General features: G+C 43.5%; 3 protein-coding genes and 1 pseudogene across 6 annotated transcripts; 1 reads left to right on the top strand and 3 right to left on the bottom strand.

Annotated features, from left to right (window-relative positions):
* Window positions 1-61341: 61341 nt before the first annotated feature.
* LOC136642484 (5S ribosomal RNA) lies at window positions 61342-61461 on the bottom strand (annotated as a pseudogene).
* A 52265-nt stretch (window positions 61462-113726) lies between these two features.
* ZNF475 (zinc finger protein 475) lies at window positions 113727-123116 on the bottom strand. Its single transcript, XM_066612562.1, has 3 exons — window positions 122475-123116; window positions 116614-116794; window positions 113727-113878 (listed from the first exon to the last, which is right to left on the bottom strand). Exons 1-3 carry the CDS (start codon window positions 123114-123116, stop codon window positions 113727-113729), a joined length of 975 nt encoding a protein of 324 aa, XP_066468659.1.
* A 48502-nt stretch (window positions 123117-171618) lies between these two features.
* Window positions 171619-187619, top strand: LOX (lysyl oxidase). 2 transcript variants are annotated; one of them, XM_066614879.1, is made up of 7 exons: window positions 171619-172410; window positions 175272-175380; window positions 178162-178299; window positions 179523-179679; window positions 182344-182439; window positions 182521-182636; window positions 184354-187619. In XM_066614879.1, exons 1-7 carry the CDS (start codon window positions 171783-171785, stop codon window positions 184358-184360), a joined length of 1251 nt encoding a protein of 416 aa, XP_066470976.1. In that variant the 5' UTR covers window positions 171619-171782; the 3' UTR covers window positions 184361-187619. The 2 variants fall into 2 exon arrangements, with proteins under 2 accessions (XP_066470976.1, XP_066470977.1); XM_066614880.1 differs by lacking the exon at window positions 184354-187619 and having other exon boundaries at window positions 182521-182640.
* Window positions 187620-189152: 1533 nt separating this feature from the next.
* Window positions 189153-255026, bottom strand: SRFBP1 (serum response factor binding protein 1). Of its 3 annotated transcripts, none has more exons than XM_066615217.1 (8): window positions 254911-255026; window positions 225349-225437; window positions 223184-223256; window positions 201883-201954; window positions 195312-195393; window positions 192617-193334; window positions 190888-190931; window positions 189153-190361 (listed from the first exon to the last, which is right to left on the bottom strand). In XM_066615217.1, exons 1-8 carry the CDS (start codon window positions 254938-254940, stop codon window positions 190183-190185), a joined length of 1287 nt encoding a protein of 428 aa, XP_066471314.1. In that variant the 5' UTR covers window positions 254941-255026; the 3' UTR covers window positions 189153-190182. The 3 variants fall into 3 exon arrangements, with proteins under 3 accessions (XP_066471314.1, XP_066471315.1, XP_066471316.1); XM_066615218.1 differs by having other exon boundaries at window positions 190888-190933; window positions 192625-193334; XM_066615219.1 differs by lacking the exons at window positions 223184-223256; window positions 225349-225437.
* Window positions 255027-288358: the final 33332 nt, after the last annotated feature.

Here is a 288358-nt window from a genome sequence, read left to right as displayed (position 1 = left end):
ACTACTTTTACTCTATGTTAGTTGTTTGGGGCACACCAACAGCCTCAGTGAAGAAAGCAACAAAGCATTTTTGAATTTACAGGATTCCAGTAAGAAAACACAGGTTGGTCAGATGGGGAATCTTCATGGTATCAATTAACTATTCATAGATGAGGCAAATGGGGACAAGGTGAGCCCAGGAATTAGTCTGAGGATATCCAAAAGCTGCAGCACTGTTAAACAGATGGGCCCTGATCAGCCCCTTGGGGGGGGGGGAGACTACTGAGAAGTCCATGTAAGACTAGGATATGATGTATAATATGTTTAAAAAGAAAATGGGGAACAAACAGAAAGGACAAACAACTGGGAGCCATAACTAGAGGAGTCTGGTTCATATGAAGCAATAAACTGATGTGTGATCTATTTAAAGAGGAGTCACAGCAATGGTAGAATGCATGCTCTCTACAGAGAAGGTCTTAGGTCAATCTCTGGTGTCTCCGGTTGGACAGCTGATACCAGTCAGCGTACACAATATTGAGCTAGATGAACCAATGGTCTGACTCAAACCTAAAAGATGAAGGAACTCAGTTTCATCAGATACAGTGCAGGGAAAGAGCAATTACACACAAAAGAGTAACTGTATTACTGACCAAAGAAATCCTTTGATGCATGAAATCATGGACCCTCATTTACTAAGAAAACCTTGAGACTGTAAGACAGATCTTGTGAATGCGTGCCTAAGGACAAATTGGGACTCCTCACATGCACAAAGAGGTATGGTGTGAACAGTATTAAAGCTAGAAGCAACCATAGGTTTCTGCATCTGCTGCACTCCTAACTTTCTTCACTAAAGAGATTCAAAGATATGTACTACCATTATTTCGTTGCTAAGGGGGGGGGGTAGCATGATTATATAATTTTAGATTCTGTTCTCCTCTTGTCCATTAATTTTTTCAATTAGCGTTTATTAACAATACTGTCACCGCATAGTTTAAATAAGTAATAATTAGAATGGACCTATCCTTGTAATATGCTTTGAGGTATTCTAGATATCCTTTTGATCTGGCCCACCCTCCCTGAACTCCACAAAGCAAAGTAATTCTGTACAGCAGTGATTACAAGTCTTTCAAAAGGAAGCTGATGCTGGTAAACAGATGTTCTTTTAGTAAAGATACCATAATCTTCATTATATAACTCTGCAAGATGCTTCTCTCACTATTACTCTTAAAACTGTTAACATGCATATGGCAGACACTATGCAACTTGCCCTTTCAACTAATATGCTAGTTAGAGTAAGAATTACACACCAATTGGTTTGCCTCTGCAACAGATATGCTAATGTTGCCTGTTTTATTTAAAATGTTTAGGTTTCTTTTATTTTGTGCATCTGGGAATGAATTTCTGGGTAATTGCCTCAAACTCTCACTGAAATAATCAAGTGAAACATGTCCAAACTTTATTTAAAAAAACAAAACACTACTCAACCAACTCATAAATACACATTTCATATTTTTGCCATTATGGTCTCTTCTACAGACCATCAGGTTCAATTATGTGAAAAGTCAATATAAAAGCTATTTTTAAATTGACCTCCCAGACTTTTATTAGTATTGACTGACCTGTCAAAAGGAAGAGACATCAACAAAGCTTCCTTATTGTCATTCAGTTATTAAACAAAGAAGATCAGTTATATTCAGATCTATAGTAGTCTCTTCCATATGCTGGGAACTAAGGACAACAGGATTATGTAAACCTCTAGAAATCTCTTTGTTTTGAGATATTTGTAGAATTTCAAATTTCATTTAAAAAACAGGAAAAGTCCTGTTTCATACAATGAGAGATACAGAAGTTGCATCTGCATAATTGGTTATTTTGATGATTTGTCAAGAAATGCATCACCTCTCTTTGTTGTCTCCTTGTTGCAGCAATACCTACTTGTCAGAAATTTAATGGGAGAATGAAAAAAAATTATATAGTAGGGACTGCCTGCATACTGAGTTCCTTGCAAAGCTGCTATTTGTCAGGTGAAGCTTCAAGCAGTCCTGTTATTTGGGGAAAGGAGTCAAAGTTTTGAGTTCACAGGATGTCTACTTAGAAGATGGATAGGAGCTCATATCTGAAACTTCCAGAGATTGTAGGCAAGACACTGGCACTCTGTAGACTGCTCTCCGTCTCTGTCTCTTCTGGTCCAAAATTCCTTTCTTCATAAGTTCTTCACACATATTGCCGCCATCTGCCCTAGCACCCTGTCCCAGCCAAAAAAGAATTTTTCAAGAGTTGCATATTCTGATTATAGTATTTTGACGTTATGGCTGCAGAATGTGTAGTTTTGGATGGAGGTACTAATTCTTCTATGACTGATTGCAACAAAGTTTTCAAACAAATTGAAAACAAATTTCAGATCCTACAACTGAAGAACTAGTTCAGTTTAGTTTATCAATCTTGGATAGTATCACTCACTGTAGTCACTTCAGAATTGAACCATATCAGTTGCTTCACAGTTAGAACAATATCATGACTTTAGGAACTATGCTGATACCTACATTTGCCTTTGAATGCACATTCCTTTTCTTACTGAAAAATTCCATTTCCAAAACAGGTACTTCATAACAGAATTCCACAGTTATCTTTAGCACTCAAACAATTTGGTATTACAAAATTCCAAATCTGTGAAAGCCAAATGATTGAACAATTCTCCCCTGAACACGCTGGGACGAGATATGACTATCAGTTTCAGTGCTACTGAAGTGCTCCCTCTATAGCTGTTATATACAGGTGTGTATGACTACTCCAAGCGCAGAACAGTAGTAAATGAATCCATGTGAATGTGCAAACAATTCACAGATCTATTCCAAGGTACAATCGACAGGAGATAGATATAGGCTATATTCCATTTCCCATTCCTCCCATCATATAATTTTTAAATATTATAGTACCATGTTGGACCTTGAATTTTTACCAGACACCATGTTTTCCTACTTGCAGTTAAAGAACAGACCACAGTTTTCCAGCTGTTAAATTCATCAAATGACTTGGTGCAAAAACTCCATGATATAAATTACTAAAACTAACAGGCTGAAAAACTATTTTTCTCTTTCATACTTTCCAGCTATGTACCTATACCTTCACATTTTGCCATGCTGAACACAAAAGTGTGTAGACTTAGAAAAGACTGGGCCACAATGGATCCTATTCCTAAGTTTTTGTCACAATGAAGCTTGTGTGTACATCAAGAGCCAATGGGATTGCCACAAAAGCCTGAAATCTATTATGTGGTATGAAATTTAGCATCCTGAGCCCATCAGTTTTAATTTTTTTTCCAAAGTACATCTCTAATTTTCATAGTTGTGGAGAAACGCTTGGAAATATATGGCCAGTGTCAGATGAAGTCAGACAAAATCAAGGGAGGACAGGGAATAGACTGTAGTGGTTAGGGTAAGGATGGTTAACTCAGAATTTGTGTGAAACCATATGCATCTGAACTTCAGTTCACAGTGATGAGGCAAGCAGAGAGAAATGTGGCAAAGCAAAGGGGTATACAGAGAAGCATCCCACTGCAAAGGGTAGACTACTTAAAGCATCTTGAAGGCAAAATGCTGCTCCCCACATTCAATTTATTTTTTCTAAGAATCTGTCAGCAATCTGTCACCTGCAAGAAATCTATAAATTATTCAGACTAGTGAGCAAGCTTGAATTTAACATTTCAATGAGAGTTAAAGAGCTTTTGCTTGACTCACTGTTGCTTAGTGCTGCAAATCGGTTTCCTTGACTGATATCTCTGAAGTGTTCTCCTTTGACTAGAGGTAGATAGTGTTGCACAGGTTGGTTCTCTGTCTGGTATATCTCAGGTGAGCCGTTGAAAACACACTACAGGCTCAAGTCCTGGAAGGAATAAAAACATCACAACATCATACCTCACTTCTAATAAGAGATACTACAAACAGCTTACGTTTGGTACAAGAAGAGCATATAACTTGGACAAGCTACAAATCCAAGCATATACATCAGAAGTAGAGAATTCCACAAACCTTTTTTTCTCTAACTCTAGTGGAATTCTGGACAAAGAATTTAAATAAGTTTTTTTAATCCCATTTACTGAACATGTCTGGCAGACAGCAGACTTTCTCCACAGGCAAATATTTAGCTATTTTCAATGGGCAAGTAAGCAGAAACACTAATTGGCTAGACATCGTTTACAGGCTGAGCACATAGCTTTGTTTCAACATAATACTGTTTAGCTTCTAAGTAAACAAGTACAAACAAGAGTGCTGCAAAAAAAAAAAAGATTGCTTTTTGTGTATAAGTAGCTCCATAGTTTGTACTATTATGAACATAATTTTATGCATCTATGAAACCCAGCATCAGGACTGGCAAGTGTCCCAACTCAAGTGTAGCTGCAACTCTGCTGAAAAGAACCGCAGAAGCTTGGTTGCTAATGGCATCAGTTGTGATCCAGGTTTTCTGTCACACTAGGGCTTTGTTCATGTCATTTTCTACCTCTTATGACAGCAGCTATGCTCAAGGAAAACAAAGCTGTCATCCCCTCTAGCAGACTGCAGAAGGCAGACTTTATCTTTGGCTTCAGAAAACATCGTGGTAAAGGGTGACTATGAGAAGATTTGAGGAGGGGGAGGGATTTATCCACAGTCTGGACTACTACTTTGCTAGCATAGACAGATTCATCTCTTTATAAGGTATTACATATAATAAGGCATTACAGCAAGTTCCACAAGGTTCTCTTAAGTAAAATAGGCCCCTCTGTCTTTAAAACTGATAATCTCCTTAGAAAGACAAGATAATAAACAGGCATGTAATATGGAGTGCCTTATAAAATTGTGAGAACTGGAAGCATTACTATGGATTGGACTCTCTGAGTGGAGACACAAATCATTAAAAGGGGATAAGTTCGAGGATGGGAAGAGTCATTCTAGATAGTGTATATTCACTCTTGGCATATCTTTGTTCAAGAATCTTTCACCATTAAAGGAAGTATATTTGGTGAAGTTAACAGAAGAGTTTCTATAGCTCTTGTTTCTTAAGAGACCAAAGGATTTAAATAGCATACCCACTTTCAGAACTGCTTTAATTAGTCCTATTGAAAATTATTGCTTTATGAATATTATATCACTTTATGAAACAATGCTTTATGAACTACCAGGTGTGGTCTGGAGGTCGCATGGAAGGCTGCTGGAAGAATGCTAAACAGGAACAGTCCTGGCTGAATTTTGGATGGGAAGACTGGAAGCTCATAAAGCTGTCATGAGACAACAGAGCCAGGAGGAGGTGCTGTTTACAGGTTGGCCAACTTGAAATTGCTCCTGCTGGAAGCCTGAAAGGCATACCCAGATGCCGATGTGCCCGAAGGTGGGATATAAATCTCTCAAAGAAATAAAAAAAATATTTTGATGATTATGTATTAAAATTCATATATTATCCTATGCAGCAGATACTTACGTGCAAAGATTTCAGTGTTGATCTGCTATTTCAACTTATAAAAAAAAGAATAAAAGGTTGTTGTGAGTTTGCCCACCTGATTACTGTGGCAGGGTTATCATAGTGCCCCCTGATGGCAATCAGGGATTTGACAAAATAATTGTAATGCTTCTCCAATTGCTATACTGCCAAGATGAGCCACTCAAGAACAGGGATAGAGGTCTGAGACCACTGTTTTTCAGATATGTGTGTACGGTTTTGAGCAGACACACACAGAGACAGCAAGTCGGCAGTCTTGGGGAGATGGCCGAAATCTGATGCAGGGCTCAATGCTTGTGCAGCCTTTATGTTTTACCCCTATGTTTCAAAATAAAGTAAATATTACAAAGACTGTAAGTTATCAGTGCTTTTTCATCTAAAAAGGAAGTAAAATCCATTAACACTACCCTGAGAAGTTGGGCATGCATAACAATACATTATCAAACATCTTTCTACTCTCTAACACAGCAGCACAACTCTCATCTGTCTGTACTAGTCATGGCTTATGCAAACTGTACAGGAATGAATCTTACATGGTGCAGAAATAATTATTTCCATCAGGATTAATGGGAGTACATCTACAGTATTCTTTTGTTCTATGAGTAACAGCTGATAGGGCTAGTTGTCTGGAAAATAGATTGTCCGCGTTTTAAAGGAAATCACGGAGCACAGAGTGAGCAATCCATTAACAAATATCATACATAAGGTTCTATCCTTAGAGTCTGAACTTCAGGTTTACACTAAACTGCAGTTACAAAAGACTGGCTGCTAGTGCAATGGAGATTTACTTAACAGACCTCATGGTGCTTTGCTGCCAATTTAAACACTAAAGTTCAAAAGCCAGAGAACCCAGACAGCACAAGTCATGAGATCTGTGCGCATCTCAGTTCAAAGCTAGCCCTGACTTTAAAAGAGACAAGGTGCTGAGTTTCTCTGCATTTTAGCCAAGGAATGAACTAGTAGTTCTGGCATTCACTACACTGGCTTCAAATTACCTTCTCTCAGCTAAAGCTCAGCATTCAGAAATGGCTCACTATGAATGGAGAAAAATATACCAACTATTATTCCCATCACAATGGCAGAAAACAAGTGAGTTGCCTTTTTTTCCTTTCATCCTTAAGGTTAGAAGAGCCAATACCATATTTGTTCTCTTTTGCCCCAGTCCTATTCTCCACCATTGGAGCTGATGGTGGTGGGGAGACAGAGATCCTCGAGATAAGGAAACGTTTGTTCCCTTATCCCTGGGTGTGCCCCTGATGTCCTATGTCTCTCCTTGGACATACACCAGCACTATAGCAGGCATAAATCTGAGGAGAATAAAGAGGAAGGATGGGGCGAAGGGATGGGGATAGGATCCTGGTACACACCCAGTGCCATTGGGATCCATCCTTCCCTATCTTGAGTCATCCCCTGCCTCTCTCCCTGCCCATGGCATGCCTCCCCTCGCATCTTACCAGGGCTAGCAGAGCTCCAGCAGCCTGTGCCACAGAATGTGAGTTTTGACAGCATGCACAGCCCATAGGATTAGGCTGCAAATCTTCCAATTACAGGAATTCCCAGGAGCCCCACTTTTAGGGAAAAAAAGCAATTAGTCAACCACAGACAGCTGAACCAAAGCTTTGATCCCTTCTTGTGCAACCAATTTACTTCTGTACTTCTCTGACTTCTGTACCCTCTCCCCTTGTTCCCTTGGGACCACACAAAGAAGGAGAGAGATGTGGCTCGCAACTACCCATATAGGTTTTTTTTTTGGGGCATGGGCAGTAGCCAGCTTGCTTCCCTACCCACTTATCTCACTCCTTCCCTGCATGGTCCCATTACATATAGCTGCATGTTGATTAGGTTCCACTGATAATGTATAAGACTGCAGCAAACAGAAGTATTAAAAAGGCACTGAGTTTAAAGGGACCATATAAGGAAGGAGTGAAGAGGGTGGGTAGGGAAATGAGTCACCACCGCTCATGCCACAAGGAATTTGCAAGGAAGGAGTGAAGTGAATTGTAGTGAAGCAGGCAGATGCTGCTGGCTGCAGTGGCCTAGAGGAAGGCAGCACCCCAATCAGGATGAAGGGTACTCTGAATCTGCTGCTATCCCCCAGTCCACTGCTGACACAAGGCGAGATTGCTTACATCAGGGGTGCCCAAACCCTGGCCCTGGGGCCACATGCGGCCCTCGAGGCCTCTCACTGCAGCCCTCAGGGAGCCCCCAGTCTCCAATGAGCCTCTGGCCCTCCAGAAATTTGTTGGAGCCCACACTGGCCCGACACAACTGCTCTCAGCATGAGGGTGACTGTTTGACCTCTCATGTGAGCTGTGGGATGAGGGCTCCCTCCACAGCTTGCTGTTTCACATCTGTGATGCAGCAGTGGCAGCAAAGGAAAGGCTGGCCTTGCTTTGTGCAAGGCCTTTTATAGGCCTTGAGCGATTGCAAGACCTTTGTTCATTCATATAAGTTCATCTTTAATATATTCATTTATGTAAACTTATGTAAATTTATTCAAATTTTAAATGTAAATTAATTCTTTTTTCCCACGGCCCCGGACACAGTGTCAGAGAGCTGATGTGGCCCTCCTGCCAAAACCTTTGGACAGCCCTGGCTTACATCATGGATGGGCCAGCTCTGCGGTTAGCTAACAGCCCAATCCTATTCAGCACAGGCTGGATATATAATCCACAGGATGGTGCAAGCCTTCCTGTTGGTGCTGCATACTCTCCGGGTCTTGAAAAGTGCTTTATGGCACTTTTACGCTACCCAGCACAAGTGCAGTGTCCACTGTGCAAGCACTAATCATCAAGAGGAAGCTTTCTGCTTTTTCCAAATTACAAGTCACTTTTTCCAAATTACAAGTCTCAAGAAATTTGATGAAATAGTTTACAGCCCCCAGAATGTATGGGTTCCCAAACTCTGCTTCCAGCAAAGCACTTTGTTGGTATACTCATAAGCAGCTCTTGCTCTGAGGCTCTACACTGTTTGAGTTCTTTGTTACATAAGGTTCACATTGTATTTATCAGCCTTGACCTCCTGCCCATGTTAAACTAACAACAAATTATCCATTTGGCTACAGTTTTTGCAAGATTCATATAACTATATCTTATATAAAGTCACCTTTAAAGTTCCCACTAAATGAAAAAGAGGTAATCATAACAATCTGTATGACATAATTATAAATGTTTTCTGTTTTAACTGTTATGAGAAAAGATATGGAAATTATTGGAGGAGCCTGAAATTATTTAAAAACCAAAGCTAAATAAGTGAACAAAGATAAGAGATAATGGCCTCAATATACACTAAGATAAAAATAGAAAGAAACTGGATAAGAAACAAAATCAAGATTGATCAATTATGATGCATAGCATGCATACTGCAATGGGAATGATGTCACATATATTTTGAGAAATGAATGCACAGTGTTTCATGTTTAACTTGACAGCTAATAGTTCATAGTACTTTTTAAAAAGCTTCTTATTCCCTCCCAAACAACCAGTCTGTGCTATTGCTGTGTATATAACGGGTTGTGCATGCACAGCTCCAGCTAGTGGGGCAGGACCGAGGAATTGGGCAGGACTGAGGAACTGGGCAGGACTGAGGACAACACTGCTGTACACACCAGCCACTTGTGGAATATGACGGTGACTAAGCTGCTCTGGCGCAATTGCTGGTGGAGTAGCCATAAGGTCACACTGCCAAAATAACTTACACTGAGACCTGTAAAGAAGGACTAATTTTTAATGTTATTAATTTGTTTAAAATGTTTATCCTGCCATTTGATTCCAAGACTCACTGTGGAAGCTTGGAAAACAAATGTTTGCCATATGACGAAAAAAAATGCAAGAATAAAATGAAAAGCTAATTGTATAATAATAATGAAATTAGATACATCAACCACACATTCCATGTTCTATTAATACTTTTAAAAATAAGAAATATTAATGTTTTCTAGCTATGAGCACAAAACCATGGAAACAATATATCCCACAGTAGACGCACAGCCCAATCCTATGCATGTCTACTCAGAAGTAAGTCCCATTAGAGTCAATGGAGCTTACTCCCAGGAAAGTGTGGATAGGATTGGGCTGACAGTTGTGTGTATAGAAGGAGATCAGCATAGGGCAAAAAGAAGCAGCCTTTATTGCCTTCCTCCAGCTGGTCCTTGAACAGGCAAACATGAGATAATTCCAGGTGGGGTCATGGGGAGGAGAGGGACAGCTGGTTGTGTGCATGGGAGTCACGGACAGGCTTCCTGTTGAAAATAATGGCCAGCTGCAGCAGTGTACATAGCCAAGGGCAAGCTGAAGAGGGAGACGAAAGTGGACTCCAATGAGTCTTACATGGAACACTGTTCTGTACACAGCTGTTCCCATATGGGGGAGGGTAGCAGGGAATGCAGTGGAGCTTGACCCTTTGTTTTTAACTCTGCAACTTCCTTGTAAGCTTCCAATAAGCCATTTTTCTAGATTAATAAATATGTCACTGAGAATAACACAAACATTAAAGTAATATGCTCACAGGTTTATAAGCAACATTGAGAATATATTTTTAAAAATCAATGGGTGCAGATACGCAGGATGATCCTGCAACACAGGCATGCATGTTTGACTGAGCACACCTATTCACTTCTCTTAACTCATTGCTGTTGCCGTGGAAGAATAGTTCTGAACAGCAGAACCTCAGAAAGAGTTAAATGGTCACATGGATTTACACTGCATATGGCCACAATCCAGTGATGTGATTTGGATGCGTGCAATCAATAACATCCAGTTTTTACCAGCTGTTTCCTCTTTAGTAACTGAGGATCTGCAAAGTGTTTCTTAAATCTGGTAAGTTGAAAATACCACTTGGAGCCATGGGGTGGGGGGAGCAGTCAAAGGCGAAGATTTTAGCTGGAAAAAAGTGGGTACACACACAGATCTAGCATGTACACCTTTTTGGACCAGAGCCCTATATCTATATTCCTCTACTGTGCATTCATACACTAATGCTTGAACTACATATTTTCATCTGTTTTTAATACTTAAAAACCCAAAGCAATTTATAATGAAGAAATGGGCAATATATAGTGAATACAGCATCAATCATATTCAAATTTGTACCGTCCAACTGTACAAAACTGTCCAACAGTTTTGTAAATCTGACATAAAATTTAAATGCAAGACTGATCCAAAGACTTACATGGATGTCATGATTACAAGATGAAACTTACAGGGTTATACAATACAGTGCTATTTCATGAAAAAGTATCTGCAATTCAACTAATTATTTCAAAGTCTGCTGCTAATTCAAATACCATAAAGGCTAATAAAGCAGTCGCTTTTCCTATTCCTTAAGACAGATATCATAGCAATGGATGATAGCAAGAGCCACCTATAATGTCCCTAAAAAGCAAAACACCCTGTTCTCGCAAACAAGGTGATTAGACAACCCTGTGAAACTTCTTAATTGTCAAATAATTCCAAAGTGGAGGATAACAATAAGATAACAGATAACTATAGATGAGTCACAATTACTTATGGTCTCTTTTTTAAGGTCTTCCTAGAACCTTCCATTACCAGGTGGCATCTCTTTTTAACTTCTGCTCCTTAATGTTATCTGTTCAGCTCCCAATAATTGCTGGAACAATTGACGGTGATGCAAGCTCTTGTGGGCTAGACGGACAGCCCAATCCTAAACTGCCCAGCTCCCAGAGGAGCAGTGGCACCAAAATGGCTACCACTTCATCCTATGGGCACCATCCCCTCAGGGGAGGGGACATTTGTCCTTCCCCCCATTAAGGGCACAGGCCACTGGAGGAGCTCTGTGTCGGGCTTTTCTGTCCAACATCGAGCATTGGATCCGGCATAGGCCTCCTCTGTTGGTCCCATCCCCCTTCTGGGTCTGATCCTCCCCTGCCTCGAACCCATTCTACCTACTCCCTGCCTTCCTGCCACTCTGAAAAGCCTTACCTCTAGTTGGCACTGCAAGAGTGCTGGCCAGACGTTCCTGCCACGCTAGGGCTCAGCACTGACTGGTGCTAGCACGGCATCAGAGTTCCCTACTCCCAGGGTGTTGTAAACATGCTTTATGGCATGTTTACCACACCCAGTGCCACCAGTACACTTGTACCACCAGCACTGAAGAGTTCAGGATTGGGCTCTGAAGTCTGTCAGAAGTTGATGCTAGTCCACAAATGTTGCACTATTATAAATGAACTGGTGCTTATGGTGACACAGGTACCCATGTTGATTTTTCTGAAACAGATTTATATGGGTATCCTTCTGGAATTTGTCACCATGTGCCATGTAAGCAAATAGGGAGCAGTTCAGCTTCATGTAAGTGGAATGTACAGCTACAGAGATTAGATGCACTGAATGAGAAGTTCTAGTTCTTGAAAAAAGCTCCATGCAAAAGTGCTCGACCAGGATTAGAGAAGCATAGAAATGAAATGACATCTCATTGTTGTATATCATGATTGATGTACTGCACGCATACTAAAGACAGAGACACAAAGAGCTATTTAACAGTCATATTGTATTTGTGCATCATTTTTTTCTCCTTTCAACAGGGCTTTAATATATTATTTGTCTTCTTTAACTATTCTAGCACATGGAGCTGTTCTTTTCAGTGAATTATTTATAATGATTTGAAAATCTGTCTTGAACAGTAAGTTAGTTTGAAAACATATTGTTTATGGAAATATGATACCGACATCTTGCTTCTCAAAAAAAAAAAAAAGATTACATGAGCCCAAAGCCAAATGCTCTGAAATAGTGTGGTGCATGCGTGTGCAGACATCCATCCACTTACCATGACCTCAGTAAGGAAGCCACCTATAAAAAAAAAATCTCATGGGAACTATTATTTATGAACTTTTATGACCATATATGCCTCTATATATACAACTACAACAAAATATATAATTTATGTTTCACTTCCTAATTCAGAAGAGACCAGTTACTGTCAGACAAACTTACTTCTAATTCAGACCGGTTTGTGATGAATTCAAAAGGTTAGTAAACCTATTAGTTTACTGCACTCTCTCTGCCACACAGTCCCATTGTTCCAAAATTCTTTCATACTCTAGCATGACTAAGAACTGGGTCACATAGCAGGCCTAAACATAAAGAGGTAAGCAGCATAATCCTAACTTGTGCTGGGACAGGCAGGTCAACAAGCCTACGCTGTATCCAGCACAAGTTTGAGGCTGTCTGAGGCAAGGGAAAACTCTTCCCCTTTCCCTGGGCAGAACTGCAGCAGCCCCAATGGGTCTACTCAGATCTGTGTCACTTAGCTAAGGAAGTGCCATAAATCTGAGCTGCCCAGGATTGCTCTGGTCCACCCAGGATCAGGACTAGGATTCGGCATAACTTGGCCCCGCCTCCTGCTCCCTACTCACCCACCCCCAGGAACACCCGCTGCCCGCTTTCTCCCCAACTCGAAACGTCTCCCTCCTATCTCCTCCTCCCCCTCCTCCCCATGCCCTCCCAGATCTCCATGCCAGCAGAGCTCGGCTGGTGCAAATTCACTTCCTGGGACTCGAGTCAGTGTGGGAAGGCCAACGCACATCCGTTCACTGGCCTACCTCCCATCAGAGTGGTGCAAAAGTGCTTTACGGCACTTTACAAATGGGGGGTTGGATTGCACCCTAAAGTAGTTCTCAGTGGTTGCTATTCGGTTCTACAGGACAAACTCAATGGGATTCATTGCTACTCCGATAAGGAAAAAACTTGCTTCTGACTTTAGACAATACAATCTCTAAGGGCGCAATCCAAACCTGCACTGGAGCAGGCAAGCCAGGAGGCAAGGAAAGCAGGCTCAGCCAGAGGCAAGGGGAAACTCTTCCCCTTACCCCTGGATAAGGCCTGCTGTCCCCAATGGGTGTCCTCAGACCTGTGCCACCTCTGGAGGTAGCGCAAGTCCAAGGAGAGTGGTGCAGCTTGCAGCCGCTCCGTTCTCCGTTCTCCGTTCATAACTGCCAGGTCCCAGCCCCGCCTCCGGCTCCCCGTGTGCCCGCCCCCAGGGCCACCCATTGCCTGCCCTCCCCCACCCAGAAACGCCTCCCTCCTGCCTCCTCCCTCCCCCCCCCACGCCTACCTTTGCCACTTGTGTCAGTGCAGGTGCACCGACACAAGTGGCTGTAAGAAAGCCACAGCAGAGGCTTCTGCCAACCTCCGCACGTCGGTGCATCTAGATGCACTGACACGGCTTCCTCCAACAGAGGCGCAAATACGCTTTACGGCATGTTTGTGACCTCCTGGGCCGGCCAGCCCAAGTTAAGGTTTGGATTGTGCCCTAAGTTGAAGAGCAGATTTATCCCCTATTCCAATTGTGTTCCTGTGCATTTACCCACAAAGACTTACAAGGTTCCCAACTCCCCCATAGGAGTTTGGAAACCACTGCCCTACTGTATAATGGGATCTGTGGGAAACAATGACATCAAAAGGTGTGAAACAAATCAGCTCTAAAGACATCAGACTGTAAGAATGACAGAACGTTTGGAGATTGCTGAAAGTGTGATGGCATCAAAACCTATTGCATGCGTGGCTTCTTCTCAGGGCATAGGTCTCCATGGATCACACTAGGCAATGACTGAAAAAACAACTATCAAGTAAAATGTACTAGAGAGTAAAGAATAAATTGCTAAAACATATACATGATCTCACAGCTCAATGTGCTTAACCTTTCAATCCATCTTTTGATAGTACCTCATACTACAGTCCAATCATTCAAAAAGAACCAGACAGTTGTGAAACAATATTACAACGCCTATTGCTCCAAAGACTTATTATTGCCTTCTAAAAACAGAAGTTCTTATATCATAATTTAATATTATAAGGTGGCTACATACTGTTGGAGGACATTTAGAGCACAAACCTGACCTTCTGTTAAGCCAGTCAAGTCCCTTGCACCAGCCCAGGAGGTCAAAAACATGCCATAAGGCCTTCAGGAGAATCGACTGGGCCAGCATGAAGACGCACACCAGCTCGAAGAGACCACATCCAGCCTCCACACCGCCCTGACCCAGTAAGGTTGTGGTGACAGAGGGTGGTTGGTGTGGGGAGTTGGAAAGAGTGGAAGGTCAGAGGGCAGGTCAGTGGATGGACTGGACCCAGAATGGGGGCAGGACTGGCCTCCAACACTTAGGCCAGATCTTAACCCCCTGCCAAGCAGTCTGGCATTACACTGGGTTGCTCGAACCTGCACCAGTGAAATCACTGGAGCAGTAGCCCTATTGAGGTAGCTGGGAGATTACTTAGGGTAATGTTGCACTCCCTCCACCTTCAAACCTGTGCTGGATACAGTGCAGGCCAGCCTGCCTGCTTGTTCCAGAGCAGGTTAGGATTGGGCTGCCCCTATGTTGCTGTGGCAAAAAAAAAAACTAGATACCCGGAAACCTGTATCATCTGAAATGGTCCGAATTGTATGATTAAGGAAGTAAGCGTTCCACAAGAGTGCTCACCGGGGGGAGGGGGGGAGTGAGGATAGGACAAAGAATGGGCTCTAGTCAGAAAAGCAATGTTCAAACTGGTATCCAGATGTTAAGCAGTATCCAGCACTGGAAATGAAGGTCTTGGAGGTTGTTTGGAATTTAATTCAATAAATCAGTGCTTCCTAATTTTTTTAGCACCTCATAACACCTTGCAGTATCACAGCCGGCGCCAGCCCACAACTTTACTTTTAGCACTGCAACATTATTTTTTTGCACAACGGACACTACCTATGGCCCTCCAAAAATCAGCTCACAACCCACTGGTGGGTCGCAACCGACAGTTTGGGAACCACTATTGTAAGATATCTAAGACTACTCAAGACTCTACTCAAGATCCAGATTATTTTTCCGCTCCAAAAAGAATGGGAGACACAGATATTGTATTGCAGTGTTTCTCAACCTTTGTTCCCCAATATATCACTTCTCATGGTCTATAATTCTTAAGTACCACCAATACCAGTAAAGTCAACCCTCTTCTGGTCCCGCAACACAGAAGCTCCTAAGGAAGGCAAGAAACTTTTGTGCACATACTAGCCAGCAGTTCAGTAGCTGATTGTCGGAAGTGCTGCCAGTAATCAGTTGGTGAGCATGAGCCTGCCTGAGACAGAAGCTGATCCAGCCCAAAACCAGCTTAGGCAATGCAGGTGGAGCTTTATGATGAGGATCAGCTTTGCACACTGCTGGACAGCAGCTCAAGCACCACTAGTTAAGAAACACTGTCATATTGGCTTTCATTCAGGCTTAAATGAAAAGAGCCGAACGTTTTGACTATACAACAGAACTCCCACCATTTCCCTCTACGCTCCCTACCTGGGATCCAGCTTTGCTGAGTTCTAGCACTAAATACTTGCTTTCATCTGGCCCAACCTCTCTCCATCATCTTGTCACATTCTTGTTCTCAAAGACTCCCCAGATTGTACTTTTAGGGCGCAATCCAGAGGCACCCATGGGCCAGTGCAAGGCACGTTTGTGCCTCCTCATGAGGAAGCCGGGCGGCACTCAGAGGTGCACCAGCCTGCAGAGGCTGACACAAGCCTCCACGCTGGCTTCCTCCTTGAGCCTTGCGTTGGCCCGGCTGGTTCTGGGGTGGGCAGGAGGGAGGTGTTCCTGGGTAGCAGGATGGCAGCCCTGGGGGAGGGTGGGTGGGGAGTGGGAGGAAGGGCGGGGATCCAGCAGTTATGCCAGTTATGCCAGATTGAAGCCGCTCCACTCTCCTCGGACTTGTGCCACCGCAGGAGGTGGTGCAAATTATTATTATTATTATTATTATTATTATTATTATTATTATTAACAGTATTTATATACCGCTTTTCAACTAGAAGTTCACAAAGCGGTTTACATCTGAGGAGACCCATTGGGGCAAGAGCGCCTTACCCAGGGGTAAGGGAGAAAGCTTGCCTCTGGCTGAGCCACCTTGGGCCCCTATCCTGAGCAGGATACAGCGCGAGCCTCTTGGCTTACCTGTTCCAGCGCAGGGTAGGATTGCGCCCTTAGTTGTGTAAGACACATTCAGGAGTCAGACCAAGCCTGAAACAGCCAGGCCCGGTTGTGATGCTCCCTGTGCCACAGGACAGCTCTCAGGGCCAAACCGCACATGATGTTAAACACTTCATTAGAGTTGAGATGTTTGGGTTCTTTTCTCAAACATGAAGGAGAGGGGCAAAAGATAAAGGAAGGGAGAATCCCAATCTGGAAAAGAGGAAAATATATTTATTACAAGATGCTCCAAAAAAAAATAATACATGCCTGGCTTGCTTTGAGCTAACAGGCTCTTCTTGTGAGGTAAAAATATTCTCAAGAACTTCGGGGAAATGGAAGTTCAACTAATATTGAAATCAATTATACTTCTGAAACCTAGCATATAGTTAGAGATACTTCTGACATTAACAAAATACATGAATTGAAGCAGGGAGCAGGGGGAACTTTAACCTTTTGTCCCCAGCATGGCTGTAATCATACTGGGGGGGGCCCCACAGCTCCTATTTAGCAAAAAGAACCAAAGTACATCAGCTCTAATTATTCACTTAATGCAATGTTTTGATTGGCTCTCGGGGGGGGGGGAGTTATCCTTGCTGTGCTGCACACAACCTCATCCTACTCTGGCCAAGTAATCTAGGAACAACTAGTGGCTTGACTGACCAGTATGAACTACTGCTTCAAGTTCGGCTTCTCAGGAATTTGTTTGGATGAGTATTCACATGGATTTGCTAGCCTCATCCTACACATACATAAACTTTTGGGAACCTAATCATCTGCCAGACAATGGCTATGTGTACTTGCTTCTGGCACCCCAGAACTTTAGCTGTGCTGGACTTTGGCTTCTGCATGACCCCACTTTATACATGTCTCTGTTGATCCCTTCAAAACCTGTCTTACAATTCCAAAAGCTGACCTGTACCCCACTGATGGTGTCTGAGCCCAAGCTGTCATAAACTGTGATCTAAGTCTTGACTTTTTGAGCCTTCCTGATATTCTTCCTAGCCCCTTTCCTCAATCTGGCTTAGGCTTCTCCCCACAAAACCATCTGCAGTGACTTCAATCAAAGGTTAAGTTCTTGGTAAAGCTATTTATTCTTGACCTAGCCTTACACTGATATAGTTTGAGAGTAGTACAGAAACAGTGGATAGTTGCCACTTGAAACGCTGTTGATTCACTGTGAATCCTTTGTGCTTTGTTGACTTCTGCTTACTTAACTGTCATTAACTCAAGTATACATTGTGGATACCAACAAAGATTCCACTGTATTTAGTTTATACTTTGCTTGAAGTATGAGGGCCCCATAATGCACATTTGCTTACACTCAGCCTAATCCTTCAATGCAATGCTGACTACTCAAGCATTTTTCAGTTCAACAGCCTTGGGAGCTAATCCTAAAAACATCTAAAAGCATATAAATCCCACTGCGTTTACTGGAATGAAAGTAATGCTTCAAGTCTTGTTACATTTTTTCATACTTACTCCTAACCTGAATATAATTTTTAGTGTATGGTCCTGATACTCCGCCTAAACCTCTGCTAACTGAGTAAGAGGCACTTTTTCAAGTGGTTGCTCTTCTTTTTTTAGCAAGGGGAGAGTAACTGGCCCTCCTCACCCCAGCACTGTCTGTTCGAGTGGCTGTCTGCTGGTGTTCTTTTGCATCTTTTTTAGATTGTGAGCCCTATTGGGACAGGGAGCCATTAGTTATTTGATTTTTCTCTGTAAACCGCTTTGTGAACTTTTTGTTGAAAAGCAGTATATAAATACTATTATTATTATTAATACTTGTGCCCAAAAATCTGTTTATGAATCTGTGCCAAAATGAATATAATTTAGCTAGTTTCACCCTATTATTATTATTCTGATTTTGAAAGTGCCATGTGATTATTTTAATTCCTCCAAGATCTAAGGGTTTAAAAACTGCTACGACAACAGGTATTTCTGACAATTACATTGGCACTTTCATCATAGTGACAAATTAATCTTGGAGATCTTGGGCCACTTCAAAAGTAAGTTCTTACTGGGATCCCACTTCTACTGTGATTATGAATACGACTCAGCATTTTAAAAAAGCATACCATTATTTGGGAAGACAGGCCCTATTTTGCAAATTATGAAACTTAAACAGTATGACAGTGATCCAAAATTCCAGATGCATACTAACACACACAAAGAACTCAAAGAACTCACACTAATAAGGCTCTGAACTTACTGTGAAATCAGGGGATTGCTCCACAGAGGCTATAAACATAACTTTTGTAAATAAAGCCATTTCCAAATCTGCAGTAGATGAGGAAGGGTGTTCACCAGGTGCTTTAAGCAATTCATATTACAAAGTGTTCATGGATTGAACTACTCATTTTATTACAATGCTCTGAGAGTTAAAATTCATATACTGTGTATATCTGATGTGTTGAAAGAAAACTCAAAAAGTGAACACTGAAATCTAACACAGACTGTGATCAGCCCAGGGACTGGGCAGATAAAGATATTTTTTAGTAAGCATATTAATATCTTGTCCTTCATTCAAGCAGCCTGTGGTCAGTCTGTGGAACTCCTTGCCACACGATGTGGTGATGGCATCTGGCCTGGATGCCTTTAAAGGGATTGGACAAGTTTCTGGAGGAAAAATCCATTATGGGTTACAAGCCATGATGTGTATGTGCAACCTTCTCATTTTAGAAATGGACTATGTCAGAATGCCAGTTGCAAGGGAGGGCACCAGGATGCAGGTCTCTTGTTATCAGGTGTGCTCCCTGGGGCATTTGGTGGGGCCGCTGTGAGATACAGGAAGCTGGACTGGATGGGCCTATGGCCTGATCCAGTGGGGCTGTGTACAAAGGTGGAATATCTCTATCACCAAATATTAAACTTTGAGGCACTGACTGAACCAAGGTCACGCCATGAACCTTAATACCAAATGGGAACTAGAACCGAAGCTTCCCTATCCCATGTTCAACAAGTGATGTAATTGGTCCAAGAAGTAGCATTGCTCATGGGAGAATTCATTGCAAAGAAGACAAGACACAAACTTGCCTGTACTAAAAAAATATTCAAGAGTCTACTGCATCCAGGCACCAACCTTATGGCTTACAGCCCAATTCTATTCTTCCCCTCCCTGCTACAGCATGCAGGCGCGGGGGGAGGGGGCAATCAGGTGGTTTGGGATAGGCAAGAGAAAACATTTTCCCCTTACCCCTCCATAAGCCCTTGATCACCTGTGGGTAGCGGTGTTTTGTTTCCAGTGAGTAAGATAGGGTAACAGCCTAAGGTCCCAATCCTATCCAACTTCCCAGTGCTGCTGCATCTATGCCAATGGGGCATGTGCTGTAACCTGTGGTGATGGAGGAAATCACAGAGACCTCCTCAAGGTAACATTTGTTCCCTTACCTTGGGGTTCTATTGAGGCTGAATCAGTGCTGGCAAGCTGGTTAGGATTGGACTCCAAGTCATACTGAACACAATGGGCTGAGGAAAAAAACACACAATTTTCAAGCACTTCTACCTATTGGGTCTCCTTGGACCTCAGGCACTTATATAGCTGGCGCAAGCCGGAGTAGCTTCTGCTGCCAGTTCCCAGGCTCTGCACGCCTTCTGAGGCATTTCGGCTGCAGTTATGATAGCAGAATGAAACTTCCGCAGTCATAACAGACCCATAGGATCAGGCCTCTAATTTAATAAACATTGCTCATGAGACTTGGAATTTCAATTCCAAGGTCCTAAAAGCCCCAACTTCATGCAACACTGTCTGATGCTAAACTGCCCATACTCTACTGTAATATGTATTTATTTTTCACATATTTATACTGCCCTTCCTCCAAGGAGCTCAAGCGGTGTACATAATTCCTTCCCTCCTTTTGTCCTCACAACAAAACTGTGCGGTAGGTGAAGCTAGGAGATGGTGACTGGCGCAAGGTCATGGAGGAAGCTTCATGGTTGAGTGGGGACTTGAATGTGGATCTCCCAGGTCTTAAGTCCAACTCCTGAACCACTACAACATCCAGGCTGACTGTGTAATACCACAGTGATAAAGTTAATGACTGACAAACAAGCTATGATGCTTCTACTTGTGAAGCTCCACTGTACCATTTGATTATCTATGGTATCAACAGAAATGGGGCAGGCTGAGAAGTTGAGCAGATAATTGCATGAAGCAACAATACTAGCAGATAACACTAATATAAACCCAAAAGCATATTTTAACCCTAAACTTTAGGACAAAAAAAGCAAAAGCAAAAAATACTATATTTCATTCCATGAATATTAAATATCCATGAAACTCACTTGTGTTTAATTTTTAAAGTAGTAGGAACATGATTGTTCAACAGATGCCAGCAGCCCAGCATGCATACAAAAACAACACATTTGAATGCATGCTTTAGGGGATAGAACTAGTAAACTTACAATTATTTTTTCATTGTCTGGAATAAAAAACTGTCAAGTGCAATATGAAAGTGTCATCATGTTCCTCATACTACACTCAAAGGGGTGTTCCAAATAACTTGCTACTGCTGTCATCAAAACAACAACATGGTATTTGTGTACACCACAAGAATATCTATAGCAATTCCACGATGGTGAAATGCAAACTGATCATCCTACGGAAATGTTATACATTTTTTAAAAATGCAACATCAGCATACAGATGAAATTACAATACTACATTTGAGACAAATGACTGTTAGCAGAATTCGAGCAAACGTCATACTGTTTGTACTTCTCCCATCAAACAAAACCTCTTCATAATCATGAATCAGTAAAGGGTTTGGTGCATAGAACATAATGCACAGGTGTCAACAATCCAGCTGCTCATGTTTAACTCTCAGTTAATAATGGCCCACTCCTATGTAAAGAAAGTGGCAGCAGAGCAAGCAGCCATAAAGTGCACTGTAGCAGCATTACCAGCTGGCATACCGGAGCCTTTCCTTGCGCTGACAAATGTTGGAAGGCTTGTTGGAACAGGTATGCCCAGCAGAGGGGACTGAACAGGGCATCTCTGTACATCTCTGCATAAGGATTTAGGTAGGATTGGGCTGTTAGATTCTGATCCTCATTTATATTTAGGTTGTACTTCCATAACTTTTTCATGCTCTAACAGAGAAAACTGCTTACATGTACTAAAAATTAATAATAACAAAAAAGAATCGAGAAGTCCATTTTTGCCTGTTAAGAATATAAGAAAAGCCCCACTGGATCAGGTCAAAATCCCATCTTGTTCAGCTTTCTCTATCTCACAGTGGTCCACGGGATTCCTCAGGGAGCACACAAGACCATAAGAGACCTGCATCCTGGTACCCTCCCTTGCATTTGGCATTCTGAGGTAGCCTACTTCTAAAATCAGGAGGTTGCAAATACCCATCACGGCTTGTAACCTGTGATGGACTTTTCCTCCAGAAATTTGTCCAATCCCTTTAAAGGCATCCAGACCAGATGCCATCACCATATCCTGTGACAAGCAATTCCACACACTGGGTAAAGAAATTTTTTGCGGGTCTGTCCTAACTCTCCCAACACTCAATTTTAGTGGATGTCCCTGGTTCTGGTGTTGTATGAGAGAGAAAAGAACATCTCCCTATCCACTTTTTCCACCCTCTGCACAATTTTTTATGTCTCAATCATGTCCCCCCTCAGGTGCCTTTTTTCTAGTCTGAAGAGGCCCAAATGCTCTAATCTTTCTTCATAAGGGACGTGCCCCACTCCAGTAATCATTTTGGTTGCTCTCTTCTGCACCTTTTCCATTTCCACTATATCCTTTTTGAGATGTAGTGACCAGAACTGGATGTGTGGCCTTACCATGGATTTGTACAATGACATTATAACTTTAGCCATTTTATTCTCAACACCTTTTCCAATGATCCCAAGCATGGAATTAGCCTTCTTCACTGCCACTGCACATTGGGTCGACACTTTCATTGAGCTGTCCACCAGCACCCCAAGATCTCCCTCCTGATCTGTCACAGACAGCTCAGAACACATTAGCCTATATGTGAAGTTTTGGTTTTTTGCCGCAATGTGCATTACTTTACACCCACATTGAAACACATCTGCCATTTTGCTGCCCATTCTCCCAGTTTGGAGAGCTCCTTCTGAGGCTCTTCACAATCCCTTCTGGTCTTTGCTACTCACTAAAGTTTAGTGGCATCTGCAAATTTGGTCACCCCAATGTGCGGCGGCAGTGAAGAAGGCCAATTCAATGCTTGGGATCATTAGAAAAGGTATTGAGAACAAAACGGCTAATATTATAATGTCGTTGTACAAATCGATGGTAAGGCCACACCTGGAGTATTACGTCCAGTTCTGGTCACCACATCTCAAAAAAGACATAGTGGAAATGGAAAAGGTGCAAAAGAGAGCGACTAAAATGATTACTGGGCTAGGGCACCTTCCTTATGAGGAAAGGCTATGGCGTTTGGGCCTCTTCAGCCTAGAAAAGAGATGCCTGAGGGGAGACATGATTGAGACATACAAAATTATGCAGGGGATGGACAGAGTGGATAGGGAGATGCTCTTTACACTCTCACATAACACCAGAACCAGGGGACATCCACTAAAACTGAGTGTTGGGAGGGTTAGGATAGACAAAAGAAAATATTTCTTTACTCAGTGTGTGGCTGGTCTGTGGAACTCCTTGCCGCAGGATGTGGTGATGGCATCTGGCCTAGATGCCTTTAAAAGGGGATTGGACAAGTTTCTGGAGGAAAAATCCATTATGGGTTACAAGCCATGATGTGTATGTGCAACCTCCTCATTTTAGAAATGGACTATGTCAGAATGCCAGTTGCAAGGGAGGGCACCAGGATGAGGTCTCTTGTTATCTGGTGTGCTCCCTGGGGCATTTGGTGGGCCACTCTGAGATACAGGAAGCTGGACTGGATGGGCCTGTAGCCTGATCCAGTGGGGCTGTTCTTAGGTACCTGATAAAAGGATATAAATTCATTTAGACTTTGGATATATTCAGACAAATGAGTCTTTATGAAATCTTCTTCTGACATGCGTAGCAGATGCAGGGGATGCTGTCCACCACACAACACCATGTCACTATTTGTGCCTCACATCCTGTTTTTATCCTCTGCCAAAGGTAGAATTATGAAGGAGCAAGCTTTCACATGACTGTTTTGTACAAAAATCCTGATCCTTCCCAGCCATTGGTTTTCCTTCTTTGATTACTGAAGTTATGAAGCTGAATGGTTCCTAGTCTAGTTTACTTAGAAACTGTTCCACGTCTTTCAGTGACATCTACTTCTGAAAAAGTATATTTATGATTGCAATCTTCTTAGGTAATATTGAATTTGCAGTATTCTACCCATGTACCAAGACATTTTATTTCATCTGTGTCATGATAATGGTGCCAAGCCTCTTCACAGCCCTTCTGAAAGATTCTCAGACTGCAATCCTATGCACATTTTCCTATGTACACAATCCTAAACCCTACTGAATACAGTGGGACTGACTTCCAAGAAAACATTGTGCTATCAAGTCTTCCTTCCCCCATTTCTTTTTTGATAAACTGGATCAAATTTGTTGCAATGAGTATATCTGTGTATGTGCAATTATAGTATCTATTGCAGGGAGAGGGAAATCTTGCAGTTCTGAATAGAATACATGCAGAAAGAGCAGTACTGGGAAAAGCGAGGGTTGAGAGTAAAATTAAATTAAATTAAATGTGATAAGAGTGTTGATGTTACATGCCAGTAGAACAAGGAATATTCAGAAAGAATATATCCTAGGAGTCTATTCCAGTTACATTGATCTAACTGACTAATGTGGTACTTCACTATTTTTTCTTTTTTACTAAAGACTGATTTATTCATTTTGCACACTACAGTCTGTTGCTTGCATCTTTTTCTTTTCTTTCTTCCCCCTTTTGTCAAGCAAATGGTTTATTCATGTTAGCAGCATGATGTGTATGCCAAGAACTTCTAGAATTCAGCTGCAGCCACTTTCCTGATTAGGGAAACTAGAGTACCTTTGTGATAGCTGAAATTGCAGTAACTGGAGTCTGAGTTTTCATATCACATGACTGCACCCACAGCAACCAGGTCACTTACACAAAATGGAAAAAGTAGGACTAAATGGCCCATGTGTAACAAATGAATCATCCTTCACTGATGGTTTTGAAATCAGAATTCAGCTATTTTCCCACCCATCAGAAATTTTGCTTAGCAGAATACTGTTAATAATCTTACTGTTCCTGTTATTCAGGCCTCACATTAGGCTTGGCATGGCTTGGTCATTAGCAACTAAAATGCTTTAATAGATGGTCAGCTCACACCTGCAGGGTGGGAAAAGGCTATGAAACTAATGCCCCAATAAAAATGGCAGGCCTAGAAAGGGAAACTTTGAATTTGGCTAGCAAATGTATGCTTACTTGCTTGCTACCTGCTTAAGCCATAGAAAAATACAAGTACTCTTCCAAAGAAAACTCACCCTGGAAAGCTTACCCAAAGAAAACTCACCCTGCCTGGAACTTCACATTGCTTGGGGAAGTGGGAAGCATGAAACAGTATTTTTGTTTCTCCATGTTTCTCACAAGATTTGCACCATCTTCTCTTACAATATGGACTGTTCCAAAATTTGGACTGGCCTTGGTAGTCAGCCAAAAAATATGTGCCCGCCAAAGCTGTCCTTCTCCCCAAGAAATGAAAGGGCTATTCTGTGACATCACACTGAACCTTGGAAGTGCTCCAAGCACTTTCAAGGCCCAGTGTAATAGCATTGGTAGGTCTCCTCCCTAAACCCTCTAAGCTAGGTGCAGGGTTTAGAGGTTCTCACACATTATGGCCACCATGTAGAGTCAATGATCTACAAAATGTTCAAAGCAGCTTGTGTGTGAGGGGCAGAATGTAAGAATCAATCCTTATACACATCAAAAAAAAATGCAGTAGCCAGGTCACCTTAACTCTCTCTGCCCTTTTGATATACAGAGGAGACATTGTGCCATTGCTGCTGAAATATCATGCAGATACAATGCCTTTTAAATGTTATTGTAGATATCATCTGAGTAATTATGCAGAAAAAGTCAAATTATACTTGTTAAACAAAAGTACTATTACTATTAATTACTTCAGCATCTTGGTTTTTATTCCAAGCAGCTTGGAGTGGTTGTCTATCATTATAAACAACTATGTACAGCTAGGTAAGACTAACAATCTAATCCTATCCCCCACCAATGTTCATAATGCAGCCATAATTATGGAGCACATGCTGCATCCAATGGTTGTGGGGGGAGGGACCAGAGGTAATTCTTGTTTACTATGAGTTTCCTCAGACCCATGTTGGTTATGTAGCTGGCATAAGTCTAAGGAGAGAAAGGTGGAGGGGCAGCTGGAGGGGAAAGGATCCTGGCGCAAGTTGCTCCCATCAGGATCCATTCCTGCACTCCCCCTCCCCACCCCAGAATGCCTCTGAACCTCACTGTCACAGTGACACCGCATAGCCAGGCCACGTCAGCATTCCCTTAGGGTCTCAGGCTGCTGAGGCCAATGCTGAGGATTCAGGTGGTCTCGCGGGCCCCCAGGACTGACAGGAGAGTCACGCCAAGCATCATAAGGCCCTGGGTGATATAAGCTCAACTATATAAGCAACATGAGGTCCTGGGATATATAAGCTCAGAGGCAGCCAGAGAGAAAGGATGGCTGACCAACTCACCAGGTAAGAAGGCAGAGCATGTGGCTTGAGACAGGACCCAGTGCATCTGCCGGGCCCAGAGGCCCAACTGCACCTTTGGCTTGACCACAACACTGAGGATAGGTCTATAACTCAGGATGACTCCTGATGGCAGGCCCTGCCAGACCACAAAGCAGCTACATCCCCAGAGCCAAGGAGACACCAGCACTTACCCTGCCATGGAAGCATCTTCTGCAAGTGGCCACCCCAGGTTCACCAGATTTCGGCATCAGTGCCCTGGTGGGTCTGTATTTGGACTGAAATGAAAATATCGTACCTAGGCATCTGTGCCCTAGTATTTGGACACTTGCCTGGAGGCCCCAAAGACTGATCGCTGCCAGACACTGATGCCCTGCCTATGCAGGCGAGTGTAGAAGCACCTTGCTTTGTATTAATGGGCCATAACAAAAGCTGTTTGTTGCTCCTCCCCCATGCTGTGTCTGGCTGCTCTGTGAGATCAATCCTTTATAAGACATATGGGTCGGATAAAGAGGATGTAGAACTGAAGAAAGATCAAGAGGTACCAGCAATCCAAGAAGCCTTCTCTTTGTTTCAGGACAACTCTGGAGCATGCCACCCACTTCTGGGCTCAGTAGATGTCTCTAGTTGCAGCTATACTTTGTGACTTGTTCTGAGTAAAATGTTACTCAGAAAAGTTATATAGTACTTGCAATAAACAAAAACAAAAAGAAATGCCCTGGCCTTTAGTAACTGATCTGAAGCCACACAGTGAGCTGCACAGCTACACTGAGAGTAGAATTTAGAATTCCCACTTCCAAAACCAACGCTTTGATTACAAAACAGAAACAAGGCCCACAGGACTATACTGGATTTGGAAATCATGAAGTCCAGTACCTTCTCTATGAAAAGATTCTCTATACTCAAACTCGCATACTAACCCACATCTGGAATGTTGTGCTTATTTATTGGATTCTGCTCTTTGTTTTAGCAGGTTACAGTAATTTCCAGCCCAATCCTATGCATATCTACTCAGAAGTAAGTCCCATTATAGTCAATGGGGCTTACTCCTAGGTAAGTGTGGATAGGATTGCAGTCTTACTCCCATGTAAATGTGTATAGCATTGCCAGCTTTATCTGTTCAACAACCCTGTGAGGTCGGTTAATGAATATTGTTAGAGTGAAAGAGGCATTTTCAAAATAAATGTACATTGTACTATGGCAGTATTTCCCAAACTATGAGCTGTGGTTCCCTGGGGAGCTGCGGAAATCAGCCAGCGGAGCCATGGAATCATTGTGAAAAACCTAAAGGGGAGCAGCGGCCAACGGACAAGGGAGCCACCAGTTGAAAAACTTTGGGAACCACTGCAATATTTCAGCATGGGAAAGGTGGGATGTAATTTTTTTTTAACAGACAGACAGAAAGACACCTCTTGGAAAAGCAGTGAAGAACTAGTGCATGTCAAGGATGTGTGCGATTGGACACCCTTCAGGAGGCAAGTAAAAATTTTGCGTACTTCCTGGTAGGCTGTCCGACTATCTATCTATGGGTCTCCTCAGACCTATTCCAGCCATTTTGCTGGCACAAGTCCAAAGAGAGCCAAGTGGCATATCAGGTTGGAAAACTGAAGCTAGGATGTGACAAAAATTGTTGCCATCCTTTCCTGCCTTCATCCTCCAGGATCCATCCTTTCCTGCCTTCAACACATTCCAGGTTCCTCCCCCTCTTTACCCAGTTACTTCTCCTACCCTCTGCCTCCCCTCATCACTCACAAACAGTCCTTTGCACCATTCTACCTGCTCTGGTGTCATCCAGGGTTTGAAGTGTCACTGCAGCCACCTTGCGGCAGCAGCCTCAAAGGTCCCAGCAGCAGAGGCGTAGCTAAGGGGGTGCAGGGGGTAGCAGTTGCACCGGGTATCAAACTTTAAGGGGGCAACAAGCTGAGCTTGACACTAGTGACCAAAATTGTGAAAATCTTGGTATGTATGAATAATACCATTATGTTATATATCACTGGAAAAATAATTTTATGCTGAATGCAATGAAACAAACTGCATTGAAATATCTTTATTTTATCAAAAATTATGGACAATTAACCAGAAAATTAAAACACAACTGCCTTATGAAACAAAAAGTGGATTTTCTTAACTCAAGACTGACTTATGAAACTGAATGTTCTGAGAGGCAATGACATGTTATTATGTTATTGACATGTTGCAATGACGTGTTATCATGAAACAGCATGAAACCAATAAGGTGTTAATATGAGTCAGCTCTCATTTCCATGTATCATAATACAAAGGTGCTTTTTCAAGTGGTGCCCCTCTTGTATTTAGCAAGGGGAAAATAACCATTTCTCTTCACCCCTGCACTGTATCTCTGACCGATAAGGGGCATACGTTTTTATTTATTTACTTACTTAATGAAATTTGATTTTGCCTGGGGAGGGTTACGAATCTTCTTTGACCCCAGGTAGCAGATAGATGCCTAGCTATGCCACTGACTGAGGGGAGGCAGCAGAGCAGGTGGGTGGCAAGCTGCTGGGGGGGGGAAGAGGTGAGTTCCTTCCAATTTTCACATTTTTAGAAGTTCGGGTGTGATGTCACTTCCCGTTGTGACATCACTTTCGGGGCAACACTTTGAGCTTGGCACCGGACTACACAATCATTAGCTACGCCACTGCCCAGCAGCATCTCTGTGCCATCACAGCTATCCTGTAAAGATTGGGCCATTAATGGCCCAAGTAAGTAAGACATGTTATATTCTCCAGAGAATGGGAAGAATGCTTCTCTGATTGCTGGCTAAACTGATCTAAAGACAAATTTCTTCCTCTCCAAAAATGATAGACTTTAAACCTTGAAGGTAAAAAAAAAATTCAAAGCAAGGACTGAATTCTATTTGTCTTTGTATTCTAAAACCAACTGCTTCATTCCGAATTAATCTGCAATCATTACCTCTTTCTAGCCTTGTCTTGACAACTGCTAATACCAAAGAGAGTCATCTCCTACTTTAAATTATTCTGGAAGATGTCAGTCATTGACCATGCTTTTCAACTATGGCAGGGCAATGAAAATGTTAAATGGCAAGTAATCTGTTGTAAGTGGTCTTGAGCACATTCCTTAAGGACATCTCACACCTAATTTATGTTCTACATGGAGTATAGCATAAAGGTGTCATCCTGTTTCCTTACTTATTTGAACATCTACTATTAAATCCTTAAGGTGCCCAGTCGTTTTAAATGAATGGAACTGCTTGCATGAAATATTTATATTTATCTGAACTTTTCCAAAAAGTAGTACAGTTCTGCACACAATGACACACACATTTAGCCCTACAGAAGTCTATGAGTTTAAAGAACACGTTACTGGGCACCAGAGTACTGCTGAGGTTTCCTGCCAACATTTTTTTTACAAGTAATGACAGGGGGAAACTCGTTTCCAATTCTCTTTAAAATTCCAATATGTGTAAGCTGGATTTAGGCAGCATTTAAAATCATTTTCCCATAAGGGGATGCTTGGCTCAAAACAGAACAGAAAGATATTTGCACTGGACTCATGTTTTGTACAGAAACGCTGTACAAACACTGAAATGAATTTTACAGTGGCACTTTAAAGATCTGACATCATGTATGTGGTCAAGTCATAACAAAGTCATACATTTCCAGTCCAGGTGTCATTAAGAAAACACCACACCACTCTGAGTCCACTTCACTTGCATAGAGAAGAGGGTTTCCTCTTTCTCTTTCATCCTTTAGTAGCCTGTAGTCTCCTTTGATGGATACCTGTCAACCACAGGCTGATTAGGTTTGTTGCTCACTTAAAAGAAAAACCCAGCAAGCAGAAAACAACAGCAGGAACATGGCATTCCCTTCACCAGTTATTCTCATGCAAGCAAAACCATACAACAGGAAAAACCAATTATATTTGAGGGTTTCGCTCAAGTAACATTGAAAATTGTCAACAATGGTTATTTCTGAAGACTGTTTCTTCACTACACAGAGTTCGGCAAAGAATGCTAAAGCATTTCCTGTGGAAACTAGGGTCTTTTTTTTTTTTTTTTTTTTACCAATAACATGCCACTAATTTTTCCCCTTTCTATGTTCTTTTAAAAAACACACAAACACAAATAGATACAACATGGCATTTTGACAATAGCATCAAGGAAGTATTTGCTCCCTTTACCACCTTGTGGGGGGTGGGGGTGGAGAGAAGACACTAAAGGAAATATAGCATTTCAATAGAGACTGCAAGAACCTCATATTCTACAACAAGGAGGCTTGGGCATGTAAGGATCATGAGTTCTGTTATGAATGGAAGAAGTGGGCAATTCCACCCTGTGTATTCCTGGTTGATCTCTGTCTGTCTTCTCTCTCTCTCTCACACACACACACACACACACACACACACACACGGATCATGAGTTCTGATGATGGGAAGAAGTAAGTAATCCACCTCTGTGTATTTTTCATTGATCTCTCTCTCACACGCACACAAGGATCATGAGTTATGTTATGAATGGGAAATGGGAAGATGTGAGTAATTCCACCTCTGTGTATTCTTCGTTGGTCTCTCTCTCTCTCTCTCTCTCTCTCTCTCTCTCACACACACACACACACACACACACACACACACCCCCCAAGGATCATGAGTTCTGTGATGAATGGCGATGGGAAGAAGTGAGGAATTTCACCCCGTGTATTCTTCATTGATCGATCTCTCTCTCTTTCACAGACACACACAAGGTTCATGAGTTCTGATGATGGGAAGAAGTGAGCAATTCCACCTCTGTGTATTCTTCACTGATCTCTCTCTCTCTCTCACACACACACACACACACACACTCTTCCCCATCCCTCCTATTTCAGCGTGGCTTTCCTGCTGTGTTGGGTGTCAGTCCCATTTTGGGTATCCAATTTTACGCAGCGTCTCCTTGTTGGCAGGAAACTGCTCCAGAACAGAGACGCTGCAAGGCACGAAGAAGAAGGTAAGGGGGCAACACACACACACACACACACACACACACACACACACCCGAGAGAGGCAGGCAAGCAACAAGAGGAGCCCGTGCAGTGCTGCTGCTGCTGGCGTGGACCCCTCCTGTTCCAAGAGAGCCCCGCAGCTGCGGCGTTTCTATAGAGACCTCACCTTTCCCGGGAGGGCCAGTCTCTCCCGCAGAACGCGAAGGCAGAGGCGGGGGGGGGGGGCGAGAAGCAAAAGTCCCGACCCAGTTCAGCGCGCTTCTGCGCCTCCTCTGCCTGCCTGCCTGCCCCCGCAGGCAGGGCTGGAGCCCGGGCAAACTTGTGGCAGCCTCCCCCGCCCAGGGCTCTGCCTTCCTCAGGTGGATCTCGCACTCACCCTGCCAGGCTCTCGGCTCCAGGGAGTCCTCAGCACGGCGCTGCGAGCTCCCGCCTCCCGCCGGCTGGCTGGCTGGCTGGCTCCAGCAGAACGCAGCCCGGGCGAGCGAGAGAGCGAGCGCCGGCTTCTCTCGGCTGCTGACGTCACAATGAAGCCCAGGCCATTCCCCACGCCGCGAATTCAGGGGGCTGTGGAGGGAGGGGGGGCGGCCACGTGACTTCAAAGGGAGGCCCCGGGGGAGGAAGAGGAGGAAGAGCGGGGGGGGGCAGAGAGAGGGGTAGCCCTGGTGATGGCTGGCAAGTGGGCGCGCGCGCTGCTGGCGGACACCGCGCAGCGCCGGAGCGTCCCCACCCAGCCAGCCCTGGATGCTGAAAGAGCCCCCTCAGCAGCCCCCTCCTCCAGCAGCCCTTCACCGGCCACGCGCCCCTCCTGCTCCTTCGCCTGCCTCCCACTTCCCGCTGTCTTTCTCCTTCTCCCCCCTCACGGCTGTGACACGCACTCCTGGTCTCTCCCCTGACTTTCCTCCCACACCACAGAAAAATCAGGGGACATCCCCTAAAGTGGAGCGTTGGGAGACGACAGGAAAGACATTTCTTTACCCAGTTGGTCATTAGTCTGTGGAACTCCCTGCCACTTTGAGTGGGGATGGCATCTGGTGGAGATGCCTTTCAGGTGGACACATTTCTGGAGGAAAAACCCATCACGGGTTACAAGTCCTGATAGGTATGCGCAAGCTTCTGGTTTTACAGATGGGCTGCCTCAGATAGGAGGGCACCAGGCCACAGGTTGTCTCTTGTTGTCTTGTGTGCTCCCTGAGGCATCTGGTGGGCCACTTGAGATGCAGGAAGCTGGACTAGATGGGCCTTTGGCCTGATCCACAGGGGCTCCTCTTATGTTCTCCCCTAGTTCATGCCCCTTAGTGTTCTTCTCTGACACGCACTTTCTCTCAGCCCTCTCCTTCATTCACCTCTCCCAATCTCCTGGCCTAACATTGTATCGTTTTCCTATCCCACCCCCCACTGGCATTTTCCTTCTCCTTTATTTTTATCATTTTTCTTTGCTCTAATCGCTCATTTGATTTTTCTGTTTTCTCTTCAGAGCCCTTTTTATTGACCAGTCTGTCTAACAGTGTTTCTCAATGTTTATCCTGCACCGCCCTACCACTTCACATGGTCCACCTATTTGAAATACCACTGGAAGTAACTGACGATGACATCATTGCAAGTTACGTTTGTGCTAGGAGACCAGAGGAGATGTGACAAACACCAGTAAGAGGCTCAGATGAAGGGCTTTTTCAAGCACAGAAAAGCATGCTTTGAAGCCTCCTGCAGCTTTTTGTTGTGTGTTCCTGGTTTCAATCCCAGGTGTCAGATGTCCAGGGGTCCCGCAAGTACCCCCTGGTATCAATCCCAGGTGGCCGATGTCCAGGGGTCCCGCAAGTAGCCCCTGGTCTCAGTCCCAGGTGGCAGATGTCCTGGGGTCCCGCAAGTACCCCCTGGTTTCAATCCCAGGTGGCCGATGTCCTGGGGTCTCACAAGTACCCCCTGGTCTCAATCCCAGGTGGCAGATGTCCTGGGGTCCCGCAAGTACCCCCTGGTATCAATCCCAGGTAGCAGATGTCCAGGGGTCCCGCAAGTACCCCCTGGTATCAATCCCAGGTGTCAGATGTCCAGGGGTCCCGTAAGTACCCCCTGGTCTCAATCCCAGGTGGCCGATGTCCAGGGGTCCCGCAAGTACCCCCTGGTCTCAATCCCAGGTGGCAGATGTCCTGGGGTCCCGCAAGTACCCCCTGGTATCAATCCCAGGTGTCAGATGTCCAGGGGTCCTGCAAGTACCCCCTGGTATCAATCCCAGGTGTCAGATGTCCAGGGGTCCCGTAAGTACCCCCTGGTCTCAATCCCAGGTAGCAGATGTCCAGGGGTCCCGCAAGTACCCCCTGGTATCAATCCCAGGTGTCAGATGTCCTGGGGTCCCGCAAGTACCCCCTGGTCTCAATCCCAGGTAGCAGATGTCCAGGGGTCCCGCAAGTACCCCCTGGTATCAATCCCAGGTGGCCGATGTCCTGGGGTCCCGCAAGTACCCCCTGGTCTCAATCCCAGGTAGCAGATGTCCTGGGGTCCCGCAAGTACCCCCTGGTCTCAATCCCAGGTAGCAGATGTCCAGGGGTCCCGCAAGTACCCCCTGGTATCAATCCCAGGTGTCAGATGTCCAGGGGTCCCGTAAGTACCCCCTGGTCTCAATCCCAGGTGGCTGATGTCCAGGGGTCCTGCAAGTACCCCCTGGTCTCAATCCCAGGTGGCAGATGTCCAGGGGTCCCGCAAGTACCCCCTGGTCTCAATCCCAGGTGGCAGATGTCCTGGGGTCCCGCAAGTACCCCCTGGTATCAATCCCAGGTGGCAGATGTCCAGGGGTCCCGCAAGTATCACCAGACACTACCTCCAGTACCAGTGGTGGTACCCATACACTGAGAAACACTGGTCCAACACAAACCCCATCTTGTTTTTTTTTTTCCCTGGGGTACTAACAAGGACCTAAACCGAAATCAAATCTCAAGAATCAAAGCCACTGCCAATATGTCATATTTATGTATATGCTGCTCCTAGGGATCTAAAAGAAAAGAGCATCAATTCTGTCCAGGGAAGCTGTAGCATTCTGGAAACACAGACAGGCCCCCCCTTTCCAAGGAATAGACAAAAGCCATACTGCAACTCTAATTAAACAGTCAGTGTATAATTGCCAGTGTTCTTTCATTAAGGACTTTGCCCTCCTCCCAAAGATTGACAGAGGTGTCCAAGGCTGGCCTCAGCTGTTAGGAATTGACTGCACTGGCTCATGTCCAGGATAGCATTTGCTCTGATTGTCAGTTGAATACTATGTAGTGGCTTAGGATGCTTCTATATGGCACAATTTCTCAGGAATGGTTCCTCATACACTTCACAGTTGCTTCCAAGTATCCACACATCATCCCGGACATAAGAACATAAGAACAGCCCCACTGGATCAGGCCATAGGCCCATCTAGTCCAGCTTCTTGTATCTCACAGCGGCCCATCAAATGCCCCAGGGAGCACACCAAATAACAAGACCTCATCCTGGTGCCCTCCCTTGCATCTGGCATTCTGACATAGCCCATTTCTAAAATCTGGAGGTTGCACATGCACATCATGGCTTGTACCCCGTAATGGATTTTTCCTCCAGAAACTTGTCCAATACCCTTTTAAAGGCGTCCAGGCTAGACACCATCACCACATCCTGTGGCAAGGAGTTCCACAGACCAACCACACGCTGAGTAAAGAAATATTTTCTTTTGTCTGTCCTAACTCTCCCAACACTCAATTTTAGTGGATGTCCCCTGGTTCTGGTGTTATGTGAGAGTGAAAAGAGCATCTCCCTATCCACTCTGTCCATCCCCTGCATAATTTTGTATGTCTCAATCATGTCTCCCCTCAGGCATCTCTTTTCTAGGCTGAAGAGGCCCAAACGCCATAGCCTTTCCTCATAAGGAAGGTGCCCCAGCCCAGTAATCATCTTAGTCGCTCTCTTTTGCACCTTTTCCATTTCCACTATGTCTTTTTTGAGATGCAGCGACCAGAACTGGACGTAATACTCCAGGTGTGGCCTTACCATCGATTTGTATAACGGCATTATAATATTAGCCGTTTTGGTCTCAATACCCTTCCTAATGATCCCAAGCATAGAATTGGCCTTCTTCACTGCCACCGCACATTGGGTCGACACTTTCATCGACTTGGACTTGGAAGAGGCCACACTGGGAGAACCAGATGGCAACCTCGCTGGCATGTTGTCCACTAGAATTGCACTGTGACTGTCTATGTGGGGTGTGGCATAGCCTCTGCACCATTCAGTCCTGGGCTGCAGATACAAAAGCTTCTTGAACTTTTCAAGAAGTTCAACTTGTGGTTTTTCTCTCCTGTCCTACTGCAATGAACTGAAGTTGTAGGAAGTACAGGAGAGGCCTTACAAAGTCCTGAGCACTTCTCTTCCATATTGGAATGCTATTATTGTTCCACAAAGAGGAGGAAGAGTTTTCTTTCATTCATCCCCCTGCTTTCCCCTGTCCACTATTGTTCTTCTTGGATATGGAGATCTGTGCTAAATGGATTTAGTATACTGACAGCCCAATTTTCTCCCCCCCCCCCATGCAATGATGCCAAAATGGCTTCTGCTGCATCCTGCAGAGGGGGCAGTTGTGGAATTCTCCTCTGGGTTAATGAACATTTGTTCCCTTATCCACGGGTAAACCTCTGTGGTGCAGAGGAGTCTACTTGGACCTGCACTCGCAAAATAGCTGGTACAGATCTGCTTTGACCTGGACTGTGGGATCGGGTCCAAGGAGGCAGCTAGAATTCGGTAGCCACTGCTGCCACCGAACCTGCCCCCTTCACAGAGCCAGTCAGCCCTTCCCTCACCTCCATCACTGCCTCTCCCATCCCATCTTGTCCTGCCTCCCCCGCTGCCTTACCTGCATCGGCAGGTCCACAACAATTCCCCAGCATGTGGGATGGCTCCAGCCTTCCCACCAACACTCCAGCATCATGCATGTCTGCGTGCTCTGGAAGGAGTTTTGTGACTGCCCTAAAACAGTTAACACTGGTGGAATGCTCATTCTGGCAATGTTATGGTCCAATAGGATTGGGCTCTATCTACATAGTTTCAGTTCTGGAGGTTTGTACATGTGAAAATGCATGGAAGTCAACACAGCTTCTACAACACAGCTGGCCCTGCACTATTACACATGTGCGAAAGCACCAACAAAAGTTGTACTGCACCTGTGCAAAAGCACTGATGCTGCTATCTATAACTGGTGTTCGTAACTCAGGGAGCCAGTGTACTGTACAGTGTTTACAATATTGTAATACAGGGCAATTTAGCATAGAAAACCCTGTTTCATAATATAAGCAACAAAGCCCTGTTTATAAGTGCCTCTAACTGGAATATCCATTTTGTATTTCAAAATATATATACAATATGTCTCGAATAAATAGATGTCTCAAAACAAAAAAAATCCTCTTATTGCTTATGAAAGTTCATGCCACAATAAGGCCACAGCATTTTTTGTTGCTACAGACTACATTTCAGGAAGCTATCAATGATGTAATCCAAATGGGATTATTAGTGGATGTTATATATTAAAAGGTTCTTTTGTCTGACTTTTCTTTCCAGGTTGGTGTCTAAGATAGTCTCCATTTATAGCAATTGGTCGTTGAAAATCTGGCAACTTTCATACTCACTCACTGATATCACTAATATCAAAACTCCCATGGGGTTTTAATCAAATGGGATTCCAGACCTTTCCCAAGCTGCTTCCTTCTTGATACAGCTTGGAAAACTTGTGCCACAAAAGAGAAGACACTGGCTTCAGTCTCGCCTAAATTCTGATAACAGAAAGAGTTAATAAAACTTTTGTACAAAGCAAAACACGTTTTTTCTGCCAGATCAGATCATAAATAAAAGGAGTTTATTTCCAGCTGCAATTAATTAGTAGATGAAGATGATACTGCTTTGTTTGCTTCCAAATAAATATTGACTCTTTCGTTTATTTAGTAGAGACTATCTAGTATATCTCTAGTGTTTGTTTTAATGAGGTCATTTAAACTGAGTATGGGAGGGATAAATATATGAAGAAGAATTCTCTCCTTTCCCACTAGCCTCTCAATCTGCCCTGTTCTAGATAATTGCAATACGTACATGAACTTCAATGGGTTCATTTCAGCCATAAATCCCAAGATTGACAGAATGGTTCTTTGGATTTACAGTCATCCTGGAAAATGAGTCTTTAATGTATATTGGTGGCTAATGACAAAAGAAACAAAAACACCCACATCCTATCTTCTATCTATACTGTATTCACTTTTAATACTATGCCACCACCAATTAATTGCCATTTATAACTCCTCACTATAAGGAGGAATGGTGTAACCACAGGCAACGAAGGTCCTTTTCAACTGTTGTAGAATCTTGAAAATACCAGTTTTCATTTTTTATAAAAGTCAGCCTGGCGACCTCACAACTGCATAGTAAAGTTTCAGAACATGGAATATATGTTTGCTTTATGGCTCAGAAACCAGAATACTTAATTTGAGCAGACGCTCACCAGGACTTAGCTCTGGAAACAGTTTCCAGTGCCAGAGAATAGCCTAGAACATACAAATTAATAATGAAAAAGAGAGTGACTTTGATCATGTGCCAAGGGCCTTTCTTGGTAACCACAACCAAGCCCACACACAGGGTAGAGAGATGTTCAAGGCATACTTTAGCCTGGACAGTTCTCATTTTAGAAATTAGAAACCATTTAGAAATTTAAAAAAAAATTGCAAATTTTTGTTGTTTTATATGGTTTTAATTGTTTGTATATTAATGTTTTAGCATTGTTTTTATTGTATTGAAATATTCTTTTGTAAGCCACCTTGAGGGCCTTAAGCAGGGTGGAAAGGTGGGATCTAAATTCCTTAAATCAATCAATCAATCAATCAATCAATCAATCTATCTATCTATCTATCTATCTATCTATCTATCTATCTATCTATCTATCTATCTATCTTCCCCAAGACAGATAGGTGATGGGTGTTTCTGGGAGGTCAGACCTCTTGGTTATACTTCTAGTACTATTTTTTGTTTGTTCTGTTCTTTTAAGCCTTAAAAAAACCCCTAACCATGAACCATGCCATTTTCCATATTCCTTTTATATCAGAGTTGAAAAGGACATGATGCAATCAGCAAAAACAATCATATCCACCTATAGCAAATGATTGTCATGCCAGTCTTTTTCTAGTGAAGTATACAGCTGATTGTCATGGAAGTATATGGAGTACAGTCTGTATAGGAGCATAGCATACAGTTGTGTAATATGACAGCGATACCATACAAAAGTATGTGCTTGTATCACCTACTAAGAGTTTGGACTTTATGGCTAGAGTACTCTGTAAGTCATGTTGGACATTTGTTTTGCATGGAAAGGTGGGATATAAATTTCTTAAATTAATCAATAAGGTGGGGAAGTGGAGGAATGGGGAGGAGAATGAGGCAGAGAGAAGGGTGGATTAAGGCCATAAGGGGGTTGAATAGGCAGCAGTGGTGCTGCTGATATCCTATCTCCCTTTCTGGGCCTCAGTCCACCTTCCCAGATCCACAGGCTTGTGCAAGCTGTATAGCTGGAACAGGTCCACGTAAACCCTTTCAGGCTCCGTAAGGGGACAAATGTTTGGGGTAACATTTCCTCCCCCTTGGGGTACTGTGTTTAACCTGTTGGTGTAGCTGCATTGCCCTGAATGGAGTTACATAGGATTGAGCTGCGTATCCTCTACCCCTATTGCCACTAAACATATGTACATGAAACAATGCTGACTCTATTTGCCTCCTTTTTTCCATTCAGTATACTTGACACTTCACAAAGAATGAGAGGACAGGTCCTTCCTGCTCCAAGGGACTTATTTGTCCTCTCACTCTGCATGTAGTGCCAAGTGCATTAATGGTGTTGTTGAGTTAATAACAACAGCAACCAAAACTTGGCCACAAGTCCAGTCCTAGCCACTGGGTGATTTGGGGCAAGTCACTAGCCCTATGCAAACACTCCTAAAGTGTGTAAGCCATACATGGTTAAGGAGATGCTGTACTTGGCAAGCAATCCTCTCTAATCACAGGGTGGGTTTCTCACTACATACAGTACTGGTTGTGGCAGAAAAATGTTGTAGCCAGCGGCATCGTGTGGCTTCAAAGCCTGTGAACATGGGGCAGGACTTGTCGTTGTGCTCTTGCTGCCACCCAAACCACATGTTGCTGTACACACTTTAGGAACATCTGCATAGGGTTACTATCTCACAGCATCAGTTCTACATCTGTGAAATGACAACAATTATCATTAACTTACAAGGGTTAGTGAGAAGACTGGTAGCATGTATCGTGTAAGTAAATGTGGCTAAACATGATCCTTTTTTTCTGAACGAGAGAACAAACTGAGACAGGTCTATTGCCTCCATGCCCATTTGCGAGCTTCTCAGAGTTGTCTGGCTGGCAGTTTTTCAGAGACAGAATGTTTGACAAGAAGGACTTTTGGTTTGATCCCACCAGGCACTTCTAATGTTCTTATACCTCATCATTTTATAAAACATTAATGACACAGCTGTATGCATTGGGCTAAAATACTGTACAGAATTCATGCACATCTGTTTAAAATAAAGCCATGTTTTCTGGCTCTGTTAAGACCTTGGAAAGAACATATCATGCTTCCTTCCAGGAGATACAGATGGAATTGGTGCCACCATTGTAATGTATGGAGCACATTTCCATTAAACTAATTTTAACTCACTTTGTTGGAAAACCATATTTTATTTTATAGCACTGAGGGTTACTAGAAGTTAGAAAATGTTATTCTGTGTCCAAATTCTCTCAATACATATTGTATATTTGTCAAACGTAAGCCAGGTGGTCGCTATACTTAAATCCTGTAGTTCTTACTACAGTAAGAATATTCTCATAATAGAGTTAGGCCAGTAACTGAAATTATGTCACACAGAAATCACATGGTAATGGGGCAAAAAAACCTCCAGTGATTATGTAGTAAGTATTATTTTGGCCGCACTGAGTGGGCTTTTAAAATGTGTTATCCCGTCTCCTCATTTTTTATATTTTAATTTTATCCTTTCTTTTCTCAATGTAGATAAGACCAGATTCTTTTTCTATGAACAGCATGACTTTATAATTTTCTTGTTATAGAGCATTTCTCTTCTGAGGGTTTATATTTCTTTGCTTGCCTTTAAATTTCAAAATAGAAATCAGATACAGTCTGCTTTGTCTCAAATGAGCAAATGCTGCAGAAAATAATATGCCAGCTGAGCTAAAGTTAAAATGACGCACGTAAAAGATTTCAGCATGACAATACTGGTAGCCAAAATGTTTATTTCACATAGATCCAGTGCAGCACTGCTTGAAACAATAAAGCTTTCTCATACATTGCTTCATCATCACGCCAAAACTTTGCTTTGAACTGAGTACCCCTAACAGTTCAGAAGGTAGTTCCCCCACTATGATTATTCATTCCTTGACTCTTCCCAGGAATGGGCCAGAGCCACAGCACTGAGACTCAAGTTCCAAGTTTCCAGCCCCCTTGACTCAAGTTGTCCACGAGTTATAACAGCAGCAGTCATGACTCGTCCAGAGGCATTTTTCAAGTCATTTTGACTTGACTCTGGGTCCAATCCTGAACAGTGCGCGCCAGCTTACCGCCGGTGCGCACTGTTGCAAACATGCCATAAGGCACATTTGAGGGCCCACTGCCAGGTGAGCACCAGTGGTAGCCCGGTGCTGGCTGGCACTGGGCTACTGCCGGGCAGCAGCTGGAGCTCCACCACTTGGCAGTCGCATCAACTGCCAAGCAGCAGAGAGGTAAGTGGAGGCGGGGAGGAGGTGTTCCAAAGATGTGGAAGGCGGGCGGAGGGAGGGGAGGAGGTGTGCCAGGGAGAGGGAGCGGGGAGGGAGGAAGGCAGGACTGGTGGAGCAATGCTCCACTGGATCCAAAGCTTCTGTATCAGGCTCACCACTCAACAGGGAGGCTCTTGATTCACCGCCAACCTTTTGGTTGGTGGTGAATCGAGTAGGCCCATTACAAGGCTGCTTGCTTTACCTGAGGGAAGGGGACAAATATCCCCTTCTTCCAAGAAGCCACCAGCAGCTGCCCGAAGCATGTAGAATACAGCAGCAGCCATTTTTGGCGCCGCTGCAGCCTCAAGCCCTGGGCAGTTCAGGATTGGGCTGTGAGTCTTTTTGTAAAGCAAGTCAAGCCCAAGAAGTGGTGAAAAAATGCAAGCAAGCAAGCTCACAAAACAGGGTGCCATCCTGAAGCTTCCATGGGCTGATGCAAGTCCCTTGCACTGGCCCAGGAGGGTGGCAAATGTGCCATAAGACATGTTTGTGCCTCCTCAGGAGGAAGCTGGGCCAGTGCACAGAGGTACGCCGGCCTGCGGAGGTTGAAACAAGCCTCCACACTGGCTTCCTTGTCAAGGCTTGTGTCAGCCTGCCTGGGTTGATGCAAGCCTCTGGGGTGGACGGGGAGGAGGTGTTCCTGGGCAGGAGGAGGGCGGGCAGTGGGCAGCCCCGGGAGTGGTGGGCGGGGAGCAGGAGGTGGGGCTGGGCACAAGTCCGAGGAAACCCATTGGGTCAAGTGCATCTATACCCAGGGCTAAAGGGAAAAGTTTTCCCTTGCCTCTGGCTGAGCCGCCTTGGGCCCCTGTCCTGCGCTGGATACAGTGCAAGCCTCTTGGCTTGCCTGTTCCAGCGCAGGGTAGGATTGTACCCACAGATCACAATTACACACAAAAGCGAGTCTTATTTGAGTCTTTTCATTTTGGGGGTAAAACCTCCAGGTTCGGAATCAGTGCCCAAGTTTTTGACACATGTAACTCAAGTCCATACAAGTTGCAAAAAGCGCATGTTTTAGCGACTCTTCTCTGAGTCATCCAAGTCTTGGCCCATCCCTGGTTTTTCTACTGAATGGAGCAATGAAGTCCTGAACAACAATGGGACACCATGCTATTGTATAAGTGAACAGAACAACTTAGGGCAAAATCCTAACCAACTTTCCAGCATTGGCATAGCTGTGCCAATGGAGCATGTGCTGCATCCCACAGTTGAGGGGCAGTTATGGAGACCTCCTCAAGGTAGGGCAATGTTTGTTCCCTTACCTAGGAGTTGCACTGCCCTTATATCAGTGCTGGAAAATTGGTTAGGATTGCGGCCTCATTTGTTTAACTTTGTCCTTTGAATATTATTAAGTTGAATCATTGATCCATTTTTAACAACAATCTCTATTAGTAACATAAAGGTACAAGGCAACTGTCCATGACAGACATAATTTAATTATCTAGTCCTTTTCATGGACAATCACTCTAATTATATTACCTCACACATCTCACACACATTCACTGTATGTGCTGTGAATATTTGAAAAGGGTTGTGGTGGTCCAAACACAATCTTTCAGTGCACATACACATATCCAAACACATGCATAACAATTGTCACAAGGGCCCATCTACAACACTAATTCCTATACTGAACTTGTTTCTATGCAGGAATTTGTTCCTTATCCTCAAACGTATATCTCACCTATTAGCTCATGTAGGACTCCCAACAAAATTCACATTAAAGGTTTCATTGAACAAGTGTAAATCATTAATAAAATTTCCAAGACAGTGTCAGCTCAAAACAAACATCCATCACTGGCAAGACAGCAGTAGAAATTATTGCTCACCTCAACCAGAAAACCAAAATGGCTACAGTCCTTTCCACACTTACCTGGGAGTAAATCTCACTGAATTACTCACTGTACTATGTCTCATTGAATTATGGGACTTACTTTTGAGAAGACATGCCTAGGATTGTGCTGTAAGCCTGCCATCCAATGCACGGGCACTCAAGTCATGATGACTCAACTCGAGTCATGAAAACACTGATTTTTCATGACTCGCGTCATCTTGAGTCATGGATGTCACTGATTCAGACACGATTCGCAACTTGGGCCAGTGACTCTAAAGTGAGTCATGACTCAAATGGATTCGTGTGATGACTCAGTTTTTGTGTGTGCTTGTTTGCGTCCTTTTTTTGACCCTCCACATTGTGCCAAAGACCTCATGGGTGATCCAGAAGCTGGTATTCAGATCGACAGCAGCAGCAGATATGATGGGAGGAGGGTAAGTTGGTTCCAGGAGGTGGGGCTGGGGGGCTGAAGGGAGGAGAAAATGGGTTTTTCGGCTGCATGAGGTTGGGGAATTGTGATATGAACTGGGGGGGGGGTAACTGGTGTTCATATGGAACCAATCATTTTTCTACACTGCTACAATCACTTGAATAACAGCACAGTTTTGCTTACATAAATGAAATGAAACTGGTGGTTGAAGTGAATAACATCAACACATCACTGACTGCAGATGGGATGGGAACATCAGGGCACTGTTAAATTCGTACTCCAACTCCCCCCCCCACCTCTCATTTTCTGTGAAGTCGGGCCTGACATGCTGCAATTTGTTTCTCAAAATGACTTGTGACTTGAGTCAAAATGACTCTAGAAGTGGCTTGTATAGACTTATGACTAGCAAGAAGTCAGGGCGTTGATGACTTGCAATTTGACTCGCAACTCGAGCACAGTGACTCCAATATATTCCTGTGTAACAGTAAGCCTCATTGAATGTTGTGGGTCTCACTTCTGAGTTAACATGCATACTGTGGCACTGTAAATAGAAAGATTTTTACAAAGAGTCAACCAGAGAATTTTCTCTAGGAAGAGTGTTCTTTCTAATGGAAGGGTTCTAGCTGAGAAGGTCCTAGATCTTACCATACTGATTTACAGCCCAATCCTGAGCTGCCCAGTGCATGGGGCTGCTGGAGTATGCAGCATACAACCAAGCAGCTGCTGGCAACTCCTTGGGGACTTTTGTCCCCTTCCTCCAGGTAAGGGAAGCAACCCCTCAATGGGGCTAGTAAATCCTATGGCAGCTGTGGAGCCCAATGCAGCTCTATTGGTCCCATCCCCTCCCTCCCTGCTCCCTCTTCCCGCCATGCCTCCCTGCCCTCTTCCTGCCCTCCCCCTGCCCCAAAACACCTCCTACCTGCCTCCCCCCACCACTCACCTCTGCTGCCAGGTGGTTCAGGTGACCACCAGGCAGCAAAACGCAGGCTAGCTCTGGCACTGGGCCTGCAATAAAACTCGCAAATCTGCCTTAGGGCATGTTTGCGACAGTGCACACCAGTGGTGAACCAGTGCGCAGGGTTCTGGATCAGGCCCTTAGAGGTGTTTAAAAATGGTGTTATTTATTTTACTAAGAAGAAATCCCAGTGGGTTCAGTAATTTGGCTGTAATCCTATCTTTCTCACCGGTAACAAGCACTCTACTGATCAACAGGATGGCATGTACAACACAGTCTCCTCCGCAGTTCATTAGGGGAGGCATATACAAAGTATACCTCAAGGCTTCCCAGGCTCAAGTCAAGGGGGGGACTAGGACTGGCGGACTACTTGTTTTTGTTTTTTAAAAACTGCAGTCTCTGTGATCTACAATGTATCTTTACAAATCAATGAGCATGCTCAGGATCTCTGAATGACTGCTCTGTTTTAAATGATCCTGAATGTGTGCTCTTGTTCAGAAACAAACAAAAGAGCAGTCTTGAGCATACAACTCATACATACCTGGGCTCTGTTAAAAAGCCTGCCCATGAGGGATCTTCATTAACATGGAGAGAGCCTATGCGTGTAGGTTCTGTTATGGCCTACAGGCCAAAGCATGGAGGTCAGGCTGGGGCCAGAGCTGCAGGTTCAGTTTCCCCCTCCGCAACATGCCTTAAGCCTACATGACTATTGTGTGAAGAGCTAGAGTCTAAGAAATAAGGATGAGACCAAGGTTCACCTAGTCTAGCATTCTTTGCCAGAAGCCCTGCAACCAGTAACCACCAGTCGTCGATTCACCAAAACAGACTGGTGATTCACTGCTGTACCGTAGTCTCCCCCCCTTTGAACTTAAATGTTAAAATCAAACTTTGCTGGTTATATATGAAGTCACCCTAAGTGGACTGTGGATTGCAGACTATACCATCCATCTCGAATTGCAGATGAAATGAATTCAAACCAACACTGCCAGTGTAAATAAGGTTAATGGTTTAAGACTCTGCTCCAAGAAGCTCTGAAGTTGAAAATCCGATGGTCAGTGTGAAATATGTTGAAAGGTGTTATCTTAGTGTTTCACAGCTCATTCAGTATATTGACCCAAAGTTGGAGAATAGTTATCTCACTCTCTGAAAGCTCATTTCTGAAAATGAGCAGCCACATACTCTAGTATTCAGAATTCAGAACGTTGCGCGGCGAGGGAATCACAGCGAAAATTTACTCAAAAAGGATTGTATGCTTCTGATATGAGATGAAGAATAATACTGAGCAGGGCTTATTTTGGAAACATCTGACAAACGCTGCACTCTTTGGAAAGAGTATTTGGACAACACACGTTTCACACTTGTACATATATGGAGATTAAATAACTGTTTGGGGTATTTGAAATGCATTTGATTAGGTGGTTTTTTTTTAAAGGAATGCTAGTCAGCTGTGTGTGATTAAACGGTTTTGAAAGGAATGCAGGTCAGCTACAGAACACCATGTCACAAAAGAGTGAGGTCTGCCTGTAGAATGCTGTGTGTAGGAAAAGAACACTTATTTTTATGAGTGTTTGAACTATATATATCCTCCATATTTAAATGCTGCCATTTATGCAAGTGCTTGCCAAGTGTTGTTGGTTTTTAAAAATACATTACATGTGCTAATAGCTCAATAAGAGTCAAAACTCCCGATTGGGGAATCATGGTTGCACTTCTCAGTGGGGGTTTTGAAGTACAGCACAACTGGTATCTGTACGGATTATCATTTGTTGCTACACACAACTGAGTTCTCATATGAATTATAGTGGGGACTACATTCATAAACGGTATTCTGCAGCTTTACTTCTTGCTTCTAAAAAACCCCAGGGCTCTGAAAAACTTCCAAAAACGTTCATTGCACATACCCAGGTGGAAGCTTTCGCTGACACACACAATTATAAACTGTACAATTATCACCTTCTTTCCTAATTTATTGGCCCCCAAAAACGATTATGCAGTGAGAACTCTGTTGTCCATTTACTAATCCAAAATTTTTGGCTATCTGAATTTATTGTGTGCTTCCCTGGTCATGCTAACCTCATTAAATATCACTACTCCTTATCCAAACTCCTGATTACCCAAGTGCTTTGGATGTCACCCAAGCCATTTGGATATTTTATAGTTGTTTGCCAAGATCAGCTTTATAACACATGGAAATTCTGTAATAGTGATGCTGAAACTTCAGGGGAGAGAGGAAATTTTGAAAGATATTGGTTAAGGTACAATGTACCATTTTATGAATATATGTAACATTGTAGGTTCACTAGATTACTCCATCTATTATACGAAGAAAGAAAAACTCAGCATCTTTGCAAAATTGTGTACTATGGACACAATTACCACAGTAGTTACCCTGAACTACTACAGTAGTCTGCTAAGCTGGTGCTTTATAACATCATAAAGAACCTCTCTGCTGAGATAGTAGGCAGCCCCGGGCTAATCCCTAGAAATTAAATTCCCAGTATACATAACTGAAAACCGATTAATTTAATCCTTTAGATAATAAAGGAGGAGAAAAAAAATCAAAGTGGTAGCGAGTGTAAATAATGGGTTTATTCATAGCAGACCCACACACTGCAGTCTGACATACTGGGTTCCTTCATGCTTGGAGGTATCATTTTAAGCACATATTTACGATTGCAGTAAAATGTGTGAATAACTGCTGAGATGGCAGAAAACGAATCAATTACGGTTTTTAATATATGTTTATTCTGCAGGCTGGTGATTTCTTGGTTCCTGTCAAACTATGTTTGCAGTAAATCTTAGAGTTCATTGAGGTATTCAGTTCCTGCCACACTGGACCAGTTTAGTTGATACATTCACTGACTGAACAGCCCCTCACAATTACAGGTGTGGGTGCTCATGCAGACCACTTGTCCTATGATTCCCCCCTCTTCCTGGCTGCTTACTGTAATCAGACAAACTGCTTGTCACTGCATGTTGTAGTAGGTTTGGCAGCCCATCTAGTGGGGTGGTTTAAACGACCTGCCCTCCCATATGATTACAGAAATTAACAAAGAAGTGAGGAGAGAGGTTACAATGTGCATACAATCTGAGCATGCACACCTGTAATTGTATTGGACTAGTCAGGGTGTAAAAATATTGTCTAAAAGTCCACTTTTGGATTTTCGGATGATGTAAGAAATGTACAGTGACTCCTTTCTTTGCTTCTCTTGCTGTCTTGTAGAGAACTAGGACGCACGGAACTGAGCTTTACTACATGCCCACTCATGAGCAAGGGGCAGGGACGAGTGTTCTTTTAGGGCACAAGCCTAACCAGGTCTACTCAGAAGTAAGTCCTATTTTGTTCAATGGGGCTTACTCTCAGGAAAGTGTGGTTAGGATTGCAACCCAAGACTACACTTGGCCCACCAAGACTTCCTTCCATGCAACCCTATAGTAATTCAGTGTGGCAAAGCATACATGGGCAAGATGTTCTGGAACAGGGACGTAGAGTGGAGCCTGGGACCCACCAGTGGGACATGACCCCATTTTTGGTGGTTTGCAAAACTGATAGGGCAGATTAGACTAACTATATGCATCAGGGGTTAAATAAGCTGCTACTTGGGGGGGGAAGGTATACTGCCCAATCACCATTATAACCACACCCCTTGGCATTTATAAATCAGGCGGCAACCCCTAGGGCTTCTAGAAAGTTTGAGAACCACTGGTGTAGAGGACAAGCCTTGGCAAGCTAGATCCGTACTATGGGCTTTACATAGCCTTCCCCTTCCATCATACTATCAGGGGTACCCAAACCCTAGCCTGAGGGCCATTTGTGGCCCTTGGGGACCCCAAATCCAGCCCATGGGTAGCCCCAGTCTCCAACAAGCCTCTGGTCTGCCAGAGACTTGCCGGAACCTGCGCTGGCCTGACGCAACTCCCTGATGCGAGCTGCTGGCCAAGTTTTCTCTCTGTTGCCTCACATCTGTGAAATGGCAGCAGCAGCGAAGGAAAGGCCAGCCTCACTTTGCACAAGGCCTTTTATAGCTAAAAGGTCTTGAGCTATCACAAGACATTGAGGTCTCTGCAGCTGCCATTTCAGGCTCTCCAGGGCTGCCCCTCTACCTATCAACTCTACCTATCAACCTTTACCATCAACTCTACCTATGGAGAAGAGAAGAATGCTGAGTCTCACTAGGCTCAAAGCACATCCCTCATTGTCTCCTGATTGGCATTACTTTAACCATCCCCATGTCCCATGTGCATCATTGCCTCTGAACTATGTCTCCGTATGTTTTATTTTGCGCAAGAGGTGTGTGTTGGAGAGTTATGTTACTCCCCTTTTCTGGCTTGGTCTGTATGTTTGGTAAAAGCACATCTCTGATAGTCTCATGTGCATCATTGCCTCAGTAAAATATGTTCCATCTCTAATATATTCATTATGTAAATTTATTCAAATTTTAAATGTAAATTAATTATTTTCCCCCTGCCCTCATCACAGTGTCAGAGAGATGATGTGCCCCTTCTGTCGAAAGGTTTGGGCGCCCCTGGACAATATGTTTAAAAAAAACATATATACAAATGAAACTTCTATGTGGCATTTATTTTTTCACATTTATTTATTATTTATATATCACTTTTGAACAAAACATTCTCAAAGAGATTTACATACCAAAGGAATGAGCTGACAGTTTCCTGTCTAGAAGGGGCTCACTATCTAAATAGAGACACAAGACTCAGAGGAAGGGAAGCAATGTGAAGACACAGCAAGAACAGGGGAAGAATATACTGTTATTTGATTGTGCAAACCAAGGCTTAATGACTGCATCACACCGGTCCTTCTTCATGTGTCACCTCTTCCACAGCTGCTAGTGGGTGGAAATAATGACAGGAGGGCACAGTTCTCGGGGAAAGGAAACCAAATGGCACCTGGTTCTTGCCAGGCAAACAGAAGGGGCCTGACTATCTTGCTTCTCTGCAGACCACAACCATTTCCCAGGAAGATTCATGAGCAGAATTGGTTGTGAGTCTAGTCCTCTGCCCATAGATCTCACCTGCAATGCAGTGTTTGCATTCCGACATGTCGTTTCTTTTCTTCCTGGCATGTTTTTCCATAGATCAACATGCTGCTCTGAATAGCCTCTCAAGGGCCTCACATTAACCCAGATTTTTGGTTTTAGAAACTCTTCCCTGTGTCTTTCTAAGTCAGTAGTTTTGCACAACAAGCAGAATATGTAACCCAGTTTACTACATCGCGTCATTAAAGTCAGATCTTATTTAAATGATTGTGATTTTTGCCGGTCTCAGGAAAGTAGCATCCCTTTCAGAACTGCATGCAGATCTAGCAGAGGACTGTATTTATGGACTCCTTGCTATTAGATTAAGAGAACAAAGGCGACAATTCTGTTTGAAAAAAGACCATTACTATAAAACTACTAGAAGTTTGCGCCTCGGGTCATTTTTTTTCCTTTACATTACAGCGAACAGTACCATGAAAGTGCTGAAAAATAAATCTACCATTCTAGAGTAATGAAACTGCTGCATCTGAAGAGAACCAGGAGATTAAACTCCTGGGACTGCAATAAAAATGAATTATATTTGGTACCATGGTCTGTCTTGGCCACACAGGTTTTATTTTTTGTGCAATTTCCAATTGATAGTATAGTCACGGAATTTGAATGTTATTATCATTCAGACAATCACTAATCATTGACACCAAAGAGGGGGGGCTTTCCAAGTCAGACTGGCAAGGTGAGGCTCAAGATTAGAGAAGATGAGATTAGGAACACTAAGATAATTAATATGGATGCTGCTGTTATCTGTCTGTATACATTATGGATTTTGCATTTTTCAAAAGACAGCGCATCCAGCCTCCAGACAAAGGAAAGAGGAGTCACTTCTGACGACCCTTACAAAGAGCAGATATGTATTTGCAAGAGACTAAAGACATTTCGTGACACAAGTTTATGTGTACCATAGATGTGACTCAGCGATTCTTGTAAGTGTACATATGCAATGGGATTTTTGTGTTCCCTTTTGAACAATGGCATCCCTCCATGCTGCATTCTATTGGGCATTTAACTCTTCAAGTTTCCACGAAAGCAATTTCAGTTGTGTGCAACTTGTGTTCAGAAAAAAAGCTTCTAAAGCTGTAAAACTGGCCCACCTCACCCCAGCACTGTCTGTTCTAGTGGCTGTCTGCTGGTATTCCTTTGCATCTTTTTAGATTGTGAGCCCTTTTGGGACAGGGAGCTATTAGATATTTGATTTTCTCTGTAAACCGCTTTGTGAACTTTTTGTTGAAAAGCGGTATATAAATACTGTTGTTGTTGTTGTTGTTGTAAAAGGGATTAGAGAAAACACATGGAGGATTGGTCTTCCTATGGTCTATCTGTGATAGATATGGAATCTCCATCTTGCCTCAGAAAACCAGCTGGCATAAACACAGACCATATCTTAAGTGCCATAGCTCAGAGGTGTTAGAACACATGTTTTGCATGGAGGGAGTTCCAGACTCAGTTCCCAGCATCTTCAGGAACATTTGGAAAAACCCCATCTCAAATTCTGGAGAGTCACTTCCAGTCAATTTAGAGCACAATCCTATGCATGTCTACTCAGAAGTAAGTCCCATGATAGTTAATGGGGCTTGCTCCCAGGTAATTGTTGATAGAATTACAGCCTTAGACAATTTAGACAAAACTGGGAAATGGATGAACTTTGTGTAAGAACTTTGACTTTACATAAGACATGTTGTTATATGACCACTTCAGAGTGGGGTGGCGATGTCATGCAATATCATGACATCACTTCTGGGTTCTCCTGGACAAGGAGGTCACCAAAAATAATTGAAAATTGACCCAGCCGGTGCTGATAGTGCACAAATGCTCATGCTACTGTTTTGAAGAAGTGGCTGGAGCATGTGTGCACTCACACTTCATAGAACCCTCTTCTGGTCTGGCACCCAGGGCAGACCGCTCCTGCCCCCTGCTTGCTATGCCACTGCCACTTCACCACGTGGTGAAATTTACATGGAACCAATTATTTATGTTCATTGTTTTTTATGTTTTTTAAATACGAAAAATTAGGCTTCTAGAGGTCTGCATGAGAATGCCTATTTTTGAAGAATATTTGATATCAAAAGGCCTAATATCAATATGATGATATCAATATGCTGATATCAATATGCTACATGTGTTATATGAGATGATGGGGGCAGAAACCAAGATTGTAAAGACTTATGGCCCAACCCTCTCCAGGGCCAGCCTTTGCAATGCAGCAGTGTCAAAACAGTCTTAGTTGCATCATGTAGGCTACTGGGGCCTAAACAGTGGTGGAGAGGTAACAAAAGAAATGTTCTACTTACTTTTACCCCCATTCCTTGGGCCCCAATGTGCCTACTTGGGTCCATGCCACGTATTTTTCTGGTATAAATCTGGTATAAATCCAAGAGGACTAGTTATGCAGGGGTTGGGGTCATAGGAATTTGCAGACATTGCTGCAATTCACCCTAGTCTGCCTCCGTCCCAGCCTGATCCTTATCCAAATCCTCCCCCAAAATGCCTCCATCAACCTGCTCTGTCAGAGGCCTGGTGGCCCGATGCTGCCAGTGCAGGGCTTCCCAGGTCCTGCTCCATTGGCAGCAGTAATAATAATAATAATAATAATAATAATAATAATAATAATAATAATAATAATAATAATAATACATATTAAAAACACAATTTAAAAACAAATAAAAACATATTAACACATCATAAAAAACAGCAGTCAGAGTAAGAATAGGTAAAAAGAGCATAGAGCAGCAACAAGTCATAAAAGAATCAGGCCTGTAAAAAATATTAAAAGATGTTAAAAAGATGTTAAAAGGCCGAGAACTCAGAAGGCTTGTTTAAACAGAAGGGTCTTCAGGCCTCGCCGAAAGGTCTCAAGAGAGGGAGCCATTCTTAAGTCAAGGGGAAGGGAGTTCCATAGCGTTGGTGCCACTACTGAGAAGGCCCTATTTCTTGCAGCCGCCCCACGTACCTCCCTAGGCGGCGGCACTTGTAAAAAGGCCTTCTCTGATGACCTAAGAGGACGAGCCGGATTGTACGGGAGTAGGCGATCTCTAAGATACCCTGGCCCAGAGCAGTATAGGGCTTTAAAGGTCAATACCAGCACCTTGAATTGGGCCCGGAAACGAATGGGCAGCCAATGCAGCTGCTGGAGAAGCGGACTGACAGAGTCGAACCGCCTACCTGCAGTAACCACACGGGCCGCCGCATTCTGCACTAGTTGCAGTTTCCGAACCGTCTTCAAGGGCAGCCCCACATAGAGTGCGTTACAGTAATCTAATCTCGATGTCACCTAGGCATGGATCACCGTGGCCAGGTCAGCACGATCCAAGTACGGCCGCAGCTGGCGCACCAGCCAAAGCTGAGCGAAGGCCCCCCTAGCCACAGCCGCCATCTGGGAATCCAGGAGCAGCTGCGAGTCCAGGTGGACCCCCAAGCTGCGGACCTGCTCCTTCAGAGGGAGTGCAACCCCATTCAACGCAAGCCAATAGTCCAGCACCTGCATCGAGGATTTCCGAACCAGGAGAGCCTCTGTCTTATCCGGATTTAATTTCAGCTTGTTAGCTCCCATCCAGATCCTCACTGCCACCAGACAGCGCTCCAGGCCCTCAACCGCCACCCTGGAGTCTGGAGAAAAGGAGAGATAGAGCTGGGTGTCATCGGCATATTGATGGCACCCCACTCCAAAGCCCCGGATGACCTCTCCCAGCGGTTTTATGTAGATGTTAAATAGAATGGGGGACAGAATTGAGCCCTGTGGCACCCCGCACCTCAAGGGACAGGGTGTCGAACAGGCATCCCCCAGCACCACCATCTGGGACTGACCCTCCAAGTAGGAGCGGAACCACCGCAAAACAGTGCCTCCAGCTCCCAACTCGGCCAATCGGCCCAGAAGGATACCATGGTCGATGGTATCGAAAGCCGCTGAGAGGTCCAGCAGGACCAACAGGGACACACTCCCCCTGTCCAGTCCACGGCGTAGGTCATCCACCAAGGCGACCAAGGCGGTTTCCGTCCCAAAGCCCGGCCTGAAGCCAGATTGAAAAGGATCCAGATAATCCGCTTCATCCAAGACCCTCTGGAGTTGGGACGCCACCACCCGCTCAATTACCTTGCCCAGAAACGGGATGTTGGAGACTGGCCGGTAGTTATCCAACACAGTGGAATCCAGGGAGGGCTTCTTCAGGAGGGGGCAAACCACTGCCCATTTCAAAGCAAGTGGTAACGTCCCCTCCATCAAGGAAGAGTTGACCACCCTCCCTGTCCACTCAGCCAGCCCACCCTGGGCAGCTCTTATCAACCAAGCTGGGCAAGGGTTGAGCAGGCAGGCAGATGGCCTCACACTCCAAAGGAGTCTGTCCACATCCTCAGGCTGTACAAGCTGAAAAGAATCCCACAACACAGGACAAGCAGTTGCCAAGGGGACATCGTCAGACACTGCCAATGTGGCATCCAAATTGTGACGAATACGATCGATTTTATCTGCAAAATGTTGCGCAAACACGTCACAGCGGCTGACCGTGTATTCCTCCTGGTCTACTGGGGGGGCCTGATGGAGGAGGCCCCTCACCACACGGAACAGCTCTGCTGGACGGTTGTCAGCAGACGCAATGGTAGCAGAGAAGAACGATCTCTTCGCTGCTACCACCGCCACGGAATAGGCTCTGTAATGGGCTCTACTCCGTGTCCGATCCGATTCATCCCGAGTTTTCTGCCACCGTCGCTCTAGACGTCTGCAATGCTGCTTCATCATTCGCAGCTCCTCAGTGAACCAGGGAGCCACTCCGAGTCTGCGACGTGCCAGAGGTAGCTCCGGAGTAATCTCATCCACTGCCCTGGTCATTTCCCCATTCCAGAGGTCAACCAGGGCCTCAGATGAGACGCCAGTCTTGGCAGTGGGGAAATCCCCCAGAGCCCTCAGGAAACCTTCAGGATCCATTAGCCTCCGGGGGCGGACCATAGAAAACGGTCCCCCGCCTCTGTGGAGGTAGGAAGTTGCAACAAGCCTAAACCTTACCAGAAAGTGATCTGTCCATGACAACGGAGTGATCTTAATCTCCTCTACATCCAGATCACTACCCCCGTGCCCAGCTGTAAACACCAGGTCCAGCACGTGTCCTGCAGTATGTGTTGGGGCCAAGATCTTCTGGGACAGGCCCATGGTTGTCATGGTGGCCATGAAATCCTGAGCTGCACCTGACGCAGGGGCCTCGGCATGCACATTGAAGTCCTCCAGCACTAATAGGCGGGTGGCCTCCAATGCCACCCCTGAGATCACCCCAGTCAGCTCAGGCAGGGAGACTGTTGGGCAGCAGGGTAGGCGGTACACCAACAGAATCCTAGTCCTGTCCGGCCCTCTCAACACAACATGCAGGCACTCGAACCCAGCAGACTGCTGGACAGGGCACCTGGTAAGGGAGATGGACTCACGATAGACCATTGCAACTCCCCCTCCCCGTCCCTGCAATCTTGGCTGCTGCAACACCTGGAAACCTGGAGGACAAAGCTCAGAGAGACTAACTCCTCCCGCCATGTCCAACCAGGTCTCTGTAATACATACCAGGTCGGCTTTCTCATCCAGGATTAAATCCCGAATGATGCAGGTTTTGTTATTCACCGACCTGGCATTCAAAAGCAGCAGCTTCAGATCCAGGGACTCACCGCCAAGACCACCAGGCATCCGAGAATTGGGGGAAGGACCAGAAGGAGAGATGATCTGCCTATGATGAACTCTCCTTCTCCTGTAACGGCCTGTCCAACCCCCACCGCCATATCTCCCTTGGCCCGTCACTCTCTTGATAGTGGCACCCCTCCCCTCCCCCGAGCTCCCTCCTAAAAAGAAACACATGTGGCGAGGCCCACCTTCTGAGACTGGCCTATACAGAGAGAGACACCCAGCAAGACTGCTTACAAAAAGATAAAAACAAGGCAAACCTAGCACTGGGTGTCTCACAGGCCAATCCTCTGCTGCAAAAAAGACTGTGCTGCCCTAAAGATTTCAGTTGCTCCTCTCTCCCCTGCCTTAAACAGAAGGGGAGGAATAATCCGACCACTGCTTCAGTTCGTCAGCCAGGAAGGGAGCCTTGGTCTTCTGGGCACGAGCCCCAGGCTAAGAGCCACGGGCCAAGAGCCCTTTGGCTCTTGCCCTTTGGCTCGCGCCTCTGGCAAGCCAGAGGCTTAAGCAGGTACCTGCAGGGAGAAAGCAGCCACTCGTCAGTCCCGAGACCAGACACAGGTGTTCCCAATCACAGCTCCTTCCTCCACCCTCCTGGTAGCTGACCCTTTGCTCACTGAGCCCAAAACCAGGGGAAAAAAGGCTTAAGCAGGTACCTGCAGGGAGAAAGCAGCCACTCCTCAGTCCCGAGACCAGACACAGTAGTGTTTGAGTGGCTTGTGCCACTCAATTTTTACCATGATACCTAAAAGTGGGGGCAAGTTGCGCAATCCCTTGGCATTCTCCTGGCTTCTCTGTCCTTGAAAGAGTCTACTGGTGCTGATGCATAGCAATTTTTCTTCTGTTTCAGCTTAGATTCGCCCCCTCCTTACAATCAGTTCTTATTTTTATTGTTCCAGAGAACTATGCTGTATCATGCTCATTGTTTACCTTGTTAAATGGCCTCTCAGTATGATTTTAACAAAACTTATTCGTGATTCTGTTAATAATAACAATAGCAACAATAATATTTCTAGGTTGTTAGTTTTTTGCCAGCTGAAATTCAACATTCTGAAACTGAAGGCTGCAGCGAGACAGACATTTGGAAACCACTAAAAATAATGCTTGGTCTTCACCCTTGAATGTCAACAGGAAATTATCAATATGTTCACTAGACACATATTTTTGTCTCAAAGAATTTGCCTGCAGCAGGCAGAGGTACAACCACGACATTTTTATGACTCCTTGTTGACGTATTTAACCTTCTTGCCAAGGTCTACCAGACCTTCAGTGGAAAGAAAGAAAATCATCTTCACTAAATATGCTCCTTTGCATTCAGTACAATTACAGAAATGTAGACTTCACTATTGTGCAATCAGGAGGACAGTCCAATCAAATCCAACCCAATTCCTCCTGCGCATGCAGCTGCACCAATGGAGCCTGCTACATCTGTGGGAGGGGGGCAACTGATAAGCTCTCACCGAGCTAAGGGAATGTTTGCTCCCTTACCCCGGGGAAAGCCCTCACCACTGCCATGGGGTTGCTTGGATATGTTTAGCAGGTGTAAATCTGAGGTGTGTAATGGCAGTGGTGAGGGAGACAGACGGGGTTAGGATATCAGCGCAAGCTAATGTCATTGTTACCTTCCTCTGGTCTGCCTCCCTTCCCGTTCCCATTGCAACCTTCTTCACTCCCCCAGCTCGTTCTGCCCCCCCATTGCACCCACCTTTATAGGTCTGGGGGCAGGTCTCCAGCGCTAAAATGGCCACTGCTGGAGGCCATTTTACGACAGTGGAACTGTGTTCCGCTGTCAAAAAGCCCTCAGTGAACTGGTCCAATTCATGATAGAACTGGGCAGTGAGTTTCTAAATATTATCGTTATCATTAGCCAAGCATTGCTTTGTGCAGTTCACTGGCATGCAAAGCTAGTGTTGATATGTAAGGACAGCTATCACATGACCGTTCCTATGTGTGCCAAGTATGGACAAAGATAGACTATGGCTGCAGTCCTATCCACACTTACCTGGGAGTAAGCCCCGCTGACTATAATGGAACTTACTTCTGACTAGACATGCCTAGAATTGAACTGTGTGCTGTCGTCCAGCCACTTCCACTTGAGCTGAGCTGATTGCTTGTATGCCCTTCCATGTGGTGGATTTGGCTTGTGACATGCCATGCTAACTCAAATTTGATTTAAGTGCATGCCAACAGCATGCTTTTCAGCTTTTTCTGCTGAAATATGTCAGAATATAGGTAATTATGACAGCACTCATTAAGTGATTACTTGGGTCCCTTTCCTGTCTCTGGCATTGGCTAGGAAGACCCACTGAACTGATTAGGCTCTTGCAACAGTTTTTTGTATGTTTGCCTTTTTGTCTTTATACAGCTGATCACCATGACATGCCACATTTTAATATCCCCTTGTTTCAAAGCAATTTGCTTAACAGCATAGGGCAAGTGCTGTTCTAGACACATAAGGAAAGCTCCCTTGGGCTAATTGCGTAAGTTTCTTAGTTCTTTAGATCTTTTCTGGTCACTTTCAATGCCAGGGATGGTGTCCAACATCAGCTAGGTTGGGCTCTGCCTACTTGAGGGTCTATCTGGCTGGGTTGACCCATGAATCTTCAGAAGTGGTGGCAGAGGTAGCAACTATTAAGCCATTGCGAGCATGCCAGGGTGCAGTAGCGGAGCCAGGGGGGCAGAGCTGTAAGTCCCAAATGACTCCGAAACTTGCCATGTAAGGTGCCCCTCCCCCTCATTCTCGACACCATTCCAAGACGTGAAAGCAATTAAGAGGCGTCTCCACCACGTTGCTTTTGCCCCTGGACAGGCTCTAAGAGCAAGGGGAAGGAGCAACGTACACAGAGAGTTTCGGAGCCATGCAGGACTTACAGTTCTGCCCCCTCCTGGCTCCACTACTGCCAGGGAGGATCCAGTACAGAGGCTTGCCTAAGGTCCATAGCACCCTAGTACCCAGCAGTGGTCCCTGCCTTACATCTCCCTCTCCTTTTCAGTGTTCATTGTGTGTATAACAAGTTCCTGCTTTCTCAGTCTCATTCCATTTTCTTGTCCCTTTCATAAAGTGCTTGGTCACTTTGGTTCCTGATATATTGTTCTGTATTCAACCTGTTCCAGCTGCCACCCATTTTGAGCCTCAATCCCAGCAAGACTGTTCATGCCCTGATCTATGCACGTAGGAGGCATGATGAGGGATGTAAGTGGAGTGTTCTATAGTTAGTTTATTTGTCATCAATACCACCACTAGTGTTCAGTAAACCAACTGTCAGGACAACAACTGGCCAATAGGGAAGGTCATAGCTGTTGTATACGACAGCTGCCATTCAACCACTACTAACATACACTCAGCCATGTGCACTCCTGCACTGATTTTATAGGCAAATTTCCCATCAGCTGAGGGATACAAACACAGAATAAAGCTCCTGGATCCATTCGTGCAAAGAGTGCTCCTGTGCCTTGCACTAGATTCCTTCTGAGGTTCAGAATATGGTGCCTATCATCGCATGATAGGAAACTATTGGCCATGGTCCTGTTTGTAGGGAACTTACAAATCTTCATCTTCTGTTCAATGTAAGAAACAGAACAAGCTAATACTGATGTAAGGGGCAGGATAGCTACCAGAGTCTGTGTAGAGACAGATCATGGATTTCAAAGACGTTGGAGGTGACATGAGTTATTATTGACAGAGCTAACATATTTGTTGGAATAGGTTTTACAGGTTCCTGAAATCACAAACCTGCTTAAGCAGGTACGATAATGCCATATAAGCCACAATGGCTCTATCAACATTTTCAACACTCTAAAGAAGCTGTTATCTTGCCTTGAGTTCGTGTGTGTGCGAATATGAGAAAGACACAAAGAAAGTGGATGAGAGATAGAACATGTGCGTGGTTTGCCAACAGAGGCATGTGCTGCTGTCCTTGAATACAGCTTTGCACAAGGCTTCCATCTCCTTTGGTCTGGCTCAGCATGACTGGATAAAATAATCAATTATTGGGAGAAAAATTGCTGCTTAATGATAGAACATTTTCAAATAACAGCCAAATGACATACAGAAAAGAAGTGGAAACAAAAGAATTCCATTACCAGATGTGAAATACACACACAAGCACTTGCGTGCGTGCGCGCGCGCACACACACACACACACACACACACACACACACAAAGAGAGAGGGAGAGAGAGAGGGAGTGAGAGAGCATTTGTTCACTCCAAAACAGAGAAAGAAGACTAGCAGCTGTGTCCACTGAGCAAAAATAGTTTTTGGATTGGTTCCTGCTTAATTTTATTCAGAGGCAGAACTCATAGCAAGAGCTGGACTGGATTAGGATGTTCAGCAGGGAAAGGTATCGAATCCACGAAGCTGACCTTGACATACCTCTTTTCTTAGCCTTTGTAATTATAGTGTTCAAAATCCAAGCAGAGGCCAAAAATGATGCAGAGAGAAAAACATGAACCCTTTTCTCTGAGGGAATTGGAGGGGGGAGGGGAAGCAACCTATACTGTGCTTGCATATATCTCCACAACCTTCTGTCCACCAGAAAAGTGGTTTCAAATCCTAAAATAAAATGTATTTAAGAAAAAAAAGAAAAATGGGTGTGCTTCCAGTCGAAAAATCTGTAGCTGTAAATGCAGTAACACAACATATTGGCACTGGTTATTTTAGGACTCTGATAAGATGTCAAGTAAAGTTTCCACTAGAGAGCACAGGGTTTTGTTTTGCTTCTTTTTTATTATATAAATAACCAGTATAAAAATGTCTTTACCCAAGATTTTCTGGCTCTCCATTCCTACTTCTCTCTCTGGTCAGTATAATACAATATGAATAGTTTACAGAGGACTGTGAAAAGTTATGACCTTCCTTTCATATTCTCTTTAATCTTATAATCTCAGAGCAGCAATCATGACCCACATGAATACAGTAGGGTTGCTCCCTTGTATTGTGCATTACATGTGCTTCTGAACAGATGCGCGTGCTGCACCGATTTCATGAACATGCATGCTTCTCCCTGTCGGGAAGATGTGCAAGTTCTCACTCCAGATATAAATGCTGTTGGTGTCTGAAGTCTCTTTTGTTGTTGTCTGGAGAGCAAAATTCAATTGTTCACATTCTCGAATTTGAATCTCTGAATAGAACTTTGAATAGTTCAGCTGCAAAGCAGGATCACTGAATTCCTTCACTGAGCACTACCTGACAGGGCAGTAGCCAGGCAAAACGCATCAGAAACAATGAAACGTCTTTTTGGCTTTTGAAGTTGAGTTCAGCAGCTAGGAAACTCAATCCCAACCAATTTTCCAGCTCTGAGGTAAGGGCAATGCAGCTCCGAGATAAAGGAACAAACATCCCTTACCTTGAGGAAGCCTCCATGACTGTCACCCAACTGCACAATGCAGCACGTGCCACATTGACACAGTTATGTCAGTGCAGAAAAGTTGGTTAGGATTTGGGCCTGAGGCCGCAATCCTATACACACTTTCCTAGAAGTAAGCCCAAAGAACACAGTGGGACTTATTTACTCAGAACATGCCGAGGATCGTGCTGTTAGTCCCAACTCATTTCTACGTCAAGAACTTTGAGGCAAAATTCACATGGCCTTAGCATTTGAACATTTTTTTAATGTGAATCTTCCAGGAGTGTTTTGGTGTGGATGAAAAATGTCACTTCAAAACTGATGCACAGCATATAATCTATTTGTACTCACTGAAAAAATGCACATTTGCTTGTGCCGTAAGAATGCACCCCCCCCCCAATAGCTCAAGTTTCCTATATGTTTCTTGTAATGTCTAGGTCTGCTGTTATGAGTGTGAGTGAGAATAAATCGTGATATGATCTTTCAAATCTATGAGATATGCCTAAAATAGAGATGTTGGGAAATATAATCAAGATCTGTAGTCAAAGATTTTGCTTGTTGTTTTCTTTTTAAGACCAAGTCGGGAATTTGCGGTTCTGTCCCTTGGATTTGTTGGCTCTGTATTGTACTGACTTACTAGGACTTTACAAACATTTGTAGAGTTAACATGCGTGGAGGGGAAGCAGCATTACTCCCATGGGCTCTGACACACACACACATGGGTTCAGCATGATGTATGCATGCTGTGTATTGTGTGGGTGCAGGAAGTCTCAGTTTGCAAAAGCAGTGGCTGTGATCACATGAATGAACACTTACCCCACAATTGGCTCTGCTTCCTGTTTCCTCATCCCACGCCTCTTCTGAAGGGCCCAGCAGCTACACACAGCTACCTCTTGCCCACTGGAACATCACAGCCCCAGCCATCTCCATTTCCAGCAGTGCCACGCCACATGGTCACCATGGTTGTGGGCTCGAGTACATCCTGCGGTACTGTGAAGTACCACTAGTGAATGTAATACTTCTAGTTGAAAATTAGTGCATAATGCAAATTGCACGGGGGAGGTAGAGGCCACAGGTGTGTTCCTTCTGGAATGCATAGGATTGGGATGCAAATATTGCAAAGAGACCCTAATCCTCTGGTGATCTTTCCTCCAAAGGAATCCAGCATCTAGTCAGCATTACCCCTGGAACTTTTCATCACTCAGTGAAGTGGGGGAAGCACTTAAATTTTTGGTTGGCAACCTTCAGTCTCGAAAGACTATGGTATAAGCCTACAGCACCCGGTATTCCCAGGCGGTCTCCCATCCAAGTACTAACCAGGCCTGACTCTGCTTAGCTTCCGAGATCAGACGAGATCGGGCATGCGTTAAGAACCGATACATACAGACAGCCATTAAACTTTCCAAACTACGGTTTTATAATGCAAAGCCGCTGCATGCCTACTTAGAAGTACGCCCCACTGAGTTCAATGGGACTTACTCCCAGGTTAATGTGTATAGGACTGCAGCCTCTGCAGCTGATGGAACTCTCTGGGTAATCTGATTGGAATCCTGCTTACCTCCTCAGTGTGCGTCCTTTGCTTGCCTCTATTTAATCCCTTTATGAAGCGGTTCCCAAACTTTTCCAACTGGTGGCTCCCTTGACCTACTGGGCCATTGGCAGTGTCTCTCCATTAGGACTACAATCCTATACATTGTATAGAGCAGTGGGTTTTTCATGAGGATTCCATGGCTCCCCTGCCTGGTTTCCGCAGCTCCCCAGAGCGCCATGGCTCAAAGTTTGAGAATCACTGTCTTTATGTATCCTTCTCTCTAACCAAGCTTTAACTGAAATTCTTCCTATGGGATTTTTTTTTTTTAATGTACAAGTTGCCAGCATTTTGTTAACTAATACTGAATGATGTTAACCTGCCTGTCCCCATTCTAAAAGCCAGAATAGCAATTTTATATAAAGTTTCACACTTTTCCTTATATGGGGATGTAGGGTAGTGTAGTACAGTGATTCCCAAACTTTTTAGCACTGAGACCCACTTTTTAAAATGACACTCTGTCAGGACCCACCTAGCTTTATGAGACTAAAAAAAGTTTCACTTTATCAACTGCTCAAGTGACTGCTTTTACTGTGGGAGGGGGGCTTCTGATGCATTTATGGAGCTCCACATTCACTGGATCAGCACCATTCATTATGTTCCCCTTTGCCTGCCTTTCATTAAGAGCCAAGGCACACTTGCCTACTTATGCCTATGAGAGTAAATACACACCTGTGGTTCAGTTTTGCATTCCATAGGACTCAATGCATTTTCCTTGTCTGCCTAAAGGGGAGGGGCTTCCTGCTTGAGAGTTTGTGGTGTCTGCATTCAAGGATCTGAACCATTCTTGTGGTGTTGCTTTCCCCTTGGCCTGCCCTTCAAAGTGGACTGAGGCACATTCACCTATTTGCGAGTAAATGCACACATGCTGCTCTGTTGTGGTTTCCAATGGACTCAATACATTTTCCTTGCTAGATATCAGCTTGTCAGTTTCACGACTCACCAAAAATTGGGTCCCAACCCACAGTTTGGGAACCACTGGTGTAGTGCTTTAGAAGTTGGACTTAGACCTGGAAGATCCAGATTCAAATCCCCACTCAGCATAAAACTTCCTGCGTGATCTTGGGCCAGTCGCTATCTTTGAGCCTCACCTACCTCAGAGTTTTTGAGAGGACAAAATGAGAAGAGGAACTATACTGCCTTTCCATCCTGAGGAAGGGCAGTATAAAATATGAATAAATATATTTAACAACATGAGTGTCTAGACTTCACAGGTTAGTTGGACTTGATGTGGAAGAAGTCAAGAAGCAGGAGATGCAAGAGCAGCAATGTGTACTTTTGTGGCTTCCTGATTTCAGGACTGTTGGAAGTTGGCACCAGCTCCCTCATTTTCCTCCTTGGAAGTGCTTAGAGGCGAATATTTAAACATTTTTGACTGGCTTGAGCCATGTGGATTCTTTTCTGCAATAGCTGCAAATGAGATCTGTCATTCCTTCTTTTATATATTGCCAATTTACTCCATGGGGTCTTGTAAAGCTTAACATCCAAGCAAGGCCCTCAGTTAACATGCTGGTTTTGATTGTTACTTGCTTTGTGATTTGAACAGTGGCAGTCCTTCTGTACCAGGCCAAGTATATACTTGAGGTTGCCCAAGAGTACACTGTGCCCAAGTGTTCCTTTCTAAATCTAGTTGATGCTTTCTTCTGAAAACCCATTAGGCTGAAAACTGCAAGTATGATTTAGCCAGCCTTGCATGCTCCCACTTGCATCACAAAGTCACCAGTACAGTCACCAGTGTCAATTTTCCTGTGGCTAATCCATCTGGTCTTGAATGCTCATAGGAGGGCAGTGTCTTCATAATTCTGTCTTATTAAATGGTGAGACAATGACCAAAATGTCTGTTGCATGAAATTCTCTATTAGATGTAATTCTATATATTTGTTTATGGTAACATTCCCATTGCAGGAAAACTAATCCATGACCCAGCCTAGCCAGGAAATATTTAGAGACTGAAGTCAATTTAGTACTATTGAAATCTAGTACTACATTAACTAAAATCCTAGTGAGTCCTTTACAATGTTGTGGAGAGGCTGCAATTAAGGTACATTGAAAGCTTGTATATTAAACTCATATGTAGGGTTCCCAGGCTGCCAAAAATGAGCCATACCTCTAGCTTTTTTCTTTTTCTTTTTTCTCAAACAGGGAAATATTAAGGTCATCCATTTTTGGACAGCTGATGGACTTGGCTTTTTTACTGCTTGGCTTGACCACAGTTCCAGATTTTGTTCCCATTTTTCAAGAGTTGACATTTCATCCCATTCTGGTCCATCCACGAGGCCAACTGAAGCAGTTATTTCCAGCAGCAGGACTCAGGAGGGTGCTCATCTCTGTCTACCTACTTCTCCTGCTCCTACTTCTATTCCCACTCCCTGGATTGGAAAAGGAAGAGGGCGGCAGAAAGGACGAGGAAATGTGGAGGGGAAGAGAGTGGTGCGCTAGAACACTGGAGAATGGAAGGAGCAGAGGTGGCACATCATTGGGTAAAGGGGACAGCATTTGGCATGCTGCCTCAGGCTTCAGGAGGTCTTGGGCTGGCCCTGTTCACTTGCTCCTGTCTCAGTTTGGGATGCATCTGACTTGGTGGCCCTACTCACACCTTGGCTTGCCATCTCTGACTGAAGCTATTTCTGAAGATTTCCCCCTGCCACCAACACCACAATCTGATGTAATGTCACTAGCCTAGGGAGGCCTTGTTAAAATATCTATGATTGCTTCAGAATTCAAGAGATCAGTGCTGTTGACTCTAGGCCAATAGTGGTGGGCTGACAGCCCTACTCACAAGCAAACTGTGGACAGGGCTTTGTGATTTTTCATTACTGTTGCGTTGTGCCCAGTATCTTTAGGCAGTTCAAAGATATAACATGATCATGGCGATTATGATGATCCAGGCAAAGTGAGGATAAGCCGCCTTTAGCATTAGCATTTGGTGGATCATTTTTTTCCCTACCAAAAAATCTAGCTTACTGTTTCCAGGAAGAATGTCCTTTAGAGGATGTCATTCACTAACATTCTGTTACGCCTTGTTTTGCTTCTTGGGGAAAGTGTGATGTGGCACTGCAGAAATAGACATGAGTGATAGAAATATGCTTATACTGCCCATGACACTAACATTCTTAGCAGGAAATAGAGTCAGTGACATTCTATTATTTTTTTTTCCCCTGTGTGATCTTATTGCCTATTTTCAGAGTGCAAATTGCAGCTTACTAACTCATGCAGTACCATTTATATCTGGTGCCTTCTTTAGCCAAGGGGGATTGTTCAAAGAAAATATACATGTCCTCTTTGAGTTCAAAATTAGTATGTTCATTTTAGAAAAGCCAATTGTGGAATACTTTTAACAGTGACAGTATTAAGCTGAACTGCCCCAGTAATAATATAAGCTGTACTAACAGCATCTGTAATAGGATCAAGCTGGATAAACGTCCCTCCTTATGCATGAAAGACACCTTTATAGTTCACTATGCTTTTTTTTACTTTCTCTCTGTTATAATCCTGGAAGCACTACCCATGAAAAGTTTATGATGGTATGGGATTTGCACTTAAGGAAACTAGGGCAAGCGTTAAGGTTCTTTTTTTAGAAAGAGAAATTGCATAGTTGTCTTAAGTTCCTGCAATGTCAATGAAAGATATTTGCTTCTGAGAGAGAAAAACAATTACTAAAGGATAAACAAGGTCACCAATGACCTGCCTTTTGCTTGCCATTGCTTCAGTGTGCGTCTTTTGAAGGGGTCTCAAGGGCAAGGAAAAGGATCCTGGTGCCATGGGACTGATGCATGTCCTGTTTCGGTGACAGAGCAAGCATATGAGGTAACAAGAACCAAGATGTGAAACAGAAAGCACTTACAAAATCATGCACACAGCATAGTGGAATTTGCATGCCCTGGCCAAATGGAGCAATGCCAATCAAATGCAGGGTGACCAGATGCAATGGAGGACAGAGAGCCTATGGGCACAATCCTAACCAGGTCTACTCAGAAGTAATTCCTATTTTGTTCAATGGGGCTTACTCTCAGGAAAGTGTGGTTAGGAATGCAGCCTATACTTTTAACCATTTCATAGAAGAGGAAATTTTGGCAGGTGCAGCTCAACAGGGAAGGGTTTGAAAAGCTGCACCTGCCAAAATTCCCTCTTCTATGCAATGGTTAAAGGTATAGGCTCTCTGTCCTCCATTGTATCTGGTCACCCTGAACAAAAAAAGCACACACCTGCACTCTACCCTTGCCGTGCACACGGTTGGAAGAGATAACTGTCCTGTTTGACTAGAGCTGTCTCTAAAGCTTTTAACTGCATGTTGCTTTGAGAGGAAGAAGGTGGGGAAGATTAAGGTGTCAGATATGTTCTGTGGAGGATACTCTCAGAGATAAAAGTCATTTATTTCTTGTAAGGAGCCAAGAAAGAGTCAAATGAGAGACAAGATTCAAGAAGATGCACGATAAGAAATATTCAACCTATATGCTGCCTGTTTAGAGAGCTTGGAGTTAAGCTACTGGTATTCTACAATGCCCACAAAAGACAAAAGTCCATTTTGCTTTGTTTCCTGTGCAAGCAACACTGTCAATAAACAAATATGAGTTGTCTGTTCATATAATTATTAATAATATTATTATTAATAATAATAATAAAACCCCTAATTGGGTAAGAGGCACTTTTTCAAGTGGGTGCTCCTTTTTTTAGCAGGGGGAGAGTAACTGGCCCACCTCACCCCAGCAATGTCTGTTCTAGTGGCTGTCTGCTGATATTCATTTGCATCCTTTTAGATTGTGAGCCCTTTTGGGGACAGGGAGCCATTTAGTTATTTGATTTTTCTCTGTAAACCGCTTTGTGAACTTTTAGTTGAAAAGCGGTATATAAATACTGTTAATAATAATAATAATAATAATAATAATAATAATAATAATAATAATAATAATAATAATAATAATACAAAACAACAGTAACATTAGGAAAAGAATTCTGGAGATCAGGCTCACAATTTCCAGTTCGAATCTCCAGAAGGTAGTACAGCAGCTCTGTTTTAAAATCCTTCCGCAGTTCTAAAGAATGGGCAAGATCTATCTCTCCCTGTATGTGCAGGGTACTCCTGCAGCAGCTTTAATGGGCAGAGGAGCTCTTCATAACAATGTATAGCATCTGAACAGCTTTTAAGTGTGTAATACACTTCACATGTATTATGGGAATGGAAGCTTTACAATAGCCCAGGGTGGTACCCTGAGTACAAGTGTGTGCCACTTAACAACCATTCACATAACAATGGACCACATTTATGATAGTGGTCAAAGCACAATGAAGATTCTCTTAATGAGGCAATTATGTCTCCCATAGCCTGCAGCAGAGTGCCTGTTTACACAACAGAGAGGCTCTTAATGCAAAGAAGAGGCAATCTATCTCCAATAGCCTGTGCCCCCAGTTAGTGTCTAGCAAGGGAGTGTCTGTTTACACAACAAAGGCAATAGATTGGACTGATCAATTAAAGATCAATAAATTAAAGATCAATAAATCACCGGGCCCTGATGGCATCCACCCAAGGGTTATTAAGGAATTGAAGAATGAAGTTGCAGATCTCTTGACTAAGGTATGCAACTTGTCCCTCAAAACGGCCATGGTGCCAGAAGATTGGAGGATAGCAAATGTCACGCCTATTTTTAAAAAGGGAAAGAGGGGGGACCCGGGAAACTATAGGCCGGTCAGCCTAACATCCATACCGGGTAAGATGGTGGAATGCCTCATCAAAGATAGGATCTCAAAAAACATAGACGAACAGGCCTTGCTGAGGGAGAGTCAGCATGGCTTCTGTAAGGGTAAGTCTTGCCTCACGAACCTTATAGAATTCTTTGAAAAGGTCAACAGGCATGTGGATGCGGGAGAACCCGTGGACATTATATATCTGGACTTTCAGAAGGCGTTTGACATGGTCCCTCACCAAAGGCTACTGAAAAAACTCCACAGTCAGGGAATTAGAGGACAGGTCCTCTCCTGGATTGAGAACTGGTTGGAGGCCAGGAAGCAGAGAGTGGGTGTCAATGGGCAATTTTCACAATGGAGAGAGGTGAAAAGTGGTGTGCCCCAAGGATCTGTCCTGGGACCGGTGCTTTTCAACCTCTTCATAAATGACCTGGAGACAGGGTTGAGCAGTGAAGTGGCTAAGTTTGCAGACGACACCAAACTTTTCCGAGTGGTAAAGACCAGAAGTGATTGTGAGGAGCTCCAGAAGGATCTCTCTAGACTGGCAGAATGGGCAGCAAAATGGCAGATGCGCTTCAATGTCAGTAAGTGTAAAGTCATGCACATTGGGGCAAAAAATCAAAACTTTAGATATAGGCTGATGGGTTCTGAGCTCTCTGTGACAGATCAGGAGAGAGATCTTGGGGTGGTGGTGGACAGGTCGATGAAAGTGTCGACCCAATGTGCGGTGGCAGTGAAGAAGGCCAATTCTATGCTTGGGATCATTAGGAAGGGTATTGAGAACAAAACGGCTAGTATTATAATGCCGTTGTACAAATCTATGGTAAGGCCACACCTGGAGTATTGTGTCCAGTTCTGGTCGCCGCATCTCAAAAAAGACATAGTGGAAATGGAAAAGGTGCAAAAGAGAGCAACTAAGATGATTACTGGGCTGGGGCACCTTCCTTATGAGGAAAGGCTACGGCGTTTGGGCCTCTTCAGCCTAGAAAAGAGATGCTTGAGGGGGGACATGATTGAGACATACAAAATTATGCAGGGAATGGACAGAGTGGATAGGGAGATGCTCTTTACACTCTCACATAATACCAGAACCAGGGGACATCCACTAAAATTGAGTGTTGGGCGGGTTAGGACAGACAAAAGAAAATATTTCTTTACTCAGCATGTGGGTGGTCTGTGGAACTCCTTGCCACAGGATGTGGTGCTGGTGTCTACCCTAGACGCCTTTAAAAGGGGATTGGACAAGTTTCTGGAGGAAAAATCCATTATGGGGTACAAGCCATGATGTGTATGCGCAACCTCCTGATTTTAGAAATGGGTTATGTCAGAATGCCAAATGCAGGGGAGGGCACCAGGATGAGGTCTCTTGTTATCTGGTGTGCTCCCTGGGGCATTTGGTGGGCTGCTGTGAGATACAGGAAGCTGGATTAGATGGGCCTATGGCCTGATCCAGTGGGGCTGTTCTTATGTTCTTATGACTGAATGTTCACTTAATGACCTAATATAACAACTGGGATCGGAGAATGTATCCCCATCATTGAGTGGTGGCACCTGAACTATTATTCCCATCTTGGGGCTTAGAGGGAGTGGCTTGCTTAATGCCACCTGCTGAGTTCATTTCAGAGGTGAAATTCAAACTGGGGAAGTTCCCATTTACAGCTCAGTCTCTTGACCACTACATTATGCCAGCTCTCACAGGGATTCACTAAGCCCACGTGTCTAAGAGGTTAGGCTAAGAAAGCTACCAGTGTTTAACCTGCAGTGCAATATTTCTGGCCATTCCCAATGTGTGAGTGTTTCCAGCAGCTCTGGTATGGTTACCTACAACAGTGGAGGTGTCAGGTTGTTATGGACCCTGGGGACCCATCTATTCCCATGGTTACTGGTGTCACTGGGACTTGCAAAGTCAGGCAGGTGAGCCCATCCCTGATACAACCCCTGACTGAGAAGATATCTCCTAAGTCACTGGCGTGTAGCAAAGTCTACTCTTCATAGCAGTAGTCTGTTCCACAGAAACTTCCACATACATCTGCCAGCTCAAACAAAGTTCCCATTTCATGGTGGACGCAACCTCCATTTACACAGCAGAATGGGTTGATTCTCCCCTGAGAACATATAATACAATTTTTATGCAAAAGACCTTTTAGTCCTAAGCCTCAAATCAGATTTAAGGCCACTTTATCAGCTGTAATTCTTTCCACAATTATTCTTTGCTCCTCCTACTTCTCTATTTGCTCTCAGAAAAGTCAAATCTGTGGCACAATCCTATGTGTGTCTCTTCAGAAGTAAACACCATTATGTTAAATGGGACCTGCTCCCAGGAAAGAGTGGATAGGATTCAAGCCTCACAGCCCAATTCAATCTGTGCTGGAACTGGCAAGCTGACTGGCGTAGGTTCCAGCACAGGTTAGGAGGTGGCTGTGGTGCAATTTGGGGTAAGGGGATATTTATTTAGCCATCCTGCTGGCACAAATCCGAGCAAACCAGTTTAATACTGGCTGACCAGGAGGGGAGTTAGGATTTGGCCTATGTTGCCCAGGCTGATCCCATGCCCTCTCAGGCCTCGTTCGCCCACCAGACCACCCTCCCCCTGCCCCCAAATGCCCATTTCACTCTCCCATCAGCTAGTGCAAATGTATCCTTTCCCAGACAGGCTCAAAAATCTGACACATCCTTGTGCTGGCCTACCCAATTCCCGAGGTGGTGTGAATGTGCTTTATGACATGTTTGTGACACCCAGGAGACAACGCAAGTCCATTGAACCAGCCTAAGTGCCGGCTATGATTGTGCTCTCAATTTTATAATGTTGAACTCTACTTTTTCAAGGGGTGAGATGTTCTTACATAGCTTGGCAGAGCAGGTAGGCTTGTGAGGTGACTGGTTACCTTTTTCTTATATGTCTTTATTTGTAAATCTACAGATGCAGAGGGTGGGAGATAAGCAAGTACTGTACATAGATAAGCAGCAACTGTTACCCTGCACATGCCCAAACTTGTCTGAGCTCAGAAGCTAAGCAGGGTCAGGCCTGGTTAGTACTTGGATGGGAGACTTGGATGGGAGATAGCACCTGGGAATACCGGGTGCTGTAGTCTTATACCATAGTCTTTCGAGACTGAAGGTTGCCAACCATATAGATAGTGCTGATGAAAAAGCTGCATTGGTCTTCAAAATAGCTACCCACTTCAAAACTGATCCCTGCCCCTGTGCTTTTAATAGCAGCTTGATTGCAGACATTAGCAGGTGGTAAGACTTGTTTACATGAGTTGATTACCTGCTGATTTCTGCTGTTAAAGACACAGGAGCAAGTCTGAATGGTATTTTGGAACAGTTGGCAATTCACACACACACACACACACACACACACACACACACACACACACGATATGCAAGGTGGCTATTCTAGAACATTGCTTAATCCAGAATCTTTCATTTTTTGGCCAAATTCAACCTGTTCAAACTGTCTTTTGAGTCCCACTTTGCAGGCAGGTACATCTTCAAGTATCATCCATAGTATTCTTGTATAATAAAAATAATCTGGCTGAGCCATTAGCGGACATTAAAGGAACACGTATTTCCACCCTAAACCAGCAGGCTATACAAAAACCATGGAAAGCAGGGCAGTCTTTTTACTTGGCACATAATAATATGCCTGGTGTAAATTTCAACTTATTTTTGCATCTCAATATGTATCAAAAATGTTCACCATCTGGTAATATATTGGATTCTTTTTTACCCTGAGAGGTCAGTCTGATGAGCCAGTCTGCCAATGAATACCCCTCTTCTTCCTCATCATATTATTTTAGTCATGTTTAAGAGCCAACATATTGTTATAGTTGTGTACAGCATAATACTGACCACCTAATTTTGATTAGGTGTTGCTCTTTATTTTACACTAAATTTTGTATTATCTGTTGATTAGACTAAATATAGGTTTAATTACTTTGGAATGCTAATTGAATTATAAATCTTAAAGTGTTTTATAACTGTTGCCAAAATAGCTGCTGATTTGTTCTTGGCAAGGAAAATTAATCTTGTGTCCAGAGAACCAACAGAAAGCCTAAGGCAACATCTAAATCCTCCTTAAACTCTATTTTGAGAGCTAAGATGGCTAAAGTCATCTGTAGGCCATGCTGTTGGCTTTCCAAAATAATTCTTTTTAACTTTTGTAAATGCTGTGGATGAGCAAGATTCTAAAATTAGAGAATGTCCATAGGGCAAGTTCTTGATTTTCCCCACTTGATCCTTTTTAGCACAGCCAGAAGCAATGAACTTGTTTGTGAAAAATGTAGGTAGTTTTTCCTCTCAAACATGTTCAAAGCAGGAAGTGGAGCTTGTCAGCTGGGTGGATTGGAAGAGGATCAATGTTGAAACATCTTCCTTCTGAAGCCCATGGAAGGCCCAGTCCTGATCCTGGCTCACACCAGTGCTGAGCCCTAGTGCCGGCGCTGGGTGCTGTAAAAGTGCTGTAAAGCATCTTTACAGCACTCAGTGAGTAAAGAGCTCCAGTACTAGGCCCATGCCAGTCAAACGCTGGGCCCAACGCAGTTAAGAAGAGGATGCACCGCAGGGGGTAAGTTCAACTGCTGGGTGGTGGTGTGGCTTCTGGAGGTGGGGGGAGGGTGGGTGGAACAAGGGCAGGTGGGGGAGGAACTGGGGCAGAAGGGGGAAAGGATTGCCGGAGCTCTGCTACTCCATATCCTGAACTCCATGTTGGGTTGGAAAGCCTGACATGGAGTCTCTCAAGTCTGCACCAGCAAAATTGCCAGTGCAGACTTGAGAAACCCCATTATGAGGCTTGGGCCTTTCCCTGGGGGAAGGGGACAAAAGTCCCCTTCCCTCGAGGAGACCTCCAGCTGCTTCCCAGTGCCCACTGGATACAACAGTAGCCGCTTTGGTGCTGCTGCTCCAACGGATTCTTGGAAGTTCAGGATTGGGCTGTTAAACCCTAGTGGGATACCAGCTGAAGATTGTCAGGATATAGACTTCCTGTGCACTTTCCCTGCTCTCTTCATAAATCTATCACATCGAGAAGTGGGAGAAAGGATATAAATGTAGTATACCTTACGCACATCGAGACAATTCTACTCTGAAGGCTGCTTCTTATGTTATCTTATCCAAAACAAAAATAGAATTCTGAGTAAGGAACCTCCATTTAGACAATTATGCACACGAATCACAAGGATGACCATCACTTGGACAGCTTCTGTAGAAGATGGTTACATGGTACACCCACTGTCAACTTGCAATTATACTATAATACAATTACTTTTATACAATTATACTCCTAAAAATTTTAGGCTTGATAATATAAAAATAGTCCTTAAGGAAGGTTAGCTGCAGTGAAGACATTACTAGGAGACAGCAATTATTTTATAAGAATATCCCTCACCCAAGAAGGTCATGCTTGGCCGGTTGGTAACTTAGAACAGTCCAGCTTGACTGAGCAGCCTAAAAGCCTGATGGAATCCTCAGTATCTTGTCTGGCAACCCTGAATGTGACTGCAGGCTTCCTTTTCTCAGGGGAATGTTAACAGGCTTTTTCATATGTGCTATGTCTCAATTCCCATGCAATTCAAAAGCAAGTTTCCCAATCACGTGGAAAGTCTCTTGCATGTATGCTTGTAGATATTATGCTTAAGATGCTGAAGTGTATGCATGTCAGTTGGCTGCAGAACTTCTCAACACAGTGTAGGCACCCTGTGCAAGTGTGTTCATCTATATATATTTATGTTTATTTATATAAACTAAAACAAATGTCCTGACTAACTCAGCAACGCCCAGCCCAAACCCCTGGACCTAGAAACATATTCCTTCTATGACATAGGGACCCACTAAGAAGGAATTGTTAGAAATTTGACCCCCAAGGGGGTGAAAAGTGTTTTCATGGGTTTCCTCAATATCTCTTAGGCCCAATGAGATATCGACTGTCCATATGCAAGTCCTCATGGACCCAGGAAGGCAGATCAAGGCCAGGAAGGGGGATAAGATATCAGCAGCACCACTGCTGCTGCTATCACCCCCCCTTCTTGGCTTTGATTCCTTCTCCTCCCTGCCCAATCTCTACCCTTTTCCTTCCATCCCCAGCTCCATTCTGCCCCCCAAGCTGACCTACTGGCATTGGAGCTTTTCCCCTGTCTCCTAGTGCAGTGGTTCTCAAACTTTTAGCACCATTGACTATTGTTGTTAAAAGCATATACATAGTAGCCTGTTCAAAGTACAGATCTGTAATATTTCCCCAAATGCAGTCACATACCATGGTAGCATCAAGTCTAACATACAAAAATAAAATATTGAAATCAATGGGGACCCACCTGAAATTGGCTCATGACCCACCTAGTGGCTGTGCCGAATCACCTTTTGCAACAGCCATAAAGAACCTTACACTGTTGGCTAGTTCTGGCAGTATAAGCTCCTATCAGGATTAAGCCATAACTAACTAAAGACAGTGAAAATACAAGGAAGCCTGTCTACACCTGTTTAGATTTTTTTGCTTTCATAACTGAGGCCAGAGATGCATGATGTGCATGCAGTCCATGTACAGTGTACACATTATTTTTGATCTGAATGTGCATCAGTTGTTCATGCATTACTTTCAGCTTACATACAACAGTACATATGACCTCTACTCTGCATTTTTGAGATGTCTAGTCCCTGCGCTGACTTTTAAAATGAATAAACGTGGCTAGTTAACATGTGGTGCAAGCATTCAGAAGCCTGTATATGTATAAATTGCAATTTGTTAATACGCCTAGGGTGCAATCCGAACCCCTTATGTCAGTGCTTTACAGCACTGACATAAGAGCAATGCAGCTCTGAAGTAAGGAAACAAATCTGAAAATCTTTGCAGGCACCCATTTTGCACTACCAGTATTGCTTCATACCAGACTAATGACCATTAAGGTGTTACTTTAAACTGGAATCTAACAGAGGAGTTTAAAACAGAAAGTGGATTGGAAGTAGTCCTTTCAATTCCCAGACAGATAGCTATGTGGTGAAGATTTGGCATGGTGTACAGTGAGGAGGGGAGGCTTGAATACTTTCTCTGGCCATTTTTTTGGCAAAAATCCCTTCTCGAGTGGTAAATTTGTGGATGATTTCCACAAATCACAGCTTTGTTAGCAAATAGCCACTAGGACATGGCTATTTTGACCCGAACATTAGATAGGGAAAGTATTACGCCCCAACTCATAGTGTGCTATGCTCCTGGGACACACAGGAAACCCTATGGCTATTTGGGAACTTGGCTTTGGCCAACTTCCTGCTTTGAACCCATCAGGGTGAAAGTAACGTCTAGTTTGGCCCTAAGTCCCAAATTTTGAATAAACAGCAACAAGCTCAGAGATTAGGCTTATGCTGATTAAATTGTCAATCTCTTCTACCACTGAAAGGTTTATATTCAGTTTCTGCAAGATTAATGCTCCAATCCTATTGCCCACCAGCCTACGCAATGCAGTGGTGCCAACAGAGTTCATGCTGCATCCTATGGGGGGATTGACCAGATAGCCTGGGACAGGTAAGTAAAAATATTTTTTACTTACTTCCCTGCTGCTTGGCCACCAATGGGTCTCCTTGGATCTCTAGCTGGCATGATCCGAGGAACCTCAGGAAGTGTTTCAGGAAATGGGGCATAGGATCTGAGCATGTGCAACTGCTGCTGAGATCCACCCCTCCAACCCTTACACTTCCCCTGCCTACCCCAATCCTTCCCTGACTTTCCTCCAAACTGCCCACAACCCACTGTTCCTGCCACCTTATTCAAGCTGGCACAGCCTGGGTGAACCGCCGGCATACACATGGGGCATCTAGTCATTTGTGCTGGTGGCCCCACAGCATATGACAAAGGCACAGTTTTTGCCACGCTGCACTGGGACCTAGGGCAGCGTATTGCGAGATCTGTCACCGTAAACCCAAGCTAGGATTGGCCTCTTAATCCTATATTTTTTAGGATCCGATTAAGAAAGAACATATGAAAGAGAAAATATTCTGGTTCATTCATTTTGACATCAACACAAGAAAGAGGAGTTTTTTTTTTCCCCCCAGTAAGAACTGTCTGTTGCTTGCTTTCATCTAACCCAGTTTTTGCTCCTCAGAAGGAATGAAGCAGTCAGCGTTTCCAGAGCTTACCAAGTAAATTCCTAGTGCCATGCCCAGTAGCACTGTTATAATTATGGGTTAATTCCTAATAAACCACACATTCCAGCAACTCTGCAAATATATATTGTATCCTATCACATACATGACATTACCATTGGCTACAACGTGAGAAATGTAAAATATGCACCATGGTGGTGCATGTGGGTTGGCCCCTCCTGCTTTCAAATGAAAAACAGAAGCCTTGTACCATCACTTTAGGCTAGTTCTTGTGAAATTTTCAAGTGTATGTTGAGAGGGGAAAAAATTTCTTCATAGTAATAGAGTATCCTGTTTACTAACTCATGATTGAAGGCTTTCTAATGTCAGAAGGAAGTTCTTGTAAGCCAGTTGAAACAACATAGTATTAAGCATGTCAGATCTAGTGCTGTGGACAATATGCAACATCTAAAGGGGCATACCTCATACGCTTGACTCTGGAAGTGGTACAAAGTCAATGAAGCTGCTCTTGTGCTATTTAGGAAAGGAAAAACACATTTAAATACTTTCGAGAGCCTGGATGACATTACCAAGAAACTTCAGCAGTAGTCCGCTCTGCAGTGCTTGTAATCCAGTGTAACCTAGTTTGCCTGAATGGCCTGGAGCAACTCAAAGATTCGGATTATCATAATGTATGATAAATTGATGCTCTAGTTATTTCTTTTCCCCCAATGATATTCTTCAGCTACTCCTCAGGATGTTTTTCCTTCCCTTCTCTGCCCACAGTTTTGGGAAGAAGAGCTGCATTAGTTCATCTTAGGTTCCAATTGGGTAGCTTCTACTCTAGTGTATATGCTGGGTAAAAGACACATCCAGCTGAAAACTTTTAGCATACTTGCCAATGGCCAAAAAAAATTCCAGGGTGGTGCAACAGAGATAATCTGGATCATGGGCAGCATTTAGAGAAGGGTAGGACAATGTTATCCCATGTTTCAATAAACATTCTTCAAGTGCTCCTGAGTCCCAACCAACTCTCTGGTTATTCAGATTAATACATACTAAAAACAATTAAATATTAGTTTAATTTGTATTTCATTATGAATTTGGCATGATAGCTGTTCACACATGCCAAAAGCATAGTCTTGTTACTTAGTCACTATATGGGACAACAAAAACTTGCAATTGATTCTCCCCCTATGTAATTTTCTTTCATTGAAAGCAGAAAGACCCCCACCCCCAACCTGGATTAGAATCATGGCACTTGGGAAAGGTTTCACTTTCTCATGCCATTTCCCAACTCAGATCACCCTTCCCCCTAAACTACTATCAGCTCCAGAGGGGGAAAAGTAGTACTTGGAGTAGATTGCAATAGTTTAAACAATTATATAACAATGGAAAACTGACTTAAAATACCCTAGATAATTATAGAAAGTACTGGTGTGAGCCACTTAATGATGGGGATACGTTCTCTTATCCCTCTTATGCAATTAGGTCATTAAGTGAACATTCAGTCCAAACTATTGCCTTTGTTGTGTAAGCAGACACTCCATGCCAGACACTTGCTGGTTGCACAGGCTACTGGAGACTGATTACCTCTTCTCTGCAGTAAGAGCCTCTCTGTTGTTTAAATAGATACTCTGCTAAAGGCTATGGGAGACACAATTGCCTCATCAAGAGCATCTTTATTGTGCTTTGACCACCATCATACAGGCTGAGTCTCCTTATTCGTGAGGGTTCCGTTCCCAGGACTCAGTGGATGGCAAAAACGCACTACAGCAAATCAATTTAAAAAGCAAAGTCCCTTTGCTCCCCTGATTTAAAAACAGTCTTGCTGACCTTTTGAAATGCACACAGAGGCAATCAGTTTCTCTCCAGGCACTTAGGCTTCACTAGGAGGCAGCAATCCTGTCAGGTTGGCAGGGGAGAATGGCCCTTGCCTTTCCGGTAGCAGAGTGGCACTGGAGCATATAGAGGTAGCACAGGAAGCAACCAGTCCCAAACAGAGCCACGCTTGTTGGATGCAGAAGCATGTATTGGTAAAAGGGGCAGGCAGAAGATGGTAGTCAGTCAGACAGTCCAGAAGTCAGGGATACAGCAAGGCACAGTCACAATAAGCAGTCCAAGTCAGACCAGAAACCAGCAGCTTGACACACAGAAACTCCACCACAGCAACCCACGCTTGGTGTCTGTTCTTGTCCCCATATATACCGGGGCCAGCCAATCAGAATATGGCAACTTCATCATCACAAGACAGTCTTGTGACCCTCTCTGATTGACTGTCACCACTCCTCCATGGCCTACCTGACTTAGCTCACATTCCTCTGAGTCACATGGCTCCAACCTAACACAGGTGCAACTGATTACATACACAGTGCTGCAGTTACATTTGTTCCCTGGGCCTGGACATCAAGGCCCCTCTGCTACATCCTGGCTTACAACAATCTTGGGCTTGGGATGCCAAAGGCCCGACAAATCCCTCCCTTCACCAGAAGCCTCAGTGAGGGGGAAAGAACAGAGGTGATAATCTCTGCCATTTAGCCTGCTCAGGGGAAAGGGAGGGGTTTGCCTTGTGCCTGGAGAGAGAATGATTGATGGATTGTCAACCAGCTGCCCTCCCTCCCATTAATGAGTCTATTGTTGAAGGACTGTTTTCCATTAATTTAAAGGGTACTTCTCATGCCTTGAAATAGAATAATCTGTGGATAATTAAGTTATACCTGAAATCACTTGCACGACTGTCTCTCTACAACAGTAAAAAAGCAGTTTTTAAAACTGTTATTTTAAAGGGATGCACTTTTCCCCTTCTCCAGGGATCAGCACATTCCTTCTCATTTGCAGTGGCCATTCATGTTGAGCCAAATCCATGTATAACAAGGTTGGACCTGTATATGCAGTCTGTTGTTAAGCAAATGGTTAAGTGGCATACACCTGTATATAAATGCAGTCTGATGCACTTTGACAAAGATGTCTTACATCTGGGTTTCCTGGTTCCCCTCATTGAATGAAATGAAGTAAACAAACCCTAAGTCCCCTCCCTGGGTGGGGCTTTATTCTTCCCTCCTTTTATCTGTTTGTCCCCTCCATTATCCATCTCCATACTGGTGCTTATGCCCCAGGCAGAACAATCCTAACTTGCTTTGGAACAGGAGGGTTGAACTTGAACTTGAGGCCTGCCACTTGAACAGGGAGGTTGGCAGGCCTGCCCCATATCTAGCACAAGTTTTGGGCTGCAAGTGGCTTAGCCTGGGGCAAGAGGAAACATTTTCCCTTACCCTGGAAAAAGCTGCAGCAGCCCCAATGGGTCTACTCAGATCTATGCCACCTCAAGAGGTGGTGCAGATTCAAGCAACCCAGAAACATGCTGCACTGCCTGGGAACAGGATTAGGATCTGGCACAAGTGCAGGGTGATGGCCCCACTCCCCACTCTCCCATTGCCTGCCCGTGGGCCCACCCTTCCCATGCCCCCAGATCCCTGAGCCAGCTGAGCTCAGCTGGTGCAAACATATCCTCTTTTGAGGCAGTGGAGGCTGCCGTGCATCCTTGCACTGGCCTAACCGACTCAGAGTAGGGCAAACATTTGCGACCCTCCCAGGCTGCCGGAAGGGACTTGCCAAGCACCCTGTTAGAATTGCACTCTAAGCAAACTTATCATTTTCCTTCTGGCTGAGCCTGATGCTTCTTCTCAGCTCTTATACATTGACAGAAGTTTCAAAGTCAGCACCTGAGCAGTCCTGCTGATGACAACACTGCTTCTGCTGCAATCAAAGTCCTGGTGCTGCACAACACCCTTGAAGGAGGAGCCCTGTGATGTGTCAAGACCACCAACCCTTGAAAAATTAGGGGGAAACCTGGCAGAGCCCAGTGGTGGAGAGTCCAGTAAAAGTCCAAAAAAAAGATTTGGGATTAACCATTGCTGCCTATCTGTCTGGGGAGGGGGGTGGGGTGGGAAACACTAGACAAGAGGGGTTATTTTGGGCCAACTGGCAACTTTATCAGAGAGGCACTCTTGAAATAAGCTTATTTGCTCCCACTCTCAGATTCCTGATACCTTTATTTCAGTAGATAATAATTCGTATTTAAAAGATTTTATGGTGCTGTTCTGAAGCCTGGAGCAGTTCACAAAGGAATAAAAAAGAGATTTAAAAAAACAAAAATTAATACATGATGAATTTAATAAATTAAATTTGCTTTTAAAAACTGCATGCGGTAATGGATAAACATGATTAATAAGTTATACTAATTGGTAAGCATCTTTAAAAAATGACTGCCAAACATAATATTTTTCACGATCTCCTTCTGTTGTAAATAATTCCCTCTTTATCAGCCAGATCTAACTGCTCAACACAGAGAGAGAGAGAGAGAGTTTGGATCTCCAGTATTGTAGTAGAGGAGCACATATGTAGGGGCCCACCCCTGGAGGAACCTGGAGCAGGCTTGTTCCACCCCCAGGGTGGCCTCAGATTGGCTGAAGGGGGGAGGAGGTTCCAGCACCCTTATCTTCCTCCCTAGCAGGGCTGCCAAACCTGGCCTAGGAGCAGGAGCTGTTCACCTCACAGCTCCCTGCTTCACACTGACCACCTCTCATCCCTGGGCTCCCTGTTTTATGGAGCCCCCTTTGGCCCCTCCCCTTCCTCCAGGTGGGGCAGAAAAGGCCTTTCCTGTTGCTGGCTTGTTTTCTGCAATGTTCCTTGTTTGCCCTGCCAGCCCCCTCTGGCTGATTGGAGTGAACCAACCTGCTTTGCTCCCTTCAAGGGCAGGGAAGCCTCCCTATCCTGGGCATGGGGTGCCTGCTCCAGGGTAAGTCAGGGGTCAGGGCATCTGGGAGGGGCCCTGACAACATATTTAATTATTAATATAACCAAGGTTAGCCTGCATGGTGTTATGTTGGCACCAGTCCTTCCTGGCAGGTCATGTCCATAAGTTAGTGCTCAGGGACTTTGGCTTATAGTGTATGCATAAATCTCTTTAAAAAAATGTTCCCTGGAATACAAAAATATGACCATATATAGTTGTCTTCTACTAGCCATGCATGCATATGTTGATAAAGGTATAAGATCTTCATAAACAAGCTTAATTAACTGGCATCTCAACCCTACGCTGCCCTTTAGACTACCAAAACTAGCATTCCAGCAGCATATAGCATTTTACAGTGGCTGCAAACGCAACCTGATGTCAGAAGTAACCAGGTCACTGCCACAACCAGCAGCGATGGCATGCCAGTGGATCCGTCACAGCCCCTGATGCTGGTAAGTCAGCCCAAAAGGTAAAAAGGAGGGGGAAGAGGCAGAATGGGGTGGGGATGGAGAGGTCCAAGTAGGGGTGGAGCTGGAGGCAGAACAACAGCTGAAAGAGTGTGGTATCAGCGCTAGCACCACCACTGTATCATATCCCCTTTCCAGACCTCAATCTGCTTTTCTGATCCACTTGGACTTGTGACAGTGAAATCACTGGCAGAGGTTTGAGTGGATCCATTCCAGTGCCAGAGCTGCCCTTTGGACCTGCAGGATGTGGGACCTCTGGAGCTGCCCTCCCCCTGCAGGATGTAGTGTGCTGTCCAGTGGTGTGGTTGCTTCAATGGGGAAGGGAAAGGAAAGGACTGGGCCCTTAAGATACTGCTCATTGGTAAGACTGCTGATCCGAATGGGGTACAAAGTGGTTCTGCATGAGGCTGCATTTCCCCTAAAGGATCATATGTACAGGCTGAGGGTGGTCTTGGATCTGATGCTATTTCTGGTTGTTCAGATAGTACTAGTGCCCAAGAGCTTTTTTTTTTTTAAAAAAAAAAAACTACTACTGAGTACTTCACAAGATGCTGTTCTACTTACAGAAAGTGGTTCTAGCCTCAGTGACCCACATTCAAAGCAGGCTACTGTAATGTGCTCTACTTGAATTTGCCTTGATGGTTCAGAAGCCTGAATTGCTTGAAAAAGTCCCCCCCAGGAAGTTGGGTGTGTGTGTGAGAGAGAGAGGCAATCTGTTCATATAACACTAATTCTGCACCAGCTCCACTGTTTGCCAATTTGTTTGTGGGCCCAATTTAAAGAGTTGCTGATGACCTTCAAAGTCTTATATTATCTGGAACAATTTAACCCCTGCACTCCACTCCTATGGGTCCTGGCCAAGGGAAGCAGTGAACAGTCTGACAGCGGCTGGAGTTTGTTGATATCTGTTGATGACAATACAACTGGGCACTGACTCCCAGGGGGAAGAAGCAAGAGTTCAAGAATGATAGCTTATCTGAAGAGGTAAAAGGGATGAGATCCATGGGAGGGGATGGAAACCACCTATAAGAGGGCAGGGAAGGGAAGGGAAAGGTGGAGATAGGGGAGATGGGTGGTGGGTGGTGGGAGAAGGAGAGGATGGATTGGGGAGGAAAGGATGTGAGCAAGATTGATCAAGAGGTAGCAGCTCACCTAGAAGGAGCACTAAAGAGGCAAGGAGAGTACAGGCACCTCATTTCCCCATGGGGTTTGCAACAGCAGAAGCAAGGCCTGACTCTTTCCCCTCCCAACAAGCAGATTAGGGAGCTCTCCTGGACTCTCAGATGCCAAGGCAGACACCCCCTGAGGACAAGCTTGGGAGTAGAGCCTCTAAATGAGACAGGGCAGGCTATAGTGTGACCCCCCTAAAGGGAGGCCACAAAGGAAGTGAAGGAGCAGGAAAATGTGCTGCCTCTTCCTTTATTCACTGTGTACTAGACTTGTATAGTAAATAATAGCAATACTAGGCAGCACCTAAGTGAATTTTTAAATTTGGGTACAGAGTTCTGAAGCCCTGATGATAATGAACTACACCTCTGGGAGGAGGTGGAACCCATAGTCATATAGGGAACAGAGCCTTCTTTCTGGTGGCCCCAGAGTGGCAGCGTTCTCACCCTGGGGGACTTAACCAAGCCTCATCGTCTTCTGTTTTAATATGCTCGGAAAAGCATTTTCTTTTGATTTACAAGGATGTTGTGTTGTATACTTTAGCCTGCTTGTTATATTATTATTTTATGGTTTTCTGCTTTTATAATGAACTGTTAGTATATTTTATTTATTGTTCCTAGCGTTGGGAAGAAATGTTCTAAGAAAGGTAGGTGACACTGTTGTTTCACTGTCTCTTGTCTGGATACAGTATCTCGTTTCAAAGAAAGGAGGGATTATCAGTCACCTGGAACCTACTCTGTCTTTTCAGTGCTCTTGGTTATCTCCCTGCTTGGAAGTCTAGCTGGTGATCCACTTTCCTCCATAGCATCCTTTCTACAAAGGCTGCATAAGGCCTGACAACACATGCATGTGTGGAAAATGTGATGTGTGTCCTGTGAGATTTCAGGAGAGAAACACAGGGTGTTAGCTTTGCCCTGGTGATGAAGCCTCCTTCCCTCTCTGACAGGGATGTCTGGTGATTCTCCTCCTGTTCAGCCCTCTGTAGCTTGAGGATCATTGGGTCTGCGGGAGTCCCCAGTCTCCACAGGGGAACACTCCATGTTCTGTAGATTTTTCCTTTTTGTTCAGATCAGATGCCAGTGCAGTTTGCCCCCAAGATTCTCCATAAGATTGCAGAGAGGGCACAACTCACAGGCTTGCATGTTTTTGGGCAGGCATGAGCCATCCTGGTTGCTTCTCCTTTAGCTGCCTCTGAAAAATTGGGACCTCTACCACGTATGGGCTGACTCAGCACAAGCACCTGAATGTTGACCTTGTTTTAGGTAAATCAGGACCATTGGAAAGCCTGAGCTCCCATGGTGGTGACACAGTGCTGAATTTGTAGCCTGAAAGCTGCCAGCTGGATGTGGCCTAGTTTGCTTAATAGGCTTCTTTTAATAGGCTTCTGCACCACCGAAAGCAACACAGGATCACAGAAGCTTAGATGCAGCTGATAAATGCCAAGCATTTTGTGCTTAGGATTACAGAAAGAATAACACAGAGAGCCGATCCCATAAATGTAACTGATACGACACTGGCACTGACTTCCCCTGGGATGCGCCTGAGTAAGAAATGTGGTTGTAGAGACATAGCCAACCACTGACTCAGTGAAATAGTTAGCATTCTGATTCTTCAAACATGCTCTGAAAGCTGCCACAGCTCAGCATTATATTTTCTTCTCTATTGTTGTTTTCTGGCTCACTGTGTGGTGGTTTCAAATGCCACAGCTCTTAAAGGATGAGCAGAGGCTCCCGGTGGAGTTTCAGAGGGGCAGGGGTGATGGCAAGCTGTGGCATAGACTAACAATAGACAAAAGCAGGGAAAAGAGAGACCCAGGAGGGAAAAAGAGAAAGTGTGCATGCATAAAATGAATTAAACAGCTAGAAACCCTTTAAGTTTACCTTCTGCCCTTTGTTTATGTGTTCAAAAAATACTTGGAGAGGGGCAGAGTTCATGCTTCATATGCAAAAGATCCCAGATTCAATCCCCTAGCAGGGCTGGGAAGTCTGAAATGCTGTTTAGCTGCTGCTGCTGCTCTGAATGAGGGGCACTCCAATCTTATCCAAGTTCCCTTGCACCAATGCAGTAGCACCAGCATGGCTTGTGCTGCATCCTGCGGGGGAATTTTGTGTGCTGGAGGTCTCAGTGAGGTGAGAAGACACATGCCCCAGAGAAAGTACTAGCAGTTACTGGGAAGGGTGATAGGATACGGTGTGTGCTACCACCACTAATCCTGTCCCCTCCCATGCCTGATCTACCTGTCTCCTATCCTTTCAGGGGTGGATCCAGTGTTTGTGTTAGGGGAGGGGGGCATGAGCACTACCTTAACTCCAGAGCCTAGGTGAACCAGCTTGGCAGACCTGGGCTCCTAGTTGAACTTTAGCCTCTGTGGTCAAGGTTTGCTGGGCAGGTAGACCTGGGCTCTTGCCCAGACTAGAAGTCCAGATCTACCTGCTGGGTAGTTCTGGGCTCCCATTCTGCCTCTTTCAGGTGGGTAGACCTGGGCTCCTGGCCATGTTTGGGCTGCTTCCCATCTCAGTGGGTGGGTGCCTTCCCCCCGGCAACAGTTTGGGGGGGGCACGCACGCATGGTCTCCTCTTGGGCCCCTCCCCGCACCTCTGTCACCACCCTCACCCTATTACATGTTTCCCTGTGTTTCAAAAGTATCTTGTTGCCCACATGATACACTTCAATTAAAAGAACAGGACATCAAAGCCCTTATGCTTCTGCATGCACATCAGAGCTGTCGTGTATGTGTCAAGGCTGCAGGATCACAGCAGAGAAATCGTACCTGAAACACAAACCTGGTGTTTCCCCATGTCTCTGGCAATATTCCTTGAAAACAGTGAACTGTACTTTTCCAGTTCATAGCCTTGGAAAGAAAATAGAATGGGTTGAGGGCAAAAAAGGAGAAGGTGCTTTTTTTCATTTCCAGTATATTCAGGTTGGAGCATGTGATGGGTCAAAATGCATCACAGCAGTTGCCTTCCTGCTGGCTAGTGAAAAACTGTCACAGACTCCAATAAAGCTCATGGTGGTTGTGGGAGATTTTATTTCATTACCTTTCCTCAAATAGGACAAAGGTCCTCATATTGTTCTACTGAACAATATGAATGTCCTATAAGCTCAAGAGGGTAATATATTTTTCCCCCTCATCTATTGTTTTCTGAGTTAGTCATCACAATTCTGCTCTAAATGGGTGAATTATTGGCAGTAAAGTTTTTCAGAAAGGATGAAGTCAGAGCAAACAGATTTTATGTGCTTTTGCGAAATACAAAATGGTACTGCGGCTGTTTCAGACATGTTAAAAATGCTATTTTGCTCACTTTGTTTCCCATTCTACTTTTGAAGAACATTGTAGATTGAAAATGTTTGCAATTTTGTGATGGCTTATGAAATAATGATTGTCAGGGTGGAAGAAGGATCATAATGTATCCTGCAAATGGAGCCAGTCCTGGATATCTGGAAAAGTCCCAAAGCACTCCTGATAAGCCAACTTCATCAGTGTGTTTGTTAAAATCAAGCAGTGTAACAAGTATGGAGAAACATAATTTGGCACTTCACTTTTGCACTACTTGGTTTCACTTTCCATAAGGGTTAATACATTTTTATTGTCAGCTATCAGCTTGTCAGCTTCATGACCACCAAAAATGAGATGGTGACTGTTATTTATGCAAATTATGCAGGATTGAAATCCTGCATAACCGATTGGCCCAGTCTTATGGCTGGCCAATTGAGTAGTGGATTGAAATCCTACCATCTGATTGGTCCTCTAGTTTAGAATTTTAACAGTGCTAATCCTGGGGAATCTGGGTGGAGCTAAGGGATTTAAAGCCAGGAGTGTCTGCCTTGTGTTTTCATTGTGAGGTTCTGAAAATGAAATAAATGTGTTGAGCTGTTATCTCTGTGCTTTCCTTTATTTGCATGAACCCACTATTTAACAGTGACCGACTGGTGGATCGTGACCCACATTTTGAGCTGCTGTAGGACTTCCTCCCTGGAAAGTGTGCACAGCAACGCAGCCTTAGGGCACAATCCTAACCAGGTCTACTCAGAAGTAAATCCTATTTTGTTCAGTGGGGCTTACTCTCAGGAAAGTGTGGTTAGGATTGCAGCCTGTCAGCCCAATCTTATCCACACTTTCCTGGGAGTAAGGCCCATTGACTGGAATGGGACTTACTACTGAGTGGACAGGCATAGGATTGGGCTTTTAGTCGCCAATCAACTCTCTGACTGCAGACACATGACTGGTCCTCAAGCTGAACAGAATGTATGGTTTGGTCTACAAAGCAGATAGAAAATTTCTCAGTGAGCAGTCACTGACAGCCGCCAGATGGATTTGTCAGGCCATCCACAATTCAGAGCGCCTTTGCTGTGAAAGCACTTTAAAACCACTCTGGAAGCAACAGGAATGAATTTTTTCTCCCTGGTGCCACTACCTTAGTCCTTGAGAAATATCGGTACTTCAGCTTTTTCACACGTTGACTGTTGCTTATACTTGAGCCAACGATGCTCTTGCTTAATCCATCACTTGCCATTCCACACTAAGAGCAGGTGACATGAATCATCCAAGTGGCAGGAGAAGCTGCTTGGAACCTACCATGCCAATTGCAAAGGTCAGCACCTACTTTATAGTTCAACACAAGTATCAATGGAACAGATACCAAGGAAAGAGGCTATACCTCAAACAAATTGTGCAATCTAGTTGGCTTCATGAATTCTATGGGGCAGGCTATCCTGGCAAGTCTAGCCTCCTGAAAGAGGCATCAGTGATGGGAAACATATGTATAGTATGATTACCCTTTCCCCACTGTACATTTATAAAAACTGGTGACAGTCATGACATTACAATATATTCACTACATCAGAATAATAATTATAGTTGTTGGGAGGAAAAAAGTTCACCAATGCCAAACTTTAATTGAGAATACATAGTTGCCTCATCAGGTGTTCACAGGAAGCATGAGAAACTTGGACTTCCTTCGTGAAAAGAAATTCTACCTCTTTATATTTTTTGTACAAAGGTATTTCTTTAAATGAACTGTGCCTGATGTTGTACTGGCTTGCGTCAAGGTATGGTATGTCACATCTGCTACGCACAGTAGTTTTATGTACTGAAAAACAATGAGGTGAAACAGAGGTCAGGAGGATACTGTAAATGTTATTCCTGCTGTGCATGAGAGTTTATTGCCTATCCATGTGTGTGGATGGGGAAATCTCCGATTTACTTTACATTTGTGAATTCACATGATGGAATTGATTCTGAGAAGCACCGTGCAGCTGCCACAGGCATCTCCCAGGATGAAGACCCCCAGTGCACACCCCACACCATGCCACAAAAGTGTACTGTCTGAACATTTTGTTCAGCATCAGTTTAATGAGTCACAGGACCCCCAAGCCCCCAATGCAGTCTCAGCCACTGTGGAAATGTTCTGCTTCCAGGTTTTGCACCTTAGATCCATCCCTAATTGTAACTTTTAATTGCTTCTCCTGCCCTCGCTGGAAGATAATACATGAAGGCAGGGAAATTCACACATACCGGGAGTCTGTCTGAGCAAACATATGATATAGTACAGCACCACCTGCACAGGAAAGGAAAGCTGGGTGTTTTCTTTCTTGTCCAGTGTCCCATGACGGTTGCTGTTTCTTGTAGCCAAGCTCCACTCATAGTTGCCCTGGTGTGTAGCCTAAGCAACAGAACGGTAGAAATGAGAGGATAATTGCCTCATAAACTCCTTATGTCAATCATTTTGTTTTATTCATTTTCAGATGGATAAACATCTCTCCCATCTGTCCAACAGTATGCAGTCTAATTATACAAAGGCAAGATTTTGGCAATCAGGGAGAGAGCACAACGGGTGAGAAAGAAACAGAAAAAGAGTAAATAGCTGAATAAATAATGCGACTTGCTGTCTCGGGAAGAAAATGTAATGGGAAGTGATGGAATGGGGGGCTCGGTTTGAAAGTTCAATTTCCTCACTTAGCTATGAAGCTCACTAGGAGTCCTTGGGCAAGCCACAATCACGATCAGGACAACGGTGAAGAAAGATGAGATTAGAACAGCAAGCTCCTTGTACAGAAGCAGTGGCTGACATTATTACCATTATTCTGCCGATACCATCACTGATGCAGATTAGAATCATAAACCTCATGTCAGTCCCCGTTGATAATGTTCATTCTTCCTTTATAAGAGGAAGTGCTGAGGTAATAACAGTCATCAGAGGTAATAACGGTTACAATTTCACAAAGTGTTTGCTGCTGTTAGAGGCCCTTGTTCAAATGAATGAGATTTTTTTGCCTCCAGCAGAATGGTTGGAGGATTAGAGAGTCACACAGAATGCTGAGGAAACCATGTTGCTCAGCTCTTTCTGGAGAAGGTAGAGGAAACAAAGGGGGTGGTTTTTAACTACATAATTCAAGTGCCTCAGGAGATGTTCTAGAAGTCAAAAAGGCTCTTTGTGTCAAGTGTGTTTAAGAGCATAGGTTGGAATGCTAGCTCAGTGCTACACCATGAGCTTTGCATGCATTAAGACCTCTGCTTCAGTCCCTGACAGAACTACTTCTCAAAAGAGATCTTGGATATAATGGCTAGAAAAGACCTTAACTGAAGACCAGACAGACAATACTGAACTATAGGAAATCTTCCTATACTTCCAGTTGGATGCTAGCTTGAAAAAAATTGGAACATGAAGATAGGACAGCTACACATTCCTTGGTGCACAGGAAAGCTGAAAACAGTATCCAGAACATAAGAACAGCCCCACTGGATCAGGCCATAGGCCCATCTAGTCCAGCTTCCTGGATCTCACAGCGGCCCACCAAATGCTCCAGGGAGCACACCAGATAAGAAGAGACCTGCATCCTGGTGTCCTCCCTTGCATCTGGCATTCTGACATAGCCCATTTCTAAAATCAGGAGGTTGCACATGCGCTTCATGGTTTGTATCCCATAATGGATTTTTCCTCCAGAAACTTGTCCAATCCCCTTTTAAAGGCATCCAGGCCAGGCACCATCACCACATCCTGAGGCAAGGAGTTCCACAGACCAACCACACGCTGAGTAAAGAAATATTTTCTTTTGTCTCTCCTAACTCTCCCAACACTCAATTTTAGTGGATGTCCCCTGGTTCTGGTGCATCTCTCTATCCACTCTCTCCATCCCCTGCATAATTTTGTATGTCTCAAGTATCCAGGTATCACAGTCTTACATCTTCTCCCCCATAATGTGTAGTGTCACTACCACCATTGTGATATCAGAACATCTGTTTCTCCACCACGCGAGCAGCAACCAATGATGTGGAGCAGGGGCACAGAATTCCGTAATGCAGTGGTTCCCAAACTGTGAGCCGTGACTCCTCGGGGAGCTGTGGAAACCAGCCAGGTCAGCTGCAGAATCCTTGCAAAATCCTTGCCACCCTGTACAATGTATAGGATTGTAGCCCTAATGGAGAGCTGCAGCCAGTCACCCAGTAGGTCAAGGGAGTCAGTGGCGGACCTTCCATTATTTACGATGAGGCAAATGTCCCAGGCACAAGCCTTCAGAACCCTGCGGAAGCCTCTCTGAGGCTCACAACGGGGTTAGAAACTTTGCTTCTAGAAAAACGAGGCACAGTTTAAAGCCTCAGGGAAGCCTTAGGACAGCAACGGACCTCCCCAGCCCTGAGCCAAAGGTCCATGATGATGCCCCCCGTGGGCTATTGCTACCCTCCCCCGGGCAGAAATCTGCCCCCCCCCACCTGAGGCTCATGGAGCCTCACTTGACCCAAGAATGCATTGGGAAAACCTCTGTGAGGTTCCCCGATGCTATAAACTGTGCTTCCGGGAAACCAGAAGCACAGTTTCCACCCCCATTGGGAGCCTCAAAGAGGTTTCTGCAGGGTCCTGGTGCCTTGTGCCTGGGGCTTTTGCCCCATCGGATCTTGTGTTGGGTCTGCAACTGCCTCAGGAAGCAGCTCTGAGAGCCTCAGGTGAGTGAGGGGGGCAGATTTGCGCATGGGGGTTCCATCTCAGACCTTTGCTCCAAGGCATGAGGCTGGGTAGGTCCTCCACTGAAGGGAATCGCCAGTTGAAAACATTTGGAAACCACTGCCATAATGTAATGACATCAACCCATGGGCTACATGGTCATATATATTATAGGAGAGACATGAGGATGGCATGTTTCGCAGCAGCCCTATGTCCTGCATAACAAGTTGTTCTCCCCTAAGTAACTCATGTTTGACTCTGTAATTTGTGCAAAAAGGACCCGGCATCTCACTCTTGTGGATAGGGATTCCCAGGAATTTCAGCACAGCTCTTATCTGGGGCTTGGTTTGCACACCCTTTACTATGGAATCAGGGCAGTTTGTATATGGAAATGATGGAATTCCAACATCTTGGCTGAAACAGAATCACAGTTTTAGAACTACAAATTCTTATCCAAACAAATGATTTCACAAGCGCCTTACGGTTTTACTACAGAGAATTAGGGTTCAGTTGGCAAGCTTTGGAAGTGGGGTGGGGAGCTCTCTTCATCCTTCATACCCAGAGGCTAAAGAACTGTGGCCTCAGGCAAGTCACGTAATTTCTCTGGGTAACAACTACCTACACTTGAAATACAGAATTAATAGGATTTGGCTCCTAGGGGACTGGAAGTCTTAATGAATGGGTGGCTGTAAAGGGCTTCAGGGGGCTGGAGTGAAAGGCAGTCCAGAAGTGCAAGCGTTTTTATTATTACTCAGATTTTTTTAACAATATGTCGGAGGTTCTATAGTCTCATGGCATTCTTGGTTCTTAATTTCACCCTGAGGGACTCTCCGGTTACTTTAATGCCCAGAAGCCTAGAAAGCACATTTACATCCAACATACTAATTTTTTCCCTTTTAGTTCTTTGAGACATAGATGAACAGACCTACAGAAAATTTTGCTGACTGCCAAAATGGCCTTCTATGCACATATCTCTCAGAGTGGAGATACTAATACTGAGCGCTTCCTGTAAAGAAAGGAAAAACTGGTTATACATTTTATTCATGCATATGTACAAAACATATATGTAGAGAGTCCTGTGGCATCTTGGAAGCTAACATGCTTATTGTAGCAAATGCTTTCATGTAAAAACTATTGTTATATATACAACCATTGTGGGAAGGGGGGACTACTGTCCACTTTCTAACCATTTGATCTGAAGTGTGGATTGAAGTCCACACAAACTTGCTGTTCTAACACTTTTCATAGGCTTCAAAGTGTCCCAAGAATATTTACCTGTTTTTTGCACTTACCCAAGGAGACACTTACTCTGAAGAGACTTCCAGCCTGCTCCTAAACTCTTCTGGATGCAGCAGAGGCCATGCAGCCTCACTGCACCAGCATAGCTTAGGACTGGACTGATAGTCTTTTTTTAGACTGTAAGGGCCAGATCTTATCCAGCCCTTCCAGCCCTGGTGTAGCCATGCCAATGGGGTGTACGCTGCATCCTGTGGTGAGAACGTAGTTATGGAAGCCTCCACAAGGTAAGGGGACATTTGTTCTATCGCCTAGGGGTTGCATTGCGGCTGCACCGGTGCAGGAAAGTTGGATAGGATTGGGCTATAAGTTCTCAGTCCTAACCAACATTTCAGTGCTGATGCAGCTGCAATGCAGAACTGAGGTAAGGGAACAAATATTCCTTTTTCTTGAGGATGTCTCTGTGACTGCCCGCCTACCACTGGATGCAGTGTACCCCTTCTGGCATAGCTGTATTAGTGCAGGAAATTTGGATAGGATAGAGCCCTAACCCCCTTTGGGACAGAAGACCACATTCTTATTCCTTTTGCTATGTAAACCACATTTTAAAAGTTGTATATAAATATCATCATCTATCTTGGAAATTGTAAAGAAAGTTAGTTTGCAATCTTAAAGGAGCATTAGAGTCCTCTCACCCAATGATGGCATTCAAGATCTCAAAGATGTCTATCATGACCTGCAGCACTTCCTCCCTCTCTGCCTACAACTTGCTATAGTTTGCTAAAGATCACAGCCAGCTACGAGAAGCCCAGGTAGCTAATGTGCAGTGTGCAAAATGACAAGGATTAAATTACCACACACTCAAATAGCTCATGGTAATAGCAAAAGCAATAAAGAAAAGCCCCTGAAATCGCTTTTAATGTAACTGTAAGAAAAATCTCTTTTGAATAGTAAACAGAGCCACAATAACTAATAGTTGGTCCGTGCATATATATTAATCACTTGATGCCTCACATTCAGTGACTCACAGCTAAGCAAGTGATCTGCTTCTCATAATGTATGCAGTGATAGGGAAGCTCTATCTAAGTTTGATGATGGCTGTTTCATGAATATAGGTCATTTCTTGATATTGTCGTCATAGGGAGATATTGTGGTCATGCTTTTCTGAATTTGCCCTTAGACAATGGGTAAATAGGATGCAAATTGTTTTCTTCAACATAATCCACTATTTCCTCATTCCCAATTAAGGGTAATTGGTGTGCTACCAAGAAAAAGAAAATATACTCCAAAATATTAGGAAAAGGTGTGCATGACTCCAATAGACCATGACTGAAATTCATACACAGACAGCTCATTTTTAAAAGTATTAAGACTCATGGGTTTCATGTTGGTTCTCGGAATACTGCTCTAGAGTTTCCGTCATCTAATACTAAAAAACCTTCTGATCTTCAACTTAAGGTCCAATTCTATTCATGCAGGCCACCAATGGTGGAATGCACTTTAATGGCCTGCTGGCAAGAGCTGTGTGCTACCAAAACATCAGTGAAGAGACCAGAGTATCCCCACGTAGAGAAGGTATGTTGGCAGGGGAGGCGGGATGGGGCAGAGGAAGGGAAAAATTGGCTGGCAATGGGGGCAGAAGAAGGCATAACTGGGAAAGGATGCGTTTGGTGGCAGCAGTTGGCCACTGAATCCAAGGGTCCATGCAGACTTGTGGCAGCAATTTTGCTGGCACAGGGCCTAGTAGACCCCTCCATGCCTTGGAGGCTTACCCCTGGGTAAACAAGGAAACAAATGTTCTCTTACCTGGGTAAACAAGGAAACAAATGTTCTCCATGCCTTGGAGGCTTACCCCCGGGTAAACAAGGAAACGAATGTTCTCTTACCCAGAGACCTCCAGGATTGACAGCCCTCCCTCCACAGGATGCAGCTCAAGCCATTTTCATATGGCTGCATCAAGGGGGGGGGGGCACAGGATTGGGCTATTAAATTTATAAATGGACAAGCCTACCCTTAAGCATGACACAATCATAAATGCAGCTTTATTCATTTGAAATGAATCAGGCTGTCTTTGCCCAAATAATTCACCTTCATCGCTGTGTTGAGTTAACCCTCCCAATATCAATTTCATACATTTTGACTCCATACATATCTAAGTTTGAAATGAATTCCTGGCAAAGGTACCTGGTATTTGTATTATTTCAGTGACTAAAATTACCTAGAGGAGCCTGTTTTTCATGACCCATACATGACTAGAAATAGAAGATAGATACCTATATATTCTGAAATAGTCAATATACTGAGCAACGTATCAGCGTTTTAGACACCAGATATGCCTCTATTGCCACCTGCTGGGCTTTGTTGATTCATGAATGAAACTGTTTTGGTTCCTTGTCAAAGACAGTGTTGACACTGTCAGTACCCGGAATGCCACTTGTATAAACAAGCTGGCCAACGATGAACTATTTTAAAGTTAGGCAGGACAGTGTCAGAAATAGGGGTATCAGCTTTTAGTGTTAATTTAGAGAGCTAATCTCTTGCAAATATTTAAAACACATGTCAGTTCATGCAGCTGAGAATTTCTTGTCTCAACTAACGTTTCAAACTGAACATTTCTCCTCTCAACTAATAAATCATGCTGTTCCACAGGATTTAAGTGATTGTATGTGGGTCCCACATGTGTACTGTAATTTTTGCATTGTGCACCCCAGGAAGTTCACAAAGAGTTTGGACTACACTGAATGAAATGTGGGCAATTTTCCTTCTGCCTTGTCATTTGTATGGACTTACAGCCCAACTCTATGGCCTTCAGCCAGCAGCAGAACGTGCATTTTGGTGCCGGCCAGTGCTGAAAATGTGCTGGAAAGCACATTCTGGCAGTGTACTCAGAAGCATGCTGCTGGAATGCCCGCAGGAAGGCTGGAGCCTCCATCAGTACACCCACCACCACTGCTCTTCCTCCTCCCACTCCCAGCACTGGAAAAGGAAACACTCTCAGAGACAATCTAGCCCACAACTCTGCTTTCCTCTGCTCTTGCTCTTCCACTCTATTCCCCCTTCCTCTTTCAATAGGGAATCGAAGGAGGAGATTTAGGTACATCACTGTGTAAGGGGGAGGCATGCCATTTCAAACACCTAGAGGTCTTGGGTTGGCCCTGTCTCCAATTAAATGAAGCTGGTGAATACAGCCCTTTTCAGATGTTCACTCTCGACATGGAGAGCAAATCTGTGAGGGGACCTCAGAATTGTACCATTTGGCTCTATCCTCAGTGACAACATACAGAAGCCAGGCCTGCCCCAAAGGAGGCAGGAGTAGGTCTAGCTCCCATGCGTTATCAACAGGAGCAGGGCTAAGTGGCACAATCCTGGGATCCCCTCAAACATTTGATAACCATGTGGAGAGTAAACATCTGAGGATGTTGCATGCAACTGCATTTGTTCATACTCGTTCCCTACTACCCTTTTCTTCCTTTCCTCTGTTGAATCTCCCATGGTTGAAATTTACACTGTAAACTGCCAGGCAGCCCAATCCTATCCCTGGTGATGCCCCCCGGGTGCAGCAGTGCCAAAATAGTGACCGCTGTATCCAGTGGACCTGCTGGGGCCACCAGAGGTCTCCTTGGGGGAAAGGGGACATTTTTCCCTTTCCCCCAAGTAAAGCCCCAGTTCCAGCAATGGGGCTTCTCAAGTCTTCGCTGGCTATCTATGTTTTTGCTGCTCAATCAAGTGTTGTATATACGGTTAGTGCATCTTTCTATCACCCACCCTTTTGTCCATCCATCAAAGACTCTTATCCTTATTTATGCAGATGTGCATAACAAAAAAAGATGTGCAATGTAGTCATCTAGAGGTTTGGTCTTTGCCACTGCAAGCAAGAATCAAGATGATCTTAGTAAAGCCTTCATATGAAACTGTTTGTTCTGAACCTACAACAGTTTCCAGGAATTCATCCCAAAAGTCTTTCTCCAAAACCATAAATGTAGACTCCAAAATGTATCTCTGGATTCTGGACATTTTGGGAATATAGGTCAATTCAGGCTGGCACCAAGACATGTGGTTAAATATCAGGAGTGGCCAAAGGTGAAATCGGGAGCCAGTGGTTCTGAGCAAAGCTGGCCCTATGTAATGAGTCACAAGGAACACAGACTGAAGCTTCTCTCAAACAGTAAAACATTCCTAGGTCCTGAAATGACTCTAGGCATGTAGGCCATTGGTTCTCATCATTCGGAAGGTCTAAAAAGGCTCTTTGCTTAGGATGGGACAGAGCCGGGGCAATGATTGACTAGTCTGATGTTGACATCCAGCTTGTTTTCTGCCTCTGGTCTTTGACAGCTTCTGGCTTTCACTCAACAGCTGCCTACGGTTTAGATCCGACACAAAGAAACTGTATTATAGACCTCAGCACTTTTTAGACAGAACTGTTTTCAGGAACAAACAATGTTAGTTTTTAAGCCAAATGACACAATATCATAGCAACAGATAGCTGTAAACATATCAATTAGCAAGTTCATGCATAAACTTTTCCAGAAGATGAAATACTTGCAAGGCAGAAGAATTACAAAGGACAGTCTGTGACACATGGTGTTTACACATGTACGACAGTGTCGTTTTCCACTTGAGTGAATAAAAGCAATTATACGGTGCTCACATTTTCTAGCTGATAAGCTTTTGCCATATGCTGTCCAATTTTGTCTCTGTTAAGAAATTAGGGCATGCAGTGAAGATGAAATCACAAATAAGACAGATGTGATCATCTCTGAAAAGCGTCTCCCTTTGAAAATAGTACCAAAAAAGTCACCTGGATTACATTAGGGATATGTCAGAATTTCTTTGTTATTCCAATGGTTTTCATTATTAAAACTCATTTGTTTTGTTTTTCATTTGGGAAAGTCATGCTTATTTTGTAGCACATTTTAGTCAATGTTTGTGACTATTCATTTTGTAGCAAGGGGTGAGGTGGGATCATGGGTCTGAGGATCAAGTCCAGGATACGGATACAGATGCCGCTGCCACCAAATGCACCCCTTCCCAGATCTGATCCGCTCTCTGCCCCGCCCCTATTCCATTCCACCAACCCATACCCCTTTCTGCCCTCCTCCCTCCCTGTTCTGCCTCCCTTGCTGGCTTACCTAAACTGGCAGGCCTTTTCCAAGTCACTGCCACACATGGGGTCTCTCCAGGCTTCCCACCAGCACTTTGGTAGCAGACAACTTTGTGTGCTGCTGGAGAGGTTTTTACCACTGCTATAAGGTGGAACCAGTGGCATCACTAGGATTTGTATCACGCGGGAGGCCTGCACATCACCCCATGCAGTGGGCGGGGCAACACCTCAGGTGGTGGGCGTGGTGATGTACCATTGCCCCACCCCCACTGGTTTTTTGGCTGTACCTTTTGATAGAACACAGGTATTTCAATGTGGTTTGTTTCATTGCATTCTGCATGAAATTACGCATTGATTGATATATAACATGATGGTATTATTCCTCCAAACTCTGATTTTAGTGATTTTGAAAACTTGTAGAGTCACACACAAACACAAACCCCGTGTGAACTTACTAACATCTTATTGTAGCAGTTCTCAATCAAACCCACTTTTTAGAATGACAATCTGTCCAGGACCCATTGGAAGTGATGTCATGGCCAGAAGTGACATCATCAAGCAAATTAAAATAAATAATTATAAATAGTTAAATTAAAATAAAAGAAATAATTAAATAAGGGGGAGCGAGCCCTGTTTCACCACGTGAATTTTCTCTGTAGCCTTCCTGCAATAACACCCCCCCAAAAGAATCAGTGAGATTTTCAGCCCTCCCCAGTGCCCAGTTTAAAGTTCTTCTGTTTCAAGCATATCAATCTAAAGACCCACCTGACTTTACAAGTGCAAAATAGAAAACATTCCCCTTACCAGTTCAAGCCTCTTTTTTTGTCCTTTTCAGTGGGGGGGGGGGCTGCCTTCTGGAGCATTTGTCGAGCTCCAGTTCCATTGGATAGGAATGTCCTATCTGGTGTCCTCACATTCCCCTTTGCCTGGTCTGATCACAAGCCAAGGCACGTCTGCCTACTCGCGAGTAAACATGACTGTGAGACTGTTTCATTTTCCATAGGGCTCAATACATTCCAGATGGGGGGGTGGGACCTCCTTCTCAGGTGTTTTTGGGGGGCTGCATTCATTGGATCAGGACCATTCTGATGTTGTTGGAGTCCTCTCAGCCTGCCCTTTCTGACAGACTATGACAAGTACGCCTACTCATGAATAAATGCGCAATATGGCTCAGTTTCACTTTCCATAGGGCGCCATGCATTTTTTTCTTTCCCGTTTTTTGGCCATAACTTTTGAAGGAAAGGAGCTATTTCACTCTGGTTTTTTGCATTGCATTCCACTGGGAATTCTACATCCAACGGTATATGGCATGATGGGGTTGCTCCCAAAACTGTGATTTTAGCGCGTCATTCCCAGTGCGTGTCACCCCCTTGCGCGTCACCCAGCGCGGCCTGCACCCCCTAGTGACACCTCTGGGTGGAACACTTGTTTTGCCAGTGGACTTGCTCAATAGTATTGGGCTGTCAATTATATCTCTCCTCAGACACCTTCTTTCTAGACCAGGGGTGCCCAAACCCCGGCCCTGGGGCCACATCCGGCCCTGGAGGCCTCTCAATGCGACTCTCAGGGAGCCCCCAGTCTCCAATGAGCCTCTGGCCCTCCAGAGATTTGTTGAAGCCCACACTGGCCCGACGCAACTGCTCTCGGCGTGAGACCTCTTGCGTGAGCTGTGGGATGAGGGCTTCCTCCACTGCTTGCTGTTTCACATCTGTGATGCAATAGTGGCAGCAAAGGAAAGGCCATCCTTGCTTTGTGCAAGGCCTTTTATAGGCCTTGAGCTATTGCAAGACCTTCATTCATTCATATAAGTTCATCTTTAATATATTCATTTATGTAAACTTATGTAAATTTATTCAAATTTTAAATGTAAATTAATTCTTTTTTTCCCTGGCCCCCTGCACAGTGTCAGAGAGACAATGTGGCCCTCCTGCCAAAAACTTTGGACACCCCTGTTCTAGACTGAAGAGCTCAAATGAGGTCGTTTTTCCTTATAAGGTTCCCCAGCCCACTATTCATAAGAACATAAGAGTCCCACTGAATAAGGTCAGAGACCTATCTAGTCCAGCTTTCTGTATCTCACAGTGCCCCACTAGAGGCCTCAGGAAGCACACAAGACAACAAGACACCTGCATCCTGGTAATCCCTTGCACCTGGCAATCTGAGGCACCCTATTTCTAAAACCAGGAGGTTGCTCAAATTGGTTTCTCTCTTCTGCAGCTTTTCTAATGCTACTACAGGTGTGAGCCTCTTAGTGACCTACTGGCTTATGCCAGGATCACATATGCGAAGACCAAGTGTGGTCACGTGGTCGTCGGGGTGCACACCCCCACCCTCTGAATGCAAGGGGAGCTCTACTCCCCTCGCCTCTGGAGGGTTGTCTGAGCCACCCAGAGGCAGTGCACATCCAAGCGCTGCCTCTGCAAGGCTCAGACTGAGGGAAATCATGCCTCTCATGAGATTTCTGGCTTCCTCTGTGAAACCAGAAGTCACATGAGAACCACAATTTCCATCAGTCTGAGCCTCACAGATGCAGCACTTGGATGTGCGCTGCCTCTTGGAGGCTCAGACAACCCTCCGGAGACAAGGGGAGCAGAGCATCTCCTTCCCTGCAGAGGGTCCGCATTGCGTCAAGTGCTGCTTGGCGATGGGGATTGCGGTCCCGACTGTTGTTGACTCATATATCCTTTTTGAGATGTGATGGCCAGATACTCCAGATGTGGCCTTTCCATTGATTTCTATAATGGCCTTGTTATTTTTAATCCCTTTTTTAATGATCCCAAACATTGAATTGGCCTTCTTCACAGCTGCTAAACACTGGATTGACACTTGCATCAAGCTGTCCACCAGCACCCCAACATCTTTTCCTGATCCATCACACATGTGAAGTTTTGATTTCTTGCTCAAATGTGCATTACTTCATGTTTCCTTACATTGAAGCACACCTGCCATTTTGCTGCTCATTCCCCCAAATCATAATTTGGAGGAACCAAATGTATCAAATAATTCAGGAGCATTTCCCACTTACTATTAATACTAGATAACACAGATGACCAAGTGGATAGGAGATACTCTGAAGTAGCCCTGTCAAACACATAGAAAAGAAGCATGGGTCTGCACATCTCCATTCTCTCTTTCAGACATGCTATTCTTCTGTTGTTTAATCACGTGGGGAGATGGTTAGTCCAAAGTAATACTTAAGTATTTGTCTTAATTAGTATTAATATTGGCCAAACTGCTGCCTATCCAACTAGTCCTCCCTCAAGTATTTGAAAAGTCCAGTTCTGTGTGTCATCCAAATTGGCCTAAGAGGAATTATTATAGTATCCGAGAGGTACAGGGAGAGCTCACTCTGTATATTTAGTTGCAAACAGCAACTGCATAGAACATCAGTCTAGGGAACTAGATTGGTTGTTAAAATAGTGTTCTGCAACATACAAAGCATTCTTCAAGCCATTAAAAGCATTATCGGCAAAGAAACAAAAGCAAAAGGAATTCAGATCAGTTCCTCAGGCCTGGTGCAAGGTGATGGGAAAAACGTGATGATGGGCCACAATGCAGCCAACATCTCTGAGAGAAAAGAAAATGAATCTTGGTTTTCATTTGCTCCTCTGGAATTCAGATAAACGAGGCGGGCATGTCAGGTATCAGCTTAATGCTGTTGAAAAGCAAATCAAGTGTGAAAAAAGAATCTTGGTGTCAGTTTGTTCCCTGTTGGCTTCATAACAATTAGCACTTTTCATCATACAAACTACTATTAAAACTGGTACAAATCATATTCTGGGCTCTCAGTCCTGCCTTGAGTTTTGGCATTTGCTGTTGGAGGTTTAGGATCATGTGCAAGGTTAGTGACTACAGGGGATGATGATTGAAGTGTACAAATTATGCATGATGTGGATACTTTTTCTTCCTCGTTGGTATGGGGTATAGTGAGGGAGGGGAGCAGAGCCATTACAACATCAAGAGAGCTAAAGTGCTGCTTGTGAAATTATTTTCATAACAGCTATAGCCAAGAAGAACCATCAGGCTCAGCAGAAAGCAAACTGAGAAATTTGCCTAGGGCAGTGGTTCTCGAACTGGTGGGTCGCAACCCACCAATCTGAGAACCACTGCCTGAGAACCACTCCTTAAGGGGTGGGGAAAGGGGGAAGGCAGTGACATGATCTCCAGGATCACGCCACTGAGGGAGACATAGGATTTTTTTTTTACATACCTGAGTCCCTGCCAGTGTCGGGGGGGTGTGTGGAGAGCCCCACAGAGCCCTCTGCAGGGGCCTCCCACACCTCTAAACACTTACAAAACATGATTGCGACACACCAAGTTTTGTGAACCCAGTAGAGGGTTACAATTGCATTTTGTCAGTGTTTAGAGGTGTGGGGAACCCTGCAGAGAGCTCTGCAGGTCTCCCCACACCCCCACACACCGGCAGGGACTAGGTATGTTTTTAAAAAGCCCCTATGTCCCCCACAGGGGCACAATCCTGGGGATCGTATCGCTGCTTTCCACCCGTCCCTGCAAAGATTTACCCTGATCCTCAAACTCCCAGAGAACCAGCGGCCTAGAGTAATCCTACTTCGAATGCCCACTTGGGAGATAAAGTGGGATATGAATTAATAAGTTAGTAAGTAATAGCCCAGTCCTAATGGGCAGCCCAATCCTGAGCTGTCCGGGGCACCCCAGCTCGGCGGCACCACAAAGGCTGATGCCGAATCCAGCGCCTTCCATGCTACCGCAGGAGGCACCTCAGGAGTAGGGGACGTTAGTCCCCTTCTCCCAGGTAAGGGAGGCAGCCCCGCAATGGGGCTACTCTCTTTAGCAGCGACCAAAAGGTTGCCACTAAAGTAAAGGTGCTTGTGTAAGGCATGCAGCCTTCACGAGCACCTAGGATCCTGTGGAGCGGAGCTCCATGGATCCTCCTCCCACCTGCCCTCCGGCACGCCTCCGGCACGCCCCCTCCCACGTCACATCGGCCTCCCTGCCCCTTCCCCACGTCACGCTGGCCTCCCCCCTCCCCAGAATGCCCCCATCACAGGCACCACTGAGCTGCGGAATGCGGGCGCCTGCTGCGCACTGGCTCAGCGCCAGCTGGAGCTGAGCCAGCTGTGGCGGGAGCCCGGTGGTAAGCCCTGGAAACGTGCCTTACGGCACGTTTGCGACTGTGGTCCGCATGGCGGAGGTGCGGTGCGGACCACAGGATTGGGCTGTAAGTAAGTCTTTGCATCATATTTTACGTTAATTCTGCACTCCTATGCACACATTCTTGTGAGAAAGCTCCATTGAATACAACTGTATTTACTTCTGAGTAAACATGCATAGGATTGTGCTATAAGGCTAAAATCCTATGCAAATTTCCCTGGGAGTAAATCCTGTTGAACACTATTGGACTTACTGCTGGTGTAAATATGCATATAAAGCTGTGAGATACCTTTAATATCTTTCTGGGATATTTTTAATTCCTTTTTTCAAATTTTATATGTGTTTTAAACTATTGCAACACACTCCAAGAATTGGGGATGAAATGCGGTATATCTTTGAAAGAAATAGAAATACATGGTAGGAGAAAATAGTCTAGTTAAGAAATATAGGTGTTTTTTTTTCTTTATAGCCTTAATGGGGCATGACTATGGGGTGGTGGCTTTGAGTGGTGTCATGACAACTTCCTGCACTTTAACAGTTAGCACAGGGGTGTCAAACATAGGGCCCGGGGGCCGGATGCAGCCCCCAGAAGCTTTTTATCCGGCCCTCAGGCTCTCAGCTGCTGAGGGGTTACAGCTGAAATGGTGGCCCACATGAAAACTGGGCTTTCCCAAATCTTGAAATAAGATCAAGATTTGCGTACTTTCTCTTCTGTCATTTGCAGTTAATGAGTTTTGATATAAGAACAGGGTCTGATTTTTGGCCATTAGCTGCTTAATGATGTCACTTTCTGCTTAATGACATCACTTCCAGCCCTCAGCTGGAGCCCTGAATGCTAACTTCAGCTCTCTGTATGAAACGAGTTTGACACCCCTGAGTTAGCACTATACCACTGTTCTCACAACACTAGAGAACAGTGAAATTGCCTGGTACGAGATTCAGGATAGTGGGCAATAGAAAGTACTTCTTCACACATCATGTAATTAATCTGTGGAATCTGCTACCATAAAATATCATGATGGCCACTGGCTTGGATGGCTGTAAAAGGGAATCTGCCAAAATCATTAAGGATAAATCTATCAGTGGCTGCTGATCATGATTGCTATATTATACCTTGAGGGACAGAGGCAATTTCTTTCTAATTTCCAACAACTGGAGAGGACCTTATCAGTGGTAGGATATCTGGTCAACCACCATGAGAAACAGGACGTTGGACTTTAACTTGATCCAGCAGGACTCTTTTTGGGTTCTTATTGCAATAATGGTATAAAGATTAAATGCAAATTTGTCATAGAATATTAATTCAGCCCCTCATGAGAAGGAGATGTTAAAGTTCTCTTCTGAATGTGATGGAGTAGCATGGAGACAGGAAACAGAAGACACTTGTGTTTCCTGTTCTTGCATCTCTGTCATGTCCAAGCCTGCTCTCGGTTCCATCTGCTCCTTTGCTGGTTCAGGTTTCTTCTGTGCAATCATGATGATCAAAGAGTTTAGTTGGGGTTTATGTAATGTAGAACTTCAGAACAGGAATTCACCTGTTGACTTAATAAATTGAACATGTTTCCTCTTCATGCAGATTAAAGGGGCCACTGAAGTACCACTGATTGATCTGAAAAGTATTTTCCTCAGAGAACAGGGATATCAAGTGCAATTTGAATAAACTTCTTTCTGCGTCTAGGGATTTTGAAGTGTTTTCATGTAATAACCACTGATACAGTTCCTTGTTTTCATTACAAGGCAAACTGTGAAATATAATAGCCTGGCAATGAGAAGCACTTGCATCTCATTTAATTTCCAGTTGTAGAGAGACTTGCAGCACACTTCATTTGTAAGAACAAATGTGGTGACAATTCTCTCAGAATAGTCAACTTTTGTCATAAATTACCCACAGCCAGCTTTGTGACATTAAGGTGAAAACTCAGACAAGATCCAGTTCCTTGTAGCAGTTCAAATGGTTCACAGTACTGCTTAAGAATACAGATTGGATTTCATCACATATTTCCGAATAATTTCACCAGCCACCTAATAAAATACTTTTTCTAAGCATGAAAAAATATTTTCTGCTTCAGACTATTAACCCTTCCTTCAGCATTCACTGGATTTGAGCTTTTCTAAAGTCTTTAGAGTGCTAATATAAGCGAACATAGGAAATTGCCTTATATTCAGAATAGTGGTCCACCCAGTTCATCATTGTCTACACCAGGGGTCTGCAAACCCTGACCCAGGGGCCAGATACGGCCCGCAGTGAGCCATATCCTGCCTTTGGCCAGCCTATCCAGTCAAGGCTATCTGGCCTAGGTTATTTGGTTATCTGGCCTTTGGCCAGCCTCTAGTCTCCTGCAAGATTCTGGCCCACTGAACCAAACATGACCAGAAGGTCAAGGATCAGAAGTCAAGGAGGCTGCACACAGCCTCCCCAGTCCTCAGAACACCTTCTAAAGGTCTAAAAGCATCGTTTCCTGATTTCCCCAAAAAAACTGGAAGTAACTTTTTGTGCTCTCTGAAGGCCTTAGAAGGCTTTTGAGATTTGGGGAGGCCTCCCTGGCCCTCAGAACGTGCTTCAGGTGTTTCCTGTGATATGCTGGTTCTGAGGTATTTACTCCTGCATATTTAAGTAAGCTGCTTGGGAAGAGGGCGAATGGGTGTCCATTTGAGTGTGTGCTTTATTTTGTGGTAAAGTGTTGGTGCTTGGAGAAATCCTGGTAACTTTCCTGTGAGTGCTGGTTCTGGAGTATTTGCTCCTGTGCAGTTAACTAAGCTGCTTGTGGGGTGGAGGAATGGGAGTCCATTGTGTGCTTTATTTCTGTGGTGTGTGTTGGTGCTTGGAGAAATCCTGGAAATTTGAGCCCATTTATTCATTTATCTAAGTTCCATCTCTAATGTGTTTATTTAAATTCTATTTTTTTTTCCTGGCCCTCAATACTGTGCCAGATAGTTGATGCAGCCCTCTGGCTGAAAGGTTTGGAGACCCTTGGTCTACACTGACTGAAGTGGCTCTCCAGGGCTTCAGGCAGGAGTCTTTCCCTGTCCTACAGGAAGATGCTAGGGGTTATAACTGGGACCTTCAGCATGGAAAATGTGTGTGGTGAGATTACTTTTTACACTTGGTGGTGTACTCTTGGTACTAGTAAAAGGCTGGTGTAGAACAGATGGTCACGACTGGGGAGGATACAATCAGAGGAGGAAGCAAATATGGGAAGCTCTGGCAGACTATTGGAAGAGAAAGATAGCAGCTTTGAGAACTTAAATGGAACGACTACTCCTAGGAAGACTGAAGGGTGAACCTACCTACAGTCAGGGAAGATTCTAGGATTCCACATTGCCTGAGGCACTCTGGTCTAGAAGTATTCTCCAAAACACCAATTCCTACCCTTATAAAGGGTAAAACAGCATAGCTGAGGAAACTTAATTTACATTTTTTATTAGAATAAAGGGACTTTTATAATTCATTGATGTCCTACAGTCTTCTCTCATTACTGAAATGTACCATTTATAACCTGTGTATTAACACCTCCAGTGTTTTCTCTGTAACTATTCTGCTCCAGTGGAGTATTATGTCACTTGTATTAGCCCCTGATGTCTGAATTTCTAACTGCTTTAATAATTTTACCACTATGAATATGTTAGCAACCGATCTGGCCTAATAGTTTATTATCAGGCTATGACCGATTGTCCCTGGATAGAACATCTATCCTTACCAGAGACCAGAGCAGAGGTAGCAAAGTCTTTCATTGTAGCTGTGCTCTGCTACCCAGAATTGCAGCCTGGAAGGCCTGGCCTTTCATTATTTTTTCACCCATCTATTCCAATCCTGTTCAGTCTGAACTTGCAATCCTGGGCAACCAAGTTCTGAATTCTCTGCATTTACAGATGTCTCATGTTCCTGTTGTACTTTCACTAATGCTGGAGATTGGCTAAATGAATTTGTGGGACTGCATACAATTTGTGGGACTCTGCAGACGCGTGTGGCCTCTGGGAACCAAGTGCCTCAGGAACTAAGTGCCAGGTAAGGCACAAGAGTTTAGCATCTGGGCGAGTTCAGCAGCAGGGCGAGGAGGCCAGGGCCCCATACACTGCCCTTCCTCTTCCCTTGAGAAGAGGGCTGCTATCCAGTGTACGGTTTTTAAAAGGACTCCTAAATAAAACAACAACAACAACAACAACAAAAAAGCTATGCAGTCAGACAGCCAGCAGCAGGGTGGGGGCTATCCAGTGTTCTGCATCGAGTGCCACATGTATGATTATATGCCTCTGGGGCATAAGTCATGGGTGTGTCCTCGGTGCAAGGAGCTCCAGGGTCTCAGGGAACGCGTCCGCTCCCTTGAAGCCTTGGTGGCCGACCTGGAGAAGTGCAGGGAGGCAGAGGAGGACCGTGGGGAGACTTCCGGGGACGATCAGGCTTCGTCCCAACCTCAGGCGTGCAGCTCCTCGGCTGCCCGGGTGGGAAGTCTCGGGACTGGAGGATGTCATCCTGGAGAGGAGGGAAACAATCCCCTAGGGGGGACCCCTTCTCCAGGGGATGGGCCCGTATCCGAGCGCACTCGGGATACTCCTCGGCGGGAGGGGGGTCGGGGGCTTCTTGTAGTGGGGGATTCGATTATTAGAAACATAGAGAGGGGGGTTTGCGACGGATGTGAGGACCGCATGGTGACTTGCCTGCCTGGTGCGAAGGTTGCGGACATCACTTCTCGTCTAGACAGGCTGGTAGACAGTGCTGGGGGAGAGGTAGCGGCTGTGGTGCATGTCGGCACCAACGACGTGGGCAAGTGTAGCTGGGAGGTCCTGGAGGCCAAATTTAGGCTTTTAGGCAGGAAGCTGAAAGCCAGGACCTCAAAGGTATCGTTCTCTGAAGTGCTACCTGTTCCACGCGTAGGGCCAGCCAGGCAGGCGGAGATCAGGGGTCTCAATGCGTGGATGAGACGGTGGTGTAGGGAGGAGGGGTTTAGATTCGTTAGGCACTAGGGAACGTTTTGGGACAAGCGGGGCCTGTACAAGAGGAATGGGCTCCATTTGAACCAGAATGGAACCAGACTGCTGGCGCATAACATTAAAAAGGTGGCAGAGCAGCTTTTAAACTGATCCCTGGGGGAAGGCCGACAGGAGCTGAGGGGCATCCGGTTTGGGACTCCTCATCCCTATGGGATGAGGATGGGGAGGTTAGAGAACAACAAGACAAAGGCAGGGTAGGAGAAGAAATTGGGAAAGGTAGGGTGATAGGATGTGATAGATGGTTTGGCACAATGAGAGGATGCGGGGACAAAGGAGCGAATAAGCAGCCCATCCTGGGACATTCCGTGTATAAATGCTTTTATGCGAATGCCCGAAGTCTACGAGCAAAGGTGGGAGAACTGGAATGTCTGGTGACAAGGGAAAATATTGACATAGTGGGCATAACGGAAACCTGGTGGAATGCGGAGAATCAGTGGGATACCGCAATCCCGGGCTATAAACTCTACAGGAGGGACAGACAGGGGCGTGTTGGAGGTGGGGTGGCCCTTTATGTTAAGGAAGGGATAGAATCCAGCAAAGTAGAGATTGAAGGTGGGTCCGACTCCACCATAGAATCTCTGTGGGTTAAATTACCAGGCTTGTGCAGCGATGTAATACTGGGGGCGTGCTATCGTCCTCCAGACCAGAAATCTGATGGGGACCTTGAAATGAGGAAACAGATCAGGGAGGTGACAAGGAGGGACAGGGTTGTAATCATGGGGGACTTCAATTATCCTCATATTGACTGGGTCAATTTGTGTTCTGGTCACGATAAGGAAACCGGATTTCTTGACGTGCTAAATGACTGTGGCTTAGATCAGCTAGTCACGGAGCCCACCAGAGGACAGGTGACTCTGGATTTAATATTGTGCGGTACGCAGGACCTGGTTAGAGATGTAAACGTTACTGAGCCATTGGGGAACAGTGATCATGCTGTGATCCGTTTTGACGTGCACGTTGGGGGAAGAATACCAGGCAAATCTCTAACAAAAACCCTTGACTTCCGACGGGCGGACTTCCCTCAAATGAGGAGGCTGGTTAGAAGGAGGTTGAAAGGGAGGGTAAAAAGAGTCCAATCTCTCCAGAGTGCATGGAGGCTGCTTAAAACAACAGTAATAGAGGCCCAGCAGAGGTGTATACCGCAAAGAAAGAAAGGTTCCACTAAATCCAGGAGGGTGCCCGCATGGCTAACGAGCCAAATTAGAGAGGCTGTGAAGGGCAAGGAAGCTTCCTTCTTTAAATGGAAGTCTTGCCCTAATGAGGAGAATAAAAAGGAACATAAACTGTGACAAAAGAAATGTAAGAAGGTGATATGGGAGGCCAAGAGAGACTATGAGGAGCGCATGGCTGGCAACATTAAGGGGAATAATAAAAGCTTCTTCAAATATGTTAGAAGCAGGAAACCCGCCAGAGAAGCGGTTGGCCCTCTGGATGGTGAGGGAGGGAAAGTGGAGATAAAAGGAGACTTAGAGATGGCAGAGAAATTAAATGAGTTCTTTGCATCTGTCTTCACGGCAGAAGACCTCGGGCAGATACCGCTGCCCGAACGGCCCCTCCTGACCGAGGAGTTAAGTCAGATAGAGGTTAAAAGAGAAGATGTTTCAGACCTCATTGATAAATTAAAGATCAATAAGTCACCGGGCCCTGATGGCATCCACCCAAGGGTTATTAAGGAATTGAAGAATGAAGTTGCAGATCTCTTGACTAAGGTATGCAACTTGTCCCTCAAAATGGCCATGGTGCCAGAAGATTGGAGGATAGCAAATGTCACGCCTATTTTTAAAAAGGGAAAGAGGGGGGACCCGGGAAACTATAGGCCGGTCAGCCTAACATCCATACCGGGTAAGATGGTGGAATGCCTCATCAAAGATAGGATCTCAAAACACATAGACGAACAGGCCTTGCTGAGGGAGAGTCAGCATGGCTTCTGTAAGGGTAAGTCTTGCCTCACGAACCTTATAGAATTCTTTGAAAAGGTCAACAGGCATGTGGATGCGGGAGAACCCGTGGACATTATATATCTGGACTTTCAGAAGGCGTTTGACACGGTCCCTCACCAAAGGCTACTGAAAAAACTCCACAGTCAGGGAATTAGAGGACAGGTCCTCTCATGGATTGAGAACTGGTTGGAGGCCAGGAAGCAGAGAGTGGGTGTCAATGGGCAATTTTCACAATGGAGAGAGGTGAAAAGCGGTGTGCCCCAAGGATCTGTCCTGGGACCGGTGCTTTTCAACCTCTTCATAAATGACCTGGAGACAGGGTTGAGCAGTGAAGTGGCTAAGTTTGCAGACGACACCAAACTTTTCCGAGTGGTAAAGACCAGAAGTGATTGTGAGGAGCTCCAGAAGGATCTCTCCAGACTGGCAGAATGGGCAGCAAAATGGCAGATGCGCTTCAATGTCAGTAAGTGTAAAGTCATGCACATTGGGGCAAAAAATCAAAACTTTAGATATAGGCTGATGGGTTCTAAGCTGTCTGTGACAGATCAGGAGAGAGATCTTGGGGTGGTGGTGGACAGGTCGATGAAAGTGTTGACCCAATGTGCAGCGGCAGTGAAGAAGGCCAATTCTATGCTTGGGATCATTAGGAAGGGTATTGAGAACAAAACGGCTAGTATTATAATGCCGTTGTACAAATCGATGGTAAGGCCACACCTGGAGTACTATGTCCAGTTCTGGTCACCGCATCTCAAAAAAGACATAGTGGAAATGGAAAAGGTGCAAAAGAGAGCGACTAAGATGATTACGGGGCTGGGGCACCTTCCTTATGAGGAAAGGCTACGGCGTTTGGGCCTCTTCAGCCTAGAAAAGAGACACCTGAGGGGGGACATGATTGAGACATACAAAATTATGCAGGGGATGGACAGAGTGGATAGGAAGATGCTCTTTACACTCTCACATAATACCAGAACGAGGGGACATCCACTAAAATTGAGTGTTGGGTGGGTTAGGACAGACAAAAGAAAATATTTCTTTACTCAGCGTGTGGTCGGTCTGTGGAACTCCTTGCCACAGGATGTGGTGCTGGCGTCTAGCCTAGATGCCTTTAAAAGGGGATTGGACGAGTTTCTGGAGGAAAAATCCATTATGGGGTACAAGCCATGATGTGTATGCGCAACCTCCTCATTTTAGAAATGGGTTAAGTCAGAATGCCAGATGTAGGGGAGGGCACCAGGATGAGGTCTCTTGTTATCTGGTGTGCTCCCTGGGGCATTTGGTGGGCCGCTGTGAGATACAGGAAGCTGGACTAGATGGGCCTATGGCCTGATCCAGTGGGGCTGTTCTTATGTTCTTATGTTATATAAGATTAGCAGACCCAATAAACATATACCCTAATGTGTATTGAGGCTAGAACAATAACTATAGATTAGAAACAAGCTTTCTTCAAAATGAAGTGTTTTATTTTTGAAGGTAGTAAGATTCCAGACATATGGAATGCAGCACCACAAGCCTTAATTCCTTAGTATTCTGATGTGGCTGGTCCACGGGCCAGTGTGAATTTGTGGCAACAGCATTTTCCAGCAAATGAGAAATGAGAATATAGATTCTCATTTTGTACTGGCAAGCTTGTAAGGTGCACTTTGGCAAATACAGTTTGCCACATACCATAGAAGCTAGATTTGCACGGACAAAAGAAACATAGACTGTAGTGCAGTGTAATAAACATATAACCTTTTAAAGAAACATATAACATATGTAAAAGAAACGTGGACAAAAGATACGTATACTGTAGCATAGTGATCAAACTGCTTTCAGGCCTAGTGCAAACACGCATGAGAGAGTGTCCATCCCTGCTTCTCCCCTCAGCACTTTCCATTTCCTCAGGGCAACCTGTGATAGAGCATTAGCTGTGGCTTAATTTTCCCAAACAACAGAGGAGGTGGTAAACCTGTATTTGGGTTGTACTTCTCCATTCTCCAGTAGAGAAATTATATGCTGGTGTAGGGACTTGCCCCACAGTCAAGTGCCTGCCCCCACCCCAGGGCAGAAGGAGAGAGAAGGGTGGAGTTTCTCTACTCACAGCACCACTGAAAGGTCATGAGTCATCATGACTCTGTAACTTGCTCCTGACCCACCTGAGAGATCTCCTGCTGAATGAATGAGGTTGGGTCTCTTTGATCCAGAGACATAGGGGGTTGCCAATGGGGACCTATCCCCAGTGCCTCAGTGCACAAAAAAGAAGAGAGGGGTTTGGGTAGTACTTGATTCTTCCTCCTCTCTTCTTTCTCCTCTGTAGAGCAGCCTCCTTGGGACTCCAGCTTCTTTCAGGCTTAGCCAGAGCCCCCAGCACTGCATCCTGCTCTCTCAGCCTTATCACTGGCCAGGGCTGGGGTTTAAACCTTCCTGGGTTTTGTGAGAATGGGTGGCACCCCTTTCCTGTTAAGACTCTGGGCCTGCCACCTCCGTTGGCATGGCATCCCTGGGAGCTACGTTAGAGAGACCTAGAAGTGGGGAACGGGGTTCCTGGGGCTCTAGCTAAAGGCACCTCACAAGGGAATGGGCCTGTGACAACAAGACCACGGGCCACACCAGGGACTGAGCCCAGGGAGCTGTAATGTTATCTGTAGGGAAAAGTTCTGCCTAAGCGTCCCCACGGGCCTGACATGCAGGTATTCTTATGTGCATGAATCTTTTTTTCCTACAGAGAACCATTTCATCAATCTTGTGACCCCACAGTTGCAGTCTAAAGTCTTATACAATTTAACCACCTCCTGTAGCTGCAGTTTCTGAAAAACAGGACTAGGAGCCAGAAGGTTTCAATGTCATCTTGGCAACCAATTCACTGGGTGGTCATAGGCAACCTCAGCCCCTCATCTTTGTCTTGTTACTGAGATGATACATTTTAAATTCTAGTTGTGCAGTTGTTTAGTTCAGTCACCAACCTCTATTTCAGGCCTCCCCCAAAGGCTGATAGGTTCCTTCTCTAACTTTTTTGTATGTACGTGCAGGACTTTACTTTTGTTTCCATTGACCTTCATCTTGGTATGGGCTCAATGACTGAAGCTGTCAATATCATTTTGAATCCTGATTAGGTCTACCAGAGTGTCAGTCCCCCCAGGATCATGTCATCTATAAATTTGATAAGCTTCCCCTCTAGCTCTCACTCAGGTCATTTATAAAAATGTTGAACATTACAGAGCCCAACACAGAGCCCAACACAGAGCTCTGTAGCACACCCACTTGATACTTCTCTCAAGGTTAATACTGTGTTTCTCAACCAGTGGTATGGTACCACCAGTGATATTTGAGGTGGTGTCTGGTGGTACACACAGGACCCCCAGACAAGCACACCCACTTGATACTTCTCTCCAGGTTAATACTGTGTTTCTCAACCAGTGGTATGATACCACCAGTGATACTTGAAGTGGTGTCTGGTGGTACGCACAGGATGCCCGGACACCTGTTGCCTGGCAGCGAGACCAGCGACACGACGTAACAAACAGCACTAAGAGGCTTGGCTTGGCAGGCAGAGTTCCAAAGCATGCTTTTCACATGCTCAAAAAAAAAACCCTCCCATCCACCCTGAACCTTACTGGTATTTATCGTGTCACATCTGGCCTCCCAACCTGGAAGTAACCAGTGATGCCATTGAGACCAATCCTGAGCTTGGCTTCGCAAAAAGCCAGAGCGCACTGTTGCTAGCTGGGCTAGTGCCGAGCAGGCGCCCATCCTCCGTTGCTTGGTGGCTCACGGACCACCAAGCCGCGGCCCGGTAAGCGGGTGGGGAGGAGGCATTCCGGGGAGGGGGGAGGGAGGCAGAGGGCAGAGAGAGGATGGGGAGGAGGCATGATGGGGAGGCAGGAGGCGGAGAAAGGGTGGGCGGAAGGTGTGCCAGGGGAGGGAGGGAGGTGGGTCCTGCGGAACATCCAAGATGTTCGTGTGGGGCTCGGCGCCACTTGGTAGTAAAGTGAGTAGCCCCATTATGGGGCTGCTTCACTTACGTGGGAGAAGGGGACAGAAGTCCTCTTAGCACCACTGCAGCTGCGCGCCCCAGGCAGGTCAGGATTGGGCTGAGTATCACCAGTTTATTCCAGTGGTACTTCCAATAGGTGGAGCATGCAAAGTGGTATGGCCAAGGATGAATGTTGGGAAATGCTGGGTTATAATATAAAGCCCTTTAGGGCGCAATCCTAACCTGCACTGGAACAGGCAAGCCAGGAGGCTTGTGCTGTATCCAGTGCAGGATTGTGGCCAGAAGCAGCTCAGCCAAAAGTAAGGGGTCTGGAGGTGGCACTAGTCCGAGGAGAGCAGAGTGACTTGAAGCCGTTCCATTCTACCTGGGAATGGGGGTTGGGATCCAGCATAACTGCCGGATCCCAGCCCCACCTCCTGCTCCCCGCCCACCCGCCCCCAGGGCCGCCCATCGCCCACCCTCCCCTGCCCAGGAATGCCTCCCTCCCTCCCCCTTTGTTCAACCATTTGTTCAACCTTAATAGAATTTGTTCAACCAGCTTTGAACCCACCTAACTATCATCTAGCCCACATTTTACTATTTTATGCACCATTATGTCATGGGAGAATCTGTCAAATGCTTTGCCAAAGCATAGGTACACCTTATCCATTGTATTCCAAAAAGCTGGAATAGTCATTCTCTCAAGGAGATGAGATTAGTCTGGCACAACTTGTTCTTGCAAAACTTATGCTGACTCTTAGAAATCACTAGGAGCAGAATTTGGGGTGAAAGCTTACCATTGTTTAACTCCTCCAGTTCGTGGACACAGGGTTGATGACTTGAATGGACCACTGTAAAACCACTGCACGTTTAATCTGTTCTGAGATTTGGGACCCAATCCTATCTGACTTTCCAGCACTGATACCCTGATGTGCCAATGGGGCATGCACTGCATCTGCATTTGGGGGGCAGTCACGGAGGCCTCCACAAGGCAAGGGAATGTTTTTTCCCTTACCTCAGGGTTGCATTGTGGCTGCATCAAAGCTGGAATGTTGGGTAGGATTGGGCCCAAATTCTTCTAAACACACAGAAAGCCCACTTTTGAAGTATGCTACTGAAGCTCTCATTGTCCTTTTCTTTCTTTTTTAAAATTTTATCTAGACAGAGCCTTTTAGCAGAAACTTCATCAGTAAGAATGAGTGGATAAAATAAGATGAATTTCACATGATTTACTATTGGAGGGGAGGGAAGGACCTGAAATAGCATAAACATATTACAAGGGAGAGTGGTGTCATGAAACAATGGTACTCACTATGCAACTGGAAGGCCCCAGTCTGTTCTGTAGGCTGCTGTTTGGTGGAGAAGCTTGAATAATTTACCTCTTCCTTATGGTCTGCATGGTCAGTACCACTGCTGCCAGAAGCTACATTTTCTGTATTTTGCTTACATAATTAATATACAGTTAACTTTATAAAGGACATGTTTAGAATTTGATTCTATTCAAACTTGATAGCTTAGTGCTGAAATCTCTATCCTGTACGTTGCTGTGGGATGTTGTTCTTTAAACCTTGGCAGGATAGGAGGAGCATTTTATTTGGGTATCTTTGGTTTACATGACCGCTGGTGGACAATCAGTCTGTCTGGCAGGAAGGTGCGACCACAAATATCGCACGGAACTAGCTGGCTCTGGACGCTGGCAAATGCAGCCTCATTTAAAGCATCAAGATCATAGTAACCTTTGGCTGGAAAATTAAAAAAAGAGAGAGAGAAAAGATCAGTTTTCATTCTGGAGAACCGTATTCAGCTTTCTATGGAAAATATTTTCAGGAAATACCTGTTGACTGAGCATTTCAGTTTTAACTAAATCATACGGCATATGGGAGGGTGATGGGGGGAGGAAAACCCATTGGAACTTGGCTTATTGTCTCAGGGGTCAAATAAAGTTAACTACAAACTGAATCATCTTGTATGTATGGAGAAAACATTTTGCCATGTGTTATTTTACACATTCTTGACTAATTATTAACACATTTGCCTATACTTCTATATCAGCCAGATTCACCACTTGGCCTTCTCACAAATTCTGGGCTTAATGAGCCAATGTTGTCTGACCAAAGAGATGAGAGGAGAAGCACACAGTGTTCTGTACTTCAGTGTGTTCCCCACCTTCTGCTTTCTTGGGGTAAAAGATCCCGTTCTGTTCCCATTTAGTTTAGAAAAAAACAAAGAATGCGTTCAGTGCGACTGAAAGTGGGGTTAATTCAAAGCCCCAAAAGGCAAAATCAGCAGAACTCCGTTTGTTCGTTTTCATATTTTCCTGCGGCTATTTCGGCTGGAGCTTTATCTACAGTGAAGCTGAGAGGCGGAGGCAGCTGGAATGCATTTCAACAAGAATAATGGGTATCAAAAACCTTGCTGTTTCTTTTGCTGAAAATGGACTTTAAAACCGTTTTTTTCCCCTTTCACAGAGCAACATTGAGCTAAGGTTGTTTAACAACTGTGTAAACTCATACCAGAGGCATCTACACCTCATAATCCTGCATGGTGAGAAAACCATATAGCTTGATTCAAAACAATTTGAAACAATTTGCCAGAAAGGAATGGTGTGTTAGGCAGTCACTTGAATGTAATACATACATTTTGAGTTCTAAGCCCAAATCTTTTTTAAAGGACTTTTAAAAAAGTCCATTGTTTGTGTAACAGGCAAAAATACAGATCTTTCCATAAGGACCCATAGAGTGGTAACATGACTCATATCCAGTGCTTCACACAAGAACAATAATCCTTACATATCTTAAATGTGCCTGTGCCTAATATTACTTTTCACTAGCTGAACAACCAAATAGTATTTCCTTTTTTTGGCTGAGGCAAGTATTCTTCTCAGTTTCAGGAAATGAATGTGTGTTCTGTGTATTTTGGAACGCTCAGGGTATAACTACATATCGCATTGAAACCATGCTATCCTGATAGCCCTTTTTAAATTGCATAGCATGCTTCAGAGGGTGTGTTTTGCAGTAGAGGTAGGGGAGGAATGGGGTGCTTAACCCTTCCTCCTGCCAGCCTCTTTCCCCCAAAACTTTCTCACAACTGCATTTCCTCAAGATGGGAGTTTGTAATTCTGGACCTGTAAAGGCTTGCAAGCTAAAAGTGGTGCAGAAAGCTGCTGAATTTACCAGAACACGGTTAAAAATATTTGGGGGAGGGGCATTTCAGAGGAAAAGCAGCTGGTAGGGGAACTTCAAGCATACCCTCCCCCTGCCTCTTCCCCACTGTTAAAAATCCCATGCTGGAACAGAGAAGAGGTCATCAGGTGAATGCAGTTGCTCCCAAACTGTGATCTGTGGCTCACCAGGGAGCCATGGACACCAGTCAGGGGAGCCACAGAATTCCTGTAAAAAAACCTGCCACCCTGTACAATATATAGGATTGTAGCCCTAATGAAGAGCCACAGCCAATGCTCCAGTAGGTCAAGGGAGCCACCTCTTGAAAAAGTGTGGGAACCACTGGCCTAATGTTACATGCGGTTCCAGTGTAACATGTAGTTTGGCTCTTGCCAGAGAGAATGGGTGAAAGTGGATGATAAGTTATTGCATAGTCACTGCTTATACTCCAGAGGTGATGCTATCACCCTCTTCTTGCCAGTGCAGTACTGCAAGACAATGTGTCACATATTCTGAGGATAAAATTGTCCACTTTTTTGTATACTTAGGAGGGTATGCATCTAACCACAATGAGACTCTCTTCAACAATAAAAACCTTCATTGATTTTGCAGAATAAGAGCCAATCCTGGGCTCGACGCGCCGGTTTACTGCTGGTGCGCAGTGTCACAAGCGTGCTATAAGGCTTACTGCTGGGCGGGCACCCATGCTAGCCCAGCGCTGGCCAGAACTGGGCTAGCGCCAGGCAGGTGCCTGCCTTCGCCGCTCAGCGGTCACACGGACCGCCAAGTCGTGGAGAGGAAAGTGGGGGAGGCGGGAAGAGGATAGGGAGGAGGCGTGATGGGAAGGTGGGAGGCGGGGAGAGGGCGGGTGGATGGGAGGCGTGCCGGGGGAAGGGATGGAGCAGGGAGGGAGGGAGGTGGGTCCCAGAGCATTTGTGTGGGTGTTCCAGAGCATTTGTGTACTCAGCGCCTGACACGGATGCTCTTACTTCACCACAATTTTTGTGGTGACCTTTTGCTTGGTGGTGAGTTGAGTAGCCCCATTGCAGTGCTACTTCCCTTACCCGAGGGAAGGGGCCGAAAATCCCTTTCTCCCAAGGTGCTGCCCATGGCTTCTGTTGGTGTGCAGGATGTGGCGGCAGTCGTTTTCGGTGCCACTGCAGCCGCGTGCCACGGGAGCTCAGGATTGGGCTAGCAAACTAAATACTATCTTTTGATTAACCCAAGTAAAAATTACATAAAACATTTTAATGGATTTTACCTTGTCTCTCTCTTCATGTCTATCTCAATACCGTTCTCTTTAGCTTGTAACTTACCCCCTATAGATCTGATCTCTGGCTTCTTTGGTTCAGGTCTTCGTAAGTGTTTTGGCAGTTGATCATTTTCAATATGCCATTTTTTCAGACACTGCGGTTCATGGATGCTTATGGATTTGGTTCCATACTCACGCCCACAAATGTAACAAATAACGGTTGGGGGCCGCCTTATCACTGCAGGCTGTAAACAACAAGTGCAATTAAAAGATAATTGTTTCCAGAATAATTGAAATTTTTGGAGTTGTTTTGTTGAAAATAATCCAGCTGGCAAAGAAGGGGTGGGGGAGCAGGTTCAAAACACCTTATAAGCATTTTTATGCCTGAAAAAAACTGGAATAGTGCCCTAATTCCTGGGTGAAAATGCATGGCTTTGCTCTCAAAAATGCACATATTTCTTCTGGGTTGGCTAATTCTAAAAGTATTTAAAAATTTAAAATTTTTCAGAAGTTCTATAAATACAGAAGCAGAAAACCAGATAGCATATCTCCAGAATATCTCTACAGATTTCCAATAGCACTGATAAACAGAGACTTATCACGAGAAGAAACTGGTCTTGAATATACAGTGAATCAGTGCTAAAGGAAGCAACCCTACATTTTGATGAGAACATTGATCCAAGTATCCTATTGCTCTTCACTTAGACTAGAAGGAACCCTTTAAGATCTGGTAAGCATTTCACCCAGCCTTGATGACAGGGACACTTAACCTTTACCTGAAGACGCCAAGGATTGAACCTGGAACTTACAGTATATATGGGAAAGTAAGAATTTTTTTACTGATCTATGCGACCTCTTCCACATTTAAAATGGAAAGTGGTGCCTAGACATTATAAGAACTGAGATCAGATTGAAACTCATGTCCAGACTAACAGCATAATCCTATTCTAACCCAGAATATGCAGCACCAGTGATGGAGTGTGCGCTATATTCTATGTGGGGGGACCAGATGGCCCAAGAGAGGTAAAAAATCTTTTTATTTAACTCCCTGTAGGTTTTCTGACTTCAGTGGGTCTCCTTGAACCTACGCTAGCTCTTTTGCTGGTGTAAGTCTGAGAAGACTCCTGGGGGTGGATCTGGGTTGGGAAGGGGGATAGGATCTTGGCATTCACCACTGCAACCAAGATCGTCTCCCCAGTCCAGCCTGTTTTCCATCCAAAAACTGCCCATGATCCTCCCCCAAACTGGGGTATTTTCCTGGGACTGATCTGCCTTCCCCAGACAATGTGGACTTGCGGGATTGATGTCAGTGGCACAGGTCCAACTGGATGCGTGGTGGCAATGGGGGCTTACTCCGAGGAAAGGAACAGCTGTTCTCTTCCCTGAAGAGGCTTCAGCATGCTGAAACTCCTCCCTGGGATACAGTGGATGTCATGTTTACACTGCTGCAGGGTGTTAGGTAGGATTGAGCTGTTAATATAGTTTGTCACTTTGAGACTTTTGCCAAATAGAAAAGTGACAATATTAAAAATAAAATGAGAATTGCTGTCGTTTTTGGAGCTCCTGCAGTGCAATCTTTACTATTCTTTCTCTGACGACCCTCAAAGAAAGTAGTCTCTTCTCATCAATCCATTGGATTCTCACTCTAATACCATCTCTAACCATGATGCTCCCTAGATAAAGCCAGCTTTTAGGTATTCAAAAGATTTATACACTGACTTACTCTAGTGAAACTTGTAATTTTTCCTAATTGCGCTCTCTATTCCACTTGCATGCAAGTATATATGTGTGGAATATAGATAGCACACTGCTCAAACAAGAGGTCGTTTCTTAAACATTAGCATCAATATCTTAAATCTTCTCCTGTTTTCCCATGACAGCACCTTCAAACAATTTATTTCCCCAGCTTTTTTCCCTGGAATTCTCTCTCTCTCACATTCTTTATATGTTAAAATCACTCATAGTCTTTAATATTTCCCATCTTCAAGTCCCTTAATAAACATGCCATATTAAGTGGAATAACTATTCTGAAACAATTTGGGGAGATGCACTGTGTGGGATTTTCCAACCTGGATTACTACTTATTGGACTAATTCTAGACTCTTCCTTGTTCTGGTTTTAACTGATTAGGAATATACCATCAGGGCACTCATCACGATCAGATGTGCCAAGGAAAAGTAGTTCTATCAATACTGATACAGCTACCAGTGGCTCCAATCTGAATTAAAGTCAGGTAGTGGGCAAAGAGTTAATGTCCCTCTTCCCATGAGGTGGTCCCATTCTGGGTCAGGACGCCTTCAGAACAAACAAATAAATAAATAAAAAAGTAATCGCACAATAACCCTAACAATGTGTCTTTTGACCTTAATCTTAACATATGCATCCAATCATGATTTGATAAAAGGTTTTATCTTTTTTAAAAACTGACCTTTATGTTTTGCACATCAATTTTCCCACCTTTATTTTAAACTCAAGAGGACAATCACTCTGCCCATCACTTCAACCATGTCAATCATTTTCTCAAAATTAGGGTTTTATTGTAGACTCATTTGGTAGAATCTATATCAAAGTTAAGTTTCTTATGGTCTATCATCTTCATCATCATCTATTTTTGCACAGTCATGATTTTGACTGGATTTTGGATATGCCGACCTATCGAGTCCTTCCCAAGGACCTAGGTTAGGCTGCTTATTATTATTATTATTATTATTATTATTATTATTATTATTATTATTATTATTATTATTATTATTATTGTGGTTATTGTGGTTATTGTGGTTATTGTGGTTATTATTATTGTGGTTAGTATTATTAACAGTATTTATATACTGTTTTTCAACCAAAAAAGCTCACAAATTGGTTTTACAATGAAATAATGCTGGAATTTTAACTATAAATTCTAAGATTCAAATAGTTATTTCATTTTCAGCAGGAAACTATGAGTCCATCAATTCAACATCTAAGAATACAACATAGGAAGATTTAGACTTTTGTTCAGTGCAGAATGTGCCAGGAAAGAAGAAAGATGGAATGGCGACAAATATATTTTTTATTTTCTAAGAAGACATACAATAGTTAAAAAACAGCAGATGGCAGAAATGGATAGAATTTCAGACTCAAATTTGTACCACATATTGACAAGGAGAGCATTGAAAAGGACATTTAAAAGCATGAAATAATCTATAGAGGAAGTAGAAAAAAGATTATTTCCTCTTGAAGAACAGTGCCCCCTTTCTTTACATGATGGAACTACATCTTGAGAATTCAGTCTATGAATTATGTAACATATTTCCCATGCCATAATGCAGTCCAAAACCAGATTCAGCAAGAGTGATATGAAAACTCACTTGCACGGCCAAAGTTAATTAGGTTAGTTGTTTGTTTAAGATACAATGAGGTTTTGTTAAACTAAATGAGCCCATGTATTCCATTACTGAATGGATTACAACAATTTTGGCCTTACAAACGTACAATAGACAAACTGGCTTGCTCTAGAGATCAGGAGCGATCTTCTAGTGAGAGCAAAAAATCAAGAATAGTACAAAACTACAATGGGGTAGATTCTTTGTTTTTGCTCTGGGAGTTATGCACTGCTAGAGTGAGAGTAAAACAGCTTTTTGTAAGGAATATTTATATACAGCTTTCCAGCAAAAGTAGTTCACAAAGCTGTTTACAAAACAAAATAGTCAGTAAATGGTTCCCTGTCCCCAAAGGGCTTACAGTCTAAAAGAGATGCAGAAGAGCCACAAGCAATAGCCACTGAAAAAGATGCCATGCCTGGATGAAGAAGGACAGTAGCTCTCCCCTTGCTAAATATATGAAGAGCCCCACTTTAAAAGGTGCCTCTTTGCCCAATCAGCAGGTGTTTGATTACAAGAAATCTCATCTCCATGAACCCCCTTAAAAAATTTTTAGAACACTTTATGAGTTCCCAAGGCCAGGCGTTACAGATGTTCTTAGTAACAGTTCTATAGCAGAGGTTCCCAAACTGGTGCTGGATTAGCTCTGGGTCGGCACTGAGGGCTCGCAAACGTTCGCAACATTGTCTAGGACTGGGTTCTAAATGTGCACATGTGGCTCAGTTTCACTTTCCACAGAGCTCAATACATTTGTCCTTGTCATCTTAGAGAGGGAGGACTTCCTTCTTGAGTGTTTTTTGGACATGCATTCATCCAATAGGGACCATTTGGGTTGTGTAGTGTTCCTCTTGGCCTGCCCTTCAAAGTGGACTGAGGCACATTCACCTGCTTGAGAGTAAATGCCACATGTGGCTCAGCTGGACTTTTCATAGGGCTCAGTATATTTTCCTTGTCAGCTATCAGCTTGTTAATTTCAGTTTCATGACCCGTCAATCTGGTGGGTTGTGACCCACCATTTGGGAAACACTATTCTAGAAGTTATGCTTTTCCATCACTTTTGTCTTGTTATTCAAGAGCTGGAAACCCAGCATTAGCCCCCTGGCTGCCCAATCTCACCCAATGGTGTCCAGAGCTTTCCATGTCACACTTTCCTCACAGAGGTGAGCAACTTGAAGTCCATCCCAAACTACCATTGTCCTACAGGGGAGCATCCCAAGGTATCTTAGGATAGGTATAGCTCATTGCAATTGCTACTTCCTTACTAGAGCAATGACTATGTTCATTTGAACTCACAGAACGTGATCCTTCATATGGGCAAAAGGGAAGGGACATAGTCCTGAATACTATGATTGCAAACAGTGCAGGTGTGGAGTGCAAGAGAGAGTGGGCTGGGCTGGGCTCCACTCGGCTGGGCTTGGCTCCTCTCCCCTCCCGCAACCTGAGCCAGGGGAGTGCAAGAGAGAGAGAGAGAGAGAGAGAGAGAGAGAGAGAGAGAGAGAGAGAGAGAGAGAGAGATCCCACCCAGCCCGCAGCACATGTTAGGGTGAATGGGATCATAAACTGGCATGAAGATCCCCGTCCTTGTTAGGGTGAATGGGATCATAAACTGGCATGAAGATTCCCCCTTATTAGGGTGAAAGGGATCATAAACTGGATTGAATTCATTCATTCATTTTCCCTCTCTAATATATTCATTTATGTAAATTTATTCAAATTTGAAATGTAAATTAATTTTTTTTCTGGTCCCCCACACAGTGTCAGAGAGATGTTGTGGCCCTCCTGCCAAAAACTTTGAGCACCCCTGGTCTAAGGGGATGAATTCATTGAGTTTACAGTCCAGCAGATCCTCATAGCTTTTTACCTCCTCATAGATTGATTGAGAAGTATGTTTTCTCCCCCGAGTCCCCATAAATCTTAATTAAAGAGAAAGGTAAGGAGAAGAATTCCTTGAAGACTCTGTAGCAGAAAAAGCACTATGAACATCTGTCCCACTCTGCTACACATTCATTGAACCCACGAATGTACACATGGAATGGATTGCAGGGGTCCAAATTATGTGTCATTGCAATCCCAGTGTTTTCATTTAATTTTCGTTCCCACATGAATTGCAATGGAAAATCTGGGACATCTGTTTGCTTGTATTTGTGTTGCTTTTTGAGTTGCTGGTCTTCAACTTACACATTGTTCAGTTAAAAAACTCCCATCCCTAATATGGTCCATATTAACACTAGGTTTGTGTTAATGAAATTTCCACCATAACTGAAAAAAACAATCTTATGATGTTTGTCTTATTTTAAACTACAAAATGTAAAGTTTTCCTGTAGCACATATCTCTCCTCATATAACTTATCTATAGAATTAGAACGTGAAACTGAAACTTATCTACAGAATTGGAATACAAAACTGAAGCTTGTTTAAGATTCAGCTACTCACTCATTTCTAGTCTCTGGAATGAATTATGTCAATAGTAAATGATTTACTATTCACTTCAATGGTAGGAGAATGTCATCCTAGAATTTGTACATGGAACCAGTTGTGCATCTTGCCAAAATGCACCCTAGTTTACCTTGTCTGGTATAGCTGATGGCCCAGGACCTGAGGATCTAAAGGATTTTGGGGGGTTGCAGTTTGCAGGAGCTGAACCGCTTGGTTTACAACTCCTTTGGTGTACAAGGAGACGGTCTGGAAGGAAAGTGCGACCGCAATGTTCACAGGGCAGCAGCTGAGCAGCAGCAGCATTTTCAGCCTTGATATTATAGGATCCTCCAGGAAAGGCCTGGGGTTTCATAGGCTCTGGTCTTCTGAGAGACTTAGGTAACTTGTCATTTTCAATGTGCCACTTCTCCAGACATTTTGGCTCATGGATAGGAAGAGACTGGGATCCAAATTCTCTGCCACAGATATAGCACACCTTGAATCCAGGTCTTCTGGGTGGAATGACTGGCCGGTCCCACTGATCCTGCGCCATGCCTCCAGAGCTTGACCGTTTTGATAGTATTACAGTTCCTGGCCTCTTTTTCCCAGAATTTATTTTACTGGGAGAATTCAAACCTACAGTTTCCAGCAAAAGTGTGGGAAGATCCTCCGCGCTGGATGTCACAGCCTGTTTTGAGGTTGGAATGGTTGAAATATTCGCAGGGGCTTTTCCAACATTTGCTACAATTTTAAGATGTTTGCTCAGAGTCTTTTTCATTAGAGCTGTTTCCATGAAGGCTACAATGTTCCATCAACAGACTCTCTGGATTTGGATACTGTTTGGATGCAGTTGTCTTTGTAGTTGATTTTTGGTTGTCCTTGTTCCTACAGAAGCAACGGAGGTCTTTGCGATAAGGCTACCAGAAACGATAACACAAAGCAATTGTGTGACATGTGAGCACATCTGCAATGATTCCTGATGGTCTGGTAATTTTTTTGTGTCTTTTTTTTTCCCTGTTTTACTATTTTTTTGTGTATTTTTTATCCTGAAAAAGAGAAATATATAAATATAACATGAAAAATAAATTACTAAGTAGTACACAGAATTTAAAACATTTTAGAGTACTTTAACAAAAGAAACCACAGGATAAAATGACAAATGGAAATAATGTAACAGTCTTCTGTTGATCATTTTTGCATATGCAATATCCAAAGATCACCAAATGAATTATTTTTTCAGGGACCTCATTGGCAACGCATAACCTAAAAGCACATGAACTTGGCTATAAATGTAATGAATAATACATTTTGGTTGTGTTTTTTTTTTAAATTCAGTATTCAGAGTGTGAACCAAGGACTAGTTATTGGGCACCTGAAGTCGCCCAATAGTGCCACCCTCTATATTGCCATACCCTCCCCCCCCAACCTGTGTGCCCTTGCCTGCTTCTTCTTTCATATGGGCTCTTTAAACAAAGCAGGAAATATGGAGTGCGCTGGGATGCATGCTCTGCATTTCCTGCTTTGCTCAGATTGCTCACACAGAGGAAGGAGAGATGTAATGCGATGGGATGCTATGTTCCAATCCTCAGAGTGTGGTGATGTGGAATCTTGCCTTTTCACCTTGCTCCTTTCTATGCATGTCCCTTTCAGCAATATGCAGGGTGCTAACCTAACCAACTTTCCAGCACCAAGATAAGGTCAATGCAGATCCAAGATAAGGGAACAAACATTCCCTTACCTTGAGGAGGCCTCCATTACTGCCCCCCAACTGCAGGATGCAGCATATGCCCCACTGGCACAGCTATGCCAGTGGTGGAAAGTTGGTTAGGATTGCACCCGCAGTCTCTTTTGGTGGCACACTGGGTGGGGTGAAGTGGCTGGCATGTGTTTGCTGCTCCCCCCAATCTGATGTGAATTTTACCATTCATGTTATGGAGGGCCAGGTGTGGGAGAACCATACATGGAATGACATTCTATAATCATAGATGTGAGAAGCTGGTCAGCATTTTGGTACATCTACAGAAGTAAAATACATTTCCAAAAATGTAATGTAAAGGACAAAAGGAAGTACCCCTGCACCACACCTGGTCTGAAGGATGGCCCCCCCCCCACAAGGTGTTTTATTCCACAAAAAAGTAAGCAAGCATGCCCAGACACAGTCCGCATGTGTGGGGAGTCATTTTCAAGTCAGTGGCCTCAGACCTGAATCAGTGGTGGAGTCATTGACATGCCTGCCTTGAGTGCAACAAGTCTGCAAAAAGCATGTATTTTGCAACTCTTTTGAATCTCTTGACTCAAGTTCCCATCCATGGAACAGGCGGATGTCTTTTCCGGGTTACATAGATCCAGTCAAATTCTTGTACATAAAACCAGAAAGATTAAAATCTATTTGTATTTTCAAATGACAACACATATATGTTAAGACATCAGATATAATACCTTGAAATTTTTCAGTTTTTGAGGATTAGAAAATACTAGATGTACGAGATATCAGGTTAATTTTAATAATTATTTTTTCAATGTTTAGAATCTTTCTATCTTCTTTCTAACAATCTGTACTTTGTGATGTTTTGTATTTGAAAAACAAACAAAAAATAGGTCGTCCTCCCCCCAAAAGCCAACTGCAATGAAATTGAATCATCTTTTCTTTTTCTCAGATGTGCATCCATTTGGAGTACTAGTATTCCGGAGCTTTTACTTTTAAATCATGAATGAGAATTACCTAATTTTAATGATATCCATAAATCTCATCCTGCTATGGGCAACATGGTTCTTCAGATGCTTCCCCCCAACTAATTCCATCAAAGGTTTGCTGATTACGATCAGAAAGTGTGATGTGGATCCTGGTGGGTTGTCTTTTGCAGAATTATCGGATAGGAATAATACGTTTGAAGCATTTGCACATCACAGAGGACCACGCCTCTTACCACAGGGGATGCTATGGTAGAAGTAACAGTGATGAGCATGAGGAAACAATGAAAGTGGCTGAAGTACTTTGGCAATTTGAATTCAAATTGTGGCATAACCAAGGCCTTTTTTGGAGGTTCCTTCACAAAGTCTTGTGAACAAGGGAAACATTTTCAGGTCATGGTGAGAGAAAATTCAAGAGTAACCATGGAATCATGGGAAAGGAGTGTCAGAAACTGTAATGCTTGAACAGTTAAGATCTTATCCACCAGTCCTCTTTCCACTGATTAATCAACATCACTGATTTTCATTAAGCCTTTGGAGCACCTTAGACCAGTTTATCATCCACTGTACCACTTCACATGGTTCACCTATTCAATACAATATCTGTAACTGACTGTGAACAATCAATTGAAATAACCCACTACCTTCGGACCAGCCTGGTTCACCTATTCAAAGTACTGGAAACAACTGGTGATGACACCATCGCCAAATACTTAAGGGTTGAAAGGCCAAGTACAATGTGACAAACACCACTGAGGGCACAATCCTAACCAACTTTCCAGCACTGACATAGCTGTGCCAATGTGGCATGCACTGCATCCTGCAGTGGGGAGGCAGTCAAAGGGCCTCCTCAAGGTAAGGGCATGTTTGTTACCTTACCTTGGAGCTGTGTTGCAGCTAGGTCAGTGCTGGAAAGCTGGTTAGGATTGCACCCTAAGAGGCTCAGGGTGGGCGGTAGGGCTTTTTTGAGTGTGGAAAAGCATGCTTTGGAGCTCTTTTTTGAGTGTGGAAAAGCCTCCTACTGTTGTTTGTTGCATCATGTTCCTGGTCTCACCAGGAAACAGGTGTACAGGGATCCTGCGAGTACCAGCAGACACCACCTCAAGGACATAAGAAAACAAGAAACATAAGAACAGCCCCACTGGATCAGGACATAGGCCCATCTAGTCCAGCTTCCTGTATCTCACAGCAGCCCACCAAATGCCCCAGGGAGCACACCAGATAACAAGAGACCTGCATCCTGGTGCCCTCCCTTGCATCTGGCATTCTGACATAGCCCATTTCTAAACTCAGGAGGTTGCACATACATATCATGGCTTGTAACCCATAATGGATTTTTCCTCCAGAAACTTGTCCAATCCCCTTTTAAAGGCATCCAAGCCAGATGCCATCACCACATCCTGTGGCAAGGAGTTCCATAGACCAACCACACACTGAGTAAAGAAATATTTTCTTTTGTCTGTCCTAACCCTCCCAACACTCAATTTTAGTGGATGTCCCCTGGTTCTGGTGTTATGTGAGAGTGTAAAGAGCATCTCTCTATCCACTTTATCCTTCCCATGCATAATTTTGGATGTCTCAATCATGTCCCCCCTCAGGTATCTCTTTTCTAGGCTGAAGAGGCCCAAATGCCAAAGCCTTTCCTCATAAGGAAAGTGCCCCAGCCCCGTAATCATCTTAGTTGCTCTCTTTTGCACCCTTTCCATTTCCACTATGTCCTTTTTGAGATATGGCGACCAGAACTGGACATAATACTCCAGGTGTGGCCTTACCATAGATTTGTACAACAGCATTATAATATTAGCCGTTTTGTTCTCAATACCTTTTCTAATGATCCCAAGCATAGAATTGACCTTCTTTACTGCCGCCACACATTGGGTCGACACTTTCATCAACCTGTCCACCACCACCCCAAGATCTCGCTCCTCAGACAGCTCAGAACCCATTAGCCTATATGTGACCATTGGTGGAACCCATACCACTAGTAAGGGGAGGGACCAGCCCAGGAAGAGGGTGGGACCAGTGGAGACCTATCCTATCCCCCATGTCAGGCTGCAAAGCCCAACACGGGGCTTCTCAAGTCTGCACCTGCAAAATAGCTGATGCAAATTCAAATTGTGGTGCCTGGGGTTTTTGTCGGGGTAAGGGGACAAAAGTCCCCTTCCTCCAAGGAGACCTATGGTGGCCTCCCTGCAGTGGTAGCCATTTGGCCATGCTGCACCCAGTGGAGCTGGAGAAGATAGGATTGGGCTGTAACTCCCAGGGAAGTGTGTATAGAATTCAGCCTTAGGTGTGTACTGTATAACTAAAGGGAGCACACATTGCTTCCCTTTCCCAGCATCCATTTCCTTCCCCTGTTGTTTCCTTGTGGGCACAATCCTGAACGCCCCTTCAGCAGTGCAAGTTCCATGCGCTGGCTGAATTGTGTCATAAAAGTGCCTAAATCACATTTGCGCCACTTTTTGAGGAGATAGCTGGCACGGATGTATGCCAATCTTCCTCTTGTGACGAAAGCCCCAGGACGGGTGAGTTTGTGTTGGCCGAGCTCAGCTAGCACAAGGGTCTGGGGGGACATGAGGAGGGCAGAGAGGAGGAAAGAGGGAGGCATTTTGGGGCAGAGGAGGGAGGGTGGTGGGTGTCCCAAGGGTGGGCAGGCAGGGAGCGAAAGGCAGGGCCAGAATCCGGCAGTTATGCTGGATCCTAGCCCCATTCCCAGGTGGTCTAGGGCAATCCCAGGTTGCTCAGATTTGCGCCACCTCTTTAGGTGGCACAGATCAGAGTAGACCCATTGGGGCTGCTGCAGCTCTCCCTCAGGGGAAAGGGGAAAAGTCTCCCCTTGCCTTGGGCTGACCCACCAGTAGCCTGAAACTTGCACTGGAAACAGCACAGGCCCGCCAACCTGCCTGTTCCGGCACAAGTTAGGATTGGGTTGCCTGTCTATCAAGATTAAAAGCCTTTCAGGCAAAAACCTGTCCTCTTATCCTGTGTTATGTGCCATGTACACTGATGAAGCTATCACAATAATAATAACAAAAATAATTCACACCAAGAGCGATGAGGCCGTTGCCCTTTATAATAGTTTCAAGCAGTAGAGACTGTGATGTAAAGAATGTTGAGGAAATTAAGCTATTTTACTGGGAATGAATCAGTCAAGAGAAACCAAAAACAACCTGTTAACAATAAAACCTATTGTTGGACTTCCAAGATCTCTGTTGGAAATAATAGATTTATGCTGTATTTAGGGGATTACACCATTTAAGTCCCTTTTCCTTTCTGCCAAGTTGGAAATGGCCTATAGGCTCACATCCATAAATTTGGAGCCCAACGTTTCATTCTCCATCCACTATAAAAAGTATAAGGTTTTTAAAAGTATATTAACATTTCTCTATTAATGGCATGATAAAGTGTAGTTTTCTTTCTAAACGTTCGGACTGAAGTGAACAGTAGCCAAATATGGGTTATCATTCTTCTTTTCAGACAATACTTGATCCACCAGCTGTCTTCACTGATTGCCTTAATCCATAAACCATACACGTCTAATGAAAGTAAATCAAGATGTAACAGATGATCTGTATCGAAATAAGGCAATTTATAGAAATACAGAAGCAAGTTCAGATGATGCCAGAAAGGGCTGCTTCTCATAGCTCACAATCAAAGATTGACTAGTCCAAATTTATATAATCTTACCAGGGGTGCTCACACTTTTTTGGCTCAAGAGCTACTTTGAAACCCAGCAAGGCCTGGAGATCTACCAGAGTTTTTTTTACAATGTTTGCGCCATCATAACATATAACATTTATGTGTACAATGTATGTTGGTGTACCTTGAGCCCCACTGAGTATAACAGGACTTACTCCTGAGTAGACAAGCCTAGGATTAGGCTGTGAGGCTGCAATCCTAGCCACACTTACCTGGGAGTAAGCCCCATTGAGTACAATGGGCCTTACTCCCGGCGTTTCCTCCCAGAGGCACCCAGAGGCACTCCGCGATCTACTCATTTTGCCTCGCGATCTACCGGTAGATCGCGATCCACCTATTGAGCATCCCTGATCTACACTGTTCTTCTCTATAAAGACCTCCTTTGGGCCAAATGGCACTTTAGCTGTTCAAAGCCTTTGATAATCAATAACCTTTAGACATGGTCTTTTTCACAAAGCATAAATACTAATGGTTGGGCTAATTGCTTTTTAAAATGTTGATAAGCTAGACTTTGTAGATCCTATGAGAAGATGACTCTCTGGAGAAGCCATTATGGTATTGTCTTCATGGTTCTCTTTGGAAGTAAAGTACATACACATAAGGACTCTATTTCCTCCATTCATTTGTCAGACTTAGGGCACAATCCTAACCCCTTATGTCAGTGCTTTCCAGTACTGGCATAGCGGTGCCAATGGGACGTGTGCTGCATGCTGCAGTTGGGTGTCACTCACAGAGGCCTCCTCAAAGTAAGGGAATGTTTTTTCCCTTGCCTCAGACCTGCATTGCCCTTATGTCAGTGCTGGAAAGTGCTGTCATAAGTGCTGGAAAGCACTGGCATAAGGGGTTAGGATTGTGCCCTTTTTTCCTTAAACCCTAGTACTGTCTCCCTACATCCCTCTGGATTCTCCAGTGTGAACATATCACAAAAGTGCACCTTTTCATCCTGGATTCTTTAATACAAATTTTTGGACAGGAACGTTATTGTGCTGACTAGAAAATTAGACAAGTGATGCTGTTGCTGTTGTTTGTTTATTCAGAATTTGACATTGGAAAAACTCCTTAAAACAATCTATTTAGGGAGTGCTGACGAACAATAAAAGGGCCATGATCTTATATGCTATGTTTTAGGAATTTAATAAAATATTCTTCTGTGCCATTCAGCTGCTGGGATATCCTTTACAGTTTTTGCCCTTTGTTTGACAAATGTCATTGGCCGTTGGCAACATGCTAGTCAGGGGTCTCCAAACTTTTCAGTATGAGGGCCACAGGGACCATGAAATCCTGTGATATTCCTGAAGTACGCCAAAGCCTTCTAAGACAGTACATCTGAGCACCTCCCATGTTGCCTCCAGGACCAACTCAGCTATTTTAGTCAGGATGACCATTGTGCTACACTAACAAAATAATTATATCAGCTTTTAGAGCTCCGTTGAGCAATACCGATGACACCATCCCATTTGGCCTTGCAGGAGTATATGTGTAGTTGCAAATGTGCCATAAGGCACGTTGCAGCAGCATGGCAGCTTGTGGCACTGCTGCAAAGGCCAATGCCAGCTTGCCAGTGCCAGTTGAAGGCCTGTGCCCACTGGAGAAGGTAAGGTCTCTGCAGGCCAGCGGACGAGCAGGGGGAGGGTGTAACAGGGTGGAGGGAGTGCAGGAGGATAGCAGGGAGGGGCTGATTCAGTTCCAAGGGGGGGTGGGAACAGTGGCAGAGGCTTCCATATCCTATCTCCCTTCCTGGGCCTGATTCCCTCACACAGGTCAGCTTTGATTTGCTCTAGCTCAGTGGTTCTCACACATTTAGCACTGGGACCCACTTTTTAGAATGAGAATCTTGTTAGGACCCACCAGAAATGATGTCATGACTGGAAGTGACATAATCACAGAAAAATTTTTTAACAATCCTAGGCTGCAATCCTACCTACACTTACCCAGGAGTAAGCCCCATTAACTGTCACGTTAAAAGCATATACATAATAGCCTGCTAAAAGTACAGATCTCCCCAAATGCAGTCACATCCCATGGTAGCATCAAGTCTAGCATCATCATCATCATCATCCAGGTATTTATATACCACCTTTCTTGGTCTTTATTCAAGGCAATTTACATAGGCAGGCTATTTAAATCCGCGTAGGGATTTTTACAATTGAAAGAAGGTTCTATCTTTCAAGAACCACAACATTCAGATGTTTCTTTCTGATCTGGTTTCACATTCTGGCCTCCATCCTCCCACGCTCAGAGCAGATGGAATAACTTGGCTCAGCTTGTCAGCTGCTTCAAGGTCGCACGGTGCCGGTGGCCTCGAACTGGCGACCTTGTGGATGTTATCTTCAGGCAAATGGAGGCTCTACCCTCTAGACCAGACCTCCTGCCCATCAATGTATTACAAATCTATATATTCAAAATAAAATATTGTAATGAATGGGGACCCACCTGAAATTGGCTCGTGACCCACCTAGTGGGTCCTGACCAACAATTTGAGAAACACTGCTATAGCTATTTTGCTGGTGCAGGCCCAAGTAGCCCCACTGCAGGTGCTGGGGCTTACCCAGCGAAGGGAATTCATGTTGCCTTACCCCGAGGTCCCCACTGGTGGCATCCTTTCCTACATAGGATGCAACAGAAGCCATTTCGGTGCCAATGCATCCCTCTGCAGGGCGGTGGATAGGACTGGGCTGTTAATCAGTATATCAGACTCTTTTGTGGTCCCCATAGCCTGGTAAATTTATTGTATGCATGCTGCTGGCATGGAATTATCTACATTATCATGAATGTCCATGAAGATGCGACTACTCAGTAACTACAGCAGAGCATAAAGAGATAGCATGTAGAAGTGAGTCACCATGAAGATCAGATTTACTTAGGCATCAGACTTTAGTTACGTACCACTTGTCACTCTGCCTGGACTGCTCTTAGTTCAAAGCTCTAGAATAGATCAGTACTAGTCAGGAGCATCCATCTTGAACTAAAATTGTCCTAAAGGTTTCATTCCATCAGATCTTGATAACACATATCAGTGGCCTCATGTCAAATCAGGCACTGGACCATTAGTAACATGGTACTAATTATGAACATCACTGAACAGCAGTAACCACACTGACATGCTCAGAAGTTTGAAGACAAACCGCCCTTCACAAGCAAGGAAAGCACTGTGTCATCTTCAAGAACATAACTTCTTGGCCAGAGCTCTGGCCAGAGGAAAATGCCAATAAACCATTCTATTGGATCAAGGCTGTAGTCATTACCCCTCTGAGCCTTGATGACTTCACAATTCGCTACTTCCATTCATATACTTTGCCTTTTAATTTTTGCCATTGTACGGGCTGGTGTTCATTTATTTGCGCTTAACCTCCCTGGTTTCCTGCCTTCCAGTTCTTCAGATAGCAAGGCCTTATTGAGATCCAAAATCTTAAGAGGGAAAATAGAGAGGGCAGTGATATGAAATAGCTCTATTCATTGGATGTTTCATGAAGAGCCATAACCAAGGTTGTATATAAAATCTGTTGTGCCAAAAATAATTTCATCTGGTTAGAAGCCATACCATTTTCCTTCTGACTTCCCTCTGATACAAAGCCGGTGCTGTTGAAGTGCTCACTGAAGTGAAAAAGAAAGTTCTCTTTGCACCCTGGCAAGAATAATTTAAGTAGCCTTCTCGATAGTTGTTACATTATGTGTGCCAATATAAAGTGAAACAAAGAACGTGCAAAACTCCACTTATGATGTCTCAATGCATGAAATTTGGCAAGCTATCTGGCCATATTTTGCCTCTGCTCCTCAGCATATTACTCTTGTGCCCAGTGGCCCAGAACCGTCCGAGCTGAGAGGTGTCATTTCAAATTCTTCGGCCAAGTTTGGGTACTGTGGATATCATGAAAGATTTGTTTCTCAGCATGTATTTTCATGCCGTTACAGTGTGGTTTTATTATAAATCTCCAGCCACTGAAATATTGTATTCCTTGGAGAAATAAAGTTCTATATTTTGTATGAAATTAATACGAGTAGGATGAAAACATGTTTAAAAAGCAGTGGAAACTTCTATGTGTTATATCTGGCACTGAAAGCCATCCGTTTTGCATAGGACCCAACCTATATAAAGTGCTGCAAAAGCACAGAAGCTCTTAGAATCGGGCAATAAGGTGCCGGCAGCTTACTTCCTCTGGCATGTACAGCAAGTGTGATTATTTCTATCGTCAGGGCCGGCTCCAAACCTCCTGATACATGCAAAATGCTGCTCCCCTTACTCAATGAGTTGCAGATAGTGGCGGACCTCCCCAGCCCTACACCCCAGGGTAAAGGTCCACAATGGTGCCCCCCGAGGGATGTTGTCGCGCCCCCCACGCAAATCTGCCCCCCTTTTACCTGAAGCTTAAAGAGCCTCATGTGACCCCATGCTGTGTCAGGGAAGCTTCCTGGGGCTTTCCTGATGCTTTAACTGTGCTTCTGGAAAGGAAGCACAGTTTCTGACCCCATCAGGAGCCTCAGAGAGGCTTCCACAGGGTCCTAAAGGTGCACAAGGCTCCATGCCTGGGGCATTTGCCCCATGAAATGAATGGGAGGTCCGCCACTGGGTGCAGCTTCTGCTCCTCCCACCCTCCAATGTTCTAGCTCAGTATGCTCCTACCCTCCACATTTCCTCTTCCTCTCTGGTCTCCTCTTCCTTATCCAGGGAGAAGGAGGAGCTATGGAGTCAAGTAGGTGGACAAGGATGGCCATCCCTCACCAATCCGCTGCCTGAGATGACTGCTTTGGTTGCCTTATGGAGGGGCTGGCCCTGGTTATCATATATGCAAATACTGACCTGAGGTGGCTAAGTGCCTGCCAGTTTGTATGTGAAATGAGCCCCCTCCCCCCCGAAAAAAATAGGAGAGTAGTTTCAGCATCCTGAGGGTTTCCCTAGGTAAGCAGAAATGGATAAGTCTGTAAACTATTTAAAATGTACATTTCCCTTTCCAAATTACCTTTTTCATAGCACAATTCTATGCATGTCTATTCAAAAGTAAATCCCATGTAATTCAATAGAGCTGACACCCAGGCAAGTACGCGCAGGATTGCAGTCTCAGCTTTTAAGATCTGTGTGACTTTCAAGGCTCTTTAAGAATGTTTATATAGAGCATATAGATGGTGAAGTGGTTTGGGAGTTGGACTTACACCTGGAAGATCCAGGTTCAAATCCCCACTCAACCGTAAAGCTTTCGGGATAACCTTGAGCCTGTCGGGATAACCTTGAGCCATCTCTCAGCCTCACCTACCTCACAGGGTTGTTGTGAGGACAAAAGAAGGGGGAGAACTGCATACATCACCATGAGCTCCTTGTAGAAAGGGTGGTTTGAAAATGTGAAAAATAAATAAATAAATATTTATTTATTTATTTAAATATTTATTTAAAAATATTTAGATGATGCTAAATTAATCTCATTGCTTAGAGAGAGAGAGATAATTCCCATCTTTCCTGACCCTTTTTTCACTGGGGGCAAGGAAAAACACTGTTGTTGTCCAGTCACCACTATACTAAATCCTAGCTTTGTCCATTGCCGTAGGCAACTCTCATTCCCACCTGTTTTATTTGATAACAAATAAATGCATCTAAATCAACCGTAAGCTGTACAGGTTATGTGACACTCTCATTTCAGGCTGGGGTTGAAGACAGCTGAAGAGTTAAAACAGAATATCCAGTTGTTCTAAAAGACACAGGAAATTAGAGGTTGAGACAGAAGGAGAGGGCTTCATCTACACCCAAGGGACAAGGTAACACCCCCTGCCCCTCTTCCCCGGTCTTCTATTCAAAACTGTTGCTCTCTTCCACTTACTGTTATTTAAGATTTTCATGTTCCTTTCTATCCTCAAAAACACAGGAATGTTCACAGACTACTTTTCCATACTAGTGCATTAGGAACTAGATACTAAGAGTCATATAAAGCATACAAGAGGATAAATAAATTAATGGCGCAAACACATGACATGCTGTACAGTATAAACATTAAACATGCTACTTCTGTTAAAAGAGAATTGTCTGGAACTATATTTCAAGTCCATCAAACATGAAGTTGGTGTTTTTTCTCTGTTCAGTTCTACTAAGAGTGATTCTTTTTCACTCCCTGTTTTGCTGTTGCTTGGTCTTACCTGGAAATCTCAATCCTGAAACCCCCACATAATGATTCCTCTGGGTACACCAAGGAATGAGCAGAAGCAAGACATTAGCTGTTGGTATCTCCTTTCTTACTTAATTTAGTAGGTGAGCATCTTGTGTTGCTACGGGAATGGACGCTCCTTTATTTTGTCTCTGGCTGTTGCCTGGCAACGTATCAACAAAAGTGGATTCATAGAGCACCTGTGAAGCTGATTGGCTAAGAGCATTGTAGAGGAACAGGGAAAAAAAGGAGTGTTTGCAGGACCAATTCTTTAGAAATGAATGTGGAAAACTTCCAAGCTTATTACTAGGGAATGTGATGTAACTACAATTGCCTCCCCTTTGTCCCTACAGCTGCACAGTCATTGAAATGGACCATTCTACATAGAAGAGAGGAGAAAGGACAGGTAGAATTTGAACAATGTATATTCATACATTTTGTAGGGAGCATCAGAAAGAGAAAGAACTCTGAAAAAGAACTCTAGTTGCCTCATGCCCCTGTGAAACTTCCCAGTCCTTATGACCAGTGTTAGATGCCACCAGTGCAAGTTGCCTGCACTGGGTGTCACCCTGTCCCACCTCTTACATGCCTCCCATCCTCCCCTGTTCTACCTCCTTGCCCCTTTACACTCACCCTGCTGACTAGCTGGAGTTGGAGGGTCTTCTTTGCTCCATCGCTGCTCCAGCATCTCTGGCAGTGGTCCAGAAGCACTTCCAGAGCACCTTTTACGACAGCTGTAAAGTGTCTACTGCTACCAGAATGCTGGCAGTGGTAGAGCTTTTGGGCTGTCAGAAAGCTGAATTCCCTCACTGAAGGCAAAGGACCCAGACAAACTGATAAATTTATCCACCCATCCTGCTTGCTTTGCCAACAACTTTTAATGTCATCTCTTGGACAATGACACATTACAGACACATTTTATTTTGTAGTTCAGACAGTTACATTACACAAATCTGAACATAACACACATTAGAAAACAGGGATGGAAAGAGCATATGAACATGGCACACTTTTTATTTTTGAAGACAAAAATACACAGGATTTTATTTCTCCCTTCTCATTTAGGGCCCAATCCTATCCAACCTTCTACTGCCAATATAACCACAATGCAGCCCTGAGGAAGGGAACAAATGTTCATTTACCTTGTGAAGGCCTCTATGACTGCCCCCATACTACAGGATGCAATGCATGGCTCATTGGCATGTCTGCATCAGTGCTGGAAAGTTGGATTGGATGGGGCCCTAAAAGATCTTCAGTTGGCCAACGGTATTAACAAGAGCAATATTCCCCCCCCCCCCGCTCCTTAGCAACATGGGTCAATTGTAAACAGCCCAGTATTAGAGCTGTTGCATTGGGGGAAATACACAAAGCAAACAAAGAAGTGAGCATTTTAGCAATATTTGCATCTCCTCCTAAATGTTTCATGAAGTAATTGTGTATTTCCATTGTAGGACTATGAGAAAATCCTTTGCCTGTCTGTAAGGTGCAACTGCATTGGTAATATGTAGAAGTGTTTGAAAAGTGTTATTTATTTTACTAAGAAATAAGTCCATGTGCTCAGTAAATCTTAGGGCCTAATCCTATCCAACTTTCCAGTCCTGATGCAGCTGTGCCAATGGGGTGTGTGCTGCATCCTGCAGAGGGACGTCAGTCACAGAGGCCTCCTCAAGGTAAGGAAATGTTTGTTCCCTTACAATGTGGCTGCATTGCAGCTGCATTAGTGCTGGAAAGTTGGATGCGAGTGGGCCCTTAGGGCCTGATCCAGAGCTATGTGCGTCGGCTTACCACCATAATGCACATTTGCGAGTCTTACTGCGGAACAAGTGCTGGAGCTAGCCCAGTGTGAGCCCATACTAGGCCCGCGGTCCATGCCCCAGCACTCCATCCAGGCTTTGGGTGGCAGAGGGGTAAGACGGGGCATAGGGGGAAGCAGCGGGAGGCATTCCAGGGTGGGGGGGAGTGGGGAGGAGGCATGGTTGGGGAGGGAGCAGGGTGGGACTGGTGGAGCTCTGCTCCACCAGATCCAAAGCCCCATGTCAGGCCTTGGGGCCCAACACAAGGCTTCTTGATTCTGTACCAGCTAAACAGCCAACGCAGAGGCGAATAACTCCATTGAGGGGCCACTTGCCTTGTTTGGGGGAAAGGGACGAATGCCCCTTTCTCCCAAGGAATCACCACCTGCCTGGTGCTGTCAGGGTGCCACAACAGCCATTTTGATGCCGTGGCAGCCTTGCGTACTGGGCAGCTCAGATTTGGGCTGTTAGACCATAATCCTATCTTACTCAGGAGAAACAAACACCTGTGCAGCACAATCCTATCTTACACTGGAACAGGCAGGACAGGAGGACTCCAAAGTGGCTCCGCAGAAGGGGAAAACACTTTCCCTTATCCCCGGATAAGCCACTGCAGCCCCCTCCTGAGGTAGCACAAGTCTGAGGAGAGTGGAAAGGTTTGAAGCCACTCTGCACTGCTTGGGAATGAGGGTTGGGATCTGGCATAAGAGCCGGGTCCCAGCCCCGCTTCCTGCTCCCTGCCCGCCCACCCCCAGGACCGCCCTCCCCCACCCCAGAACGCATTGCTTCCGCCTCCTCCCTGCCTCCTCCCCACCCACCCCAGAGCCTTTGTTGGCCGAGCTTAGCTGACACAAGGCTCCCTTCCCGTCAGCATGGTATCTGCCCGAGGTCTTCTGCCGTGAAGACAGATGCAAAGAACTCATTTAATTTCTCTGCCATCTCCAAGTCTCCTTTTATCTCCCCTTGCCCTCCCTCACCATCCAGAGGGCCAACCGCTTCTCTGGCGGGTTTCCTGCTTCTAACACATTTGAAGAAACTTTTATTATTCCCCTTAATGTTGCTGGCCATGCATTCCTCATAGTCTTGCTGACTCTCAAGGAGTCGGCCCAGCTGACTCTCAAGGAGACACAAACCTTTCCAACCCTCCTGGGCCGGCGCAAGGGATTTGCACTGGCCCAGGGCACTGTTAGGATTGTGCCCTTAGTAATATTGTGTCTGATAACATGTTGCTATCATTTTCTTTGGAAGTCCTAATAGAGATCCTTTCATATATGTCCCAATATATTCTCTAAGATGGGAGCAGCTACTAGATAATGTTATGTACTGGAGTCTTGACAGCACAATCGTGTAGAGAGATTCTCTCAGTGGTTGTCCCTTCCCATGGAGTTCTTTCCCCCTGTACCTGTGGTGCTTCATCTGCTTTTGCAGATTTTTTGTTGCAAACCCTATCTTGTATGCATATATTCCCTATTGCTTACACAGATGTGTAGATGTTGCAACCAGAGACACAGTATGAAGGACTGTCATTTCTGGACATCACAGATCTGGAACTAACCATGAACAAGATATTTAATCACTCTTCGCAGCAGATAGAAAAGATCACATTGCTTCCAAAACACATTTAAAATGCTCAGAAGCTACATGTGTCTTTGAAGTTTGAAGTATTTCTGTAAACCTGATCATTGCTACAGCTGAACTAACAAGAACCTTTGCACGTGTTCTGTGTGCAAAAGTTTGGACATTATCAAGCTGTCAAATTATAAATTTAAAAATATATGTTCTTCAATGTTGATTTTATATAATATGAAATCTTTTGGTTCAGGTATTTGGATTGGGCAAACAGAAAGTACAACAAAATCAGTCTATAGTTGCAGGCTCATGTGATTAATATGGTGCAGGAAAAGACACAACAAATGGTTACCATATTATCATGAACACCTAATGGGACTTTGGAAAGATGAGGGAGAATAAAAAAATGAAAGACAAAATGTTTGAAACAAAAAATGAGTATATGTAGATAGAATGGTGCAATCATAAGAACATTATCATTGCATTTAGACAGACCACCTTAACAGATAAGAAAATCTTGTGAGCAATCGTTTAGTCTCCTGTCTCAGTTAGAAACTAATTTTTGGCCTGGTTTGAGACTTCAGAGTATACCAGATGATCATAGCAGGGAGAACCACCATTTCCCTGTACAGTACTCATAATCATTAATGCAGATTAAAACCCCCAGTTTGCTGAGACATTGTGAGATGACCCCTGCCTGGCAAAACCATGGTGTACCATGCCAAACAGTGGTCATAGGTTCGGCGTGGCAGGTAGAACTCCAGGGCATGGTTTTTGTGCAGTAAGAAAAGCCCTCCTGACTGCCCCGGCCCCCTTACCACTGCTTGAAGCAGTGTTTCAGGCCTCCAGACTCAAAAATAACTGGCAATGACTGGAAGTAAAAACTAAGGGGTTTGTATTGGTGTGCAGACCCCTTCAACTGCTGCACTAGTGCCCTTTGGCATTCCAGGCACACACACATATGTGATGGCATCACATATCATCACTGAACTTTTGGGAATTCCAAGTTACAAGACGCATGGAGCTCGGCTTCTTAGGGCTTTGAGCTGTGCAGCTATGCAACTTAAAAGGGACTAAAGCTACCTGTCCCAGACTTTTAATTTGTCCCTCTTTGATCTGTGGGGATGTGTCTCTACCTGGCTTCCTTCCTCTCTTCTAACTCCCTCCTAAACCTACAAACATGCAGACCTCTTTCCCTGAGCTCTGACCATGCACCTCATACACCCATGCAAAGGTAATAGCTCTCATAAACCAATTACACCTCATACACTCATGCAAAGGAATAACAAGATTCCCCGTTTAGAGTTTAGGACCTGTATGGCCAATGAAGATGTGCATGCCTGAGAACTGTAAGAGAACTATGTCTTCTTTGTCATCCTCTCTGCTCCTATTTTATTCTCAGAAGCAATTTAGTGGAGGTAACTTCAGGAAAAGGGGGCTTCTGCTGAATTACTCTGCTTAAAATAGAAGCCAATACCTCCTTTTCCCATCACTGTTCTCACATTTTGTATAGGTCTTCAAAAACCTGCCTGAACAATGGTGACTTTGGGCCAAAACAAATGAGTGTGTATAAACCATGGAAAATGATGCCTCCTGCATACAATCTTCAGCCGTCTGCAAATCTTCTCTCTCTCTCTCTCTCTCTCTCTCTCTCTCTCTCTCTCTCTCTCACACACACACACACACACACACACACACACACACACACCTCTGTCCTGAGATTGCCCTTGTTCAGATAGAAATAACTGCTCCAAAGGTTCTGGCTCAATCCCCACACCCCTGAGAGCCAGACACTTAAAAAAGAAAAAAAAGATGCACACCCAAAATGAAAATGTGCCTTTTGAAAACAGGACAGTCCTCACATTATTCTCTTGTTGGGTTAAAGAAGGTGATGGGAGCCAGCAAGACAGCATGTCTTTTTCACAAATATTTTTCATGAGAAGATTGCCAAGACCTGTAGGAGAGATTGGTACAAATGGCAACAATAACGAAAGAAAGAAAGAAAGAAAGAAAGAAAGAAAGAAAGAAAGAAAGAAAGAAAGAAAGAAAGAAAGAAAGGGATTCAAAACAATCTTTTATTTGACTTTGTTGGGGGCTCTCTTATTGCTCTTGGCTCCTTGCTCCATTCCCCTGTGGGCTGATCAACATCTGGTATCCGCAGCATTGTCTCTACAGTCTGGGCAGGCATTGACATTTTCCATTTATTGACTCTCTCCTAGACGTCTATTATATGGATGTATTTGTTTCTTCTTGGTAGTGCCTCACATGGGCCAATGGCAGCCAAAGTGAGTAATGCTAATGAAAGCACACACAGGCCTAGGTTCCTCCTTGCTGTGTTTGAATAATTCCCGGTAGTGTCAGGTAATCCATTCTATCTGCATAATAATAACTGTGTTGAGAAAGGAATAAGACACAGGAACTAATGCATGTGTTATTATGAAGACATCTAGCTATATAAAAAGCAGGTCACCACATTTCCTTCGGAGTTGGTGCCAGGTCATGGGTGTCCCTGAGGCAAAACTATGCATTGGGTCTCTGCTGATGAGGTGTGCCAGGCCCTGAGAGTCTGCAGCTGCCCAGAGTGATTGCTGACCAATGCTGTTTTTCTGAAAAGCAACATAATCTGCCTGCTGTCCACAGAATTGTGCACTGAGCAGCGTCTCAGGGATGAGCTATGAGCCTTAGGACACTCAGAAGGCTCATAGCTCAGCCCTGAGATCCTGCTCAGTGCACATCTCTGTGGAGAGCCTGGGCACAAGGTAGATGGCATTGCTCAGAGAGTGCCCCATTTGGCTGCCTCTGATTCCATCCCATTCTCCCAACAATTTATCACACTTCAGACTCAAGATGGGACTATGCAGTAGGAGTCACTTGATTTTTAGTAGCTTGAGCCACCTGGTACAAGAAAGAGATTTACAGCTCAATCCTACTGAAACCCCCTCCCGATATAGCCATGCCACCAGAGTGTGCACTGCATCCTGAAAAGGTAGCTATCCCAAAGGTCTCCTCTGGGGAAGTCCTCGCTGCCTTGTTGGGTCTGCTCACACCTATACCAGCTCTTTTGCTAGTTTTGCTGGTCTGAGTGTACCTGGGAAGACGGATCAAGGCCAGAAAAATAGGATAGGATCGGGTACCAGCGGTGCTACTGCTGCTGATACTGCCCCCTTCTCAGCATCCATCTTCCTTCCTCCTCACCCTGACCTCCTCCCTCTTCCTCCCCCTCCCTACCCCATTGAGTCTGTCTCCCTCCCCCGCCCTGTGCTGCTGACTTATGCCTCCCATGCCCAATGCTACCCCACTGGGCTCTTTTCCAGGCCACTGCCTCTCTTCCTTGCCTCTCCCCAGTTTCCTGATTGCCCCCCTCCCACCAGAGCATACAGCACTGCCTGTCTTGGTGCACCTGCATGCTATAGTGGGGGTGGGGTGGGGAGGGATTGGCTGTGATCATTTCATGAAACTTCCCAATCAGAATGGTTTCTCAATGGCGGGAGGAAAACTGAGCATCTGTTCTGTTACATTTCTCGAGGGCTCTCAGTCTGTCGGAGGGTGGGTGTACTATGTTCCGTTCCTCTGCCTTTAACTGCATCTTTATAGATATCAACAGATTATGTTTTTCTTGGTATGATCAACATTACCATGCTAACATGCAAATCACATTACTGATCAAGGCAAAGAAGGAGGGACTGTGGGAAATGAATGTGGATCCCTATGCATGTAGAATGTGTGCAAAAGAAAGCAGCCACAGAACTCTGGACTGAAATATATTTCAGGAGCACTTCCATTTCAGGCATCATCCAACTGAGACAGTCACTGTGTCACTCAAGTGAAAGGGATTCATGGATTAACACTAGGCATATGCCATCATTTAATTCAACCCGTCTTTTTTCCCCAAGAGAATCAGCTTTCTTGAAAGCTTGCAGGGGAAGGGGCTGGGGGGAGTTGGAAAGAAAGTATCTGTTTTGGAACTCATATGTGAAAAATTAGTCACCCGGTCTTGCTAAAAATACTTTAAAACCTATGAAAGACTGAGAGCTCTTATCTTATAAGATTTTCTATCATTAGCGGATAAGACAAATACCAAAGTTCAGGAAATTGCAATGCATTCTAATTGGCTACAAATAATGCTTCAAAGGGAAAGTATTACAGATACAATATGTCCTTTATAACGTAAGGGGAAGAAGAATCAGTGTGGTTCATGCAGATTTGCTTATAGGTTTCCACTTAAAAGTCACTAGAATGAGCAATCAAATGAGTCTTTTCTTTAAAAAGAAAAAAAAAGCCAACCTTGCTGCATTCAATTTGTTATATATTATTATGCTTCTGAACATTCAAGCTGCAAGATGTTTCTCATCCCATATGACTATGTTCCATATGTTGGGCATTTTATTTCCCTGCTGAGATATAATGACATTTCTATTGAATATTTTTATTGGGATGAGCCATGCTGTCGAAAGGACGAAAACAGAACAGCGTGATTATTTTAAAAGGTTATGTTGAAGTTCTTACAGTTATATTCTCTTTTGCTAAAAAAAAACACAACCCTCTAAAGAGGTTTGAAAATCAAATAAGAACTTCTCTTTTTATTGTTTTATTTTGCCATGTTTTGTACTGTAGAGCACAGAAATCTTAATTTCATACAATGTCAACATTTTTCTTGGTTTCAACATTTCCAGGATCTCACTGTATACTAAAAATCAATTGAAAAGATTCTTTGTCAATATACCATTCAATATTTGTTGGTTCCAGAGTAGCAATATTTTGAGTTTTCTCCATTACTAATGGTAAGTGATAGAGTTGGAGACATCCACCACTCCCAGAACAAAGAATTCTCACAAAATGCTAGATCCTGCCTAAGGAGAAGCTTGAAACGTCCCTCATCAGCTGGCCTTTGATAAGAAGGAGCTGTAGTATGCCATCCATGGGAAAGAATAAACTCACCAGACAAAAACCAGACACTGGAGAGCAGAAGTGGAAAATTCCTGTTCAAGACAACTGCAGACCAGGTGATGGGAGGTTAGAACAGTAGATGAGAGGCTCTGAGGACAGAGCCTGGCCGATGGAAAGACCGAACAGCCTCTGCCCCAGCCAAGGAGATAAAAGATGGAACTCAGAGGACTTTTCCTGCATCTCCTACTTCTGCATCTTCTTTGGTTTCTGACAGTAGTAGCAATAGTTCAAAAGAAGAGCTGTATGGGCATCTCTCCTCCTTCACATTTTTCCAATGATACCTCTCTATGGGCGCAATTCAGAGAAGAACTTGGGCTGACATAAATCCCTTGCATCGGCCCAGGAGGGTTGCAAATGTGCCGTAAAGCATGTTTGCACCTCCTCAAGAGCAAGCTGTGCCAGTGCATGCACGAAGGCTGAATCCAGCCTCCATGGCAGCTTGTACAGCGGGCGCTGCTTCAGCATTCGGGAGGGAGGCATTCCAGGGTGGCAGGAGAGTGGTTGGTCGGTGGCTCCGGGGCAGGCTGGTGGGGAGTGGGAGGCGGGACTGAGACGTAGCAGTTATGCTGGATCCCAACTCCTGTTCCCGGGGAGTTCGGAATGGCTTCAAGCTGCTCCATTCTCCTTGGACTTGTGCCACGTGCAGAGGTGGCGCAAGTCTGAGAAGACCCATTGGAACCAGGGTGCCTTACCCAGAGGTAAGCCCTCTTGGCTTGCCTGTTCCAGTGCAGGGTAGGATTTTGCCCTATGTCTCCCATTTTGTGTGCTACATCCTAAGCCTGTTCTGCAATGATGCAAGGCCCTGGTTCTGTTAACCAAGGGTGTTTGACCAAACCAAGAAATCATTATCTCTTCAGTGTGGCATGGCACATTAGGTTTTCCATCTGCTTAGTTGAGGGATGGGTAGCAAGTGGTCTGCAGGCAACATCTGGCAATTTGTCCTGGCTCAAGTAACTCTACTGAATTTTATTCAAGGTCTGGTAAAAAAAAAATTGCTAATAACTTGGCTAGTAAGGAAAACATGTGGTGAGTCTCCATGTCTATTTCATATCCACTTTATTTATTGCATGACTGTCTCAGGCACAGCCTGGAAAAGCAAAGGACCACTGCCAGTCTTAAGAGTGTAAGCTGAACTTTCAAGAAACACTTTGATTTCTCAGTTCCCTTCTCTTATCAACGACCACATGCCATAGGCTCCATACGTGGCATCACCTTTGCAGTTAGGTGGTGCTAACTTTATGATGGATCCTAAGCATCCTAAACAGGCTATTATGTTCTGGCCCATGGACTAGTATCTAGAGCAGTGGTTCTCAATCTTTTTAGCAGGGATTTTAGCAGGAAACTCCACAGTCAGGGAATTAGAGGACAGGTCCTCTCATGGATTGAGAACTGGTTGGAGGCCAGGAAGCAGAGAGTGGGTGTCAATGGGAAATTTTCACAATGGAGAGAGGTGAAAAGCGGTGTGCCCCAAGGATCTGTCCTGGGACCGGTGCTTTTCAACCTTTTCATAAATGACCTGGAGACAGGGTTGAGCAGTGAAGTGGCTAAGTTTGCAGACGACACCAAACTTTTCCGAGTGGTGAAGACCAGAAGTGATTGTGAGGAGCTCCAGAAGGATCTCTCCAGACTGGCAGAATGGGCAGCAAAATGGCAGATGCGCTTCAATGTCAGTAAGTGTAAAGTCATGCACATTGGGGCAAAAAATCAAAACTTTAGATATAGGCTGATGGGTTCTGAGCTCTCTGTGACAGATCAGGAGAGAGATCTTGGGGTGGTGGTGGACAGGTCGATGAAAGTGTCGACCCAATGTGCGGTGGCAGTGAAGAAGGCCAATTCTATGCTTGGGATCATTAGGAAGGGTATTGAGAACAAAACGGCTAGTATTATAATGCCGTTGTACAAATCGATGGTAAGGCCACAACTGGAGTATTGTGTCCAGTTCTGGTCGCCGCATCTCAAAAAAGACATAGTGGAAATGGAAAAGGTGCAAAAGAGAGCGACTAAGATGATTACGGGGCTGGGGCACCTTCCTTATGAGGCAAGGCTACGGCGTTTGGGCCTCTTCAGCCTAGAAAAGAGACGCCTGAGGGGGGACATGATTGAGACATACAAAATTATGCAGGGGATGGACAGAGTGGATAGGGAGATGCTCTTTACACTCTCACATAATACCAGAACCAGGGGACATCCACTAAAATTGAGTGTTGGGCGGGTTAGGACAGACAAAAGGAAATATTTCTTTACTCAGCGTGTGGTCGGTCTGTGGAACTCCTTGCCACAGGATGTGGTGCTGGCGTCTACCCTAGATGCCTTTAAAAGGGAATTGGACAAGTTTCTGGAGGAAAAATCCATTATGGGGTACAAGCCTTGATGTGTATGCGCAACCTCCTGATTTTAGAAATGGGTTATGTCAGAATGCCAGATGCAAGGGAGGGCACCAGGATGAGGTCTCTTGTTATCTGGTGTGCTCCCTGGGGCATTTGGTGGGCCGCTGTGAGATACAGGAAGCTGGACTAGATGGGCCTATGGCCTGATCCAGTGGGGCTGTTCTTATGTTCTTATGTAGCACCAGGACCTACTTTTTAGAATGACATTCTGTCATTCTAAATGACAGTCTGTCACCTACCAGAAGTGATCACCCTGAAAGTGATGTCATGGCCAGAAGTAACATCATCTTCTAGCAGGAAAATTTTTAACACTCCCTGTGCAACAAAATCAAATCAATTAAGGAAATTAAAAGTTTATAATAAGTTTAAAAATTTATTTTTAATGGGACAAAATATTTATTTTTTAATAAATAAAATATATTTATTTGTTATGGGATAAATTAGTTAAACTTAATATAGACCCTAGACTTCTAATTCTTATTCAGAAATTTTACACAGGCACCACCTGCCAAATTAAATTTACATCTTCGGGGAAATTGACCCCCAAAATTCAGGTCAAAAGGGGAGTGAAGCAGGGGTGCATTTTAGCACCCACCCTTTTAAATCTTTTTCTATATGATTTTACCACCTTTTTGCTTCAGATAGATGGACATATTCCTAAACTAGGTTCACTGCATATTCCTGCATTGCTTTATGTGGATGATGCAGTGCTAGTTTCCTGTACACCTATTGGACTTAAGCGACTTTTAAATAGAACTTCTGACTATCTGAAATGTAACAAACTCGAATTGAACGCTCAGAAAACCATAGTTATGGTCTTTTCAAAATCATGGAGTCCAGGCACTTGGTCTATTAGAGGGGAGAAACTAGAACAGGTCAAAAGCTTTAAATATCTTGGAATTCACTTCCACTACAATCTTTGCTGGGGTACTCATCAAAAATTGGTTACAAACCTAGCCTGTGTTACTTTGCAAAGCACCAATCAATTTTTTTTTTAGTCAGGGCAATCGTTATATACCAGCTGCTCTCAAGGTATTTAATGCCAAGGTATTGGCACAGCTCCTGTACAGGTGCCCTATCTGGATAAGTGCTATAAATCACACCTATGAGAGTATCCAAGCTAAATTTTTGAGGGCTATCTTGGGTTTACCTAAATCTGTACCATACTCTGCATTATGTTTGGAGACCGGATAATCGCTCTTAGTATCAAGAGCATGGCTTTTAACCATACGCTATTGGCTCCTGTTACATTATAATGTGAAACTGGGCAGTCTCCTATCCAGAATGTTATCTGAGTCTGGTTCTTTGAAATGGTATAGCCAAATTAAATCAAAAATTGAATCAATTGGTTTTTGATTGGATCTTTTAAGCTTCTATTCATTCCCTGGAGTTTTTCAAAGGGTAAAGCAAAGAATGCTAGACGTTGAGGCACAAAACCTCTTTGAACTTGCTTCTAGAATTTGCTCCCCTCTTAATTTCTCTATCCCGCTTAAGTATGGGCAAATGTCTCCTTATCTGAGTTCTATCCAAGGTCACAGAAGGCAGATACAGGCAAATACCATATAAAGAACACCTCTGCCCTTGTAATTTGGGAAATATTGAATCAATCATACACATTCTTTTTTATTGGCCTTGGCACACTAGATCCCGCCATACTTACATGACTCCACTTCTCGGCAAAATGAATGGTCTTTCGGATGAGGCAAAACTGGAGCGTCTCCTAAATGACTGCCCACCAGATGTGCTAGAGGGAGTTTCTAAATTTTTACTTTTAGCGATTTCTAACCCTTCTTAATGTAATCTGTCAAAAAAACGATATTTTATGTTGAACTGAAAATATATTATTAGTAATTTAGTAACTCCGTTTTTGATAAACGGGATTAGGACTGATTATATTTGCTTTTACGGTTTCTTTATCTATGCCTAATAAAGGTGTATTCATTCATTCATTCATTCATTCAAAAAAATTATTTAAAAAAAGAACCCTCCTAACACTCCCAAGCAGTTGCTTAACTGTTTAAAAAAAAATTGCTGCCAAATCCCAAAGGCTTCAATCCTATTCACACCCAGGAGTAAGCCCCATGGATTATCATTGTTAAAAGCATATATATATATAGTAGCCTAATCAAAGAACAAATCTGTCACATTTCCCCAAATGCAGTCACATACCATGGTAGCATCAAGTGTCATATATTAAAAATAAAATGCTCACTGAGATGAATGGGGATCCACCTGAAATTGGCGCGCGAGCCACCTAGTGGGTCCCAACCCACAGTTTAAGAAACACTGATCTAGAGCAGGGGTGTCCAAACTTTTTGGCAGGAGGGCCACATCATCGCTCTGACACTGTGTCGGGGGCTGGGAAAAAAGAATTAATTTACATTTCAAATTTGAATAAATTTACATGAATGAATATATTAGAGATGGAACTTGTATGAATGAATGAAGGTCTGCAATAGCTTAAGGCCTATAAAGGCCTTGCACAAAGCAAGGCCAGCCTTTCCTTCACTGCTGCTGCTGTATCACAGACGTGAAACAGCAAGCAGTGGAGGAGCCCTCGTTCCACAGCTCACATGAAAGGTCGAACAGTCACCCCCATGCTGAGAGCAGTTGCGTCAGGCCAGCACAGGCTCCAGCAAGTCTCTGGAGGACCAGAGGCTCATTGGAAACTGGGGACTCCCCACGGGCTGGATTGGGAGTCCCCGAGGGCCGCAAGTGGCCCCCAGACTGGGGTTTGGGCACCCCTGATCTAGAGAAACAAGAAGTTAACCAGCATAAAACATCTCTAGCTATATTAGTGTAGTGTGTTTTTTTGGAGGTGGGGATGACAAAAACATACTTATGTCTCACACAATATGTATCTATTTAGAGATAAATAATACAACTACTCAGAAATATTTTTTTTAAAGAATTGTTTACAAGAGATATAGAGGAGGTGTAGTTAAATTTCCATTTAAGCTTGCCTTCATTTAAGGATAGCAGGTGGTCCTTTATAAAGGCTGTGTTACAGACTTGCTGGTCAATGTATTGTTTAAAATACTTGATCCAGTTCTCTACTGGTTGTGTTAGAAGGTCAGCTCTGTCAAATAATTTATGCTGGTCCCATGAGCAATTGTTTAAGATCATAATTTCTTCCTTCCTGCTATTGACTTACAATAAAAGGCAATTTTGCCTTGATTAATTCATTCTCTAAAATTACATCAGCCTTGGTGTTCACTTCAAATGAATGATTTGAATGCTCATCCAGCTGAGTAAACAAGACTTGGGGGGGGGATATATTTCATTACGCTTGCTTTATGTATTACATGCCAACGCAATAACCTTTCATAAAAGTCTTTTATCACTAAAATGAAGTACCTGTATTGATTTATGTATGGGCGTGTTGTTTTGTCCACCTTATTTGAAATTTTTAAAATCACCATTGAGTTTACAACCTTGTTGGAAGGCAACAGGGCTTTTCATATTAAAAGATTAGTAATTTTTTTTTAGCTAGATTACCTGCTGGTGGTCCAGGAACCACTAGTAGATTGTTCCAGCCCCGCACCCCAGGACAAAGGTTCGCGTTAACGCCCCCCCCCGCGGGATGCCACCACCCTCCTGCATGCAAATCTGCCCCCCCCCCACTTACCTAGAGCATGACAGAGCCTCGCACAACTCCAGAACGCATTGGGGAATTCTGACAATCCCCCACACTTTAAACTGTGCTTCCAGCAAACTGGAAACAGTTTTCAATTGTGTCAGGAGCCTCAGGGAGGCTCCCGCACAGTCCTAAAGTCGCACGAGGCTCCACGTATTTGCCCCATTCATTCAATGGCAGGTCCACCACTGCCAGGAACCTCTGTGTGCGTGTGCATGGTCAAAGATGGTGTAGAGACTTTCATGGAATTACTTCCCTCCCCATTCAATCTACACATTGCAGGGGGTTGGGAAACACAAGATGCAAAGGTTGGGAGGTGTAGGACAAGATGGAGGAGGGAAATGCTACCACAGACAATTTACTGACACAAGGGAGGGGTGGAAGCATCAAGGTCTGTCAGGATGATTTGAGGATTCCTGTCATCTTTGCAGAGCCAGACACTGGTCCCTGAGTGGGGCTCATAAGCCAGGGCTTGGAACTGCGTCTCTGAGTGAGCAGCCATCAGCCACAGGGGGTTAGTGTCCCAATGGAGGCTGATACACACCAGCACCTGGACAACATTGGCAGGGTATCCAAATTGAATTGGTCTGTAAACGTGATTAAGCTTGCCATGATGGAAATGATGGAAACATTTTACAATAAATAAATAAATAAATAATAATAACAACAACAGTATTTATATACCGCTTTTCAACAAAAAGTTCACAAAGCGGTTTACAGAGAAAATCAAATATCTAATGGCTCCCTGTCCCAAAAGGGCTCACAATCTAAAAAGATGCAACACCAGCAGACAGCCACTAGAAAAGACAGTGCTGGGGTGAGGTGGGCCAGTTACTCTCCCCCTGCTAAATAAAAGAGGAGCACCCACTAGAAAAAGTGCCTCTTAACCAGTTAGCAGGGGTTAAATAAATAAATAAATAAATAAATAAATCTCCTTGGACTCTCTGCATGGAAGGGAAGAACATGAGGTTGTTCACAACATGATACAGAGAGAAAATTCAGAGGTAAACATACAAGGTGTAATGTAGTGGGTAAGAGATTGTGCTACAAATTGGAAAGCCCCTGCTTTGAAACTTGCCTCTGCCAGGGACTTGCTATGGGAATAATAATAATTTCAGCCCAGTCCTATCCCCCAACATTTTATACTACAGAGTGCATGCTGCATCATATGATTGGGGGGGGGGGGAGAGACACACAGCAAATACCCTGGAAGAGTTATGTTAAAATATTTTTTTACTTACCTCTCCTTAGGCCACCTGGCCATCAATAGGTGGACCTACGCCAGCTATTTTGCTGGCATAAGTGCAAGGAAAGACAAGGGCATGTTGGGCTGGGAAAATGGGGATAGGATCTGATGAGCACTGCTGCTCCCCCAGCAAGGATATCGACCCCCCTCCCACACCACGCTTCTCCAGTCCCCACTCTGATCATCCCCTGATCCCTGAGCCTCCCTTGAACTTCTTGTGATCCACTACTGCTGGCTCTTCACATGCTCGTCCATCTCTGGCAGGTGCCTGGAGCCTCTGGCTGTTTGTTCTGGTGGTTCCCATGTGCACAACAGTGGCACGACATTTGGGTGCTGCAGGGGCACTTGGAGTGGCAGATAATGAGATCCACTGTTGTAAATGCCAAATAGGATCGGGCCATTACTTTGTTAGGATACAGTCGTCTGGAGAAAATATTTGGTCATTATTTTAGCATTGGTTTGTGTACAGTACTGTATGCAGAAAAAAAGTTACTTTAAAAATGTTTAAATCACCTTTCTGCTAACAATACTCAAGGTACTTTACAACATCAATACAGGTATTTATTCAAAATGTGACACTATTGCAAATTAAAACACACATAATAATATCAACTGGTAGAAAAAATTCTTTGGCAGTGTTTTAAAATGTTCACGGTCCTGTTAGGGCCAAAATGCACTGCACAATCTATACCTTTTTTGTTTTGTTTTGTTACAATAAGTTTACAGATTTGTAATCTGATGCTGAGAAATAGTTGCCTTCCCAAAGGCCAAAGGCTCACACATGGCTGAGGTAAGGTCAAATCAGGTCCAAATTCAATGTTTTCTGACCCTCAGACTTAACAATGCAAATCTGAGGTTTCTGCAGAAAAACCAGTATGTGGTGTGAAACTACAGATTGCAAACAAGCATTCTCCATACAAACAGTGGAGTGGAAGGCAGATCTCTTTGACTAAGAATTGTAGGCAGCATACCACATAAGAATCTCCATCTGGTTAGGGTTACATTTAAAATAAATATTTACAGGAAGAAATTTTGAAGACAAATATGTACTTTAAAGCTAAGGCTGAGTGCTTGGGACTTGTAACTCTTCCACTAATTGCCCCTTAGTGTTTAATAGCCTGGTCTTTACCAGAAGTTGAAGAAGAAATTGCACTGTATTGTGATGGTGAGGCAACATCAGATTCTGCTTTTAGGGAATTGGCAAGATCTAAGCAGGATATCTGTAAAATGGAAACATGCATGTACTGTGCTTATAGTGAACAGCAACATTCTTGAGGTGCAACCAGCTGAAAAATAAGGGCGTCACATTTCACTGCAGTACTTGAAACAGTGCGATGGTTTCTGTAAAAGTGTAGTTAAGAAAGACAAGAGCCTTGATGTGTTGAATTACATTAAAGAGGTTCCATTTTGAAAAGGGAAAGAAAACTGGGCATTATAAGATAAATTTTCCTTTTGGAGGAGAACTGCTGGGTGTGCAGGTAACTGAATATGAATTCTTATTAAGTGGATGGATTAGGTTGTTAAGTGCCTCTACGAAAGGTAATTTTAAATTATTACTATCCAACACCTGCTCACTACATGAGAGGACTATGGAAGAAAAGTAAATCCAGGTAGTAAAAGCCACCTGACCAAAATTAGAAAAAAATCAACACCGCTTACATTAAAACAACAGCAATAATTAAAAACAATTAAAACAAAACAAACCCCAATGGATCACATCAACTGTTAAAATTACATTTTATTTAAAAAACCATCCTATAATGTCAGGTATCAAACACCATCCTAAATAAAAAGGTGCCCCACCGAAAGGTTTCTAAGGAGGGAAATCCAAAATCAGGATGTCACCACCGAGAAGGCACATCACCCTTACCTCCATCAATGGTGGCATGGTTAAAAGGACTCCTCTGATAACCTCGGAGGATAAATCAGACTATATGGAAGGAGGCAGTCCCTCATATACCGTTGTCCTGAGTTGTAAAGGGCTTAAAAATCAAAATCAGCATCTTGAACTGTGCCTGGAAACAAATCAACAGTCAATGTAGCCACTGAAGCAGCAGTCCAACTTAGCTGAACTGGTGAGAGCCTGCAACCACAAAGCAGCTGCAATCTGTACTAATTGCAATTTCGGTGGAGCTAAAATGTAGCCCCACATAGAGTGCATTGCAGTAATCTAATCTAGATGTCACTAGGTCATGGGTTACCATGGCCAACCCTGAATGATTCAGGTATGGTTACAACTGATTGTTCAGCCAAAGCTGAGCAAAAGCTCCTCTCACCTCAGCCTGGGAATCTAGGATACTAAGATATCAGTGGTATACCACAGGAACTAACAAAGATGTCCTTTGCTCTTTCTATCATGATTAAAGAAGTCCTTCCATGTCTGTAATGTGCAGCAGTACTGATATAAAAGCAATTTTCTTTGGCCAGAGGAGCAAATTGAGCATATACAGATGGGTCTACATTGTTCAAACAGGAGAGGGCAGGCTAACAGCTGTAGGCACTAAAAAGGATAGAGTAATTCATTTTTTATTTTCATTTTTTTACAAATGAGGCCAAGTAGTTAATAGAAGGCAACTTATAAGGTATGACAGCTTTATATAAACAAACTCAGCAAGATCAAAATGCAGAATTGGGGACAGAGGACTGTATTCTTCTGCCCTGGGATCAGTGGCCAAATGTAAAATCTACCACACCCATTTGGAGTGTCTGCAGCTGTGTGCAGGACAAGATATGGTCACATGACATATCATTAGCGCTGGAGACCATTGGATGGCTTAACACAGGGGTGCTCAAACTTTCAACTTTAGGGATGCTGGACCTTTAACAAGTGTATAGAAGAGACAATTTCAGCAGGTGCAGCTTGTCATCTGTGGGATGACAAGTTGCACCTGCTGAAATTCTCTCTTCTATACACTTGTTAAAGGTCCAGCATCCCTAAAGTTGAAAGTTTGAGCACCCCTGGCTTAACAGATAGTCTTGCAGAAACAAGCATTCTACAAGTATTTCAGCCTGCACCTGAACAATGAGTTGCTCAGACTGAGGGGCCAGGCCAGAGTAGGATTGCTGTTTTAAACACAAAAGAGTATATTGCTGTGGTAATTATGCTTTCCTAATCTATTATGTTATTTGCTTTTTGAACTGTTGTTTTTATTTTTTGACACTGTTGTTCACCGCAACAAGTTTTAGGACCCAATCCTATCCCCTGCCAGCCCATAGCACAAAGCACTGCTGGTAGAGTGTGTGCTGCAAGCTATGGGGAAGGCAACCAGATGGCCCAGAACACAAAAGTAAACCTTTTTCTTACTAATGTTCCCATAGGTCATCTGGCCTCCAATGGGTCTCCTCAGACCTATGTGTATTGGAATCTCGGTAGATCTGGCAAGGAGGTAGGCTGTGGTGTCAGCAGTGGCCCCTTAAAGGGGTAAGGCCTGGGCATCCAGCAGATGTGCTGCACAGCTGCAGCCACTTGAAGGCAATAGGGCCCTCAGGGATATAAGGAGCACCTGAGGCAGGAAGGGTTGGTGGGTTGTAGAAGGAGTGTAGGTTGAAGAGGAGACTGACTTATTGACTTTGGAATCTGGCCTTGGACTGTGACTTGGCTTATTGACTTTAGACTTTGCCCTGGATACTCTGACTTTGTGACTAATGGACTGCTGGAACAGACTGCTGGAGACACTGGAGTTTTGTGTGTGGCTGCTGTGCCTAAGACCTGCTGAGGGCCAAGGGTCTGCTGTAGTGGTGGGAGCCTGCTGGCAGGAGAGAGGACCTCTGCAAGTTGAACAGGTGAGCTACCCTGGAGTGGGGTCCAGCAGTACTGCAGGACAGAACCAGGGTCATTCTTGGGTAAAAAAGGGTGCTAATTAGCTAAAAGTGGGCATAATTGTCTAGGCAGAGCTTGGACTGGGAATTTGGACTGGAGCTTGGACTGGAACACTATGCCAGCTATTTTGCTGACATAAGTCCAAGGAGACCCGGGGGCAGTTTTGGGACAGGGAAGGGGGGATGGGATCTTGGCATGTGCCGCTGCCACCAAGGTCCTCCCCTTTCACCCTGAACTACCTCCTGCCTGGCCAGCTCCCCACCCAAAATTGTCCACAACCCTCCCTTGAAATGCCTCTGCCACTGACCTTCCTGCACTAGTAGGACATCTGAGATCTGCTGTTATGCACATGGGGCCTCTGGCCATTTGCACCAGTGGACCCAAAGTACATAACAGCAGTGTGGCTTTCACACTGCCATCCAAGAATTATGGTGGTAGATTATGAGATCTGCCACTGGCTAGGATTGTGCTGCTAACCTGGAAAGGCAGGATATTAAATAAATCAAATAAAAAACAGAGCAAATGGTCCTGATTGGCCCCTTGGGTCACCTGATCCCTGATGGGCTGATAGATCACTTTTGATGGTGGTGTAGTACAGCAGAGTGCAGGTCCACAGTTCCTGCCACTTAAAAGTTACAAGATGCCACAAGGAGTAAAGGGCATGCGCCCACTATCAGTGTTTTTGGTTCAAGACCATCTGTGCTATACAACAATTCCTCCTCCAACTTAATTAATAGTCATATAAAGGTCTGTGTGAACCTGAGGAGAGCTGATGCTCTGAAGTAGACATTTTCAGTCCTCCTTAAAGACTCAGAATGATGAATTCTCCAGAGCTCCACCAGTTACTTCATATATCAAATGATATTTGCATTAGGACAAAGTGTCTTTATCTCTAGAAGTGCCAGAGATAATGTTAAAGGTCTAGGAGGACTGCTATTGATGGTGGTTTAATCAGTTTCACTTTCCTATAAGTTTATTTAATTCTATCACAGTGGGGTTTATGAATGAACTTTTCCTCAGATATTTTTCTGTCTCAACAGTAACCTCATTAAAGTCTCATGGGGGGGTTAATTAAGAATGGTCTCTTTTGCTTGGTTACATCTGTACAAGTCACGCACTGCAAGAAGTTCTCCAATTAAAATCTCATTTAGCATAACATCAAAACATTTTTCTGTTTCAACTCCAATCAAAATTATGCATTACTCCCCAAGGTCCTTGCTGTGTGTTGCCTCTCAGTCATTGCCAGATGTAGGGGATGCTTGCTCTGCCCCATGGGAACTGATTCAGTGTAGTCTCTGATGTAATGAAATATCTATAAAAAGCCTCTCGGTGAATCTGTAGCTAAGAGATTGGGTGCCATCTATGCACTGGTGGCTGCCAGCTGTTTTATTTCCTGTTTTGAGCTCCCAGAAGCTGCTGTACCAGGTTTGGAAGCTGTGGTAAAGAGGATGTGTGTGAGCAGGTTAAAGCTGGATCTGGACAAGAAAGAGACGATGCTAGCTGGGAAACGGTCAGATCCTGGAGGTGATGAATTTGTCTATGAAAAATAAGGGTGGTGATATCCCCATCTGATCCAGCTGGGAGCCTCATGACTGTTTTTAGTCCTTCCCTGGGATCACTTTCTTGGACCTTGACCCCCATCTGATATTGGTGACTGGCCTACCGCTGGATCCTCATCTCCTTCCTTTGGAACGAGATCTTGTCCGTTTTGGACCACACCACTACACCCCTAGACTGATGGCCAGCTTTCCTGACTGCATAATCCTATGCATGCCTACTCAGAAGTAAGTCTCACTGCATTTAATGGGACTTACTCTCAGGAAAGTGTATACAGGATTACAGCTTGAGTCCCAGTACCCACAGCCCGGACCAAAACCTAAGTGAACCGTTGCCTGCTGCTGTGGAGGGATTCCTGTTCTTGCATTCAGGTGGTGTAGGAGGGAAGTATAATCACCACAATACAGAATGTACTTCTCCTGAGTGGAAAGGTGCCCCTGCAGGCCTCAGCAGTCCTCAGCAGCAGACAGTAATTAACAGTCCAGGCCTGAGCTGCCTGACGCACAGGGCTGCAGCAACGCTGAAAATTGCTGATGCAGCATCATGCATGCTCCAGGCAGCTGCCGCCACCTCCTCAGAAGAAGGGAACTTTCATCCCCTTCACCCAGGTAAAGCAAGTGGCCCTGCAATGGGACTACTCAATTCTACGTCAACCCAAACATCGGCGTAAAATTCAGAGCCTCTGTGTTGGGTGGTCAACATGGAGGCTCAAGGTTAGGTGGAGCAAAGCTCCACCCATCCCATCTCCCTCCTGTCCCACTCCCTCCCTTGGCACACCTCCGCCCCGCCCTCCCTCGTCTCCTCCTGCCCCAGAACACCTCCTCCCACCTCCCCCCACGCCCCCACCTACCTCTCCACTGCTCTGCAGTCAGCATGACCGCTGAGCTGCAGAACCCGTTACTCCACTGGTGCTAGCCTAGTGCCAGCCAGCGCTGGGCTAGCACCAGCAGAGCATTGGTTCTAGGGCCCACAAACATGCCTTGGGGCACATCTGCAACAGTGTGTGCAATTGGGCCCTTAGTCACTGTGAGATTTAGGACATAAGGTTAGAGAGGGGGTACATGACAGTGCCAGAGAGGAAATGGGTAACAGGAGTATTAAAGGTAATTGGCTTTTCCAGTTGTCTGATGTGGCAATCCTGTTTACTACAGTGTCCCAGGTGTGAAGAACCTGTCTCTTGTGGTTTTCTCAAAGAGTTATAAGTTCTCAGGTTGTTTTATCATTGTTTCCTGTTTTAGGATTTTACCTTCTTGTGCTGTTCTGAAATATTGTACTTCATTCTGAGTGGTTCATAAATATTTGAAGCAAAACAAAATGCTGTGGGAGAACACAGAAGCAAAACTGAACAAGAGAAAAGAGACAGGAAAAGATATTTTGAGAACTAATGCAGGGTCTTCTCTTTGACTTGCCACTGGCTCACCTTAGCCTTCTGAAAGGGGCCAAGAGCCACTCTATTTTGCTGGTTAAAGCATAGTGGGAAAGCGTCACACATTGGCATCAAGTTGTTATAGCATCCAAGTGGTGGGGCATTTAAAAAAAAATACTATTCCCCCTCCCATGTCAGACTGGGTATTGAATAAAATGCAACTATATAATTTTATATAATGAAGCGACGTAAAAGGTTCAAAAAGTGGGTTTTTAGAAAAAAAGGAGTATCAAGAGCTGACTTCCCAGGTCACCAATTGTGTATTGCAAGATGCAATACCTGTTCCTGAATTGGGAGATCTTTGGTCAGACTCTAGGCTGTGATGGCCACAATGATTTTGAATGTTGTTGTCTTATTCTTACTTTTGTTTTTCTTCTTGTTTGGCATGGGCTTTGTTCCTTCCAATGTCAAAATAAAAATTACAATCTTAGACCAGGAGAGGGCGATGAACCCAAATGAATAAAATAGTGATTGTTAGCAAAGCATAAACTACTGAATGAACAAACTGTTTTCTTAAAAAAACAACAAAGAAACTGCTCAATGTGGTTTTGCATTTTCTCTGACCTTATTGGACCTACTCATACTAAGATGCAGTTCTGGCTATGAACATTGTCACATCTTATGATTAGCATATATGTGAAGACACGTCGTCGTCTGGATGAAAGGAAAATGTAAAGCAATCCAGAGGCTGCAGTTGGGAACTTTTTCTTGAGCAGATGTGGAAGAAAGTGTTCAACTGGACAGTGTCCCAGATGAAATTCCATGGAAGAATTTGTACTTAGGAAAAGTATTTGGTGCAATGTTGGGAACCCTCTGTCCTGAAAACACAAGGACATCTCTCTCTCTCTCTCTCTCTCTCTCTCTCTCTCTCCCCTTTTACCTCTTTACCCTCTGATGCATGTATTTATAAGAAGTTATTTAAAGAAGTCCATTACCTTTGAGTATGAAAAGAAAAATAGCCTATTACTAAATTTTCCCCAGTAAAACATGAAGTTGGACCGTGTGCACCTTCAAGGATCACTGCAGACATAAACAACAATAAATAGGTCTACTGGACCCAGGCTTGTAATTTTCTTTGTTTTTCTTCAGAAGGAAACTCCCTTTAGCCAGGCACCATAACTTATAATTTCAAAGAGCCAGCAGTTTTTTGTTTTTTTTTTTAAAAGGAAGATGGCTTTGGTCAAAATAAAAATAGCTCATTTCTACACACTACTGGACAAGGTCTTCATATGTGCAGAGTGAGATATTTCACTTTCCAGAACTATTAAAATATGTATTCGTTTTTGGTTCAGCCAAGGTGACATCAGTTGGATTCTGTTTTTCTTTCCAAATTTCAAACATCAGGTATTGCATTTTCTTCTCATGAATTCTGAAAAAAATTATTGACAGTAATTTCCGTCTTTCCTTCATTAAGAGGGTTTTCCCTAGTATTTCTGGATGTTTGTTTTGCAAACACATTACAAATACTGATAAGCACTGATATGCAGAGGAACTTACCTATTGTAAAAATTGTAGATAGGAGGTATTATTATTACTATGAGCAGTAGTTGTATACTCCTTTTCAACGGAAAGTTCACAAAGCAGTTTACAGAGAAAATCAAACAAACAACTAAGGGCTCCCTGTCCCAAAAGGGCTCACAATCTAAAAAGATGCAAAAGAACACCAGCCGACAGCCACTAGAAGAGACACTGCTGGGGTGAGGAGGGCCAGTTACTTTCCCTCTGTTAAATAAAAGGTAAAACTAGTATTTTCCTGGTATAACATGCATGGTTTGTGCCAATGAGAAGATAACACCTGTAGGGGGTGCATATCCTGAAATGTCACTTCTAAATGGGTTAATAAACAAGAGACAGCTTCTTTTTGAACCAACTACATGGTGTTAAACAGACCTTTGCCCACTGCCATCCCTCTTGGCCATCTTTTTCTCATTGTTCCTGCATTCATGAGGGATGCCAACCCTGAAGGATCTTGATCCTAAGCTGTGCAACCTTGTTGGAGCCTAAAATGAATCCCATTACTGTCAGAACTTCTAAGATGATATAATCATCATCTGTTAATAGACCTTGTACAAAAGTTTTCACATGTGTGTTTCATGTGTATTATTAAAACCATATTAATGGGACACAATAGCCAGTGAAAATTCCATGCATGACTTAACAAATTCTTCTACTTTGGACTCCAGTGACAGATAATTTGTCACTTAATAACTTAACAATCCTATCAGCAAACCTTCCTAACTTTAGATAGATTTACAATGTGTACGTCCTATTATATCAAGCAAACCAAAAAGAAAATATTGGTTCCTTTCTGACTTTAGCATGTAGGTCAGTGGTGGCGCTTTTCGAAGGACTCCAGTGGGGACGCTCTGCCTCCCCACCCACCGCATGTCTCTGTCAGGCCTGTGTTTTTCAGTACTCTGTATGCAGTGAAAAATGAACCAATTTTGGCAAAGATGAGAACAAAAATAAGTTTCCACCTTTTCTGTTTACATAGTATCCTGACAAAATCAGAACAGTAACGTGGAAATCTTTGCCCAAGGCAAAGCATCGTCATTCTGTGGGCCACAAAGGGATAGCTGTTTTGCAAATGCACGGGGTACAAGATGGACAAACCCAAAGACGTGTTTTATGATGAGATGCCAAGAGAACCAAAGGTCTTACAAACCTCAGATATAAAGATGATTGTAAACATGATATGAAAGACTTTGACATTAATAGGTGGGTAGCTCTGGCAAGCAAATAGGAACATCTGGTGTTTCAAACTCTGGATTGGCATGCAATTTTGTGATGAGAAATAGATCCTACAGCTTCAGCACAAGCATGAATATAAAGCAAAGAACTGGTTTATTAACCTTCAACTAAACATTACAGTGTTATCAGGTTGGTCCTTCTGATTTAAACTGACCTCTTCGGCGATCAGAAGAAATAAGGCTCGGATTAAATCAAGTTAACTCAAGATGCCATAAGTAAGTCCATATTTATACAAAGGCAGGCAACTGCTACACATAAACCTTGAGGATGGGCCTGTAGCTCAGTGAAAGAGTACAGGTCCAAACCTGGCATCTGTGGATCTCGCATCTGCAGATTTGAGTCACCGTGGATGCCGGGGTCCCAGTTTAAATGTAAATACCAAAAAAAAACTGTTGAAAATTGGGTTTTCTATTCTCACTTGGCAAAACAGCACAATTTTCAAGCCTCTCTGGGCTACAAATAGCTCTAAAGACCCTATGCCAGGTCTCCCAGTATCATATAGTATAGAGCTATACTGCATTCAGCCACTAGATGGGGTTGAATGTAATGAAGCATAATGGAATGAACACAGCATTACATTCATCCATTAACACTGCATTACATTCAGCCCCATCTAGTGGCTGAATGCAGTATAGCTCTATATTCATCTAGTGGATGAGTGCAGTATAGCTGTATATTGATGCATTCTGGGGCAATGCTGAGAGACCCAAAAATGGCTCTTTAGAGCTATTTTTAGCCCTGAGAGGTTTGGAAATGGTGCAGTTTTGCCCCCTGAAGGCAGGAAATGATGATATCTGGGCAAAACGGCAACTGCCATGTTGATGTATATGAGCAACCACATTCATGATGGCAGACAGGAGCCATGTGTTCTGTTACCACCATCATCTTGAAACTGGCTGCATAAACTTAGTATAGCCAATGGATCAGTTCAGATGATACAAATTGGCTCATCTATCACGTGATTAGGAGTGGAATTGTTCACATTCTGTTCCTCCTCCTGGTGCCTCTTCATGTTCTCCTAATCAAATTGGGATGGGGTCATCTGAATCACACACTCCTCTCCCCACATATACACACAAATTATCTGGATACTATTTTTTGATCATTTCTGAAGAGACAGTGCAGATGAACTTACCCATTTGATTAGCAGTAGGGAAAAGCATGTCAGAAGGGGGAGCTGGATGTGCATGATCTTACCCCTAATCGTTTGCTAGTTGGGACTGGTTGTTGTAGTATCTAAACCATCTCAATGTCAACATCTAAAACTGCAATTGCCATAGGAATATGACAGTCATAATCTCAGATTCAAATATATATATATATATATATATATATATATATATATATATATATATATATATATATATATATATATATATATATAATTTTTTGTTAGCTTTTAAGTTCTGTTGATACAAGTTAAGGGAATTAATGTCAAAAAAAAACTGGCTTGTGAAACACATCTCATAGAATTGTGTAAACATGTCATCCTACCATCTCTGTTTTTCTAAAGCACCAGTGGTGACGGGGGAACCCAAGCTGCCTTTTACATCAGACACCCCACACTTAAATGTAGCAGGCATGTAATTTCTTGACTAAGACCTAGAAGTCAGTCTACAGCCAAGGATTGATGATCTAGCACTATTATGACTCATGGACTCCAAATTCATTAAAAATACAAAAGCACATTGGAAAAAATAGTAACACTTTTTGTTCCAATCAGTGGGCTGTGAGGCCTTTAGCTCTCGCTTTCTTCATTTTTATAAAAACAGTAAAGTCATCAGGAAGAGGACAAAAAAATATGGCTGGAATCCCATAGTGTGTGGAAACATTTTCTAATATCACACATTGGGAAACAACAAGCCATTTGTGAAGCTAGGAAGATTTATGTGAAGATTAGAAAGACAGAGGGCTCATTTTATTCATAGTTGTATTTTCCAGTTTCCCAGATTTTCCATTTTCCTCTGACTTAGTCATTGTCTGCTCCTCTCAGGGACACAGAGTGAAGAACAAAATCAAGTGACCACAGTGAAAAATGTTTAAGGAGCTGGAGATGGTCTATCAGAGAATAATAAATAAGAATCCGCCCTGCAGAGCTGTAGTCTAAGGCCTCCTGAACACAAACTGGAATATTAACTGAATACAGTATATGCTATACTGTTTATAGTGTTTCCTAAGGTATATACTTTTGCTTATGTGAGCATCATCATTTTTATCACAGTGCTGACATGAAGAGTCTCTAATTTTTCAGCCTGAAATAATTGGACAAATTAGAGCTCCTGCCGTACTGAAATTCTCTGAGAGTCACATTCTCTTTATCATCATCATCAACAACAACAACAACTTTAATATCCCACACTTTCAGCCCAGAAAAACAGCTATGGCAGCTTCATATATACAAAAGAACATAAGAACAGCCCCGCTGGATGAGGCCGTAGGCCCATCTAGTCCAGCTTCCTATATCTCACACTGGCCCACCAAATGCCCCAGGGAGCCTACAAGACATCAAGAGACCTGCAACCTGGTGCCCTCCCTTGCATCTGGTATTCTGACATAGCGCATTACTAAAATCAGGAGGTTGCACATACACATCATAGCTTGTAACCCGTGGTGGATTTTTCCTCCAGAAATTTGTCCAATCGCCTTTTAAAAGCATCTATGCTAGATGCCATAACCGCATCCTGTGGCAAGGAGTTCCACAGACCAACTACATGCTGAGTAAAGAAATATTTTCTTTTGTCTGTCCTAACTCTCTCAACACTCAATTTTAGTGGATGTTCCCTGGTTCTGGTGTTGTGACAGAGGGAAAAGAACATCTGTCTATCCACGCTATCCTTCCCGTGCATAATTTTGTATGTCTCAGTCGTGTCCCTGCTGTAGCCTTTCCTCATAAGGAAGGTGCCCCAGCCCAGTAATCATCTTAGTCGCTCTCTTTTGCACCTTCTCCATTTCCACTATGTCCTTTTTGAGATGTGGCAACCAGAACTGGACACAATACTCCAGGTGTGGCCTCACCATTGATTTGTACAACGGCATTATAATATTACCCGTTTACATACATACATACATAAGGAACAAAGGATAAAACAATGCCAATCTGTATTGGCAATCTCAAACCATTGAGATTTGGGGCTCTTTGGACCAGAAAAAACCACGCGCGAGGGGGAACATGATTGAGATGTACAAAATTATGAAGGGGGTTGATAGGGTGAATAGAGGGATGTTCTTTTCCCTCTCACCAGTAACTTAGCTAGAGGGAGTGAAAAACATCTCCTCCGTTTTGCTTTAGCAACCCAGAATGACTCCAAAGGGGAGGGGCTGCTTGCACACACTGTGGTGAGGTGCTGTGCTTGGCACCCCCTCTAGCTACGCTATTGCCTCTCACACAACACCAGGACCAGGGGACATCCACTAAAATTGTGTGTTGGGAAAGTTAGAACAGACAAAAGAAAATATTCTTTTTACTCAGTGTCCTTCACAAGTTAAAAACCGTGATGTGTTTGTGTAACCTCCTGGTTTAAGAAGTAGGCTACCTCAGAAGGCCAGGTGCAAGGGAGGGCACCAGAATGCAAATCTCTTGTTGTCTTGTGTGCTCGCTGAGGCATCTGGTGGGCCACTGTGAGATACAGGAAGCTGGACTTGATGGGCCTTTTGTTTGATCCAGCAGGGCTCTTCTTATGTTCCTCACCATAAAATCATATAAGATACACAAGAGCAACAGAAAAATGCATTCCAATGTTTACCTGAAAAACCAGGTTTTTGCTGCCTGCTAAAAGGCAAGTGATGACTACATTAGCAGTCATAAGAACATAAGTACATAAGAATAGAACCTTATAGAAAAGAATCTTATAGAATTCTTTGAAAAGGGGTCAACAGGCATGTGGATGTGGGAGAACCTGTGGACATTATATATCTGGACTTTTAGAAGGCGTTTGACATGGTCCCTCACCAAAGGCTATTGAAAAAACACCACAGTCAGGGAATTAGAGGACAGGTCCTCTCATGGACTGAGAACTGGTTGAAGACCAGGAAACAGAGAGTGGGTGTCAATGGGCAATTTTCACAATGGAGAGAGGTGAAAAGCGGTGTGCCCCAAGGATCTGTCCTGGGACTGGTGCTTTTCAACCACTTCATAAACGACCTGGAGACAGGGTTGAGCAGTGAGGTAGCAAAGTTTGCAGATGACACCAAACTTTTCCGAGTGGTGAAGACCAGAAGTGATTGTGAAGAGCTCCAGAAGGATCTCTCCAGACTGGCAGAATTGGCAGCAAAATGGCAGATGCGCTTCAATGTCAGTAAGTGTAAGGTCATGCACATTGGGGCAAAAAATCAAAACTGTACATATAGGCTGATGGGTTCTGAGCTGTCTGTGACAGATCAGGAGAGAGATCTTGGGGTGGTGGTCGACAGGTTGATGAAAGTGTCGACCCAATGTGCAGCGGCAGTGAAGAAGGCCAATTCTATGCTTGGGATCATTAGAAAAGGTATTGAGAACAAAATGGCTAATATTATAATGCCGTTGTACAAATCGATGGTAAAGCCACACCTGGAGTATTGTGTCCAGTTCTGGTCGCCACATCTCAAAAAAGGCATAGTGGAAATGGAAAAGGTGCAAAAGAGAGCGACTAAAATGATTACTGGGCTGGGGTACCTTCCTTATGAGGAAAGGCTATGACGTTTGGGCCTCTTCAGCCTAGAAAAGAGGTGCCTCAGGGGGGACATGATTGAGACACAAAATTATGCAGGGGATGGAGAGGGTGGATAGAGAGATGCTCTTTACACTCTCACATAACACCAGAACCAGGGGACATCCACTAAAATTGAGTGTTGGGAGAGTTAGAACAGACAAAAGGAAATATTTCTTTACTCAGCGTGTGGTTGGTCTGTGGAACTCCTTGCCACAGGATGTGGTGATGGCATCTGGCCTGGATGCCTTTAAAAGGGGATTGGACAAGTTTCTGGAGGAAAAATCCATTACGGGTTACATGCCATGATGTGTAACCTCCTGATTTTAGAAATGGGCTATGTCAGAATGCCAATGCAAGGGAGGGCACCAGGATGAGGTCTCTTGTTATCTGGTGTGCTCCCTGGGGCATTTGGTGGGCTGCTGTGAGATACAGGAAGCTGGACTAGATGGGCCTATGGCCTGATCCAGTGGGGCTCTTCTTATGTTCTTATGCCCAATTCTAACAGGTCTTTACGTCGCCAGAACAAGCATTTCAGTAGTGTAGATCCCTTTATGGTGTCACAGATGCAACAGCGCCACTGCATGCAGCCTGGTTGCTGCTACAAGCAGCCAGGTTTGTGCAACAGCTAACACCCACCAGAGCAAATAAGTCCATGTAGAGGTCAGGAGAGAGGAGGACAGATGGGACCTGGGAAAGGGTGGGTTCACCTGCAGCGACACCTGCTGAATCCGAACTCTATTCCTGGACCTGATATACCTGCATGGCTCAATACAGACTTGCACCAGCTATTGAGCTGGTGTGGTCTGAGTTGACCCATAGTGGCTCCTGGGGCTTACCCCCTGAGGCATGTGCAACATGTGGACAAAGCTGAATTTGACTGCATGTGCAAAGACCTATAAGCAATGGTTTATGACACATCCCTGCAGTCTGGTGTGGAATAAGGATGAGAGTCATGGGTGTAACACAATAAAACATATGCCATCAATTTGATGGCACATGAGGCACAGAAGGCAGTTCATGCTGAGGCCAAAGGTCAGAGATGACTGACCTTTGTTTACGTAGAAGTTTACCTATCTGTATCTGCTGGGATTAGTTGATACTTAGGTTGATGTAGAAGTCATGAGGCTAGTTAGCCAAGACACAGCAATCTCTCAGTTCAGAGGACATGTACTGGTGGAAAATGGTTTGATAAGCAACCCCAGAGGGTCTAGGCCAGTGATTTTCAGCCTTTTTGTGACACTGACAAGGTATCAAAATTGTCAAGTCACACCATCAGTTTTTTGACCATGGTGTTGGTGGAGAGCTCACATCCCCATTGGCCCTACTAACAAATGACCCTCCTCCAAACTCTCACAGCACAGCTGCAGAACTTTTAAGGCACACCAGTGCGCCATGGCACAGTGGTTGAAAATGGCTGGTCTAGGCAGTAGCCTCAGCTGATTTCAGGGAGAGAAGCAAGTCAAGTGATCTGAAAGTGGTCATAGAGGAAAGTTTCTTGGAAGGTAGAGTTGAGCTGTGCTTTGTTGAGTTCAGAGATAAGGCACAGGGAAATGTTAAAAGAAGTGGGATAGAGATGTGATTGGTCTTATATCTGCCAACTAGGTGCCAACTGGCATAACTGTTCTTGAGTTGTTGATCGGACTAGGGGTGCTTGATGTATGATCAACCAGTAACTCTTGGACATAACAAGGAATGAACATGCTTACATTCAGGGTCCTGACCAGACCTTTTATAGAGAATTTTCTTCAAAAACCACACAGCATCTATCACAGAGGGAGCACATCCTTTTGTTCCTTGATGGGTTTGTGATGCCCATCCTCAGTGAAGATGCATGTCTCCTAATATGTAACACACTGCGAAGGGTGTGGCTAGGGATTTCTCAATTACTTCCAGCATGTGGCATTGTTTGTAGGTCTGAATAAGAGGGTGAAGCAAAATGCAGTTTGTCATGTTTGTTCAATCTTCTGAGAACAAGAGTTTCAGAAGCCAGCAAAGAGAGGGTTCCCCCCCTCTAACAAACCAAAGTTTGGCCATTTACACCAAAACCTGTGGAAAATTCTGCATATTGCATTGTTTAACAGTATTCAGTTCTGTTTCGTCAATATAATCAGTTGGTTAATTTTGGTAAAGGCCCCAAATGAAATTCTGCATGAGTATTGTACTTGTAAGGGTGCAAAATAATTTGTCTCACACATGCATATTTTGTTCTAAGTCACACTGCATTATGGACTTTGCAGTCTGTGGGAACTGTGTGAATATCTTTTTATTCTTGCACATATGCCCTTCTCTTGGAGTCATATTGCACTATAGGATTTTGTACCAAAATTGTACTGTGCGTCTCTTCTTCTCAGTTGAGAAGAACTTCTCAGCTGAGCCTTTGGTGAGATTACAGAAGATGAACTGTCTTGTAAATTTAACATGGAGTCAATTGAATATAACATGTATTAAAATATGACAAGTATGCATATACTGTGAGAATACATAATGAGGAAAGCACAGCAACAATTTTGGATCTATGAGGAATATGTAATGGGTTTCTCAAGAGCATTAGGGACTTGGTATCATGATATAAAAATAAATTGTATTACAACAAACATGACATTTGGAGTATTTGGAACTGCCAGGACCACAGTATCCTACCCTCTTCTTTGTCAATTTTGAGTAGGCTAATTGCATTACTTGTGGTTTCTCTGCAATGTAGTAAGTACTGTACAGTTGGTCCCTGACTTATATAAGCCTCAATATGTACTCCTGAATTTATGCAGGGTTAACAAGTCCAAGCCTCTGTGCAAGGAGGAGACAGATTTTGAGACAGACTTTGCCTCTTCACCAGATGGGCTAGGACGGAGATACTGAAGGTGTGGGAAAGGGTTGCTTGATGCTTTGGGCAGTACTTCTACTACTTGTTTGGTGGAAGTGGCTGCTTCTTGGAGACAGTGCAAGCTCAGGCTACAAATTGCACAGGGCGTTGTGGGTGTTTCAGGGCTTGTTTCCAGAGACTGTGCAACCTGTGCTGGGATTGCTTCTCTTCATTTAAGCCATTTCTGCCCAATGTTGCATATATGTTGCCTGGGGAGAGGAAAGGGTGGGATCACTGCATTTTCACAGCAATCTTGCCCCTTCCTCTGTGCAGTCTCTTTAAATGAAGAGGAGAACCCCAGCTCTGTTTGCAGAACAGCAATCGCAGTGCTGGAGGTGTCTCTTGCCCTTCCCGGTTCCAACTTGAAGTAAAAATCAACTTACATAAGGTTGCCCAGAATGGTTGTAAGGTTGTAAGTTGGGGAGTGCCTGTATTGCCTTTAGAGGCACAAATATAACTTACTGCCCAATCCTGTGCCCCACAATTATATCATGCTGCCACATCAACAAAGCATGCACTGCATGCTATGGTGAACGAGGGATGCAATCAGATCTTGCAGTAGCTATGTAAAAATATTTTTTACTTACCCCCCAGTAGGCTGCCCAATCACCTATGCATCTCCTCGAACCCATGTCAGCTATTTTGCTCATATAAATTTAAAAGAGTCAGGGGGCATTTGGAGATAGCAAATTGCTGCTGCCAGATCCACCCCCTTCCTCACCCAACATGCTCCCCTGCCTCCTCTCCAATACTCCCTGTTATTCCCTCTCCCTACCCACAGCTCGCATCCACTGCTGGCTTACCAGTGCTACCCAGCCTCTGGAGCTGTTGCTGTGTACTCTCCACTGCTGCCCAGTTGCAACAGCAGCCTGGAAGTGCATGATACTGGCCTGGCTTTTGTACCTCCATAAAGGACCTTGTGCTACCAGAACACTAGTTCTGGCAGTGGAAGACTCTAACAGGATTGGGGCCTTAATGTGGTGCACAGCCCAATCCTATGCATGTCTACTCAGGAGTAAGTCCCATTAGATTCAGTGGGGCTTACTCCCAGGAAAGTGTGGATAGGATTGGGCTGTTAGGGTACAATCCTATGCACATCTACCTGGGAGTAAGCCCTATTGACTATGATGTGACTTACTTCTGAGTAAGCATACACAGGATTGGGCTGCTGCTCCCTAACACACTCTAACCATTTTGACATACAGCTAAAATGGTGAAATGGTGTCAAGAGGTCTGATTATTCTACTGCTTGAATCTCTGTGTAGGGCAGCAATGTGGCAAAGGTTTCCACCAACATATATTGAAACAACAACTAAAGGTAAATCCCTAGTGAGATTTTACATAGGGGACTGGTAACTGTCACATATCTCTAGGTCAGTAGTTGGCAACCTACAACCTAAAGGCTAGATCTGGCCTGCTAGCTGAAGGCATCTGGCCCACCAACTGAAGTTCAGCCTGTGTAGAGCTCAGCTCCCAAGTTGCCACATGCCAGAGAGGGAATTGGCAGAGCCACCTGGCCAAGCTCATTGAGTCCCTGTGCTGTTATGCAGCACAGGAGAACTGCAAGCCTGGCTGGATGGCTCTGCCATTCCCTGTCCGGCATATGAAAAACTAGGTGGGAGGCTTCACCTTCCAAGGTGAGCTCCATGTGGGCCACCTCCAGTTGCTCAGCAACCCATAGGTTCACTGGCGATGTGATGACTTCACTGCTGAATGTCTGGGCCCTTTAAAGGAAAAGATAGCTGACCCATGCTTTAGGATGTTATTATTATTAAGAATATTTATGTATTTAATATATTTTGACAGATTGTTCTCAAAGTAGCTTCCATAGCAAAGGCATAAGAAGATGATTCACTCTCCCAAAGTGGCTCACATTTTTTTTTTAAGTCACAAGCAAACTGTAATATGTCACAAGCAAACCGTTATAGGGAGAGGCAGATGCATGAAGTCAGTTTCTCTCTGCCTGCTCAATAGGAGTCATTGTATTTAAAGATGTCTATTTGCCCAGGTAGCTGGCCTTGAAGATGGAGAATAACCTGATAATGGATGGCAAATACCTGAAGTAAAAACTCATTTTAAAGAAGGGAAATACCTCAACCATCTAGTGTAGGGGTGTCAAACATAAAGCCCATGGGCAACATGTGGCCTACAGAAGTTCTTTTTGGGCTCTCCCATCAGCTGCTGAGCTGTGCTGAGGTGTCACTACTGAAAGTGCAGCCCACATGATAATTGGGCTCTTCAATATCTTGAAAACATGATCAAGATTTGCGTATTTTCTTTTTGTCATTTGCAGCTAATGAGTTGTTAAATAAAGAAAAAGTGCTTATTTCTGGTCAAGACCTGATGAATGACATCACATCCTGCTAAATGACATCACTCCCAATCCTCAGCAGGCATCATGAATGATATTCAGCCCACTGGATGGAACGAGTTTGACACCCCTGATCTAGAAGGTGAGTGTGTGTGAGTGAGTGAGTGAGAGAGAGAGAGAGAGAGAATTGTAACAAAGTACTGTAGTGTAAGTATTAAAAGCCTAAGCATTCTTCCTTAAATTCCAGTTGAAATCAGTGGGCCTGACTTCCAAGCAGCATGGAGAAGAGCTTAATGTTATTCTGCATCATTCCTTTCCAATGATTCATGAGCAAATGTACTTTAACTTGTTACAGATTCCTGAAAAATGTTGGTGTGCCAGCCTCTTAGGGATTTTTAGACTGCTCTCTTAGGGGAGGAACAGGTGAAGTGGTTACATGGAAGCAGGTGCTAGAAAGATAGCCTTGTGTTTGAAGGGTGTTGGGATTTATTTCCCTACTTCTTTACCAAGGTGATGGACACTTTGTCCTGGGGTGTGTGTGTGTGTGAACCCCAGGACAAGCAGCAGGAGGGGAAGCAGGTGAGGCAAACTCCCCACTGGAGTCCCTTGAAAAGTGTCACCACCATGTGAGGCACCCAAGCACCCAAAATCCAGGTGCAGAGCGCATGGGTTGTGGGTGCCCCACATGGTGGCGGCACTTTTCGAAGGACTCCAGTGGGTTGTGGGTGTGTGGGTTGTGGGAGCATGTGAGCTGTGGGTGCTTGGGTGCCTCACATGGCAGCAGCACTTTTCAAAGGACTCCAATGGGTCTGTGGGAGCATGTGGGTTATGAGTGCTGCCTCACATGGTAGTGGTGCTTTTCGAAAGACTCCAATGGGTTGTGGGTGCACAAGGGTTGTGTGCTTGGGAGCCTCACATGGCAGCGGCGCTTTTCAAAGGACTTCAGTGGGTGGGTTGTGGGTGCGTCGGTTGTGGGTGCTTGGGTGCCTCACAAGGTGGTGGCTTTTTTTCAAAGGACTCCAGTGAGGAGGTTCTGCCTCACCTGCCTCCCCACCCACTGCACATCCCTGGTGAACCCTCATGTTTAAGTGAGCCTCTCCTGCAGGAGACACGCCTGTCACGATGTTCACGCGTGACTCAGATGGGGAAAAACAAAGCTGGGCACGCTGCTGGAGTTGATGTGAGGAGAACTTGTCTTGGGACACTGCGGGCGACCGGGGAGTGTTGCTTTGTCCTGTCACCCCTGCCAGATGGCGGGAGAGCGTGCCCAGGGCGCAGAGCTTTCCCAGAAAACATGCTCCGTGTTCTTCCCCTTCCTCTGCCTCCCCAGGCGGGTTGATGGCCTCACAGCATTTTTCTCGGTGCATACTTGGGCAGTGCCCCCCCTCCAACCACCTGGCATCCCCAGCAGTCTGAGGGGAGTGAAATGCCTGCGCGTTCCCCCTGGGCGCTGAGGGGCTTCCAGCCTGGGGAGCCCCCCCACCCCGTTTTGTTTTGTCTGTCTGGACGTGGGGTGGTGAGGGGGCGGAGAAGAGGCTGAGGGGCAGCCCGAGGGATGGGAGGAGAGGGCGGGCAGGCGCGCGAGGACTGTCGGACCCGCACGTTTGCAATGGCATGACGTGAACACATCGCGGAGGAGCCAGGCTGGGCTTGTGTAACTTTGCAGCGGTGCCAGAAAGTTTAAAAGCCCTCCCGCCCTCCTCCCGCCCTCGCTGGCCGCGTCCCTGCCTCCGTCCCTCCCTCGCACTGCAGACACCAGCGCGAGGCGCGGGGAGAGAGGAGCGCTCCTCGCTGCGCCTCCTTGGCTTCCAGGAGGGCAGCCCTGGGCAGAGGAGGAGGAGAAGGCGCGGGGAGGCGGCCGCTGTGCTGTGGGTTGCGGGAGGGAGCGGGGCAGGGGGCTGCAGGCTCTCCCTCCATCCTCTCCGCGCAGGAGCCCCGCTGCCCTGGGGATGCGGCTCCTCCGCCGGCCGCCTGCCCTCCTGGGCCTGGCCCAGCTGCAGGCGTGCGTCTACTGGAGCTGCCTGCTGTGGCTGCCTGCGGGCGCGCTGCCCCCCAGGAACCCCCCTCCGGCCGCGTGGAGGCAGAGGATCCAGTGGGAGAACAACGGGCAGGTCTATAGCCTGCTCAGCCTGGGCTCCCAGTACCAGCCCGCGCGGCGCGGCAGGGGCCACCAGGAGCCCGCGCAAGGCGGCCACGTCCTGCTGCTGCAGGGCAACAGCAGCGCCCCGCGCAGGGCTGCCCCCGAGGGGGGCGCAGCCGCGGCCACCACCAGCAGCAGCAGGAGGCCCGAGGCGCAGCACTGGTTCCAAGCCGGCTACCAGCAGCGACCCAGGACTCAGCCGCTGGCCTCCCCCCTCGAGAGCGCCCCCTCCGGGCAGGGCAACGCCACCAGCCGGCCCCCTCCGCTGAGCAGCCTGCAGCCCCCGCGCCGTGCAGACGTCATGGTGGGCGACGACCCCTACAACCCCTACAAGTACTCGGACGACAACCCCTACTACAACTACTACGACACCTATGAGCGGCCCCAGCAGGGCAGCCGCTACCGGCCCGGCTACGGCACCGGCTACTTCCAGTACGGTAAGAGCGCGCGCTGCGGCCAGGCAGCTTTCCTGGGCAGCGGTGGCGTAGCTGGCGGGGGTGCAAAGCACTCACAGCTCAATCCTAGCCACGCTTTCCTTGGAGTAAGCCACATTGACTCTAATGGGACTTGCTTCTGAGTAGACACGCACAGGATTGGGCTGTAAGTCTTGCAGGGAGCCTTACCGCAGAGTGCAAGGGGCCCTTCCTTCTCCCCTACGGAGACTTAATGGGCGGGGGCGCAAAACTGAGGAATTCGCCTCCCTTTTACTCCCCCCGCCCCGAATGGCTCCGAAAGGGAGGGTGAGGGGCCCTTGCACGCTGCGGTGACCCTGCAAGACTTACAGCCCAATCCTGTGCGTGTCTACTCAGAAGTCCTAATATAGTCAATGGGACTTATTCCCAAGAAAGTGTGGATAGGATTGCAGCCTTAGAGCCCAATCCTATTCATGTCTACCCAGGAGTAAGTAAGCCCCATTCCAGTCAGTGGGGCTTGCTCCCAGGAAAGTATGGATAGGATTGTAGCCTTAGAACCCAATCCTATGTATGTCTATTCAGGAGTAAGCCCCATTATAGTTAATGGGGCTTGCTCTCAAGTAAATGTGTATAGGATTGCAGCCTTAGTGCTTTGCACCTTCCTCTGTCTTTACGCCACTGTTGGAGAGTGAACCCCGCTGTCTGCAATGGGGCTTACTCTCAGGTCAGTGGACCCCATCCACTGGTCGTCTGCCCCGCGACGCAAAGAGCGCGCAGATGGAGGCACATTCCAACTGGGAAATCCGTGGGGGAAGGGTTAACTCTGTCTGAGTACGGTGGCCCGATCGGGAATCCATCCATCCATCCCGCCTCCCCCCTCCCCAGGTGGCTGCACTTGAGCCCTTTCAAAAACCGCGGGTGATGCTCTCCCGCTGTCACGTCTGTGCTGACCCTAAACTCTCCCCGTTAGCCTTGGGCTTACCTTCTTACTTACGCGTGAAGTGGAAGCCCGTCGCGCATTTGCGCAAAGACGCTCATTCCATGCCTGCTTATAATTCTCGGTTAGCCACTGATAGAGCCATTGTTTCAAAAACCATCCCTCTTATTAGGGGGGGGGACACGCCGCGTGGCAAATCCCGCCTTCCTCCCCAGACAGCGTTTTCCAATCCCGGCCAGTTGGCAAGCTGGCGGATTCCAGATCTACTCACCCTCTGGTTTCAATTCTTCTTCCCTCTCTCTCCACCCTATTTGCACCGTATGATCAACAGGGTCAATTTGTGGTCAGTCTTGCAGGAGGGAATGGATTGTTGCTTGAAAAGTGACACTTTTCAGTGCTAATTTTAACGGGAAAAAAAAAGTTTTTAAAATTTTTTTTAATGCCTCCCGCCCCCCCCCCCCGCAGCAATTACTACTAAGTAGTGGATCTGGTGTGGAGAACGTTTTAACATATAAAGAGCCAGGATGGAGTAGTAGTTTGGAAGTTGGACCTGGATGACCCAGGTTCAAATCTGCACTGGCCATGAAGTTTCCTGGCTGACCTTGAGCTAGTCACGATCTTTCACATAAGTACGAGAAGATACCCACTGGATCAGGCCAAAGGCCCATCTAGCCCAACTTCCTGTTTCTCACAGTGGCCCATTAGATGTCTCAGGGAGCACACAAGACAACAAGAGACTTGCATCCTGGTGCCCTCCCTTGCATCTGGCATTCTGAGGTCATCTACCTCACAGGGTCATTGTGAGCACAAAAAGAGGAGAGGAACTATATAAACCACCCTGAGCTCCTTGGAGGAAGGGCAGTATAAAAATATGAAGAGAAATAAAATTTCTCACCAGTCATCTCAGCAGTGTTTCATTTTTTAAAGAGATGCTGGAGTTCAATCACTAAAGTGGAACCTTCCAGCCAGTTGCGGAACCCTCAACTGTGCTTGAGGCCACATGCTCAGAGGCATTCCATGCTACAAGAACTCATAGTTCCATCTCATAGTGAATCTGATCTGTGGTTCTAATTAAGCCCTGTTTCCTCTAGGGCTGGCTCAAGACCATCTGGCATTGGACAGCACCTTAGCTGTTAATGTGCCAGTCTCTGGTCCTCCCATTCCCGGAATTGGAAAAGAAAGATGGGGATGGAACTGAAGAGTCAGTGTGGCTACCCACCACTCTCCTCTCCATTTCCTCTTATCCTCCACCCCATCATCCTTTTCAAATTCTGGGAAGAGGAGGAGCAGAATGTCCAATGGGTGCCATCCACCAATGTGCTGCCTGAGTTGACCTCCTGGATGGGCCAACCCTGTTTTCAGCCTTTGGAGGAAGGCACATTAAAGTCTCATTCCACCCCATCCTTACCACCTCCAGAGCAAAGAAAAGTAATAACACAAGAACAATGGCCTCTTAGGGAAAGAGTTGCCAGATGTCCCTCTTTTTAAATGCTTTTTTTTTCCTTTTTCTTGTGGAAGTAATGCAAAACATCACAGCCTGCCTAATGGGTGCCCAGTCTTTTGTTTCAGAACCGTTATAGTCTCATAAAGCAAAGAGCACAGCTCCACAGTATCTGATATATTTCTGATATGTAAGTTCCTTCCTCAGCTGGTGTCCTTATGGAAGAATGCCTTGAAGATTTATGAGGGAAAAATGATGAGTGGAATAGGCTGGTACACAGAATCTACTAATCTGGAGGACACATTGTCTAATCATCCTTTTGTTTTTTTCTTGAGGAAATTGACTCTTGATTTTGTTAAGTTGTCTTGGGTATGAGACTTGTGGATTGGAGAAGAGTGTTCAGAAGGCTTCTTCTGTTGTGTCTTGGCAATTATTAAACAAAAAGGAGTTTAGAGACATGTCCTCGGCTTGATGCTGCTATTATGTAGTTGGTTTGATGCATTGCAGGTCTTCCTGATTTAGTGCCAGATCCCTATTACATCCAAGCATCCACATATGTCCAGAGGACATCCATGTACAACCTGAGGTGTGCTGCTGAAGAGAACTGTCTTGCAAGGTAAGCACAGCCACTGCCTCTTGTTTAACACCAGTGTTAGACGATTTCTTATTGAAGCTGATGACAAGATCTAAAGCTTGAAAACAGAGCTCACTAAAGTGGCATCCTTTATTTTGGCAGCACAGTTGAGGATGTGCTGGTAAAGGGCTCCAAATCTTGCTGGTGATTTAAGGAAGGGGAGGGAGCTTTGAATTTCTAGAGCTTTAAAGTAGCTTAAAGAATTACAACTCTGAGTTCATAAAACACATTGCTGTAATTATCCTCTCTTGAGAGTTTGATGACAAACCTACAAGACTTCCATGCCTTTATTGTTGGAGAAGTACTGCCTTTCCAAGGCCTGTTTTTCATTAATCCAGTGTTTTCTTAATTTTACAAAACAAGTCCCCTCTGAATGCATCTGACTGTGAAGATTCTTCAATATATTTTAAAGAAATCTCACTGCAGTAAAACTCTAATCGTTTGGCATCAAATAGTAGTAGCACAAAACTCCTGATATTCTGACATCAAAACTGTCCGAGAGTGCTTCTGACTTGGGAGAGGTCTCTTGACCACACTGGCCCCTGCACAGTGCAGTCGTTCCTGGGTCCACCATATTGTCTCTGAGACAGCCTATGGAAGCTATTGGGAACAATCTAAATGACTTGACAGTACTGTAGTGACCATGGGGTATAATGATGGCATTATAATGACACAGGGATCCAGGGATCAACAAGGGTGGACTAGTGCCACCTTAGTCCAGCATTTCTAATAATCCTGCACCACCTAGGTCCCAAAAGTTGTCTGAGCATTGGAATTCTGCTGTAGTTTCTACTAGATCATTGATTCTCAAACTTTTTAGCACTATGACCCACTTTTTAGAATGACAATCTGTTGGGATCCACTGGAAGGGATGTCATTAACTTGGAAGTGATGTCATGGCCAGAAGTGACACCATCAATTTAGGCTTCAAACCTTAGCCACGATTAGCCAAAGGTCCCATTACACAGTATACTTGTGCTGTTGTCTTGCATACCTCTAAATACAAACATTACAACTTGGAAGTCAAAACAGAAAGCAGACTTGGATCCTTCTCCAACCACACAGCCGTCCCCCCTTTCCAGTGTCCCATCTTCCCACCTATTCAGGACAAAGAACCACGCCTCTCTCTTTCTCTCACTGGGAGCTCGCCCTGCCCAGCAGCTCTGTACTCTGTACTTTCAGCTCTGTATTTTCAGTGATGCTGAGCTAGGTGCTATGCCACCTGAAATTGGCTTGCAACCCACCTAGTGAGTCCTGATTCACAGTTTGAAAAACACTGTACTAGATTATTCCAGTTTCAACCATTTTCTCCTTGATCATTTTAATCAATTGTTTTTGAGGGCTGATTAGAACCATAGCCAGTTCCTTCAGTGCAATAAATTTAATAATAAAGTTGTAAATCCATGCACATTTAATCAAGAGTAAGTTTATTGAACTTTGTGGCACTTACTTCTGAGTAAACTTACATAGCATCATGCTGTAAGAATGCTAATACATGACCCTTATGTCAGCTTTAGCTCAAATCTAAATTTTAATGTAAATGTAAAACCTACAGTACACATTTGATTTCCTATGTATGTTGTATCTCACATTAACAACATTCAAACATTACTATATAGAATGAGAGACCAGAAGTAGTTTTTAGAATCATTTGATAAATATTTCAAATCTACAAAGTACTGAAGATTTATCAGTTTTTGATTACTCTCTTAGAAATCTGTAGACAGCTGTAGTATTGGATTTATTTTTGGTCACTTTGGTGAAGAAGAATATTCCTGTTTTGCTTGGAGTTGAACTCAAAATGGCTTTTTGTCAAGTTTAATTTGAATGGAATCTTTTCAGTGTCTGAAAATTAGTTTATAGCAATGCTAACAGTCTTAGTAATATGCTTAATATACCAGTTATGACTTTTGCAAATTGATTACAACAGATAGTATTTGTAAGTCATAGAAAAATAGCTAGCTAACAGTATTATTGCTTAGCTTCAATTTAAAAAATTACATAGTTGTCATATTAATCCAAAGGTCAGAATATCACAAAACTCCATATGTTTCCCAGCTGAAATGTTTAAAACAGGACAGCTACTTAGGTGACAACTGAAATTGGCAGAAGAGGAAGGAACTGGAAGATGAAGGGGAATGAAGTGGAGAAAATGACAAATGCTGTCTCAGCAGATACCAACTATTTTAGTGTAAAATGTTGACCAGGAATTCCTATTTTTCCCCCTAAATATAGTTTCTGGACATAGCTCAAAATGGGGCAGTTGTTCTTGTTACTTAAAGACAATGGGAAAACATTAATTGATTCCTACATTAATTTGGGCCCATAGTCCATGTAGGTGCTTCATTGGAAGTGATCAAGCAGTTTTGGGGGATCAGTCATCATTTGGAAGTGATCAAGCAGTTATCACCCACAGTGATAACTTGCAAAAGGAGTTTTAGCTGTGGTGGTTTTCCACACAGTACAGTACAATTGCTAATGGCACTTTTCAACTTGTGCAAGAGATTGTGCAACAAACGTGCAAGAGATAATGCAATGTGTTATGTAACAGCTTCTGTTAGCTTGTGCAAGTCCTTCCACTTGTGCAACAGCACTTCTGCTAGTAGTGGAAGACACCTCTGTCACCCTGTGATGTTTTAAATGCTCAGCAAATCAGAAGATAAGAGTATTAAACCATTAAAAAAATATAATTATCACTTTCTAAATTAAAACTGGTTCAGTTTCAAGGTTATTTTATGTATGCTTATTTTTACATAATTACAGCTCAGCTTACAGGTCAGATGTCAGAGACTATGATAATAGAGTGCTTCTAAGATTCCCTCAGAGAGTGAAAAATCAAGGCACATCAGATTTCTTACCAAGCCGACCACGATATTCTTGGGAGTGGCACAGCTGTCATCAGTGAGTGAAGTGCTCAGTATGGTACTTTTCAATTACGTTCCCTTGGTATTTGTTTGTTGTGATGTGTTTTTATTTTTTTTTATTTTTATTTTTTTTTCATTTCTGCTGTGGAAACAAGCTACAAAGGCCTGCATGCCTTTCACACTAAACACGTGGGGATACAGATATGATAGAAAATGACATATTGTTTACATCAGTGTATTTAAAATAATTCTGCATACATCTTGGGCACACAAGACATAACTATTAAATAACTATTAAGTACTGTAGGAGGAAAACAGTCGTTTTAGTGCTGATACCACACTTGGCCCACCCAAATCCTTGAACTAAATGGGAATGTCTTGTAATTTTTCCCAATCAGGATTTCTGAGCAAAATGCAAAGACACATGTTAACCTCTTGATGGGTTTTATGATGTGAACACCACCACACATCAAAAGGTAGCTTTCAATCCTCACTTTCTTAGGCCACACTCTTGGCAAACTTTGTGACTTTGGGTATCAAAATGAGACATTTATGTTGGAAGTACTGTTTGTTATTATCTTGGACCGTATAAGCCATAAGCAGTAACAGCAAAACTTCACAAACAGAAGGTACTGTGATGAGTGGATGAGTGTCCCTCCCATTACTGTATTATGAAAAAGACAGTACAGCAGTACAATATGGGGATTTTTGGACCATGACTCTAAGTATAACAAAGCCTCTGGAATGAAGCTTGAACATGGGAAAAGGTCACATGATGGAACATAAAACACATGCTGAAATTATTTTGTATAAGTCACTATGGCTAGTGATATGAAAACATTACAGAGAATGTACTTGGAATTTATAGTATGCAAGGCAACTACTTTCAGTCAAATAAACAATGCCTAGAAGATGAAAGATGTACTTCTCATATATATAGCCAGGTACTTCATATTCTTATTGCAACAGGAAATTTTGGAAAAAAAGGAGTTGTGTATTTTATACCATTAAACAAATTAAAGGTGTAGAACAGTTTACCTTAAAGGCTGTAATTTTACATAATTGCTGAATAATGGAAACATGTATAGAGTATATAATAAAAAACCACAAAATATTAACCCATTCATTTTGAATTTTGAACAGTGGTTGTAAAAATGCACTTTGAAGGTAGTTGTATTGAGCCACAATTATAATTGTCATTGTTGGTTTAACTCTTAAGAAAAAGTAAATCTGTCTACTAATTTGCCTGTGGTTTAACAGACATTACCACAGTATGGATGAATTCAGCCATTATGACTTGCTTGAAGCAAGCTCACATAGGAGAGTAGCTGAAGGACATAAAGCAAGTTTTTGTCTCGAAGATACTTCTTGTGATTATGGATACTATAGGCGATATGCATGCACAGCCCATACACAGGTAAGATATAGTTATTAATAAAATGGCATCTTTACAGCCAGAATACAGGCTGATTTAAATTTTTAGTTTTAATTGGACATGGAACATCAGTACAGTATAGGAATAGTGCAGTTTACCTTTTCAAACTCTTATTAGAACTAGGGCTTCCAGAGCAGTGGTTCTCAAACTGGTTCGTGACCCACTAGCTTGTGTAATGATGCCCCCCCAGTCCCTTTAAGGGGTGGGGGCAGGGGGAAAGTAGCAAAGCGATCCCCAGGATTGCACCCCTGTGGGGGGAGGTGGGCCATTTTTTAACAGACCATACGTGCACCCAGGGTCCAGGGGGTGTGGAGAGCTCTGTGGAGCGCTTGCAGGGCTCCCCGTGTCTTCTAAACAGTGAAAGTTCCAAGCACGATGAAACTGGAAATTCCACCCCCTGGGCCCTGGGAGCACGTATGGTTTGTTAAAAAATAGCTCCCCTCCCCCCACAGGGACGTGATCCTGGGGATCACTTTGTTGCCCCTGCCCCCACAAAGACACCCTGGGAGTAAATCTCCCAGAAAGTTTGAGAACTACTGTTCTAGAGGATGGTCAGGGGGAATAGCATAGTATAACATAACAAACTGAGGGTCAGATAATGGTGTAAAGCAGTGTTTTTCAACCAATGGTACTCATACTACTGGTGGTACTGGTGTATCACCAGCAGTATTTGTGGGACTCCCAGACCCCTGCCACCTGGCAGTGAGATCAGCTGCACAATGCGACAAGCAGTGGCAGAAAGCTTGACTTGGCAGGTAAAGCTCCAGTATGCTCTTGAAAATGCCCTCCTGTCCACCCCGAGCCTCTTACTGGTGTCTGTTGCATTGCATCCGCTATCCCAGTCTGGAAGTAACTGATGATGACATCATCACCAATTATTTCCAGTATCACCAGTTATTTCCAGTATTTCCAGTGGTACTTCCAATAGGTGGACCATGTGAAGTGGTATAGCAGGGGACAAATGTTGAGAAATGTTGGTGTAAAGCATTCCCTCCTGCAGAGATGTGACCTGTGGCTTTTGATGGCAGTGAAAGCAGAGATCAGTGATTGTATTGTCTAATGGCCCAATCTTAACCCCGTCAGCTAACTGTGCTGGTGGAGGCTGCTTTATGGCTGTCGTAAAGCAGTCTCTGTCGATGAGTACAGTTGATTTGCTGGTGGGGAGGCCAGAGGCCTCCCATATGCTGGCAGGCCCATGGACACCCACTGGATGGAGATATCAGTATGTCTTAAAATGTTCCACCACATGCCACAGGATCACTTAAAGTTTGTTAGATTTTCAGATCTGGTGGAAGTGTGTGCAACAAATTTCACCCCACAATTGAGAACTGCCTCTGTATTGAACAAGAGGCCTCTGAGAATCACAGTAATAGCAGCAAACATGCAGGTGATTGGCAGCTGCCCATTAAGAGTCCCTTGTGGAGTTAGCCCCTGTGACATCTTGTCCACTCCTACAAACAGTCTAATAGACGTTCAAATGTGTTGCTACTTTGAATTTCTTTGAACCTTTTATGGCTACATCTGTTGCTTCCAGACCTATGCTTATATGAAGTATTTTCCTGAGCAACTGAAAACTACATCCAGTTTCCTGTTCCCAAAAAATGTATGTGTCTGCCAGCTCTCAATATACCCATGACCTTCCTCTCCATAACAAGTTCTTAACTCCTGCCAAGTGACACACAGTTGTGGCCAAACACTGTACTTTTCATAGGGGCAGTCAGACTTCTCTTGGAATGATTACAGGATGGAGAAAGGGACCTGGACCTCACTTATTACATAGGCTCTAAATGTCCGTGTGTTCGTGGCTTGAATGGAGGCATCTTTTCAGGACAATAACAGGTTTTCTAATGTTAGCATACAGCTTTTCTTCTATAATTAATCCATCAGAACAGCAATCAGGAACAGAGATAACAAAACAGAGAACAAAGTTGGGCCAAGTTACACCAGTGGAAGTAGTTGCCTTGGTTTGACAAAGTAGAGTATGGAATAGGAAACAGAATAAATCCTTTTCAGAATGTAGCACAAGTATGCAATGACTTGAATGGTCCTGTAATGGTTATGGGGATCATGGCATTTGTATTGGAAATAGAACCAATTATCTGTATAGACCAGCCATTTTCAACCACTGTGCCATGGCACACTGGTGTACTGTGAATAGTCTGCAGTTGTGCTGTGGGAGTTTGGGGGAGGGTCACTTATTAGTAGGGCCATTGGGGGATGTGAGCCTTCCATAGCATGGCGTAGTGTTCCTTGTCAATTGTCAAAAAACAGATGGTGTGCCTTGGCAATTTTAGTACCTTGTCAGTGTGCCGTGAGACAAAAAAGGTTGAAAATCACTGGTATAGACCAATGTTAGTAGCAGGTTTATTAATTTTTCATTTAGTGTGTTTTTTAGACAAGATAACTGATAGTGTTTAAGACAGAAAAGTCAGCATAGATGTTTGAAAATCAAGGCTTACTACACTTACTCTACTACATGTTGTTTTGAAGAAAAAAGGGTGTAAGGAAATTAATAGATTTGATTTTTACAAAATAAAGTACAGTATTTCCATAAAGTTGAGTATCCCAGCTGGGATAACTGACAAACTATAAATGTTAAATGAATTAGAAGTCAAGCTCTCACTTGTATCTATATTATGTTTCTAGGGACTGAGTCCTGGCTGTTATGATACATACAATGCCGACATAGACTGTCAATGGATTGATATTACAGATGTGAAACCAGGAAACTACATTTTGAAGGTATCCAGTTTTTTAAAGCCAGAATTGTGCGACATCACGTGAAAGTACAAAATACAGCATGCTTTTTTTTTTTTTTTGCAGGTCAGTGTAAATCCTAGCTATTTGGTACCAGAATCAGACTACTCCAACAATGTAGTACGCTGTGACATCCGCTATACAGGCCACCATGCATATGCCTCAGGCTGTACAATTTCACCGTAAGTTCTTTTATGCTCTTTTCCAAATATCTTGCAATATAATAACACTTTTTAAAACAGTACTTGCAAAAAAAGAGGGTGTTTGAAATGACAGACCTAGAAAATGCAGCATTATGTTCTTCGAAGAGTGTCACTGGCCATTTCCCTTAAGTTTATAGGTGCTCTGCTTTCAAGTGAGCATTACTGATGTGCTTTAGTCTTTGACTTTTAGTTAAATCAATATGATTGAATGGCCTTGAATGAACCTACAATAATGCAAGTGTTGACTTGCTTGCCAATCCAAGATTCTTCAGATTCTTTCTGAAATACTTTCTCTTTAGGAAATTTGTTATGAGGATTTAATAGGATTTGTACATTCCTTCGGCTGCACAGGCTCAGTGAGCCTCAGCTATTGTTTCTAGCTTCAGTTTAAAAACTCTCAGAATACTATGTGTCTGTTCCAAAAGAGAGCAACAGTACAAAGCCACATGATAGATTACTAAGGAACTCCAAACAAGTCCATGTTGATTTGTTGCTTATATCAACTTGCCTTAGGACTTGCTCACACACCATCAGGTTGGCATATTCTTCAGGACCACAAATGCACTCCCAACTTAATGGAGACACAGAAGTGCAAACTAGGTTGTACACTGGTACAGCTGCCAGCAACTAGGGCTGAACCTTTTTCAAGAGCCATTGGAGCTCGGGTCTGTGCCATTCCTCTCAACCACAGCAGTATCACTTGGATGGAGAATATCTGATGCTAATAGTTCTTGCTGCTATGTAGGGCCAGGGTGCTTGATGACACAAGGTGAGGGCCTTGGGAGCAGCATTCCAGGGCGGGGGAGGAATTAAGTCAGGGCCAGTGGAGCTCTGCTCCGCCATATCCTATCCTCCATGTTGGGCTGCAAAACCTGACATGGAGGCTGTCGAGTCTGCACTGGCAAAATAGCCAGCACAGACTTGAGAAGCCTCATTGTGGGGCTTGGGGCTTTCCCTGGGGCAAGGGGGCAAAAGTCCCCTTCTTCCAAGGGGACCTCCGTTGGTCCTGGTGGTGCCAAATGCAGAAGTAGCTGTTTTGGTGCTGCTGTAGCCAGCACTGCCACTGGGGATAGGTGTGGGCTGCCACCTCTGTTTTTGGCCAATTGCTGCTTACATGTGTATACCACACCTTATGCTCAAACAGCACAATATTAGATGTTTTATAAATACTATCACCCTTGCCAGTATAATAAATTTAGATTACAAATACAATTGGTTTATAGACTTAACACGCCAAAAGGCCTTGCCTCAGACTTCTATGTATTTTTAGCAGTGCAAATTTGTGGGAGTAAGAACTAGAACAGCTGGATTTTCTAGAGGTCAGCAGTGATATTAGCAGAGCTGCAAAAGGAATTTGACACAGCTTCTCACTGTGCTAAGAGCTAGTCTTAAACAATAGGAAAACAGCCTCTTTTCTTTAAGAACACCAGGCAATTCCATTTGGAAAGAATGAAACATTTCTAAGATTACTGGTGTTTGGATAAACCCTTACAAAGAGACCCATGAATCCCTGTGAACAGAAATCTGTCTTTTATTCTGTTCTCCTTATGTCAGTTAGTGAATAAGTAGAGAAAAAAGTAAATCGTTTAATCATTTTGCTTAATTTTTATAACCAGTATCTCTTCCTAATTTACTATTTAGTACTTAGGATATGATATATGCTGTATGTAATCACTGCTTCTTTCCTCTTTTGTAGGTATTAAGATGAACAAAAGTTTATGCCCATGACTTGGAGATGAAATTATTTTATAAACTGAAATAGGATGTAAACACTTTTGAAAACTGAAAAAGGACGAGAATATATATGAAGAATTTTAATGTGACTTTGAAGCATTAAGATCTTCTTTGGAATGAATTGTATTGCTCAGTCCATGCATTTTTGCTTCTGAGAACTGTGCAAAATTGGTGGTTTATAAGCAGAGTTTCAAATCTACAGGAACCCATTCACAGAATGCCTGCCCTTTGACTACTGGAAATCAGTACACTATCTGTGAATGAGCTTAAATAAAGTTTAAGGATGTTCACATAGGCTGAGATCCAAAGAGCTACTTTGCATCCAAGAGGTTGTGCAGGACCAGTAGCATATCATACTATTTTTGTTTGAACTGCAGGTCACCCCATCAGATCACAACACTGCTTTTGACATTCTGGTCCAATATAGCTGTTAACTGTGTGGCCCTGCTGTCCAAAGCCTCTGAGATCATGGAACTAATTCCATAATTCTTTGGATTCTGGTCATGTAATACTGAAAAACTGCAACAGGAGGAAAGTGGTGGTTATAGTGAAAAAGCCAAACCAGATGGGAAATCAAAACTTATATCGGTACAGAAAAGTTAACTTCATACTTTTCTGTGCTTCAGACAAAATGCATTCCTCATGTTTTAAGGACTGTTAAGGTTAGTGGAACAACACCTATGCACTTGTTAGTTGCCTTGTTACATATGAAACATGTTTACATTTTAAAAAGTACTTTAGCAGGCAAATAGTTTTTCGAAGCCACATGTATATTGGTATTTTGCCATCAACCACTTACTCCTCAAAAGTATTATGGAATTCTAAACTGCACATTTGCAATGCTTGCTGCAGGCAGATTGCTTTATGTTTCTTTTACCTTCTCTGTGGGAAGAAAGATTTCACTTATAGGCATTTAAGGACTACTTCCCCAGAATAGAACTTGGGTAATGAACACCACAATCCTATGCATATCTACTGAGAGCAAGTCCCATTGTATTTACTGGAGCTTATTCTCAGGAAAGGTTGTATATGATTGCATCCTAAGAACATTTACAAAGTTGCTATTTCTCCCAGTATTTCCCATTATTTCAGTCAAACTTTAGTTTTAACTAAACTAAAACTCATGATAGGGCAATTCCTGTTATAATGAACTGAAATGACAAAGTAGTGAGCAACTATCTCCAGAAATCTTCATCAGACTGGATGTTAAGTAAAATGATTGGGGTAGGAAAAGAAAAGTTGGACATTGTTATGAAGCTACAACTTCTGCAGTTTGTATTAAAATGGAGTGAAAGTATGAGGTTTGAGTAGCTATTAAAAATACTAACACAGATTAAAAATAAAGTTTAGCAGTAATACACTCATCAGGCGGTATCAAAAGAGATGCCTGTAAAAGTATAGTATGCTGTGGTGGAAGGGAGTGGTTTACACTGTATATCCCCATGAACCTAAAGGTACTGTGCTTTTAAGCTGTTTAGCTACCCAGAAAGAATGGGAGGGGGATGCAAGCGATATCCACTTCTTAGCAAATTGCATAGCATAATATACAATGAGAATACCTGACATGCAAAATAGAATGCGCAGAGGATATGCACTGGCAGTTCAGGAACCGAACTTGAAAATTTTAGAAATTGAAAATGAGAACTTCAAATTGTCAACTGGTTGTTTTAAGGGGAGAAATGAGAAATGCATAAAATCCAATTTAAAAGCTGAAGTGAGATTTTTTTTCAAAAGCTGTGAAATAATGACCACACTCCCAGCTTCCTGCCCAGACCACCAGCTTTCACAGCCTACTGTGCAAGTGAAAGTGACCTATAAAATATGTTGGCTATACTTAGTTGGCTGGTTAAATTTAACATGGCTGAATTTTGAGTGCATTCCATATATTTCAATATACGATACACTAAGCTTAGGGAAACATACAGTAGTTTGTTACAATGTTTTTTTGGCAACATTGCATGATTGCAAACAATGCACATCTTAAGATAGCCTAGAGGAGATTTAGAATCACTCAGGCAGTCAATACTGTAATTTTTGTTTTATAAGTGGAAATAAAATGTTCCTATCAGGGGCCACAACATTCACTCAAGACTGTCTGGTCTACCTGACAAATATTCATCTTCCTTTCCACTTGCCAGTCTCCTTCCCTGGCTCTTTGATTATTTTGGTGGCCATTAATCCACCAGCCTGCCTACCATGGTTCTTCACAATACTGTGCGTTCACACATGCTGTCGTTCTTCATATGCCAGCTACAGTTATCTACATGATATAAAAACAAACCTAGGAGCATGTGTGTATCTGCTTTTTGTTTTGTTTTTTAAAGTGCACATTGGCGGCAGCATCAGGAACAAAATTGGTAGGTCTGACTGCCTGATAATCTGGGTAACTGCTATATAGGATCACTATGCAGGGCTCTGCAATGCTTGAATATTTCCCATCCCAACCTTGTTTCCAGTTGATAAAAAATGCAGATTATCTGCTGTTCCTTATGATGTGAATAAGAAACATTTGATACCTTGAGTCATGCTTCAGTTCAGGTACATAGTGCCAAGGTCAGTCAGACAGAAAGGAAGTAATTTATGAAGATCATTACAATTTGGATATTTTTCTTGGAACATGTAAGGAATTAGTGAGCTACGTCATATTGGTTTGAAAAAAAAATCATTTTGCCTTCTGATGACACAAATACTGTCACCTTCACATAGGCATTTTCTTGACCCCTTTGGCTGGTTCTGTATTTCAGCATGCAGCACAGAAAGCTTTGTGATTAAACATTTCATGATCTGTGATTATATCAAAGGGATTTCTGATGGTTAATAAATGAGCATTTTTCAGACAGCTATTTTTACATTCCTTTAAATTCCTTAAGCATATTCATTTCATTGAAAGCGGTCTAGTGTGTGCCTTAGAATACAGCAAGTATATTGTTTCACATTCCGGATATTAAAAGGTGCTTCCATGTTTTTAACTTGAATAAAAAAAGTTTGTCAGGAAACTTACAAGCAACCAAATGTTACAAATTTCATTTTAAATTCTTGAAGGAATTTTAAATATTTACTTCAGTTTTCCAAAGAGCCTTTGAAAACCTATGCATCTTTCTCTGAAAATTTATTTCTAATTAGTCATACACTAGCTTTGTATTCTTCATTGCACTTCCATATTCTTGTGTTACATTCTTGTATCATGGTTGCAATTTTATGTGAAAATGACCTCAATAAAAAGTTTCACGTGCTGAGTACATCTCTCTTGCTTTCACCAAAGTATAGTACTCTTGCAGATTAAAAGGAATATCTGGCATTTGGTCTTATCTATGACAAAAATATTTGAAGTATGACATATTTGCATTTTTGCGTACAATTAAGAGTGTTAGCTATAGAGAAGTCACAGCTTCAGGCACTGAGTGGTTTGAGTGAGAGGTGGTTCTCAGTACTGGCAAGGATTGCGAGGGTCAGCCGGAAAGCCCAAGAAACTCAACATACATTGTACTAGTCAGATATGTAAATGGGAAGGAAAGTTCTATATCTTTAGAGAATAACCATAGAGTATAACAATGCATAATCTTATCTAGAGAATATAAACAAAATACAGTGTCCACTGGAGATTTTGGAGCTTTGGGCCCTTCATATGTATCACAATCCTATGCATGTATAATGGGGCTTATTCCTTATTGTGTGCAGGATGTAAGCCTTAGAAACAGGTCATTTCTGAGCACTTTGCAGGGTAATTAGCAGCTATAGTATCTGATTTTTGAAAAGCTTTGAGGCTTTAGTTATCTGATATTAGTTATATGATATTTCCATCACCCTTGGTGATCCACCAAAAATCAGGTTGTGACCCACCAGTAAGTCCCGACCCATAGTTTGGAAACCACTGATCTGTAGCGAAATAAAGTTAGTGAATTTATCTGCAGATAAACAGAGCTAAATCTTAAGTAGTAGATCATTGAGCGTGAAGAATTATCAGCTAAGCCCTGTGATAAAACTGATTTGATCCAGAACTGAAATGAGTTTTCCTTAGCCCAATACCAGGATGTAATGGTGAAGTGAATTGTAACCTGGGACTTTGTTTCAAATGGAAAAGACAATTACATCCTGGTATTTTAAAAACACAGACCTCTGTAAAATTCAAGCATTTGCAAAATGGAATGAGGCTTCAGCAGGCTTTGTAAACTTAAGAGAAGGAGGCTTGTTTCAGTTCACTGTAATTCAATGGAAGTCTCAGGAGCAGTGAAAAGGTTAACTGGCTTTCCAGGGGTTGCCTTGAATGGCCCTCTAATTATCTCTGCATTGCTGGTGCAGAGATACGACCTCAAAGGCGAGGTGATTATCTAAGGTTGATTCATTGGCAGAAACTTCTTGCCCTGTAGACGAGTATCTACAGTATATTGAAAATCCCTTACATTGGAAAAATAGGTACTGTCTCTTTAAAAATTCCAAGATGCAAGCAGGAACGGAAACTGACTGGGATAACAGCAGCTGCATTCTCTGAGCACAGGCTCCCTCCAGGACATGTATTTAGTAAGTGGAATTCACCTTTATTGTTTAAGCTGTTGTTTTTCTCTAAGTTTTTTTGTTTGCCAAGCACCTGTATAGTTGAATTCACACAAGTTAACCACTCCTAAGATGAGGGAGAACTGAATTAGAAAAATGTTGGCTTCTGTTAGAATGGTGTGTGCAAGGTATATTCTGTTATGCCAAACCAATGAAATTTAGCCTAAGAGTTCATTTTTATGCACACATGCTCATTTTCAACTTTCACATTTAATGCAGTAAATGGTATTTCAGTTGTATTTACAGGCATGATTTTACCACATATGTATGTATACATTCATCCTTCACCATTTTAAAAAGGTATTCCAGACAATGTAGTTCAATTACAATATTTATATTCCAGTGTATTACACTGATTGTACTGAACTGAAGCAATTCACATATTATAAGGAAAAGAACTGAGCTGCCGACAGATAAACATAATTATCAATATCCATCTGTTATATATAAAGGGTAGTCATTTATGTATAGCAATTAAACAATACAAAACATACACAGAAAAAAATACTTGTGATTACAGAACTTTATGTGTAAATGTACAACTGTCAGTAAGATTTACACATATTGATACCCCTGATCTTTCATACAAATTTTCTTTTAAAAAAACCAGCCAATGCCGATTGGTTCCATTAAAAAGGGTCTCTTACAACTAGTGGTCAAGATCCGTACAGGTGGGGTCTCTTTATCTGCCAAACCCCTGGACTACCCCACTGAAGACCTCTCAGACATGACCAGCATCTCGTTTTGCATATGGGAGATTTTCTGAGCCTCAGAGAGGCCACGCACCACCAAAGACCCAAAGGTGCCTGAAAAAGGCCCCGGGCAACTTTTCAAGCCTCAGAGAGGCTTCATGCTGCCTTTCTAAGGCTCAGAATGGCTCCAGTTGTGACTGGAGCAAGTCACGTTCAGAGCTCCAATGGGTTCAAAAAACTGAGGATTTCATTATACGTGGTTTTTGGTATCCACGGGGGGCAAGGAGGGGTCTGGGAACAGAACCTGTGCGGATAAGGAGGTACCACCTGTACATACTTTATATAATAGAACTCAGAAATGTAAGTATATTGACCAAAAATAGTTGTCTTCAAACACCTTTGTGTTTTTCACTTATACAGATGATCAGTTGTACATAACATCTGTTTCAGAGCAACTAAGATTTCAGTATATACTGACAGGATCATAATTAAGATATAAGATGTGAAAAACAGGAGCTTAAAAAAAGAGTCTTAAAAGGAGGAAAAACTCAGTCTTCAAATGTAATTCTTTTCCCTTGGAATGCTGCAATTTGGGATACTTGCTCTTGACGTTTCCTGCTTGCTTCCCATGAAGGATGAAGAGGTTGTTCCAACCGTTCTCTCTTCAGATCTTGCTTCTTACCTATCCCTTTGAGCAACTGTTTCTGTGGGCATTTTTTGCCAGAAGCTGTGCAAGAATTAACAGAGCATTAATTGAAACAACAGTTAACACACCATCAAAATGCATTTTTTTCAGGTTTTTCCTGATATATTGTTTATTGCTCATTTCTTACACCTCTAATGTAGCATTTCCAATGAAATTACTATGCTTATTATGTAAAGAAATTGCCTTCACTAGAACAATGTCAATCACTCAAATGGAGAACACATTGCACAACCATAGCTTTTAATTATGTATTTCAAAAACTTTGAAAATGAACTCCGGAGTTCCTTGGGCACAGACACCTCTTTCCTTACATGTGATCATTGAAAGTTCTGAAGCACCAAGTCTGAGGGAGGAGCATCTATGCAAGCCCAAGGACTTGTTCTCATAAGGCCAAAAATGAGCCTCCGTTGGCATTACATCTGAACAGGAAAACATTTTAAATATCAATGAACTGTCTTGCATCTGGAAAGCTATTACACCATTTTCATACAAAATCAAGTTTTACTACTGACACTGCAAGAGATCATAATGAAGAAGCAATACCAACCTGTGTTACCCATTTTGTTTTGGGGAAGGTGGTCTCTAACAGTTCTAGAAAACAAGGCAGACAAAATTAGATGACCCAGGGGTGGAAAGTCATCATATTTCCCTTTAAAGAGTCAAAACATTACAATGTATGCAAGAAGTCATTTTTCAAGTCCCCACCCTGTGCTGATAAGAATGTAACGGAAAAAGGATCACGCATAACGTTTCTGGGCACTGTTCCCTGTCAGCTGCACAGCTACAATTTTGGTTCCACACTACATCTCTTGGGGTTCTGGAGCTTGGTAATGATGGCAACACTGCCAGGTGTCCTGGACCTGCCCCCATGCAGCCAATGTACACTTTCTGCACACTTTCTGAGAAGAGTTATAGACAACACAGTTTTTGTGTTCTGAGTCCAAACAAAATAAACTGCACTAAAAAACTCAAAACAGACCAAATGGAAGAAAAAAAATCCCCCAAATGCTTTGCTTCCAAGGGACACTAAGGCTTTAAAGAAAGAGTCTGGATTCCTAGAGAGGCATCACTTTCTGCTGGTTGGAAAGGATTTTCAGTTTCATTTGTGTTATTACTCGCACCTCACTTTATGGCTTACTTGTTGACTGAGCGGCAGGACAAGGGACAGTTTAAAGGCAATAAGAGGGGAAAAATAGAAAGATATGAAATAGAGAGAAGCGCAAGGCTGCTTGTTCAATACTGAAAGTCTCCACTCAGTCTCTGCGACAGTGTGGTCCAGTGCATGCTTGCTTTAGGGCAGGAGTGTCAAACCCATTCCGTACAATGGCCAAATAGCATTTATGGCACCTGATGAGGGCCAGACGTGACATTATCAAGCAGGAAGTGATGACATTAAGCAGATGATGGCAAGAAACAAGCACTCTGTTCTCACCTAGGAACTCATTACCTGCAAATAGAAAAAATATGCAGATCTTGATCATATTTTTCAAGAGATGGGGGAGCCCAATTAACACATAGGCTGCCGTTTCTGCTAAGACTTGACTTAGCAGCTCAGCAACTGAGAGGTGCTCTGCAAAGCTCTTCTTCTTCAGCGGAAACAGTGCTGCTGAAAGGGCAGACCATTTGATAATGGAGCTCTCCTAGTACCTCGGCAGCGTCTCCCTTTCTCATCCCTCCTGGTCTGCACAGTTCCCGTTCCCCACAGTGTTTGTTGCCTTCCAAGGCTTTCTTCCATCTCTTCCCCATAGACACTTGGGAGAAGCGTCACTGCTGAAAGGACAGTACCTAGAAAGCCCAATTGTCACATGGGTTGCATAGAGAGCTTCCATTGGCCAGATGCAGTTTGACACCCTTGATTTAAGGTATTCCCCATTGAGTCCTGTGGGAGTTACTCGAAGGAAGATGTGCATACTGCAATGTTTTGTTGTGACCCTCATTATAAAAACTAATGCTAACTTGTAACATATGTCCAAAGCACAAAGTTATTTATATATCTTAGTTTTAACAGCTATGTTGAGCTTGTTGATTTGTCTTAAATAAAATTCTGTGAAGTTTTCTTGTCAAAGTTAGAAATACTGACATAGAGGTAGTTCCACTAGGAGAAACAGGATATGAGAATTGACTCAGAGGAGCTAGTAAGAAAGATGTAAAGGCTGAATACACAACACTTAGAGCCCAAAGTGTCTTCATGGGACTGAGAAAACTTGCCAATAGCATGGTTGCAAAGTAACAACAATTATAGTTTAATTTTACAAAAAGAAAAAAAAGATCCTTACCTTTTCATGTTTTTTGATTTCTGTTTAGAATTGGACAAGGAACTATAGAATACAGATTGCAACTTCATTGCTTTTGAACCTGGAGAGCTGCCCTTTGTGTCCTGCATGGTATCATACTCTGAGCCCTGCAATTTTTTAGGAGGTCTGCTTTTGACTCTGTCCACTGTACCAGCTGCTCCCCTTTTTTTCACCCTCTTCATTTTGCCAATAAAGAAATCATCACTGCTGTCACTTTCTTCAGAGCTGGAGGACTGATGATAGAACCTCTCTTCAGTGCTGTCATCAAAGTACTCCTTCTCTGTTCCAGTTTCCTCAGTCTGACTTGCATCACTATCAGATTCATCCACTGCCCTGCTCAGGATTCCATCCAAATATTTATTTCCTTTTGGACATGATGACTTTTCTGTTTGACTCTGATGAAATAATTTATCATGCTTGACAGACTGCACTGTCAAATCACCAGAGTGACAGTTTTCTTCACTGTCTGCAATTCTCAGCTTCTCACAAATGAGCTTCTTTCCCATGTCAGTGTCTGGCTTCTCTTTCACCTCTGTTTTGTCTTGGTTTTCCGTTTGTTTATACATTTTGCTATGTACACTGCTGCTGGAATGCTGGGTTGCCCTGGGTTGTGCAGTAAGTGGTTCTTCCAATTTCTGCCCTTCTGAAGAAGTCACCCTTGCTGGCTTCCGTCTTGCATCTTTAAAGGCTTTGACAGCAGCTAGAAAAAAAGGAGCGCTGATTTTTTTTACATGGTAGCAACAATATTAAAAACATAGTAATGACAGAGAGGGTATAAAAACCCAATTTTATGAAAAATTTAAAGTTCCTTTCTGGGTAGCCAAACAGTGCTTTTCACTTACCTTCTAGCTTTGGATCAGCACACTAATATTAGGTGAAAATTGGGAGGAATTTATGGATATGCCCAAGACCAAGACTAGCACCATCTCATGCAGAGAGTCAGTACAGAGTAGTGATCAGAGTGCTGGACTCAGACTAGAACAACCCAAATTCAAATATCTGAGAGAGCTTCACGGCTAAGTGGACCGTCTTGGCCCAGTCATTATCCCTCAGTCTTCCCATAATTTCTCTGCTGCAAGAATAAAACATGCGGGTGCAGGGAATCACATATGCCACTCTGGATTATTTGGAAGAAGGGCAGGATATAATGTAAAAATAATTTTAAAAATAAATATAAACATACATTTGCTTACAAAGGAACCATAGCTTAATGGTAGTTTCCAGTTAAAAGGATTCAGGAAAATGTCTAAACTTTGGAGAGCCACTGGAGACAAGTCCAAGGAGACAGAACTGAGCCAGATGGACCAGAGGTCTAACTCTGTATAGATAGCTTCATATATTTCTATAAGGTAGTCATACACACACCCTCCTCTAGGTATCATGGCTCTACCATGTCTTTGGAGCCACATTACAGACAAAAGCGAAGCCTTACTAAAACATACAGGCAAGAAGGACAGACTATTTTTACTGGTCTTATTTTCTTCATTTGGCTTTTACAATGGGTCCCACTTGCCAAAGTCAGGCTAATACATCTTCCTGCTCCTCACCAGACTGTTAACTATGTCACTTGTGGCACTTTTGATGCAAGTTGGCCAGGCAAGCTGTACAGTATAATTATCTCTCCAGACAACAGTTTTCTCTTGCTAGAAACACAAGGCAAAGGTATGTTGAGATGTGAACCGTTGCTGCAAGAATATTCATATGATTAAGAATGTAGAAATGTTTGGTATTGGATCTGTAGTCAAAAGGTACTTAAGCAGGTTCAAAACCACAATTCTTATAGTCAAATTCTTATGGTCTTTGATTCTTATAGTCAATTCTTATAGTCAAAACCACAATTCTTATAGTCAATGGTTAAGAGAGCCTGGTATGTTTATCTTGAAAAACAAAGGACTAGGGAGAGATAACAGTAGTTATCTTCAAATATCTGACATGGAACAGCACTCATTCAGTGGCTTCTGAGAGCAACACTAGAACCAATTGGTTGAAACTACAGGGAAGTAGGTTTAGGCTTCACACGAAGGATTTGCTGACTGCAAGAGTTGTCCAGCATTGGAACATTCTGCCTTGTGCAGAAGCAGGCTCTCCCCCTTTGGAAGTATTGAAGTAGAGACTGGACAGTCATCTGCCAGGGATGCTGCATTGAGTAAGGACTTGGACTATCACCTCCAAGTTCACTTCTAATAACAGCTGACTCAGAAAAACTAAATAATGGGAAGTCAGGCTTTGATACTAGGCACTGCACACCATGGGATTTAATTCCAAGTAAACACGCAAAGGATTGGGTTGCTCTGTCTCATTCCTGAACTGTATGTCTTAACCACATTACTTTCATAGTTTTACCAGTAACCTCATGACATACTCAGTAGTACTGTATAAATAAGACATATGTGGAGTAGTGAATGTAACTATACTATGACATTTTGTTTTTTAGACACACTGATATGAAACACTCTGAACTCCCTGCATTAATTGCAAGTTCGGGCATCTGAGGAAGTATTGCATTTCTTTGAGATTTCTCTCTACACTTAAAATGAGGTTCACAGCATGCAAAACATTTAGCCTTCAGACTTTTGCAAACTGCCAAGATTAATTTATGATAGAAGATGACAATCAACGAAGAAAAAAAATCTGTTCAAGCCCCAATGCACGTGGATTGGGCTAACCTTTGACTTACCTTTAATATCAGCAATTTTAGTTTTCAATAGTGGGTGGGCTGCCAGTCTAGCAATTGCTCTGTCTGCTGCTGTACAATTGAGCTGTATTTTTAAAAAAAGGAAATCGATTTGAGCAGTAAAAACATGCTATCAGACTGATGGGAGGATTCTACATACTAACACATCTAAAATTTTAGCTGTCCTCTGAAGATGAAGAACGAAGTAAGATGTCACTAATTCATCTTGAGAGAATATCAGTAGTAGTTCTTTTCATATTTTAGTGTTTGCAGCATGACTTCTGGATTAGTCTCCTGTACATTCTGCATTGTGTTCTAACAAAATCAGTCATGACTAAATTGTATTTTGAACTCATCAAAACAAACTAATCATGAATTACTTAAGTTCCATTAACTTCAATGGAACTTCACTGGGGTAGGCTGAATATTTTTATTGTCTGACCAGCTCCACATGTTAAAAGATGTGATGCTTATGTCCTGGTTCCTCCCGTGCTTCTATTGCTTTCTTGATATAAGTGTAATTATGAGAACTTGAAGGGCAATTCATTGGAAAAACATCCCACACAATTTGTCAAACACAATTGTGTTTTTGTCACCCCACACAATTAGGAAGATTTACTGGGGAAGAAAAGAGAGGGGCCAGGATGCCCAAATACCAGGAATGCACACATATTTTAACATGCGAGGCTGACCAGACAATATGGGTATATTGTTAACTTCCTTAGGACACAACTATCTCCCCATCACCTACTGAACGTAAAAGTCTGGAAACCCTAAGCAACCAACAGACTGTGAGTGCAATTCTCAGTATGTTGTATACACAAAAAGCATAAATAAAAGTACAAACAAATCTCTCAAGAAATAATGCATTATGATAAATATGGACTACATAAAATGTTTTTTAAAGCATGTCTGTGAAAAACCAACTTTTCTTCGCAAAAATGTTGTGGACAGTGTTAAGGATTTTCTGAGGAGTAATCAGAAGATATTTCTTCATTCATTTGGCTTCACTTGCAGAGCGTCACCAACTCGAGTTTGCAACGACAGTGGATTGTACTAGAACTAGTTGACATGTCTAAAGATCAAATAGTACTCTTCTGAAATGTTGGTATTTTTGTTTATTTAAATAAACAAATGTATTTAACGCTTGTTGCATTATACATGCAACAAAGTATTTTAACGCTTTATGTTTACAAGTGACATGTTGAGCAAAGCAATGCGGGACAGATGTTGCACACACCCAAAGCCTAGTCCTTGCATACAAACTTCTGTGTACAACAACCCTGAACTATCACCTCAGTGCAAGCAGGCCCTCTCACACAAGTCGAAGAATAGCTCAGAATATAATAGCTCAGAATATTATTATGACAACAACAACAACAACTAGGTATTTATATACCGCCTTTCTGGTCATCGGATTACTCCTTTGACTTTATTCAAGGCAGTTTACATAGGCAGGCGTTTCTAAATCCCTCAAGGGAATTTTTGCAATCATAGAGGTTCTCTCTTTCAAGAACCAACAACATTTCAGAATGGATCTTCCTGGTTTGGTCTCATTTCTGGCCTCCAGTTCTCCCGCGCAGGTTGACAAGCAGCTCCATCTCTCACTTGGAGGGCAGACAAGACACTTCTTGCTCACACCAAGAGCAGGTGGAATCATTCATCTTGGCTTGTCAGCTGCTTCAGGGTCTCACCATTCTCAGCTGTTCAGGGAGCTGCCGGTGTCCTCGAACTGGCGACCTTCTGATGTTATCTTTGGGCTAATGGAGGCTCTACCCTCTAGACCAGACCTCCTGCCCATTATTATATATTATAAATATATAATATTTATTTCCTGCCTTTCTATCCCAGTAAAGGGCACTCAAGGCTGCTCACAAAATCATATTAAAAACATAAAATATATAAATATGTATAAAAACATAACACTTAACATATAATTGCATAAGTATAGTTATTAAATGCTACCCCAAACAAGATTTTACAGTTTCTTCCACACCGAATGATCCTTTGATTTCTTTTAGACTGCTGCCTGCATTCCTTGCTCAACTAAGTAAATACTTTGCATTGGCAGGGGACCTAACAATAAGGCAAAACTGCAGTGATAGGAAAGGGGCAGTAGACAAATTCCACAAGATTCAGACTTCAGAATTAAATCTGTCTGCAATTTGGCTTATCAGCAGGCAGTAGAAAAGACTTTCACACCTGTCAGTATTCTTAAGAACTTGATATTACAATACCATGTGAAAACTCCTTGAACCAGATTATTTACAGCAATCAAGAATTTCATTATGTGGATTGTCTTCAGCGCAATCCCCATCTCGCAAAGCACTTGGTAGTGAGGGAATGCTTTGTGCAGTGAGGCAATCCATCTGGCAAGCTGTGCTATACGTTTTCTACAGCTGCTAGATGGAAGCCATTTCATGGGACTCCCACATGGTACTGATAATGTGTAAACCAGAATGCATGAATCAGTAGGAAAGTTACCGCTGAGCATAGCACATAACAAAACAGAAGGACATTGTAAGGCACTAAGATCATCTATTCAAATATGTATATGTTAATCCAACGTCTCCATCTAACACTTGAAGCCATTCTGAGCCAGTTCACCTCTGCTCAAAGGTCACTAGACGGAATGAATACCTTTGGCACTGAACAGACATTGAAATTCTTCAGATTGTAATAATATTTAAGTGTACAGTTCCAAAGTACAAATGTTTTTAAGATCACAGGGTTGAATTATACATTACAGAAACAGTTAGTAAGAGGCAGACAAATCTTACACCTTCATGCAACATTGACGCATCACCAGTGTTCTCAAAGTAACCACAACCATTTTTGTTTGAAGTTGGCATCTGTTTGCCATGGAAATTTATCAGGAAGCAGTGGTTTTCAAACACCCACTGTCATTTCCATTTCAGACAGATTCAAAGGACTATTTCAGCTAGGTTATTCCTAGGATACCCTATCTTGTGCATTCTGAAGCACACACAAAACTTCTTTATTACATTTATGTTTGAGAACTTCTAAGTAGAATTTTAGTCTGCCAAAAGCAATGCTAGGACAACCCAGCACCAGTGCTGTTTCTGAAGATGTGAAGACAGCCAGAAATCTCTTGTAGCAAACACTTGCCTGTGGAATGGATCTTTTGGCCTCAAAGTACAGTGTAAGTAGCAAAAAATCTATTTGTTGAGAGATTCCCAAGCATTCACATCTCAAAACCACATATTAAGTACAAGATGTCATTGATGTCAAAGTAGCTCACAAGACTTACAAAACCAAAATCTAGCAGGTAGTTCACATCCTCTTACTGTATTGACACCACAGATAAATGATACAGGACTAATATAAATGTTTTCAAAGTTAACAGCCTTAATAGAGAAACTTCAATTATTTAGAGTATACACTTTGGAATAGTCAACAAATGTACATCGTTTAAAAGACATCAATGGAATTTAATTCTTAAGTAGAGATGGGAGAAAATGGTGACAACAAAATAAAACATAACTATACTTTCTGCAATTATCATTTTTGTAAAAATCAAAAAACAAAAAAACCAATACAAGAAACACTCCGAAATCTGTGAAAAAATAAAACTGTTTTATTTGGTTTTTACTGATTATTTAATGATGTGTGTGCATGAGTAATGGCTATGGCTTAATCTGATGACACTACACACCTATATCACCTATCTAGTACACCCTTAAAGCGATTATAATTATAATGTAAATTTTACATAAATAAAATAAAAATAAATAAATAAATAAATAAATACATACATACATGCATGCATGCATGCATACATACATACATACAAAACATATGTCTTTAAATAAAAACATACAACACTGGTTTCTGCATTTCTACCTTTGGAAAACAGATAATCACAAAAAAATAAAATTGTTTTCTCCCACCTCTATTCATAGGATGCATCTATGTTTTTTAAAAATGAAATTGTAATTTATATTTTTTTAAATGCATAGGCTGCTCCCAAAATAGATTATACAATATTATATAGAACTACAATATCTAATCATTTAATATAACAATTAAACAATAATGCTATCATGGAAGGAGCTAGAAGGCATCTCTTTAGTGATATTAACAACTAAGTAGAGGTGCTTGTTTCCAGTAAGTAAGATAAGATTACAGTCTAATGAAAACAATGAGTTTACTGTTGAGTAAAATAACGTTGAGTAAAACAACACTGTAAATAACGTCTGCAACTAAGTTTTGCTCATGTCAGAATCCTGGAAGATAAATGCCTTTGAAAACACTTGTTCTGATCAGCCTTTTAAAACTACAGTTGGTCCTCAGTGTCTGGGGGGGGGGGGAGGTCTGTTCACAGACTCCACATGGCATCGAAGCCAGTGGATGACTGAATTCGCAGTTGGAATAATCAGACCTTCCTAATTATGCATTGTGTTGGGAGGGGGAAAAGAGAGCAATTCTTCTGAAAGAGGAACTGAGACTGGAATTATGCTCAAATCACACATCTGTAGTTGGGAAGTCAGAAAATGAGAGCAGAGCTCTTAAGTACCCGCAGTGACCTATTTGCAAGCAGCACCAATGTTGCCCTGGCATAGCATTACAAGCCTTGTCAAGCGCTCACTACTGTAACAACATGTGGGGAAGGCTCTAAACCAGAGGTTCCCAAATTTTTTCGACTACAGCTCCCTTAACCTACTGGGTCATTGGCCACAGCTCCCCATTAGGGCTACGATCCTATACATCAGTGTTTCTCAAACTGTGGGTCGGGACCCACTAGGTGGGTCGTGAGCCAATTTCAGGTGGGTCACCAATCATTGCAATTTTTTATTTTTAAAATATTAGACTTGATGCTACCATGGTATGTGACTGCATTTGGGGAAATGTTACAGACCTGAGCTTTTAACAAGCTACTATGTATATTTTATTAACAATGATAGTAAATGGAACTTATTCCTGGATAAGTGCGGTAGGATTGCAGCCTAGGATTTTTAAAACATTTCCTGCTTGATGACATCACTTCTGGTCATGACATTACTTCTGGTGGGTTCTAACAGATTATCATTTTAAAAAGTGGGTCCTGGTGCTAAATGTGTGAGAACCACTGCTATACATTGTTTAGGGCAGGGCTCCCCAAACCCCGGCCCCCGGGCCACTTGCAGTCATGGAGGGCCCCAATCTGGCCCCCCAGGGAGCCCCCCATCTCCAATGGGCACTCGGCCCGCTGGAGACCCGCCAGAGCCCTCGCTACCCTGATGCAACTGCTCTTCTAAGGGACAGCAAGGAAAAGGCTAAGCACTCACAGGAGAGCAGGAACCCTGCCCATCTGCAACCCTCCCATTAGGCTGGGGAGGCTGCAGCTGAGTGCAGGCGTGGATGGTGGTGAGAAGTCCTGGGTCTGTTTGTCCTGCTTGAGTTTGGCTTGGGGGGGGGCAGGCACTGAGGAGGGGAAACTGTGAGTCTATTTGTGCTGCTTGTGTGTGCTGGGGCGCGGGTGCTGCAAGGGAGAAATTGCGGGGTGTTTGAATGCCGCTGGAGAGCATGTCTACTCAGCAGTAAATCCCATCAGACTCAGTGGGGTTTACTCTCAGGAAAGTGTGGATCCGATTGGACTGTGAGTGTGTTTGGGGTCGGAGACTGGCACTGCAGGGAAGAAGTCTCGGGGATGTTTGAATGCAGCTGGAGAGCATGTCTACTCTGCAGTAAGCCCCATAGAGTCAGTGGGGCTTTCTCCTAGGAAAGTGTGGATCCAATTGGGCTGTGAGTGCTTGGTGTTGGAGGCGGGCGCTGCAGGGAAGAACTCATGGAATGTTTGAATGGGGAGGAAACCTACTGCTTTTGCTTGTTGGGTTGCTGGCAGAGAGGGAGGAAGGTGGGGGATTTGTTTGTGAATGGAGAAGTACACATAGCTCTCTGCCTGCTTCTAAGTTTGCTTGGTGCTGGGTGCAGGCTGGGGGAGGGACTGAGAGAGGGAGACAGGCAGCTCCCTTCTCGGTGTGAATGAGGAGAAACAAATTCCAGTCCTGAGGGGGCAGGTGCCCACCAGCCCCATGACTGATTGTGTTCCTTTGCTGCTGCTTGTTGCCAGGATTGGGGGGGGGGGGAGAGTAAGAGTAAAAACATGCTCCTGCATGGGGGGGGAGGGAAGCAGCCCACTCTGACTCCTCTTAACTTTGTTCTGTACTTTTGCCTAGGAAGAGGTGTATTATATGTGTCAGGAATTATTTTAACAACCCCCCTTTTCTGGATCTCATGTGTATTACAAAACTCAGTAAAATTCATTCATTCATATAAGTTCCATCTCTAATATATTCATTTATGTAAATTTATTCAAATTTGAAATGTAAATTTCCCCCAGCACCGACACAGTGTCAGAGAGATGATGTGGCACTCCTGCCAAAAAGTTTGGACACCCCTGGTTTAGGGCAACATATTTTTCACAGGGATTCCACAGCAGCCCTGCCTGGTTTCTGCAGTTCCATGACTTACAGTTTGGGAACCCCGTTCTAAATTTATGTGCTCATGGTCACTGTGGGATGTGTTTCAAGCAAGTATATGCTACTAAATACAAATATGTAAAGAATCTTACCTTTTTGCAGACAAGCTCAAAACTAATCTCTGTTGCAAGTGCTAGTTTGGTAACTTGATCCAGCTTTACTTCCTGTAATAAAAAGAATTGTTTATTCTTCTTAGATCTTTACTGTAATTGTTAAAACCTTCAAGTTTCAATCTGGACAAAGGCTTGAATCCATACCTGCCTGTCCACGAGAGGAAAGTCTCTTCCATTTAGAGAACAGTGGCATCAGACAGAAGCGCGCGCGGCCTCTGGGACACCAAGTGCCTTGGGAACAAAGTGCCAGGTAAGGCACTTCGAGTTTAGCCTCAGGGAGAAGGCAAGTGGACCTATGAGTTTCTGGAGAAGGAGAGGGAGGACTCTTGAGTTGTGGAGAGGAGAGGAGGACGATGATGAGAAGGTAAGTGTACTCTTTCTAACTCTTTGTCTTTCTAACTCGTCTTCTAACCTTAAATCAACATTGAAATTTAGCTTACCTTTAACTTAGCTTTACCTAAGCTTTACCTAAGTTAGCAACTAATCTAACCAGAGGGAGGGAGTTTAAGGTCCAGCAAGTTGGGGAACAGGAGCTAGGTGAGAGCAATAAAAATATACACGTGAGTGAGTACATAGATCTACTCTGAGCAGCAGCAGAGTCCTACTCGTGAGTAAGAGGCCAAGGTACAGGCACTTGGAAAAGTAAACAAAACATAGGAGGATAAAGTAGAAAGCAAATTTTCTACTTTGTTTAAATTAACCCTAACTTAACCCAAGTTAGAACATAATCTAAAGGTTCAGTAAATTGGGACACAGGATCTAGGTGAGAGCAATAAATAAATAAAGGTGCACACTTAATAAAAGTGGGAGGTATAATTTAGATAGGAAGCTAGAGCCCAAACAAAACAAAGAAGAGGGTAATAGGGGGAGAAAGTACACTTGGTGTCTATTTTATAAACAGGGCAAAACAGGATTTAAACCCTTTAGTGTGTAAGTTCTGTCAAGTCCAAAAAACTCTTAAACCAGTGCAGTTTAAACTAAAAAAAAAAGCAGCTTGAGGTTGAAAAACAGTCCAGCCTAAGAGAACTAAATTAGGAGGGTAAGAACCTAGGAAGGACCCGTTCCTAGCCAGTCAGGGCAATTTCGCTTAGCATAGTCATAAACTTAGCAATTTAGCAAATTAGCATAGTCGTTGTCCTTTAGGTGGTTGTAAGAGCCCCATCAGGCAAATTCAAGAGCCTACAATTCAATGGGCAAATTAGGCCCATCAGCAGCCTTGTCTCTTCTTAATCTTTTGTAATCTCACCTAGGAAGACCAGCCCCCTTTCAATCAGCAACGAGGGAGGGAGGAGGAGCTAGATGGGGGTATAAAGCCTTCTGCAGAAGCTTGCACTCTGGAAACCAAGTGCCTTGGAAACAAAGTGCTAGGTAAGGCACCATGAGTTTAGCCTCAGTGTGATTTCAGCAGCAGGGTGAGGAGGCCAGGGCCCCAGACACTCTCCTTCTCTTCCCCTGAGAAGAGGGCAGCAAACCAGTGAAGGGTTTTTAAGTACCCCTAAACAAACAAACAAACAAACAAACAAACAAACAAACAAACAAACAAACAAACAAACAAACAATGCAGTCTGACAGCCAGCAGCAGGGTGGGGGCTATCCAGTGTTCTGCATCGAGTGCCACATGTATGCCTCTGGGGCATAAGTCATAAGTGTGTCCTTGGTGCAAGGAACTCCAGGGACTCAGGGAATGCGTCCGCTCCCTTGAAGCCTTGGGGGCTGACCTGGAGAAGCAGAGGCAGGCAGAGAAGGACTGTGGGGAGACTTCTGGGGACAATCAGGCTTTGTCCCTACCTCAGGCGTGCAGCTCCTCAGCTGCCTGGGTGGGAAGTCTCGGGGCTGGAGGACGTCATCCTGGAGAGGAAGGAAACAATCCCCTAGGGGGGACCCCTTCTCCAGGGGCCAAGCCCGTATCGGGAGAGGCGGGAGGGGGGTCGGCGGGAAGGGGGGTCGGGGGCTTCTTGTAGTGGGGGATTCGATTATTAGAAACATAGAGAGGGGGGTTTGCGATGGATGTGAGGACCGCATGGCAACTTGCCTGCCTGGTACGAAGGTTGCGGACATCACTTCTTCTCTAGACAGGCTGGTAGACAGTACTGGGGAGGAGGTAGTGGTTGTGGAGCATGTTGGCACCAATGACGTGGGCAAGTGTAGCCAGGAGGTCCTGGAGGCCAAATTTAGGCTATTAGGTAGGAAGCTGAAAGCCAGGACCTCAAAGGTAGCGTTCTCTGAAGTGCTACCTGTTCCACGCGCAGGGCCAGTTAGGCAGGCGGAGATCAGGGATCTCAATGCATGGATGAGACAGTGGTGTAGGGAGGAGGGGTTTAGATTCGTTAGGCACTGGGGAACGTTTTGGGACAAGCGGGGCCTGTACAAGAGGGACGGGCTACATTTGAACCAGAATGGAACCAGACTGCTGGTGCATAACATTAAAAAGGCGGGAGAGCAGCTTTTAAACTGACCCCTAGGGGAAAGCCGACAGGAACTGAGGGGCATCCAGTTTGGGACTTCTCGTCCCTATGGGACAAGGATGGGGAGGTTAGAGAACAACAAGGCAAAGACAGAGTAGGAGAAGAAATTGGGAATGGTAGCGTGATGAAATGTGATAGACGGTTTGGCACAGTGAGAGGATGCGGGGACAAAGGAGCTAATAAGCAACCCATCCTGGGGCATTCCATGTACAAATGCTTTTAGGCAAATGCCCAAAGTCTCCAAGCAAAGATGGGAGAACTGGAATGTCTGGTGATAAGGGAAAACATTGACATAGTGGGTATAACGGAAACCTGGTGGAATGAGGAAAATCAGTGGGATACCACAATCCCGGGCTATAAACTCTACAGGAGGGACAGGGAAAGGCGTGTTGGAGGTGGGGTGGTCGTTTACGTTAAGGAAGGGATAGAAGCCAGCAAAGTAGAGATTGAAGGTGGGTTCGACTCCACCACAGAATCTCTGTGGGTTAAATTACCAGGCCTCAGGACCAAGGTAATACTGAGGGTGTACTATCATCCTCCAGACCAGAAACCGGAAGGGGACCTTGAAATGAGGAAACAGATCAGGGGGGTGACAAGAAGGGACAGGGTTGTAATCATGGGGGACTTCAATTATTCTCATATTGACTGGGTTAATTTGTGTTTTGGACAAGAAAAGGAGACCAGATTCCTTGACATGCTAAATGACTGTGCCTTAGAGCAGCTAGACATGGAGCCCACCAGAGGACAGGTGACTCTGGATTTAATATTGTGCAGTACTCAGGACCTGGTTAGAGATGTCAATGTTACGGAGATGTCAATGTCACTGTTGGGGAACAGTGATCATGCTGTGATCCGTTTCATCATGCACATCGGGGGAAGAATACCGGGCAAATCTATCACAAAAACCCTTGACTTCTGACAAGCAGACCTCCCTCAAATGAGGAGGCTGGTTAGAAGGAGGTTGAAAGGGAAGGTACAAAGAGTCCAGTCTCTACAGAGAGCATAGAGGCTGCTTAAAACAACAGTAATAGAGGCCCAGCAGAAGTGTATACCACAAAGGAAGAAGGGTTTCACTAAGTCCAGGAGGGTGCCCGCATGGCTAACCAGCCAAGTTAGAGAGGCCGTAAAGGGCAAGGAAGCTTCCTTCAATAAACGGAAGTCTTGCCCTAATGAGGAGAATAAAAAGGAACATAAACTGTGGCAAAAGAAATGTAAGAAGGTGATACGGGAGCCCAAGCGAGACTATGAGGAACGCATGGCCAGCAACATTAAGGGGAATAATAAAAGCTTCTTCAAATATGTTAGAAGCAGGAAACCCGCCAGAGAAGCGGTTGGCCCTCTGGATGATGAGGGAGGGAAAGGGGAGATAAAAAGAGACTTAGAGATGGCAGAGAAATTAAATGAGTTCTTTGCATCTGTCTTCATGGCAGAAGACCTCGGGCAGATACCGCTGCCCGAACGACCCCTCCTGACCAAGGAATTAAGTCAGATAGAGGTTGAAAGAGAAGATGTTTCAGACCTTATTGATCAATAAGTCACCGGGCCCTGATGGCATCCATCCAAGAGTTATTAAGGAATTAAGTTGCTGATCTCTTGACTAAAATATGCAACTTGTCCCTCAAAATGGCCACGGTGCCAGAGGATTGGAGAATAGCAAATGTCATACCAATCTTTAAAAAGGGAAAGAGGGGGGACCCGAGAAACTATAGGCCGGTCAGCCTAACATCTATACTGGGTAAGATGGTGGAATGCCTCATCAAAGATAGAATCTCAAAACACATAGATGAACAGGCCTTGCTGAGGAAGAATCAGCATGGCTTCTGTAAGGGTAAGTCTTGCCTCACAAACCTTTTAGAATTTTTTGAAAAGGTCAACAGGCATGTGGATGCAGGAGAACCCTTGTACATTATACATCTGGACTTTCAGAAGGCGTTTGACACAGTCCCTCAAAGGCTACTGAAAAAACTCCACAGTCAGGGAATTAGAGGGCAGGTTATCTCATGGATTGAGACCTGGTTGAGGACCAGGAAACAGAGAGTGGGTGTCAATGGGCAATTTTCACAGTGGAGAGAGGTGAAAAGCGGTGTGCCCCAAGGATCTGTCCTGGGACCGGTGCTCTTCAACCTCTTCATAAATGACCTGGAGAAGGGGTGAGCAGTGAGGTGGTAAAGTTTGCAGACGACACCAAACTTTTCCAAGTGGTGAAGATCAGAAGTGATTGTGAGGAGCTCCAGAAGGATCTCTCCAAACTAGCAGAATGGGCAGCAAAATGGCAGATGCGTTTCAATGTAAGTAAGTGTAAAGTCATGCATATTGGGGCAAAAAAATCAAAACTTCACATATAGGCTGATGGGTTCTGTGCTGTTTGTGACAGATCAGGAGAGAGATCTTGGGGTGGTGGTGGACAGGTCGATGAAAGTGTTGACTCAATGTGCGGCGGCAATAAGTGTAAGGTCATGCACATTGGAGAAAAAAATCAAAACTTTACATATAGGCTGATGGGTTCTGAGCTGTCTGTGACAGATCAGGAGAGAGATCTTGGGGTGGTGGTGGACAGGTTGATGAAAGTGTCGACCCAATATGTGGCGGCAGTAAAAAAGGTCAATTCTATGCTCGGGATCATTAGAAAAGGCATTGAGACCAAGCGGCTAATATTATAATGCTTTTGTATAAATCGATGGTAAGGCCACACCTGGAGTATTGTGTCCAGTTGTGGTCGCCACATCTCAAAAAGGATATAGTGGAAATGGAAAAGGTGCAAAAGAGAGCGACTAAGATGATTACTGGGCTGAGGCACCTTCCTTATGAGGAAAGGCTACGGCATTTGGGCCTCTTCAGCCTAGAAAAGAGATGTCTGAGGGGAGACATGATTGAGACATACAAAATTATGCATGGGAAGGATAAAGTGGATAGAGAGATGTCTCTTTACACTCTCACATAACACCAGAATCAGAGGACATCAGATTGAGGGTCAGGAGGGTTAGGACAGACAAAAGAAAATATTCCTTTACTCAGCGCATGATCGGTCTGTGGAACTCTTTGCCACAGGATGTGGTGACAGCATCTGGCCTGGATGCCTTTAAAAGGGGATTGGACAAGTTTCTGGAGGAAATATCCATTATGAGTTACAAGCCATGATGTGTATGTGCAACCTCCTGATTTTAGAAATGGGCTATGTCAGAATGCCAATGCAAGGGAGGGCACCAGGATGCAGGTCTTTTGTTATCAGGTGTGCTCCCTGGGGCATTTGGTGGGCTGCTGTGAGATACAGGAAGCTGGACTAGATGAGCCTATGTTCTGATCCAGTGGGGCTGTTCTTATGTCAGTGGGGAATGTTGAGTGAGAACAGTGAGCCTGAATTCGTAGAAATTCTTCTACCTGTGCAATCCGCTGCATAACTCTTTCAAAATGTCCACAAGTGTTTTTATGCAATATCCTATAGCTTCCTTATTCTGTTTCTTCCTTCTGACAGTACAACCCTCAGTATGGTGCGCTAAGGTATGTAAGTAGTCTTCTAGTATGCCTGTGCTTGTGAACAGTACAAATACAGTTTCTCCTCCTGCTTTGGATCCAAGCCCATATCTAATGACGTCAGCTTCATTAGGAGTAGGATGCCTAGAACAGCCAAAGCAACATTGCATTTCCTGGCCAGTATCTAACAATACACCTAATTCCACTAAACATCATATACTGTACTGCTGAACAGTTCTTCACTACTCCAGTTGTCCTAATACAATCATGCGTTGCTTGACGACAGGGATGCAGACTGGCACCCCGTCGTCAAGCAAGGCTTGACATTACGTGAAGCCTCCGAAAGGCAAGGGTAGCCTTGCTCCCCTCACCTATGGAGACTTTTCTAAGCCTTGCAGAGGCAACAAGCAACTGTGTGCTGCCTCTGCAAGGTACAGAATGCCTGTTTCAGGCAAAAAGACACAACTTCTGGTTTCCTGAGCAGCAGATGTGCGCTGCCTCTGTGAGGCTTAGAAAAGCCTCTGGAAGCAAGGGGAGCGCAGCTCCCCTAGTATCGGAGGCTTGAACAGGGACCAACAGCGGCCGTTGCATATGCGGGGTGTCACTGGTCAGAACGTCGTTAAGCGACATTCACCTATACTTGAACTGGGCTCCTGCTTAAAAGAATCTCAGAGTTCAGTATGGAACATACTAAAAAAGTACGTGCAGAAGATATTTCTTTCACTACTCAGCAATCACAACTGACTTCTACTGCAACCCCCAAAGGCACAATTTAAACTGATAAATCTATAGTTCTAATGAATGTAAGACGTTATATTCTTTTGCAGACTGGCAACTCCATATGAGCAACATTCCAAGTAGGGCTGAATTCGTAGTTCACTGGAATAATCTGACCTTGTTTCATATAAAATGAAACAAATTCTTTCCAAATAGGTTACAATAAGGCAAAGGCTTAAGACTCGCTCACTCATTGCTGTGCTTTGGTTCCAGCAGTCTATTTCAAAACTGATTGTTTATTGATTAGAAGCAATGCTAGTAATTCATCAAATCTGGAATTGTTGACTTTAAAGAGTAAGGGGAAAATATCTTGTCATAGCATTGTGGTGGAAGTTCCAAACATGTGACTGCTACTGTGGTCAGTTTTACGCTAACTTTTGCAGATGGAAATATCATTTGCAGCTTCTTTGCCAGTCGGAGGAAAAACATATACACTCATTACCTCTGAAAAACTATTTTACCAGCTGTCCAATGACTTATTGTTCACAAGGAGTTTCAACAGAACCTTCCCCTTGCCCCAAAGAGTCTGTAAAGCTACTTGTAATTTGATATCAGCTGTGTCCAAATTCATGTTTAAGGCCTATAACTCTTGTTAAATACTGAGTCAACAAATAAGCATTTAGATAGTATACGATTGACTTGTACCACTGGTTGAACTAGTACCATTATAACTGAATTGGGTTGTCAAAAAAATAGAATGAACCAAGACAAGACAGCTCCCTCATTCTGCTGGGGAAGTTGGGGCAGCACCGTTGGGACATCCATTTCTTGGTCACTCCCCTTAAGAGGGAAAGGTCCTTTTCTGGTTCCCCTGGTTACAACCCACCAGTTTGGGACCTGGCAGAGTTCGTGCAGGGGTGATCTGAATCCACCACTCTAGTCATTCTCTCATTCCACAGGTTGACCAGAGTTGTGGCTGAATCACTGGCTCTAACAGCAGAAAACTTCCCCAAGACATTTAGAAAATCTTCAGGACCATCAGGCTTCAGGGGCAAATCATACAATTTGTTCTTCCATCCATGTGGAGGAAAAGAGTAGCAACTAGTCTGCTCTTTAGTAGGAAGTGATCTGTTCATGACAAAGGAGTGATGTTAATCTGTTCAAAAATCAGATCACCATCCTTCAGCCCAGCAGAGAAAACCAGGTTTAATGTGTGTCCAGTTACATGTGTTAGGACTGCAATAAACTGAGACAGGTCAATGGTTGACAGGAAATCCTGGGGCCTTATTATGGACACTGAAGTCCTCCAATAAAACCAACTGGGGACAATTCAATGCCATCACCAAGACTACCCTGGCGAGTTTAGGCAAGGAGTTTTTTAGGCAGCAAGGCTGATGGTATGCCAATAGAACCCTGTCTTGCTCACAGTTTTATTTCATTTTCAGATGCTAGTTCAAGGTTTTAGCTACATACATACTGAAAGTAAATACAAAAGTGTTCTTTTTTACCTTTCAGGCCAATTTCATCTATTTGTACTCCAATGAAAAAGAGGCTGTGCAGTCGTTATAGTATATAGAGCAGTATATCAGCATGGCTGTGGTACAACTAGCACTCAGATATGTCCAATTTGTGCACTATACTCTCACTAAACTGCATTCCAGCTGAGATCTTATTGTGAGTCCTTCTTTGTTGACATACTAGACCGTGGGACTGGATTCTTGATGGAGTTATGACATACCACACTGCCACCCTTCTAACAAAACAGAATGTCTATTTCTGTGAAACCTCTCCTCTTTGCTGCTGAATGTGTGATGTGAGAAAGGTCAAACTCAAGTACCACTAAGTCACCACACACTCCAAAGAATGGCCAGCATCCAAAGAGCTATGTAATCATGCACAACAGGGTGGCAGATTTGTGTTTCATGAACATTAATTATCCTTACAGTTTCCAATATGGAATGAAGGTCTGCTGCAGAAAGACAGACACTGGAAGTGTAGAAATCCTGGCAAGGCCTAGAGTTGTTATTTGGATATTTACTTGGGTTAAGCATTTGGGTCACTTTAACACAACTAAGGGCCCAATCCTATCAAATTTTCCAGTGCTAGTGCAGTTGTGCCAGTGGGGTGTGCGCTGCATCCTATGGTGGAGGGGTAGTCACTGGGGCCTTCTCAAAGTAGGGGAACATTTGTTTCCTTCCCATGGGGCTGCATTGTGGCTACACTGGAGCTGGAAAGTTGGACAGGATTGGGCCCTAAATCACATGACATGAATATAGAAAAAAGGCTACAATTAAATGAACCCCAATTTGAACTCACTGGGACCTGCATCAGATTGTGCTGTACACGTACAAAAGTATTCATACAATTAAAGCCTTTTATATGACACCACATTCCTAAAACTACATTTACTATTCAAGAGGTGTGTAAGACAAAATTGAAGCAGCAACTTTTGTTTAAAGTTAAAACCAGACTTCATGATCTTTGCATTTCAGACAGGATTAAGTAGAAGAGTTTGATTCAGTAGTCACATATGGAAAATATAATTTGCTGTCTTTCCTCTAGGATGCAAGCATAACTGAGCAAGACAGTAATTTTGTGGTAATTTTTTTTTAGTGCAGTAGCCCTTCAAATTGCTCTTTACAAGCTACTGCCGGAAAGTATTTCAGTTATCAACACTACAAAAACCAAGTTAGACAAAAAAGGGGAAAATAAACTAGGTCATAACATCATTCAGTGAGGCAATCAGAGAAGCCAAAATTATAATGTTCAAATGTTTCATTTCCTTAAAAATCCTACAGTTTTGAATGTCAGCATTCACTTGGGACAGTATCCTCTAATTTTTACTTGCAACAAATTCCACTTCATCTTCCCCAAGTCAAAATCAAAATGTTAATTGCAAGCAGTGGCAGGAAGAAAATGTCAAAAATTCCTATTATGCTAGGACTAGACTTGGTCTGGACATGCAATTCTAGCAGTCACAATATTAATCTCTCTTTCCTTTCCTGTCAAATAAATTTAGAAAGAGAAATTAATCACATGCACACCATTATTTCTATACATTTTATTTACTGATTTTTTTTTAATTCAAAAACTGGTAACAAAAAGGCAAAGCAGAGAAATAATGCATGCGCGTGCATACACCTTTGTGTTTTTTTTAAAAAATGAATACAAGTGAGTTCATATATGCTTATTACTAACACATCTATAGCCAACTTAAGATGACATTCAAAGCAATGAAATGCTGTGGTATGAATTAGGTTAGCATATTTTTCACTAGGCGATTCAAGAAAATTTTTTTAAAGGGTTGGGGAGACCAAATATCACAGAAGTCAAAGGTTTCTTTCCATCATGAATTTTCCAAATTCGTGAAAATTGGAAAAAGTTGAGAATTTGGAAAATGTCCAGATCAGTACCAAATTGATAGCTAGCTCCTAGATTTTGGTTAGTTATGCTTGATGTGCCGGTGGTGGTAAGGGAAGGTTTGCTTCTAGTGACTCACTCACTCAATTTTTGGTGCTACTAACAAATTTAGCAAGATAATTTTGCGGGTACCTACCCTGATGTCATCTTCTACAATGTGCAAAAGGATGAGTTTAAGATCATTTCTGATGACAAATCTCAGAATTTCCCCATGAACTGCCTCAGGGACTCCGGCTCTGGATTTTGCCTCGAGGTTGACTCCTGAAGCCTTTTCCAGAACTGGATGTAGCCACAAGGCAGTGGAGGTTTGAGGTCAGAGTTTCCTTCTCTTAGATGAGCTGCCTTCCTAGGCTGACGAGTCCCATCTACCCGGTGGCTGTTTAGTCGCCTCTTACGACAAGTACAGCCAAACTGAGGGCCTATTCTTAGCCCCCAGCCCCCAGTGTTTTACTAACACTCCTTGTTTTCTGTTTACAGTGGAATGAATCCCTACATGATTTAGGAACAGGGGGCACCCTGTATCCACGGATTCATTTATACAAAATTTGGGTCTGCCCTTGCTGCTTGCCTCCAGAGGGTCCTCTGAGCCCAGCAGAAGTAAAACCAGAAGTAAAATTTCTAATGCCCTATAAGGCATAAGGAGGTCCAGGAAAGCCCTCTGGGGCTTCCCTGGGCCTCCCAGAACCTCACAAGGCATTAAAAACGTCACTTCCGGTTTCAAGGAGAAACCAGAAGTGACATTTTTCACTGTCAGGCTCAGTTTGACTCTGGCAGAGGCTGCGGACAGATGTCTGCAGCCTCTGCTAGACTCAAGAGGACACTCTGGAAGGGGGTGTTCACCCATATCTGTGGTTTCACTTAACTGCGGGAGGTTCTGGAACAGAACCCAAACAGATTGGCGTAGAGCATGACGTAGAGCACCCAAACAGATTGGCGTAGAGCATGACGCCAGGGGCTGCTTCCGACGGTGGGAGAGATCATTGCATCTCATTGGGCAGCTACCGCCCGCCTTAAGCTGGGCAGTCCCCAGCCAGTAAGGTGTTGCCTCGCCATGGTCCGTTAACCTCATGGGGTGCGTGGGGTTTAGGGTGAAAACCGACAAGCGGATCGACAACTCTGCACCATGCAACAGAAAACAGAAAACTACTGCCCTAAAGCTGGGCACCTGGAACGTTAGGACAATGACACCTGGCTTCACTGATGACCTGCAAGAAATAGACGACGCACGCAAAACAGCTGTCATCGACATGGAGCTGAGCAGACTGCAGATGGACATCGTCGCCCTTCAAGAGACTAGGCTGCCAGATTCCGGATCTGTCAAGGAGAGAAATTTCTCATTTTTCTGGCAGGGAAAACCACCAAACGAAACCAGGGAACATGGCGTTGGCTTTGCGGTCAGAAATACCCTGCTGAAATCCATCATCCCACCTACTGTGGGAAGTGAAAGAATTTTGTCCCTGCAGCTCCAGTCATCAGCAGGACCTATCACTCTCATCAGTGCTTATGCACCGACTCTGTCGTCTCCAGCAGAAGCCAAAGACAAATTCTATGATGACCTGGCCACCACTGTCAAGAAAATCCCTGTAAAAGAGCCATTGTTCATCCTCGGCGATTTCAATGCTAGAGTTGGTGCTGATAACAGTTCATGGCCCACTTGCTTAGGTCAGTTTGGCACTGGGAAGATGAACGAAAATGGCCAACGCCTGCTAGAGTTTTGCTGTCATCACGGTCTCTGTGTCAGCAACACGTTCTTCAACACAAAGCCCCAACATAGAGTCTCTTGGAGACATCCAAGATCAAAGCACTGGCACCAGCTCGACCTGATCCTCACCAGACGCTCCAGCCTTCCCAGCATCAAGATCACACACAGTTATCATGGTGCTGCCTGCGACACTGACCACTCCCTGGTGTGCAGCAGAGTGAAACTGCAAACAAAGCGACTGTATCACACGAAAAAGGAAGGAAGACCTCGCATTGATACCAGCAAGACCCGGGATCAGAGAAAAGTGGAGGAATTTGCACAAGCGCTTGAGGAATCTCTTCCAGGCCCGGCCGACGCAAACGCATCCAACAGATGGGAACATTTCAAGAATACCGTTTACAACACCGCCTTGTCCATATTCGGCAAGAAGACCAACAAGGCGGCAGACTGGTTTGAAGCCCACTCTGAGGAGTTGACACCAGTCATTGAGGAAAAGAGGAGAGCTCAAGCAGCATACAAGGCCTGTCCCAGTGAGCGCAACCTGCAGGTCCTCCGAACTGCTCGCAGCAAAGTCCAACAGACTGCCAGGAGATGTGCTAACGACTACTGGCTCCAGCTCTGTTCCGAGATACAGATAGCAGCTGACACGGGCAACATCAAGGGGATGTATGATGGTATCAAGCAGGCCCTAGGTCCAACACAGAAGAAAATTGCCCCTCTGAAGTCTGCCACAGGCAAGGTCATCCAGGATCGGGCGCAGCAGATGGAACGCTGGGTGCAGCACTACTCTGAGCTATATTCCAGAGAAAATGTAGTCACCGAAGAAGCACTGAACAACATTGAGTGCCTGCCTGTGCTGGAAGAGCTTGACAGTGAACCAACCCTAGAAGAACTTCACGTGGCCCTGGACTCCCTTGCCTTTGGCAAGGCACCTGGAAAAGACAGCATCCCTGCTGAAGTCCTAAAATGCTGCAAAGAGATCATCGTCACTGAGCTGCATGAAATCCTCTGTCTCTGCTGGAGAGAAGGTGGAGTACCTCAAGACATGAGGGATGCAAACATCATCACGCTGTACAAGAACAAAGGTGACAGGGGTGACTGCAACAACTACCGCGGCATCTCTCTCCTTAGCGTTGTAGGAAAGCTGTTTGCCCGAGTTGTACTAAAGAGGCTCCAGGTACTTGCAGAGAGCGTTTATCCAGAATCGCAGTGTGGATTCCGAGCCAACAGGTCCACCACTGATATGGTATTCTCCCTTAGACAACTGCAGGAGAAATGCAGGGAACAACGACAGCCACTCTTTATAGCCTTCATAGATCTCACAAAGGCTTTTGACCTGGTCAGCAGAGACGGCCTCTTCAAGATTCTCCCCAAGATCGGATGTCCACCCAGGCTCCTCAGCATCATCAGATCTTTCCACAAGGACATGAAGGGCACTGTTGTCTTCGATGGCTCCACATCAGACCCTTTTGACATCCGAAGCGAAGCAGGGCTGTGTTCTTGCACCAACCTTGTTTGGGATTTTCTTCGCTGTCCTGCTGAAGCAGGCCTTTGGAACTGCAACAGAAGGCATCTATCTCCGGACCAGATCAGACGGAAAGCTCTTCAACCTCTCCAGACTGAGAGCAAAATCCAAAGTCCAGCTGAAATGTCTGCGTGACTTCCTCTTTGCCGATGATGCAGCCGTCACTACCCACTCTGCCAAAGATCTCCAGCAGCTCATGGATCGTTTTAGCAAGGCCTGCCAAGATTTTGGACTGACAATCAGCCTGAAGAAAACACAGGTCATGGTTCAGGATGTGGACTCACCTCCCTGCATTACAATCTCTGAGCATGAACTGGAGGTTGTCCATGACTTTGTGTACCTTGGCTCAACGATCTCCGACACTCATTCTCTCGATACTGAGCTAAACAAGCGCATCGGTAAAGCAGCTACCACGTTTTCCAGACTCACAAAGAGAGTCTGGTCCAACAAGAAGCTGACGGAACATACCAAGATCCAGGTCTACAGAGCTTGCGTCCTGAGTACACTTCTGTACTGCAGCGAGTCATGGAATCTTTGCTCACAACAGGAGAGGAAACTGAGCGCTTTCCACATGCGCTGCCTCCGACGCATCCTCGGCATCACCTGGCAGGACAAAGTTCCAAACAACACAGTCCTGGAACGTGCTGGAATCCCTAGCATGTATTCACTGCTGAAACAGAGACGTCTGCGTTGGCTTGGTCATGTCGTGAGAATGGATGATGGCCGGATCCCAAAGCATCTCCTCTATGGAGAACTCGTGCAAAGAAAGCGCCCTACAGGTAGACCACAGCTGCGATACAAGGACATCTGCAAGAGGGATCTGAAGGCCTTAGGGATGGACCTCAACAAGTGGGAAACCCTGGCCTCTGAGCGGCCCGCTTGGAGGCAGGCTGTGCAGCATGGCCTTTCCCAGTTTGAAGAGACACTTTGCCAACAGTCTGAGGCTAAGAGGCAAAGAAGGAAGGCCCATAGCCAGGGAGACAGACCAGGGACAGACTGCACTTGCTCCCGGTGTGGAAGGGATTGTCACTCCCGGATTGGCCTTTTCAGCCACACTAGACGCTGTGCCAGAACCACCTTTCAGAGCGCGATACCATAGTCTTTCGAGACTGAAGGTTGCCAATACATTACACAATAAATCTAAACTAAACAAGATTTACTACACTGCCTCCTGAACAGAATTACAGAGGCAAGTGGTAAAATTTAGAATGTGGTACATAAGAATGTCATCTTGACATTGTTTTCTTTTCTTCAAAAGAGTCATTTTAATGATTTCCTCGCACAATCACAAGTTCAAACCACCACTGTCTCTGTACTATGGTTATAATTTATCATGCTGACAACGTAGTATGCATAAAGGAGAAGAGACAATATGCAATAGATAAGCAACTTCACACTGGAAGACTCAAAGGAGGTAGGGGGAAAGTAAAGAGTTCCGCTTCCAAAGAACGTGAAATTCACATGTCTCCTCTGTGGAAAGATGCAAGATCTGTCTAAAACATCTAACTGTGTGTGCGTGTGTGAACACGCACAAATGTCCACACAGTCATCTTTGTACATTAACCCCACCATCCATAAAAGAAACAATTCTCATGCATTTTGTCTTGAAGTAGCCCTTGACAAGCAAAAGGGACAGCAGTCCTGGTTTTATTCCTGAGAAGGAACTGAGATATCATGAAAACAATGCAGTACTATGGCACCTCTGCACAAGTGCATCATCCTTTTCACCCTTCCCTTTAAAGTACTGCCGTTAGAAGGTAAAACAATAGAAGTTCAGCTACAATACAGTGAAAATCAAAATCTATTGTGAAGAGATCCAAACAGATTTTTCCAAACTGGATGAGAAATGTTTTTATCCAAACATTTTTTGGGGCAAAAACTTCTGATTTCTGAGCAGTCAGTGACAAACCAGGAAAGAGATCTTGGGGTTGTGTGGATAGCTCAGGGAATGGCAAACCAGCGTGCAGCAGTTGTATAAATGGAAAATTCCATGCTAGGGAAAGATGGATAACAAGACTGCTAATATTATATTACTCCTGTATAAATCTGTGTTTTGGGGGGGGGGGCACATCTTTGGTACTGCACACAGTTCTGGTCTCTGTAACTAAGTGTTACAATTATTGCTTACATTTATTATGAAATGATAGTCTCAACAGTTGTTGTTCAGTTGTTAAGTCTTGTCTGACACTTCATGATTCCATGGACCACAGCACTCCAGGCCTCCCTGACAGTATTTGAAAATTAATGCAAGGATTTCTTGCTTCAACAGTGGCATTTTCTAGAAAAAATGTTCAGCATTAGCAACAATATTTCAGATGTATTTTTATGGTGCTGAAGACTTTCCCACTTATCTTCTTTGTGGCCAAGATAAAAACTGCAACTTAACCAGAGTTTAAAGCTGGTTATGAATCCTAGTATAAAGATCCAGGTTAGGCATGGAAACCGTTTAGCCTTAATTGATGTTAATATTTTTTTAGCATTAATTGATGTAAATATTTTTTTACAATGTTCGCGCCATCATAACATATAACATTTATGTGTACAATGTATGTTGCTGTACCTTGAGCCCCACTGAGTATAATAGGACTTACTCCTGAGTAGACATGCCTAGGATTAGGCTGTGAGGCTGCAATCCTAGCCACACTTACCTGGGAGTAAGCCCCATTGAGTACAATGGGCCTTACTCCCGGCGTTTCCTCCCAGAGGCACCTGAAGGGGAGGTCGGCACTCTGCGATCTACTCATTTTGCCTCGCAATCTACCGGGAGATCGCGATCTAACTATTGAGCACCCCTGTTCTAAATCATGCCATATTTTCTAACATGCTGATGACAAAGAATAGTGTCATCCTTATTCCTCCTTCCTAAACAGAACTTATGTAGCCATTCTGGATGTCTATGAAATAAATTGTATACAGAGGCAGAACTAGAACAGAGGATCATTGCATTCTTTGTCTCTTTCCTGTATTTTAAAATAAATGTTTTACACAGTTCCAGCAAATGAAGTCTGAGGAATCTAAAAACAGTTTTCTGTTCCAATAGCTTCAAGGAGTCCTGCAAACAATTAACCCAGTTCTTTTGTATCCACGTAGCTGGAATTTTTAACCAATGTTGTTTCCCAACAAAGAAGGGCATTTCTAGCTTTTGAGTTTGAAATGCTTAGCATTGGATTGCTACATAAAACCATTTACTGCCATCTATTTTTTTTTAAATAGTGACTATCAAAGGAAAAAGCATGCTTGTGTCAGGCCACTATGGAGTTATCTAGTCCAAGATCAAATATACTGTAGATAAAAGCATTAATCTACTCTGAAGTTCCACCAAATTCCCACCATCATTTGCCAGGAAATTTGATGGTAATTTTGCAACTTATGTTGGATTGGTCTGTAGGTAAGGCAGTCACATAAGGCAGTGAGTGCAGGGAGGTGGTGCTGCGCATGACCTCCCTGCGCCTTAGAACACCTCCAAAAGCAACCAGAAGGCATTTCAGGTCATGTCTGGGGGTCCTCCAGCCTTGGGTGCAGAACCCACAGTGGATCAAATCTATGAGTTATGAATTCACTGATAAAGAGAATCCACTTTATGCCAACATACAGCACACTGTGTTCTGCAATTCACAAATACTAAAAGAACTGAGTTAAGACGTATTTGATGGAATGTGGTAAAGATAACCTAGTGTTTCTCTTTGAAAATCCTCTCATTTCTGCCTGCTTCCAGACTCTGCAGCCTCCACCCTCACACATTCCACCCACATTCCCAGCCTGGCTTACTTCCTCCATCTGATATGTCCAATCGTGCACTTGTGAAACTGATTGCCTCTGGAGCAGGGGTGCCCAAACCCCAGCCCAGGGGCCACTTGCGGCCCTTGGGGACTCCCAATTCGGCCTGCAGGGAGCCCCCAGTTTCCAGTGAACCTCTGGCCCTCCGGTAACTTGCTGGAGCCCATGCTGGCCCGACAGCTTCTCTTAGTGTGAGGGTGACTGTTCAATCTCTTGCATGAGCTGCGGGACGAGGGTTCCCTTCACTGCTTGGTGTTTCACATCTGTGATATAGCAGTGGCAGTGAAGGAAAGGTTGGCCTTGCCTTATGCAAGGTCTTTTATAGGCCTTAAGCTATTACAAGACCTTCATTCATTCATATAAGTTCTATCTCTAATATAGTCATTCATGTAAATCTATTCAAATTTGAAATGTAAATTAATTTTCTTTTTGTCAGAGAGATTATGTGGCCCACCTGCCAAAAAGTTTGGACATCCCTACTCTGGAGGAACGCACACAGAACAGGCCAACTTTGTCCACTGCAAGTTCATCTTCCCATCTTTTTTGTCATTTACTAGATAAACACCAGTATTATATCTCTCTGATAAACACCAACCTACAATCCCAAGTGCCTCTTTTCTGCCATTAAGGCCTGCCCCCCTGCCATTCTCCTCCATGCTCAAGCATTTAACTTCATGTTGAAATTGTCCACTCTGACCTCTCCACTTCTCTCCCATTTTTTGTTCCTTCTTTCAGCTCTCCTCTCTTCTGCAACTTCCTCAGAGCTTTTCTCTTTCTCCCTTTTCTGTCTTGAAAAATTTACTACCATGTTGTCCTTAACAAATCCGTAGTGTCTCCCCCTTGACCCTATCCCCCCAACAGATTGGCATCTCCCCTGAAATTATCCCTTCTCTCCCCCTCTGCTTTCTTCCCTACTGCTTCAAGCATACCTCTGTTTTCCCCATTCTCAAAAAGGTCCTTTGATTCATTCTTTTTCAGCAGCTACTGCTAAATTTTCCTTCTAGCCTTTCTGTCCAACATCCTGAAAACTGCTGTTTATTCCCTCTGACTCAATTTTCTTTCCTCCAACTCTGCTTTTGATCCCCTCCAATCTGGCTTCTGTTGTCAACATTCCACTGAAACAGCCATCACTAAAATTACTGGATTTTCTCACTGCCAAGTCTGAATGCCCCATCCTCCGAATTACTGGATTTTCTCACTGCCAAGTCTGAATGCCCCATCCTCCTTACGTACTCTGCTGCCTTTGACACTTTGCCCTAGATTATCATGATTTGTCTTCAATTCTTTCTCATTTACTTAATTGCTCCTTAAGTGTTTCCATAAACAGAAACTTTTCTACTTTCCATTGTCAGTTGGGAAGTCCTGAGGAGGTTCTTAGGTCTCTGCTTTTCTCTCACTATACAATGCCCCAAGCAACCACATCAAATCATACAGTTGATTATATCTTACTTGACTTATCCACAAAACATTCCAGAACTCTTTCCAGCCCTTCAATTCTAGATCTTCAAGTGCTTCATTGATCATTCTACTTAGATGATTAATCAACATTTTGAAACTCCTCCTATGAAACTCAAACTAAACTCCTCATCTTTCCTCTCAGACTCCACCCTGCAGTCCAGGGATATAACTATGGTTTTCTCTTTTACTCCCCTCTCTTCCCTTTGCCATCATCTCCATTCAACTGGTCCCAAAACCATGTTGCTTCTCCATTTTACAGAATTACAAAAATATGACCCTTCTGCTCTATCCAAATCAGCAAAATCTCTCATGCACACCTCGTTATCTCTGACTTTGATTACTGTAATGTGCTCTTCTCTGCTGTGCCACTGCCTCACATTAACTCCCTTTTTTCTATCCAGCACTCGGTCAAAAATGTTTCTATCTAGCTGCTCCAAGTACATCAAACTCTGTCTCAAGTATCTACACTGGCTTCTTGACCTTCCTAGATCCTTCACAAATTTTTCATGCTGACCTTCACTGCCTCCCTCTTGCCTCCTTATTTTTCAGCTCTCATCGCCTAATAAACAACATGCTTGTGAATTTCCTCCACAACCTGAAGGTGCACTCCTTCCTCAACACCTTAGCCCAGTGGTTCTCAAACTGGGGCGTCATGATGCCCCAGCCCGAAGGTCCTGGACTCTGCCCCCTTAAGGGGCTGGGGTGGGGGGGAAGGCAGCGACGCGTTCCCCTGGATCACATCACTAAGGTGGGTGCAGGGACTGGCATGAACTTATCAGTCCCTGCAACAGCCTCCCAGGGGTGCGGGGAGCCCTGCGCGACCATCCACGGGGCTCCCCAAACTTCAAAAAACAAAAGTGGAGCAATCACGCTCTGCCTCTCGTTTGCAATAGCAAACCGGAAGTGGAGTGTGATAGTTCCGCTTTCACTTTCTAAAGCTCAGGGATCCAAGGAAATGCATCGCTGCCTTCCCCCCGCCCCTGCCCCTTAAGGGGGCAGAGTTTGAGAACTACTGTAAGTCCCTGTGGGGGAGTGGGGAAGGCAGTGGGCTTTAGAAAGTGAAAGCAGAGCTATCATGCCCCACTTCCGGTTTGCAATTGCACACTGAAGGCGGGGTGCGATTGCTCTGCTTTTGTTTTCTGAAGGTTGGGGAGCCCCATGGAGGGGCGTGCAGGGCTCCCTGCACCCGTGGGAAGCTGCTGTAGGGACTGGTAAATGCATGCCAGTCCCTGCACCCCCCTTAGTGGCGTGATTCTGGGGATCATGTTGCAGCCTTCCCCCGCCCCCGCAAGCTTACAATAGTTCTCAAGCTCCCTGGGAGTTTGAGAACTCCTGCCTTAGCTGCTTTTCAAGCTGCTCCCTATTTCTGAAACTGCCACCCACAACACTTCTGTTATGTCACCTCCATAGTGTTCTTTAAATCCCTTCTCAAAAACCAGTTTTTCTGTGAAGCCTAGTCCTCATAAACATCATCAAACAGACGCGATGGAGGATATTCTTCCACATCTTTGAGGATATTCTTTCTCTATCTTTTCCTGCACCAACTTCCTTTCCCTTCTGCTGTTGTCTCTTTTCTATCTCTTTTACTGTGAGCCTTTGGGCAGGGGCGGAGAGCCTGTCTATCCATTCCCTGAAAAGCATATACCCAGCTCTACTGTTATTCTCTCTTGTGGGCTGTACATTTTGTTGTACTGAACAGAGTTTTGTTAAGCTGGACCACAGGAGTTGAGAGAAAAAAATTTAAAGAGACTGACAAGTGTTATTACAATAGACATAAAAAGTTTTCACTGTATTTGCTACGTGCTTTGAAAGCAATTCAAAGCCTCTTGAAGGCCTGTACTGCTACTTAAAACTTTATAGTGCTACAGACCTTCAGGAGTCATATGGGAGAGATTGTTCAAATTACTTTTAATTTATCTGGCAAAACCTTCGGGTTCTGAAATACCTGCAAGTGTTAAAATGTGGTGAAAAAATCAGTATTACCCATCCATTCACGATGGAGAACTAAGCATTCATTCCTCGGACAAAACAGTATTTCCAGGCTTTAATCTTTGAGGTTAAGCCTCAAAGATGGCTCTTATAATTTGTGCAATGCTTAAAGCTTTAAAAGTCAAAAGAAAGAAATAGTATAATTAAGTTATTCATTGCTACAAAAATGTTCTGTTACACAAGAGCCTGCCAAACATTTAGCAGTGCAGCATGTCAGTGTAAGAGAAGTAAAAAAGGCTTGCAAATGCTAATGAATACTCTGGCTGCAGAAGAAAAAATACTTTGGTTTCAATCCATTTTGTCAGTTACTGCTTTGCACATTACAGTGGTGACAGCACCACACAAAAATGTAAGGAGTTGGCAACTGGGAAGACTAGGAACTATGATGTCAACTGCCAGAATGGCCAGCCACACTCCCAAACAGCGCAAGTACTTAACAGTAATAGCTTAGTTCAGGAATTAAAACAAAAAGGCCCACAAGACTATTGGAAATAAATGCAAGTTTAGCTGGGCAGCTCCTAAAGTCAAATTAGTGTAGCATCTTGACAGCTGTAGCACTCAACAGTAAAATACAAATTTAAAATAATCTCCCACCACCAAGTTTGGGTTCTTTGTTCCTCCAGATGCTACATTTGCAGTCAGAATTGGTTCATACAAGATCTGAAAGAGCTTATTTGTATTCAAAAAAAGTAATGCTCAGAGGTTCACAATTTCAGTCTTGCACACAAGATATCTGAGACGTTTGCATGGTGGTACCTTCATGGCATGAATTTCTTCTAGCAACCTCTGTGCACGTTTATGATTTTTCAATACAGCATCTTCAGAGCCCCTGAAAAACGAAATCATTTAAATACTACAGTATTATGTTCAGTTATTATTAGCTGGAAAAGAAGTCATGATAATAGTTACCAACAGTATAGCAATTTATTTCCAAAATGCAAACGTGCATAAAAGCAACACATGGTGCACACGTGGTTTCCTTCACTACCTAGCCAAGGTTAGGAAATTAGGGACTTTCACTAAGCAACATACAGAGGTACAAAGTTGTATCATATATCTCAAGGTACACTTCCAACTTCTCTTCCTCCTCCACCCACCAGTTCGTTACTTGTAACTTTAGTAGTACTAATGCCATTACATAAATCCACTATGAAATTATACCGTTGCTGTTATCCTCTAGAACAGGGGTGCCCAAAGTTTTTGGCAGGAGGGCCACACCAGCTCTCTGACACTGCGTTGGGGGCCGGGGGGGGAAAGAATTAATTTACATTTAAAATTTGAATAAATGAATATATTAAAAATGAACTTATATGAATGAATGAAGGTCTTGCAATAGATCAAGGCCTATAAAAGGCCTTGTACAAAGCAAGGCTGGCCTTTCCTTCACTGCCACTGCTGCATCACAGATGTAAAACAGCGAGCAGTGAAGGGAGCCCTCATCCCACAGCTCATGCAAGACATCAAACAGTTGCTCTCACGCTGAGAGCAGTTGCGTCGGGCCAGTGTGGGCTCCAACAAATCTCCGGAGGGCCAGAGGCTAATTGGAGACTGGGGGCTCCCTGAGGGCCGCATTGAGAGGCCTCGAGGGCCGCAGGTGGCCCCAGGGCCGGGGTTTGGGCACCCCTGCTTTAGAACAGTGATTTTCAACCTTTTTCATCTCACAGCACACTGTCAAGGCACTAAAATGGTCAAGGCACACCACCAGGTTTTTGACAATTGACAAGGCACAACATGCTGCCAGTGGGGGCTCACATCTCCCATTGGCCCTATTTATGGTTGAAAATGGCTGCTCTAGAATATTAGTGATGTAACTAATAATAGTAATAATAATAATGTTGCTGGGAGAATTTTATAACATTTTTCACTTTTTATTGCAATTCTTACAAAACAAAGTGTTCTCAAATTTTGTAACAATGACCTTCTTTCATACAGGCATGCACAATTTTGGTTGCTTCACTTGCTATGATGAGTGGGCCAGTGCCCTTTAATAAAGCTTAGGCTATGCTCTGTGAAGGCACCATGGAGTGCGGTCTGCACCATGCTTCCTTTTCTGCTCCAGAGCAGATGAGGGAAGTGAGGAGGTAAGGGGTTACTGGACAACTCAGCTGACTGCAGCCAAAGAGCCAAGCTCCACACTTTCCTGTGCAAGAGATGGAAACGTGAGGGGGACAGTGTATAGGTCACATTTGACAGAAGTATCCAAAGATGCCACAGGCCACCAGTCATTTCCTGCTTCTTTCTCCTGCTCCACAGGAGAACAAAGTGCAAGGGGGAGGGAGAGGCTACCTTAGAGGCAACCACAACTGTGGGTTGGCAACGGAAGTCACTCAACAACTGTGGAATGCTGTCCTCACACACACAGGGCATCTCAAGTCAATAGCCAATATTATTAGGCTGTTGTACAAACTGATGGGAAGTCCATATCTGGAGTACTGCATCCAGTTCTGCTCATTACATCTCAGAAAGGATACAGTGGAACTGAAAAAGCTCTGCAAGATAGCTCTTGCAGAAACTGGACCTAAGAAAGATGACAAAACTGTGGCTGAAGAGCAGTACCCAGCCCTTAAGCCCAACCAATATGAAGATGGCCAACAGGAAGTGGAAAGACAAGTTTTCCCTATTTCCATTCTGGGAATACTGTCCCTGGAATCTCTTAAGTGTGCTAGGCCTCACCTCTATCGTACTTATTACTGGAATAGCGGACAGGGCAGGAAGGGCTCCTTAAGTCAAAGTAGTCATGATTGCTATGATCCACTTTCAAAATCAGAGAAAGTTGACTGGTTGATTATGCACTATTATACAGTTGATACGGCATAGTGGTTGTGGCAATAGGAAACTCTAGAACTCAATAACAGTCCCACTTTTTAATTGAAACTATGTTTTACATAAAAACCATAATGAAAAAAAATAGCTCAACTAACTTTTTTGCCTTCAGTTTTGCAATGTGTCTGGTTAGCCTGCGAATTGTTAGAACTCTGACCTTCTTCACTTCTTTTCTCATCTTCACGACCTATTTTGAGAAAAAAGAAAAATTAAAAATCAGCACCTTCTAATTTACATCATACCCTGAGATTCTAAAAAGGTTTTGTAAGTTAGTTCCCTTGCTTAACAAAACTCTGAATTCTAGTTTCTATTTAAAAAAAAAATCAGACTATTTGCAAATACAGTTGGCCTGTTGGAGAACAAACCCGACAGCCTAAAAATATGTTTGAGTTTGAAACAGAAAGAAGCCATGAAAGAGGCAAGACGTTACTAGGCAAATATGTTAAATATTTTTAAGGCTAGGCTGCAGGTTGAGACAGCTTATTTTTGTAACTTGTTCATTTATGCACCAACCATTACCGCAAACGCACACCTGTACTTTCTTTCCCTGGACATGACTTCCTTCCATTGACAACATAAATATTTTAATCTAAGGATATGTTAATCCTTACTCATTTATTCCTTACCAAGAGGCTTTTTCAAAAGCCATTTCACAGTCAAACAGCTATTTTTCAAACACTGTTCTGTCAACCTCAGCATCCCACTGAGTAATAGGAAGAATCATTTTAGCCTCTGTTATAGTGCTATTGCAATTATTATTGAAATAATGTATGTGTAACGCCTTGAGAACTTGAAAGGCAGTACCCAGATGCTAAGTACTATACTGATGCTAAATACTAACTAATACTAATACAACGGGAAACGACAAGGGACAGAAACCTCTACACCCCCAGTGGAATTTAACTTGCACCAAATGCTACCAAGACATAGTGTTGGTCATTAAAATATGCCTCACATGCTCCAAGCTTCGGAAAACACTTGGAATCTCTGCAGGAAACCAATCTTTGGAGTAGCCTGCCCATGTTCATGGTGCTATTCACTTGTCTCTCCTGCCTGGAGAGCTGGACTAGGAAGCTCCTGCTGCCAGTTCTGCACAGGGAGGATTAGCAAAGAGTTACTTGACTGACCGATTTCATAAGTCAGCTTTGTAAGTAGCCAGTGGCCTTCCCTATGTTTATGCAGAGCTGTCCCTGGGAGCTGTACATAATTCCCTACTCCACTACTCAGCTCTCTCTGCATCATCCTTAAGCAAAAATGATCCAGGAACAATATTTATAGACAATGAATTTTTATTACAGGGATTGTTTATTTAAATTTTCAATATGTTGACAATTTCCTGCTTGTATGGTAGTGGGAAGACGGAATTTGTTACAACCGAAGGGTCAATTTGGCCACTTGCTTAGGTTAGAAAAGAAGGGTGTAATTTTATTAAGGTAGAAGTGTTTGTATCTTGAAACCAATGGGTCATGGATTAGAAACAGGTTCATGGTTATATTTCACGTTAGCCAACACCTTTCTTCCGACTACTGTGCCAACAGGAAACATTGCAGAAGTATTTATACAAACCAAAGTTAAAATATAAATAAGCTGTTCCTGCAATAGTAAGTAGATCTCCATAAATATCCTCCCTGATTATGTTCGGAAGGAAACAGGCTCAAAAGTACACAACTTTATTAAACAGCTAAGTAGAACAGAGACACAGTTTACTGAGAAACGCTTTGAACTCCTACCACACTCATTTGGCTAAGCCAGAAATATCAGGTGCCTTAGTTACCTTCCGTTTGAATAGACTGGCCACCACTGTTCCAAGCAAGAGACACAATCCCTTGAATTTTGGAATGTTAGGCAACCATTTAACAGGTGCAGTTCTTTCCATCACATAATTTTCACAGCAGGAAATAATTTGCACCAGTTGAAGTCTTGCTGGTCATTTAGCTATTGAATGCCCTGAGTCTCCAAGGAAAAAGTATGAAAACCCAACATTAAACTGAAGAAAGTTAACCCATTTCTGCCCGGCTCACAGGTGACACATTTGGTCCCTGTGGTGTATATGTAACATTGGACAGAAATGGCTTAATCAGCTTTATTTTATGGATGCTTCAGCTGATGTGGATGAAAACCTCACAAGCTATAACACATACAGTCACATGCAAGGCTCACAATTTATGTAATTGCAGCAGATAATTATGTACTCAAAACAAATATAACTTCCTATCCAATATTTCTTTTCTATTTCTAGGACTATAATATGGAGAGAGGGTATATTTTTTAGGAACCAACATTACCAAAAGCTAGACCAGTCATTTTCAACCACTGTGCGATGGCACACTGGTGTGTCATTAATGGTCTACAGGTGTGCCACAGGAGTTTGAGGGAGGGTCATTTATTAGTAGGGTCATTGGGGATGTGAGCCCCCCACCAACAGCATGGTGAGCCTTGTCAATTGTTAAAAAAACTCATGGGGTGCCTTCACAATTTTAGTACCTTGTCTGTGTGCTGTGAGACAAAAAAAGGTTGAAAATCACTAAGCTAGGCCATTAAAGTGGGCCATACAAGTGGGAAACCCTGGCCTCTGAGCATCCCACTTGGAGGCAGGCTGTGCAGCATGGCCTTTCCCAGTTTGAAGAGACACTTTGCCAACAGTCTGAGGCTAAGAGGCAAAGAAGGAAGGCCCATAGCCAGGGAGACAGACCAGGGACAGACTGCACTTGCTCCCGGTGTGGAAGGGATTGTCACTCCCGGATTGGCCTTTTCAGCCACACTAGACGCTGTGCCAGAACCACCTTTCAGAGCGCGATACCATAGTCTTTCGAGACTGAAGGTTGCCAATACAAAGGCCATTAAAACAGGAAAAAGAGGAGTATACCCTTTCTAATAGGCATGTAGAAACAGACAAGTTATTATCAGAACACTAGCCCTGTTGGGGAATAACAACACTGAGTAGTGGTTATTAGTTGAGTATCTGGTTCTTTAATGTTGAAATTCTATGTGGTCCCTTTAATGGTCTTTTTAAAGGGTGTGTCCCCTTGCTGATTCCTCCTTATGTATATATAGCTTCTTGTTTGCTGACTTTAGTAGAACAGGAGAATGTATTTTAATCTCTGTTTTAAGGATTGTTTTATCATACTTGCATGCATCTAGGGGCAGCTTTTTAGGGCTCCTGGTCTTCTAGTTTTAAGAACCTTGATGTGAGAAATGTTTGTATAACTCTGCATCAGATTGTAAGTAAACTGCCTTTGTTCTTAACTTTTGGATCTGAGTTTTTGTGCCTTGGCTTGCAAGCAGCCTGGGTAGAAGATTTTAAGAGTTTTTGCCTGAACCAACAGGTTATGGGCCCAGGTCAGTGCTTTATATAAGAGTAAAGTGAGTTTTTTTTAATACTCTTTGAATTAGTTGTTTTTTTTCCTACCCATTTTTGAAGGCTGTTTTGCTTGTATTTTTTGAGTAATTATGGCACAAGGAGGCATAATTTATCAAGCAGTGGAAAAACTGAATCTTCATGCTTTCCAGAAGTGGAAGTCAAGAATCAGAATGGATTTAGAACTACATGGAGCTTTAATTGCTTTAGATGATGAATGCTCAAGTAGTGGAGGTGAAGCAGTTGTTGAATGGAAAAATGCAGACATAAGGGCAAGATCAATTATAATGAGATCTCTTAATGATGAACAGCTGACATACATTGAAGAGGCAAAAACAGCAAAGGAAATGATGAAAAATCTTACTGATGTTTTTGCTAAACTAGGTGGAAAACATCAAGGTTATTTGTTGAAGGCTTTGGGACGTATGAATTTAACATCTAAGCAAGATTGTGAAAAGCATATTCATGAGTTTACACAAATTTTGAGAGATTTGGAATTGACTGGTTTTAAATTGGATGAGGATCAGCGTGTTTAGATTTTCTTGGGATCACTGGATGAAGACTTGTTTGGTGCCTTCTCAAGTATAGTGTTGGGACATGAAACCAATCAATTCAACAAAGTATTAGCTGAATTACGAACATATTGTACCTCTTACAAGTATAAAGAGAAGACTGGCTCTAACTATAAACTACAAGGGAAATTTCAGGATAAAGACTTATTTGTTTGTTTTTCTTGTGGGGGTAAGGGCCATTTTGCAAGACAATGCCCCAGCTCAAATTTTTGTCCTCCGAGAATAAAAGGAAGGAATAATAGGAAAGGAGATAGTTTTCACCCCCAGTGGAATGTAAATAGTAGAATCTTAAGTGAAGAGAGTAATTCTTCTCAGTGTAAAGATTTTAAAGTAGAGGGGAATATGCAGTTGAGAGAAATATCAGTGAAGGATGAAGAGAAAATTGTAGGAAAATTTTTAAGTTTAACCCAGCCTAACCCAGTAAAACAAGTTTGGATAGTGGGGCTACAAGCCATAGTACAGCAGATAAAGAGTTTTTCTATAATTTGAATACAAGCACAGGAAAGGTTGTTACAGCAAGTGGACAAATTTTAGATGTTACAGGTGAAGGACAAGGAAGATTAAGATGTATAGCTGATGATAAAATTGTCAATACAGTAGCACATAATGTGCTGTACATACCAGGCTTGCAAGGAAATACTTTGAGTGTATCTCAATTGGATAAGAAAGGACATGACATCAATTTTCGTAATGGTAGATGCACTATAACTAAAGATAAGCTTATTGTGCAAGCCTTTTTGCAGGATGGTGTGTATGTTTTAGATTTGGCTTGTGAGAAAGTAATGTATATAAAGGAAGGTTGTAATCAAGAATGCCTCCACCTATGGCATAGAAGATTTGCACATCGAGATGTAAATGCTATTCAGGATCTTCAAAGAAGGAACCTGGCAACAGGTATAAAGATAAAGCCTTGTGATAATCATAATGAGAGATGTATAGATTGTGTAAAGGGGAAAGGTAGTCGACCATCCTTCCCACAAAGGCATGAGCAGCGTACTATAAGACCATTAGAGCTAATACATAGTGATTTGTGTGGACCATTTCAGGTTCCATCTATAGGCAAAAACAGGTACTTATTAACCTTTATAGATGATTATTCTAGATATTGTATGATTTACTTACTAAAGAGAAAAGTGAGACACATGAGGCAATTAAGAAATATGTGGCAGTTGTGAGTAATAGATTTGGAAGGAAACCTCAGAGTTTGCAGACAGATCAAGGTGGTGAGTATTCCTCACACCTTACACAGAATTATTTAGAAGAGCAGGGAATTATACATAGATATACAGTGGCCTATACACCTGAACAAAATGGAATTGCAGAACGTAAGAATAGATCTTTGTTAGATATGGTAAGATGTATGCTTATAGATGCAAAATTACCATATCAATTTTGGGGAGAAGCAGTAAATACAGCTACATATATACAGAATCGTCTGCCCACTAAAGGAGCAGCAGATGGTAAAACCCCATATGAGTTGTGGTATGGTAAACCACCAAGTATAGAACATCTTAGAGTGTTTGGGTGTAAGGTTCTTTCGCATATTCTGAAGGAAAAGTGCTCTAAACTAGATCCTAAGACTGAAGAAGGTATTTTTGTTGGTTATTCTGAAAACTCTAAAGGTTATCGTGTCATGGATTTGAATACAAGTCGCGTGACAGTAAGACATGTATTACATTTTATTGAGGATGAGAAAGTAGATAAGTCAAACATTTTTTGATGAACTGGCAGAACCGGATGAGAAGTTTATACTTGTTCCAGCTTATCAAAGTAATACATCTAGATCCTCGGATTTAACCCCAATGGTTAGTGTAGAATCAGAAGGGGAAGTTATACAGGAATTAGATCCAAAAGCCAGTACATCAGTAAAGGAAGAAGAATTGCCAGGATTAGATGATGTCTTGGAGGAAGATCAAGTCATCATACAACAACCTAGAAGGTCACTTCGAGAAAATAAAGGTGTACCACCTGTCCGGTTAACCTATTCTGCAAGATTGGTGTCGGAGTGTGAGCCAGAATCATGGGAACAGGTTGAAAGAATGCCTATGGATGAAGCAAAGAAGTGGAAAGATGCAGCTCAAGAAGAGATGGAGGTGTTGCATAAGAATGGAACATGGACTTTAACTCACTTGCCTCCTGGCAAGAGGGTAATAGGTTGCAAATGGGTTTTTAAGCTTAAACAGGGTGTAAAAGGGGAGGTGCAACGCTACAAGGCTAGGTTAGTTGCTAAAGGCTACTCACAGAAATATGGTGAGGATTATGATCAAACTTTTGCACCTGTTGTGAAATATACAACTATCCGGATGCTTTTGAGTGTCGCTGCGTCTAAAGGATTGTGTGTTAGGCATTTGGATGTAAACTGCCTTTTTGCATGGAGAAATAACAGAGCAAATATTATGAAACAGCCACCCAGTTTTATAGATCAAAAGTGACCAGATTTAGTGTGTAAGCTCCATAAAGGGTTGTATGGATTGAAACAAGCTGAAAAAGCTTGGTATGAAAAACTTCACCAAATGCTGACACAACAGGATTTTAAGCAGGAACAGGCAGATCCATCTTTGTATATAAGATACAGCAATGGTAAATGGATGAAAAGGATTATAAAGATATTGTATCTCAACTGAATAGGGAAGTGGAAATTAAAGAATTGGGGGATGCAGCCTTTTATCTTGGCATCCAGATTGAGAAGGATGAGGAGGGAAGTTACTTTCTTAGTCAAAAACCAAAGATTCTAGATTTAATAGAATCTTTGGGACTTGAAGATGCTTATTCAGTTGTCACACCTATGGAAAGTGATTTCTTTAAGCAAGGAAAGACTGAACCTTTGTCTAGTAATGATAAGTATAGAGAAGCTGTGGGAAAATTACTTTATTTATCAACCACAACTAGACCAGACATTGCTAATGCAGTGGGAATTTTGAGTAGAAGAACGCACTCTCCCACACAGTTAGATTGGATTGGCATTCAAAGGGTTGTGAAATATTTGAAAGAAACATTGGATTTTAAGTTAAAGCTTCCAGCTAGAGATAGCCCAAAGTTGGTAGTATAGACAGACTCTGATTGGGCAGAAGATCCTTCAGATCGCAAGTCAACTAGTGGACACTTGTTTATGTATGGTGATGGAGCAGTGAGTTGGGGAAGTAAAAAACAAACTATTGTTGCCTTATCTAATACAGAAGCTGAATTGGTTTCAGCGTCTGAGGCATGGGTTTGTAAATTACTGAATGATATGGGAATGCAAGAAATACTTCCAGTGCAAGTTAAAGAAGATAATCAAGGCTGTATAAAACTGATGCAATCAGAAGGATATAATGCGAGAACAAAGCATATAGATGTAAAGTATTATCATGTACGTGATTTGGTTATGCAGGGTATTATTAAGATCAATTATTGTCCTACACAAATGATGATAGCTGATTTATTGACAAAACCATTACCAAGAGATAGGTTTCAGAAATTACGAGCAGAAATGAATCTTTTAGATTCACTTACTCAGTGTTGAAAAGGGGTGTTGGGGAATAACAACACTGAGTAGTGGTTATTAGTTGAGTATCTGGTTCTTTAATGTTGAAATTCTATGTGGTCCCTTTAATGGTCTTTTTAAAGGGTGTGTCCCCTTGCTGATTCCTCCTTATGTATATATAGCTTCTTGTTTGCTGACTTTAATAGAACAGGAGAGTGTATTTTAATCTCTGTTTTAAGGATTGTTTTATCATACTTGCATGCATCTAGGGGCAGCTTTTTAGGGCTCCTGGTCTTCTAGTTTTAAGAACCTTGATGTGAGAAATGTTTGTATAACTCTGCATCAGATTGTAAGTAAACTGCCTTTGTTCTTAACTTTTGGATCTGAGTTTTTGTGCCTTGGCTTGCAAGCAGCCTGGGTAGAAGATTTTAAGAGTTTTTGCCTGAACCAACAAGCCCATCTAAGTCTGTACTTCAATTGACAAAGAACTCTCTTAAGACTTGAAAGTTCAGTCACTGGGAGTCACCAGGTTCTTCTGCATTCAAAGCATTTGCTCTAGTATTAGGGTATTGGCTCTTCCCTTGCTGAATCTCAACACGAGGGTTGTAAATTCCTTAGGTTGACTGCAAAGAACAGGACAACTCCAAGATGATCATGTATATTCATTGCAGCAGGTTTTATCTAAAGTTAGTTATGATTAAGTCCCACTGAAATCAATGGGACTTAATCAAGACTTTCTAATCTTAGGATGCAACTAAATCTGTCCTTCAGGTAAAAATTTCTAGGACAACTTACAAAGTTAAAAAGGTGAACAATGAGCAAGTCAAGAATGAAAATAATAAAACCAGTATTTGTAACACACACACACACACACACACACTCCGTTTTCATCTAGTGCCAGAATGAATACAGATCCTGTACCAGGCACACCTCCCTAAGGATAGCTTTCCAGATAGAGGAAAGGTTTGGTAAACTGAAGAGGACCAATTTTATTCCCTTTAGCCAGGGGTGCCAAACCCTGAACTCAGGGCCACTTGTGGCCCTTGAGGACTCTTAATCCAGCCTGCAGGTAGCTCCCAGTCTCCAGTGAGTTTCTGACCCTCCTCTGGCCCAGTGACTTTCTGGAACCCGTGCTGGCCTGAGGCAACTGTTCTCAGCATGAGGGTGACTGTTCAACTTCTTGCATGAGCTGTGGGATGAGGGCTCCCTTCACTCCTTGCTATTTCATGTCTGTAATGCAGCAGTGGCAGCGAAGGGAAGGCCAGCCTTGCTTTGTGAAAGGTCTTTTATAGGCCTTGAGCTATTGCAAGACCTTCATTCATGCATATAAGTTCCATCTCTAATATATTCATTTATGTAAATTTATTCAAATTTCAAATGTAAATTAATTCTTTTTTTCCTGGCTCCTGACACAATGTCAGAGAGATGATGTGGCCCTCTTACCAAAAAGTTTGGAGACCCCTGCTTTAGTCGAACCATGCATTTCAAATAACTAATGTAGGTGTATGTGTGTGTGGTGGGGGGAGTGAGTAACATTTATAAGTTACTAACTGTTGTGGGTTAACTTTAAGGCAGATTATGGAATACAGATCTTAACGCTGTACAAAGCATGAACTTCAGATTCAAGCCTCACAGAAACTTTTCAATAACTTGTCTACTCGAATCATATTTATCAAATCAAATTCCAATAAAAAGTGTGCCACACTTGGCCAGAAGCTTCACAAAGAAGCAAAAAATTTAAGAAAGCTCTGTCATTTCACATCCATATGCATTTCTTTAGGGACGTATTCCCTAAGGCAGTGCTTTTCAGGTTGGGGTGTCCGGATGCCCCAGCCTGAGAGCCCTGGGTAGTTCTCTCTTAAGGAGAGGGGCGGGGGGAAGGCAGAGACGTGATGCTCAGCATCACACCTCTGATCTGGGCACAGGGGTGCGCTGCCACTCACCCCTGCCTTCAGCAACCTCCCGGGGGTTGGGGGAGCCTGGCGCCAGCCTCAGCAAGGCTCCCCATGCAGCGCAGAGCCCTCCAGAAGACGATCGCGACCACTTCCGGTTTTGCAATTGTGAAACACCCCCCACCCCCACTGCCTGCAGCAAACACTTAGTGGCTCTCAAACTCTCCCAGAGTGGAGAACCACTGCCCTAAGGGAATATAAAGGACATATAGATATACCTGAAAAGTCCTTCCAGAATCCTGACAAAATTGTTAACCATTGGCTGGGCATGAATCTTCCCTTTTTTGGACAAGACACAGAACAGATGATAACCATTCAACTGCGGGTATTTCTGGATGACAGTTTGTCTAGATCCATTCCAATCTAGTTTCCAGTCAGGTTTAAGAACTGTCTTAATCATTTTAGGAGACAGCTTTTATGTTAATTCACCTAGATCTTTCAGTGGCTTTCAAATACCATGGTATCTTTCTGGATTTTGTATCTGAGATGTAAATTGGGAACACCATGCTCTGGTGGTTCTGTTCCTGGTTGACAGTCTCAGACAATGGTGCTGGGGTGAATGTGTTATCTTCTAGAATTTTTTCCTTTGAAGTTCCACCTGGTGTTCCATACTAGTCAACATATATACATGAAGCCACTGGAGAAGGCTACTCAACAATCTGGTTACCATTAATATACCAACAATATCTAGCTTTATTTTTCCTTTTCATTGTCTCTGCTTAGGCTGTGGATATTCTGAACAGATATCTGAACTCAGAGTAAACTGGTTGGGGCTAATACCCTAAAGCTTAATCCAAACAAGACAGTGGTGTTGTTGGTTGACGCCAATTATCTTGACTCATTATAGTCTCTCTTTCCATAAGGGTTTTGGGACAGAAACAGTCTTGCTCACCCTCATGGGTGATTTATACTAGGAACTAGACAGGGGACATGACCCCACTGATTCTGCTAGACGTTTCAGCAGCTTTTGGTACCATTAACCATGGTACTCTTCTGGACTTCCTTGCTAGGATAGGACAAGGCAGGACAATCCTGCCTCACTAAGATTGGGAGTATAGTTCTCTGCTGGCTCTGGTCCTTCAAGGAGGGTAAGTTCCAGAAAATGATGCTGAGTCATTTTAGCTCAGTGCCTTGACCAAAGGAGTTCCACAACATTCCATTTTGTGTTTCATGTCTAACATCTGCATTAAACCATTGGGTGAAGTCATCCAAGATTAAGGGAATGAGTATAATCACCGATGGTAACAGCTCTCTCACTCTCTTTTCCTTTGCAGCCTAGGAAGGCTGGAACACTCTGAACCACTGCTAGAGGACACTGTTGGGCTGAATGCGTGCCAACAATCTGAAAAATCCGAACACAACTGAGGTGCTTCTGGACAGAAGATCCAGTAATACAAAGTCAGCCTGAGCTGGACTGGGGGGTTGCATTTTCTTTCAAATTTCAGCTTCACAGTTTGAGAGAGCTCCTGGATACATGCTTGTTTCCAAACACTGCCTGTGGTCTGGAATATATTACCAGTTACAGCCAACTACATGGTTCCTAGCTCAACCAGGCTAGACCAGTCACTCACACCTTGACTACACTAAGGATCTGAGTATTCCGAAAGGGGTCCACAAGGGGTTACACTTGAAAATCATTCAAGAACATCAGCTGGAACAGAATGTGGCGAGCCAGTTTTAACTGAGACCAAATTCCAATATCATATGACATTATATTACATTTGTTTGTTTTTTGCCAGCTGACTCCTCCATGCTCCATTCCTCCTCACAGATATGCCAGCAGCATCTCAGTCTTCCATCCAAACAACGAACCCTGCTTAGCTTTTCAGGCAAGGCAATAGCTCAGTCTCCAGGCAACACCTACTGCCCCTGATATTACCCCAAATTTAATTTATGTTGGTATTATGCTTAATTTTTTACTGGCTTTCTTTATGCTCCTGTTTTTCTATGTTAATGGTTTTTATATGTTTAATTGCCTTTATTATCCAATTATGAAAGATGAAATGTTGCAAGCAGCTTTGAGCACTATGCAGTTAGAAGCCAAGGCAGAGATATTTAAACTATGTTTGCTTAAATCAAATCAAACTTCATCCTGCATTTTAAAATTTGTTTCCATTTTGTCTCAAAATTTTGTCAGATTTAGTCAGTCTACCAACTTCAAGTCCACATGCTTTGTTTCCTTTGCTTGCACATTTTAAAGTAATAGTAATAAAGAGTAAAGTAATATAAAGTAAAGATACAAAGAGTAATATCAAGAGTAAAGTAAAATAAAGTAATAAAGAGTTGCACATTTTAAAGTAATAGAAATGAAAAGTTAAAGTGGCTTGCTGTAAATGTAAAATTCAGGTGTGGACATTGCCATGTAGTTTCACTCTAGCCCCCTGTTGCACTTAAATACAGCAGAATTGAAAATGCAGTTTCTCTATTTCTCCAAGGATGCTGAGGAAGTACAAATACAGATATAAGGGCTATTAGCATATTGTATATGCAATTATCTGCAGATAACAGTACACACATTCATTATAAAAGTAAATACAAAAATGAACAAATGGCCTGTACCAGATGGACAGGGAGGACTATATCTGAGGATCCTGTATCCACAGTTTCTGTTATCCGCGGATGCGGGGGGGCCCCTTCCCCCCTGCACAACTCTGAATCATTTTTAAAAGTCAGTCAAGATGAAAATCAGCTTGTTTAAACAAGCAGATTTTCACCCTGGCAACTTTTAAAAATGATTTAATGGTGGCATGGGGGGCAAACACCCACTCCCTGGGCATTCCCACATATACCCATTAAACTGTTTAAAACAGTTATCAGGTGCACCTTCTTTGAACAGGCTGCCTTTGGCAGCCTGAAAAGAAACAGTAGTGAGATCTTCCTATTGACCTCACTGGTGTTCTCTTTAACCATTCTGGCTGCTTAAGGAGAACACCATCTCACTGCTGTTTCTTTTTTGGCTGCCAAAGGCAGCCTGTTTAAAAAAAGAAGGCGCCCCTGGTAAGAGTTTAAAACAATTATGTTTTATTGGGCGGTGGGAGGAGGAGTCCACAGTATTTGCAGACCCCTGGTATCCAAGGGGGAGGAGTCTGGAATGGGACCCCGGCAGATACCATGGCATGCCAGTACACGGAACATAACAACTGAAAAACTGTACGCGTACTGATTCATAATTATGTGCATATCCTGTGCACAAATTGCACTGCATTGATTAAAATGTATGAAATTATTATGAATTTTTAGAAACTGAAAAGTGTTGACCAGAACAGTTGGATATAGGCAAATTCTGTGTAGCAGAGGATTGGGAAAGACAAGTTTGAAACATTTACAGCAAATCATTAAGTTAGCAAACATAGAAACTTCATGGGAGGAGGAGGAAAATCATTCAAGATAAGATTTGAACTAGATTACTGTCAGGAAACTGGAATTTTCAGCCTAAATTTGGAAGTCTCAGGTAATAATGCTTTTGCTGAAGAGTCCCCTATGCATCCTGCAATAAATTCAAGTATTATTTACAAACATAAATCATTCTCAGTCAACATAACATGTGGAAATAATTCTTTACTCCTGCCGCATTTTGAATGTTTCTTTATATTGCTCTGAGGCAATTACTCAACGACAATGAAGTTTTGCTATGCAGCCAAAACAAACCTGGCAGATAAAACCTACAGATCCAACTTACTTTAGAAATTTGATCAAGTAGACTTTCTATCTTTCTTTCACATAGCCAATAGAATTCTAAGTATTTGATAATTATGACAATGATGGTAGAGCTACAGAAACATTTTGTTGCTTCTAATCTAGCTCATCCCACTTTAACAAATGGCAGGAAAGTTTAAGACAAGCATTTGAGAATGGGATGTGGATGGAATGCTAAGAGGGTGTGCTCAAGAACTCACTGGATTGCAGCCAAAGATTATACAGTACAAAGACCTTGTAAGGGTGGCAAATTTTGGAAAGAAATGTTCGTTAGACTAAAATGTTGTGCTTGGCTACTTTGGGGGCTTGCTTTAAGAGATCCAACTTAAGCTAACGCACAGCCAAGAATTTAAGAACACTCTCAGGAAAGTCTGACCAAAAGGGGAAAACAAGTTCTCATGCATATCTATAGCTTAAAGCACAATATCAGAAACAGATTGTTGCAGGGGTGTCAAATGCGGCCCCCAGAAGCAGTATCCAGCCCCTGTTATAATTGGGCTCACTCATATCTTGAAAATACAAACAAGATTTGTGCATCTTCTATTCTATTATTTGCAGTTAATGAGTTTCTATGTGAGAAAAGTGCTTATTTATGGCCATCATCTGCTTAATGATGTCACTTTCTGCTTAATGATGTCATTTCCGGCCCTCAGCTGGCACTATGAATGCTAACTTTGGCCCCCTGTATGAGTTTGATATCCTTGGCTTACAGTGTGAAAAAAATAAAGACCAAGAAGTACTGTCCTTCCAGACTTAGATTTGTGCTCCATTTCTAAGAAACCAAATAATAAAAGATCAAAGACCATTTTACAATGACTGCATTGTAAAATTATAGCAATGCAGGTTGAGCCTCATTATTTGCATGGGTTCAATCAGTCTTCCTCCAAGGGCTTACAAAGGAGCTTCACTCAGTCCATCCCTTCACCAATGCAAAATGATCACCTTCCTTTCAGGTGCTCAGGGAGAAGGGGAGGGGTCCACTGTATAAAAAATCCTTGTATAACAAGGCTGGACCTGTATTAAACACTTGGAAAACTCACTCTATGCAACTTAAGCAGGTTTGACTGTGATTCAAGCACGCACATTTGGGGGGTAATTCATTAAAGTCAGTGGATACTAGCTTCATTCAAGTCAACTTAATTTAGATTCAATACTGGGAATACTAGGATTTCAAGACCCTGCCATGCCAGGACCCTGCCTGCAGCCTCTTAGTAACATGCAAGCACTGTCTTAAGTAGTTTGATTGCTCCTGCTAAGGGTACTTTTCAAGCATTCAGAGCTTAATTTTGCATATATCAGAAACTACACCTCACCAAATGGCCAGGGGCAGGGAGCCTATATATGCAGGATTTGAAGGATCTACCATGTACGCAACAGCAGTGTGAACTGGCCCCTAAGCTGGAGCAACACAGTAAAACTCATTGTTTCGACTTAAAGGGATAAGGATATATATGTCCTAATTTCAACTTCAAAAACTGTTTTAGATATAAAATACAGTTATTTTATTTCCGTCTGAGTAGATACTCACTTAACCTCTTTAGCTACTTTTATACTCTGACCCAAATGCAAAAGAGCTCTCAGGTCACTTAATCTATAATAGAACAGTTTATACTTTTATCTATTTTAATTTTATTTCTGTTCAATACATCCATCCCCACCCCCCAAAGACAGCTGGAGATGAAAAACATCTCTGAATGCCTTCATGTCTTTCATATTATGTAAGCTACCAAACAGGGATGAGAGGCGTTCCCTTTTCATTTCTGGTGCACCTCGGAAACTCTCATTCAAGCAACTCCAAAAATTGTTCCAGACCAAGAAATCAAAAGAGGTCTGAATCACAGACTGAAACACAATCATGAACAAGTACGTCATCCCACAGCTCTAGTAGCAAATTTAAATTTTAGGTAGAATAGTGAATTTACAGTACAAGGCATCTAGGTCATGTTGCACTACACACTAGATATTATGCAGCCAGTTTGAAGGGTCTATTTAGTTCTATTAATTTCCAATGTCCTCAAATGAGGATAACCAAACAATTGACTTCAAAACTGAGAAGAAAACCTATAATTGAATGCCTTCACTTAGAAGTGAAATTAGGTCCATATGGTACACATTAGGGTTCATGGAAAATCTGAGTGAAAGCTTTAAACACACGGACACAAATTTGTTTTAACGGCGATTGGTACAATGCAAGGCACACACATTGGTGAGTGTGTGTGTGGGGGGAGGGCACACCAGAGAGTTTGGGAACCGCTGCCCTATTGTATTAGGAAGGCACAAGCGTATTACAACAGTACCATCAAACCAAATTCATACATTGGATCATTTCAGCGACATGGAGAGAGGGGATTTGCTGCATGGGAAACAGTCTATCATCCATATCTACTTTACCCAGGCTTCGCGCACTGGAGAGGACACTCTGTTCCAGAACCACCGTTCAGAGTGTGATACTGTGGTCTTCCAAGACTGAAGGATGCCAACAAAATCAAACCAAATGCAAGTACATACTGCCAGCATCTATGACAAAGTACTGCCATGACTGCAGAAGTTGCCTCGGAAGTATCATGCCTGAGTCACCTATGCTACCTCTGCTCTGTAATCAGGCAGGTGATTACAGACATGCACATTCCTGAAGAGAGAGTCATGTGAAACAAAAATGGGTAGAAAAACTGACTGTGAGCCAGGTCTCAGCTCTATAATTTACTTGATACATTTGGACACAACCACCCAGTTTTAAGGATAAACTCTTCAATCATAAGGTTTTTTCCAGCCCTACAAAACTATGGATAACCAGGGAACTGTCTTCTACTGAGTCAGATCACTTAATCTACCACTCTACCTAAACCCAGTATTACCCACCTATACACTGAGTAGCAATTGCTCTTCATGATTTCAAACAGGAACCTTTCCCAGTCCTATCTAGAGATACCATGAACTGAAGCCATACCTTTCTGCATAAAAAGCAAGCACTTTACCTCTAAAAAGGTGCAAGATAGCAAAATAAAGATAGCCACAAAGTCTATTCCTGAAAAATAAAAACAGTCATGAAACTTGCATTATTATTGGTGTTACTTTCTGGGAAACTGACAATAAGCAGCAGTAATGCTGAAACTAGACAAGCCCCAACCCAGATGATATCAAATACCTACAAAGTAGAATGGTGATGAACACTGGCTTTTGAGGAGACAGAGGAAACCTTCCCCATCCCTTCTTCATTCCTGAAACTACTTCTCTGTGACTGGTTTTCTGCCAGCAGATTACAGTACTCCACTGGAAAAGCAATATCTTTTAAAAAAAGAAAATGAGCATGGTAGCAGTTAAGCCAGCAGTTCCTAAATTTACCTGGGTCACAACACCCCCACAGCTCTTCTTCCTGGCACAGCAAGATATCGCCATCTTGCAAAACCTCATGAGATGCAAGATGGTGGCACCCAAATCTCATGAGATTTTTCTGAGATCCAAGATGGTGGTGCCCTGGAGAACAGGTAGGAGGGGCTACCGAGAACATCCTGCAGCACCCCTTTAAGTGCAGCATGACACCCTAAGGTACTGGTTCCCAACCTGTGGTCTGGAGACCACAGGTGGTCCACAAGACCCTGAGAAGAGGTCCACGAGGTCTCAGGAAAAAAAAATCACCTTTAATCACTTCCAGTGTTTTGCTGAACAAGCAATCTCCAGCAGAGACCACCAAAGAGGGGGGAGACTGCCTGCATCCACAACCACTTGACAGCTGTGGCTGTCGGCAGTTCATTCTCTGTCCTCCCCGATACTCTGTAAGGGAGTGCTTGGGAAACAGACCACCAGAGAGGGCAGAGGCCAGACCACCCACAGCCACATGCGGTCCACGATGATTCCAATTTTTGCCTTAGTGGTCCAGTCTCCCAAAGGTTGGGAACCACTGCCCTAAGGTGTTGTAACACTCACTTTGGGAGCGCCTGGGTTAAGCTATCACCAGCTTACTTCCGTAAAAGATACAGGCCAGGAGGGCTTGTGCCCACACAAGTGACCACACCTGAAGGGCTGCTGCTGTCAGTGTTCACCACCATCTTTTGACACCATAATAGAGGAGACATTCCACATTCTTGTCAGAAAAGTTGTTGTTCTGATCACCTCCTTTATTAAACAGATATAAGTTTTAATGTGGCTCACTGTAATTGAAAACAAAGTCCAGACAAGTCATGTTTTTACTTCTATTAAATGTGGTGTCCATGGTAAAATACAACTGATGCAGCTTTTCAGAAGTAATGACATCCTCATCCACAGACAGGAAATACCATTTCTGTGTTTCTACTCTGCCTCTCAAAAGCAAAGAGTAGCTAAAGCTAATCTTTAATGACGTTCTCATAATTCAAAATTTATAACGACAAAAATGTTATCTAAAGCTGTAGTTATATTTAAGTGAGTAGCAGTCATATTCTAACTGATTAAGGAACTTTATCTGAAAGTAATGAAAGCTTGAAAATAATGTTTCCTGAATGGCCAGTTGCAAGACAATAATGATTTCTGCATTTATAGTCTAGATTTTAGCCCCTTTCTGAGGCCTCTTTAAAACTGACATACAGCTGTGGCAAGCTTTATATAGAACACATGCTACGGTCACAATTCTGTTAAATTGGCAGTAAGACTTACATTCCCATTCTAACTTGCTGGATTCGACTTTGCTTTGCATTCAGGTTATGCCTTAAATTTAAATGGCAGGGTAAAACATTCCCCCATCTCATTTGCATGAAATACAAGGTAGACAAAAACTGTTCCACACTGATTAAGCTTCATATTTAGATTAAACAACGGAAGCTTATGCAATCAAATCTAAATTAGTACAGGTGGACCCTCGTTATTCGTGATGGCTCTGTCCCTGGAAACCACGTGAATACCAAATTTCATGTGAAACGAGGTAACACAAAATTCAGCTCCAAACGCAACTGGAGCCTTCCTCCAATCACATCCGGAGTTGTTCTGAGGCCTGTGGACACAGGGCTGCGCACAGCCTCTACGGGCCTCAAAATGGCCTCCTCAGGTCCTAGAAGGGCACATCTAGGGGCAAAAACCAGAAGTGCCTTTTAAGACTTTCTGAGGCTTGTGAAGGCTGTGCACTGCCTCCATGGGTCTCAGAAGAACCTCCAGAGGCGACTGGAGCACAGCCAGAGGGCTCAGGTGGTACCAAGTCTGACTCCATGCAGGTTCTGGAGACCCGCGCTGAGCCAAATTCATGAATAGAAATTTCGAATAGAAATAAAGAGGCTCCACCTGTATATGCATTGCACTGACCGAGTGAGAGAGTATATAAAAGCATATTAGAAAAAACTGAAACAAAAACATATCCTGTGAAATTAAAAAAAGGAAAACAAACCTAAGAGTAAAGCTATTCAGTACTGTTTCTTCCTCCACAACGTCTCCTCTGTGACCTCTCTATTTGATGGCGAGAGGAGGGAAGAAAGACTGTCATGGAAAAATTGACAAGAGAGCACAGGATTAAGCATGCTCTTCCCAGGTCAGATACAAACAAAACTTGCTGGAAGTCTAGTTTCAACCTATGTCAAACTTTGTGTGTTATGAACCAAGTGCTAACACATTCTTTCTCCAGCATGTGCTGGCAGTTAAATTCACCTTCAGGGTTGTTAGTGAGTTTATCCAAAAACTAGGTTAAGTATATCTCAGTGACAGCTAGCGATTGCATCACTATCTTCACCCTTCTTCCACAACAATGTACATGGTTCCCAACTTCCTGTAAAACAGCTGTCTCCAAACTGGAGGCTGCTGGGCAACAAAAATTCCCTCCCCATGACAAGCAGCATTTACTGTTCTGCTGCTTGTTTGTCACCCAATCTGGGCATAGGGGTGCTCTGGGCAGTCACATCTATGAAGTGGACATCTTGGTGCAAAGCCTGCTGGGATGTCAGGCCACAGACGTGACTGCTCAGAGCATCCCTATACCGAGATTGGGTGGTGAACAAGCAGCAGAGCAGTAGAACAGTAAGTGCCGTTCATGGAGGGGATTTTAAAGAATGCCGGATATGGTCCATGGGCCAGGGTTTGGCAAGCCCTGCTGTAGAAGTTTGGGAATTACTGCACTACACCTTTCTGGCTCTCAATGTTAGAACACAAAAAACTACTTACTCCAATTAAAAAGAAAACTGATTATGTGAATTTTGAAATTGCAATACTGATTTGACAGTCAGCAGTCAACTGTGAATGAATGGCATTAGACAAAAATTTTAAATAGATTCTTCAAACACCCATAGATATGCTATTAAACCATAGCTGCTCTCTTCATCATAGGTATGCTACACTTCCTTTGAAGAGTAAGTCTACTGCAAGTTCCCATGACTGGGCTTGCATTTTTTCTTAATTATGCACCAGCCAAGTGAGCAACCACATGTTTTATTTTTGGCAACCTCCAACTAGCCTACGTGGCCCAACCACATGCACTTTATACAAGCCACTCTGAAGCTGGCGGGGGGGGGGGGGTGCGGTGCAGAAGGGAAGAGAATTTCTTTCTCAAGTGTGGTAATTTAATATTGTTCATAGATTGCTTTTGCTCACTTAAATTTCTTCATAGTCTGCAAGAAGCAAACACGCTTGAAGAGCAGATCAGTTTGCCCTTAATGTTCTGCAACTGATGATGTGGCAACTTGAACTTGAATAGAAGCTGCTGGAAAAGTTCCTAGGGGGAAAATAAAATACTGTTCCCCTGAATCTGTGATACTCTAAACTTGGAAATTTCATAAGGTTTGCAGAAATAATTGCTCGGAACACTGACATGGTCTGTGAAGAATGTCAGGGATTTTTAAGCAAAACTCAAGCCATCACAGGAAATTCTGATTGCTCAACCACTTGCTTTCATATTAACACCACCATAAACAAGAGAAACCCATTGCATTTCTTTTCAAAGAACTAAAAATACACTACTAAGGAATAGGCTTGTAACATTTCACAAATTTATGTTCTCAGATCAAAAGAATAAGAACTATCTGTCAATAAATAGCAGCACACACTGATAGGGCTGTATGAAGCAGATACTTGGAAGATGAATGAAATCATGAACTTGTTCTTCTAGTCTAAACGTTTTGTTTACCTTATTTAACCTTAGAAAGGAAAAGAAAAACTATTAGGATCCTCCCTTTTTCGTTGCACCACCCTTACAGCTCTCCTCTAGCTGATAAACAGTTCTTTCTGGAAAGTAGCTTGGCTGTTTAAGTCATCATGAATTTTAAAAAATATACGTGTGTGAGGAGAAAATCTATACATACACACACTTTCATCACTAATGGAAACTCTAGATGAGACTAAGTTATGAAGAACTGAGACAGTTCTCATTATCCGCTAGGGTAGTGTTTTTCAAACTGAGGGTCAGGACCCACTAGTGGGTTGCGAACCAATTGCAGGTGGGTCCCCATTCATCTCATTATTTTATTTTTAATATATTTGACCACCATGTTATGTGACTGCATTTAGGGAAATGTTACACATCTACTTTTAATGGGCTACTACATATAAGCTTTAAACAATGAGTCAATGAGACTTACTCCTGGGTAAGTGTGGGTAGGATTGCAGCCTAGGATTGTTAAATATTTTCAAACTTGATGATGTCAGTTCCAGTCATGACAACACTTCTGGTGGGTCCTGGCAGATTCTAAAAACTGGGTCCCTGTGCTAAAAGATTGAGAACCATTGCTCTATGAATTTTATGAACCTGAATCTTAACTTGAAGTCTATGGGGCTGAGTGATAGCTAGGGCTCATCTATATCTCCAACATCTCATGCTTTCACCTCCATGCTAGATTTCCTTTGATGTGCTGAAAATTGTGACAATGACAATCTCTCCATGCTGGCTATCCCTCAACTTGAAGGTTGCTGGTCCAACAAGGAGGCCTCAGAATTCAGCAGTGGGAAGCATCACCCATCCTCCTCCTCCTGTCTCTTGGTTCCTTCACTTGTCTAGCCCCAGATCATCCCTCAGGTAGCCTTCCAGAGGCCTCTCATCATCGCCAGGGTTGAGGGAAAGTTTGGCTAGTGTCCCCAAGATGGTGTCTAAGATAGTGGGGCAAGTTTGGAAGCAGACACAAATGTGTCTGACAATTCTCCATGGGCTAATAACAATGCCCGTTTGAAGTTGCACCAACACTGTAGTCGCAGATAATGAGAGGTAGGTGGCAACTCTGCCCCTCTCAGATAAGCAAACTTGCAGATAGCAAATTCGCATATAAAGAGAACTGACTGTAAAGATATCTCTCAGACAGTGGGTAGTGGACTACCACCACCTCTATTTGGGAACAGATCTGCAAATAGCAGTGGTCGGACTATTCAATTTTAATTATACAACCTAATGAAAACAATAAAGTTACAAAAGATAGAGTGTTTCTTTCCAGTGAGTAAGGATAGATTACAGCCCAAAACGTACTGAACACAATGGACTTACTTCTGAGTAAAACAACCATTTTCAAACACCTCTAATAACTAGCAGGACATTAGCAGAAGGATGGACGATGTGCATGTTTACAACGATGTGAAAATTCAGTTGTATTACTAAAACCTTTTATGTAAAATGTATTGTACGTTTGTATCTGTGTGTACACGTAGGTGTGCACATATACATATATTTGTGTACTACTTAGGTTTATATTCTCTCTACGGTTTCCGTACAGAGTCTTCACCTACCAAATGTTTATGCCTAATAAAGGTTGACTTGACTTGACTACTAAAACCTTCACTGGGTGGCAGAGATAACCAACTGAGTTAACTGGCAGGCTTGACAAATTAAGGTTCCCAGGGCAACTCATACTTTGTTCCTGGGATTGTGGGAATGGCTGCAAAGCTGAGGCTGAGAAGCGGTCTTTGTTGGAAAATGCAACAGCTGCTGGAGCAGAGCTAAGCAGGAGTAGGTGGGAGGGATGCACAGGAGAAGCAATCAGGGAGGGCTTAATTTTAGAGGGAGCTTCTCCTGCACACCCAGGGAAGTGGTGTCATGTGCAGCACACATCCTCCAATTCCCTCCATTCAACAGATCCTCCAGGTGTGTCTCTCCCCCCACCCCGTACCAGCGCTGAAAGGAAGGCTATTTAAACACATCTACTCACTTTGGTCATCTTAGGAGAAGGGAGGACTCTTTAGAAAAGACCCTGATGCTGGGAAAAACTGAAGGCAAAGGAGTAGGGACTGCAGAGGATAAGATGGTTAGATAGTGTCACGGAGGCAAAGAACATGAATTTGGACAAACTCCAGAAGTTAGTGGTAGACAGGACATGCTGTGGTCCATGGGGTCACGAAGAATCAGACATGACTTAACAAGAACAACTCATAAGTAAACCCTCCAAGTTCAATAGAACTTACTCCCAGGTAATTCTATGATTGCAGCCTTAGCGTTATGAATTTTAACTTAAAAAGTTCCTTCACATAACTTTATTTACATTTTGATCAAAGCCTTTAGATCTTTTTGTTGTCACACTGACACTTGTCAAGTTTTCTTACCACCACAAGGGGCTGGAAATGTTCTATACGCTCATTATATGTAAAATCCGTTTTATACCACATATGAGATTTTTTTGGCCAGAATCAAAACATAAACCCTGAAAGCTGCGAAATGTGTCTGGCTCCTATATTTTGGAGCTGGCACCTAGATTCAAAACAAGTCCCAAGTTAACACAGGAAAGCATTCCAAAAGGATTGTCAAGTTCCTGTTGGACATGAAATATCTGAATTTCTGTTAGTGAGAAACAAAAATATACTATTAGGGAGAAAAACCTGGAATATGTAGATTGCATGGTCTGACACCTTTATAGCTATTGGTGGTGAGAGTTTAGTGTCAATGAGTCCTCTCTAGCCACTGGTTCTGCTGCCTGGGCATTGTGGAATGTTTATGGACATTCCAATCCTCAGAATTATTACTTTTTAAAAACGTCGTCTGAAGAAGTAAGCCAGGAGCACCACTTGCAGTCAACTGGTAGTGTGAATGGGTTCATGTATATTAGAAAGTGGTACATGAATTGAAAGTGAACAAAGGCATCAAATGCAAAAAGTTGAAAATAAATACGCTTCACATTTTGTATGTATTTCTGGATGTGAACCCGGTGAAATGCATTTTAAAACAAAAGAAGATATTATGTTTAAAAAACAGCCACAAAGACTTAAACTAAAAATATTAAAAACATGATGGAGCAATAGTTGGAAAAACCTAAAAAATAAGATTACCTTTGTTACTTTACTTCAGACTTCATTGTCTCTAGTGTTGGGAAGGACTGAAGGGGCTATTCAATGTTAAGACTTCAGTAGGTTCTGAATGGTGCTTAATTATGCAATTGTATGCACCAGTTCTATCACAAAGTTAACTTTGCTCCAAATCCACATTATCTAAATATGCACACAGTACTCTATTAAATAAACAGATGAGTAACTTTCACATTGAAAGTGACTATAACTATGTTCATTCTTCTTCCCAGACACTGAAGGTTCCCCCTAAGATGAAAATACACAAACTGTGGCAATTTTCACAGGTCTACTCTTGCACAAATATTATGTACCTCTGGTTTTTCTGAATAAGAAAATTTCTGTCTGTCTTGTTCAGCACTATCCATGTTGCATCTACATTACAGGCATCTTTTGACTTACATCTGTTTGACTTTCATCGCTTTGTCCTTTCAACCATTTTTAATTATAACATTTCAAATTTTGTTCACATCCTTTCCTATTTCATCCAACCTTCCATGACATTTGTCAGTGTTCCTATGTTGACTTTTCTTTCATTTCTGCTTAAGTTTCACATGCATTTGTATGAGTTACATTGCTATTTAAGTTTTTCACTGGACAAGTTTTTTCATTTGCAAGCTAAATAAAGCTATGCTTTAACATTCATTCATTTTTTACTTTCATTCAGGTTCTGGTCCTTAACCAGATGAAAGTGCAAGGTATGCCTGTATTTTGAAATTCCTATCAAAGGAGACATATGCTCGATGCCTCTGTAACGGCAATTTTCAACCACTGTGCCATAAGTGGTCTGCAAGTGCGCTGTGGGAGATTAGGGATAGCCATTGGAGAAGTGAGCTCCTCACTGGCTGAGCAGTATGCCTTGTCAATTGTCAAATAACTGATGGTGTGCCTTGACAATTTTAGCACCTTCTCAGTGAGATGAAAAAGGTTAAAAACCGCTGCTATATACAATAAATGCAAGTTTAGGACATCTTAACATTACTCACAAAATAGTTTGGGAGCTTTGGTATGCCCCACAGGACAGAGAAAGTTCTGAAGTTTCAATCCCCACAGCACTACAAACCGGCAATTAAAGTGGGTCATCAGTGGGAAAGGAGGCAGTATTGTAAAATAAATATGCTCAGAACACTATCTTAAATGCAGAAGAGTGATCAATTGGTTTGCAATTTAAACACATCTGTAAGAGTCTGCACAAATGACCATGGCCAAAGAGCTATTATCAATAATGTGCTGCCACCTAGCAACAGACTGAACAACTTGCACACAAATTTACACATACTGTTGACCATCTTGAAAGTATGCTCTGTTGAAGAATCATGGAAATAGGGAGTATATCCTGTAACAAATCTAGGATTTGTCTCCAATTGTTAAAATTTAAAATAATAAAGTTTTTGTTTTATTTAAAGTGATTTATGTCCTGCCTCTCCCTTCAAAGAAAAACGTGGGTAAGAGACCACTGCAGGGCACCAATAAGACATTAAAGACCTGCCAAGCTAACCTCTCTTAAAAGGGGTTCTTCAGAAGCTTCCCTCCATATCTGTCTGAAGACTGGCAGGTGGCAACCTGGGAGGATGCCTTCTTAGTTATGAAAAGCTCTTCTAAGAAGGCATTCTTCCTAGTTGCCATCTGCTGACCTTGAGACAGAGGATCATATGAAGGAAGGCTTCTGAAGATGACTTCAGTACATTAGGACAGCAACATGTAGGAAAAAATAAAGTGTGAAATCATAAGCTCTTCTAGTTCAAAGAACAAGATGCATTTTCATATTTTATACCATCCTTCCTCCAAAGAGGGTGATGTATACAGTTCCTTCCTCTTTTAGTCCTCACAACAAGCATGTGAGGTAGGTTAGGCTGATTTAGGATCACCAGTGAAGTATCATGGCCAAGCAGGGATTTAAACTTGGTTCTTCCAGGTCTAAAGCAAAGACCAAAACAACTACACCTTTCTGGCTCTCTATTCCAACAATTCATCTCATCACATATGCGACTCTAAAAAATACTGTATTTTCTACATTCATCGTGACCCTTGGCATCTTTTAGTAGATATACTAACAAATCAGATTCAAAGCAACTGATCAAATTCAGAATTAGACACAAAACTGTATGTCTAGCTTACTGAATACAAGTGTGGTAGCCTGCAGAACTGAGTTACAGTACCAGTAAGAACAAATGCTCATCATCCTTAGCTGTGTACCCAAGATGGAAAGCTGCTTCATCCAGAGTCAGATTATTGATCCATCCTGCTCAGCATTGTCTGTGCTGACTGGAAATGGGGGTCAAGAGCCTGAGTTGCAAATCAGAACTTCCCTGGTTTGAATCTTCACTATGCCATAAACTCAGATGGTTATAACAGTAGAATACTTGCTCATCTTATAGGATTATTGTTATAACAGCTTCCTTATATTATCAGCTTATATTATAATAACATTATAATAATTATAATGGTTATAACAGTAGAATACTTGCTCATCGTATAGGATTATTGTTAAGGATATATACAAATACATACAAATCAATCAATACATACAAATTACTTCACACACTTGGAAAGCATTATACCCAAGTTAAGTATTATCTGGCAATACTGAATCTGAGATTTTCTGTGTTCAGAACATGCGCTCTACCACTGAGCTATGGCCCTTCCGCTGCAAACACCCTCAACAATATAACAGTTTTAAAAGTCAAACACGTTAAAATAGTGTCCGGGCCGCTTCCTACATTGCAATGTTTAGTTGTAGAAAAGCTTCTGAAAATGTATCCAGTGTTCCAAATAAAACACACAAGAATATACACTGCTCAAAACAATAAAGGAAACACTTAAACAACACATCCGAGATCTGAATGAACGAAATATTCCTATTAAATACTTTGCTCCTGACATAGTTGAATGTGCTGACAACAAAATCACACAACAATCATCAATGGAAATCACATTTATTAACCCATGGAGGTCTGGGTTTGGTGTCATACTCAAAATTGAAGTGGAAAAACACACTACAGGCTGATCCAACTTCGATGTAATGTCCATAAAGCAAGTCAAAATGAGGCTCAGTAGTGTGTGTGGCCTCCACGTGCCTGTATGACCTCCCTACAATGCCTGGGCATGCTCCTGATGAGGTGGCGGATAGTCTCCTGAGGGATTGCCTCCCAGACCTGGAATAAAGCATCCGCCAACTCCTGGACAGTCTGTCGTCCAACGTGGCGCTGGTGGATGGAGCGAGACATGATGTCCCAGATGTGCTCAATTGGATTCAGGTCTGGGGAACAGGCGGGCCAGTCCATAGCATCAATGCCTTCATCTTGCAGGAACTGCTGACACACTCCAGCCACATGAGGTCTAGCATTGTCCTGCATTAGGAGGAACCCAGGGCCAACCGCGCCAGCATATGGTCTCACAAGGGGTCTGAGGATCTCATCTCGGTACCTAATGGCAGTCAGGCTACCTCTGGCGAGCACATGGAGGGCTGTGCGGCCCCCCAAAGAAATGCCAACCCACACCATTACTGACCCACTGCCAAACCGGTCATGCTGGAGGATGTTGCAGGCAGCAGAACGTTCTCCCTGGCGTCTCCAGACTCTGTCACGTCTGTGACATGTGCTCAGTGTGAACCTGCTTTCATCTGTGAAGAGCACAGGGCGCCAGTGGCGAGGTTGCCAATCTTGGTGTTCTCTGGCAAATGCCAAACGTCCTGCACGGTGTCGGGCTGTCAGCACAACCCCCACCTGTGGACGTCGGGCCCTCATACCACCCTCATGGAGTCTGTTTCTGACCGTTTCAGCAGACACATGCACATTCGTGGCCTGCTGGAGGTCATTTTGCAGGGTTCTGGCAGTGCTCCTCCTGTTCCTCCTGGCACGAAGGCGGAGGTAGCGGTCGTGATGCTGGGTTGTTGCCCTCCTACTGCCTCCTCCACATCTCCTGGTGTACTGGCCTGTCTCCTGGTAGCGCCTCCATGCTCTGGACACCACACTGACAGACACAGCAAACCTTCTTGCCTCAGCTCGCATTGATGTGCCATCCAGGATGAGCTGCACTACCTGAGCCACTTGTGTGGGTTGCAGACTCCGCCTCATGCTAACACTAGAGTGACAGCACCGCCAGCATTCAAAGGTCACCCAAACATCAACCAGAAAGCATAGGGACTGCGAAGTGGTCTGTGGTCACCACCTGCAGAACTACTCCTTTATTGGGGGTGTCTTGTTACTTGCCTATGATTTCCACCTGTTGTCTACTCCATTTGTGCAACAGCATGTGAACTTGATTGTCAATCGGTGTGGCTTCCTAGGTGGACAGTTTGATTTCACAGAAGTGTGATTGACTTGGAGTGACATTGTGTTGTTTAAGTGTTCCCTTTATTGTTTTGAGCAGTGTATACACATATAGAGAAAATGTATCCTACATAGAGAAAATAGAGAAAATGTGTATCCATAGAGAAAATGTGTATCCTACATAGAGAAAGGATCCCACTGAACCTTGCAATTCCCTACATACATGCAACTCTTTCATATAATGTGCAGCTCTTGGAAATACATTGGCTGAGTTCCTTTCTGCACCACAATTAATAAAAAAGATTTATAATTATTATTTACCAGGTAAAAACTAAGGGTCCCCTACATTAAAACATGTGTTTAATGTTCATGGTCAGTAAATATATTTAAGATTTAAATGCTTTTTAAATATTGCAACATCTGAAGTTTTATCGTATTGAGTAAGTTTGGTCACCCCTGCTATATAAAGCAGTGTTTCTCAATGTTTGTCCTCTGCAGTAACACCACATGGTTCACCTATTCAAAGTATCATTGGAAGTAACTGGTGATGAAATCGTTGCCAGTTACTTCTGAGTTGGGAAGCCAGATATGAAGCAACACCAGTAAGAGGCTCAAGGTGGACCGGAGGGCTTTTCTGAGTCTGGAAAACCATGCTTTGGAGCTTCCTACCACTGTTTGTTGTGTTGTGTTCCCAGTTTCAATGCTGGATAGCAGGTGACCAGGGGTCCCACGACTACCACCAGACACCACTGATAGTATTCATACCACTGGCTCAGAAACACTGATATAAAGCATGGGGTATAAAGCATGGGAAACACTGATATTATGCATGGGAAGGATAAAGTGGATAGAGAGATGCCCTTTACACTCTCACACTACACCAGAACCAGGGGACATCCACTAAAATTGAGTGTTGGGAGGGTTAAGACAGACAAAAGAAAATATTTCTTTCCTCAGTGTGTGGTCGGACTGCGAATGTGCTTGCCGCAGGATGTGGTAATGGCATCTGGCCTGGATACCTTTAAAAGGGGATTGGACAAGTTTCTGGAGGAAAAATTCATTATGGGTTACAAGACATAATGTGTATGTGCAAACTCCTGATTTTAGAAATGGGCTATGTCAGAATGCCAGATGCAAGGGAGGGCACCAGGATGCAGGTCTCTTGTTATCAGGTGTGCTCCCTGGGGCATTTGGTGGGCCACTGTGAGATACAGGAAGCTGGACTAGATGGGCCTTTGGCCTGATCCAGCGGGGCTGTTCTTACGTTCTTTTATTCTAAAAGCATAACAATAGTTTTTCCTCTTCTCCCTCAAGGGTACAGCTCAGGCTGCCAAAAGATTGGTTGGTTTTGTTTTTAAATATAGGGCAACTGTGAAGATAGACTTCATTTATTTTAAAAAAAAACCTGATAATCCCTCATTGTCAGGGTACTCAAGGCAGCTGACAAAAAGCCACAAGAACAAAATACCAGAAGTGAAGCAATTGAGACGTACAAAATTATGCAGGGGGTGGAGAAAATAGAGGGGGGGATGTTCTTTCTCTCTCACACAACATCAGAACCAGGGAAATCTACTAAAATTCAGTGTTGGAACAGACCAAAGAAAATATATCTTTACGCAGCATGTTGTTTGTCTGTGGAACTCCCTGCCACAGGATGTGGTGACGGCATCTGGCCTAGGTGCTTTGAAGAGCAAACTGGACAGACTGGACAGAGGGAAAGCCCATCACAGGTTGCAAGCCCTGGTGGGCACTGCAGCCTCCGTCTTAGAAGGGGGCTCCCTCAGAGGACCACTGCAAGGGAGGGCAGGTCTCTTGTGTGCCCCCTGAGCGGCCACTGTGAGACACAGGAGGCTGCACTAGGTGGGCCTGGGCCTGCTCCAGCTCTTGGGGCTCTCCTCAATCAGCCCAGGAGCAGAGGCCCTGCTAGGCAGTGCCAGCAACATCAGCCACACCCAGAGGACACCCAAGGAGCAGCCTCCCCTGGCCAGCTGGGCGCGTTCCACCCTCTCCTCGCCCATCTGAGGGGAGGGCCAGCCTTCCCCTCCCCCTCCAACCGCCCCTCAGCTGCCTCTCCTGCCACCGAAGCCGACCTCCCAGCACGTGTGGCGGCGTCCCAGTCAACTTGGCACTCGGGGAACGGCTCACCTCATTGTTGAGGTTCAAGGCCTGCGCCATCACCGCCGCTCGGCTCAAGAGAGGACCCCGAGGCCAGGGGACCCCCACGCCCTTCCGACAGACGGATCCTCAGGCGTCACGCCTCCCCCAGTGAAGCAACCGAAACTATGCGCATGCGCCGTTCTCATACGCTCACTCCCCCCTCAGGGTGACGCTCTGGTCTACACTCACTGGTACGAGCCGGCTATGATGGACGCTCTGGTCTACACTCGCTGATACAGGCATCCTATCCGGGACGCTCTGGTTTAGACTCGCTGGTACAGGCATACTAGGAGGGACGCTCTGGTCTACACTCGGTGGTATAGGCATGCTATGAGGGACGCTCTGGTTTAGACTCGCTGGTACAGGCATAGTAGAAGTAGCAGGGTTTTGTGCATGCGTAGACGCTCCCACTAATCCAGGTTGTGTGCAAGCCTTTGAAGTCTTTTTTTCTGGCTGTTAAAAGAAACAGAAATAAAGGAAGCCATGGGGGGGGGGAGATCTTGTTGGGCATGATATGAGTTCCAGCCTGCAGTTTAACAGACTTAAACTGCAATCCTACATAGGCATTTACCCGAGAGTAGGTGCCATTGAACTCAATGGGACTTACTTCTGAGTAGACATGCATAAGCTTGTGCTGTTCAGATGTAAAGAGCAGTCCTTTGGTAAACCTACTAAGGCTGCAATCCTACCCACACTTATATGGGAGCAAGCCCCATTGACTCTAATGGGGCTTCTGAGTAGACAGGCATAGGACTGGGCTCTGAGAGCGCAAGCCTGTACTTGTCTACTCAGGAGTGAGTCCCATTGCCTTCAGTGTGACTTACTCTCAGGAAAATGTGCAGAGCAGTGTTTCTCAAACTGTGGGTTGGAACCCACTAGGTGGGTCACGAGCCCATTTCAGGTGGGTCCCCATTCATTTCAATATTTTATTTTTAATTTATTAGATGATGCTCCCATGGTATGGGACTGCATTTGGGGAAATGTTACAGGGGAAATGTACTTTTAACAAGCTACTATTTATATTCTTTTAACAATGATAGTCAATGGGACTTACTCCTGGGTAAGTACGGATAGGTTTGCAGCCTAGGATTGTTAAAAATTTTCCTGCTTGATGATGTCATTTCTAGTCATGATCACTTCTGGTGGGTCCTGACAAATTCTCATTTCTAAAAAGTGGGTCCTTGTGCTAAATGTGTGAAAACATTTACAACAAATGTGTGAAAACATGTATTAAACAGTAATTAGGGGGAAAACTAGCTCTCGCTTATGGAAATACACACATCTATAAAAAAAATTTTATTGCAATTAAAGAAAGAGTTAGAAGTGAGTGAGGATTTATTAGATGACTTGTAGATGATTGTTCTGGTTAAAGACCAGAACGGTACTTAATTAAGTGTCCAATCCTATGAGCTGCAGCCTGCCTCCAACTCCTGACCCCATGTGCTGATCCCCACCCTCTCGGGCCAGGCAACCCAACACGGGTCTCCTCTATTCTGCATCTTCTATTGTTTCCTTACCCTGAGGAGACCTGACACTGCTTCCTTGCACCATAGGATACAGCAGTCACCATTTTGGCACTGCTGTAGCCCTGGATGCTAGGGAATCTTAGAAATGGGCTGTAATCTACATCTCAGAGGGAAAGTTGTAGCTGTCTGTTTAGGAAGTACTGTGCTAAGTGGAAGATTCTCTTCTTGGCACGCCAAAGATCCCTGGTTCAAACTCTGATATCTCCAGGTAGGACATATTAAAATTCCTGTCAGAAACCTTGTCCTGTCAGTTACTGTTGACAATACTGATCTAGAAGCACTAGTGGTGTGGTTCCATATATGACAACTTCCTATGTAACCTTTTTTCTTTAAGTGGCTAATAATAATAATTGCAGCAAATAATGGAAAGAACCAGGAATCCTGAAAATTAAATGCCGATTACTGAAGATTGGGTATATCGCATGTGTACAAGGATTCTTAATCAGGCATTGGCCCACAACCTAATGCAGGCAGCTGCAATATGAATAGGCCCTGTGCTTGGTTCTGTTTCTTGGTTCCACTAAAGTGTGCAATGTTAAGAGGGTGGGATGGGACGTTCAGAACTGGCTTATTTTGTGTGTGTGATTTTCATGACTCTTAAAATGTTATACTGACAGTACTGTAATTTTAGCTGTTTACTAACAGCTACACTTTAAAGATTTTGCTTGCGCTCTGCTTTTTCAGTCCTTTTCAAGTCATGTGTTTCATGCATCACTTCTGAACACATTTATTTGGGCTTCTAAACACAGCGCCATTAGAATCAATCATTTTAGAAATGGGTTATGTCAGAATGCCAGATGCAAGGGAGGGCACCAGGATGAGGTCTCTTGTTATCTGGTGTGCTCCCTGGGGCATTTGGTGGGCCGCTGTTAGATACAGGAAGCTGGATTAGATGGGCCTATGGCCTGATCCAGTGGGGCTGTTCTTATGTTCTTATGCATGCAATGTATGTGCATTCCTAATAAATGTTGTTCAGTATTGAGACCTTAGGTGAGCGTGCTTTAATCTATTAAGATTTTTCTGTGAATACACTTAGCCATCACTGTACAATCAAACATGGGATGATTAACTTGCCTCTGGATGGCAGTGTTGTTTAGGAATTGCATTCCTTTATAGCTGCTATGTTTTTTAAAAGTTACATCTTAGAGGTATCAGATGCCTCTATTTTGCAGGATTTGTGGTTTCACGTTTGGATCTGTGAACCTTTCAGGATTAAGAGTGGAAGAAGTGACATGCTCGATCACAACAGTGATCTGTCAAGCTCAGCATTCTGTCTGTTGGCAGTGACCACACAGATGCCTCCAGGACACGATAGCAATAGCCATCTCATACTGTTAATCTCCAGCATCTGGTTGTCAGAGGCATGCTGTCTTTGAAAATGGATGTTGCTATCACTACACAGCAGCAACTGATGGATTTACCCTCCATATGCTCATCTCAGCCTGTGAACCAGTCATTTATGACAGCTCCACTGCCATTGCAGCATCCTGTAGAACTGATATTCAGCTCCTGATGGGTGACCATACATTGTTCTGTAAGTGAATGATATTACAATAATTTGGGCTGTGCTTTTTGTAGCATTGTATAACCAGTGCACAATAAGGCTACGCACTAGTATCCAGATGGTCCCGTAGATATGAGATCTTGAAATCACAGATTAATGGTGCAAGCCTATTCATGTCAATTCAGTGCATATTAGTCCCAGGTAATCACATTTCAGATTGCAGCCTTTATCATATTTTCTAACAGTGAATTAAAGGCCTTTTAATTTGATGTCATGGTTTTTGTAATATGAAGTTTCCTTAGAATTCCATACTAATTAATGAAGAGTCTCTATAATATCCAAGGGTCCAATCCTATCCAATTTTCCAGTGCTAGTGCAGCTGTGTCAATGGGGCATACATTGCATCTTGTGGTGGGGCAGCAGTCACGGAAGCCCCCTTAAGGTATGGGAACATTTGTTCCCTTGGGGCTGCCCTGCAACTGCACCAGTGCTGGAAAATTGGATAGGATTGGGTCCTCACTCAGAAACAATGCTCAGTGGTAAAAAAGAAACATTCAAAATTGTCCTTAAATTGTCTGCTGCTTAAATTTTTACAACCTGAAAACGTTACACAAATCAAAGCCAGTGACCCGTTTTCTTTTCTTGTCAGCATAGGGGAAAGACTGAGATGCAGAGCAAGGATAGGGTAGGAAGTGAACAAAGAGGAAGGAAGAAAACTTATAATCTCCAGCCTCTTAGATAAATCTTTAATGTGAACATTGTGTCTGACTTCTTGGCTATTGTCTGGCTGCTCCTCTACATGCATTTAAAAAATGCAGTTTGAGAAGTGTTGCCTCAGGAGTGACATTTCAGCTGTTAAAAGAATCTTTGCAAATAATTGCTGTTGTCCTCTCCAGACACTATCTCTGTTCCATTTTATGTGCCTGTAATAGTGGGCTGCTGTGCATGATTAACCCTTGTCAGATGATCTGTGGTAGCATCAGTCATCATATTTGATTGTGCCGGGCTTATTTAAGAATATATTCAAGTGGTTCCCACACATTTAGCACCAGGACCCACTTTCTAGAATGAGAATCTGTCAGGAACTACTGGAAGTGATGTCATGACCGGAAATGACATCAAGCAGGAAAATTTTTAACTATCCTAGGATGCAGTCCTACCCACATTTACCCAGGAGTAAATCCCATGGATTATCATTGTTAAAAGAATATACATAGTAGCTTGTTAAAAGTACAGGTCTGTAACATTTCCCCAACTGCAGTCACATACCATGGGAACATCAAGTCTAATATATTTAAAATGAAATATTGAAATGAATGGGGACCCACCTGAAATTGGCTCATGATCCACCTAGTGACTCCCAACCAACCATCTGAGAAAACTGATATATTCAGTATACCACCCTTCAAAACATGTTTTCCAGGATGATTTGTAATAAAATTCCAGTTATACTAAAATAATAGCCTTGGGCCTAGTCTCAGCTGTGAATTGATGCTCATGCAAGGGATTCCCCCCCCTTTTCAATTTTACTGCATTCCCCACCCCCAAACCTTCTCATACCCACTCCTAAGGGCAAGAGGATGAAAAGGGTTGTGGGAGGTGGAGAGAAGCAAATGTCTGGAAATTGGGCAGGAACACCTTTTGTGAATGGTGTTATGGAGATCACCGATATCCTGAAGATAGCAAGACAACTGAAGAATTTCTCTTTTACACCCAGGGCTGTCTGCATCATGAGGTGACCTGATGGAGTTTGTCAGCAGCAGATCTTGGGGGGCATGGGATAATGGGTATGGGGTGCCCTTTATCCCAAGTCTGCTGCTACCTCCCTCACCTTGCCACAGATGCAAGCCATCTTGATTCATTTCATTGCTAAAAGCAAACTTACCCATTTTAGCTACCTTCTCTCCTTGTTCTTTCCTCCAGTGGTTTGTCTGCATGAATAAAAAGCAAGTGGAGTTAACTGACTCACCATTACCCATACTCACCTTTTGGAGACCTCCGAGCATGAGGCCATCTGTTTTACCAAACTCCCAGTCCAAGCTTTGCCTTGAGAATCTATGCCCTCTTTAAGCTAATTAGGTCCCTCCTATCAAATGTTTATGCCTAATAAAGGTTTTGTTGACTGTTAATTAGGTCCCCAACAACAGCCCTAGTTGTGTACTGCTGGGCCCCACCACCAGGGTAGCTTACCTGTTCAACCTGCAGAGCCCATCCTTCCTCCCCTCTCCTGCCAGCAGCTACTTCAACCACCACACAAACACCTTGGTCCTTAGCAGGTCTTGGGTATGGCAGCCACACATAAGTCTCTAGCAGTCTCTGTTCTAACAATCCCCATTGAGATGCCTGTTTGGCCATCTATCCATTGGTCAGTCAGCAGGTCCATGTGTCAGTTTAGTTCTTTTTTCCTCCTTCTACTACCCATATCCTTTTTCCTTCCTGCCAGTGCTGCTTTTAACCCTGAGGGCCTTTTTGCCTCCAAGTGGTTGCAGCTGTGCAGTACACTCACTGCAATCTAAGGCCCTGGTGTTAACCCCATGCTTGCCTGCCAGAGCAAGGAACCACTGTTGACACCACACCCTATCTCCTTGAGGGATCTTGCACATTTCCATTAACACTCTCTCATCACATATTTTGCATTATTAAATATTACTGGAGAGGAGGAGGAGGAGAAGCAATTGCTTTCGATAGCAGCCACATGTCCTCTATAAAAACTATTTCCTGCATAAGATGATGCATTCATTCTGTCAGACTCTTTTTTCTATTTGTCAGTGTTCTTCAGCCTTGGGGTCGCAGCAACTTACAGAAATGAAAAAGGTTGAAGACTACAGCACCACCAGATAAAGGGGGAGTGACATCTTGTGTACCCCTTCAGGAGCACCAGGAGATTGTGCCCTTGTCCTGCTCAGGTTCTTATCAATTGTGCTAAAATAGCTTTCACTAGTGCTAGGCTTCATGGTAACTTTTTCTGCTCTCTATAACAAGAATATTTGGCAACAGTAAACAGTGCTGGGAGAGTGTAACAGGGGTGGGGAGTGGGTGGGCAGGCAGATAGGGACCCAGGAGGGGGTCAGGATCCATTGTGGGTCCCCAGTCTCACACTTTATTTATTTATTGGGGTTGTGGCACAAAAAAACTTGGACCACTGCTGTATGTACTAAGGCAAAGGCAGCTACACCATTTATGAACTTCCATTCAGAAAATATATCATACTGTAAATGTCTTATGCTGGTGACTATAATTAAGATGCATGCTCTTTTCTTTCTTCCTGACGTGATTGTCATAACTGTACTTGAAATAATCAACATGAATTTCATGGGAAGTTTGCATTGCTTAAAGTGAGAGCTTGTTAGTTATGTATTGGCAACCTTCAGTCTCGAAAGACTATGGTATCGCGCTCTGAAAGGTGGTTCTGGCACAGCGTCTAGTGTGGCTGAAAAGGCCAATCCGGGAGTGACAATCCCTTCCACACCGGGAGCAAGTGCAGTCTGTCCCTGGTCTGTCTCCCTGGCTATGGGCCTTCCTTCTTTGCCTCTTAGCCTCAGATTGTTGGCAAAGTGTCTCTTCAAACTGGGAAAGGCCATGCTGCACAGCCTGCCTCCAAGCGGGCCGCTCAGAGGCCAGGGTTTCCCACTTGTTGAGGTCCATCCCTAAGGCCTTCAGATCCCTCTTGCAGATGTCCTTGTATCGCAGCTGTGGTCTACCTGTAGGGCGCTTTCCTTGCACGAGTTCTCCATAGAGGAGATCCTTTGGGATCCGGCCATCATCCATTCTCACGACATGACCAAGCCAACGCAGGCGTCTCTGTTTCAGCAGTGAATACATGCTAGGGATTCCAGCACGTTCCAGGACTGTGTTGTTTGGAACTTTGTCCTGCCAGGTGATGCCGAGGATGCGTCGGAGGCAGCGCATGTGGAAAGCGCTCAGTTTCCTCTCCTGTTGTGGGCGAAGAGTCCATGACTCGCTGCAGTACAGAAGTGTACTCAGGACGCAAGCTCTGTAGACCTGGATCTTGGTATGTTCCGTCAGCTTCTTGTTGGACCAGACTCTCTTTGTGAGTCTGGAAAACGTGGTAGCTGCTTTACCGATGCGCCTGTTTAGCTCGGCATCGAGAGAATGAGTGTCGGAGATCGTTGAGCCAAGGTACACAAAGTCATGGACAACCTCCAGTTCATGCTCAGAGATTGTAATGCAGGGAGGTGAGTCCACATCCTGAACCATGACCTGTGTTTTCTTCAGGCTGATTGTCAGTCCAAAATCTTGGCAGGCCTTGCTAAAACGATCCATGAGCTGCTGGAGATCTTTGGCAGAGTGGGTAGTGACAGCTGCATCGTCGGCAAAGAGGAAGTCACGCAGACATTTCAGCTGGACTTTGGATTTTGCTCTCAGTCTGGAGAGGTTGAAGAGCTTTCCGTCTGATCCGTCTTGTTAGTTATGTTCCGTCTGTTTCCGTCTTGTTAGTTATGGTGTCATTAATATTAACAAGCAAGGAACCCAAGTTTCTATGACGTCTGTTTTGCGGCAGTCAATTTTTTTTTTTATCATAAGGCAGGAAGGCAGGTGGCTGCTACAGACCTGTTTACCACATGGCGGCTGTGTGTAAAGATACTGAGATATGTGTACAACCACACAAAAATCTGGTTCCCTGCAGCATCTAGCCATGTAATGAGATGAATGTACGACATTCCTGCAACTGATCTAAATTGCAAATAATCAGAGAAAGGGGAATATGTCCAGGTGGGCGGATGCTACAGATGATGGCTCCTCAGGGGGCTGCATGTCCACTATAACTTTTTACAAGTGGCAACCATATGGTTCTTTGCACCCACTCAGTATGTAATCAGATGTTACTGCTTATTAATTAATAGGATTGCCTATAGCTTTAACAGCAGCCAGACGAGCCAACAGCTACTCTCTACATGGACTCTTCCTTTCCATGGTGGCTGTAATCAAATGATGATCTCCCTGTTGTGGAATCCGCTTTTAGGTTTTCCTTGTGAAAACCTAAAACATGCACTCTGATGAATAAAACTCAGGAGTTTGCACAACTTGCAAGGATTTTAGTGGCCTGTGAAACATCCTCCAGTTCTGCCCTCCTCCCCCAAGGAACATACACCAACTCCAAAGTCTTATCAAGGGTGCCATGCACTTCCTCCCTGTATCTTTATTTCCAGTTGCCACTTTCTATCTAAATTTCATTCAGGGTTTAATTTTAGCCAGGTTCTGGAATGTGTGCTAGGACACTTGCCTCCATCTCTAAGAGATGGCACTAAGGGAATGCTCCTGAGCATGTTAAGAGTGCCTTTTTCATAGCACTGAATAAATCTGGACTTGGAAGAAAAGCTTTTAAGCATAGGTAAGCTTGAGCCTCAGTGCCTTTCTTGCTACCAGTTGTGCCCTGGCAGCTACACATCACTCAACCTCTGACTAGTCAACTTCCAGGGCCAAGCAGATTGGGACGAATGTTGAGCTTGTCTAGCAACTGCAGTTCATGAGTCCTTAACCTTTTGCAGGAGAGGACAATAGCCGATAACTGTGCCCAAGCCCACTACTCCCCTCTATTCCACATGTTCTCTGCTGCTCCATTCTCTTCTTCTTTTTTGAACTTTTTTGAGCAGGAGGAGGAGAAGCAGTAGGGATGGTGGTTGGCTCATCACTAGACAAAGGGGCAGTTTTGGAAATGGCAAGCCACCATGTAAAGGGAATCGCATTTGGTGCACCACCAGAAAGTTTTGCATAGGGGGGGGAGGCAAGGATCAGGAGGCTTAGGAGAGGAAAGGGACAATATTGTTCCTTATGAGTCTCTTTGAACCTGCATCAATTCTTTAGCTCATACAAGTCCAAGGCAAGGCAGCCAGGAGGCTGTTGACAGAGGGGATAGGATCTGGTGTGCGCCATCACTGTTGGATTCACCCCCTCCTGCAGCCTCCCTGCCTCTGGAATGAGCCAGAAATTGCACTTTTTCATTAAAGATGCAAGTGAATAACTGAAATTCCTTCTCATTTACATGCACACCATAGCTTCTAATGATACTAATGTTAAGTGGGCAAAAAGCCATCTTTATTTGCAAATGGCTCTTTGAATTCTCCATTTCCACCACCTTTCACTGAAAGCCCTAAGTGATATCCATGTGCTTTTGGCACAAGTTAATCTAAATTTCATTTCCATAATAAGAGTCCATCACTGGAGCAGTCAGCTGGGAAGCCGCATGCATAGTTAAATATTTAAGGCAGGTTTCTTGTGTGCCCTCCTGTGAATATAGTGAAGTCCTTATTTAATGCCTCAGCAGTTTTACTGATTCCTGTGAATTTGTCATCTTTAATTGTAGAAAGAGCATTACAATTCCCACGCTGGGTCATCTGATGATTTTTGCAGGCAATAGTGGAAGTGTGACAAGGAGTATTAATATTTCTTCTCTGATGCTGTTTCATAAAGACTACATCAACATTTATTTATTTTTGTACTTTTGCTTCCATGCATTGGTTTTGAAGATATCTTGCAGACTCTCAAAGTAGCTACCAGCAGCCATAATAAAGGTGCACTATATAATAGTGCACTATATAATAAATGCACTATAAAATCCCTGTAAATAAATGATTGCATGTAAATAAATGACTGCATGCTATGGGGGAAGCCACCAGATGGCTCAGGAGAGATAAGTAAAAATCTTTATACTTACCTCCCTGTAGATCCCCTGACCTCCGATGGGGCCCCTCAGATCTATGCCAGCTATTTAATGTGTTTATGTCCGAGGAGACTCAGGGGCATGACACTGGGCTAGGAACGGGGGATAGAATCTTGGCATGCATGCATCTTCTTCCTCCCAGTCCTGGCCTGATGCTCCTCATCCCATTCTGTACCCAATCCTGCTCAGAACTGCCCCTGCCACTGACCAATGTGCTCCAGCAGAGGACAGGGTGATTCTGTGGGCCAGTGGTACTTGCAGCAGTTTGCACTGGTGTGCCTGGCCAGCAGAAAAACAGAATGACTTTTGCATTGTCCTTCAGAAACTTAGGGTGGTAGATTGCAAGATTGAAAAATGCAGAAAAAGCACATCACTCAAAATTGTTTGAACCTGGAACCCAAATGTTTAGAGAGTTAATGCCACATGAATGTCCATGTGGTATTCCACAATCAGGGTCCTACCACAGAGAAGGTCATTCCTTGCTTGAAATATGGCAATTAGCATAAATGTTTTCTTGGCAGTCTCTGTTACTTCCTTACTTCATCTCATACAAAGACATTTTTTAAAGCTGTGACAACAGTAGTCCAGAGCAGTTCAGCTACAATACTTGGGGAGTCATTACCCACATGTGTCATTATTTCCACTAAAACCATACTTCCCAAACTGACATGATTTAGTGCGTGAATATGCCTGTGAGATTTCGGTGGAGTCACTATGCTAAATATAAAGCAGTGGGTTTCAGAAATAGAGTCTGAAAACCTGTGAATGTATAACAGCTGTTTTATGTTGCTGTATTTGCTTGTACTGTCTCCTTCTAGTTGCCAATTTTCCTGTGGTCTAATGTAGGATCTTGACTAAGTGTTCATTATAAAAACATCTAACACATATTTTAGAGTCATATAGAAGGGGGCATTATATGTATCAGATATCTAAAGGGGGTTATAAAGTGGGGGTATTGGTTTATGAATTTTGTAGACCTAATTCTGCCAGTGGATGTGCCACAGATCCCAGTGAAACACTTGGCGGTGTGATTCATGTGGCTTGCCTACTGAAAGCTTGGAGAGTTCCTGTAGCTAAGAGGAAGTTAGCTACACTACTAAAGGATAACAGCTGGAGTTTGAATGGTTCTACTATATACATAGATCAGTGTTGGGCCTAGGAAGTCTGCCTATATAAATTGCCTTGAGTGAAAGAGTACTCTGAAGAGAAGGAAAGGTGGTATATAAATACAGTAATAAATAAATAATAAACACCACACCAACATAATTTTGACACTGTTATAATTACCTCCAATGCAAACTCCCAAATGAGTTGGGGACATGGGAGGGCCAAGGAGGAGTTGGTATATACCATACTCTAAATCAGCAGTTCTCAGACTCTCTGGGAGTGTCTGAGCCGCAGTAAGTCCTGGCAGGGGTGGGAGGCAGTGACACGATCCCAAGGATTGTGTTGCTAAGGGGGCTGCAGGGACTGGCATTTACTTACCAGCCCCTGTAGCAGGCTCCCAGGGGTGCGGGGAGCCCTGCACGACTGTCCACAGGGTTCCCCAAAGCTTAGAAAATGAAAGCGGAGCAATCACACTCTGCCTCCGCAAAACTTGGAAGTTTCATAATCATTCAGTGACGGAACTAGAGTCACTCAATCCCAACGCTGCCAACCATGTAGCGGTCCTAAACCCATTTCCTGGGTTACTGACCTCAACTCCTTTTCAGTAAGACAGGAGGAGAAACTGGATGGGGTGGGGAGTGCTCAGTGCCTTCATAACAAACAACCAACATGGGTTATCAACAACTCTCCACTTTATTAACAATAATAAGATCCCGCCACATTCATAACCCATAAAAAGGCCATTTAGACAAATACCAGAGAAGCATATTAACATTCACAGGTTCCAAACCATTCTCCTAGCTAAAATGATAATCCTTCTTCCTCTTTTCCCCTTTCCTTTATACTCCAGCACATCAACTACCCACATCCCTCCCTTCAATAATCCCAGACTTATACCAGCTGAGCACAATAACTACAACTTCACAAACCCAGTCAAGATCTTAAAGGGCCAGTACGTTACAGGCATGTACAATTTTTACATGTCTTCCTGTGCTCAGTGATAGCATGCTTAGGATTTGTGACTTAGTGACCTCATGCAAAATCTGCAAGCTACTTTGTAAAGCCAGGAATTCAAGACAACATAGTGCTAGAAAGTGCATAGTGAGCTCCATTCAACATAATGGGACTTACTTTTGAGTTGACATACATAGGATTGTACAGTAAAGCATAAAGCAATGCTTACCCTTTAAAATTTTTTTGTAATACTAAATATTTCATGTGACAAAGCACCTCCTGCAAGGTATCTTGAAAACTGAGTTTAGAATCTAACACAAAGAGAACTTGCACAGCCAAGCATTAATGATTGTCAATAGGAGGTTCAGACTACATTCATCTTGATCCAGCAAGGGAGATGTGCACATGAAAAGGGGGGGGGGCAGTGCACACAGCTAATATAGATATGAATTGATATCAAATTCTTGGGAAGGGACCTAGCTTATATTATTCTATAACAGGACTGGTTCCAGGTTTGAGGAGGCCTTCAGTGAAACCCCACTCCCACCTGAGTTGAGTGCTTATATGTGTCTGCACCTGCCTTGCTTTTCCTCTCCATCCTCTCCATGTGGACACACACTACCAATTTTTTTCTCCATTCATCTGCTGGTCTCATAAAGGGAAAGCAGGTAGCAGGAAGGGGTGCATGCTACTAACCACTAGGCACTACTCCCTTTGGTCAGTTTGCCTTCTCCTAGGAATCCCTTTCTCTGAGAGCAGATCACTGTTGTTTTAGGTACTGTTTCATCACACTGTTTTATTGACCATTCACTCAATGTTTTTTATAAGCTTCCTTGAAACGGAAGTCATGACAAAAAGTGAAACACTGTCTGTGACTATCTGTCCATATATATTTATGTCCATATTTGGTGATTCCACCACAGGTTATCCACTGATGATATCATAGACTTGCAAGTGTCCAAACTCAACTAAAAGTACACACATTCTCTCTTGTACATAAGATGTAAATCCTTTTTTTAACATTAGACCTGCAGTTTTCAAACTTGCAGGGAGTTTGAATCCCACAGTAAGTCTTTGCGGGGGCGGGGGGATCGCCCAAGGATCACGCCACTCAGGGGGTCTGCAGGGGCTTGGTGCACTTGCCCAAGCCCCCTGCAGCACCCTGGGGGTGCGGGGAGCCCTGCGTGACCTTCGGTAGAGCTCCCCAGGTCAGGGAAGGTGACAGGGGAGCGATTGCGCCCTGCTCTGCTAAACCAGAAGTGGTGTGCAATCGTCCCACTTCCCCTTTTGACCGGGCTGCAGGGACTGGGGGTGCACCCTCCAGTCCCTGCAGCAGCCGTCCCTGGCTGCAGGGAGCTGGGCGCAAGCACCTGCAGGGCTCCTCGGGTCAGGGAAAGTGAGAGTGGGGCGATCGCACTCCACCTCTGCAAAATGGGAAGTACCCTGAGAAAACGATTGGCCAAATAAAATGAGCACCTTGACTGCTTCAACAAACATCCCTGAAGGCACGAAAGTGTGGAAATAAAACAGAATGTATAAATATATTTTTGTTTCCACCATGAGAGGAACTGGGAGGATTTAAATTTGACAGAGCCAACTGCATTTAGGGCAATTAAGGTGGATATATATGGTGAAATTTTCTCAGCTTTTTAATGTCACTGAGCAATTATGTCAGACTTCACTCAAAAATCGGATCTATTAGATTACATATCTGATCATGGGGATTTTTCTGTAGCCTTGGGCAGCAATCCCATATACACGTTCCTCAGAATAAGTGTCACTGAACACAGTGGAAGTTACTTGGGAGTAGACACATCTAGGTTTGCACTGTTAGTCCAGAAATCAAATAATAATCTCAACTCCTCTGAACATGCTGGAAGCAAGTATTCAAAGGAAAGAAATGTCAATTAAAGGCAATTAAAAAGTGTATGTCTTGCCTCTTGTACATGTTATCTTGCCGGAGTTCTTCATATAAATAAGCAAGCAGTGGGGAATTCCAGCTGCTGCTAGAACACTTCAAAGGTTTGACTTTGCTAAAAGAGGCAGCTTTTGAAAGTTCATACATCTTCTAAAAAGTTCACACTATTAAGGAAATTTTCCTTTTCATGTTTGTCTGTATCTCCAGGGAAATATTTGGCTGCAGATTTTCTTGCTTTGCAGATTTTGAATGACTGAGTTCATGCCTCAGAATAAAGATGGAACTTTCTACGATCCTAGCACAAATCTGTTGCTATAAACCCCCAAACACCCTTGTATTGGGTGCCCAACCCATCTCTTAATTTCTCTTCCTCAGCTTTCATGGGCTTCTTATTCATGAACATAGCAATTGTTAGCTGCCTTGAGCTAAATAAATGAATAAATAAAATGAGATCTATCAAGCACGTAAATTAAAATCAATGTAGTGACATCCCAAAGATTGTAACAAATCAATAATGCAGTTGCTTTGAAGAGTACAACAACAGATAGCCTTTGTATGAGGCTAGTCAGACGGAAATTCAGAAGGGGCGCATGATTGAACAAAATGATTCTTCTGTGTAAAAGTGCGGAAATAAAAGTGAAAACCATATTTTAGTGTGAAATCATAGATTTGAATGCCACACTTAATTCTGAAAAATCACAGGGATATGAGCTCTCTGAAACCCAAAGTTCACATGCCATCAGGGTGATCAGATACAGTGGAGAACAGAGTGCCTATACATTTAACCATTGTAGATAAGAGGGACTTTTGGCAGCGGCAGCTCAACAGGTAAGGCTTTGAAAAGCTGCAGCTGCCAAAATTCACTCTTCTTTACAAAAGTTAAAGGTATAGGCACTCTGTCCTCCATTGCATCTGGCCACCCTGCATGCCATAAACCAAACCATGCATCCTAGAATAATGTGTGTGTTCAAACCAGAATGTCACAGTTTGTGAATTTGGTCAAGCTAATTGTTACTCAGATGTGTTGCTTCAAGCTGTGGAAAATTTATTATATTCAGAAAAATCTTTGTAGTTTTCTTGAGTGAAAATGCATCATACTGGGAACTTCTGTAGAGATTGAAGAAGGTTAAGTACTAAACCTATCAGCTATGAATTCTAACGGTCAAATGTGTAAAATTCAAGAATATTTCTAGCAATACACCACTCATTTTTGAACACAGAATTAGAAAATAATGATTATCATGTAGCATCTCAGGTGTTTGGTCACTGCTTCCTCTAAGGCAGGCTTCCTCTAAGCCCTCCCCCATGCTGCACTCGGCAGGCCACATCTAGGCCACCAACACATTTTGACCAACCGGCTGATACAAGTGCCATTATCCTTATGCATGTTCCCACATCCCCACTTATTCTCCCTTCCCCACTCACCACTACACAACTTCTTCCTCCTGTTGGTTGAAGCAATTGCCGGATTGGGTCATTCCGGCAGAGAGAGAGAGAGAGAGAGAGAGAGAGAAGCTCCATAGCTATGTACATTTTAAGGACTAAGTAATGTGACCCTTGCTCTTGAAAATTTGATCCTTGCTTTAATGCAGTTTTGTCATGTTCTATACACATTACATCTATGTGTTGTTCTAATTGTATTTCTTTTTTCAGTATCTACACAGTCCTGGAACGTGCTGGAATCCCTAGCATGTATGCACTACTGAAACAGAGACGCCTGCGTTGGCTCGGTCATGTCGTGAGAATGGATGATGGGCGGATCCCAAAGGATCTCCTCTCTGGTGAACTTGTGCAAGGAAAGCGCCCTACAGGTAGACCACAGCTGCGATACAAGGACATCTGCAAGAGGGATCTGAAGGCCTTAGGAGTGGACCTCAACAAGTGGGAAACCCTGGCCTCTGAGCGGCCCGCTTGGAGGCAGGCTGTGCAGCATGGCCTTTCCCAGTTTGAAGAGACACTTTGCCAACAGTCTGAGGCTAAGAAGCAAAGAAGGAAAGCCCATAGCCAGGGAGACAGGCCAGGGACAGACTGCACTTGCTCCCGGTGTGGAAGGGATTGTCACTCCCAAATCGGCCTTTTCAGCCACACTAGACGCTGTTCCAGAACCACCTTTCAGAGCGCGATACCATAGTCTTTCGAGACTGAAGGTTGCCAACTAGAACTGTCACTAAGGAAGAGATCCTAGTTGCAACAGAGTTCCTTTCCAGTATCACTCTATATTTTTTATTTATAAGTATCATGTGATACTATAGAAGAAATAATTTGAGTTTCACATTGCAGTTTGCTCATTCAGCCAGCTGTCCTAGATCAATTTATATAAATTGAAAGACATAAATGTAATAATGGAGCAAAAGTAAAAATATTAAGATTAAAAAACCTAACAATTGGCAAACAGTGTCTATATTTTTGAAGGATTTTCAGTTTAGGCAGCAGTCAACGGTATTGATTTTTCCCCTAATACAAATACAGCTGGTTGTTAATAGATACTCCAAGCTTAGCATGTAATAGCTGGGATGGCAAAAATTGCTGAAATAACTGGCTACTGGGATACGAAGTGTTATTTCAACATTTTCTCACATCGGCTTTTTATTTTGGCAGTCTGCAATCTCACTCTTGTTAACCCTGTCCTTTGTGGACCTCTCAGCAGCTGTGCCAATAGGAAGTAAAGAAAATGAAAGGAACATAATATTCTTTTGAAACACTGGGAAATTTGCTTACACGGTAGTATTCAATCTCTGCGCGCCTCCTTTTAAGTGCCATGTTGAAAAGCATTCCTTTGAACTTGAGGGCATTGGAGAATCTTGAGGTTTCAAATGCAAGGCTCCAAACTAACATCCTAAGGGTGGGTTTACACACAGACTGTGTATGTTTGTTTTTTCCTTATCTGTATCCCACATTGATCCTTGATTATTTGAATTCAAGCCCATATAATTGAGGCATTTCCTACCAAACTCAAGAGCAGCTTTTTCATCCTCATCCTCAAGAGCAGTTTTTTCATCCTCAGGGTCCATTTACATGGTTTCTGGCTTCAGGCTTCTCCCTGCTATCGTTGTGTTAAGAGTTTGCTCTTGTTTCATGGAACTGGAGAGATGGCTACCTTCTATCCAGAGAATAAAGGAACTGTCAGAGATGGTTTTCAAAAAGATGCAGTTGTTGGTTAGTATGAAATCTAGTGCTGTAGCCATGAAAAAAGTAACCAAGTGACACAATACATTGTCACTAGGTGGCACCAAGATAACCACCATAAACATTATAACACTTTTCATATATTTAAAGCACAGTAATAAGGGGAATAGCAGGGCACACACCCATGGGGGAGGATACCACATTTGAAATATTGTGTACTGTTTGGCAAAGAAGGAAGGCCCATAGCCAGGGAGACAGACCAGGGACAGACTGCACTTGCTCCCGGTGTGGAAGGGATTGTCACTCCCGGATTGGCCTTTTCAGCCACACTAGACGCTGTGCCAGAACCACCTTTCAGAGCGCGATACCATAGTCTTTCGAGACTGAAGGTTGCCAATACAATACAAAATAGTACTGTTTGTCACACCTCAAGGAGGATATTGTGGAGTTGGAAAAGGAGGATATTGTGGAGTTGCAAAAGAGGCGAACCAAAATGATCACAGGGTTGCAGCACCTTCTTTACAAGGAAAGGCTACAGCATTTGTGACTTTTTAAGCTTGGAAAAAAAAGACAATTAAGGGGGGGACATGATTGAGACTTAAAATTATGACTGGTATGGAGAGAGGGGAGGAAGAGACATTTTTTTTCTCTCTATCTCACAATACTAGAACTGGAGGTCATCTAATGAAACTAATTGGTGTGAGATTTAAGATAGGCAAAAGGAGGCACTTTTCACCCAACCCATAATTAGTCTGTGGAATTCACTGCAACAAGATGTGGTAATGACCACTAGTTTGGATGCCTTTAAAGGGGGATTGAACAAAGTCATGGAAGACAGATCTATCAATGGTTATTGTTACTGGGTGTGGTTTTCAGACCATGCACTAACATGCACACAGTAGCGTCTGCACTAGGGGGGTGCAGGCCGCACCGGGTGACGCTCACTGGGGGGTGACGCGCTAAAATCACAGTTTTAGGAGCAACCCTGTCATGCAATACACTGTTGGATGCGGAATTTCCAGCGGAATGCAATGCAAAACACCAGAGTGAAATAGCCCCTTTCCTTCAAAAGTTATGGCCAAAAAAACCAGAAACCAAAAAATGCACGGAGCCCTATGGAAAGTGAAACCGAGCCATATTGCATGTTTACTTGTGAGTAGGTGGACTTGCCTTAATCCATCAGAAAGGGCAGGCTGAGAGGACTCAACAACGTCAGAATGGTCCCTATCCAATGAATGCAGCCCCCTAAAAACACCCAAGAAAGAGGTCCCTCCCTCCCAGCTGCGAATGTATGGAGCCCTCTGGAAAGCTAAACTAAGCCACATAAGAACAGCCCCACTGGATCAGGCCATAGGCCCATCTAGTCCAGCTTCCTGTATCTCACAGCAGCCCACCAAATGCCCCAGGGAGCACACCAGATAACAAGAGACCTGCATCCCAGTGCCCTCCCTTGCATCTGGCATTCTGACATAACCCATTTCTAAAATCAGGAGGTTGCGCATACAGATCACGGCTTGTACCCCGTAATGGATTTTTCCTCCAGAAACTTGTCCAATCCCCTTTTAAAGGCGTCTAGGCTAGACGCCAGCACCACATCCTGTGGCAAGGAGTTCCACAGACCAACCACACACTGAGTAAAGAAATATTTTCTTTTGTCTGTCCTAACCCACCCAATTCTCAATTTTAGTGGATGTCCCCTGGTTCTGGTATTATGAACACGGTCGCATTTACTCATGAGTAGGCAGACATGCCTTGGTTTGTGATCAGGCCAGGCAAAGGGGAATGATGACACCAGAATGGGCCTGATCCGATGGAACTGGAGCGCAACAAACGCTCCAGAAGGCAGCTTCTCTCTCCCCCCCCCCCTAAATAGGACAAAAAAAGAGGCTTGAACTGGTAAGGGAAATGTTTTCTATTTTGCACTTCTAAAGCCAGGTGGGTCTTTATTTTGATATGCTTGAAACAGAAGAACTTTAAACTGGGCACTGGGGAGGGCTGGAAATCTCACTGATTCTCTTGGGGGGGTGTTATTGCAGGCAGGCTACAGAGAAAATTCACTTGGTGGGACAGGACTGGCTCACCCTTATTTAATTATTTCTTTTATTTTAATTTAATTATTTATAATTATTTATTTTAATTTGCTTGATGATGTCACTTCTGGCCGTGACATTTCTTCCAATGGGTCCTGGACAGATTGTCATTCTAAAAAGTGAGTCCCGGTGCTAAAAGTTTGAGAACTGCTGCAATAAGGTATTAGTAAGTTGACATAGGGTGTGTGTGTGTGACTCTACTGGTTTTCAAAATCACTAAAATCAGAATTTAGAGGAATAATACTATCATGTTATATATCAATCAATGCGTAATTTCATGCAGAATGCAATGAAACAAACCACATTGAAATATCTGTGTTCTATCAAAAAGTACAGGCCAAAAACCAGTGGGGGCGGGCGATGGTATATCACCAAACCCACCACCTGGGGTGTTGCCCCACCCACTGCATGGCGTGACACGCAGGCACACATGGAAGAAATCTATTCCATGTCCTGGGACCTCCTAGACAAATGGCACAGTTCAATGGTTAGGAGGGAAAGGAAGAGGGAGGTGAAGGTGCAACAAACTTCTATTCAGTTTAACAATCAAAGGGGAGGGAAAATCGGAACTAAAAGCATTTCAATGTTTCTTAGCCATTCATATGACTAGCCCCTAAAACATAAGCAGTTATTATGTGAAAATAGACAAAAATAAAGAGAAATCCTTAAAAAGAGCTCTCTTTTTAGAAAGAGTACATGCATGGAGAGAGGCAGAGAAGAATGTAGGAAAATTAGCAGGTGTACTCAGGGCAAACTGGAGCTGAAGAGCCAAGAGTTTTGCTGTAATGCGAAGGAGGAAGAGAGAAGATCTGGGGGAGCTTAAGAAAATAAGTGAGAAGGGTTTCCATTGTTTTGGTTTTGACAAAAGGTCATGACTGAGAGCACAATCCTGACTCTGACTTCAGCCAGTGCAGGCCCCCTGTACCAGACCAGGAGTGTCACAAGTCCAGGAGTGTCACAAGCATGCTATAAATCATGTTTGTGACTACTCTCATGTTGGCTAGACTGACACAAGGATGTGTGCTGGCCTGCCCGCACTGGATCTGGACCCAGAGGGGGTAAATTAGCGCTGGCCAGGCAGGCTGGTGCATCAGGTGGGAGAGGATGGCAGGAGGGAAATCTGGGGCATAGTCCTGGAGGTTGGTCAGGTCTGGGAGGGAGTTGGTATTGGTTGTGGCAACACAGGCTGAATCCTAACCTTCACTCCCAGTCCAATCGACCTTCTATGGGCCACTTGGATTTGTGTCAGTGAATTTGCTGGTGCAGAATCAGAGTAACCCATAGGGATGGCTGGGTTGCAACATGGGGTAAGGGGTAAAAATATCCCCTTACCCCAAGTTGTGCTCCATTTGGCACCTACCTTGCGCTGGATGAAGCACAGGCCACATGGCTTGCCTATTTCAACACAAGTTAGGATTGGCCCTTCACATTTCTCTGTAGCCTGACTCAAGGCAAGGACTAAGCCCTTTAGTGGGACATGAAATCACTTCACTTCCTTGTTGTGGAGGCAGGGAATTATTGCCCTGATAAACCAGAAGTGTGGTCTTCCTTTTGGCTTGTGGATCGGAGGCCTCAGTTCTAGAGCTTGTATGACATTACTGGGTTTGGCATGCAATCCTGGCAGACACCCAGTGCCATGTACACATGTGCACATGTGTGTTCCTGGTGCACATAAAAATAATTTTAAAATGAGGTATCAGACAGCAAACCATCGTAGCAGCACTAACAGAGAGAGTCGTGACAATCCATATTCTCCTCCTAGATTCTCCTTTTCCTAGATTCTGCAGCACACAAAGGAAATCATGCTATTTATAGACTGGAATGTTAGATGCATATTTCCTCACATCTGAGAACTTGACTATTGTTCTTTTGTCATGTAATAAGGGAGCAGAACCAAGGAGGCCAGAATAAGGTAAGACTATGCAAGTTCCTCATACAGAAGTGCTTTCAGATACATAGTTTTGCAAGGACTCTATAGTTTTCTCTACATAATGGCTAATCTACTTTTCATTCCCCATCTGATGCAAAATTCCTCTCTCAGAATTAAGTTTGGCAGAGTTCCAAATGCTAATTAGAAGCAGGTTTATGTAAAAGGATTACAGCCAAGCAACAATAATGCTGAATTATCCTTAAAATTGCATGGTTCCATGAGGCAGTTTAGTCTGGGAACCCTACCATGCAAGTAAAAATGAAGCTGATAGATTCTTGTCCTTCTTGTACCAACTGTCATTGGTGAGAGAAATTCAGAATGTCCCAGGAGGTTGACAAGAAAAAGACGGTGGAGAGAAAAAAGGAGAAGGTGAAATCAAACCAGTGCATGCCATTGCAAAAGTGACTCCCTGCCTGACTATTCTGCGTAAAAAAAACCCCACAGGTAATTCAGTGGATTATGTATGATCGCTTACATTGCTGCAGTTTTATTTGAAACAAGAATCACAGAGTTCTGTGCTTCCCTAGGAGGGGCTGTTTTTGCCAGATGGCTGTCCTCAGTCTGGTCTCCAGATGTTTGGGATGTGGCAGCAGAAAGATATACCAGTTTATCTCCCCCTCATTCAACCGCTGCCCCAGTAAAATAGAAAAATTGAGAATAGAAAGGAGTAGGCTGAGCACTAACCACTAAGTTCTACCCCCCCCCGTCCACCTGCATCCTCCATCTTCTCCCTTGACACCCTCCATGATCAGCCATTTAATTTAAAATGGTTGGAAGCATGCTTAAATTGCATGCAATTGCTGTATACGTAATGCATCCCTTAGGAACTAATTGAAGTGACAGACAGCACATGAGTTTTTCCCAGATGGGAGAATTTTCATCAAGAAAACATGGCTGGGAAAAGCCTTAAGCCTCCACCAGTACTGCTGTCCTAACCTGAATAAGCACTCCCATCCCACAGTTGTTTTGTTTTTCCAAAAAGTGAAGAAACGAGGCCCAAATCCTAACCAACTTTCCAGCACTGGCATAGCTGTGCCAATGGGACGTGTGCTGCATCCTGCAGTTGGATGGCACTCATAAAGGCCTCCTCAAAGTAAGGAAATGTTTGTTCGCTTACCTTGGAGCTGCATTGTCCTTATGTCGGTGTTGGAAAGTGCGTTAGGATTGTGCCCTGAGAGTTCCAATCAAAGATGTCCACTGTCTAGACAGGCCATCCTGCACTGGAGATTCTACACATGTTGAATGATGTAAATGAGCAATTTTAACCACTGTTTCATGGCGTATTGGTATGCTGCGGATAAATGTACCATGGGAGTTTGGGGAGGGTCATTTATTACTAGGGTCACTGGGGGATGTGAGACCCCTGCCATCAGCACTGTGGGCTTTTCAATTGTAAAAAAAAAAATTGATGGTGTGTTTTGACAATTTTAGTGCTTTGTCAGTGTGCTGTGAGATGAAAATGCTTGAAAATTGCTGATGTCAACAGAGCATTCTCAAATTGTTTCACTTTTGGAAGATTCCTCTCCTGTTTCACCAAGTGGGTTAACAATAATCTTCAGGAAAGCCTCTTTCAGTTAAACCTATGATATTGTCAGATTCAACTCAATTCTGCCCAAGCAAGCTTTCTCAAACATGTCATAGCCAATATCTATTTGTTGTTCTTGTATTACTTAATAGGTTTTTTCCAGGTATTTCTTTGTACTGCTGTACAGATAGTACTAATCGCCTACATAAATACATCCAACTTACAGATGTCCTAACTTAAGGACAGCCATATTGCACATTCATGTAGACACAGTCCATCTTAATCTGACATTTCTGCACAGGTGCAATCAGTGGCGTCACTAGGGTTCACATCACCCAGTGCGGGATGCCAGCGCGTCACCCCCATGCAGTGGGCGGGGCAACACCCCAGGTAGTGAGCGTGGTGATGTACCATCACTCTGCCCCCACTGGTTTTTTGGCTGTACCTTTTGATAGAACAAAGATAGAACACATTCTGCATGAAATTAAGCATTGATTGATATATAACATGATGTGATTTTAATGATTTTGGTCACTAGTGGTGTCACACACACACACACACACCCCTGGGTGTCAACTTACTAACACCTTATTGCAGCGGTTCTCAAAGTTTTAGCACTGAGACCCACTTTTTAGAATGACAATCTGTCCAAGACCCACTAGAAGTGATGTCATGGTGGAAGTGACATCATCGGGCAAATTAAAATAAATAAGTATAAATAATTAAAGTAAAACAAATAATTAAATAAGCAGAAGCCAGCCCTGTTCCACTAAGTGAATTTCCTCTGTGGCCTGCCTGCAATAACACCCCCCTCCAAAACTAGTAAGGTTTTCAGTTCTACCCAGTGCCCAGTTCAATTTCAGAACTTTTGTTTAAACAAGATCACTGTCAGGATCCACCTGTCTTTGCAAGTCTCAAAAAAGTTCACTTTATCAGCTGAAGCCTGTTTTGATCATTTTTATTGGGGGGGGGGGGAAGTTGCCTTCTGGAGCACTTGTTTAGCTCCAGGTGCATAGGATCAGGACCATTCTGGTAACCTTGTACTCTCCTTCGACTGATCTTCCACACCAGCCAAGGCACATTTGCTTACTTGCGAGTAAATGCGACCATGAGGCTTAGTTTCGCTTTCCATAGGACTCAATACATTCGTCTGCTTGGAGGGAGGGACTTCCTTCTCAGGTGTTTTTGGGGGCTATTCAGGACCATTCTGGTGTCGTTGGATTCCTCTCGGCTTGCCGTTTCTGATGGACTAAGGCACGTTTGCTTACTCATGAGTAAATGCGCAATACGGCTCACTTTCACTTTCCATAGGGATCCCTGCATTTCTGTTCTCCGGTTTTTTTGCCATAACTTTTGATAGAAAGGAGATATTTCACTTTGGTTTTATGCATTGCATTCCGCTCGAAATTCCACATCCAACGGTATATAACATGATGGGTTTACCCCTAACCTCTGCAATTTTAGCGCATCACCCCCCCAGTGTGCGTCACCCCCCATGCACATCACCCGGTGCAGCCCGCACCCCCCTAGCAACACCACGGTGCAATAGTGCTGGTTTGTGAGGGGGAGAGAGACACTGGTTTTTGGCATGGAGAGAGATGCTATGTTGTTGAGGGGAGAAATGCACTGCATTTGGGAGGTGCAGAAGTGGTGGATAATGGAAAGCCAGTACAGTACTTCGAACTGTGATTACAAGCAGTGAATCATTATCTATTTTATAATTTATTTACAGAAATATTTATTTCTGTATTAATATACTGTATGCAATCGTATATTTCTGTACTGTTTTTAACCTCTACAGAAAGTTGTTCACAATTTTGTTTGTCTCATAAACAAACAAATTGTATTTTGACTTAAGTACAGCCCTCCAGGTGCTAGCCTGTACTTAAGTAGGGGACTACCTGTATAATCTTGATTATCGGCCTATTAGTGTTGCTAAAAAGACTGAATTTTTCAAAAATAAGCTTTAGTACCTGAGTGGATTGTGAAAGACTGAGGGCACAATACTAACCAGGTCTACTCAGAAAGGTCTACTACATCCTATTTTGTTCAATAGGGCTTACTTCCAGGAAAGTATGGTTAGGATTGTAGCCTGAGTGGTTGTATAAAAAGGGAAGTTTATGCCCATTTCAACATGACATGGTTTGGACAATACCATCCATGCCACCTACTCTGATAGATTAGGGATGCGAAAGCACCATTTCTGAGCTTCTCAGTGTGTCAAATCTCCCTCTCAGAAGTGATCCAAATATTACTTTACTATTTAGATTGTGGGTGAAGGGACACTGTTCCCCCATATGATTAGAAGAAGGGGAAAGACATGCTGGAAGCACAATGTGTATGCTGTCCTTAATTACGTCCTGTCCCCCATCCCCCTGCTAGAATAGTCCAAACTGGTCCTAAAACAAGAGGTATTTACAATTTACTTGTATTTGTGACTGGAAGAACAAACTTGCCAAATTGGGAAAAGGCAAGATTGTTAATATGAGAAAGACATGATGGTTAGGGCACAGAATGAGTACTGTTTCTTGCTCAAGATGAAAATTCTGGACGGATATGCATATTCACTTCTAGTTAGTTTATGTATGCTTCTCTGCTCTTTGTTTGCCAGTCTAGAAAGATATTAAAGAAGAAGGCAGATTATAGAAAGTCACAGTACAATCTGGCTACCCTGTAAACATCAGAGGGTGGCCCAAGGGCAGAGAAAATCATGTGCCTTTAAGCTTAGAGTTTGGCAGACAGCTTAGGGAGGAGGGAAAAAACCTCTAAGAAATGTATTAAACAGAATTTAAAGAGTATGAATTTGTTTTTAATGGTTAGCTGAAGATACAGGCATACGTTAGCAAATAAACACATTTCCATTTAGTTTTCCATCTATTTAAAGGTGAGTGACTACAAGTTACATTTAAAATAATTCAAGGGGAAACTGAAATTAAATTGAGGTTGCAATCCTAGACATACTTACAAGGGAGTAAGCCCCATTGAACTCAGTGGAATTTTCTTCTGAGCAGACTTTCATATGCTTCTGCTGTGAAACAGTATAGTAAATAAATATATTAGCTGAAGGATTAACAATATTTAAATATGTGCAAAAATATAATCAAACCATGAAGGCTGATGGAGGGCACATTTGTGGAACAGAGGCAAGCTTTTAGATTTGCATATATGATTATTGGGGAATACTGAAGAATAAAAACATGCAAAGTGACATTTATAAATAAGTCACATGGAAAACCATAGCAAGCAAAACCATAAACTGTTTTTTTTTCATGTAGCTCAGTGAATTATTAGGGCCTTAATTCAATCACATTTGCTCAAAACGGAAATGCTGTACACGAAAAAGAGATTTAGGTTCCAATCCTATTCACGCATACTTGGACATAAGGCTGCAATCCTATAACACTTTCCTGGAAGTAAGCTTCACAATGGGACTTACTTCTGAGTAAACATGCCTAGCATTACACTATATGTCCCACTGAACCAAATAGAGCTTACTTCTGAGGAGTCATGCATTGTTCTGTCAATATTTATCATATACACCATCATAATCTAGACAGAGCAAAATCCATGGCACTAGTGCCTGGTACCACAATCCTGTACCTCTATATTACATGTGTTTCAATAATCCAATTGATTGCATGAAGATATATTTCATATGTGCACATAGTTTCACAGCCTGACTGCTAGGACATAGCTGAAAACCAGTGCTTTCATGAGTAAGAGCTCAGACCAATGACTAAAGTACTCCTGAATATGCTCCTGTCTGTACCATCAGCCTTCATCACCAGCCTTCATCACCCAAACACACGGTAAATAGAATTTTAATACACATGAGAGGCAGTTATGTAACAGAGAGTTATCTCTACCCAGTCTCTGAATCTCATGGCTCAATGGAAGGTGACTTCATCAGAGTTTTTGGAATATTAACTCTGAACCAGCCCACTCTACCACATGGGGGAGGAACATCTTTCTTTCACTTGATGCGCTGGTGTATCAGCAGCTGGTGTATCAGCAGCACAGTGGGGCAATTCAAATGATTTCTGATCTAGACCAGTGTTTCTCAACCAGTAGTACAGGTACTACCGGTGGTACTTGAGGTGGTATCTGGTGGTACACACAGGACCCTTGCACCTGCCGCCAAGCATAGAGGACCAGCAACACAATGATATATACAGTGGTAGGAGGTTTGGTTTGGCAGGCAAATCTCCCAAGCATGGTTTTTCACAGCCCTCCCATCCACCTTGAGCAGGGGTGGACAAACCCCAGCCTGGGAGCCATTTGCAGCCCTCAGGGTCCCCCAATTTGGCCCGCAGGGAACCACCAGTCTCTAATGAGCCTCTGGTCTGTCGGACACTGTTGAAGCCTGCACTGGCCTGTGACTGCCAGTTGCGAGCTGCGGGCCAAGTTAGAGCAAGGCCTTTTATAGTTTTCTGCTTTTCCCTGGGCATTATTTTAACCCCTCTCCCCATTAACATAAGAACATAATCAGGTCCATGGATCAGGCCCAAGGCCCATCTAGTTCAGCTTCCTATATCTCACAGCAGTCCACCAGAAGCCTCAAGGAGCATACACAAGACCACAAGATACTTGCCTCTTGCTGTCATCTCCCCACATCTAGCATTGTATTTATGCTCACGCCCCCTAGCAGAGACACCAGATTGCAATTGGGTTTAACTTGTGCTGCTTTTCTGCATCAAATTATGTACTGAATGGTGTATATATATAACATGATGGTATTATTTGAAAATACCAAGATTTTCAAAATTTTGGCCAGTAGTTTGACTCCCCCTCCGAGTACATCACCTGGTGCAGTCCACGCACCCCCACACTCCTACTGCAATAAATGCACCCCCATTGCACCCCTATTGCAATATAAATTCCTTATTTTTTGTAACACACAGCCCATTCCAAACTAACATTTATGACAGCAGAACAGAGGTCCCGTTGGTGTAAATGGCCATATTTACAATGCAACCACAAACGGCAAGTTCCTTTACCATGAGGAGACCCCTGTGACTCTTCTCACCACCGTAGGGTGCAGTGCATGCTCCATTGGCATCGCTGCACTGGCAGATGGTTTAGTTAGGATTGAGCCCACAGTCACATAACTTTGTATTTGTTGTAGCTAATTTTAGATAACTGTTTCAAAAGGCTGTCTTCCTTCTAGGATGCCAAGAACTACAGCCTTTCAGTTACTTTAAATACCTACAGAATAATTTTCAGTTTGTATTCGACACAGAACAAAGATACAATAAAGACAAATTCAAGTACTAGAGGATTAGAGATGTAACTTTGAAGGACGAGATTCCTCCATGACTTCTCTTGTAACAGTCTCAGCATAAGTTTGTACTGACACTATTCTCAAAGAGAACCGATTAAGAAGAAAAATTTAATAAGATGATGTATAAGCAATGGCTTGATGAGAATGTATAATTATCGCACAAGAAAAGATTTTCTTTAGCGCCAAGGGGATAGCCGTCACAATTGATTAAGCAGAACATTCATTCAGAACAGCTTTAAGATTTGTGATAATTCTTTGGTTGTTGATGGCATGGAAAGAAAATGAGTTTCTGTTTCATTCAGTGGTATGAGTTTTGTTACATACCATGCCATTTTGTGTAGCGATGATCAAATGGCATTGTGGTAACTACTAATCCTTTGCATTTTGGGTAACAATAGTCTCCTAGTCTATGTACCTTCACTTTTTTTCTTTTCTTCTACCAAGTAATTATACCCAAGGGATAAAACCATTGCCTGGGAATCCATGCATTATAGAGACACAAAAGTGTCTATAATGATGGAACCAGCCCAGGCTGTACTCACCTATCTCTGAGCTGTGTGATGCTGGTATTTAGATCAAACTGCATGGTAGAGGCAGTGAAATCTCTACCATCCAGTTTGATCTAAATGCCAACACCTCACAGCTCAGAGAGAGATTGGTACAGCCAGGGCTGGCCCAGGTCCTCCTGGCGCCTGAAGGAGCATGCCAGGTGCTACCTCTCCTTACCTGGTAATTTATCAGCTTCTGCTCCTCCGACACTCTATCTCACTGCTCTCCTGCTCTGTCCCCCTCTTCCTTTTCCAATCCACAGAGTAGAAGGAAGAGGAGGAACAATATAGGCGGGGGGTGGGGAGAGAAGTGGGTTGTCCCCACCAATCTGATGTCTGAAGTGATCACTTCAGTTGGTCTCATGGATGGGCTGGTCCTGGGTACAGCTGCAGTTAGCATGCTGGCACTGTATGCACAAGGTCCTCATGAAATATTGCCTACTTATTGACGTCTTGAACAAAGCCCATACGTGGCTGCTCAGAATTTCAACAGAATTTGTGTTCAACAGGGCCCCTGTGTTATACAAGTTTCTACATCTTTGCAGATATGTTTCTCAACTCTTTTCAATGTTGTATCACTGAGCTAAGAAGCTACTGCATACATGCAGGGCTTGCAAAGGCTGAGAGTCACATGTGCTGCTATTAATTATTGTTATTATTAATATTATTATTAATAATAATACAAATACTTATATACTGCTTTTCAACAAAACAGTACATAAAGTTGTTTACTGAGGAAAATTTAAATTAAGAATTAGTCCTGTATCTCAAAAAGGCTCCCAATCTACACAGAAGAAACACCAGCAATTGCCACTGGGAAAGAGACTGCATTGGGGTGAAGAGGAACAGTTACTCTTAAGCTCAAAGTCAAAGATTGTTTATTGTATTAGCTAATAGCCATCACAATAAGATAAAATGTATAAATCCAAGTATACATCAAGATACAAACAATGATAAAATGATAAAATGAGGTCAAAATCAAGCACAAAAGGCACCTATACCCAACATATTAAGGACTCTCCTTTACAATCTACTGCTATTTCCCCCAGGTAGTTGGCACAAATAGTTCTGGCAGCTTTGGCAAACAGTGCCACGCTACAGGTGACCGATGGGTCACAATCGGAAAGTAACCAATACAATTTCATATGTGTGTTCTCCCCTTGAAGGGTAGCCAAAACAGGCTCCAAAAATCTTACCCTAGGATTTTGATAAAGCTGACAATGAAGCAGGTAATGTACAATATCTTCAATCTGTCCTGCTCCACAAATACAAAACCTCAAATGCCTGGGAATGGACATATATCTGCCATCTAGAACTGCCATTGGCATAGTTTGAAAACGCAGTTCAGAGAACGCCTTTTTCAAAGAGGCAAAGGTAAGTGAATATAAATATTGCACTCTTGAGTGACTTGGTTTCAGGAAACAGTACAACTGGGAAAAATTTGAAGATCTTACTGTATCTAAGTCCTGATCATTATCCAGTTTAAACATCCATTCCCTCAACATTTGTTTTATTTCAGAAAAGACAAAGATGTCAGTAGAAAGAGCTTTAGATTTTAGGAGCATTTGCACCAGAGTGGCCCAGCCTCCTCTTCTCCACTTTTCGGCCAAACAGAGTTTAGGAAGTCGATTTTCTGGCATGTCCAAGACTCTCTTGTAATAAGAAATTATAGCTATGGCAGCCCTGGCCTTTATAGATACCATACCTGTCTCCATTCTAAGAAAAGCTGCTGGAGTAGATGGTGGAACAGCCAAAATGTGCCTCAAAAATTTATTCTGAGCAACTTTGGGAATATGTGTGTTATTCTGCTTAATACCCCAGATCTCTATACCATATAACATTTGGGAAATTACTCTCCCCGAACAAACCTTTAAAGCTGGAATTACCAAGTTGCCTCCTCTAGAATGGAAAAATTTTAATAAGGCATAACTTGATTTTTGTGCTAATGTTTTAACGTTCTGAAGTTGGAATTTCCAGCTATTTCTTTCGTCAAAGAATACACCCAAATATTTAAAGGCAGGGACTTGTTCAATCTTGCGATCACCCAAAGTCCAACTAAATTTTGGTGAACGCTTGCCAAAAACCACTATTCTGGATTTGGTGTAATTCACCTTCAATTGCTCCGAATCACTGAAATCTTGCAGCTTATTTAGGATTCTCTTAAGCTCTTTCCTATTCAAGGATAATAAAACAATGTCGTCCGCGTAAATAAGGGTTGCAATCTTACGATTTCCAATTGAGGGGGGGGGAAATGATCTGCAATTACTCTTAACCTGTGAAATATAAGACAAACACCACTTGAAAAAGTGTCATTTATCAGGGGTCATTTATAATATTATTTATTGCACATCTTTCATATTTAAATATAGAATCCAATACAGAGTTAGAAACAGGTGTGATGAATCCTACACAAGTTTACTTTAAAGTAAGTACCACTTTGTCCAATGGGTTGCTCCTAAGAAAGTGTGCCTATGCTTCCCTAATCCCATTTATTTTAATAAGAGGGACTAAGAGGCCATTCTGATCCCCCGCCTTGTTATAGCATGCAACTGAGCCAAAAAGGCTCACCAAAAGACTCACCATACAGTGAGGGGACGGGACGACAACAGTGACCTGAAGGCAAATGGTTCAAAACCTTTTACTTACCTCCATGTGAGCCCGCCTATTGTTCTCCTTGGACATAAGCCAGCCATTTTGGTGGCGTATGTCTGAGGAGAGAAGAGAGGTGGGAGATTGAAAAGAAGGGATAAGGTCTGGCGTGTGTGACTGCTGCCAGATCTGACTCGTTTCTCTCCATCCCTTCCTCTCCTCCCCCACCATACTCCATTACTCCCCTACCCTGTCTTTGAACTGCCCCTGCACTGGAGCAGATCACGGGCCATGGCAGCAGGCCACCAATGTTGCTGGTGGCTCAAAAATGACTGCTGCCGACACAGTCTGTGCATTGTCAGCAGCCAATTATGACAGCGGAATAGTGTCCTGCTGCCTTCTATTGTATGGTAGGACTGGACCATAATTCTGTGTTCTAGATACTGGGCTAATGTGGTTGTTACCTCACATCTTACAGTCCCTGGAGTGCAACTAACTAGAAGAAGTATGGCGGTGACCCTGAGCTTCTACCAATGACACAATGTCCTTTTTTCCTACCAGTGACACAGGGGATGCTTGTGATGAAAAATATCAAAAATACATTACTATCAATATGGCTACAAGAGCAAAAAAAAAAAAAAAAAAAAAAAAAGAGCATAGAGAAAGAGCACCCACATTGCTATAATGCTATCAGCTATGTGCAATAAATTCACAGTCACATAAGTTTGCATTTCCCTTTCCCCCCCATTGTCTAGAGTTCATCAAGTGATTGTCTTCTACACCCATTCTGGACCTTTCTTTAAGTTATCATCCTGAGATGTGTTCACACCTGTATACGATGAGTACAGGTATATAAATATCACAAATACTGTATAGAACAGGACTATTTATTCCTTTCTGAGTTCTGAAATCTGTATTATTATTATTATTATTATTATTATTATTATTATTATTATTATTATATTTACCATAGCAGGACAGGTGTGGTATTGAGCATCTTGTATCTGGCCCTTAGACTCTTCAGTGGTTGCTGCCACATACCCAGTTATGTTCGACTATAAGATATGGGGTTTCAATTTTTGTGTGTGCATCTTATTGAGTTTCATTTTGTTACTCCCCACTGAGAGCTGACATTGAATTTTTAACTTCTTCCATTCATTTAGAAGTGGAGTTTATATCTGTTGTGGGAAAAATTCAGAAGCAGCTTGATGTATCCCTTGCTAGAAAACCACTGCAGTAGATACTTATCTAATAAACTGCTCCTAACTGAGACACATGTAAGAAGTTAATGCATTATTCACTATTCAATCAGCCTAACAGAGTTGTGATATTAATAAATGATACTCATTTGTTAATGCACTTTAGCAGCCTTCAAAAATGAAGTTGGTTAAAGAGAGATATTTTCAAAAGATGATAGTGCTCTCCGTTGCAAATATCTATGTGATAATTAAGAAGCATTAGGAACTGTGAAAACAGTTGTCTACAGATCAATGTTGTTTAGCAAGTGGAAAGTTTTCCTAAAGGATTTCTCTTCAGTATAACAAGTGTAAAAGAGATACGTTTTATAATTTGTTCTCTTCATTTAACACTGTAACCGTTTAGAAGACACACCTAAGTTATAGTGTTCCAAAGTTATATTTTGTACATTGGAGGTATGTGGAAAATACAACCGATTCTGCATACTCCATACATTACATCTGGAAATTCAATGTTTTGACCATCACCAAACTTTGATAGTGCTTGTTGTATCAGCTGAATTGGCTGCTGGATCTTTCCTGGGTGGTGATGATTACCTTCAAAGCTCTAAACCAGGGTTCTCAAACTGTTGGGTGGCAACCCTCCAGTCCAAGTAGCCCTGCCTCTATCCGCTTAAGGGGCGGGGACTGGGGTTTGGCAACGATGCAATCAGAATAATCACGCCACTGACAGGTAAACAAGGGATTTGTTTTTACTTACCCCTACCTGCGACAGCTTCCAGAGGTGTGGAGAGCCCCACAGTAGCCTTCTGCAAGTCTCCCTCAAAACATTGACAAATGCCAACATGACCCACTTCTGGGTTGTGTGGGATCCACAGTGCTCCCTGAAACCCCCTCCCAGAGTCTGCCACAGACAGGGGTAAGAAAAAAAAGCCCCTTTGTCCCCAGCTACAGTATCATTGTTTTGATCATGTCATCTCCGTCCCACTTCCAAAACGTACCTCGGTTCTCAAACTCCCTGTGAGTTTGAGAACTGCTACTCTAAACAGTTTAGGACCAAGGTACCCGAAAGACAACTTGTTCTGCATATGAAACTACTCAACCCCTAAGATCAGCTGGTGAAGTGATGATGGCACCCACCATGGGGAATCTCCTTGTTATGGGGGACTAGCTTGGCACCCTCACTGCCAAAGTGTTTTCTGTTTTGCCAAGCTTTCTATTTTCTTTTCTTTTTTTAAAGAGCTTCCTCTGCCCTTCCATGATGATCTCATTAACTTTAGCAGATTTGTCAAGGTTTTTTTTGTTTATGTTTAATTTTGTTTTTATTATATGGATGTTCTTATTGGATTGCTAGCTGCCTTGGTGCTTTCAGTTTTGGAGGGGCTTAGAGCTCCTCACTAATGTCGCAATCTGGGAGTAAGATCCTCAAATGCCCCAGAACAATGCTGCTTCAGGAGCAT

This window comes from Tiliqua scincoides, chromosome 2 (assembly GCF_035046505.1).
Source record: "Tiliqua scincoides isolate rTilSci1 chromosome 2, rTilSci1.hap2, whole genome shotgun sequence".
Lineage (NCBI taxonomy): Eukaryota > Metazoa > Chordata > Lepidosauria > Squamata > Scincidae > Tiliqua > Tiliqua scincoides.
The sequence above is the reverse complement of the archived record's forward strand: the minus strand, read 5'-3'. Positions and strand labels throughout refer to the sequence as shown.

Excerpts from the sequence above, each read along its gene's own strand:
- SRFBP1 (XM_066615217.1), bottom strand. The coding sequence starts at position 254,940 with ATGGCGCAGGCCTTGAACCTCAACAATGAG. Across the intron at positions 223,257-225,348 it reads GCAAAACTGAAGGCAAAAAA|GGGCTCTGAAGATGCTGTAT; the intron begins GTTAGTTGAGCT and ends TTCGTTTTTCAG. Across the intron at positions 190,932-192,616 it reads AAATCAAAAAACATGAAAAG|AACTGTTAGAGACCACCTTC; the intron begins GTAAGGATCTTT and ends CTTGTTTTCTAG.
- LOX (XM_066614879.1), top strand. The coding sequence starts at position 171,783 with ATGCGGCTCCTCCGCCGGCCGCCTGCCCTCCTGGGCCTGGCCCAGCTG. Across the intron at positions 179,680-182,343 it reads CATGCACAGCCCATACACAG|GGACTGAGTCCTGGCTGTTA; the intron begins GTAAGATATAGT and ends TTATGTTTCTAG. Across the intron at positions 182,440-182,520 it reads CAGGAAACTACATTTTGAAG|GTCAGTGTAAATCCTAGCTA; the intron begins GTATCCAGTTTT and ends TTTTTTTTGCAG.
- ZNF475 (XM_066612562.1), bottom strand. The coding sequence starts at position 123,116 with ATGGAAACAGCTCTAATGAAAAAGACTCTGAGCAAACATCTTAAAATT. Across the intron at positions 116,795-122,474 it reads CATCAGCTATACCAGACAAG|CCTGCAGTGATAAGGCGGCC; the intron begins GTAAACTAGGGT and ends TGTTGTTTACAG. Across the intron at positions 113,879-116,613 it reads AGAGATCAGATCTATAGGGG|CCAAAGGTTACTATGATCTT; the intron begins GTAAGTTACAAG and ends TTAATTTTCCAG.